The sequence below is a fragment of the Stegostoma tigrinum genome, chromosome 3 (assembly GCF_030684315.1).
Source record: "Stegostoma tigrinum isolate sSteTig4 chromosome 3, sSteTig4.hap1, whole genome shotgun sequence".
NCBI classification, from domain to species: Eukaryota; Metazoa; Chordata; class Chondrichthyes; order Orectolobiformes; family Stegostomatidae; genus Stegostoma; species Stegostoma tigrinum.
The window spans coordinates 104,865,200-105,149,340 of NC_081356.1; the positions used below are offsets into that span (position 1 = coordinate 104,865,200).

The 284,141-nt window shown below is 41.2% G+C and overlaps 2 protein-coding genes and 1 long non-coding RNA gene across 9 annotated transcripts; 2 read left to right on the forward strand and 1 right to left on the reverse strand.

The window, feature by feature from the left end:
- Positions 1-70,632: 70,632 nt before the first annotated feature.
- Positions 70,633-82,753, forward strand: LOC125451297 (uncharacterized). The gene is made up of 3 exons (XR_007247266.2): positions 70,633-70,711; positions 79,533-79,617; positions 81,609-82,753. It is a non-coding gene; the product is annotated as an uncharacterized LOC125451297 (long non-coding RNA).
- Positions 82,754-92,100: 9,347 nt separating this feature from the next.
- Positions 92,101-135,549, forward strand: hmgcra (3-hydroxy-3-methylglutaryl-CoA reductase a). Its single transcript, XM_048526937.2, has 20 exons — positions 92,101-92,255; positions 103,254-103,431; positions 107,802-107,913; positions 108,028-108,115; positions 109,008-109,092; positions 113,310-113,415; positions 113,749-113,855; positions 115,621-115,740; positions 116,023-116,183; positions 118,290-118,504; positions 118,928-119,118; positions 121,904-122,098; positions 123,134-123,292; positions 123,648-123,805; positions 125,828-125,933; positions 127,970-128,140; positions 128,298-128,438; positions 130,124-130,282; positions 132,296-132,450; positions 133,916-135,549. The coding sequence occupies exons 2-20, from the start codon at positions 103,267-103,269 to the stop codon at positions 133,968-133,970; spliced, it is 2,649 nt and encodes an 882-aa protein (XP_048382894.1). The 5' UTR covers positions 92,101-92,255; positions 103,254-103,266; the 3' UTR covers positions 133,971-135,549.
- A 6,969-nt stretch (positions 135,550-142,518) lies between these two features.
- On the reverse strand, positions 142,519-243,304 carry LOC125450798 (ceramide transfer protein). 7 transcript variants are annotated; one of them, XM_048526987.2, is made up of 19 exons: positions 243,029-243,304; positions 242,061-242,195; positions 211,200-211,316; positions 190,770-190,877; positions 188,615-188,650; positions 176,932-177,070; positions 175,970-176,050; positions 174,410-174,567; positions 171,429-171,521; positions 170,072-170,158; positions 169,826-169,918; positions 168,440-168,514; positions 157,509-157,604; positions 157,177-157,309; positions 155,929-155,999; positions 154,459-154,587; positions 152,585-152,714; positions 147,187-147,323; positions 142,519-145,994 (listed from the first exon to the last, which is right to left on the reverse strand). In XM_048526987.2, the coding sequence occupies exons 1-18, from the start codon at positions 243,119-243,121 to the stop codon at positions 147,196-147,198; spliced, it is 1,902 nt and encodes a 633-aa protein (XP_048382944.1). In that variant the 5' UTR covers positions 243,122-243,304; the 3' UTR covers positions 142,519-145,994; positions 147,187-147,195. The 7 variants fall into 7 exon arrangements, with proteins under 7 accessions (XP_048382944.1, XP_048382945.1, XP_048382943.1 ...); XM_048526988.2 differs by having other exon boundaries at positions 152,585-152,711; positions 175,970-176,053; XM_048526986.2 differs by having other exon boundaries at positions 175,970-176,053.
- Between the last annotated feature and the right edge of the window lie 40,837 nt (positions 243,305-284,141).

Genomic DNA, 284,141 nt, shown 5'->3' on the forward strand with positions numbered 1-284,141 from the left:
TGTAACATTTAAATGAGACTGCCTGCACCGATTACATGGCTGTTTTTTTTTGGGAGACTGATTTGCCTGTAAGAGAATTGAAGATGCAAGGCTAGCTGTTCAAATTTTTGACATGTACCTCCTGAAAGTGAAGTTTTATAATGACAAATTGGGTTGGGTGGGGAGATAAAGCATTAACTTTAAGTTCTCTCCATTGATGCTACCAGGCCTGCTGAGCATGATTTTCTCCTGCCAGTGAAGATGCAATGAATGGCAGATGAAAGAATTTAATCAAGTAAAAATCCAAAACTCAAACTCTCACTATCAAGACCATCTTTAGCAATTAAGTTATCCCACTTCAAAATGCAAGTCAACTTTCTCATTACTTATACAACTAGGTGGAATAATTCAGACTTCCTAATTAACTTTTGCCCAATCAAGATGTTCAACATCACACGTACATGAGGTGATTTTGTCTTCAGCCTCCAGTCTGGACAAGCTCTTCATCTTTTCTGCTTCTAACGAAACATTATAACTGTTCATTGTCTTCACTTTTGATGTAAAATCTACTATTGGGTGCATCCAAGAGGACCAAGACAGAACCCAACTGAGGATGGCAATGCAGCAAATTATGCTTTCGAGGTGGCCACTTAGCACAGATGGTAAAGCAATAGCTTGCAGCTGGGAGGGCCAACTTAACGCACAAGGTAAAGCCACAATTGTAGGATACAGATAATCCTCAACATGAAAGGGGGAATACACGTGGTTGAAGGGCAAGATGCTGCGTCAACATCAAAGAGAGTTCACATGCCTGCAGAGCATGTGGCAGACACAGTGCATGTGGATGAAGAGCATGGTGATGTGTAAAAGGGAAAGGAGAAGCACAATTACTGGGGTAATTATGGGGTCCTGCTGATCATGGAGAACTGTCAAAGTCAGCCCAGAGGCTGGGCCATTTCTAACCAAGGAGATGAGCCGCAGTCAGTGAGGTAGTCGGTCCAAATAAAGTCCAGGGATCAGCATCTTATTAGTGCAGGGGTTGAGTCAGTTCTAGAACAATCAGTTTTAGAAATCAAATGAAATTCGTCTGGTTATGGCCTGTCTGTCACAAAGCCTTGTTAATTGCATCTGGGGAGTTGGGCCATAAATAACGAAGGTTGTTGAGAAAAAGCAATCCAGGAGAATCAGTCATTTCAGTAGTCATTGATGAACAAGGGAGATTTTAGGGTCTAAGCATCGCATCATCATGGCTGCAGGCCGCTCAAGTTTGAGGATTGGCTGTACTGGCTAGCTGGAGGAATGATTACTGCGATGGGGCAACTGAATGTAGTAGAGTGGGATATAGTAGGATATGTGTCTAGAAAGAATGGAGGTGGGATAGTGGGGGCTATGGTGAAATTCAAGGTGACTAGTTTGAATGTGGGGAGGATACAGAGCCTGCATGGGTATCAGGATCTTGACTGGGAGGGGCTCTGGGAGTAAAACTGGAACTCTAAGGTTTTGGAGTAGATTTGTAGCTTGGGTTGTGGGTGTTGAGGTTGGTTGGCTTGCGGAACTGGTTTGTTGTTCTGCAGACTTTTCGTTACCATGCTGGGTAACATCATCAGTGCAGCCTCCGATGAAGCACTTGTGTGTTTTCCCGCTTGAGTTTTAAACTCTGGGGTCCGTTGAACTGGATTATCTCACTTCTGGTTTCTCTTCGTAGTGGAGTGTCTATGGGTCGAGTTTTGTGTATTTATTGATGGCTTTCTTCGGGGAGTACCAGGCTCTAAGGTATTCCCGCGCCCATCTCTGCCTAGCCTGTCCCAGGATCTTGATGTAGTCCCAGTCTAAGTGGTGGTTCTCCTTGTCCATGTGGATTGAGATGAGTGAGTATTGGTCGTGTCTTTTTGCAGCCAATTGGTGTTCGTGTGCCCTTATTGTTAGTTTCCTTCCGGTTTGTCCGACGTAGTGTTTCTCGCAGTCTCTGCAGGGAATCTTACAGATGACATTGGTCCTGTCCACAGAGGGGAGTGGGTCTTTAGTTCAGGTGAGCAGTTGTCATAGGGTTGATGTGGACTTGTGTGTCACTTTGATGCCTAGCGGTCATATGAGTCTTGTGGTTAGTTCCGATGTGTTCCTGATGTAGGGTATGTGATAAGTGTGTCCGAGCGTGTAATATCTTCCTGATGTTGTTCGTGTCGGCATCTTCTGACCCAGTTTTTTGGATATCCATTATCCTTGAAAACGTGGAAGAGGTGTTCTTCTTCCTCTTGGTGTAGTTCTGTGTTGCTGCAGTGTGTTGTTGCCCGTTTAAATAGTGTTCACACATAGCTTCATTTGTGTGTTGGGATGATTACTGTTGAAGTTCAGTGCCCAGTCTGTGTATGTGGCTTTTCTGTGTACTTTCGTTTGGAGCTCCCCATTTGTCCTGCGCTCTACCGTGACGTCTAGGAATGGGAGCTGTTTGTCCTTCTCCTCCTCTCTGGTGAATTTTATTCTGGTGAGGGTGTCATACTCTACGAAGAAAGCCATCAATAAATACATAAAACTTGACCCTATATACAATCCACTACAAAGGAAAACCGGAAGTGAGGTAATCCAGCTCAACAGACTCCAAAGTTTAAAAACCAGGTGGGAAAACACACCAACACTTCATCGGAGGCTGCACTGATGATGTTACCCAGCATGGCAGCGAAACGTCTGAGGAACAAGAAACCAGCTCGGCGAGTAAAATTGGAACATTGATAGTACAGAGGTGGAAAATAAAGGGCCATTGGGAAAACAGGGCTCCAAGACGGTGGGGGTGATTCAGACTGCGGGTATACTGTAGGTCACAGGGGAGTCTGCAACTCACCACAGTGAATGCAAATTTTGAAACTTACCACCTTCATATGAAAATCAAATGCCCACTGCACTTTCAATTTCAAGAAACCTAAACACAAAAGTAAGTAACATTTTTCTGAAAGGGTGAGTGGTTGACAGCTCGGATGTGTGGCCAACTGAAGGGCACTGCTACAATCCAGGAGTCCCATAATTGTTTCATAGAAAGATTGTTCCATAGAATTCTAGAGTGTGGAAAGAGGCCATTCAGCCTATTCGAGCCACACGAACCTTCAGAAGGCAATTCCACCCAGACCCAGCACCAACATCACCTCCACATCCAACCCCCACAATCCCGCATTTCCCATGGCTAATCCACCTAGCCTGAACATTCCTGGACACTATGGGCAGTTTAGCAAGGCTAATCCACCTGACCTGCATGCCTTTGGACAGGGGAGGAAAATGGAGCACTCTGTAGAAATCCATGCAGACAGAGGGGACATGTGCAAATTCCACACGACAGTTACCCAAGGCTGCAATCGAACCCGGGTTCCTGGCGCTGTGAGACAGCAGGGCTAACCACTGTGCCATCATGCCCATCAATCGTTGCCTTCAATTCCCACTGAAGCAGCATGTCTACATATCTCACATCATCCAACTGAACGGAAGTTCATGAAGCCTGATTGACATCTCAAAATGTCTCAGATCTACAAGAGTCAATGGAGCAGGAAACATTCAGTATATACCATATTGCCCATGTTGGCCACAGCAGACCCTCAACAAGTGATGCAAGCCATGACATTTTGACTGCTAATATCCTCACAACCATGGTGAAGAGAGGTAGGATGACATAGTGAGTGCTCCTGATAGCTGCTGCATGCCTATGCCATATTGTCATTTTCTGGGATGACATAAATTAAGCCAGGATAACTAATATGGTTAGAAAGGGTTATGGTTAGAAGGTTCTCCAGCAGTCAAATATTTGCCCAAACACTTGCGATGGGCTTGTGTCAAGAAGCTGCCATCTCAAGACAAACATCAGTGCAGATCTGCACAAAGCACATGCTGCTGGAAGACTCGGCCAGGGTGAAGACCAAACTCTGAGGGCATAACTTAGAGCTTTATTGAGAATGATGGAAAGGGTAGATGTATCATTAACAGGATTGTGTATTCCATTTACTGTTTTTACGGATCTCCTGGAAGAGGTAGAACCATGGCACAGATCAACACAGCCATTCTTCTTTGGCTCCTGCAGCTCCAAAGGAATCCAGTGCACCACTGAGGGAATGCTGTGCTACTGGAGGTGTTATTTTGTAAATGAGATGGTTAAACTGATATTTGATCTACCTGTTCTAGTGGACACAAATGATCCAATGACATGATTTTGAAGATGAGCGGGAGTCATCTTTGGTTTCATGGTCAACATTTATCCGTCAATCAATATCACAAAAACAGATGATTTGATCATTATGTATAACTGTAATTACACTTCAAGAGTACTTTTTTAGCTGTATAGGACATTGAAATGCCAGCAATCATGAATGGTGCCACGTAAATGTCTTATTCTTTATATTCTGTCTTTTTTAATCCTTTGGCCCACAGTTCAAACAGTTTACCTTCCCAATCTCTTTTGCAGTTCACAAATGCACTGCTGTCCTTTCCTCATCCACACCACATGTATCATGTTGGTACTCTTTCTTGCCTTGCATTTCAACTCAGCAAGCCAAGCTCTCCCTCTTTGAATTGGTACTCATCTCTATGTATTCAGTTCTAGCTGCAACATTTCTGCACCCTTCCGACAGTTCCAGTTGCTACAGTCTCGTTCAAGCCAGCACCACAGCACAGTGTTCCTCATATTTCAACTGTTTTTCCCTACATGTTCACTGGAAGAGTCCTGTTCTGAAAGTTGGATTCATTAACGTCCTTTGATCAAATCAAAACTATACATGGCATTGTCTGAAAATAATTTAATAACGGTTCACTGAAATTGTCAAACAAACACAGAGAATACTGGAGAAATTCAGCATCTCAGGCATCATTTGTGAACTGAAATTGGGAGTTAATGTTTCGAGTCTAGTAGGTCTCTTCAATCAAAGTTGTTGATATGTTTGCAGCATGCAAGTCTCAAAAGTGAAGAAATATTCCATACCTGCAAAATCTGACAGGTTTACATTGACGCCAGCTTGTATGAGGACTCGAAGCAGATATACGTCTCTTTGCATTGCAGCTTCATGCAAATTTGTCTCTCCATATATGTTCCTTCTATTTATATTCTTGCAACAACTTATGATGGCAGAATGGCTGGAGGCAGATCGAGTCTGCATGTGTTCGCCATCTGATGAAAACAACAAATTAAGAAAAATTGGCAAAAACAGTACTTTGTACCAGTGAAAAGCAAATATACTGATTCTGTTAAATTGAAGCCTCTTTATTTTGAATAACTATAAATATTTCATACTCTTTCTTACAGAGAGACACAAGTAACACATACCACAATTCCCGATGTTTAACACGCAGGAAATAACAATGGTGTAGTTTCTGAGTAAATCAAATATTAAATGAGTACCCTGAAATTTTTGTTGCTTTCAGTATTGACTCTCCTTTATTTTGAAAACCAGAAATATATGCCCCTTATCGATATTTCTTTGTTAACCATCACCAATTTTAATGCCGAGAATTCATAACAAGGCAGTATTAAAACATGAGATAGCAAGAATTGCAGAAGCTGGAGCCAAAAATAACAAAGTGTAGAGCTGGAGGAACAGAGCAGGCCAGGCAGCATTAGACCCTTCTGAAGAAGGGTCCTGACCTGAAATGTTGACTTTCCTGTTCCTCTGATGCTGCATGGCCTGCTGTTTTTACCAGCTCCACACTTTAGTATTAAAATGTGCTAGCTGCAGCTGGATATCTGATATCACAGAAGTGTTATGGTGCAAGGGGAAGCCATTTGGCCCATCATGACCGCACCAGCTCTTGAAATGACCAACATGACTCAAAGCCATTGTCCTGGTGGGATTGGTTTCTCCTCATTTACTCTATCCAGTCCATTGTGATTTTGAAAACTTTTAGCAGATATCCTCTTGGCTGCATTCTCTCCAAGGAGAGCAGTCCCAACCTCTTCAATCTACCCTCATAACTGAAGTTGCTCATCACTGGGGAACCAGTCTTGTAAATCTCTTCTGAACGCTTTCTAATGCTTTCACATCCTTCCTATGTCATGGAATCCAGAACTGTACACAATACTCTAACAAGTGCCTTGTACAAATACAGCATCGTATGCCGGACCCCAATTAGTAAAGCCCAGGATATGTATGCTTTATTAAGTGCTCTCTCCCTATCTTCAATGATCTGAGTACACATACATCCAGGTTCCTCTGCTCCTGCACCCTCCTGGGATTGTACCCTTTACACTATGTTGTCTGTCTATATTCTTCTCACCAAGATGCAGCTCCTGACATTGAGTCTCATCTAAAACTCATTCACCTAGAGCATTAAATTGTACCTAACAATACAGTACAGGGGCCGCAGCTTGACTACACTTAAGCAATTCTGTAACTTAGTAGCTTTTGTGGATGGTCTTAAGCATCTAATAGGGACTTTCAGGACCTGAGGACATTCCAATATGATCAACAGCCATCAAAATGGTTTTTCAACATAGTCATTGTTAGATTGTAATAAGAGTACCTGGGACAGTTTCAATGTCGGTAGCATTCAGGGATTATCCTGGGATTTGGTGTAACAGCTCAAGAGTTCTGCAATGTGGCAGCTTTTAGCGGGGTTATTGGATTATGGCTGCACAGGAAATGCTTTGACTGGGCATCACAGTGGAGGGGGAATCAGAAATTTAAAAGTAGTATGAATGGAATATGGCACAAAAATAGCAGCAAAAAATGTCAACATCTGCAGTCACTCAACCCAATGCATTACCTCTGATTTCTCTCCACAGATGCTGCCAAGCCTGCTGAACTTTTTCAGCAATTTGTATTTTTGTCTCTGATTTACAGCATCCACAGTTCTTTCGGTTTTTAAAGGAACATGGGACTTCAGCTACAAGAATCGGCCAGTGCACAGTCAGCACTGAAGGGAAGTGTACCTCAAAGTACTGTGACTATCTGTCTGTTCCCTTTGTCAACCTACAGCTCTATTAATCTCTCTCTGCTGCTATTTTTCGCAATACACAACTCTCTTTCCATAAAACTCTGTTGTCAGTTACTGGATTGTGTACATTTTCTAATGATTATCAAAAATCAACCTATCAATAGACAACATCTGGAGTTTGTTGCCTTCCTCAGAGCAAATAAAAACCTGAATTAGAATAAGGCAAGATACTGAGTCCTTCTCTTAACTGGCTCCCTGACCAACAAATGGGATAAAGCTGTGTAAAGGCAAGATGGCGGCAGAGTAAGACGCTCCAGCCGGAGCTCCTCTGCTCCGCCTGTTCTTTTTCTTTATTTTTCATTTGTTCTCTCTCTTCTTTTATCTCCCTTTCTGTGTTAGGGGAATGGAGAAGCTGGCAAGTACCAGAGGTGAATCTTGGAGCAGCAGCTGACACATGAAAGCAGTCCCAGAGCAGCGGCCAACTTGTGGGATGCAGTTCCGGAGCAGCAGTCGATGTGTGGGATGCAGTTACCAGTGGCCGACACATGGGATGCAGTTCCGGAGCAGCGGCCGACACGTGGGATGCAGTTCCGGACCAGAGGCCCACGTGTGGGAAGCAGTCCTAGACCAGCGGCCCATGTGGGGCAAACAATCCTGGACTAGCGGCCAGCTCGAGCAGTGGGTTCCAAGTGGAGACCAGCGAGTGCAAGCAGTCCTAGAACTTACCTTGAAGCAACTGAGAGCTGGAATGGAGCAGAGTTTTAGACTTGGAGCACAACAGGGACAGTTACTGCAATGGGATCTGGCACAGGCGAACAGATGTGTGGAAGTCCCTGCGCTGAGCTGCTGCAATGTAATGTTTATTTGAAACTGTCTTTATCTGACTGTAATGTCAATTTTTTGACTTTCTTATTTCTAATTTATTCTTTAAACACTGTAAAATAATGCAACTACTTTTCTTTTTTTAAAATCTGGATTTGTACCTACGTACTTGTACCTAAAATGGTGCCACAAGAGGCGACATTGTAAAACTTTTCACTGTACTCCAGTACTTCTATATTTGAGTGCACATGACAAAAAGGATATTCTATTCTATTTTGTTCTGTTCATTTCCAGGTGGGAAACAGGCATTTATAGTATAATTACCCACCTCTCAATCAACATTTACTTCCCTCTAAGGTGTACCCTGGATGCCACTTCAAATATTGAAAACTTTACAGCGTTGAAATAAGAGTTTTACACTAACTATGGGATCTTGTAAAATTGGTCTGGTCCAGTACCTGATGCATCAAATAATAACCTTGCAAATTACATCATGACATAAAAATTCATTAACACCCCTTCAGGAGTGCTAAACAAAGACCTTGAAGCTCCATACAGGTTAGTTGCTGTCCTCTCAAGATACTGATAAAATTCCGGACCTCTCTTTTTTAGCTAGTAACTCAATCTCACCATTATCTTGCTTGTTCTGTTTTGCTGGAAAGCTTGTCTACCTCGCAAATACTTTTTGTGGGTCATTGATAAGAGGAGGAGGAGAGGAGCGGCAAAATAAATTTCTTCTAACAGAAGTGGCTCATAGAAGAGGGAGAAGCATAGCAGTGTGTAAAAGCCAGACCAAACGCCAGCTTTTACCTCCCAAGAAGATGCAATCTTAAATCTTCTTAAAGTCATTTGGGAATAGAGAACCTGAACCTTGATGTAAAAAGACACATTTTGTCAAAGCTTTTCATCTTGCACTCATCAGGACAATTCACAAGAAATACTAATGTAAAGGGAAAACAATATTTACGGCTGTAGGCTAAGAGGATGCTAGTTGGTTGGCAAGTGAACTCTGATTCATTGAGGCATTGCCATGGAGATGAACTGTTAGAACTTAAGAGTTGTAGCCAAATGGCTGCATCTTATTTCCTACACTGTACCAGAATGGTTAACAGCTATGTCTCTGCAAAGATGATGGAAGAAGGTAGTCACCTTCACAGTGACAACAGCCTGCTGTGCAAGGTAGAACAAGCTGGAACGATTATTTTCACTGGTGCTGATCCAGGGCCGGCAAGTATAACACAGTTTTTTGCCTAATTTTGTTTAAATTAGTGCAGCACGGTGGCTCATTTGTTAGCATTGCTGCCTCACAGCACCAGGAACCCAGTTTTGATTCCACCCTCAAACAACTATCGGTGTGAAGCTTGCATGTTCTCCCTGTGTCTGTGTAAGTTTCCTCCGACCACTCTGGTTTTCTCCCAAATGCAAAGGTGTGCAGGCTAAGTGGATTAGCCATGGGAGATGCACGGATGGGGGAGGGGGGGGGGTGGTCTGGGTGGAATGTTCTTCTGAGGGTTAGTGAAAACTTGATAGGCTAAATGGCCTACTTCCACACTGTCGGGATTCTATGAAATTTAAATCAGGCAAGTTGACTCTGAATGGCCAATGCATTGCCCTAAGAAATGAACAAGACGACGACTGCTGCCTATTTTTCAAGTTCAAACAAGTGCAATCTCATGTTCTTTCTGTCTACACAAGAACTGGGTTCTGTGCATTAACATATGCTAGTTATATCTTAAGTCTATCTTCAAATAATTCAAATAGCATTCATTAAGATACTACTTTTCATTAGCTTGGATTAAATGGTATTGCATTGCATAATTTAGCATCAGCAGTAAATTTATAATCAATGCAATTGTAAATGAAACATGAACAGTTCAGTGGTTACTGAATCCATCTGATGGATGCAATCCAAATTTGTGAAGGTGGGCAATTTCAGATGCTATAACAACTATTTGTACCTTCAACACAATACAATGGTACAAGGTACTTCACAGATCTTTACTGGGGCCCTAGTATGGTGCTGTGGTACTGTCCCTATCCCTGAATCAGGAGGCCTGGGTTCAAGTCCCACCTCCTCCAGAGATCAATTCTGAACAGGTTGATTAGAAAAATAAGTAGAGTTTCAAAAATGTCAAATAAAATTTGACACTGAGCTACAGAAATGGATTAAAAAAAAACAGAAATCGCAAAAGAAACTAAGCAGGTCTAGCAGCATCTATGGACAGAAAGCCCAGTTACATTTCAGTCCAGCAACCTCTCTTTAGAATCGGAAAAGGTCAGTATATATTTTAAAGATGGGGTGGGATGAGGGGGAGGAGTAAACAGTGGATGGCGATACAGCCCAGAGAGAGAGAACAGCAACTGGCTAGACAAAAGGATACGTAATGGCCAGCCTGGGAGAATCAATGGTTGCTAATGAGGATCATTAGTAGCTGACAATGGATTGGCTCTGGAGCAGCCCCCGTGAATAACAAGGTTTGGATTCTGAGGGTTGGGAGAAGAGCATGAGATAAGTTGCTCAGACCCTAAAATTAGTAACTCAGTATTGAGTACTCCAATAGCAGCTTTTCATTCTCCCAGGTTGACCATTACCATTGCCCACCGACTCCCACAGCTACCTAGAATACACCTCCTCCCACCCACCCTCCTGCAAAAATTCCATCCCCTATTCCCAATCCCTTTGCCTCCACCGCATCCGCTCCCAGGATGAGGCATTCCACTCCCACACATCCCAGATGTCCGCGTTCTGCAAGGACCACAACTTGCCCTCCGCAGTGGTTGAGAACGCCCTCGACCGTGTCTCCCACATTTCCCGCAACACATCCCTCACACCCCGCCCCCGCAATAACCGCCAAAAGAGAATCCCCCTAGACCTCACATACCACCCCACCAACCTCCGGATTCGAAACATCATCCTCAGACACTTCCACCATCTACAATCCGTCCCCACCACCCAAGACATTTTTCCATCCCCACCCTTGTCTGCCTTCCGGAGAGACCACTCTCTCTGGGGCTCCCTTGTCCGCTCCACACTCCCCTCAAACCCCACCACACCCGGCACCTTCACCTACAACTGCAGAAAGTGCTACATTTGCCCCCAGACCTCCTCCCTCACTCTCATCTCAGGCCCCAAGATGACTTTACATATCAAGCGGATGTTCACCTGCACATCTGCCAATGTAGTATACTGCATCCACTGTACCCGTTGTGGCTTCCTCTACATTGGGGAAACCAAGGAGGCTTGGGGGCCGCTTGCAGAACACCTCCGCTCGGTTCGCAATAAACAACTGCACCTCCCAGTCGCAAACCATTTTAACTCCTCTTCCCATTCCTTAGACGACATGTCCATCACGGGCCTCCTGCAGTGCCATAATGATGCCACCCGCAGGTTGCAAGAACAGCAAATCATATTCCGCTTGGGAACCCTGCAGCCCAATGGTATCAATGCGGACTGCACAAGCTTCAAAATCTCCCCGTTGCCCACCACATTCCAAAACCAGCCCAGCTCGTCCCCTACCCCACTGCATCCCAAAACCAGCCCAGCTCGTCCCCGCCTCCCTCGCCTGTTATTCCTCTCACCTATCAGAGAGTAGTAAGGGAATGGAACGCTTTACCTGCAACGGCAGTAGATTCGCCAACTTTAGGTACATTTAAGTCGTCAATGGATAAGCATATGGACGTACATGGAATAGGGTAGGTTAGATGGGCTTCAGATCGGTATGACAAGTCGGCACAACATCGAGGGCCGAAGAGCATGTACTGTGCTGTAATGTTCTATCCGCTCCTCCCACCTCAAGCTGCACCTCCATTTCCTAACTACTCACCTCATCCCGCCTCCTTGACCTGTCCGTCCTCCCCGGACTGACCTATACCCTCCCTACCTCCCCACCTATCTTCTCCTCTATCCATCTTCGATCCGCCTCCCCCTCTCTCCCTATTTATTTCAGAACCCTCTTCCCATCACCCTCTCTGATGAAGGATCTAGGCCCAAAACATCAGCTTTTGTGCTCTTAAGATGCTGCTTGGCCTGCTGTGTTCATCCAGCTTCACACTCCGTTATCCCCCATTACCCATTCTTTTGTCTATCTAATTGTGCTCTTCTCTCTTTGGGCTCCATCTCCACCTGTGGTTTAATCCTCCCCCTTCCGCCACCCCATCTTTAATACATATACCAACCTATTCCTAGCTACAATCTGTTCTGAAGAACGGTCACTGAACCCGAAATGTTAACTCTGCTTTCCCTCCACAGACGCTGCCAGACCTACTGAGTTTCTCCAGTAATTTCTGTTCTTGTTTCAGACTTCAATCATCTGTCGTTATTTGCCTTTTTGGGTCTGTTTTATTTCTTTTCTACAGAAATGGATGTTAGGAAAGATCAGGTAGGTTTTAATAAACATCTTTAAGAGGAAAAAAAGATGAAAATAAAGGATTAATGAGGGAATTTCAGAGATCAGTCCCTTAGCTGTGGAAAGTAGAGTTGCCAATGGTGCAGCCATTAAAATTGGGGATGTGCAAAAGAACTGGAGAAGTGCCGGTATCTCAAAAGGTGATAAAGCTGTCGGACGTTACTGAGAAAGGGAACGCCAAGGCCATGGAGGAATTTCAAAACAAGGCCGAGAATCTGAAAATTGAAGTGTTGCTTAACAGGAAGCAAATATAAGCACAGAATTGATGAGTCACTGCTACTTGCGGCAAGTTAGAATGTTTCGGAAGTTAACAGAGGGTGTAAGATGTTGGTCAGCCAGAGGTGCTTTAGGATAGTCACGTCCAGGAGCAACAAAAGTAGAGATCCCAAGTGTTTCAGCAGCAGATGACTTTAGACAAAAGTTGGGTCAAACAATGTTATGGGGACAAAAACAAATGGTCCAAATGATAATCTATGGATTACATTCATATACAGTTATGCTCACCGGGTTCTGCTTCATTCCTGAGACTTCTATCCTTGCATTGGACATAATATTGAATTCCCTTTCCTTTTTGAGTTCTTGAACTCTGACATGCATTAATGGCAGATTTTGTCCCATGTTGCGTGGCTCTTCTTGGATTTTCATATTCTGCATTAGCTGTGTTTTCCCTTTTATTCCTAATATCTGTATTTCTCAGCAAAGCTGTTCCACTGAATTAAAAAAACAATTTATTACAATAAATACTGCAATGTTTGTACATGTAGTTTAATATTTGAAGTTAGTACCGTTCCAAATAGTCTTTTTTCTGTTAGTTGGTTGCCTTAAAAAGTATGCCTACACCCATCAATAGAGGGGATAAGGCATTTTTCTTGGCCCAAGCAGGACCTATATCATGGCTAGACATAACTCTCAAAGCAGAGCAGGAAACAAGAGTGCAGCTGCAATTATGGGAGTCTTTAACTTAATTTCTTTAATGGGCTATGGGGCATCACTGGCAAGGTTGTGCATATACATCTGTGCTCTGACCAAGATCCCAAAACCAAATAATCACCTCCAGACTTCAAATTTTGGAAAGCATGAGTACTACAGTATGCACTTTAATCATCCATATGCCCTCTGGACTACTGGTACTGGTTCTTGTACTAGGTTTCTTCAACAGTGGCCCTGCTGGGGCATCCAATGTATTCATTGGAAGAGAAAAGTGAGACAAGAGTGAGAAATGTTTCTGTTCCCAAAGCTCAGACCAGTGAAATATCTTAGAGGAACCACAAAAGATGCTGGTGCAGCGGCGAGTTATCTTCTATCTTTTCATTACAACCGGGAAATGTCAATTCCAGCCAGTGATGAAGAAAATGCAAACTCACATAATGAAAATAAAATTGGAAATTTCATTCTATTATTCCTATTGCCACTTTAAAAAAAATCAATTAGCAATTAAATAATTGTAACTTATTCTCCTGGGACAGCTAAATGTGTTTCTACATTTGTGCAATGCCCATTTTATAAGCATTAGTAGAGCACTTAATGATTTTTTATGGTGAGCAAAATTGATACACTCCATCATTCCACGATGAACGTGTTTTGCCCATCATATTGGATCTTTTCCAACGTACAACTGAGAATCATGTAAAAGACATAATATGTTTGAATAAGGCCTACATTTCAAGAGAGGAGTCTCTTGGGAAACTGACATGTACCAGTACCTGATTCTTCACATTTTCATCTCATTGAGCAAATCATGGCGCTAGCAAGGGTGCTACATTTTTTTAAAAATTCATAATTTATGGACATTATTAGCAAGGCCAGCATTTGCTGCCCATTCCTAACCGTCCAGTGGTGGTGGAGGCACATAGGCACCATAAGATTTCTTTCTCTAATGGGACACTGGTGAACTAGACTGATTTTCACAACAATCAACAGTGGTTACATGGCAATCATTGGACGAGCTTTTAACTCCAGATTTTTATTAAATTCAAATTTCAGTCCCTGTCATTCTATAGAATGTTAGACTGGGGTTCTATGTTACTAATCCAGGACGTTACCACTCGGGTACCACCACCTCTGCTTACTTAAAAATTTATTCTTCTAAATTAGTTAGTTACAGGTTTGATGAGAAGTCACAACCAGAAATCTTATCTCTATTTCCAGCATTTTCTGTTTGTATTTAGGATTTCCAGCATCTGCAGTGATTTTCTTTTGAGTTTCTGACTTGTTCTTTTTGGTTGATATTATTTTCTGTTTAATTTCTGCTTTGTGATTTCCCTTCTATGACTTAATTCTGACTTCTGTCAGGTTTGGTCTGGTATTGGACTACTTTTGAACTGACAAGATGAAGCAAGTGACCAGAGGCATCTCCTTGTTTATTGTTAATCATCCATGATCCTACTGAATGGCAGAACAAGCTTGAGGGGATGATCAGCCTACTCCTGTTCCTATTTTTCATGATCTTAGGTCTTCCTTCAGTTTAACCAAATTGATATTATTCTCAGAGATAGTAGGAACTGCAGATGCTATAGAATCTGAGATAACAAGGTTTAGACCTGGATGAACACAGCAGGCCAAGCAGCATCATAGGAGCAGGAAAGGCCTAGACCCTTCTTCAGAAATGGGGGAGGGGAAGGGTGTTCTGAAATAAATAGGGAGAGAGGGAGAGGCAGGTAGAAGATGGATAGAGGAGAAGATAGGTGCAGAGGAGACAGACAGGTCAAAGAGGCAGGGATGGAGCCAGTAAAGGTGAGTTTAGGTGGGGAGGTAGGGAGGAGATAGGTCAGTCCAGGGAGGAAGGACAGGTCAAAGGGGTGGGATGAGGTTGGTAGATAGGAGATGGGGGTGGGGCATGAGGTAGTAGGAGGGGATAGGTGGAAGGACAGGTTAGGGAGGTGGGGACAAGCTGGGCTGGTTTTGGGATGCGGTAGGGGGAAAAGGAGATTTTGAAGCTTGTGAAGTCCACATTGATGCCATTAGGCTGCAGGGTTCCCAAGTGCAATATGAGTTACTGTTCCTGCAACCTTCAGGTAGCATCGTTGTGGCACTGCAGGAGGCCCAGGATGGACGTGTCGTCTGTGGAATGGGAGGGGGAGTTGAAATGGCTCGCGACCGGGAGGTGCAGCTGTTTATTGCAAACCTATAGTTATTATGAGGATGAGGGTGTTGGTGGAGGGGGGCTGATCGGGCCTCTGGTACAGGAAGAAGCGGAGATCCTTTAGGCCCTCCGTATGGGGAGTGCAGGTGTATAGGGACTGGACATCCATGGTAAAGATGAGGTGTTGGAGACCGGGAAATTGGATGTTCTGGAGGAGGTGGAGGGCGTGGGTGGTGGTATGTAAGCATGGGCGTGGGCATGGTCGTAAGTAGGGAGTTCCTGGACTAAGGGAGAGAAAATGGAGCCAGATAGATGGAGATAAGTTCGGTAAGGCAGAAGCAGGCGGAGACAATGGGTCAACCAGGGCAGTCAGGTTTATGGATTTTGGGAAGGAGAGAGAAGCAGGGGGTGTGGGGTTGGGGAACAATGAGGTCGGAGACTGTGGATGGGAGGTCACCTGAAGTGATGAGGCTGTGGATGGTTTGGGAGATGAAGGTTTGGTGTTCGGGGGTGGGGTCATGATTAAGGGGGCGTTAGGAGGTGGTGCCGGAGAGCTGGCATCTGGCCTCAGCAATGTAGAGGTCAGTGCACCATAGCACAACTGCGCCTCCCTTGTCCGAGGATTTTATGGTGACGTTGGGAGTGGAGTGGAGGGCTCCACCGATGCCCTCATCTGCTTAGCCGAACTCGTCCTCACCCTCAACAACTTCTCTTCCAATTCCTCCCACTTACTACAGACAAAGGGAGTGGCCATGGGTACCCGCATGGGCCCAAGCTATGTCTGCCTCTTTGTAGGTTACATGGAACAATCCCTCTTCCGTACATACACTGGCCCCAAACCCCACCTCTTCCTCCGTTACATTGATGACTGTATCGGCGCTGCCTCATGCTCCCAAGAGGAGGTCGAACAGTTCATCCACTTTACCAACACTTTGAATCCCAACCTTAAGTTCTCCTGGACCATCTCTAATACTCTCTCTCCTTCCTGGGACTCTGTTTCCATCTCCGGCAACCACCCAGAAACCAATATCCATTTCAAGCTCACCGACTCCCAGAGCTGCCTGGAATACACCTCCTCCCAGCCACTTTCCTGCAAAAATGCCATCCCCTATTCCCAATTCCTTGGCCTCCGCCGCACCTGCTCCCCGGATGAGGCATTCTACTCCCAAACATCTCAGATGTCCTCGTTTTTCAAGGACCGCAACTTCCCCCCGTCAGTTGTCGAGAATGCCCTTGACCATGTCTCCCGCATTTCCCACAACTTATCCTTCACATCCCCTCCCCACAATAATGAAAGAAACCAAAACAGAATCCCCCCTCATCTTCACGAACCACCCCATCAACCTCTGGATCCAACGCATGATCCTCCGACACTTCTGCCATTTGGAATCCGACCCCATCATCAAAGACAGTTTCCCTCCCCACCCTGATCTGCTTTCCGGAGAGGCCACTCTCTCCATGACTCCCTTGTTCGATCCACACTCCCTCCAGCCCTACCACACCCGGCACTTTTCCCTGCAACCGCAGGATGTGCTACACCTGCCCGTACACCTACCCCCTCACCGCCATCCCAGGCCCCAAGAAGACTTTCCACATCAAGCAGATGTTCACTTGCACATCTGCTAATGTGATATACTGCATTCGCTGTTCCCGTTGTGGCCTCCTCTACATCGGGGAAACCAAGCGGAGGCTTGGGGGCCGCTTTGCAGAACACCTCCGCTCAGTTCGCAATAAACAACTGGACCTCCCAGTCGCGAACCATTTTAACTCCCCCCTCCCATTCTACAGACGACAGCCCCATCCTGGGCCTCCTGCAGTGCCACAACAATGCTACCCGAAGGTTGCAGGAACAGCAACTCAACTTTAAGAACTTTCACTCTGAGAGTGACTGCCTCACCCCTTCTTCTCCAATTCCAAAACTTTATCCACGTACATGGTGAGAAGAGGAGAAAAATCAAGGCTAAAAGGCTGATGCCAGTACACCACCAAATGCAAATGCAAGGTTAATTCAACCGAGCATCTTAGTTCACCCTGTTCCCCTTCCCTCATGAGCAGAACTATCAGTCTCTCTTTCTCTCTCGTTCTGCTTATTAAGCAAAAAAATACAAAAAAGGTTTATTAGATAGTTCTGCCACTTTAAACTGACATGTTTAATAGTCATTTTTATTAATTATTCATCTTTTAAAAATTATTGATATATTGCTTTGATATTTCCTTTCCATCAGCAATTATGTCTTCTTCATAACTCAATTTTTAGTTTAAAATTCATGTCAAATGCTGTGCCAAACCTTATTTTTCCCAAAATTTGCTCATTGGCTCTTTTAGCAGGAAAGCCATGAAATGTAGCCCCTGACATGAAAAGAATGGATAAACGTGACCCCGAAGAACAAGAGCAGCAGGCAGCATGGAGCATTGCTACTTGCAAGTTCTGTTCCTGACTTCACATCCTGACTTGGAAATAAGTAACTGCAGGGTCAAAATCCTGAAATTCTCTCCCCAAAAGTACCGTCCATGTATCTAGACTAGAAGAACTGCAGCAATTAGAGATGAACAAGCATTGCTGACCTTGTCAATGACACTCATATCCCATGAACAACTAAAAGAAAGTCAATTACGTATCTATTTATCTGATTATCAAATATTTGTTTCCAGCCTGACAACTTGAGGTCAAATTCTAGTATTTCCTGCTATTCCTGCAGATTTATTTTCCCCCTGCTCAGCTTAGCCATTAGAAGATGTACTTTCAATAGCACAATCTCTCATTTTAAAGAGCAGGCAGCATGTGTACAAAACTGATGGCCTCTTTTATACTAAGTACATATCATTCACGTTTAGATCCCAGCTGGTATTATTCGGAGAAGTCAGATCCTGGGCAAAATCCAGCCTGATTTAATGAGGTGGTCTTTCACTTACACACAAACCTGTGATGTTGCGGATTCAGGTTTTAACAAAACATAATTTTTTATTACATAAAAGAGATGAAAATAGAATAAACCAAGCTATTTGCATATATGACAAGTTTAAAGATTCAAAAATATCTGGTAAAATATAATCCTACAAATCTCAAAAGGACCCCATTATGGTACTCAACACAGGAGAGAATTCCCTTCCATTTCACATCTATAGGGCTTAAATAAATGTAGTTTAAATTCTTCATTTGAAAATCTGCTAGCCTTTTCCAAGAGCCTTCATATAACTGAATTTAGATATTCTCACTTCAAATAACTCCTTCAGGCTTGTAACCAAACACTTCTGGTCTATAACTTCCAAACTGCAACATTTCTGTGATAACTCTTTTATCAGTTTGTAAATAGATTATTAACAGTTTCCTTTCTTTATAGATAACTGTTTCATATATCCAGCTCCAGCTAGGACTTCTGCAAAACTGCCAAACTGAAACTCAAATAATTTCCTCAAGGTATGGGTGGGTCCTCTAATAAAAAAAATCAATCTTTGGGAAAAGGCTATCAGATTTTCAAACAAGGAGTTTAAACTACAGTTAAATTAGGCCTTATAAGTGTGAAAGAGAAGGGAATCCTCTCTGGTGTTGTAATGGAGTGCTTTTGTAAATAATGGGATTATATTTATTAGGTATTTTGAATCCTGCACACGGACAGCCTAATGCATAATTGTTTACTGCATTTGCTTGCAAACTTTCCCAATGAAAACAAAACCCCAATGCTCTAAAGAGCTCTCTTCTTAAAAGAAACACCATGATTACAGTAATACTGACAAGTTAAACATTAAACACTTTCATAACACAAACCAAATCTACATACCACTAGTTCAAAATCCAAAATCTAAAACAAAAGATTTAAAAATATAATTACACAAATCGCACACTTTACATCACACTTACCTGTTCCCGGTCTTTGAGCAATCTTGTACACAATTCAATATTTGCCTGGGTTGTCTTTGATGATTCAGAGGCTGACCAATAGAGATTGGTCCATTGTTAGAACGTGTTGCTTTACTATTTAGTGATAGTTCATTGCAAGCTGCTTTTTCGCCATTGGCTGTTAAATTATTCTTGTAAGTTGCTCCTGAACTTTGTAGCTTTGGGAGACTTTCATGTACAGGAGACATTACTTTCCTCTGTTTACCTGCTGATCCATTGTTAAAGTGAAAGTTTTGTATTCTAGAAGCAGAAAGCTCACAGCAAGAACTGGCAAAATCAATTGCAGCTCTTTTCCGAGATGATTTCCGTAGGGTAGTAGAATCAGCTACATTGTCTTGTTGGGAAGAGGTTGTCAAGTTTGTGTCTGTCCTATGGAGAATTGGCTCTTTCGCTAACTTGCCTATGGTCTCACATTTAGTAGTATCCACAGCAGTTTCACTCTTACTTGACAACTGTTGAAAAACAAAAGAACAAACTTATCCCAGAACTTACTTTCCTTTAGCAATTCAATACCAATAAAGGAAGCCAACACCTTAATACGTTCTCAATGTAAAATATCCTTCCTAGCCATCAAACTGAAGTTGCCTAAATTGCCACAGTGCATGGGGTGTAGGAGCATCCACATTGTCATTAGGGAGAGAGTTGGAGGGGAACTTGCAGACAATGGTAATTCAACACAGTTGTTATTCTTGTCCTTCTGCATAAACTAACTGCAGTCTGGAAGATGCTGTCAGAGGAGCCTTGGTGAGATATTGCAAAACATCATGTTGTACACACAGCTACCACGGTGTCTCAGCGGTAAAGAACATGAATATTAACAGTGATGGATACAGTGCCAATCAAGCAGACAGCTTTATCCTGGATGGTATACAGCATTGAGTTTTATTAGAGCTGTACCCACCCCTGACAAATGGAGAGTTTTCTATTACACTCCTGATATGTGTCTTGCAAATCGTGAACAGGCTTTTGGGAGTCCAGAAACAAGTTACTTGCTATGAATTCTTAGCCTCTGACTTGCTACAGTATTTATATGACTGGTCCAGTTCAAATTCTGGTCAACGGTAATCCCTAGGATATTGAGAATGGAAGAATTCAGTGACCGTAACATCACTGAACATTAAGGAGGCAATGGTTAGGTACCTTTTGTTCGAGATGGTCAGTGCCTGGCACATATGTGACAAAAATGTTGACTGACACCAATCAGCCCAAATCTGGATGTAGTCCAAGTTTTGCTGCATATGAACAAGATCGCATCACTATTGGAGGAAACTGATACTGAACATCATCGGGAAACATCCCCATGTCTGACATTATGATAGAGGGAAGATGAAACACTGAAAACAATTGGGCCAAGGATAATATCCTGAGGAACTAATGCAGAGATGTCCTGGTGCTGAGATAATTGATCTCCAACAAACACAACCATCTCCTTTGAACTTGGTATGACAACCAGCTGACAACTTACCCTGGATTTGCATTGTCACTGTTTTGCTAGGGTTCCATGATGCCATTCTCAGTTGAATGCTGCATTGACATTAGAGATAGTCACTCTTACCTCAGCTCTTTTGCCCATACTTGAACCAAGACTGTACTGAGGTCAGAGGCCAAATGACCCCTGGCAGAACCCAATCTGAGCATCAGTGAGCAAATCTATTGGAAACTTTTCAAAGAAGGTTTGCTAGACAATGGTGGAGGTGTGTATTCTTACCAGGAAAAGTTGGACAGGCTTGGACTGTTGTCGGCAAGAATTTAGAAGTTTAAGAGGTGGTTTGTTTGAAACACATAAGTTCCTGACAGTCTTGACAAGGTGGATATAGAAAGAATGCTTCCTCTTGTGAGACAGACTCTAGAACTAGAGTCACTGCTTAAAAACTAAGGAGTTATCCAATTAAAGAAGGAGAATGAGAATTCATGAAATGAGGAGAAATCCGTTCTCACAGTGTTGTTGATTTTTTGTATTCTCTTCATCAAAAGGCAGTGAAAGCGAAGTCTTTGAATTTTTTTAAGGCAGAGGTAGATAGATTCTTGTTAAGTAAGGGGTTTAAAGGTTATTACAGCAGGTGAGAATAAGGAGTGACTTTGATCTTACTGAATGGTACAACAGACTTATGGGGCTGACTGGCTTACTTTTGCTCCTAATTCATATGTATGCATACGTTCGTACACATCTTGAGATTAAGTGGGGTAGGAGAAGGCTCATTTGGTGTATAAATGTCAGAGACCAACTGGACCGAATGACCTGTTTCTGTGCTGTAAACTCTTCACAATTTATGTGAAAATGTTTGTCCATGATTTTGTATTTATTTTTTGTCTTTGAGAGTTTTAAGGATGAAATTACATTGATAGCATGTGTGACATTTTTAACAGTTTAAGGTAAGCGAAAATTCTAATGGTGCCACTGGCAATGTGGTAGGATTCAGCTTGATGATCTCCTCCTGCCAGGCCGCAAATTAAATTGCCTGTGAGCATCATTAACTTGTTGGCGGCAGCGCCAGAGACTTCTCAACATCCAGGATCAGAAATAGATAGAAACTTACCACTCAACATGGGAACACACTGAACATCAAGTGAAAGAGGCTCTGAGGTGACGAGAGCATAGAGCGGATTCTGAGTGGGACCTCTGATATTCATCACCAAGAATGGCTTGCTGGCACCACTTTCAACTAAGCTGGCCAAGTTCCGGAAGACATTCCGGCTAGACTACATCTGCAGTAAGTGATGATCAGTTCATCTTCACACTGATAAAGTTTCATCCTTACACTGAGGCTACTCTCCAGCACATAAGCGATGATACCACTAATCTAAATGGGATGAATTTCAAATAAATCTAGCAACTGAAGCTCAGAATCCAGGACATACTGTGGCCCATTACCAGCAACAGAAATGTATTCAATTCCAACCTATAATGTCAGGGCCTAGCAGGTTTCGTACCCAACACTGCCATCAAGTTTGGGATCAGTCCTGATCAATGAATGTTATAGGAAAACATGCCAAAAGTAGCACTGGACATACCTAAAAATGGGGTGTCAACCCAATGAAGCCAAGACACAGGACTACTTGCATGCCAACAATGGAAACTGCATGTGATTAACAAAACTAAGCAATTCCACGGCCAATGGATCAGTTTTAAGCTCTGCAGTCTTCCACATTCAGTCATAAATGATGGTGGATAATTTAAAAACTAACAAGAGGCGAAAACTCCACTTGGAGTGCAGGTTCATAGTGCCTTGAAAGTGGTTGACAGGATAGTAAAAAGGGCATTTGTTATGCTTGCCTTTATTGGTCAGTGGATTGACTATGGGAGTTGGAATGTCATGTTGTGGCTGTACAGGACATTGGTAGGCCAATTTTGGAACATTACATTCAATTCTGGTCTCCCTACTATAGGAAGGATGTTGTGAAACTTGAAAGGGTTCGGAAAAGATTAGAAGGATGTTGCCAGCATTGGAGGGTTTGAGCTTTAGGGAGAGGCTGAAAAGGCTGGGACTATTTTCCCTGGAGTGTTTGAAGCTAAGGGGTGACCTTATTGAGGTTTATAAAATCATGAGGGGCATGGGTAGGGTGAATAGCCAAAGTCTCCTCCCCAGGATGAGGGAGTACAAACTAGAGGGCATAGGTTTAAGGTGAGAGAGGAAAGATATAAAAGGGACCTAAGGGGAAACGTTAACACATAGAGGGTGGTGCGTGTAAGGAAGGAGCCGCCAGAGTAAGTGGTGGAGGCTGGTACAATTACAACAGTTAAAAGGCACTTGGGTGGGTATATGAATAGGAAGGGTTTGGAGGGATATGGGCCAAATACTGACAAATGGGACTAGATTAATTTAGGATTTCTTGTTGGCATGCACAAGTTGGACCGACTAGTCTGTTGTACAGCTATGTTGTACAGCTCTATGACTCTATGATTCTATGTGGGATCCCAGCACATCACTGCAAAAGATAAGGCTGGAGCATTTCTGACAAGCGTCAGCCAGAAGTTCCAAGTGGGCAATTTTATCTCAGCCTCCTCCTGGGGGCACCAAAATTAAAGATACTAGTCTTGGGCCAATTCAATTCACTCCATCTGACATCAAGAAGCCACTGAAGGCACTGGATATACTGCAAAGGCTATGGGCCCAACAATATTCCAGCAACAATACTGAAGCTGTCTACTCCAGAACTAATCTAACCTGACCTAGCCATTCTAGTACATACTGACATCTACATGGCAATGCAGAAAATTGCCAATATATCTTCACAAATCTAACCCAACCATTTATCACATCATCAGTCTGTTCCCAATTTTCTGCAAAGTGATGGAAAGGTTAGTGAACTTAATGTCGAACAGAACTTGCTCAGCAATTTCACACACCATGATGCTCAGTTTAGGTTCTGCAAGGCCCTGCTCCTGCATTCATTATAGTCTTGGCTCAAAAGTAGACCTAACAACCCATGAACTTTAAAAAGCTATGCCCAAAGAAAATGGTTTTCTTTGGGCACAGATTTTTAAAATTTGTTCATGGGTTATGATCTTGCTGGGTAGGTCAGCAAATGTTGGATGCTTAGAATGGATCTGGATGCACTTATTCAATTCTTACTTGATGGGTTTGAATTACAACTTCAAACAGCATTGATGTCTGTGATCTCCCCCAAGCTGACTTTTGAGCATAAGAAATGTGCATAAAGATCCACTTTCGCCCACTTTACAACTTTCTTTTGCTAAACAGAGGGCTATAATTTAAAGGATTCCTTCGACCCCAAATTCTGATGCCACCAACAAATGAACTTCAATTCTGCTTCCAGGAAAGGTATAACTTTCTAGCATCTGACATTTAAAAATGTTCAGTCGGATTAGCAAAACTGGAAAATATATCAGACTCTGTGCTTTAGCAAAATGTTGGTTTGTTGAGATGGGATTTTATAATGATTAATGTTGACAAATAGAATTCCATTATAATTATTGATTTTTCAGTTTCAATGGTATGTGGTGACATTAAAAATGTACCTCAATGCTTGGCTGTTCCAGGTAATCAGTTTTCCTTGAAGTTTGAAAGTCTAGTTCGCAATGTCTTATTTGTGTGAGGTCAGCATCATCTTGTCTATCATTATCGTGCAGTGTAATTGTTCCAGTCTTGATTCCTAGGTTGTCTTGAGTGCCTGTATCAATTGCTGATTTGCCATTTACTGATGATAATGTCTGAATGACTGGTGTAACTGATACCATTAATGGCATCTTGTTCAGTGCTGCCAACAAATCCACAGGCAATGCATCCCTTCTTTCTGACAATGGCTCGACTGTTGTTGAACCATCATTCAATGCAATCTCAGAATCCATTAAAGGTGACATATTCATCGGTGTAAATGCATTAGTCATAGATTCATTGCTCAGTGGCCTCAACAAATCTATGAGCGGTAACTCACTGCCAATTGTTTGTGACTTTGTTTCCTGATTAACAATGCCTTGTGCAACTGAGTCCTGTTCCTGGGCTGAGATAATCCTTTGTGTCAATGAGCCCTGCATTTGCTGTTCAGCTGTTCCTGTTTCAGATGGCAATATATTCGATATCAAAGTTTCCACTGTGGACAAGTCACCAGGACCCAGGGAATATGCTTGTCTTGAAAGTACTGATGGTGCATTCAGTAATGTGCAGGCTGTTTCCGACTTGTCTTTAACTAATGATGTTCCCTTCTTTTTTGTTGATATGTCTGGGGTAATAACAGCGCCTGTGAGCAGATTTATTTCTGGAGAGTCTTCTTCCTCAGAAATTATCTAAGAAAAACTAACTATCAGTTTATTTGGTCACAAAGACAAGGGAGACAATTTTAACTTAAATGCCTAATGAGAAATACATGGGATCAAGTAGACGATGATTTTACATCTTGCTCAACCAATCCGATGATCCAAACAGTCAGGAAATTGATGGAATTGATGGTAAAGTTGGTTTCCACCCCAACCTATTTTAGTCTCCCTGAAATTAAGCAGTAAGATTAGGTAAGGTGTAAAATCACAGTTGCACTTTCTCCCATAAATTTTGCAAACTGGTGGGTTACATTAAAATTTCCACAATAAAAGTATTACTACACAGAAGATAAAGCCATTTAGTGTCTGCCAGTATAAGGAAATAATTAGCCTTTATCATCAATTATGGACTCTGGCATAACTCTTAATAAGGTGGTGCAAATAAGATTGGAGGTGGTCATTGTGGTAATATCTCCCTACTGGTCACCATAGCTATCTGCTGGCACGTTTATGCGTCCAGTCTATTTCAGGAAGGCAGTTTCTGGGAGGATCAGAAGGAAGTTGTCATTTAGTCTTTGTCTTTGTGAAGAGGTCATAGGGCTCAGTTTTACAGCTACTAAATTGCCTGCACCCTTGACTACAAGGTTGGTCAGAATCCCACCCCAAAAAGCCAGCTGCTTTTCGGTCTTTTTACATGGCAGAGCATTAACTGGCTCCAAGTGAGATTTATATCTCCATCTGAAGTCCAACTTTAGAGAATTGCTGGCCAATCTGATTAGCCTACAGCGGTTTGGTCAGTCAGTGCCAGGTTTGAGTGGTGGACATTGCCAGGATGATGGGATAATCAACAAACATGAGGAGGTATGGAGACCAGACTTCAGGTCCCATGAAGGAGTGAGAGGGGTGGAAGGTTAGTATAAGAGGCCAGGGTGAGGGAGGGGGAAAATAATCATAGGGGGTACTTGCGGTAAGCATATTCCTTCTTGCCCAACATCGCTTTGCCCAGTAAAACCTGCCATTTAAGACTTCATTAGATCTTGGGGCAATTAAGACACCCAATACATATACCGCAACCCATAAAATGGGAAGCAGCTTGGCAGGAGCACAGTTGAAGGCAGCAAATTGGCCATATTATCTGTCAAGTGCTCCACATTCCCTGAAATGTGCCACTGGAAGGCAGTAAAATCCTGTCCATGGAGTTAGAAACTCAATCCACTATCAAACAGAATGCCCATGTTTATTCTGGGAATTCTTCACTGTTCAAGAATTAAGTGGAAAAATATGTTCAAGGTAAGCATTATTAGACTTGGAATGCTTTGAAAAGTGGCTGCTGAAGAAAAGAACACAAGGGAATTTCAACAGGAGGAAGCTGCTGGGAGTGTGTAAAGGGTTGAAGAGTGTTACAGCATTGTAGCTCTGGTTCCTCAAATTTAGAGAAGTTATAATATCTTAACTGAGTCAAAACTCTAAAAATGTAGGCTGATTTCTGTTGAAATTCAACATCACTTCCCGACTTTATGTGTCTTCATCATTGCTTTCATTACTGTGCTTTTAATCACGATTCTTTTATTATGAAATCATGAAACCTGTCACACAGAGTGTAAGTGCATGTCCTGCTGTGCTCTGCGCATTCCACTTGCAATTTAGGATGTTCCTGACAGCGTGAAATGAAAATTGAGATTCAGAGTCATGGCCATGTGCACTTAAACTGTGAATGTGCAACGTCATTGATTGAGATACATTACAGTCAGCATAAAACCATAAAAACATCTCATGAATTCTATTTGCTCTTCACTTCTCTAGGTTACCAACAGTAATATCATTTTGCTATAATTAAGTAACTGGAATTTAAAAAAAACTCTTGATGACAAGGGACTGGCCTTAACAAATTCATGTTTTGTTTATCATAATGAATGAAGCAGTGCCATCTTTATTTCTCTATCATGATCATGGGTGGCATGGCAGCACAGTAGTTCATGACACTGGGAACACAGATTCAATTCCAGCCTTGGGTGACTGTCTGTCGAAGATTGCACATTCTCTCCATATCTGCAGGGTAGGTGGACTGGCCACGGCAAATGCAGGGTTATGGGGGAAGTGACTGTGGCCCGGGTCTGAATGGGATCCTCTTCAGAGGGTCAATGAAGATTTGATATGTTAAAAGGCCTTTTTCCACACTGTAGGGATTTTATATGTTGCACCTCGGTCCCAATAAAGATCGGTCTTATTTTAGCTTTTTGATTCTATACTAATTACAACTAGTCTCGTGGAACTTCATCTGTTACCTAATGTCTCTAAAGAATGCCATCCTTCTGAATTCAGTGCATGTGCTTCACTTTATTTGGCTTGTCTACTATTTTTGCAGCAGGGGCTCTTGTAGCACAATAGTTGTGTCCCTATCTCTGAGCCAGGAGGCATGGGTTCAAGTCTTACTTGCTGCAGAGGTAACTGATTGATTTACTGTTGTCACATGTAGCGAGATACCTTGAAAATTGCTTTTTTTAAAAATGCTATACAGCCAGATTGTACTATACAAAGTGTATTAGGATAACAAAACAGAATATAGAATAGCATTACAGCAACAGAGAAGGTGCAAGGAGAGAGACAGGCATCAGAATTAATATTTGAGAGGTCCATTCAAAAGTCAGATTACAGCACAAGAAGCTGTTCTTGAGTCTGTTCATACAATTATTCAAACTTTTATTCCTCCTGCCTGATGGGAAAGGGTGGAAAACAGTATAAACAGGGTGGGAGTGAACTTTGATTATATTGATTGCTTTTCCAAAGCAGCAAGAACTACAGATGGAGTCAAAGAACAGAAGGCTGGTGTGCATAATGGACTGGGCTGTGTTCATGATTTTCTGTAGTTTCTTGCAGGTTTGGGAACAGCAGTTGCAAACCACACTGTGATGCATCCAGATAAGACGCTTTCTGTGGTGTATCTAGTAAAATTGGTAAGTGTCCTTGCGGACATGCCAAATTTCGTTAGCCTCCTGAGGAAGGAGACATCTCTCAACAGGTTGATTAGAAATTCCTATTTTCATAACATTGTTACATTGAAACCCTTATTTACTACACTAATATCCAAATCACTAACCATGTGAAAAAGAGTGATGGTCTCAAGATTAGCTCTTAAAATGATTTCTTATATCCAATGATATTCAACATCTCTAAAGATATAATCTTTCTGATCCATTAGAAAATTTGAAAAACATGAATTATAATTAATATGCCAAAAAACGTTTACATCAAATATTCAATGTTCTGTTTGTTGGCAAAAAATGACTTACTTGTTGAGTAGTCTCTGCTGGCACATCACTGTTAACATTAATATCCAACATTGTTTCATCTGTGTCTTGCAAACTTTCTGATCAGCAACATGAATTAGCAAACAAAACACAATTTTAATATTGCTGCAAAAGTATTATTAAAATCATTTGAGAGATAAAGATTTTAAGCCAACTGTTCTTTCAGAATAACAGTGTACCTATTTTCATAATAAAGTATTTACACTTTAGGTCAGGAGTTGATGAGCTACCTGTTCTAAAGCTCAGCTGTTAGATGGGCAGATGCTTGGCTCTTCTCAACTGCAAAGTACAGTCAACCAAGGCTAAACCATAGTTTATAGCATTTGCTCAAGAACAAAATAGGTCGGGGAAATGGAGTACCCATCCATCAAGCTGGTCAGTGAACCACTGTTGACTGTCATTTAAAAAAACCTAGTTCACTAATGCCCTTCATGGAAGGAAATCTTTAATTCTCATCAGGACTGGCCTACATGTGATTCCTGACTCACAGCAATGGAGATGAATCTTAATTGCCCTTTGAGCAATTAGTGATAAATACTGGCTTAGCCAGTGACATCCACATGCCATGCACAAATTAGTGAAAACCTGTACTTTGCCCTCACTGCCATGGGCCACCATGGAAAGGAAAATCACCAGCATCCCCTCAAAGTCAATTAGGGATAGGTAATAAATGCTCACCTGTTAGCAATACTCACATCACATGAATGAAGGTTAGTAGCTGGTGGGCAAGAAAGTCCTAACTTTTGCACAAATCTAAGTTTGTTTGTTGTTAGCATTTAACTGAGAACAAGAGTTTAAATTCTGAAGTTCCCAGCCTTACGATAGGCTTTAAAAGGTCGTCATTGAAACTACTGATGGGCTGAATTAATTCAATGAACAGTTGTAATTGGTTGCTCTGCAACTAGATCAGCTGGGCCTTTTCTGTTAAGAGCACATAAAACTAGACAAATTAATATGACTTAGCACTTGAATGTGACTTCCTATAGAGTGTAGGAGTTGGATAATAAAGAGAATGTAACTTACAATACAGTAGTAGGTAGAGTTGCATGATTAAGGGTGAGCAGCTTACAATAGAGTGTAGGAGTTAGGGAAAATGGCAACTTTATCAGTGTCCAGGAATTGATTCTTACCCTTCAAAGGAGGAGAGGAAGCTAAGTATTTGGTAATTACATCACAAGTGACTTAGTTTTATTCTATTGCTAAGATTGAAAATATACATAGTATAGAATTTACTTGCATATGTGGTGGTAAAATTTAATAAATATGTAAAAACACAAGTAAACATGTATTGAATAAAATAATTAAGTAATTAATTTGAACATATTAAGCATGGCAAGATGAATTATGTTACACTTATGTAGCTCGTGGGAGTTTCTGAATGCCAGTTTACCCCACAGAATACAAAGTTGCAGTAAGTGTTTGAAGATCAAGCAGCTTCAGTTCAAAGTCTGTAAGCCAGACACTAAGCTACAGGCCCTATGGCCCATCACAGAGGGGAAACTTTGCTAGAAGTTTTGAAACAGGAGGCAGTTGCACTTGTTAGGATGTAGTTTTCTAATTTGGTCAGTATTGAGCCACAAAAGACTTCAAGTCAGGCACTGAGGAGAAGCTCAGCAGCATCAGACTTTGCAATTATTCAACAGGTTTCAGTTTGTCTGTGTAAGAGTAGGGTCTGCAGGGTGGGTGAACTGAAGATAAAGAAGAAGGTTCTGCATAGTCGGCATGAGGAGTAGGTATCAAGTTAAAAAGCACAAGCTCAAAAATCATACTTTATGCAAAATTATTTGATTCATGCAATTTGGCAAAGGCAAATCAAATCGGACAGATGAAAGTGTGGCTCAAAGACTGATGGGGAGAAGTGAGTTCCAGTTCATAGGGGAACAGCACAAACAATGCAGCAACTGTGATCAGTATCAATAGGATGGTCTCCATCTGAACCCTGCTGTGGACTGTGTTTCGCAAACTGCCTAAAGAGAGAAATAGAGGGGTTTTAATCTAAATAATGGAGGCAAGAGAGCAACCATCCAAGACTGAGGCCCAACTATTCTGAGAGGCTTTATCTATTACCTTTCCTCCATCATAAAATCAGAAGTGGGGATGTCACTCATGATTGCACAATGTTCAGCATCATTTGCAACTCATCACTGCTGAAGTAGTCCAGGTCCAAATGCAACATGACCTGGACAACAGCCAGGTTTGGGCAGACAAGTGGTTGGTGACATTCAGGCCACACAAGGACCATATAATGATAATTTTCAACATGAGAGAATCTAACCATCATCCCTGGACATTCAATGACATTATCATCAGTGAGACCCCACTACCAACATCCTGGGGGAGGAGGGAGGAGGGTGGGGGTTGCCATTGACCAAAAACCAAACTGAAGTAGCTCTATGAATATTGTATCTACAAGAGCAAGTCAGCAGCAAGTAACTCATCTCCTGACTGAATCAAGAGTATGATAGAATACTTACCACTTGCTTAGATAAATGCAGCTCCAACAACACTCAAGAAGCTTGATACCATCCAGGACAAAGCTGGCACCACCATCCACAGTCAGTCCTTTCATCACCATTTCTCAGTAGTAGCAGTGTATATCATCTTTAAAATACACTGAATAAATTTATCAAGGCTCCTCAGACAACACTTTCCAAACCTACAACCTTTACCATCTGGAAGGACAAGGACAGCAGATATATGGGAAAACTAGCATCTGCACATTTCCCTTCAAACCAGTCAACTTCCTGACTTGGAAGTAAATCACTGTTCCAATAGTGTTGTTGCGTCAAAATCCCAGGATTCCCTTTTCAATGGCATTGTGGGTCCACCTAAATGGACTGCAGTTCATCACCACCTTCTCAAAGCAACCAGGAATAGGCTACAAATGCTGGCCCAACCAGACACCCCCAAATCCTATGAATGAATTAAAGAAAAACATTTAGGAAGATATGGCATATCAAAGAATAGAGCAAAAGAGGAGTTTACTAATACCCTCATAGGAAGGGATAGAGAGTATAAATGTTGTTTAGCCTTTACTTTGGTACTTCTGGTGTATTGTCTCAATGAGTGCAAAACAACAAGTTTTGATAAGCTGTCCTTTTCCAGAAATACTCAAGTACTGTACTATGGAATTACAATTAAAAAATTACTTCAAATTCCTTAATTAACTTGTTGACTAAAATATCAAAATTAAAAATGTAAAACGAATGGCTTGAGAGACAGTTAAATCTACCATGCTTTGTGTGTGTTAAAGCATGGCATGGCAATATATTCTAGAATTTCAGGTTTAAGATTGCTCCAAGTTTTTTCTCACTGGCATCATGGTTGCAGGGTGACTTGACCGTTCTTGTCAAATGCTTCAGCACTGGCTTTAATGTGAGTGCTTCTGTGCCCCAATCACCTTATGTTCTTGCCAATAAAATGGAGTAACTGTTCACTGTTTGGCAAGAAATTGTGCAAAGATTTGCTAAGTAGTTGATGAATCCAACAAATGGCTTCACTGCTTGGAGATTGTTGGTCACTGCATCCCTGCTATAGCTCTCACCTTTCCAGTCAGCCATGTCTTCTTGTTATCAGTACATGATTAATGCATTTAGCCTTGGACATCTTTAATTGCAATATTGTGATCAGAGATAATGGGAACTGCAGCTGCTGGAGAATCCACGATAACAAAGTGTGGGGCTGGATGAACACAGCAGGCCAAGCAGCATCTCAGGAGCACAGAAGGGTCTAGGCCCGAAAAGTCAGCTTTTGTGCTCCTAAGATGCTGCTTGGCCTGCTGTGTTCATCCAGCTCCACACTTTGTCACCTTTAATTGCAATATTCTCTCGTTCTGGTATGTTCTATCTAATAGTCGCACTAGACTGTCTCCCATAGCCTATTAGGTCTGGCATTTTAAGTACTCATCCAGATGCGTATATAATCAGAGTCATACAGCACAGAAACAGGCCGTTTGGTCCAACCAATCTATGCCGAACACAATCCCAAACCAAGCTAGTCCCACCTGCTTGCTCCTGACCCATATCCCTCCAAACCTTTATTATTCATGCACTTATCCAAATGTCTTTTAAACATTGTAATCCACCACTTCCTCAGGAAGTGCTTTCCAACAGTGAACCACCCTGTGTAAAAACTTTGCCTCTTGGGTCCTTTTTAAATCTCTCTTCTTTCACCTTAACAATGTGCCCACTAGTCATGAAGCCTCCCATTTTAAGGAAATGACAACCACAATTAACCCTATCTATACTCCTCATGATTTTATAAGCTTCAATAAGGTCACCTCTCAACCTCCTACGGTCCAGTGGAAGAAGTTCCAGCCTATCAAGCCTTTTGTTACAACTGAAACCTTCCATACCCAACAACATTCTAGTAAATTTCTTCTGAACCTTCTCCAGCTTAATAATACTCCTATAACTGGGTGACCAAGAGTGGACACAGTACTGCAGAAGAGACCTCAATGTCCTGTAAAACCTCAAGATGACTTCCCAGCTCCTATATTCAAAGGACTGAGCTAACGATGGCAAGTGTGTTGAATGCCTTTAACCACCCTGTCTATATGTGACACAAACTTCAACGAATTATGTACCTGAACCCCTAAATCCCTCTGCTCTACAACACTACCTAACACCCTACCATTAATTGTATAAGTCCTACCTATGTTTGCTGTGCCAAAATGTAATACCTTGCATTTACCCAGATTGAAATCCATCAGCCATTTTACAGCCCATTGACCCACTTGGTCAACAGCCCTTTGTAATCCTAGAAAACCTTAAGTCAATTATGTATCCAGTTGGCAGGCTCACCCCGATTTCCCTGTGAACTAACTTTACTAATTAGTCTACCACGCAAAACCTTGTCAAAGGCTTTACTGAAGTTCAAGTAAACAACGTCAACAGCTCTGCCCTCAATCTTTTTGGTAACTTCTTCAAAAAAACTTAATCCAGTTTGGGACATGATTTTCCTCGCACAAAACCATGCTGACTAATCAATTTCTGCCTCTCAATGTCCATAAATCCTATCTTTTACGATCACCAACAATTAACCCACAAGCAAAGTCAGATTCAAGTCAATGTTTCCCAGTTCCTTCTTAAATTAAATCTTGTGGAAGTACCGGCATCCACCAAGTTTTTAGGCAACACATATCTACCACCCTCCGGGTGATTGTTTTTCCTCATATCTCTACTAAACCACTTGTGCCTCACCTTAAACCTATGCCCTCTGGTCTTAAATACATCAACTATGGGGAAGCAATTCTCACAATCTGCTCAATTTATGCCTCTCATAATTTTGTATACCTCAATCAGACCACACCCCCCCCACCCCACACACACGCACACACAGACAGACACACAGACAGACAGACACACAGACAGACAGACACACAGACAGACACACAGACACAGACAGACACAGCAGCCTCCTCTGTTCCAAGAAAAACAAACACAGCCTATCTGGTCTCTCCCAGGCAATGTTCTCATTAATCCCCTCTGCAAACTGTCCAACGCAATCACACGGCAACTTAAACTGCATACAGTTTTCCAACTGTAGCCTAACAAATATTTTATGACGTTGTACCAAGATTTTCTTGCTCCTATATAGAATCACTAGTGTGGAAACAGGCCATTTGGCCCAACAGGTCCACACTGCTCCTCCGGAGAGCATCCCACCCAGAATCATGCCCAATTTCCCACAACTAACCCACCTAACCTAAACATCCCTGGGCACTACAGGCAATTTAGCATGACCAATCCACCTACCTTGCACATCTTTGGACTGTGGGAGGAAACTGGAACACCTGGAGAAATCCCAAGTAGACATGGGGAAAATGTGCAAACTCCACACAGACAGTCACCCAAGGCTGGAATCAAACCCAGGCCCCTGGCCCTGTGAGGCAGCAGTGCTAACTACTGAGCCACCGTGTCACCCTATGTATTCTACATCGCAGCTAAAGAAAGCAACTATCCCATATAACTTCTTCACCATCCTGTCCACCTGTGCTGACACTCTCAGAGATCATGTAAACAAAGGTAACGTAGCTCTTCAGTTCTCCCTAGAGATCTATTATTCAGCGTGGATATCCTTCTGTTTTCAGACCTCCCAAAATGCATCACCCAGGATTAAATTTCACCTGCCATTGCTTTGTCCAATTTATTAGCCGATCAACATCAGACTAGCCTGAGATCATCATCCTCACATCAATGTGAACATCATTTTAAAATTTACTAATTAAACCTGCTACATTTACATCCAAGTTGTTAATATACACAAGAGAAGAGAAGAGTCCCAGCATTGATCCCTGTGGTACACTGCTGGTCACAGGCTTCCAATTACAAAGCCAAACCTCCACCATCAACGATAATGAGAACTGCAGATGCTGGAGAATCTGAGATAACGAAGTGTGGAGCTGGATGAGCACAGCAGGCCAAGCAGCATCTTGGGAGCACAAAAGCTGACGTTTTGGGCCTAGACCCTTCAGTAGGGTCTAGGCCCGAAATGTCAGCTTTTGTGCTCCTATGATGATGCTTGGCCTGCCGTGTTCATTCAACTCTACACTTTTAACTCCACCATCAACCTTTGGTTCCTATCTGTAAGCCAATTTTGGATCCAAGTTGCCAAGCTGCCTTGGCTCTCAGGGGCTGTTATCTTTTGGACCAACCATCCATGTGGAACATTATCAAAGGCCTTACTGAAGTCCACGGAAACCACATCAATATATTTAGTCACCTTTTCAAAAAACTCAATTAAATTAGTCAAACAGGATCTCTCTCTTTAACAAAAGCCGACTATCCCTGATCAACATGTGGAAGTACCAGTGTTGGACTGGGGTGGATATGGTCAGAAATCACACAACACTGGGCTATAGTCCAACAGGTTTATTTGAAAACGCAAGCTTTCTGAGCCTCACTCCACCTTCAGGTGTTTGAGGGAGAGGTAGTAGCAGACACAGAATCTATAAGTAAAAGATCAAAGGGTCACATCACTGGTGAGGATGTTATAGATTAGATTAGATTCCCTACAGTATGGAAACAGGCCCTTCGGCCCAACAAGTCCACACCGCCCCTTGAAGCATTCCAACCCAGAACTATCCCCCTATATCCCACACGCACCTGAACTCTACAGGCAATTTAGCGTGGCCGATCCACCTAGCATGCACATCTTTGGACTGTGGGAGGAAACCGGAGCACCCGAAGAAAACCGACACAGACACGGGGAGAATGTGCAAACTCCACACAGACAGTCGCCCGAGGCTGGAATCGAACCTGGGTCCCTGGTGCTGTGAGGCAGCAGTGCTAACCACTGAGCCACCGTGCCGCCCTAAATGTATTAAACAAACCTAAGATGCTTTTAAATCTTTAACCAGTTAGAAGGTTTTAACTGACTAATGTGTGCATTTAAATCTCCAGATTCCATTCGTCATTGTCCTGAGAGAACTAAAGGTTTCAACAGCATTAAGAGGTGGTGATGTTTTAGGTCACACAAAGCATGTTAGTTGTGAGGCCTTGATAAGAATCTGTTGCGTTTTGGTTTGGAGTCAGTCTGGTTCTATTTCTAATGTGGGAATTTATAAAACGCCACATTAACTGACTGTATAAATTATGAGCTTTTGGAACAAAATAGAATGCACCTGCAAATACAAATGCACCTCACAGATTTACATTTCTACATAATGGCACAAAAACCTCTTCTGGGCGCTCTATAAAAATTCCACCCGTCAAATCCTTTCACACTAAAGCAATCCCAGTTAACGTTTGCAAAGTTAAAGTCCCATGCAACTATATCCTGTTTCTCTCACACTGTTCTGCGATTTGCATATAGGAAGAGCAAAGAACAAAGAAAATTACAGCACAGGAACAGGTCTTTGGGCCTTTCGAGCCTGTGTCAATATCCTGCCCATCACAACTAAAACCGCCTATCCTTCCAGGGATCATATCCCGTTATACCCATCCGATTCATGTATTTGTCAAGACACCCTTTAAAAGTCACCATATCTGCTTCCACGACTTCCTACAGCAGCGAGTTCCAGGCTCGCACCATCCTGTGTGAAAAACCTGCCTTGTAAATCAACTTTAAACCTTGCCCCTTGCACCTTAACCCTATGCCCCCTGGTAACTGACTCTTCCACAATGGAAAAAGCTTTTGACTGTCCACTCTGTCCATATCCTTCATAATCTTGTAGACCATTATCAGGTCGCCCCTCAACCTCAGTTGTTCCAGTGAGAACAACCCAAGTTGTCCAACCTCTCCTCATAGCTAAGGCTCGTCATCTGCTCTTCTATCTCTCTAGGGCTGTTGGGAAGCCTATAGTATAATCTCAGCAAGGTAACTGTCCCCTTTTTTATTTCAATACCAGATGGCCTCATTTGAAGACTCTTCTAGGATATCCTCCCTGATTACTGACTGTTCCTTGTTGGATATTTTCTTGGCCTACCTAATGATAGGAGCCCTAGATTAAGCTCGTGTGAAGATCTGTTTAGTGATTGACCTTAAACCAAAAAAAAATCGTTAGCCTTATAATTGTTCAAACCCCTAATTCGTGAGAACTGGTTGAAGCAGTTAAACACCAGCTAATGTCAGCTGCTAAAAAGAATTGTTGGTTACTGCATCTTTTGGTTAAAAGTTAGCAATGTAACAATTGTACTACATTAGGCAGAAGGATTTTCTAGACTTGAATGTAAATATACCAATTCAAATAAAATAAAGACATAATTGCAGAAATAAAATATTTAAGGGTCTTTAATTCAGCACTGTAGAAATTAGGACATACATATCCACTGAGATAGTAGGAAGTGCAGATGCTGGAGAATCTGACATAACAAGGCGTAGAGCTGGATGAACACAGCAGGTGAAGCATCATCACAGGAGCAGGAAAGCTGACATTTCGGGCCTAGACCCTACGTCAGCTTTCCTGCTCGGCCTGCTGTGTTCATCTAGCTCTACACCTTGTTATCCTACATTTCCACTGATTTTTTTTTTAAATAAACAGCTTCCATTAGTCTCTGATATCTAAACCTATTTAGTTCTTCATACCCAAACTAACTTAAAGCTGTAATAAACATAGGAGAAGGCCATTCAGCCCTTGAGCATGTTCTACCATTCAATGAGATCATGGCTGATCAGTAGCCCAACACCATACACCTGGCTTTGGTCCATATCCCTTAATACATACCTTTGCTTCACAAAATTGTATTTCTTACTGAAAATTAACAAATAGTCCAGAAACCACTGTTATTTGTGGAGGAGAGTTCCAAGCCTCTTCCATCCTTTGCGCATAGAAATGTTTCTTACCACCTCTCCTGAGTGATCTGGCCCTAATTCTCAAACTATGTCCCCAATTTTTACACATTTATTAGCTCCAATTATAAAACAGTTTCCAGCTCTGAACTTAAAAAAAACATGCAATTTTTAAAGACCAAGAAAGCATCTCTAACTTCCATGAAAAAAAGTGGCTAAGTAGCATTCTCAGTCAGCCAATTACTTTTTTCCTCAAAACTGTAAGCAAGCTTAAATATATAACTGTTGTTTATATTCTACTGTTAAGTCACAGTTCCTTCAAATCAGCAACAGATACACCAGTAAAAATTTCATTAAGACTTATTAGGCCTTTTGCCCAAATTCTAGTGTAGCCACAGCACCAGGCCAGAATTACCCAAAGTTGTACTCTGGTATAAATATGTAAATGTAGCACTGGAAGAAAAGCTTGCTCAAATATTTTATTAAGTCTCAGTGGCAAAACCCGGACTGAACTAAGCGATAGCCAAAGTGCTTTGCTCATGTGGTTGAAAGATATAGAGGAAGCATGTAAATCATATCACAATAAATAACAAAATGCAATAAAATAAGTTTAAGAAAACATTTACTATGTTTAAAATTGTATGTACATAACATTGACATTATATAATTAAAACAGCTCAGCATATCTTTTAACAATAGAAACAGACAAAGGATAATTCTACCAGTAAGATGCCACACAAAATTTGAATGAAAGCTTTAATGTGAGCCACTTAAACCTTGAGTTTTATTCCTCGTTTTAGTTTAGAAATTCCTGACATGCAGATGTTCTTTCGTTCAATTTGCTACAGGATAATGCTACTGAGTGAAGACCATAGGCATTACATGAACAAACACAGGCAGATTAGCCATGTTTTGATAAATAATAGCTTAAGAATCAAAATAATAAATCAGCTAATTTGCTTTCTAAAACAGCTAGTGGGCAGCATCCTTTTTCCTATTAATGTTTGGCAGAACCACCACAGAACAAGAATGATATATAAAAACTGTTCCGAGTCAGAGAGTCACTGGCCACTATATAAAAGTCATTGAGATGTGAGGATGAATTACCAAAAACAAAGCTAAATGTCTCCTTACATTTGGCATACATACAAGTTAAGCATATTAATGCATCAATAAACGAATCATAGAAAATTGGTATGCAGGAACAAATTGTACAAGGCATTAATGAGATCGCACCTGGACCACTGGATATAATTTTGGTTCCCTTATTTGAGAGGGATCTAATTGCATTGGAGAAAGTTCAGAGAAGGTCCACTAGATTCAGTCTAATGTCTTATGGAAAGGGCTTGAACAGTTTAGACCTATACTTCCTAGCATTTCGAAGAATGCGAGATCTAACTAAGGTATGTAAGATGCTGAAGAAAATCGACAAAGTAGATACAAAGAGGTGCAATCTGAAATGTGAGGTCATAGTTTTAGGTTAAAGGGTAGCTGATTTAAGACAGAAATGCGGAGGAGTTACTTCTCTTGAACAGTCATGCACAAATCTGTGAAATTCACTACGAGAATGCAGCAGATGCTGGGACACTGAGTAAATTTAAGAAGGAGATTAGACAGATGTTTAATTCATAATGGACTGAAGAGTTAAGGACAGCAGGCAGGAAAGTGGAGTTGAGGTAGAAATGTGATCAACTATGATTGCATCAAATAGCAAAGCAGGCTCAAAGGGCTGAATTGCCTTACTGTTGTTCCTAGTTCTTGTGTTCTAGGTTACAATATTACTCTAGGGCATTTGAATAACATAAGCTACAGGACAATTCATGCCATATCACAAGTTTCTTTATAACCTTAAAATATTCTCCTAACTATCAATCTTCAAGATGTGTAGGTGTCAGTGTTGGGCTGGGATAGACAAAGTCAGAAGTTGAATGACACCAGGTTGTAGTCCAACAGGTTTATTTGAAATCACAAGCCTCCAGAGTTCTGTTTTTTCATCCAATGAAGGCTTCACCTGATGAAGGAACAGCAGATTCAGAGAGAAGTGGTTCCAAATGTTCCCTCCCTTACTATTAAGGTGCCATTCTAATGATCTGGTAATGAGCGTTGCACCCGATGACAGCAAACTTGGCAAACGGAGCAGAGAATTATACATTTGGAAACAAGGCCAGGGAGTACTAGAGGAATTCCTCTTCAAGTGATCCAGATAGAACTACTGTTTGAGGTAAGTAGCTTGCTCAGTGTATTTCTGGTGACAGTTCCCATTGTATACATGTCGTCCACATATGCGCAGATAGTATAGTGGTGCTGTAAGCCAGGTGCACAGCTGTCAACAAGCTGGTTGACAAGTCTAACCTCTGGTTTTATCACGATGGCTCAAATAACAGTGCTACAGGATGAAACAGCCGTGGTGACAGACAAAAAAATGGACATTCATCAACATAATGATCTGTACATGGTCAAATGTCAACTGCACATTCAGGTAGTGACAGCACATATCACTATATCATTACATATACATATACATATAATAATCTTCATTAACATGTGCAGACTGCAGAACCATACACATTCAGTCAATGGTTCCCTACATAACTGAGAACTAATTAGCCTGGCAAAGCTACATCGCAGCTCCCCCTCCTTCCATTTGGTCTTATTAAGTTACCTCTTTTACAGCATGGAGTGTCTTTCATATCCTAGTGCAGCAACATACAAAGAAAATTCCAATATATCAACAAGATCATCAATGCTTGCTGGGAAGAAAATGCTGACGTAGAAACTGAAGACCACAATGATTTTCATGATTTCTGGCACTGCCATCCTTGCATTGCTATGGAGCTGAAGGTCCACTGTAAGAGTTGGCAATCAGTCACAACCTTGAGGAATCCTGAGAAATCTCTAGGTCAGGTATTCTTGCGAACCAATGCAAATTAACTTAAATATGGTGACTGGCTTATTTTTTTTCTTCATTCATTCATGAAATGTTGGTGTTGATGGCGAAGCCAATATTTAGTACCATTCATAATTACATATGAACAGGATCAAAAATAGATCAGGTCCTCAAGTTCACTCTGCCATTTAATAAGATCATAGCTGGTCAGATTGCAATTTCCATTCCACATTTTCACCCACTCCTTACGACCTCTTGCACACTTGCTTAACAATAAGCAATCTATCTTTGGTTTCAAAATAAGCAGTCTCTTCTTCCACCAACTTTTCAGGGAGACAGTTCCATAGATACTCAACCATTAGAAACAAAATCACAGGTGTCCCATAATATATTCTACCATTACAAAAATCATCCTCTCTATGCATACGCTATCGTGACACCTTAGCAAGTTAAATATTTCATTCAAGTCAGGTTTTGCTCTTGTAAACACCAGCAGATCCAGGCCTAGTTTGTTCAATCTTTCCTCATAATACGAGACTCCCATTCCTCTTCAAATTGTCTCCAATACTTATACCATTCCTTAATTAAGTTGGTTATAGTCCAACAGGCTTATTTGAAATCACAAGTTTTTGGAGTTCTGCTCCTTCAGCTGAAGTCCTCATCTGATGAAGGGCCAGTGCTCCAAAAGTTTGGAGATTTCAAATAAACCTGCTGGGTTATAACCTGGTGTTGTAACTTCTGACCTTGTCCACCCCAGTCCAACACCAAAACACATTCAAAATAAGGCTTCCTTAAATAAGATGACCAATGCTATGCAGAGTACTCCAGGTGTGGTCTCACCAGTATCCTACAATAACTGCAGCACTGCCTCCCCACTTTTGCATTCAGCTCCCCTTGCAATAAACAATAACATAATAGTATAAAATTACAAAGGGATATTGATAGACTAGCTCAAATGAGCAAAGCTTTGGCATATGGAATTCAATATAAGCAAGTGAGGGGTTATTCATTTTGGACTGATAACATAGATCAGGGCACTTTTAAGGTTGTATGAAACTAAATACAGTGGATGCACAAACAGACTCAGATTTAGGTGCACTGATCTTTAAAATGCCACACGCATGCAGAAAGTAATCAAGGCAGTTCATGGAATGCTGGCCTTTATATCTAGAGGACTGGTGAATAAGGATTCAGAAGTTATGTAACAGTTATACAGCATCCTGGTTAAACCCCACTTGGAGTACAACGAGCAGATCTGGGCAACATACCTTAGGAAAGATATACAGGCCTTGCTGGGAGCACAATGTAGGTTTAATGGAATGATACCTGGACTTCAAAGGGTGATGCTATGAGGAGAAACTATATAAATTAGGCTCATTTTCAAGAATTTAGAAGGTTAAGGCATGATCTGATCAAGGTATTAACAGCAATAGGCAGGGTGGATAAAAATAATTCACTTCCACTGGTTGGAGAACTAGAACTAGAGGGCAAAGTTTGTAAATTAGGACAAGACCATTCAGGGGAGATGTCAGGAAGCACTTCACACACAAAGGGAAGTACAGCCTTGGAATTAAGCCCACATATCAGCCATGATCTCAAAATGGCAGAAGAGGCTCGAGAGGCTGAATTGAATACTCTATGCTCCTATATTCTAATATCTTTCTTAAATATTTGCTGTACCTGCATAAGGACTCCCAATTCCTCTACATCTCGCACCATTTAGATAATATACTTTTTATTCTTCCTGACAAAATTGACAATTTCAAATATACTCCACTTGATATTTCTTTGTCCATTTACCTATCTAAATCTCTTTGTAGCCTCATTCTGTCCATTTCAAACTTACTTTCCTACCTATATTTGTCTTCAGAAAACTTTGTAACCATACTTCTATCTTTTCATCCCATTTATTTGTACAAGTTGTGAGCTGCTATGGCTCTAGCACTAATCTGTGTGGCACACCATTCGTTACATCTTGTCTACCCGAGAAAGGCCCATTTATGTCTATTCTGCTTCGTTTAGCTGGCTAATCTTCAATCCATACTCTTCCATTCAATGACTTTTATTTTCCACAATAATTTTTGATTTAACACTATCACTTGTTGATATCACATTGCAGTACATCCAACATCTTCCTTTTATCCTAACATGTTACCTTCTCAAAAGAACTCCAACAGATTAGTCAAACATGATTTCCCTCTCAAAACCTGTTGATTCTGTCTAGTTACCTTAGGCATACGCCATAATATTTTAAATAATTTTTCTAACTAATGCTTGTAATAGTTTGACTCTGACACAACTGGCTGGTAGTTTCCTGTTTACAGTCTCCATCCTCTTTTGAATAAAGGGAGTACATTCACGAGTTTCAAATGTAATGTGGCGAGCTTCCTTCTTGAATCACAATCCACGGGGTGTACAGATAATCACAATGTTGTGGTAAGTGAACATTAGGATTTTGGCCATGTCAGTAAAGGAGCAGTGATAAAATTCCAATTCGGGATGATGTCTGGCTTCGACAGTGACTTTTAGGTCGTTGTGTTCTTGCACACCTGCTGGCCTTGTCCTTCTAGGTGATGAATGGGTTTGGAAGATGCTTCTGAACGATCCTGGGACCAATTGTAGCCTAGAATGTTCCCCACTTTTGGCACCAAATTGAACTTTTCCTTCCAGTTTATGACAAATCCTAGTTAGACTTGATGACTGAACATTGATTAGCCAAACGTTTAACAAACAACAAAGGTTTTCAAAGCTTGAAAAGGGTTGATACAGCTGCTTTTTTCCCCAATTGATCAGTTCAATTCACAGCAAGATAATGATCAAGTTAAGTGGTCTCGCTAGACTTTGCTATGGAAATAGTATATAAGTGAGGGTGTTGTAAGCACTTATGATATATGGGTATTCTTCAAAGCGTGTGGGACCATTCCGCAGACAAACCCATGCCGAAAAATGAGCTGACAGAGGATCTGTATGTGACCATGTAATACTGACTGACGGTAGTTCTTGGAACATGACCATTTATAGTAATCAAATACCATTTGCTCTTCAATGCAGAGTATAATGGTCTTGAGTTTTGATACATCATCTCTTGACTTTACTACGTGTCAAACTTTGTTTATACAGTACTGACAAAATGTAACCACACAGAATCACAGAATCCCTACAGTGTGGAAGCAGGCCATTCAGTCCACTAAGTCTACATCGCCCCTCTGAACAGCATCACACCCAGACCCAATCTGCTACCTTATCCCAGTGACTCTGCATTTCCCATGGCTAATCAAGCCAGACTGCACATCCCTAGACACTATGGGCAATTTAGCACGGCAATTCCACCTAATCTGCACATCTTAAGACCACGGCAGGATACCCACTTAGGCACAGGGAGAATGTACAAACTCCACACAGACAGTTGTCCAAGGGTGAAAATGAATCCAGGTTCCTGGCTCTGTGACGCAGCAGTGCAAACCACTGGAGGTGCCCTAAAAAGGACGTGGAGCTGAAAGAACACAGCAAATCAGGCAGTATCAGAGGAGCAGGGAAGTTGATGTTTTGGGTCAGGATCCTTCTTCAGGTCCCAACCCAAAACATCAACGTTCCTGTTCTTCTGATGCTGCATAGCCTGCTATGTTCCTCCAACTCAACTCTGTACTGTCTCTGGCTCCAGCATCTGCAGTTCGTGCTATCAATAAAGACATCTTTTCATATTGTTTTGAAAATGGAAAGTAAAGGTATATACTACCCTTACCCAATGAACAACTGCTGCCTGAGATGGAGGAGAGGGGCTCCCCAAAAACTTCAGGGGGTATTAAGAACCTGTCTCCTCCCTCTCCTGACTGTCTCCCATGACTATCATGATTACTAACAGAGACTATGTGCTAACAGGCCTTCAAAATCCTCCAGGCTCTTTATCAAAGTGGACCATCAGAACTTTTATTTTTAAAAGCTTTTCAAACTTCCTGTAACAAAAATGAATACTATTCGACTCATTCTGCATCAACAAAGTCAAAAACAATTCAACTGGAAGTTCTGTGGTAATTCCCTTCAATAGCATTATTGTAGTTAAATGCATGTTCGACAGAGAGTGAGTTTACAAGAACTGCAAAATCAAAAATAGCAGATTGTGAACCATATCACTGTTGGATGCTGCTCAAGGTCATAATTCATCCGCCGTGTCTCCTGTACACACCCTACCATTCATACAATTGCAGGTCACTGCTTGCGTCACACTGGCAGTAGTTAGTCACTATTTAACAAGTGGGTTTCCAGAGTGCCAACCAGATGTAACCGAGAAGGATGGAGCTGAGAAATAGCAAGAAGCTGAAAACATTGTAGGGAACTGTCACCATAACAGTAGTTTCATTCTTATTATGAACATCAATATGCAAAATGCAATACCAAAATTCTGCAACATCCCTTTTTGCTCAAGTTAAAACATTTTAGTTGCGTCAACAGTATAAGTAAAAAAAACAGTAGTGTATATACTATGCATACTTTACACTCACATATTGCAATACACCAGCCACTTTCTAGCCTCCAGCAGACATCACAAATTAATGGCAGATCTGAAAAGGAGAACTAGAAACTGAGCTTTCCAGATAAAATATGGCTCCTCTACATTTAAACCTAGGTTTTGAAATGCTGAAAATAACATTACTGAATGTGGGATAAAACCCAATTTCAGGCCCCAACTATACTCCCTATACACCCATAGCTGTGTTGCCAAATTCTGAATGAACATTATCTACAAGTTTACTAATGGCACCGACTTGGTAGGTCACATGTCAAACAACAATGGCGCAGAACAGAGATAGGCGATATCATTGCAGCACATCACCAAGCCTGCTAACAATCTCTCTCTCAAGGTCAGCAAAACTAAAGAACTGATCACTGACTTCAGAAATAAAGGATGAGAACACGGCCTCAACAGAGCTGAGGTTGAGAAGATGGACAGCGTACAGTCCAGAGGAGTGAAGGTAACCAACTACCTAGATAATAAAATGTGAGGCTGGATGAACACAGCAGGCCAAGCAGCATCTCAGGAGCACAAAAGCTGACGTTTCGGGCCTAGACCCTTCATCAGAGAGGGGGATGGGGAGAGGGAACTGGAATAAATAGGGAGAGAGGGGGAGGCGGACCGAAGATGGAGAGAAAAGAAGACAGGTGGAGAGAGTATAGGTGGGGAGGTAGGGAGGGGATAGGTCAGTCCAGGGAAGGCGGACAGGTCAAGGAGGTATAGCATTTCCTGCCGTTGCAGGGGAAGGTGCCGGGTGTGGTGGGGTTGGAGGGCAGTGTGGAGCGAACAAGGGAGTCACGGAGAGAGTGGTCTCTCCGGAAAGCAGACAGGGGTGGGGATGGAAAAATATCTTGGGTGGTGGGGTCGGATTGTAAGTGGCGGAAGTGTCGGAGGATGATGCGTTGTATCCGGAGGTTGGTAGGGTGGTGTGTGAGAACGAGGGAGATCCTCTTTGGGCGGTTGTGGCGGGGGTGGGGTGTGAGGGATGTGTTGCGGGAAATACTGGAGACGCGGTCAAGGGCGTTCTCGATCACTGTGGGGGGAAAGTTGCGGTCCTTGAAGAACTTGGACATCTGGGATGTGCGGGAGTGGAATGTCTTATCGTGGGAGCAGATGAGGCGGAGGCAGAGGAATTGGGAATAGGGGATGGAATTTTTGCAGGAGGGTGGGTGGGAGGAGGTGTATTCTAGGTAGCTGTGGGAGTCGGTGGGCTTGAAATGGACATCAGTTACAAGTTGGTTGCCTGAGATGGAGACTGAGAGGTCCAGGAAGGTGAGGGATGTGCTGGAGATGGCCCAGGTGAACTGAAGGTTGGGGTGGAAGGTGTTGGTGAAGTGGATGAACTGTTCGAGCTCCTCTGGGGAGCAAGAGGCGGTGCCGATACAGTCATCAATGTACCGGAGGAGGAGGTCGGGTTTGGGGCCTGTGTAGGTGCGGAAGAGGGACTGTTTCACGTAACCTACAAAGAGGCAGGCATAGCTGGGGCCCATGCGGGTGCCCATGGCCACCCCCTTAGTCTGTAGGAAGTGGGAGGAGTCAAAAGAGAAGTTGTTGAGGGTGAGGACGAGTTCAGCTAGGCGGATGAGGGTGTCGGTGGAGGGGGACTGGTCGGGCCTGCAGGACAGGAAGAAGCGGAGGGCCTTGAGGCCATCTGCATGCGGAATGCAGGTGTATAGGGACTGGATGTCCATGGTGAAGAGGTGTTGGGGGCCAGGGAATTGGAAGTCCTGGAGGAGGTGGAGGGCGTGGGTGGTGTCACGGACGTAGGTGGGGAGTTCCTGGACCAAAGGGGAGAAAATGGAGGCTCGAACAGTTCATCCACTTCACCAACACCTTCCACCCCAACCTTCAGTTCACCTGGGCCATCTCCAGCACATCCCTAACCTTCCTGGACCTCTGTCTCCATCTCAGGCAACCAGCTTGTAACTGACGTCCATTTCAAGCCCACCAACTCCCACAGCTACCTAGAATACACCTCCTCCCACCCACCCTCCTGCAAAAATTCCATCACCTATTCCCAATTCCTCCGCCTCCGCCGCATCTGCTCCCACGATAAGACATTCCACTCCCGCACATCCCAGATGTCCAAGTTCTTTAAGAACCGCAACTTTCCCCCCACAGTGATCGAGAACGCCCTTGACCGCGTCTCCCGTATTTCCCGCAACACATCCCTCACACCCCGCCCCCGCCACAACCGCCCAAAGAGGATCCCCCTTGTTCTCACACACCACCCTACCAACCTCCGGATACAACGCATTATCCTCCGACACTACCGCCATTTACAATCCGACCCCACCACCCAAGATATTTTTCCATCCCCAACCCTGTCTGCTTTCCGGAGAGACCACTCTCTCCGTGACTCCCTTGTTCGCTCCACACTGCCCTCCAACCCCATCACACCCGGCACCTTCCCCTGCAACCGCAGGAAATGCTACACTTGCCCCCACACCTCCCTCACCCCAATCCCAGGCCCCAAGATGACATTCCACATTAAGCAGAGGTCCACCTGCACATCTGCCAATGTGGTATACTGCATCCACTGTACCCGGTGTGGCTTCCTCTACATTGGGGAAACCAAGCGGAGGCTTGGAGACTGCTTTGCAGAACACCTCCGCTCAGTTCGCAACAAACAACTGCACCTCCCAGTCGCAAACCATTTCTACTCCCCCTCCCATTGTTTAGATGACATGTCCATCATGGGCCTCCTGCAGTGCCACAATGATGCCACCCGAAGGTTGCAGGAACAGCAACTCATATTCCGCCTGGGAACCCTGCAGCCTAATGGTATCAATGTGGACTTCACCAGTTTCAAAATCTCCCCTTCCCCTACTGCATCCCTAAACCAGCCCAGTTCGTCCCCTCCCCCCACTGCACCACACAACCAGCCCAGCTCTTCCCCCCCCCACCCACTGCATCCCAAAACCAGTCCAACCTGTCTCTGCCTCCCTAACCGGTTCTTCCTCTCACCCATCCCTTCCTCCCACCCCAAGCCGCACCCCCATCTACCTACTAACCTCATCCCACCTCCTTGACCTGTCCGTCTTCCCTGGACTGACCTATCCCCTCCCTACCTCCCCACCTATACTCTCTCCACCTATCTTCTTTACTCTCCATCTTCGGTCCGCCTTCCCCTCTCTCCCTATTTATTCCAGTTCCCTCTCCCCATCCCCCTCTCTGAAGGGTCTAGGCCCGAAACGTCAGCTTTTGTGCTCCTGAGATGCTGCTTGGCCTGCTGTGTTCATCCAGCCTCACATTTTATTATCTTGGAATTCTCCAGCATCTGCAGTTCCCATTATCTCTGATAACCAACTACCTATCCTGAACTTCCCACACAGATGCAACGGTCAAAGACATAACGCCACTTCTTCAAAAAGCAGCTTGGAAAATCTGGCATATCCACAAGGACCTTCAACTTCTACAGATGCATCATTTAAACATGGGTGCATAATGGTCTGATATGGTCTGCACTGCCCTTGACCGTAAGAAAATACAGAAGGTTGTGTGTGCAGCCCAGGCCATCACAGAAACCAACCCCCAATCCAAGGACTCTATTTACATAGCTCTCTGCTACGGAAAGGCTGCCAAAGACCCATCCCACCCCTGTAATGCTCTCCTACGACCTCGTCCTTCAAGCAAAAGATACAGAAGTTTGAAAATCCCACCAGCAGATTCAGGAACAGCTGCTTCCCTGTCATTATTAAACTGATGAATGGACTCTAACTTCAAATAATGCTGATTTTGTTGATGTTGATCGTGCCCTATGGCCCACTGTGTACGATGTAACCCGTATGCCTCCGTCCAAGCTTATTTTTTACCCTACCATCTGAATGTTCTTGCTTACTATGATCTGCATGGACTGCTCGTAAACAAAGTTTTTCACTGTACTTAGGGGTGTGTGACAATAAATCAAGATCCCTTTGTAATCTCAGCTGACCTTCTTCTCTGTCCAATATACCACCAATTTTGGTGTCATCTGCAAACTTACTAACCATGCCTAAGTTTGCATCCAAGTAGTTTATGCAAGTGTCAAACAAAAGTAGACTACACCAATCCCGTACGAAACACCGCTGGTCACAGGCCTTCAGTCTCAAAAACAACCCTCCATCACCAGCTCTATCTCCTACCATCAAGCCAATCTTGTAAGTTCTCCTTGATTCCCATGTGATCTAACTTTATTCATTAATCTACTATACTGAACCTTGCCAAAGGCTTCATTAAAGTCCATGCAGATAATGACTACTGCTGTGCCCTTAATCTGTTTGGTTACGTCCTCAAAAAACTCAATCAAGTTTGTGAGATATGGTTAGAGATAATGAGAACCGCATATGCTGGCGAATCCAAGATAACAAAGTGTGGGACTGGATGAACACAGTGGGCCAAGCAACATCTTAGGAGCACAAAAGCCGACGTTTCACTAGAAAAGGGGGACGGGGAGACGATTCTGAAATAAATAGGGAGGGGGGAGGCAGACAGAAGATGGATAGAGGAGAAGATAGATGGAGAGGAGAGTATGGATGGGGAGTTGGGGGGGGGGGGGAACAGGTCAGTCTGGGGAGGATGGACAGGTCAAGGGGGCAGGATGAGGTTAGTAGATAGGAAATAGAGGTGCGGCTTGAGGTGGGAGGAGGGGATAGGTGAAAGGAAGAACAGGTTAGGCAGGCAGGGACAGGCTGGGCTGGTTTTGGGATGCAGTGGGGGGAGGGGAGATTTTGAAGCTGGTGAAATTCACATTGATACCATTCGGCTGCAGGGTTCCCAAGTGGAATATGAGTTGCTGTTTCTGCAACCTACGGGGGGCATCATTATGGCACTTCATGAGGCCCAGGATAGACATGTTGTCTAAGGTATGGGAGGGCGAGTTGAAATGGTTCGCGACTGAGAGGTGCAGTTGTTTATTGCGAACCGAGCGCAGGTGTTTCGCAAAGCGGTCCCCAAGACTCCGCTTGGTTTCCCTAATGTACAGGAAGCCACACCGGGTACAGCAGATGCAGTATACCATGTTGGCGACGTGCAGGTGAACATCTGCTTAATGTGGAAAGTCATCTTGGGGACTGGGATGGGGGTGAGGGAGGTGGTGTGGGGGCAGATGTAACACTTCCTGCAGTTGCAGGGGAAAATGCAGGGTGTGGTGGGGTTGGAGCGGAGTGTGGATTAGACAAAGGAGTCGCGGAGAGAGTGGTCTCAGTCCCTGCTTGCCTAACCTGTTCTTCCTATTTATTTCAGAATCATCTCCCCATTCCCCTTTTTTGATGAAGGGTCTAGGCCCGACGTCAGCTTTTGTGCTCCTAAGATGCTGCTTGACCTGCTGTGTTCATGCAGCCCCACACTTATCTTGTGAGATATGGTTTCCCACATACAAGGTCATTCTGACTATCCTTAAATCAGTCCTTGCCTCTCCAAATGCCTGTGTATCCTATAAATCAGAATCCTCTCCAACAACTTGCCCACCACTGATGTCAGACTCATAGATTTGTAGTTCCCTGGCTTCTCCTTACAGCCTTCCTTAAATAAAGGTACATTAACCACCCACCAGTCCTCTGGCACCTCATCCATGGCTGCACACCATGCAAATATCTGTGAGGGGGCTATACAATTTCTTCCCTAACTTCCCACACTGTCCTGGGATACACTTGATCAGGTCTGGGAGATTTAACTACCTTTATAAGAGTTCCAACACTTCCTCTTCTATAATGTGTGCTGCAGAATTCCCTAGCCTCAATTTTGTTATATGCAGTAAGAACTGATGTGAAATATCATCTCCTGTAGTTCCACACAGACAATCCCATTGATCTTTAAGGGGATCAATTCTGTCCTTAATTGTTCTTCTGCTCTTCATGTACTTATTGAATCTCCTTAGATTATCCTTAGCATTGGCAGATAAGGAACTTAATGTCCATTTTCTGCCCTTCTGATCTCCCTCTTGAGTTTTAACAAGTTAGACAATATCCACTGGCACATTCAGAAGAATTCTAGATAATCACATTTAAACATCAGGGAACGGAGGGACTGCTTTAAACTTGAGGGAACTGGCTAAGGTGGAGACCAGGATGATGCTGCCTCCTGAGAGGAAAGATTAAAACTTGGAAAAATGCCTAAACAGCTCTTATTTGTAAATTTCAGTTGGGAAGAAGTTTGTTTGTCTAAGTCATCAAGTGGGTGGAATGTTCTTCCCACAACGGTATTTGTTTCTGGGTCTTTAAATTTATTCAGAGTGCAGTTAGATTTTTTTTGACAGACCATGGGGCCCTCTGATGAAGGGTCTAGGCCCGAAATGTCAGATTTTGTGCTAGCAAGTTTTGAGAAGATTTGTAGTTCAGGTTGAGGTTCTGGATGTGAGTTTGCTCACTGAGCTGGAAGGTTAATTTTCAGACATTTCGTCACCATTCTAGGTAACATCATCAGTGAGCCTCCAATGAAGCACTGGTGTCATGTCCCGCTTTCTATTTATCTGGTTAGGTTTCCTTGGGTTGGTGATGTCATTTCCTGTTCTTTTTCTCAGGGGATGGTAGATTGGCTCCAAATCAATGTATTTGTTGATGGAGTTCCGGTTGGAATGCCATGCTTCTAGGAATTCTAGTGCATGTCTCTGTTTGGCTTGTCCTAGGTGGATGTGTTGTCCCAATCAAAGTGGTGTCCTTCCTTATCCGTATGTAAGGATACGAGTGATAGTGGGTCATGTCGTTTTGTGGCTAGTTGATGTTCAGCTTTTGTGCTCCTGAGATGCTGCTTGGCCTGCTGTGTTCATCCAGCTTCACACTTTGTTATCTTGGATTCTCCAGCATCTGCAGTTCCCATTATCTCAAATTCCAGCTGTAAGTTTTTTGAGCCGTCCAAATGTTTGACTCTCAAGTTACAATGGTAACACAGCATCGTTGCAGACTGAGAAAACCATATGATCAGGAATCACACAGGGAACAAGTTTACGCAACATTTGAAAGATAGTTTTCCAAATCTGTATGCCAAGAACCAACTGGGTTCGAAAAGCTCAGCAGCTCTGGCAGTATTTGTGAAGGAGCACTGGACCCAAAACATTAACTCTGATTTTTCTTCACAGATGCTGCCAGACCTGCTGAGCTTTTCCAGGAACTTCTGCCTTCGTTGCTGCAGTGAGGTTGGTTTTGATCTTCCAAACGTCACTTGAATCTGCCTCAGTTTCCATGGGTGGGAAGGTAGCAAACATAATCCCAGTTTTTAAGAAATAAGGAAGAGAAAAAATGGTAAACTATAATCTAGTTAGCCTAATATTAGATTAGGGCAAAATACTAGAAACTGTGATCAGGTATATGGTAGCATTACCATGAGGAAATCATATGACTAAGCAGAGCCTATGTGGATTTCTATCGACAAAATATTTTGACAAATCTGTGAAGAGCTCTTTCAAGTCAACCGAGCAATTTGAACATGGTATATTTGGATTTTGAAAAGATTTCACACAAGATTATTGCATGAAATTGGCAAGAAAACATGCACATCCACAGGGGCCTGGACTGCCTTCCTGGATCACAAATAGTTGCTATAAAGGAATTTAGGAAGGCATCTAGTATATTGAAGGGCTTGGAGTGGAAGACTAAAGATGTCCTACTACAATTGTAGCATTGGTGAGGCCACATCTAAGTACAAGTGAAACACTGAAGATGTTAGAAAACTGAAATAACAACAAAGTGTTCAAGAAGTTCAGCATGCCTGACAGCATCTGCAGAAAGAGAGAAAAAATGCTTTGAATTCAAAGTCCTCTACCTGAAACTCCTTTCCATGGATTGGAACTGCTACTGGAACTGAATCTACCTTCTGTCAAGGACCACCTGTCTGATGTGCGATAGTATTCCCACATTAGAAGATGTGTCACAAGTTGAGGTACTTCAATACTGATGTCATTGCCTTGCCGAAGGCTTGAGCAGCAGGTGAAGGGCAACTGAGGGAAAGATTTGGTGGTTACTCCTCCATCTCGACAGAAGGACTCAAGAATCAACCCAGGGCATATGGAATTAAGAGTCAACATCAAGAATGCATCTATTTTCATCAACAATCACTTCATGACAATGTCCGCAACTTGCCAAGAATTAGCAGGCAATGGTTGAGAGCGCATATGCTCCAACCCTTGATGCCACAGATGAGACCAAAGGCGGCCATACTCAATAACATCCTTAAAGAAGATGAAATTATCCTCCTTGGAGGCTTCAAAACAGTGTTGGAAAGGATTCCAACTGTCGAAAGGAACCATCAGAAGGGAAGGAGCTAGCATCTGCAACTCCAATAGGGTTCTCCTGCTCATCAAATGTGCAGAACACCAGCTGGTCAACACTAACACACTGTGCCACCAAAAAGACAAGTTCAACACTTTTGGAGGCATCCAAGATCACAGCACTAGCACACTGCCGTCATTCGATCCTGAGACCAAACGGATGTCCTCATTACCAAAGCAATGACCGGTGCAAACACCTGCTGGACAGACTACCAGCTCACCTGTTCCTCTATGTCCATCAAATGCCACCAGGAGCAGCTGAAGATGAAGAAATAATTCAGAAAAAAAGCTCAATGTTGAGCACTTTCAAGACCTGAGCAGGCTAGCTAACTACAAAGTCTTCAACAAAATCTCCAAAACAGTCCATTTTAATGGAGTGGAGGAAATCTGGAAAGAGTTGGAGACAGCCATTATTTTGTGTTGTGAAGAAACCATCAGCCTTAAGACCAAGAAAATATTAAGTCCGGTTCAACGAGAATGACAATATCATCCAAGACCTTACCGACAAGAAAATGACAGCTCTTCAATCCTGCAGAACACCATCAAGTCAAAATGGAGATGTCAGCAAACTGCAAAGGCAGAGTTAGAAAGAACAACTTGAGAAATCAGAACCAATGGTATACTGAGAAAGCCGAGGAACTGGAACTTCTCATTGACAAGCAATATCATCTGGGGTTTCTTCAATGCTAACAAAGTAATATCCCTGAACTCAAAAAGTTAGAGTAAGAAAGGAACTCTTTCAAGGGATACAGAAGACATACGCCTGTGATGGACAGAACGCCTCAGAAAAACTCCTAAACCATGTTGCAGCTGTCAATAAAGGCACATTTGAGGAAATCCCCCCATTCCCCTTCAAAGATGATCTTGGACTCTCACCTGGTGAGGCAGAAGTTTAAGTCAACATTAGACAAATGAAGAGTGGAAAAGTTCCTGAAGTAGACAGACGTTCAGCAGAGATTTTCAAACTTGGAAGAGCATAACTTACCTGCAATCTCCAACAGTTCCTGAAAAATCTGGGACAAATATGAAATCACTGGCAATCTCAAAATGCTGCCATTGCCACTGTCTTCATCAAAGGAGACGAAGGAAACTACCTAGAAGCCTCTATACTCTCCTTTATTGGAAGATCAATGCCTGAACTCTCTAGAAATTTAGTCCCAGTCTCTAAAGAAATCCTTTCTGAAAGCCACTGAGGCTCCTAGCCAAACCACAGAACTGCGGACAAGATTTTCACTGCTTAGGAACTCCAAGCGAAATGCCAAGAACAACACCAACCATTCTATTTAGCCTTCAGCAATCTGGTAAAGGCTCTAGATTCAGAGAATCAGGAAGTACTACAGAAGAGGTAATGGGTGCAGATGCTGGAGAATCCAAGATAACAAAGCGTGAAGCTGGATGAACACAGCAGGCCAAGCAGCATCTCAGGAGCACAAAAGCTACGTTTCGGGACCAGACCCTTCATCAGAGAGGGGGATGAGGACAGGGTTCTGAAATAAATAGGGAGAGCGGGGGGAGGCAGACCGAAGATGGAGAGAAAAGAGTTAGGTGGAGAGGACAGTATAGGTGGGGAGGTAGGGAGGGGATAGGTCAGTCCTCCCTGGACTGACCTATCCCCTCCCTACCTCCCCACCTATACACTCCTCTCCACCTATCTTCTTTTCTCTCTAGCTTCGGTCCGCCTCCCCCTATTTATTTCAGAACTTCTCCCCATCCCCTTTCTGATGAAGGGTCTAGGCCCAAAACATCAGCTTTTGTGCTCCTGAGATGCTGCTTGGCCTGCTGTGTTCATCCAACTTCACACTTTGTTATCTCAGTACTACAGAAGACCCTGTCAAAGGCAGGCTGTCCAGTGAAATTCATCAACATCTTCAGTCTCCTCCACATTAAAATGCTGGCAACTGTAAAATGTCAGAATTTTCTGAGAGCCATACAGAGGTGTGACTTCACGCCCACCCTTTTTCTCCATCATTCTTCATCTTGTTAAGAACAAACTTTCCAATGATGTGGATATTGGCTATGGGATGAACAGAAAACTTTTCAACCTCAACCTGATGAAATCCAAAAAAATGTCATGGCCTTGTTTTCAGAACTTCAGTGTGCCGATAAAGTCATCTTCACTCTCTTGCAAGAGAATCAAGCCTCACTTAACACCTTTGTGGAAGCATACTGAATATTTCTGAATCTTCAGAATTGTCTATGCCAGAATGTGTAATCCTCTAACACTGACGTTCAATGTATGTTTGATATTGTGTTCAACAGATTTTTGAGTACTAAGGTACCTAAAAGGATGGTGCAGAAAGTTGATCTTGAGGTAGAAGATGAGCCATAGTTCTGATGAGCAAAACAATTTGAAGGGTCACCAGACCTGAAATGTTAACACTTTTTTCCTTCACAGATGCTGCCAGACCTGCTGAGCTTTTCCAGCAACTTTGTTTTTATTCCTGATTTTCAGCTTCTGCAGTACTTTCAGTTTTTACATAGTTTTGATGAATGCTGGAGAAAATCCAATGGTCAAAATTGCCTACTCATTCCCTATTTCATACATTAGGTTCAAATTATTATTAGAAGTGTAGGACAAATACATTCACAATGTCACCAGAGGCCAGAGTCTACAACTACCTTGTAACAGTTAGACTTGGCAACAATGAAGTCACCAGCAGATGGAAAACCAGTCAGTTCTCTTTCATAGTGATAGATCTCAGGAATTATTGTCCCTGCTGAAATCTGCTACCAACCTAAAGTTGGGATCAAATCTGTGATCCTCTCAGTTTGTAAGGACCAGACTGGAAGATAAAAGTGGTATAGTTTACTAACAACTAGCAAACAAGATTTGTGCCATGTGTTGTGTGTTACAACGCCTATTAAAATCTCATCAGTAAATCCAGTGACCAGATGCTAGGGTGGTTTTCAGTTTGTGAAATAATTTCTATTACATACCTCGACAGTAGTTATGATCAACAGCAACTTGAGTGACTGCAGAGTTAATGTTTTCACCATCTGATATGTCAGCCAAACAGGTCACACCAGGCCTAAGGAAAAATCAAATTCCTTAGTATGCCAAATGAATCATAAGTAGTAACTAATAACTTAAAGGCCCATTTACCTTTGACACTTGTGAGCTAGTTTACTTATCCCCACATTGTCTTAGGAAATATAATATTTAAATTTACAAGCATTGAGATATTGAACTACATCCCTCAGTTATCTCATATTTCACTTTCTATAAATAAAAGGGTATGCTAGGGATCTGAATTAAAAACTGGAAGTATTGGATATACTTAGCAGATATGGCAAATGGGACCAGATTAATTTAGGATATGTGATCGGCATAGGCAAGTTCCACTGTTTGCTTCCGTGCTGTACAACTCTTTGACAGTCTGTGGGGAGGGAAGTGGAATTCACCTTTTGAGTCCAAAGCAATTCTGCTATGGAGCATCCTTTGTCTTTTGTTCCATACATTTTTGATCTCTGATCTTCTTTGCCCCTCCAACTTGCCTCCCCCGTCCCCTTTTCCCACAAGCTCAAAAGCCATCACATTCTCTCTCCATGCCGCCAACCCCACCGCCCCCCCCCCCCCCCCCACACACAACTCTGACAAGGAGTCATTTTGGACAAGAATCATTAATTCGGTTTCTCTCCCCATGGCTGTTGCCAGACCAGACCTGCTGGGTTTCTCCAGCAGCTTCATCTTCTACACAGCTTGTCTAAATTTTATTGAAAAGCTGGACATGGAACTTGACAAGGCAATTTCTCTGGGAAGTCTGTGGATTTACCATTTACATAATCCAGACATTTTAAAATTTAATTTCTAATCAACCTTTTCAGATACAACTTCAACGGGGCCTCACACCAGAGGTTGAGACACTACAAATAGACCAAAGAGCCATCCAATGCATTGCTTAACTATCCTCTCTTTCTTCACATTAATTAATTTCAATCAACCTGCTCAGAAAGAAATCTGTCAATGTTGAAAACGGTTCTATTTGGTAACTCGTTACTAGAGCAATGTGCGCTCAGGCAACTCATTTTCACAACCTTTATCAATAATTTAGATGAAGGAATTGAATAAACAGTCCAGATCTGGCAGCATTCATGGAATGAGAAACAGAAGTAAATTGAGTCTGATATGACTCTTCTTTGCTTCTGGAGAAGAGCCATATCTAATTCAAAATGTTAACTATGCTTCTATCCACACAGGTAGTGCCAGACCTTCCGAGTTTCTCCAGCATTTTGCTTTATTTCAGATCTCTAATGTATACAGTACTTGCTTTTAAGTGGCTGCACAGTCCACGTGTTTACAGAAATAAAAACAATATTTGCAGGATTTAGAATTTTGGATGAGAAAAAGATCACAGGTTGATCTGGTTAAGATATGGAAATGGAAATGGGCCAATTTTGGTAGATATGCCTTTTGTAAATGAATATGGTGACCTGTACCTGGATTCAGCTGATGACAAGCGTGTGTACACCATGCATTTGGTATGCTCAACAGTCTCAAATTGGAGAAAAATCCATAGGACATAGCATGTGCATCACTACAAATTCATACCAGCTGCCATTCCCAACTCGTGAGTAATGAAGAATGGGGGAAGATGGTGCAAAAACAATAACGAAGACTGACTAAAGATAAATTCTCCCTTTTCCCAAGGTAGTGGTGTAATCATATTGTCACTAGGATAGCAATCCAGATCTCCAAGCTATTGCTTTCAGTACAAGGGTTCAAAATTCATCACAGCAAAAGGTGAAATTTGAATTCAACACAATCCAGAATTTTAAAAAGCAAGTCCAATAGTGTCCGAGCAACAACTGTCAAATTGTCACTTTTTACAAAAAAAAGATCAGATTCACTGAATTCCATCAGCAAAGGAAATTCATATTCTTTAACTAATCTGGCCTACATCTGACTCCAGATCCATAGGAATGTGGTTGGCTCTTCAATGCCCTCTGAAACAGTCTTGAGAGCTAATCAGCTCAAAGGAAATTACGGATGGACAAATGCCAGCTTTGCCACTGACTCCCACATCCCATGTAAAAATAAAAAGTAAATCGCAATGTGATTTCAGCCTTCAATCTTTCCAGCAATAGCCAGAAAATGTAAAGTAGTTGTGCAAGGTCCTTAAATGGGATGGGTGGAAACAGGACGGAGTACCAGCTAAGTTATGTCATCAGCCCAGAAAGAAAATACAGGCAAGCCTAACCCTTGAGGCATAGGGTCCCTTGGGTATGTCTCACATGTCTAGTGTCTGTCATTTTATCTTTACAGGGATCAGGCACAATCAGCCCTAAGAATATATATTTGATGACACAGTCAGCAATTCTACAGTACAGGATATAAAATAATTCAAACTTAGTTAGTGTTTCACAAAATAATAATAATGCACAGCTAGTTACTATTTTGAAAAACAGATTTGATCTCAAGTCTTTATATAATCTTACCTCAGTAAAGACTGAGATTGCGCTGATTGTGCTTCCTCGTCATAAGCCTACAGAAACAAAAATAGCATGTTAAAAAAATAGTCACAGAGTCAAATCAGAAGATTTTTCATTTTCAGAAAGATCACTGAATTATTACAGTTCAGAAGGCCTTTCAGTCCACTGTGCCTGCACTGGTTCTGTTATCTAGCACCAATCTCCCTGCTTTTTCCTCATATCCCTGCAAAACATTACTATCCAAATAATAATTCAATGCCCATTTGAATGCCTCAATCGAACCTGCCTCCACATTTCAAGGCAATGAATTCCATATCCTAACAACTCGCTGTGTGAAAAAGTATTCTCTCTCACAACCTTTGCTTCATTTGCATATTATTTTAAATCTATGTCCTCTCTTTCTTGTTGATTTTCCAAGCAGAAATGGCTTCATCCAATGCACTGCCCAGGCCAAATATGACTTTGAAAGCCTCTATCACTTTCTGACAAAAAGGCTCATTTTTGTGATAGGTACGAATTAACAGAGTGACAGAGAGAACCTTCAACTTATTCCCCCACTTGTTGATGAGTCACAAATTTGCTACATCTCAGACAAAAAAACAAAATTGGCAATTTACCACTTGAGGAATTTGTTGCAAACTTTTCCCCAAAAGTCTTTTACTGTTATTTCAACAGCTCACAGATAGATGGCCCAGTTGAACTGGTGGTTTTCTTCCTCAAAACTTAATGATTTTTACATAATAAAAGGTTCTCACTGAGCGAAACATAAATCATCTACATAGTTTTTCATGTAAGCCTCCTGGATATTCTCCAATTGAATATTTAACTTCCAAGGTTAGGTGAATGAGCACTTTAACAATAGAGATAGCAAGAACAGCAGATGTTGGAGTCAGGTATAACAAAGCATTTCTGAAGAAAGGTCTTGACCTGAAACATCAACTTTCCCACTCCTTTCATGTTGCCTGGCCTGTTGTGTTCCTTCAGCTCCACACTTAACATCAAAAAATAATTGTGTTTTTTTTTGGTTTATTTTCATTGCTGTACAACTGCAAAACCAGAATACTCAAGGATAATTGGTCACAAAGCAGTCCTCCAAAAACAGATCCTGACATGACATGGCAGATTTCATTGACTGGATTCAATAAACACTGATTTCTCTGGTTAAAAAACAGTTTAAGAAGTAAATTCAATGGCAGGTTTCCCATGTATGGCTTACTGAATGCACTATTATTGCACCAAAGGAGCTCAAAAGTGGTTCCAAAAAGCTAAGGATAACCAAAGTGCATTATACAGGAGAAGCAGTGGCAGAGTGGTAACCTCACTAGATTAGTCATCCAGAACGCCAGGCTAATGTTCTGGTGACATGGATTTGAATCCCACCATGGCAGATGGTGAAATTTTAGCTCAATAAAGAAGTCTGCAATTAAAATGGAGTCTAATTTTCACCCGGAGTTGTGGATGCATGGAATTCACTGCCTGAAAGCATGGCAGAAACTGTAACTTTCAGAACATTTACACTGTATTTAGATCAGCTCTTGAAATACCCTAACATACAAGGCTATGAGCCGAGTACTGGAAAATGGGATTAGAATAAATGGATGTTTGATGACTGGCACAGCTTCAATGGGCTGAAGAGCTTCTTTCCATATTGAAAAAATTCTACAGCTTTAGCAGGCAATCACAATTATCAGGCGGAGAGGAGTAGCAGCAGTTTCGGTTGCCAAAGGCACCTCAGGCAGAAAATAATTTCCATGGAATGTAGAGAAATGAATGCCTCCTGGGACTCCTTTAAATGTAGTAGCCAGATCTTCAACCGCCTGAGGTCGTGAAAGGGGCAATGACTTTCTGCCAGTCTCCACCTCATGGTTTGCCATGTTCTTGTGTACATGCCTGATAGGCTTGCCATTGCACTGTTACACTGGCCAGCCAGCCTGCCTCCAAGCAGTAGTGTCGATGATCTTGCAACTAATGGAAGATTCTGTCCATGGACTTTTGCAAAGCATGTGATTCAGTGCCACATATACTCAAAGTTTACAACCCTACAGAATAAAGGGGGGAGTGGTGATATGGATGGAAAATGGCTGTGACCAGACAAAAAAAGTGTTACTGGAGGGGTGCTTATCAGACTGAGAAGAGATGGTGATGAGATGAGAATGGTGTTCTCCAAGGGTCAGCTCGGAGTCCATCACTCTCATTGTTTTTTTAAATAGTTCTGACAGATGCAGGGACTAGCATTATAAAGCATGGTAAAATAATAATGAAAGCTTCAAAATGGTAGGATGGACAGAAATGTGGCATATGGAGTTTAATGTGGATCTCTGTAAACTGCACATTAGAGGGCCAATATGACAAAAACAACATACTATACAATGGCACATTTGGCACAGATAAATACAGACACCTTGATATCCCTTTACATAAATCCTTAAAAGTGGCAGGACAAGTTAATAAAAGGTGACTGAAACAAAAAAAGATTGCTTGGTTTGTTAAATTGACCCATTGATTATAAATGTGAATGGTTTGTGTCAGAACTTTACAAATTATCAGCTCAGCTTCAGATGGAAAACCATGCACGAACAGGCAGATAAGATGTCAAGCCCCTAAGAAGAGCACAGATGACAACATCTTGACCATATTCAGCTCACCAACTTACTAACACTTTTTTTCCCCTTTACAGTAAATTGCTTTTATTGACACTCTTGCATTTACCCTGATCAATGCAAACCAAAAATATTGGGGGACAAATCTCTCATCTCAGCAACATTCAAGTTCTGTACTACCAAACAAGAATAAAATAATGCTGAAGAGACAGTATGTCTGAAATGGTATTTAGTAAGTTGAGAAACAACAGAGGTACTATTACACTACTTTGTGTGTTCTATAGAAGAGGGCTCAACTATCCTAATCAGGACGGGGATGCTAATAGTGTAAATAATAGTGTGCTCAGGTGAATGTTCTAGGATCAGTGTTTCCAGGCCAATAAGAAAGGACTCATTGCTTCATCTGGTTCTGGGAAAGAAGCTGAGACAAATGGATCAAATGCCAGTAGGAAAATGTTTAGGCAAGTGAACGTAAAAGACATGGAACAAACTGTAACCATTCTAGATGGATGAGAACCAATTTAAGTGGGATGAGAACAGATCTCTCCCCACATAATGATTCAGGATTGGTAGGCAACACTGCAATGAAACAATAGGCTCTATTTAAAGAGCAGACAGTTTGGACAGGGATGGTGTACATTCCCAACAATTGGAAAGGTAGGGCAGGCAAACTAGAGATCACATTCTCAAACAGATTGCCGCTCCACTTTTTCTATTTTATGAAAGGACAGAACTACACATTTCTGAAGAGAAATTCCAATCAGGCCTCCTTCTGAAATGCAGAGATGTACTTCCATTCTGACAGCTCTCTTAACTGTAACCCTTTTCACAGAGGTCAGCTGCATATGCTGAAATTTAAAGGCCAGAATTACAGTCACTTTGTATGAGGTTATGGTTCCAGAATGGTAGAGCACAGGCTGCACAGAATGCTAGGGTGTTAAGTATGGAGTGTGTAAGTTGGGTTGGATGCCAAGTAGGTACAATTTCAAGTGGATGGGGGCAGGGTGCCAAGTACACTGACTGCCAGGGTGGGTAGGGTGACAAGAAGTTGGATGGCAAGCGGGCAGGGTGCTAGTTGGTGTGCGCAAGATGGCAAGTGGTTCGGGTAGATAATTTAGTTTAAGGTAGGTCTAAGTGTGTGGGTGAAATTGGATGGGGTAGGGTGGGTATCATGTCCAGAGGAAACGTGTGGATCAGGTCTGCTCCTGGGAGTTAAAGGGGATGTCAAGTCTGGAGCCAGAAGACAGCCCAGTGGCAAGATTAGAGAAATGATGATGGGAAAGGGCATTTAGTCTGGTGGAAAAATAAACAAAAAAGGGAATATTAGCACCAGAGTGGAATGGAGGTCCCAAGGACAGATAGGGTCGTCAGGTCAGAGTCTGGGGTGTTGTAAATGGTCTGGGAGAGAGAACATTTGGGGATTTTTGACATAAGAATGGGGTCAGTTGAGTTAGACTACGTATTTAACGGTCAAATGTTTCCTTAAGTATTTACTTAATTTCAATCAAAACACTCCAAATTATCATATATAAATGGAGATTCTGAGGGTTTCAAGCCAAGGGTAACTGCCATGTGAATCTTCAATTTCTCAGGGCTTTCCTTCAGAGTCTGCTACAATGAGGATTCTGCATGGTCCCCATGTACAATTCCAATCTACACTGAAATAAGAATGAAAATAACTGCAGATGCTGTAAATCAGAAACAAAGACAGAAGTTTCTGCAAAAGCTCAGCAAGCCTGGTAGCATCTCTGGAGAGAAATCAAGAGTTAATTCAGGGTTCTGAGGGAGGGTGGCTCAGTCCGAAACGTTAACTCTAATTTATCTTCACAGATGCTGCTAGGCCCGTTGAGCTTTTCCAGCAATTTCTGTTTTTGTACACTGAAATAAGAACTGTCTGGCTATTGGAAATTCCAGACCTTTATTGCCATAAAAGTAGTACAAAAATAAGAGTTTAATAGACTTGCTCCTGTAATGGTGAGACTTTCCTATGAAAAAAATTGAGCAAGCTGGGTCTGTATTCTCTAGCATTTTGAAAAATGAGTGGTGATCTCATTGAAACTTACTTAAAAGATAGAAACCGTGACCACAGTTGTTTCCCCCAAAGGGGGGGTACAATTTAAAAAATAATGGGATGCCATTTAGAATGAAACAATTTCCTTAAAATCAGAAGGTAATTAATCTTTGGAATTCTATAAGGCAGAGGGCTAAAGAAGCTCAGAGTTTGATTATATTTAGAGAATACTTTAATAAATTTATGATTATCAATGGTGGAAAGCTCAGCTGTCGAGTAAAAGGCACTGATAGGGCATAGCATGAGTAAAAGGCCATAATTGTAATAAACAGCAGAGCAAGTTCAAAGGGCTGGATGACCTACTCCTATTCCCACATTCCTATGCTCCACACAAATAATACAGTAACAGATTGGGTGGAACTACAGAGACCAAGAAAGGGGATCAATGCTTGGAGCCAGATGAATGGATGAAGTTCTAAATCTATGTTTACAAGAGGTGATGCTTCCAAAGTCATTCTGAGGACAGCCAGTTGAGATATTGGATAGAATGAGCTATTGGATAAATTTGAAAATGAGGAACTTTTGCAAAGTTCAACTGTACATAAAATCAGTAAGCCATCATTACCATGCTGGATGGTCCCAAGGAAACTGAGCAAGTAAACTGACGCAAAATCACAAAGATGCTGGCCATAATCTTCTTGTTCATTTTAGATACAGGGATGGTACCAGAGAGCTAGAGATTTAATAGGCGAGAAATGTTGACTAAAAAGCAGGCAAGGGAACACAAGGAGCTACTGGTTGATAAGTTCACACTCAGTGGTGGAAAATCTTTCGATGATAATCCAGGATAAAACGAAATGATCACTAACAGACAAGTGAGGTTTAATTTGAGAAAGCTGGCAGAGATTTGTTAAAGACAAAATTGCGTATAACTACTTCTTTTTTTGGTAAGGCAACAGTAATGATTTATGAGGCTATTTCAGTTTATTCACTGAAAACGAATTTCCAAAAGTCATCTGCGAAATACCACATAACAGACACTGAAAAGTTGAAGTGCATGGAATTAAAAAAAAAGACAGTAGCAACATGGAAATGAAGTTGGCAGTATTACAGGAAACAACGAGGAAGAGGACTACAGGAAAGCACAAGTCGAGCTCCCTAGAGGTCACTACTAGTAATAAGAATTATTTTTGAAAAGTTACCCAAACTTGGGCATGTAGGGCACAACTTCAAAAGTTGCAGACACCACCAAACCTGGCAATTAGTGTACTGTAAGGAAGCGGATGATAAATTTCAAGTAGCGAGATGGGGCAAGTGTCAAGTGGTGTACTTGGTAATAAGAATGATGAGAGGATAGGAGCACCTACTCAAAGACAAAACACTTAAAATTGATTTACTTTAACGTGGTAAATGTAAAAGGGAAATATACATAATATTGAGTTTCAATTTAACGTTGTTTCCTATAGATCTCCTGTGTAACCTACCTATTCTCAAGAATATTCCCTATAATTTCACTTCCACATTCGGTTCCTGAGGCCTCCTTTCCTCAAACCATCTTCACAACCCTCTCCCCTTTAAACTTAAAGTTCTTACCTTCAAAGCCCTGATATCGGCTTTCTCTGCTGCCTGCCATTCCAAATTTAGATTTAAGTCCTGGGCTCAAACTAGCTGGGTGGCTTAGTAGTTCAGTAGTTAGTACTGAACCTCAGTGCCAGGGACCCAAGTTCAATTCCACACACAGGCAACTGCCTGTGTGGAGCGTGCATATTCTCCCCATGCGGTCTGGTTTCCTCACAGTCTAAAAATGTGCAGGTTAGTTAGAGCAGCCATGCTAAATTGCCCATTGCGTCTGGAGATATGCAGGCTAGATAGGTTAGCCATGGGGAATGCAGAGTTATAGAGACAGAGTTTAGGGAGAATGGGGGTCTGGTTGGGATGCTCTTCAGAGAGTCACTATGGATTCGATAGGCTGAATTGCCTGCTACCACATTGTAGGGGTTCTCTGATTCTAGTGCCAGAAGCTGGTCAGTGCAAGCAGAGCTACTCACATAGACCAAATCTGCCACTAGGTGACAACTGTTCAATTAAACTTTTAACATTTATACTTGCTACAAACATGTGTCATGACATTTCTGAACAGGTTCATGAGAAAATATCCAGTTACAATATATAGGTCTCTTGTAGCACGGCAGTAGTGTCCCTAAACTTGGGCCAGAACTTCCGCATCCAAACCCCACCTGCCCGAGAATTTTGAACAGGTTGATTAGAACAATCTATTAAGAGTATACAGTATTCCTTCTAAATTGTAAAATGTATTTAAGATTACTGTACATACAAATACAAGCATGTAGGAATTCACACCACAGCAACTTAATGTTTTAAAGTTGCTTTCGGCTGAGAAAGATCCTGAAGTTCCTAACTGTACTTTGTTTCTTTTGTATTTAATGATTTACTTTCCAGTTTCCCAACCACCACCACCACCACCAACCGCCCCCCCCCCAACCCCCCCCCCCCCCCCCCCCCCCCACCACCACCACCACAGGTAGGAATATATAGATCATATATACAGTATAGTATTTGAATCTGTCAATGTTTTTTGTCTGAGCAAATACTGTTTGCAGAACTAGTTCTGGTCATAACATCGTTCTCCCTAGGAATCCATGCTTCGCTTAGTGATTTCATTTTAAGTTGTGATTTTCAGGGACATAACCAGAATTCTAAGTGAGGACTTCCTGTACAACAGAAAAAGGCACAACTAATGAAAGGTTGCAAGAACATAGTAGCCATGAGCATATTGTACAAATTGTTGAAGGCCAGGCAAATTGCGAAAGTACTTTAAAGGAGAGAGTGGGTACAGGAACATAAGACAGCGGGAGATTGATTTAGATTTTATTGTCGCATGTACTCAAGTACAGGAGTACAGTGAAAAGTGTATAATGTCCACATACACTGTGCTATCTTACATACAAAAGGTGCCTAGATACTAAAGAAACTTGGGTGCAAAGTAGTAACAGAAAGTTTAAAAAGTTAAGCACTACGTTCATAGAATAAATAGATAAATGAAGAAATAACTAAGTTAATACGAAAGCCCTTAATGTAAGCTAGAAAAATAACAGAATAAAGTTAAAAGTTCAACAATCTTTGTTGAATCCGCAGCTTAGCTTGCTCTCCAGGAAACATCAGGTGCCTGTTCTTGTCACCACCACCGCAGATACCAGAAGATCTCCCTCATCGTTCACTCTTTCTGCATTGAGCTGCGATGCCATCATTGTTACTGCCACCTACCTGATCTCCTCCTGCAACACACCCAGGCAGGACAAACTCACTCACCAAGATACTGCCACACCAGGCCCAGAGACTGGGTCGAGACACCATCACACGAGGCCAAGGCCCCGCTACAGGCCACCAAGAGACTGGGCTGAGTCACTGCCATGTGTCGTCAAGAGACTGCCACAGGCCAGACTGAAAGGAGATCTCACCAGGTCCGTGCTGAGGCCAGGACTGAAGAAAAGAAACACCAAGAGAAAGGGGAAAAAAAAGGAAGAAATTAGGTAAGAAACGGATAGGCTTTGAAAGATGTGGTGGGACAGTATGAGTACGAAAGCAACAGCGAGACTACTAAAGAGCAAAAGAAAATGTATTGCTCGGTCTAAACATTTCAAGCAGAGACAATGATGAACAAATTGCCACTGCTTTTGTAAATTTCCCAATTCACTGCTGCCACATATTTCTGCTGATCCAACTTTCATACACAGTGCAGAATCCTTTATATAAACTCTGGTGGAACAGAGAGCAGTGAGGTTCTCTTTTTAAACAACACTACGATAACTTTGAAGATCCAGTCTTTAAGGAGGTGGTGATCAGCTATTTTATTGAATCCCTGCTGTCTATCTGAATTAAGGAATCTTGCAGTGTTGTTCAGGAGGGAGTTTTAGGATTTTGAGATTAGAGTCAGTGAAGAAATGACTAGCACAAGTCAGTATGCCATGTAGTCACCTTGCAGGTGACTGTGCTTCACTGTTGCTGCCACTACTGTTGTCCCTCAAGTTAGTAGAGGACATGAATTTGGAAGGCACGGTCAAAGGAGCCTCCGTGAGTGCTGCTGCGTAGCTTTTACATAGCGTACAATGCCTGCCACTGCCCATTGGTGGTGGAGAAAATTGATGTTTAAAGGTGGCAGGTAGCGTGCAATCAAGCATGCTGTTTTCTGTTGGATAGTGTCAAACTGTAGATACACACATCCAGGCAAGTGGAGAGTGTTCCAACACACACTTATGAACAGTGGACAGACTTTGGGCATCAGAAGGCAAGTTACACACCACCGAATTTCTAGCCTCCAGCTTGCTCTTGTTGCCATAGTACTTATGTAACTGGTTCAATCAGTTTCTGGTCAGTGGCATATACAAACATCTCCACACGAAGGCAATGCCACTGAACGACAATTCTCTCATTCATGATGTGTGCTGCTTGTGGTGCAAACTTTACTTGCCATTTACCTGTCACAGCCGGAGTTCTGTCTATGTATTGGTGATAATGACACAGGCCGCTTCAGTGTGTGAGGAGTCACAAATCATGCTAAACATTGTCCACTGTTTATTGTGCAGTTTTATTTCTGACCTTATGGTGGATGGAAGGTCACTAATGAGGCAACCGAAGTTGTTCAGGCTAAGATATTATCCGGAGGTAACTCCTGCAGAGCTATTTGATGATTCGACCACCAACAACTACAACTATTTCAACTTGTGCTGGTTAGGACTTCAAACAGCAGAGAGTTCTTCCCCTGATTCCAGTTTTGTTAAGTATTCTAAATGCCACATTTGATCAAGCAAGCGCTGCTTTGATGTTGAGGGCAGTCATTTTCACTTCACTTCTGGAATTCAGCTCTTTGTCCATGTCTGAGCCAAAGCTATAATGAGACCAGCAGCTGAGTGGTCATGACAGAAAATAAACCAAACGTCAGCAAGCAGGTTATTGCTAAGCAAGTGCTGCTTGACAGCACTGTCGATAACCCTTTCCAACACTTCACTGATGATGAAGATGACGCTGACGGGATACTGGTTGACTAGGTGAGATTTGCCTGTTTTGAGACCGGAAAGAACCTGGAGAATTTTTCACATTACCTAGTACATACTAGTGTTGTAGATGGACTGGAACTGCTTAGATTGGGGTGAGCAGCTAGTTATGGAGCTCATATCTTCAATATGGTAGTGGGAATATTGTCAGGACCCATACCTTACAGTATCCAGCACCTCCAATCATTTTTATTATATCATACACAATAAATCAAAGTGGCTGAAGACTTGCATTTGTGAAGCTGAGCACCTCAGCAGGGAGTTGGATCATAAATGCTTCAGCCTCATCTTTCACGCTAGTTCACAGGCCTCAAACATCACTGAAGATGGGAATATTTGTAGAATGTCCTCCCCTAGTCTGTTCAATTGTCTACCACCATTAACAACTGAATGTGGCAAGACTACATGGCTTAAATACAGCTGTGGGATTGCTTAGTACTGATTTCCTAGACTTGGCATTTTGTGGCCTAAGTGATGGATTGATTTATTACAATTCAATGCAAGTGATGAAATTTCATATGACATAATTCCTGTCTTTTGCTTCGTTCCCTCATTTCTCCAGCTGCTATGTTGGCTTCTAAAGTCCATACATGGCAGCAGTAAAAGAAATTGGAATAAATATGCTGGCATACCAATTGGTGTGCATGGCCACTAACAGCAGGTGTGCAGTTGCACAGCTTAGAGCGAACATTGGCCATCTGTGTATTTATCAGTAGCAAGCACAAGGTTAATCTATTTTGATGTGAAGAGAAAATATTGATAGGTTGTGCTCAGAATACCACAGATGATCACTACAAACAGTACCTGAATAAGTACAGGCAGTGGGAAGAATGCCAACAGTACATATATTCAATTTTTAAAAAGCAGACAAAAGAAAAGATTCATCTGGACCCTTACAGCAGTCAATAGGGAGTAGTGTAATTTCTACCTATTCATAATTAGGTTACTGATCCTGTTCCAAACCCCCGAGTCAGAATTGTTAAGCCTATGTGCATTAGATGGGCTCAGGCTAGGGAAGAAAGAGATTTTCTATGGCACATTGCTCTGACTTGGCTCCCCAAGGAAGACTACCCCAAACATAACAATATTGAGGTCAAAAAAGAGTGGGAAACTGACAATTCAGGAAAACAATGCCTTCCCACAAATCCAATTCTTAAGATCACCATAGAAGGCTCCAACTATATATGTGGATAATTGATTTCAGTTAATGACAAAAAAGTTGCAATGACTCTGAACAACTTGATTACAGCCCAAGTTCCTTCAGACTAGACCATGCTAGCCAAGCAGGCATTTCAAGGCTCAAATTCTACACTCAGCCTCCAATCCATACAAATTTCTAAATTTGATATCATAATTCATACCAGAGTTCTCACTTGCTGTTGACAATATTCCAGGTGTATTCGAAAACATTTGGTTTTAGGGATCATCTGTATCACAGGTGAAGAACTGCCTGAAAAAGAAAGAATTTTCAGTGGTCTACTTTTGTTAAATTACAATACAGTTCATATACTAACCTAATCCGGGAAAAATTAAAATGTAATACTTCAATGAACAAATTTTAGTACAAAAGAATCAGAAATAGGAACCATAATATTTGTGCAGCACGTGCAGCCAATGCCAAAAACAACTAATCAGCTTAACTAGTAATGGAGTTCCTGCTGAATTAACAGCATTCTAGGAGATTTTTATCCACTCCCCATTCAGCAGCTGGCCAAAACGACATCCCAAGGGAATGATTCCTGGCAATCAGAGAAGAAACAAAGAGAAGCCACACAGGAGACTAAAGGTTAAGCGAACTCTCCTACCTCTCCAGTTATAAGAAATGGTAGATCTGATGATATCCAAGTGCCATGACCCACTTTAAAAGTGTGCTGACTCTTGAGCATCACTACTCTTTGGGTAATCACAGAAGGTAATGCTGCTATTGTCTCACAGGGCTGTTCTCTCATTAGAAAGAGGCAACTAGTAGTACAACTGGAGGGTAACCATGCGTCAGGCTAGGTGGCGGGAGAAATCTAGGTCCATTCAATCAGCTGCCTAACCAAAGATTGAGTATATTTCTGCACATAACATAACCTTTAACATCAGAAACAAAAACAGAAGTTGCTGGAAAGGATCAGCAGGCCTGGCAGCATCAGTGAAGAGAAATCAGCGTTAATGTTTCGGGTCTGATGACCATTCCTCAGAACAATCTTTAACTTCTGTGATGCCCTAAGGAATGGTAGTGTTCAAATATAAGTACAAATTTCAGAGTGTTAAAGTCAAAAGAAGCATGGCAAAATAGCTGTCCTCCTTGTAGTGGGGATTTTTGATCTACAGATTTGTTTCTTTTCCATATTTTTCCATGTATAATACTTGGGTCAAACTGCCTGTCTTCTTTGTGACTGAACAGTTGTCACTTGGGGTTTAAATTTAGTTTAAGTCATATAGTAGAAAATTTGTAACTTTTTTTGTCAGTTGTTAAAGATTAAGTTTCTTTATAATGAATAGTTATTTTTCTGCTAATGACAAAACCTGCTATGACTTACTTATCCTTGTAGCTTGCCAGGAAAATTTGAGACAGAACAAGTGCACAACCAGTAAGCTGCGCAGTCAACAAGGAGCTATCTTATCCAGAGTGAGTATAAATTTAGGGGCAGTATGTGAATAGAATAGAATCTCTCTTCTTTCACAATTTTAGAAGTTTAAAATTCAGTAGTCCAGTGTAATGGTTAATAAGGCAAATGACTCAGCTGACTGAAGGACAGTTATCAGTCAATCACCTGAAGCCTGAATACGGCCTTAATCGGTGTTGACTACTATTGAAGCTTAACTAGTGTGAATCATCTCAGCTTTTTTAAAAGCAAGGGCTTGTTGAAAGTCTGTGACTAGTAAACTGTGCATGTTCAGAAAGGAGTGAAACACACCCTGAGTATAGAAGTTTAGAGAATTCAGTGCTATGGGAATGAGTTTTTTGGCTTATTTTTATCAACAAGATGATCTGAAACCCGGGATCAAGGGCCCAACACAAAAAACCATAAATTTATAAGTTGGCGACAGCTACTGATTTTACTGGCTGTTAAGATCCCTTTCAGATTGAAGGGAAATGGGAGATATATTTACAAGTTACAAGCATAAAGACCAGTGCGATTTTAATCAAATTAAGAACTATATAAATAGAGAGGCAGGGCAGATCATGTTGTACCTGCATGATATGGGGATTAGTGAACCGCTTAGCATTCGTAATAACTATATCTGCAGCACATGTTGCTGCTTGAGGAACTCCAGCACAACTGACTCCAGTTGAGCTGGAGTCTGACCTTTTGAATACTGATGTTGGGGGGAGGAGTTACCTGGATACTGTTGAAGGAGGCAGTCACACCCCTTCAAATAGCTACCTCTAATTTGGTCAGTGGACAGAGAAGGATGTAACTACAAGTGAGGCTGACGTTGGGATCCAGGATGTAGTGAAGGAGCTTATATAACAGATTTGATATTCTGGCTCCCTGTGTGGCTGACAGCAGGGATTAATGAGGATGAGCAAAGTTCCCAGAGCACTGGGAATTTTTTTTTTTGGGGGGGGGGTGGTGGAAGCAGTTGTAACTGGGGATAGAATAGTCGAGGAAATAGATACTGTTCTGTGGCTGGGATTGAGTGTCCAGAAAGCAGTAGTGCCTGCCTGATGCTGGAGTTCAGGATATCTCCTCTGCTTTATAATGGAATTTACATTGTGTGCGCGTGGGGGGGGCGCGATCCAGTTGTTGTAGGTACTGATTTTGACAGGAGGAGGAAAAGTCAGAGGAAATATGAGCAGTTAAGTGCCAAATTGAAAAGTATAAGCAAAAACCTAACCATCTCTAGATGACTACATATTTCATGAGCAAACTGACATGAAATCAACCAGATTAGAGATAAATATGTGGCTTAAAGCCTTTGTGTGAGGGAAACTGGTTCCAACTCATGGGATTCTACTTCCAGTAGTGGGGAAAGAGGGAGCTATTCTGATGGGATGGGCTCCACCTGAATCATGCTGGGACCAGAGTCCTGGTGAATAGCACAACTAACCCTGTGGATAGGGCTTTAAACTAAATAGTGGTGGGGTGGGTCAGTTGCATGGAAAGATTATTGGAGGGAGGGGGGCTCAGCAGAGGTTATCAAGTATTCTAGAACAAATAACAGGGCAGTAATGGAAAGAGTCAGGAATCTAACTTAAGACCCAACAGATAATGGGATAACAATGAGAAGGGGTGGGGATGGCGGCAGTCAATGTAGAACTGAGACAATATGGTGCAGAGCTGGAGAAACACAGCAGGTCAGGCAGCATCAGAGGAGCAGAGAAGCTGATGTTTTGGGTCAAGATCCTTCTTCAGAAATTTCTGAAATCTGCTGTATTCCTCCAACATCTGCAGTTCTTGCTATCTCTTTGTACAACTGAGGGTGTTGTATTTAAATGCTCATATCTTGCGTTCTAAAATTGAACACTGGCTTAATCGGGTACGTGCATATCTCACCACTGGTGAAAATTCAGTACACTTTCCCCAATTGAGTCCTTTGTTCCTTTGGAGCCAATGGTTAATCTAGCTTGTTGCAGTGTCCTTAATCCCAGAGGATTTTAAACCATGCGAGGCCTTGATGTAGGCCTTGCTAAAATCCATACTAAACAGATCAACTGCATGACCCTCATTCCTCCTTGCTACTTCCTTAAACTCAATCAAGCTAGTCAGCCATGATCTTCCCACAAAATACCACGCTGACTGACCTTGATTTAATCAGACAGTTTAACGTATCTTAATACTTATTCTAACTTGCCCACCACTGAGAGTAAGCTGACTCACTGTGCTTGTAATAATAAGGTTTATCCCTCAACTTCACTTTTTTAAAAAACAATTAGCAGTCTTCCAATCATCTGGCACTACCCTGCACCGGAATGGATTGCAAAGCAGTATCATTTTGCTATTTCCTCCCAAGACTAAAATAACAGCCTGGGGTACATTTGTTTGGCCCAGGCAATTTGTTCACATTCAAAGATGCTTAATCCATTAATACTTCATTTCCCATCCACTCCTCAACCACACATGCATCATTCACCTCTTGTTTGCCTCTTTGTGATCAAAGTTCAATTCAATTTCATTTTACTGTTTGAAAATTCACTTTGGGTACATTATTTGTTTTTGAACAACAGTCCTATCAGAAGTTATACTTTAAAACATTGTATTAAAATTACTCCAATGTAGTAAAAACATCAGTAAGTCCCACCCTAAGCATCTGCTTCCATATATTAACATCCTGTTGAATCCTATTGAAAAGGACAGGAGTTCAAGAACCAAACTGTCCTAAATCTGAGATTGTTAACATTTTTCTCATTTAGTGTTGCTTGCATTCAGATGTTACTTTTAAAAATCCTCAGTCAATTTCATCAAAAGATTTGCTCCACAAATACCATTCCTATCTGGTTAAACTATTAGTGTACACTCAAGAGTTGGACTTCCTAATCAGATGAGACCCTCTAAAGTTAGGTCGCATTCAACTACAGCTGTACAAATGAGTTGCATGATCGAAAGATCTACAGTGGATTTTAACTGAGGGCGTGTAACCTAGAGACTAACTGGTGTCTTGGTAAATACAGGACGGCCTTCGATTACTGGAGGATACAGTTGAGCTGCTCAGAATGGGCTTATCAGTGGAAAATGCAATTCAATCCAGATAAATGAGGTGACGGACTTGGGTAGGACAAAAGACAAAGGAATCCATGATGAATGGTCGAACCCTGGAAAATCAGAGGGAACTTGGTGCGCATGTACACCAGACCCTTAAGGTATCAGGACGGATACTTGATTAAGACATATGGTATACTTGCCCTTGAACTCAGAGCAGGGAGGTTACGCTGCAACTGTATAAAATGTTGCTTAGGCCACAAAGTATTCTCTATAGTTCTGGAATCACCATTCTAGGAGGGATGTGATAGCATTGGAGAGTTAGCAGACATTCATCAGAACATTCTCCTGTCTGCAGAGTTTTAGTAATGGAGAGAGATTAGACAGACTGGGAATGTTTACCTCGAAGCAGAAGAGTCTGAGGAAGGACATTATTTGAGATGTATAAAGTTGAGGGGAATTATCAGAGTAAACAGGAATTCTTTCTTCTCCTTAATGCAGAGATCAATAACTAGGGTTATATCTCCCTAAGGTAAGAGGCAGAAGGCTCAGAGAGGAGGAAAAACTTCCCACCAGACAGTGGTGGGAAGCTGGAACACTCCACTTGTAAGGGTGATAGTCATAACATCTAAATACTTAGCCTTGTATCCTTTGGCTTTGCAAGTGCACGATGGGCTAATTTCTAGAAAATAGAATAGATAGGTGGCAGTTTTTGGCTGACATGATGCAATTGGCCAAAGGCCTTTTGCTAATCTGTAGATGTCTCTATCTGCAAACTAACAAGAAATATCAAGGACCGACAAGAGTTTCTTAAATATATAATCAAGTAAAAGTGAGCGTAGGTCTTCATTTAAAAAGGTGAATTTGCAGAGATAGTTATAGAGAATAACAAACGGCAGAGAGGGTGGAAGAGGAGGAGGTGGTGGTGTGGTGGGGACGGAGGTGGGGGGAGAGGGAGGGTAAAATTCTCTTCTTGATAGTAGAAAAGAACTATTTTTAAATGGAGAAAAACTGCAGAAAGATGCAAATCAATGCAACTTTGTTCTAGAGATAATGGGAACTGCAGATGCTGGAGAATTCCAAGATAATAAAATGTGAGGCTGGATGAACACAGCAGGCCAAGCAGCATCTCAGGAGCACAAAAGCTGACGTTTCGGGCCTAGACCCTTCATCAGAGAGGGGGATGGGGAGAGGGAACTGGAATAAATAGGGAGAGAGGGGGAGGCGGACCGAAGATGGAGAGTAAAGAAGATAGGTGGAGAGAGTGTAGGTGGGGAGGTAGGGAGGGGATAGGTCAGTCCAGGGAAGACGGACAGGTCAAGGAGGTGGGATGAGGTTAGTAGGTAGCTGGGGGTGCGGCTTGGGGTGGGAGGAAGGGATGGGTGAGAGGACGAACCGGTTAGGGAGGCAGAGACAGGTTGGACTGGTTTTGGGTGCTGGGGGTGCGGCTTGGGGTGGGTTGACCGCTTTGCAGAACACCTCCGCTCAGTTCGCAACAAACAACTGCACCTCCCAGTCGCAAACCATTTCCACTCCCCCTCCCATTCTCTAGATGACATGTCCATCATGGGCCTCCTGCAGTGTCACAATGATGCCACCCAAAGGTTGCAGGAACAGCAACTCATATTCCGCCTGGGAACCCTGCAGCCTAATGGTATCAATGTGGACTTCACCAGTTTCAAAATCTCCCTTTCCCCTACTGCATCCCTAAACCAGCCCAGTTCGTCCCCTCCCCCCACTGCACCACACAACCAGCCCAGCTCTTCCCCTCCACCCACTGCATCCCAAAACCAGTCCAACCTGTCTCTGCCTCCCTAACCGGTTCTTCCTCTCACCCATCCCTTCCTCCCACCCCAAGCCGCACCCCCAGCTATCTACTAACCTCATCACACCTCCTTGACCTGTCCGTCTTCCCTGGACCGACCTATCCCCTCCCTACCTCCCCACCTACACTCTCTCCACCTATCTTCTTTCTCTCCATCTTCGGTCCGCCTCCCCCTCTCTCCCTATTTATTCCAGTTCCCTCTCCCCATCCCCCTCTCTGATGAAGGGTCTAGGCCCGAAACGTCAGCTTTTGTGCTCCTGAGATGCTGCTTGGCCTGCTGTGTTCATCCAGCCTCACATTTTATCAACTTTGTTCTACCTTTGTTTCGTACGCAATTACCCACAGATCCAGCAGTTAGCTAATATAACAGTGGTCCGTTATTTCAAGGGGATGGGGGCAGAAGTAGAAGCCTCTTACTGCAGTTGTACAGGTGACGAGATCATGTCTAGAGTACTGAGAAGTTTTAGTGCCCTTTAGATAAGGAGATAACATTTATTCTGAGGCTGCTCAATAGGTTCACTACAATGATCCACAGTACGTTGAATGGTTAAACAGGTTTGCAGACTACTTAGTGGAGTTCAGGAGAATGAGATGACCCATTGAGACAAAGGATTCTGAAAGGGGATGCACACGGTAAATGCCGATAGGATGTTTCTTTTCATGAAAGATTACCACCAAAAAACACCCTCTCAGAAAAGAGGTGCCAATTTAAGCTTGAGGAGGAATTGAGTTGAGCCTCTGGAACTCCTTGTCACAATGACTTCTGCGGCAGAGTCTGTGTGTATATTTAAGGCTGTAATAGATAAGATTCTCGATCGCAGGGTAAATAGAGGATTTTATTTTTGGGGAGGGTAAGTGGAGGCAGGAAAGTGGACGTGAGGACTGTTGGATCAGTCATGATCCTGCTGAAAGGTGGAGGAGACTCTGATCTAAACGGCCTATTGCTGCTTTTTCAACAGTCTTACGGACTGTCACATGGTATCACATCTGTTCTTTCCTGAATTCAACTTGCAATTAATGACACTTTGATACTTAGTAACTCTTTCACTATGCACATCACAAATCTTCTCAAATTATATTTTAGAATAAAGCTAGTTATTGATGTGGGCCAGTATTTATTGTCCATTTCTAGTTGCCTTTGAAGGTGATGAATTGTTTTCGTGAACGACTGCAGTCTGTTTATGCAATTAGATAACTGTATTTCGTAGGGAGTTCAACTATTAACTCAGTGCCACTGAAGAAAAGGCAATATATTTAAGCCAGGGTGATAAGTGTTGGAGGAGAATATGTAGGTGGTAGTGTTCAAATGCATCTACTGCCATTCTACTACCAGATGCTGGTGGTGGTGGTACAGAATGTGCTGTCTTGGAGCCTTGGTGAGATGTTGCAGTGTGTCTAGTAGGTGGCATACAGTTGTTATTGTACATTGGTGGAAGAGCTGAATGCTACCTCATCCACAAACAGTGTGTTGCTTTGCCTTGGATGGTATCCAGCTGCTTCAGCAAAAGTTTACTCATCCAGGCAACTAACTGTTACTCCATCACTCCTAATGCCTGCCTTGTAGATGGTGAACAGGTTTCGGGGAGTCGGGAGAGAGAATCACTACAGGATTCCCAGCCTCTCACCTGCACTTGTGGTCACAATACTTGTACAGCTAGTCCAGCTCAGTTTCTTGAAAGTAACTCCAAGAATGTTGACAGAGACTCAGTGGTGGTAATGTCATTGAATGTTAAGGGCTAATGGTTAGATTCTATTGCTGGAGATTATTGTTTGCTGGCAGTTTTGTCAGCACAAACCTGGATATTTTTCAAGACTTGTTGCATTTGTTATGAGGAGTGTGAATAGTGAATGCTGGGCAATTAAGAGCCAATATCCCGCCTCTTGCCTTATGATGGAGGGAAGGTCACTGATATAGCTGAAGATGGTTAGATCTAGGGCAATACATAAAGATGCCTGCAGTTATATCCTGGAACTAAAATGATTGGCTTCCAACTGGAAGCTGCACCATTTGTGCCAGGTATGTCTCCAACCAGAGGAGATTTTACTCCAATTTCTATTGTCTCCAGATTTCCCCCTTGTAGCCTATTGACTTGACTTTTCTGGTCCTTTAATGCCATAAGCAATCAAATGCAGCCTTTATCATGACAATCATTTTCACCTTGCCTCAAATTCAACTTCTGTCTACGTTTATACTATGGCTGCATTGAGATCAGGAGCTGAGCAGTAGAACCCAAACTGAATTTTGGGCTAATGCTTAACAGCATTGCTGATAAAGTCTTTGATCACTTTACTGAAGAAGAGTAGACCAATAGCACAGGTGGGTCCTGACCTAAAACATCAATTTTCCTGCTCCTCTGTTGCCTGAGCTGCCACGGTTCCTCCAGCTCCATGCTGTAATCTGACTCCAGCATCTTGCTATCTGAGTAATTAGCCATGGTGGATTTGTTCTGAATGGAGTCAAGGACGTACCTGGGCAATTTCGCCACATTAGATGACAGTGTTGTAACTGTGCTGTAACAGCTTTGTCTGAGATGTAACACTTAAGCAAAAGATCTTTAGAACTAACAATGGCACAAGATACAATAGTAAGCCACAGTCACCATAAAATGTTGGGTTTAATTAATGACTTACACTGAAGTCCAAGAACAGCTGGCAAAATTACAAGTGAGCTCAACCCAATCGATATGGGGAGTGGAATCAACATTTTAAAGATCAAATCGTTTTATCTCAAACAATTGTCTTCATCAGCTTTTTAGTAATTGCTTAAGTCTCCTACCTCTCCATCTATTTAAAGGTTTAACTATTCTTGACTATAAATGTGGGATCTTACAGATTTCCATCTAATTGAATGTCCTAATACTTTTCCATGCGAGTTCATCTCTCCCTTGTATTTCAGAACTGAAATGTCATCCTCCTAGTAACTGAGTTACCTGTGGAAAGATTTTTTGGTCAAAAAGACACCACTGTGAATATACTTCATATGCTTTTCGCTCCACCAGGAATACACGTGGCCAATTGCACATAAACATACAAATAAGGTCTAAGGACAAACCTCAAGTGGGGGTTGGGGTCGGGGTCGGGGTCGGGGGGGGGGGGGGGGGTGGAATATTTCTCCCACAACCATTTTCAAACACTTGTATAACATTTTTGATTTTAATGAAGGCCCCTTATTCTCTAATTGTTTTATAATTAATGGTTCTTACCCTAACTGATCTTTCCTAATTAGTAAATTTGGAGTCTTAAGGGGGTTTATCCTCAAGTAGACATTGAGAAAGGACAGGTTTTGATTCAGCTGTGACACCCTCAGCTCAACAAGACAGGGCTAAACAATCCCCTCTAGGTTCCAGACAGAAGTGTGTAAATGGAAGAACACAGCAGGCCAGGCAGCAGAAAAGTCAATGTCTTAGGGATTCCAATCAGGATTGCACTTGTGAGCAAGGTAGCAAAAAGACTCACACCTGTGAATCTCAACTTTGAGATGCAAGTACCATGTGTTCTGGAAAGGGACAGGTGGGGAAGAAGGAACAAAAAGTCACAACGAAAAGATGAAAATATGTAGTCCTCAATTAAGATTCTATGAATAAAACTAGAATATTACCTCCCAATGGTGCTTCCAAGCTTGAAGTAAAATCACTCATTGTATGATACAGCTGAAAAGCATTTCTTTGAATGAGCAGCATCCTATACGAAGTAAGCACAAACATAATTCTAACTGGAATATTTTTTAATAAAGAGGTAACCGGACCCAATACAATAGCCTTGTCTGCATAAAACCAACAAACGTCTGTTTAAACAGCTGTAGAGCTGGATGAAGAAGCAGGCCAAGCAGCTGGAGGGCTGAAGTTTCAGGCCTAGGCCCAAAACGTCAGCCTATTTGCTCCTCTGATGCTGCTTGGCCTGTGTTTATCCAGCTCCACGCCTTTTTATCTCAGACACTCCAGCATCTGCAATTCTTATTCTGAAACGACTGTTTACCTCAGGCCCATGGCTGGAGTGGCGTTCCGCAACAATCTCGACAATATACCAGGAAGTGCTGGCTATCTGTAACAACTGGGCATGATAAAGGTACAAACAGAAAATACAAGGGGCACGATTTGGTGAGGGATGGGTTCTGAGGAGCCGAAGAACTGGGAGGATAGGGGTTTTGGTGAAGGCGGTGGTATCTGGGGAAGGTGCGGTGAGGGTTGTAGAGGAGGTGGAGGGGAAGGTATGGGGTAGAGGGCAGAGAGGATGGTCAGCGAGGGCATGGCAGGGGGAAGCATGCAGACAAGAGGATTGCGCCGTGAGGTGGGGGGGCTAGTGTTGGGGAGGGTAGTGGGGGTGGCTGGGGATGGCAGGGATGAGGGGATTGCGGGGCATTGAAGGAGGGTGCAGGGCTGCAGGCGAGGAGATTGCGGGGCTGGGGGTGCAGGGCTGCAGGCGAGGGGATGGCGGGGCTGGGGGTGCAGGGCTGCAGGCGAGGGGATTGCGGGGCATTGAAGGAGGGTGCAGGGCTGCAGGCGAGGGGATTGCGGGGCATTGAAGGAGGGTGCAGGGCTGCAGGCGAGGGGATTGCGGGGCTGGGGGTGCAGGGCTGCAGGCGAGGGGATTGCGGGGCTGGGGGTGCAGGGCTGCAGGCGAGGGGATTGCGGGGCTGGGGGTGCAGGGCTGCAGGCGAGGGGATTGCGGGGCTGGGGGTGCAGGGCTGCAGGCGAGGGGATTGCGGGGCTGGGGGTGCAGGGCTGCAGGCGAGGGGATTGCGGGGCTGGGGGTGCAGGGCTGCAGGCGAGGGGATTGCGGGGCTGGGGGTGCAGGGCTGCAGGCGAGGGGATTGCGGGGCTGGGGGTGCAGGGCTGCAGGCGAGGGGATTGCGGGGCTGGGGGTGCAGGGCTGCAGGCGAGGGGATTGCGGGGCTGGGGGTGCAGGGCTGCAGGCGAGGGGATTGCGGGGCTGGGGGTGCAGGGCTGCAGGCGAGGGGATTGCGGAGCTGGGGGTGCAGGCGAGGGGATTGCGGGGCTGGGGCTGCAGGCGAGGGGATTGCGGGGCTGGGGGTGCGGGGGTGCAGGGCTGCAGGCGAGGGGATTGCGGGGCTGGGGGTGCAGGGCTGCAGGCGAGGGGATTGCGGGGCTGGGGGTGCAGGGCTGCAGGCGAGGGGATTGCGGGGCTGGGGGTGCAGGGCTGCAGGCGAGGGGATTGCGGGGCTGGGGGTGCAGGGCTGCAGGCGAGGGGATCGCGGGGCTGGGGCTGCAGGCGAGGGGATTGCGGGGCTGGGGGTGCAGGGCTGCAGGCGAGGGGATTGCGGGGCTGGGGGTGCAGGGCTGCAGGCGAGGGGATTGCGGGGCTGGGGCTGCAGGCGAGGGGATTGCGGGGCTGGGGGTGCAGGGCTGCAGGCGAGGGGATTGCGGAGCTGGGGGTGTAGGGCTGCAGTCGAGGGGATTGGGGGGGCTAGGGCTGCAGGCGAGGGGATTGCGGGGGGCGGTAGGCAGTAGGGGGGTGTAGTGGAAGATCGGTGCGGGGATTGCGGGCTTGATGGGGACGGGTGGTGTTGGGGGGTGTACAGGAAGGTCGGTGAGGGAATGGGCTGGCGTCGTCTGTCGTCGAAGCCGCCACTCCACTGCCGCCCATTCCCAACTCTGGCTCCGGTTTACATTCGGATACCTGTTCAGTCGGAGCTCTTCGTCCTCGTCACCGCTGTCCGGGAGCGACGCCTCCACAATCGTCTCATCACTGTCACAGTCCGACACCGCCTCACACTCCATCGCCAGCTCACACCTGGGCCACCGCGCATGCGCGCGCCGACAAATCCCGCGCCAAGTTCACTGCTTGTGCGCCTCTCGGCGAGGCAGTCTCTCCAGCTGTGAAGTATCTGAGATAGTAGGAACTGCTGATGCTGGAGAGTCCGAGATAAGAAGGTGTGCTGCTGAATGAACACAGCAGGCCAAGCAGCCGATCTGATGAAGGGTCTAGGCCCGAAATGTCAGCTTTTGTGCTCCTAAGATGCTGCTTGGCCTGCTGTGTTCATCTAGCTCCACACCTTGTTATCAAGTATCTAATTGTGTTCTCTGGTTTCTCGTCAGATCATAAAAGTCATTCGCCTTTTGCGAAAGATTTGCTACCGCTGTCTCAAAGCAGGGTATGCGCTGGGACTCTTGCTGTGATGAACTCAGCTGGTGACTGCCCACAGTCTGTTTATCGTCTACAACGCAAAATTCATCAGAAGACTACAGCAGAGACCCTTTGGCCCATCCTTTCTGTGCCAGTCGAAAGCAATTATCTCCCTATTCTGAATTCATTTATCAGCAGTTGGCCTATAGTCTTCTACGCCTTGGCATCACAAGTGCTATCTAAATACTTTTTTAAATGTATTGAGTTTCTGCCTCTCCCACGTTCCTGTTCCAGATTCCCGCCAAGCTACGGGTGAAAGGGGTTTTCCTCACATCTCTAAATCTTTTGCCCTTACCTTTTTAAGCTATACGTCCATCAGGCCATGAGTGTGGTGGAGTAGCCCTCACTTGACTGGAAGAATGAAACCCCAAAAACACTAAAGAGCCTGCTTGATTGGCACAATATGTAAATCAGTCCCTCCATAACTGACTCCCAGTAGTGGCTGTGTGCAGTCAACGAGTCACACTGAAATAACTCAGGCTCCTTAGATGACAACACCTAAATCTGCAACCAATATTTTCTAGTTGGAGAAGGGCAGCAATTACATTAGAATGTCACAGCCACCCTCAAACAACACACAAACTCCCACCCAGCTTATTTACCATCATCATTTGGAAATGTCGGCATTCCTTCAGTGATGCTGGGTAAAATCATTGAACTCCCTCTCTAACAGCATCATAGGCTTACTTATTCAAAATACAGCAAGTTCAAGAAGACAGCTCAGCGCCAACTTCTCGAGGACAACTAGGGATAGACAATAAATGCTCACTTAGCAGCAAAGCCCATGTCCCATTAATGAATTGACTACATTTTTAAACACCTCCATTTCTTGTCTTAGTCTTGCCACTTGCTCTAACCACACCCTCACTTCTCTGATCTGCATGTATCTTTTAGAATGTGGACTGCAGCATTTCAAGAGGGTAGCTCACCAGTGCCATTTCAAAGGCAAAGGATGATCAATAAATCATGACTGCCAGCAACACCTACATCGCAAATGTGAATAAAATAAAATCTCTGCTCGTAGTCTTCCTCGTTCTTACTATAATGACATAGTTTATCGCAGTTTCTTTTTAACTGTTAAATACTCTACTAAATCTTAAGTGGTTCACTCAACATGGGTAACAGAACTACGAACACTTTTCTCAAATTGACGGGGGGGAGCTGTCCCATAAGACTGGAAAATGGCTCATGTGACAGTGTGAAGGGAGGGAGGAAGATAGGAAACTATAGCCTGTTGGTAAGATGTTAGACCCCATTATTACGAAGAGATTGAGTACTTAACCGTGCATGGTAAAATATGGCTGAGTCAGCCTGGCTTCCTCAAGGAGAGGTCTGACAAAAGTGTTTGCAAGGTTTTTGAGGAAGTAACAAGCAAGTTCGACAAAAAGCCAGTGAATATGACCTATTTAAATTTCCAGAAGGTATTTCACAAGGCGCTGCCCAGAAGGCTGCTAAATAAATGAGAGCCCATGGTGTTAGGGGCAAGATATTGGAATAGAGGATTTGGGTTTTGGGGCTACAATTTTTTTTATATGTTAACTTAGCTGAAGGAACTGAGGATATTATTGCTGGGTGAAGGAACAGGTGATGTTGAAGTGGCGGAGAAGCTGCAGAAGGACTTGGACAGGCTAGGAGATTAGGCAAAGAGATGGCAGATAGAATATAATCTGGCAAAGTGTGAAGTTATGTACTTTGATATGAAGAATAGGGATGCAGACTTTTTATAAATAGGGAAAAGCTTCGAATCTGGAGGACAAAGGACTAGAGAGTTCTAGTTCAGGGTTCTCTTAAGGTTAACAAGCAGGTTCAGTGAGCAGTTGGAAAGGCAAATGCAATGTTAAGACAGTAAGAATATAAGAACAAGGATGTGCTGCTGAGGCTATACAAGGCTCTGGTCAGACCACATTTGGTTTGGAATATGGTGAATGGTTTTGGGCCCAATTTCTAAGGAAGGATGTGCTAACCTTGGCAATGGCCCATACGAGGTTTACAAGAATGATCTCAGGGATGAGGGGCTTATCATATGAGAAGCGGTTGAGGGCTCTGGATTAATGGAGTTTAGAAGGCTGAGGGGAAGATTTTATTGAAAGTCTCTAAATACTGAGAGGCCTGGATAGATGGATGTGGAAAAGATATTTCCACTAGTAGGAGAGACCAGGACTTGCGGACCCAGGCTCATTGAAGGGATGGCCCTTTGGACCTGAAATGAGGACTAATTTCTTCAGCGAGAGAGTGGTGAATCTGTTTGAACTCCTTGCCATAGAGTGCTGTGGAGGCCAGGTCAGACCAAGAGAGGTTCTTGATTCGTAAGAGGATTGAAGGTTATGGGGAGAAGGTAAGAAAATAGAGTTGATAAACATATCAGCTATGATCAAATGGTAGAGCAGATTCGATGGTCTAAGTCCACTCTTTGTCTCATGGTTTTATGATCTCCAGGTTTAAAAGGGATTTTTTTCAGTTGTCTTATTGTTTCTTCATTACTCAGTGGGAAACATTAAGTTTTTCTCAACTGGCTGTCTACTGTTTTCACAGTCAGTCTTAGTCATACAGCATGGAAACGGACCCCTTGGCCCAACCACTCCTTGCTGAACATATTCCCAAACTCAGTTAGTCCCACTTGCCTGCTCCTGGCCCATATTCCTCCAAACCTTTCCTATTCATGTATTTATTTAAGTGTCTTTTAAACATTGATTGTTGCAAGCACAGTTAAATTCCTTCAGGAAGTTCATTCTCCACACAAACCCTAAATCATGGAAAGGTTAAGAGAATAACTTTCTTTTCCTAATCCATGATTTTCTGTTTAATAAATTTAAGTGGTGCTCTTACTTTGTGTCCAAAGGCTAAATTAAAGATATTGAAACCAGTGAATAACTCTTTGTTTTCCTTATTCAGTAAATAGCAAACAATCACCTACACTATCCTAACAAATTACATCCATCACTGTACTGGATTCTGATGAATGCATCTGCAACTATACTGTTGCTATGTTTGCTATTCACTTAATTTACATGTAGTCTTTTAAAATTCCTTCAGACAGTTCTACAACAGCATCTTGTTCTTTAAGCTTCCAATAATGTATTGTCATGTGACCATCTCATCACAAAAGAAACATGCAGATTTCTTTATAGAGATAACAAAGTGTAGAGCTGGATGAACACAGCAGGCCAAGCAGAATCTTAGGAGCAGGAAAGCTGACGTTTTGGGCCTAGACCCGTTATCAGAAATGGGGGAGGGGAAGAGGGTTCTGAAATAAATGGGGGGGAGGCGGATTGAAGATGGATAGAGGAGAAGGTAGGTGGAGAGGAGACAAACAGGTCAAAGAGGCAGGGATGGAGCCAGTAAAGGTGAGTGTAGGTGGGGAGGAACGGAGGAGATAGGTCAGTCCAGAGAGGACAGACAGGTCAAGGGGGCAGGATGAGGTTAGTACGTAGGAAATGGAGGTGCAGCTTGAGGTGGGAGGAGGGGATAGGTGAGAGGAAGAACAAGTTAGGGAGGTGGGGACGAGTTGGGCTGGTTTTGGGATGCGGTTAGGGGAGGGGAGATTTTGAAGCTAGTGAAATCCACATTGATAGCATTGGGCTGCAGGGTTCCCAAGCGGAATATGAGGTGCTGTTCCTGCAACCTTCGGGTGGCATCATTGTGGCACTGCAGGAGCCCAGGATGGACACGTTGTCTGTGGAATGGGAGGGGGAGTTGAAACGGTTCGCGACTGGGAGCTGCAGTTGTTTAGTGCGAATCAAGTGTACGTGTTCCACAAAGCAGTCCCCAAGCCTCCGCTTGATTTCCCCGATGTAGAGGAGACCACAATGGGAACAGCAGATACAGTGTACTACATTAGCAAGTGTGCAGATGAACATCTGCTTGATGTGGATCACACCTGCACCTTGTTATTTCAGATTCTCCAGCATCTGTAGTTCCTACTATCTCCTAGGGGACATAAACAGCATGATTTAAAAAGCGGAGTGGACTTGATGAGCCAAATGGCCTTACTTCCACTTCTATGTCTTATGGTCTTATGATCTGGAAAGGTTGGGTGAGTGGGCAAATCAATGGCAAAGGCAGCATAATTTGGATAAATGTCAGGTTATTTATTTTGGAAGCAGAAACAAGAAGGCAGATTACCATCTGAATGGCTATAACTTGGGAGAGCGGGGTGTGCAGCAGGACCTTGGTGTCCTTGTGCACCAGTTGCTGAAGGTAAGTGTGCAGGTGCAGCAGGCAGTAAAGATGGCAAATGTTGTCTGGCCTTCATTGCGAGAGGTTTTGAGTACAGGAGCAGGGATGTGTTGTTTAAGTTATACAGGGCTTTCATAAAGCTACACTGAGAATATGTGGTAATAAAATGTGAGGCTGGATGAACACAGCAGGCCAAGCAGCATCTCAGGAGCACAAAAGCTGACGTTTCGGGCCTAGACCCTTCATCAGAGAGGTGTGTGCAGTTTTGGTATCCTTTTCTGAGGAAGGATGCTGTGGCACTTGGGATGACAGCGAATGTTTGTTATGCAGTTTTTGGGGATGGTGGGACTGATGAATGTGGAGTGATTGATTGGGTGAGGATTATTTTCACTGGAGTTCAGATGAAATAGGGAGGAATCTCTGAGGCTTTTAAAAGTCTAAAAGGATGAGACAGGTAGAAGCAGGGAGGATGTTCCCAATAGTAGCATGTCCAGAACCAAAGGTCACAGGCACAGGATTGGGGTAGACCATTGAGGACAGAGATGAGGAGACATTTCTTCACCCAAAGAGTGGTGAGCCCATGGAATTCATTACCACAGGAAGTAGTTTATGCAAAAACATTGAATCAAGATGTGACTAGATAAAGCACTTAGGGCAAATGGAATCAAAGGTTATAGGGAGAAAGCAGGATTAGGCTATCGTGTTGGATGATCAGCTATAATTGTGATGAATGATGGAGCAGGCTTTAAGGGCTGAATGGCTGCCTCCTGCTTTTATCTTCTATGTTTCTGTCTTCCTAGTTTGTCTCCTGTAGATGTACAACACACTTTGGGGAGCTATCAACACTTTTGATCCACTCAGGAAGCAGTCCTGGAGCAGACGCCAGAGCAGAGAAGCAGTCCCAAAGAAAACGTACCTTGGAGCAGCTGAGAGCTGGTGCAGAGTGGACTGGGGCCTTGCAGCATAGCAGGATCGGTCATTGGTCTGGGGTCTAGTGTGGGCAGTCAGACCACATGTGGAAGCCCCTGTGCTCAGCTACTGCAATGTAATGTTTGTATAATTTTTTTTGTGTGACTACTCAGAGAGTAGTAGGGAATGGAACGCTTTGCCCGCAACGGTAGTAGATTCGCCAACTTTAGGTACGTTTAAGTCGTCATTGGATAAGCATATGGACGTACTTGGAATAGTGTTGGTTAGATGGGCTTCAGATCGGTATGACAGGTCAGCACAACATCAAGGGCCGAAGGGCCTGTACTGTGCTGTAATGTTCTGTTTCTATTTCTGAAAGGGTCTTTCTCAGGATGGCAGCAGGTGATAAGTGGTGTTCCGCAAAGACAATAGGTGCTGGAGTAGGCCATTCGGCCCTTTGAGCCAGTACCACCATTCATTATGATCATGGCTGATCACCCACAATCAGTATCCTGTTCCTGCATTATCCCCATAACCCCTGATTCCACTATCTTTAAGACCTCTGTCTATCTCTTACTCAAAAGCATCCAGAGAGTTGGCCTCCACTGCCTTGTGGGCCAGAGCATTCCATATATCCACCACTCTCTGGGTGAAGACGTTTTTCCTCAACTCTGTTCTAAATGGCCTACCCCTTATTTTTAAACTGTGTCCTCTGGTCCTGGACTCACCCATCAGTGGAAACATGCTTCCTGCCTCCACAGTGTTCAATCCCTTAATAATCTTATACGTCTCAATCAGATCCCCTCTCATCCTTTTAAGCTCAAAAGTATACAAGCCCAGTCAGTCCAATCTTTCAACATATGATAATCCCACCATTCCGGGAATTGACCTTGTGAACCTACGCCGCACTCCCTCAATAGCAAGAATGTCCTTCCTCAAAGTTGGAGACCAACCAGGGCCCTGTACAGCTGCAGAAGGACCTCTTTGCTCCTATACTCAATTCCTCAGTGTTGGGACCACAACTTTTCACATAATACATTAATGATCTCGATGAAGGAACTGAGGGCATTCTAGCTAAGTTTGCAAATGATACCAAGATAGATAGAGGGACAGGTAGTATTGAGGAGGCAGGAGGTTGTAAAAGAATTTAGACAAATTAGGAGAGTGGGCAAAGAAATAGCAGATGGAGTACAACGTGGGAAAGTGTGAGGTCATGCAGATTGGCAAGGAGAATAGAAGCATGGACTTTTTTTTAATGGGGAGAAAATTCAGAAGTTTGAAGTGCAAAGAGACTTGAGAGAATCCTGAACTAGAACTCCCAAGGTAAACTTGCAAGTTGAGGCAGTTGTTAGGAAGGCAAATGCAACTTTCGCATTTATTTTGAGAGGACTTGAATATAAAAGCAGGGGTGTACTTCTGTGGCTCCATAAGGTTCTGGTCAGGCCACATTTGGAGAGGCAGTTTTGTGCCCCATGTCTCAGGAAGGATGTACTGGTCCTGGAGAGGGTTAGGAGGAGGTTCACGAGAATGGTCCCAGGAATGAAAAGCTTAACACTTGGGCACTGTGGGTCTATACTTGAGGGGGTTTAGAAGGGTGAGGGGGGGATCTAATTGAAACTTATAGAATACTGAATGGCTTGGTCAAAGTTGGAAAGATGTTTCCATTGGTAGGAGACACTACGGCCTGAGGACACAGCCTTAGAGTAAAGGAAAGACCTTTTTGATTGTAGATAAAGAGAAATGTCTTCTGCCTGAGAGTGTGAATTTATGGAATTCATTGTCACAGAAGGGTGTGGAGGCCAGATCATTGAGTGTACCTAGGACTGAGATAGATGGGTTCTTAATTGTCCAGGAGATCTCGCGCTACAGGAAGAAAGTGGGGGAATGGGGTTGAGAAACTTATCAGCCATGATTGAATGGTGGAACAGACTCAATGCGCTGAAAGGAGCACAAATTAGACTTATGTCTTGTGGACTATTCTTTTTACTATGTCTTATTTCTAACTTATTCTATGAATCACTGTGAAGTAACAGAAGTACTCCTATCTCTCAGTTTGTACCTAAGAAGGTGCCATAAGAAATAACATTATAAAACTTTTCATTGTGGTCCTGTATGTCTGTACTTGAGTGCATGTGACAGTGAAGGATGATCTAATTCTAATTTTAACCCCTTTTACCAGTACACAAAACATCAAAAGAACTCTGGTTGAAAGAAATCTTCACTGCAGCTAGTCTGTTCTCAAAGTAAATTTCTTAAACAGAACAACATCCAAGAATCTACTGCTCACCACTGTGGAATTAACCTGTTGTTGAACCTTTACTTTATTACAGTTTATCACCAAAGATAGATGGAGATAGAGCCCAGAGAGAGAGAGATGAAATGCATAGGCAGACAAGTGGATTATTGGTGTAGGTCAGGCCAGGACAAGATAAAAGCTGAATAAGTCATCCTGAAAGCCGATGGTGAGAGACAACGGGTAGGCTGGTCTTAAAAGTAACCTATGTCATGTCAGAACCAGGGTGTGTCAGTGGGTGAAAGATGGAATCTGGTTCTAAATCAACCTGATGTTGATTGCAAAGACTACAAAGTCCCCAAGGGACAAATTAGATGCTATTTTTGATCATGTACTGAGGCTTCTTGGAACTCTGCAATAGGCCCAAAAGAGAAATTTTGGCTCGGGAACACTGTATTCCTGAAGTGACTGACAAGCAGAAGCTTGGTCATTGTTACAGACAGAACAAAGGTTCTCTGAATTGTGGTCACCCAGTCTGCATTTCATTCACCACCCCCTCCACAAAAGTAGGGGAGACCACGCTTGATTGAGTGAAGTGTAGGTATATCACTGCTTCACCTGGAAGGTATGCCTGGGACCTTGGAAAGTGAGGTGAGGAGATAAATGGGGAGGATTTTACACCTTCTGTGATTGCATGGAGGTATAGATACATGTTGGGAATGAAGGAGGAGTGCGCCAAGGTGTTCTTGAGGGAATGGTCCCTGCAGAAGGCTGGCAAGGGAGGGGAGGGCAATGTGTGTCTGGTCATGACATCCTGCTGGAAATGATGGAAATTGTGGCTCATGATCTTTTTGGATGTGAAGGATTGTGGATGGAAAGTGAGGATTGGGCACCCCTATTGCTGTTGTGGGAGGGAAGGGAAAGGGTGAGGGGAAAAAGTGTGGAAGATGGGTCAGACATAGCTAAGGGCCCTGTCAATCATTGTAGCAAGGAATCCTCAGTTGAGGAGAAAGGTGGGCATTTACTGAGGTCCGTGTGGATGGTGACACCATCAGAACAGATGCAACAGAAATGAAGTATTTGGGAGAATGGCACAAAGTCCTTACAGGAAGCAGGGTGAGAGATGAAAAGCATGGGTAATTCCGTGGAAGTCGGTGGATTTGCAATTCACATAGGGGTATCCAACCCATCTCCAGAAATAGTAATGCATGTCAAGGGAGGGAGGAGTCAGAGATGGACAGGGTGAAAGTGAAAGCAGACTGGAAATTTGAAGGGAAATTGATACAATTTTTTCAATTCTTAGACAGAGAGGGAAAAAGCACCAATGATGTCATTGGCTTTCTGGAGAAAGAGAGAGTGATGGAGAGTCACTGGACCCCGATCGTTAATTCTTCTTTCTCCCCACAGAATTTCGCCAGCAATTTTTGTTCTGATTTCAAATCCACGGCATCCACATTTCTTTGTTTCACTTTACTTCGTATAGAGACGTCAGGTGGAAAGCGATGGCTTGGAGAGATACACAGAGACTAAGTACACCTCCTCCCACCCACCATCCTGCAAAAACTCCATTCCCTATTTCCAATTCATCCGCCTCCACTGCATCTGCTCCCAGGATGAGGCATTCCACTCCTGCACATCCCAGATGTCCACTTCGAGGACCGCAGCTTTCCCCCTGCAGTGGTCGAGAACGCCCTTGACCGCATCTCCCACAACACATCCCTCACACCCTGCCCCCGCCACAACCGCCCCCAGAGGATCCCCCTCGTTCTCACATACCACCCCACCAACCTCCAGATACAACGTATCATCCTCCGACACTTCCGCCATCTACAATCCAACCCCACCACCCAAGACATTTTTCCGTCCCCACCCTTGTCTGCCTTCCGGAGAGACCACTCTCTCCGCGACTCCCTTGTCCGCTCCAAACTCACCTCCAACCCCACCACACCCAGCACCTTCCCCTGCAACCGCAGGAAGTGCTACATTTGCCCCCACACCTCCTCCCTCACCCCCAGGCCCCAAGATGACCTTCCATATCAAGCAGATGTTCACCTGCACATCTGCCAATGTGGTATATTGTATCCATTGCACCCAGTGTGGCTCCCGCTACATTGGGGAAACCAAGCAGAGGCTTGGGGACCGCTTTGCAGAACACCTCCGCTCAGTTCGCAACAAACAACTACACCTCCCAGTCACGAACCATTTCAACTCCCCCTCCCATTCCTCAGACGACACATCCATCATGGGCCTCCTGCAGTGCCACAATGATGCCACCCGAATGTTGCAGGAACGGCAACTCACTCTGCTTGGGAACCCTGCACCCCAATGGTAACAATGTGGACTTCACAAGCTTCAAAATCTCCCCTCTCCCCACTGCATCCCAAAACCAGCCCAGTTCTTCCCCTCCTCCTCCCACTGCATCACAAAACCAACCCAGCTCGTCCCCTCCCCCCACTGCATCCCAAAACCAGCCCAACCTGTCCCTGCTTCCCTAACCTGTTCTTCCTCTCACCCATCCCTTCCTCCCACCTCAAGCCACACCTCCATTTCCTACCTACCACCTCATCCCTCCTCCTTGACCTGTCCATCTTCCCTGGACTGACCTATCCCCTCCCTACCTATACTCTCCTCTCTACCCATCTTGTTTTCTCTCCACCTTCGGTCCGCCTCCCCCTCTCTCCCTATTTATTCCAGTTCCCTCTCCCTATCCCCCTCTCTGATGAAGGGTCTAGGCCCGAAACGTCAGCTTTTGTGCTCCTGAGATGCTGCTTGGCCTGCTGTGTTCATCCAGCCTCACATTTTATTATCTTGGATTCTCCAGCATCTGCAGTTCCCATTATCTCTGTTATACTGAGAGACTGACGTTTTCCCCAAACCCAGCCTGTGGGACGTCACCTCATTGTGCACGCACGCCCCTGGTTATCATAATATATGCATCATGGTACAGGCTTCAGACCAATCGGATGGACGGCTGGCAGTCACCACTGGCTCTCATTGGATGAACTGTCCTCACAAGGTCCCGGAAGACAGGAGGCTACTCCAATGAAAGAGGAGCATGACGACTAGCTTCGGGCTCTCTGCCAATCAGAGTGCGGAGCTTATCGGGCGATGGGCGCTCGCCATTTTCGCGTCTGGAGGTTGACGGCGAGAGCAGCGGAGAGGTGTTGTTGTTGGTGAGGTTCTGTGCTGCTGGATCGTTTTCAAAATTAATGGTTTTTCTCGTGCTTTTTAAAAATCTCGGGTGAGTTTTGAAAAGAAATTGATCATGTTGGTTGTTGTAGTAAAGGTATATCGGTGTAGCCAGGCCCTAGGTAAGGTGTGGCTGGAAGCTGGTGGTTGCGCCGGTGACTGTGATGTAACGGCATCGGCTTCATTTTACCCGGGGTTATGGGTGGGGGTGCGGGCGTGGGCGGCTTTCGTCATCGGCTGTGCTGTGAGCTGGGGCCCGGCTGGAATTAGGGAGAGAGAGAGAGAAAGAAAGAAAGAAATTTCCACGCATATTACATCGAGAGCCCGGTTTCCCACTTTCCTGAAGGTCACCCACCGCCCATCGCAACAGACTGATTGGGTCCTTCTCCCTTCCCTCACAACATCCGCAATACCGTGAAGCGGCTTCGCAATGTTGTAGGATCACAGTTTTTGTACTGACCGCTCTCCTTAGTTGTCATCCTGCTGTTAATACGCTTTTTTTAAACTTATAGTTCTGAATTCGAATCTAAATTATTCTTCCTCCTTCCTCGCCTTTTACCCCCCGCATCATTTTGATGCATTTAAAGTCTGCTTCGAAAGCCGTAATTATCGTTAACAACTGTATCTTTTTTCGCTGCCTCTATCGTTCTCGAATGTATAGTAGTCCCTATTGCATGAAACCCGAGTCAGTGTTATTTGCAGCACCGATTGATTTAGATCATCGCTGTGTCGTCGAAAAGGTACACGTTTTATATTTTTACACCTTGTGTGAATCTGATACCGAAGGTGGATATTGTGATTGAATTTCTCGATGTTTGTTTTTGCCAAAATTTGAAAAATACTTTATAGTTTTACTATATGCTATTTACTATAGCTGAGGCAATTAATAGTCGAACGAAGCCGAATATTTTTGGGTGTTCTACGTTTCAATTGCATGGCTAGTTTTTAAAAAAGGACTCGTTTGACACTTTGTTATCTTGGATTCTCCAGCATCTGCAGTTCCCATTATCTCTCTCGTTTGAAGCCGGTTCGTGGATCAGGATCCGTTACATTTTGTCTTTTTTCTTAACATACACTCTCACCCTCTGCGCTTCAACTAAAATGTAGATTATTGAGATTCCTCAGCCCTTTTTCAAATTGTATACGTGTTTGATGGTTTTCACTTTCGATGCATCACAACAGACTACCATGCTTATGATTGGTTTGATCTATTGATCAGTGAAGATTTAATGTAATCTCTAGTGAAAATATTGCCACCCCATGAGTAATTGAATAACTTGTTATTACTTCATCCATCTCCATGCTTTATATTGCTACTGACCTGCGATTGACAAAAAATTCTGTGGAAATGAGTTGCTTTTCCCTCCAGTCTTTCCCTAATGCTGCATATTCAGTGTAAGTGTCTATATAGTTGGCACAGTTGATTGAGCTCAATGTCTAATGGAATGTCAGAAGAAAGAAAACCTGTTCTGGTTCATTTTTACTGACTGTATTTTACTCTCTGATTATTTCTTATTTGCCATGTGTGCATGAATGCTGTTCCATTATCCTAGTTCCAAATACAATCTGGGTTCTATTCCTTGCATTCATAGTTCTTTCTCCAAGTATTTGTTAGTGGTGTATCAAGGGGACCTTGAACATTCTTGAAGAGAGGGTTTATTATAAAAAATCCTTTTGCACCAGCCAGCAGGATAAAAAAGTGACTGTCTCCCTGCCAGCAAAGTCTGGCAATAGTGCCAGTTTTTTTTAAAACGTGAAAGCTGGTTTGAAAAAGAACATGCAATATACTATGTACAACTGAAATTTACAATGGGGTCATTTTAAAGCAAAGATTTGATATTTGACTTTAAATTTAGACTTCCTGTAGTCTTTCAAATTAAACCCCTCACTTCTAATGAGAGTTTGAAAACATTCACTTCATGTGAAAAGTCTGTCAATTTATTTCTGTCTCTGCTTCCATGTTACGCATCAGTTATATGATTAAAATCTTGGTGGCTTTTCAGAAGAATATATCAGGCTTCACATTACTCTGGTGGCATAATAACCTGTTGTAGCTGGCTCTGCTGTTTGAGTGATGAGCCATACTGCCGAATATGTATTTCTTTCATTGCAACAAGGTTAAATCTTGAGCTAAAACAAATTTTATAAAACTGTGCCACTGTCTACAAAATCAATATAAAATTACTGTTACAGTTGTGTGAATATACTGCTGCTTTGACAAATGTCAAATTACTTTGGGTTTTTAATCTGTAAAAAGACATTTGGCTTATGGAATGTGGTGTATTTCTGCATGGTTTTTCAGCCAGATGTCTACCTTTCATTTAAAAGAATAAATGGATTCTAGCAGTCATACTTTAGAATTTTAAAATGACTACATATTCCATTTCAAGAAAACCTAACTTTTTAATCCCTTAACAATCTGAAAGTTACACCTTTGCTGCTGTCTGAGTAATGCGATCAGCTTGTCACTTTGTCAAGTCTGAAAAACTTATATTTAATCATTGTGCATCTTTTCCTCATTTTTAACACTCTTAGGGTTAGAATGGAGGAGGTAGACTTTGAATCAGAAGTGAAGAGAGCTAGAGAGCAATGAATCAGCATCTAGGGAGTTAAAACATTTCATCCTGAGCTTTGAGGTAGGTTGGCTTGCCGAGCTAGTTTGTTGTTCCGCAGACATTTCGTTACTGTGCTTGGTAACATCCTCTGCAGCCTCTGAAGCATCGGTGTGTTTTCCTGCCTAGTTGTTAAAAATCTGAGGTCTGTTGCGTTGCGTTGGATTGCCTCACTTCCAGGTTTCCTCCGTAGTACTCATCTCAATTCACATAGACAAGGAGAACCACAACTTCGACTGGGACAACACCAAGATCCTGGGACAGGCTAGGCAGAGACAAGCACGAGAATGCCTGGAAGCATGGCACTCCACGAAGCAGGCTATTAATAAACACATTGAACTCGACCCCATATATATTCCACTACGGAAGAAACCCAGAAGTGAGGCAATCCATCGCGATGGACATCAGAGTTTAAAAACTAGGCGGGAAAACACACCGCTTCATCAGAGGCTACACTGAGGATGTTACCAAGCACGGTAACAAAATGTCTGCAGAACAACAAACCAGCTCGGAGAGCCAATGAACCTCAACACCCACAACCCGAGCTACACATCTGCTCCAAATGCTGAGCTTTGTTTATGTTGTTCAACAGTAAGATTGCTTAACAAGAAAAGAATAGCATTTTCTCTGCATGTTCAACATTGAGTTTGTGTTTGTTTAAAATCTTGACTGAACCTGCCTAAACATTTTAAGAATTTATCTTCTTATTGTACTCAGTCCTTTAAGACTATGGTTGTGATTGACATTTACCCAAGATTGTTGGTAGAAACACATACATCTGTGCCATATCATTGAGATGTTGCAGAGTGCTTGGTTGTCATATGTATTAGTATGATTTCTCACCCTGCAAATGCAGATGTACTCTTCCTCATGTTAAAGAATAGACACTATTTTGCCAAATGAAACTTGTTCAAAGCACATTGAATATAATACTGGCTTAATTTCTTAACTTGAACAGCCAACTTATACTTATCAATTTTGATATTCCATTTCTCAACATCAACACATACATGATTTGCAGAAGATAATTTGTGTGGAAATCAAAGTGAACAGGCACCAGCTAAATGCAAATTAACGCTTATGAGTATAATTTTCACATTATAGTTTATTACGCGTTTTTAGCCTCTTGAATGCCAGGACCACGGAGAATAGTCACAGCTTACTTTAGTTTGTATCCAGGTATCAAAACAATTCATTTTTAAAATAAACTTGGTATTATACAGTTGTTTAATGGTGAATAGTCAAACATAGGTGGCCAGTATTTCAGTTTTTAATATTCTTTGCAAACAATGTACATGAGCTGATTCCACTAGGGCTGATTGATCTCTTAAATTTTTATATATTGTTGTGTAAACAACTGCAAGGGATAGAGATAATGGGAACTGCAGATGCTGGAAAATCCGAGATAACAAAGTGTGGAGTTGGATGAACACAGCAGGCCAAGCAGCATCTTAGGAGCACAAAAGCTGACGTTTCGGGCCTAGACCCTTCATCAGAAAAGGGATCGACCTCTGTTTCTGGAGCAGAAATGTGCCAGGAAAACTTATACAAGGAAGAAATGTTTTTAATTTTGAGACTGTAGTGACATGACAAGTTTTCTTTGGAGGTGTCCAAACTGCATAACCAGATCACATTTGCTACCTACGTCAGCATTTGCTATTGTAAATTTAGTTTTGTACAACTTGCAAGATTTTTGAGTTGGTTTGATATTCAACCATTAATTTAGAGCATATTTCCAGGAGCTAAAGGCCAAGCCTAGTATGATGTTTTTAATAAACACTGCCTTGTATTTGAACATGAACAAAAGTCCTGAACTTTGGTTGTGCTGATGGGTCTTGGAAGTAGTTAATGCCCAAGGGTTTTATACAGTCATTACTTGGAAAAAATAACATGTGGTCTGGTGAATCTTGTGTTGTCACTATGGTCCTCTTTGCCAGGAAAGGGCTTGTTCTGAATTCATTGCTTTCAGAACATAAAAGATCTAGTTCAGAACTAAATGTTTTCCTTTTTATTTTGGCATGAGCCACAGCTTTAATACTCGCATTCCATTATTTTGTGAGCCTGTGTTTATATGAGGTTGTCTTCAACTATCTTCATCTAATTTTGTTTTAAATCCTATCTAACAGAATGGATTATTGAATATCATCTGGTTTTTGTTTGATCTCTCTATGCTCTACATGCCAAGGTTTTCATTGCACGAGTTGTTTACTGTGCCAGCTGAAAAATTGCCTGACACGTTGTTAATGAAAAGAAGTAAACTTCTAAGATTCTGTGAATACATCTGTATCCAAATTTTGCTATTCAGTAGTTGAACAAACTTCAAACTTTTGTTTGAGAGAAACAGACCATTCATCTCAATTAAACCATCCCAGTTTATGCTCCACACAGGCCTTCTCCTACGTTACTACTTCTAGTTAAATCTCTGTATTCTTTTGATTCCATTCTCCTTCAGGCGCTTATAGAAAACCTCCTGTTAACTACTAATAGAACAATTCTTCCCAGTTTTATTTGTTTACTGTGACCCAGTTGAGGACTGTAGGACCAACTGGGGCTAAGGGAGTGGGAGGCAAAGCATTTATTTTCAGAAGAGTCTCCTGCATGGGAAGTTGTTGAAAATGATGATATTAATATGCACTGGGAACAAGAAGTCACCTGCTTCATTGATGGGTGCATATGTGCTGCAGCTGACATCATTGTGCTGCAGAGTTCATTGCTATCCCATGGTGAGCTTGGTTCACCATATTGATCTGACATTTTGCTCACAAGATTGCCCTTTTTGGGTGCTTGGTTTGCTGCTCAGCTCCAATGCTTAACATATTGCTCCGCTTCACTCAACTAAAAAGTGTATAAGCATGCTGAGTAGAACACGCTTTATCATTTTGTGCAATTGTTAACAGGCTTGAATCATTGATTTGCAGATCCTGATCCTCTCAAATAGAATAATCTCTAATAGTGTTGCAAACTTTGAGACTGCCTAGTTGGTGCGGGCAGTGATGGTGGTAGCAAACTCTGTTAATCATGAAGACTCTTTTTAAGAAATTACCTCGTCCACTTCATTTTTATTTCAAAGAGTGGAGTGATTACATGTATAGCAATATAGCTGCTGCGTATGTGCAGCCAGGGACACCAGCTGACAGTGAGAGGTTATATCATAGTTGGCTATATTAGGCCGTGAGCACTTGTAATATTCATGGGTCAATAAGGTATCAGGCTGGGCCCCAACTGAAGTAGGACAAAATCTGGGCTGCTGACCCCAACCATGCATTATTTTAAAGTGGTTTAATCTTACTTTTATCAGCACCATTTCTTTCCTTTACTTCTGTGCCTGGTAGTATTCTCAATAAACATGGCCTTTCTGGAATCGGCTTTTGGTGTCTCAAATTGGCCCCCTGACCTAACAATTGGAGTGTTTTCATGTCTAATGATTTCCATTTTGAGAAGTCATGTAATAGATGGAATCTTCTGATTGAGTTAAGGGATTTCTCCTGAATTTTTTGTTTGTGGCTACCTTGCATTTAAGGCTCCTAGTTTGATCTTTTTAGCATCTGTATGTTGGGTTTGTTTCAGAACCACAAAGTACATGAGAGAAAACATGTGTTCTCAGTCTTTCCCATTAGTCATGCTTTCATTAGAGGCTTTTCCTACATGAAACAGTGAACTGTGTTTCCATCATATTGGATAATTGATTAGTTCAGGTAATCGACTGAAGTATGCATATGATTTGTATGGGTAAGTTACATTCAATTTAAAAGTGGCAGCTAGAAGGCAGACATAGGAACTGCTGAAAGACGTTTTAAGTACTTAGTTTTGAGTTTAGGATCAGTGGCTTCATCAGTGATGTCATCTGTGAACAAATTCGGTTTATCCATTGCTCAAGCAAAACCACAGCCGCCTTTTTCTTTTGAAGTCCTTTAAAGTGTCCTGAAAGAAAGATGCGTAATCTGAAAAAAAAATTGCACGCAGCTAGACAATACGGGTATGTTGATTTGTGGCTTTCAAATCTGATTTGTATAATGTCTGTGCAATTTTTTTCAGCTAAAGGGAGTGCGACAAGCTATTGTGCAGAGTCAGCATAGACATCAGGCTGAATAGTCTCCTACTGTATCGAATTTATTTGTAAAGTCTCCTTCACCAGTGGAATAACTTCAGTGACCTTTTAATATTAAACTCCTTAGGTTGTGTGCCTTTCCTTTCTTAGATGATGCAACATTCAGTAATTAAAGTACATGCTGCTAGTCAGTGCAGTGATCATTTAAAGCAAGAGTTGTTGGGGTTTTCTTTACTTAGTTTGTGGAGCTGCTTAATGTCATTTTTTTCAAACTTGCAGTTGAAGTGAGTTTAACTATTTTGGTAGGAAAAACAAATTCACCTTGCCTCATTTGTTGAGTTTGGGAAGCAGTGGACTTCAGAGGTGCCTTGTTCAGGAATCACTGAAAGTTGATGTGGATTTGAGTATGAGAGAAAAGATGTCTTGCTGCAATTATGCAGATTATTTTCAAGATCTTTTCATTTTTTTTACATTCAGTCATGGTGTGGGCTTTGCTGCTGACCTGCATTTATCGGCTGCTCTTGAGATGGTGGTAGTGAGTTACCTTCTTGAACTGCTGCGTTCCACATGGTGTCTGTAGAGAATGGAATGCTAGGATTTTGACTCAGTGACTGTGAGGGCGTGGTGATATATCTTCAAGTCAGGATCATGTGCGGTTTGGAGAGGAACGTTCAGGTGCAGGTGAACCATCTATCTGCTGCCCTCTGCCCTTCTAGGTGGAAGGGTCATTGGCTTGAAAAGTGCATCTTGTGGATAGTACACACTGTTGCTACTGAGCATTGGCAGTGGAGAGAGTGGATGCTTCTGGATGTGATGCCAATCAAGTGTGCTGCTTTATGCTGGAAGCGCCTTGAATATCATTGATGCTGCACTCATCCTGATAAGTGCCAGAAAGATTCACTTGCCATGGAGGGAATGCATTGAAGGTTCACCAAATTACTTCCTAAGAGGAAAGATTAAAAGATTTGGCCAGTATTCTCTATCTTTGAAATTAATGAGAGGTGATCTTGCTGGAACTTCAGAAAAACCTGGAATTCACTCCCTAATAGCATTATGGGTCTACCTACAGCGGTTCAAGGATCATTTCAGAGCAAGATTTGAGGCTGCAGCATGGGACGTACATAATCTTACAGCATGGAAACAGACCCTTTGGTCCAACCAAGTATCCCCAAACTAAACTTGTTCCATTTGCCTGCATTTGAAACCCTTCCTATTCATGTACCTGTCCAAATGACTTTCAAGTGTTGTAACTGTACCTGCATTAACAACTTCCTCTGGCAGTTCATTCCACATGCAGACCACATGCTGCGTAGAAAAACATTGCCGCTCAGGCCCCTTTTAAATCTTTCTCCTCTCACCCTGAAATTATGACCTCTACTTTAGAAATCTCCAACCCTAGGGAAAAGATCTTTACTATTCAGCTTTCAACGTCTATAAGGTCAGCCCTCAAAACTCCAGTGAAAAACATCCTATCTTATTCTGTCTGTCCTTGTGACTCAAACCCTCAGTCCCAGTAACATCCTTGGAAATCTTTTGTGCACCCTGTCCTATTTAATAATACACTTCCTATGGTGGGGTGACCAGAACTATACACAGTAATCCAAAAGTGGCCTCACCAACGTCCTGCACATGCATGATGTCTCCACTCCTAAGATCAGCGGTCTGACTAATGAAGGCAAGCCTGCCAAACACCACCTTAACCACTGTCTCTACCTGTGGTGCAACTTTTAATGAGCTATGTTCCTGAACTCCTAAGTCTCTCTATTCTACAGCATTCCTCAGAGCCCTATCATTAACTGTGTAAGTCCTGTCCTTGTTCATCTTAGCAAAATACAACACCTCACATTTATTTAAATTAAACTATCTCCACTCCTTTGTAATCTTAGATAACCTTCTTTACTGCTGACTATACCACCAACTTTTGTGTCATCTGCAAACTTACAAACGATGATTCCTATATTTTCATCCAAACCATATGAATGACAAACAACAGTGACCTCAACACTGATCTCTGTGTAACACTGCTTGTCACAAGCCTCCAATCCTTGATTTGATTTTAGTCGCATGTACCTAAGTACAGTGAAAAGTTTTGTTGTTTTTGCATGCAGTACAGGCAGATCATATTATGCAAGGACATACAGACCACAGGGTGAGGCATACAAAGCTATGGTTGCATAGGAGGTGTACAAAAGTGAGATAAGCATATTAGATTTGAAATTTGAGAGGTCCATTAAGCAGCCTAATAACAGTGGGGAAGAAACTGTTCTTGAACCTGTTGGTATGTGTGTTTAAGCTTTTGTATCTCCTGCCTGACAGGAGAGATTGGAAGAGATTATAACCAGGGTGGGATGGGTCTTTGGTTGCTTTTCCATGGTGACGATAAGTTAGATTTAATCAATGGATGGCGGTTGGCTTGTGCGATTGTCAGGGCTGTGATCTCAACTGTCCGTAGTTTCTTATGGTCCTGGGCAGAGCAGTTGCTGTAACAAGTTGTGATGCATGCAGATAGAATGCTTTCTATGGTGCATGTGTAAAAGTTGGTGAGAGTCCTTACGGACATGCTGAATTTCTGTCTTCGGGGGATGAAGAGGTATTGTTGTTCCTTCTTGACTGTTGCGTCTATGTGGGTAGACCAGGACTGGTTGTTGGTTATTGTCACTCCCAGGAGGTTGATTTAGTTGACCCAGTTCACCTCTGTTCTGTTGATGCATGTGACCACCTCCTCTTCTTCCTGAAGTCAAAGATCAGCACTCTTTTAGTTTTGCTGATATTGAAGGACAGATTGTTACCTTTGCACCATGACACTTGTCTGAAACACAATCCTCCACCCCACTCCCTCTCTCCTACTTTTAAGCCAATTTTGTATCCAGTTGACAAACTGTTACTGAATCTCATGTGATACAATTTTACTAACCAGTCTACCATGCAGAACCTTGTCAAAGGCCTTAAAGTCCATGCAGACAACATCTACCCCTCTGCCCTCATCTATTTTATTGGTCAGATCCTTAACTCATTCAAGTTTGATTTTCTATCCTTCATCAGTCCTTGTCTCTCCAAGTGCATGTAAATCCTGTTCCTCTGAATTCCCATGAACAATTTATGCACCAATAACGTCAGTCTTGTTGTCTAAGTTTCCCAGCACCTCTTTGCAGCCTTTAAGGGTGCAACGACCAGTCTTCTGGTACCGCACCCATGGCTATAGTTGGTACATATACCTCTGCTCGGAGTCCTGCGATTTCTTCCCACAATGTCTCAAGATACACTTGATCAGTTGGGAACTTGCGGAGAAAATAAGAATTCCATGTGTTTTCTAAATGATAGAGCACTCTTAAAAAGAACTTGCGATGGAGATGAGGGGGTATTTCTTCTTAGTGTCATGAATCTGTGGAATTCTTTATTGCAGAGGGCCATGAGGCTGGGTTGTTAAGTATATACAAGTTTTGAGAAATACAGATTTTCAATCCAACAAGGTAACCTAAAGCTATGGGGTAAAGGCAGGAAAGTGGTGTTGAAAATTACCTGATCAGCTATGATCTCGTTGAGAGGCACTCCTGTTTCTGTCTTATGAACTATGGAATATCAATTGACAGTTGAGCAAACTGGACCACATTTAGTCTATTACAAAAGATGCGATAAGAGAACACTTGAAAAGCATTAGACAAAGTGTATCCACAAGTTTATGAAAGAGAAAGCAAGCAAAAATAATCCACTGGAATTTTTTTGAGGATGTAGTTAGTAGAAAAGATGTGAACCAGGTGATGTGGTTTATGTGGATTTCAAAAAGGCTTTCAGTATGGTCCCACGTGGGAGGTTCGTAGGCAGAAGTAAAGCACATGGGCTTGGGGTTAATAAAATGGCATGCTTCTCGTATGGAGGAAAGGCAGCCTTGGTTAATGAGGCTGATACTGGGAATGGCAGAACTGTTGTAGGTGAGCGACTCATGAATACAAGCTCATTTGAAGTACTGCTCAGACTTCTTAATATTTTAAACATTTCAGACTGACTAAATGCAGGAAGGAGGTTTTACCTGATTGGGGAATCCAGACCTGGGGTCATAGCCTAAGAATAAAGGGTAGGCCGCTTGAGAATGAGATAAGGAAAGATTTCTTCACTGCCACACGGCGTGCTCAAGGAAAAAAATTGACAAATTTGTAGATATTACAGCCTCAAGGGATATGGAGGGGAAAGTGAGACTATAACATTGAGATATAATCATGGCTGATCCTATTGAGTGGAATCAGGCTGTATGGGGTGAATGGCCTGTTCCTGTTCCTAGTTTCTGTTTAGTCTTTCTTAATTCCTTTCTGGTTCCTTCCAAATATCATGGATGCCAATAAATATGACTTTTTTAAAAAAAATTGTTTTACTAATTTTCTATCTTCCCAAACAGGTAAAATTTTAAAATGCTGTCCAGGCTATTCCGCATGCATGGGCTTTTTGTTGCCTCCCACCCTTGGGAGGTGATTGTTGGAACAGTCACAATTACTATTTGCATGATGTCCATGAATATGTTTACTGGCAATAATCAGATTTGTGGATGGAATTTTGAATGTCCAAAGATTGAGGAGGTAAGAACTCTACCACAACTATTTACCTTCTTCCTGGGCTCCTTTTTTAATCTAGTTAGCATTTTAAAGCTAGACTGACTTTAGCAGTTTTTACATCCTGGTTTCACAAGGGGCATCTTCTAATATAATTTGAAACTAGTAGAGTTGTGCAAAAAGCTTAACACAATTTAAAGAAGCTTCTTTCAAGATTATGTAAAAGGAGTTATTTATGCTTTAATATTTAAACCCTGTAGTTTTAAAGCTATATATTAAATTACTGTGTAAGATACTTGGTGTTGCTACTTTCTTAACTAACCATACACTGGAAAGGTGTGAATGTAAATAATTTCAATTTTGCATAAAATTCTTTGCATTCTGTATGATCTACATTTTTTTGTATTTTTGTTAGGGAAACCTTTTAGTTATTCCTCTGTAAAATGTTTTTTGTCTATGACAGATTACAGATAACACGCTGATGAAGTATAAGTATCTTCCTTACCTAGATTTTATTTCTTCCTCACTCCTAAATTGGGTGAGACTTAATATTTGTGCATATCCATCCCTTACTTTGTGGAAGTCAAAGCATCCATCTAAATGTAGATACAAAGAAAAGCATTAAAAGCAAAAGTAGGCTATTCAGCCCTTCACATCTGCCTTGCCATTCAGTCAGCTGATGGGTGATCTATTTGTTGATAATTCCATGGTCTCATCTTTCCCTAATAATCTTAATTCCCTTGCCAAATGATCTGTCTCTGCCCTAAAAATTTTCATTGGCCCTGCCTCCACTATCTTAGAGTTCTGAAGTCACACAACCGTCAAAATAATTCCCCTCTCCTCTCTCCTAAGTAGGTGACACCTAATTACTAAAAACCGATGGTGATTTCTAGTTCTGGACTACCCCAGGCATCCTTTCTACATTCACCTTGTCACGACCATTTCAGGATTTTATAAAATTCAATCAAATCACCACTTATTCCTTTTAAATGCTAGTGAAAACAATTTCAGCTGCTTATTTGTTAAAGGCCACTTGAACATTCCAGGCATCAATCTAATAAAACTCCTTTGACCTGTGCCTCTAATATGTTTACATCTGCTCTTGGGGAAGAAGACTAAAATGGTACAAGGTGAGACTGTATCTTGAATACCAATACCCTGTACAACAAAGGCATATTTTCCTTCAGTTTTCAGTCCCCCTCAAGGGAAAGCATTCCATTCACATTCATGTTCACTACTTACTGTACGTGGGTGCCAGCCTTTTATGACTCTTGCATTGGAACACAGCTCCCATGGTACCTTTTTAGAATTGAACAGTTGTTCAACATTGTATTAATCTTCGTCTTTTTTTTAAAAGACACAAAAGACAAGGCTGTAGGATGCAGGATAGAATAACAGGTAGAGAACAAACAATACATTGTCACTTTCTGATGTTACGGAATTCAATGTTTAGATCTCGGTTGTAAAGTGGCTAATCACAAATTGCACTGGTGTTCCTTGCACTTGTGTTATGCTTGTTGGAACATTGCAACAAGGCCAGTATAAAAATATTGGCATTAGAACAAGGGTTTTATTGAATTGGCAATCAACTGAAAGCTAGAATCATTCCTGCCAACAGAGTGGAAGTGATCCATAAGGTGATCACCAAGTCAGTGTTTGCTTGCCAATGTAAAGGAGTCTGCACTGAGAGCAGCAAATGCAGTAGACTAGGTTGGGGGAAAAAGAGTAAAACGTTGCTTCACTTGGAAGGTTTTTGAAGCCTTGAGAAGTGAGGAGGTCGGTGGGCAAGTGCGACATCTGCAATTGTGTGGAAAGATATCATGGATGAGTGAGGAAGTGTTAAGAATGATAGAGGGGTGGACCAGGGTGTCAGAGGGAGTGGCTCCTGTGGAATGCTGATGGTGAAAGGGAGGAGAAGTCGTTTGTCAGCTTGTGCTGTAGGTGGTGGAATTGACAGAGAATGATTTTTTTTTGAATGTGGAGACCAGTGAGATGGAAATTTTAAGGACAAAGGGACTCCCACATTGCTCTGGAAAGACGTGAGGGCAAAAGTGAAGAGACAATCTTCAGCTGAGTCCAACCTGATGACCACAGTTGGGTGTGAAGATCCTGTGTTATGGAAAAAGATCATTTCAGAAGCATTCTGGTAGAACGTCTCATTATGAGCATAGATCAGACTGAGACTGGCATTCTTGTAGGAAGCAAGGTGTGAAGTGGTGTAATCAAAGTAACTGAGTCAGTGGTTTTGTAATGGATATTGGTAGATAGCCTGTCCTCAAATAGAAACCATGAAATCAATAAACGGATGTAAAGAATCAGATCAGTTTAATGTAAGAAGGGTTAAAATTAAATGGCAGAGCAGGATCTCTGCTTTCAATGAGATTTTGCTGAATTGATAAGCATCAACTCCACGTTCCTGCCTTCTCCCCTGCGCCCCCCCCTCCCCCAATAACTCTTAATCATTTAAAATCTGCCTATCTCAGCCTTAAATAATCTTAATGTACCAGCCTTGACAGCTCTGTGGTAAATAATTCCACAGATTCATAACCCTCGGAAGAAATTTCTCCTCTGTTAAATGTGCAACCCTTTATTCTGAGATTGTACCCTCTGGTCCTAGATCCTCTCCTACAGAGGGAAACTGTATTTCTACATCTACCCGGTCAATTCCTGTAAGAATTTTGTATGTTTCAACAAGGCTACTTCTCATTCTTCCATGTTACAATGTATACATGCCCAATCTCCCAAATATCTCTTAAGACAGTTGCTCCATACCTAACATCAGTCTAGTGAACCATCTCTGGGCCATCTGCAATGCAGCATATTTTTCCTCACAAGGGGCACAGTTTTCACTGTATTCCAGCTGTGGTCTGACTAGTGCCTTGTGTAGTTTTTAGCAAAGCCTCCTACTTTTCAACTATTCCGTTTTGAAATAAAAGCCGACATTCTATTTGCATTCCCTGTTACCTGATGAACGTTGTTAACTTTTGGTCGTTCATGAACAAATACTTTTACCAGATCCCTTTGTAGCTTCCTGCAGTCTTTCTCCATTTAAATAACATTCAGCTCCTTTATTCCTCCTGCCAAATGGACAACCCCACATTTCCCTGTATTATATTCCACCTGCCAAGTTTTTGGCCACTTGTTTAACATGACTATATCCCTCGACAGACTCTGACTCTCACTATTTGCTGCCTTACCTATTTTAATATTGACCACAAACTTGGCTATTCTTACCCTTACTATCATCACTGAAGTCATGAATATGTTGTAAATAATTCTGGATCCAGAACTGATTGCTAGGCACTCTATTGCCATCTTAAAAATGGCCCCATTATCCTAACTCTCTTTGATCAGTTAGCTAATCCTCTCTTAATGCCAGTATGACTCCAGTACACCGGGCTCTTATTTCAAACAAGCTAATGTGGTACCTCATCAAATGTCTCTTCAAAATCCAAGTATATTGCACCTGCTGCTTCCCCTTTATCTATCCTACTTAAAATATTTTTCAGGCATCTACCTTCTTGAAGCGGCTGACTCTGCTTGACGATATTATGTATTTCTAAATGCTCAGCTATTACACCAATGTTTTTGCAAAAACCGATGTTGACCTAGCTGGCTTATAGTTACCCAAATTTTTTTTGCCAACTATCCTGTTTAAATAAAAATGTAACGTGGGCAGTTTTCCGATCCTCTGGCACGTCCCCGGAATAGAAGGGTTCCTGGAGAATTGTCAGCAGCTTTCCCTCTAATTTTCTTAGCAGTTTTGTGGACCTCCAAGTCTGGTGCACAGCACCAACTTTGGGAATCAGAAATCAGTGCCATGATCATCATGCTAAATACTTGTCAATGCAATAGTGTTGAACACATGATTTTCCACCTTGAAGGACCAGGATTGCAGCTATATGGGCACACCATTTCCAATGCAGTCACCTTATTGACTTGGAAATATGCATCTGTTTCTTCAATATTTCTGGGTTGAAATCCTGGAACTCCCTCCTTAACAATGATATGGGTATACCTACACTACATACATTACTGCCACCACCTCGGGGTAATTAGGGGTGAGCATTAAATGCTCGTCCACCAGTAATGTTCCCAACACATGACTGACTTTATGTAAAAGAAAATATCCTGTTTGGCAAGTGTATCCTTCCTTGGGCATGGGAACGAGTCTGTGCACACAATTCCAGCTATTGTACAAGTGAAGAGCGATTTCTTTGCTCATGTACTCCAATCCCCTTTCAGTAACAGCTAACAGTCTGATTCTTGAAGTTCTTTGCTAAATTGTATGCTAGCTTTCAATGCCTTACGATAAAGAGCTCATAAGCATATCTTGTCCATTGACTATTAATTGTTCGTGTTGACCAAATTTCACTTGTGATTTTTTTTTTCCATAGGAGATATTAAGTAGTGATATCATAATACTGACCATCACACGCTGCTTAGCAATCTTGTACATATACTTCCAGTTCCAGAACCTCCGACAACTTGGTTCCAAGTATATGCTAGGTCAGTGACTGAGTGCATGTCCATGAATGCAGCTGACACTTGCATTTGTTTATGTATGCCTGTTTATATGGTGTATTTATGCAATCTAATGTTGGATTAAATTTGTTCTTTTAGGGATTGCTGGTCTCTTCACCATTTTCTCCAGCTTTGTTTTTAGCACTGTTGTAATTCATTTTCTGGATAAAGAACTAACTGGCCTCAAGTGAGTATGATGATCCACAGTTCAACACTTAGCATATCCAAACATATCCCATGCAAATACATTCATGTCATGATTGTGTAGCTGTATCTTTTTAGGGTTACCATTTGCACTCAAACAATAAAATTACATTTAGCAGAAGACCAGATTGTGTTCAATAGTGAATAGAATGTCCAACCTTTGACCTCTTAAGTGACCAGTAGCTACACTTGCAAGTAAGTAGACAGTGTAAAATGAATTGGCACTTAGTTACTGTCATTCACAACTTCTGTAAGTTCCAAATTGTTTCATAGCTTGTTGAGAGTTGTGTAGAAAATGTGACAGTCAACTTGTGAAAATTTAAGGTCTTCAAAGGCACTCAAGTAGTAAATAACCCATTTTATTCATTCACATGTTGATTCAGAAATTACTGCTGGCCTGCACACCAGGAGAATTGCCTGGATGTTGAAATAATGTCTTTGAAAGAAGGCAAATATGCCTTCATTTTAACACCTTGTCCAAGCAATGGCATTTCAAATGCAACATACCCTCAATGGCTGGCTGACGTACGCCGAATTCCATGAGCCAAAATAGGAGCAAGAGTCGGCCATTCAGTTCCTTGAGTCTGTTCTGCCATTTAATGAGATTTTGGCTGATCTGTGGTCTAACTCCATATAATTTGGCCTTTGGCTCTATTGCTGAATATCTTTATTTGCTATTTTGTTTTTAAAATGACATCAAACTGACATTTAGAATTAACAACTGATTATGTAGCCATTGCCATTTGTGGAATACACATTTTGCCCACTTTTGACATTCTGTCCTCTAACTAAAGGATTCAAAATAGCTAAGTTTTTTTTTAAATGAGTTTCACAGGAATATTTATACCAAGATTAACTCTAATATTTCTTCACAGTGAAGCCTTGCCTTTCTTCTTGCTGCTAATTGATCTATCCAAAGCCAGTGCCCTGGCCAAATTTGCGCTGAGCTCCAACTGCCAGGTACTGTGTTGCAATTGTCTGACTGAGAATCTTTTTAAACGATACTAAATAAAAACTGGATTCAGGCAGTGTTTTTAAATCCAGGTTGGGGTTTCGTTACAAAGAAACATAATTGAGGAAAAACTAATTTGCGCAGCGTAGCTTCTAGTGAGCACAGTGGGACTTGGACCATTTCTCTCTATGAGCAGCATTATGGGCTGCTGCGTATGTGGCAGACTCTATGTTCCTCTGGCACTTTTCATTCATTTTAATGACTAGTACACTGTATAGCATGCTACTTTTTTTCAAAATTACTTGTTCATGGGATATATGCATCACTGGCTGGGCCACTGTTTACTACCCATCCTTGACCACAGAATTGTTATAGTGCAGAAGGAGGCCTTTTAACCCATTGAGTCTGCATGGGCTCTAAATTCTTTAACCTGATGCCATCCTTGTGCCTTTTCATTGCAGCCTCATGTGCTGTTTCTGTAAATTGATTGCCATTAAAAGTGGTGTCGAAGTGTCACCTTAACTGCTGCTGTACTTGGGATGTGGGTGCACCCAATGTTAGGAGGGAGTTGCAGGTTTTGAATGGAAAGACTGAAGAAATGATCAGTCAAGTTCTAAGACATGTGGTTTGTAACTTGGAGATCCACTGCAAGTGGTTATGTTTAACTGCATCAACCCTTGTCATTCAGGTGGTGGGGGTCCCAGGTTTATGAGGGGCTTGGGGGGTTGCTGCAGTGCATCTTGTCGGTAGTCTATATTGTTACTATTTGTTGAATTTCACTTCCAGTGTCTCCCAACATGCATTTAGTATTTGATTCCAAGCCACTCGGGCAATTTGTGTAGACTTGAATTTTTTTTTCTGAAGTATAATCAAGATAGTGGATTACAGAGCAATTAATAATGATCAAAGTTAGCGTGGTTTTACAAATGGGATATCTTGTTCGATAAACTTACCAGTTTTCTGACAATGCGATAATAGACTAAATGATTCAAAGCATAGAAAATAGGACCAGAAATTTTCGAGCCTGTTCCGTCAATCACAACAAGCATCACTGATCATCCCACTCCATTGGACCAAAGAGTTTGTTACAGCCTGTTCCCACTTCCTCCCCACAAGAGCTATATCTGACCCCTTTAAAACATTTAGTGTTTTGGCCTCAACTGCTTCACTGGCAAAGCATTTCACAGGCTGACCACTGTCTGGGCAATGTTCCCTTTTTAAGCTGAGCACACAGCCCTTCTGTGATCAACATCAGCATGCCAATGTGGGTGAAGAAATTTCTGTCAGTCATAAGTGGCTTACCTTAGCCTGTAAGAAACATCCTTTTGCATTTAATCTCTCTAATCCTATTCAAATTTCTTAGATCTAAGATTCCCCTTGGCACGCTCACACCCTCCTCACCTTCTAAATTCTAGTGAATGCAGTCCTAACTGGCCTGGTTTATCTTTATACCTCAGTCCTGCTAGCTCTGGAATCAGTCTGGCAAACGTGTTGCACTTTCTCCGTAGCCAGAGCGTTCATCCTCCAATAGGGTGACCAAAATGCACAGTACTCCCATGTGTGGATAGTAAGGCCCTGTTATAATCACAACAAGGTATCCTTGCTCCTGTACTTGTGTCTTACCTGTGTGAAAGCAGATATCCCATGAAGGCTGACATTTTAGGTAGTATGATAATATTGAATGGTCTTCTCCTGTTCCCATTTTTTACATTTGTGTACCATTTGTCACCTTCACTTACTGTATTTGGATTTTCAAAAGACATTCAGTAAGCGCCACACCAAAGGCTGATGTACAAGTTGCAGGCATATGGAGTTAATTTATTATATTTGCATGGTTAAAGGATTTGTTAATGGACAAGAAGCAAAGAGTTGACGTAAATGGGTCATTTTCAAATTGACAGGCTGTGAATAATGGAGTGTCTCAATGATCAGTGGTGGAACCTCCCTTTATTTAATTGAAAAATAGATTGAGGTTTAACAGAATAAATACAATATGGATGTTTCTCTTGGTCTGGGGAATTTAAAGAATTTGGATTTTGTCAGGATAAGGGGCTAATCATTTAGGATCGAGATGAGGAGAAAACAGTACACTTAAAGAATTATAAGTCTATAGCGTAGTGTGGATGCTGCATCTTGGAATCTGTTTGAGGCTGAGATAGGATTTTGGTGCTTTGAACAGGGAATCAAGGGAAATGATAGGCAAGTGGTAAAGTCGAGTTGAGGCCAAAGGTCCTATTGAATGGTGGTGCAGATTTGACCGGCTGTGTTGGCCTACACTTCTGTTTTGTTCTCGTATTCTTAAATTCCCTTGAACTAAATTTGATTTCAAAATAAATGTTTTACATTTTTTTTGTGAAACTTAATGGTGATTGCACCAATGGGTAGGAGAACTAATTGTTGACATTTTACCTCTTTATTTCCTAAGGTTTTGGAGTAGATTTGTAGCTTGGATTGTGGGTGTTGAGGTTGGTTGGCTCGCCGAGCTGGTTTGTTGTTCCGCAGACGTTTCGTTACCATGCTGGGTGTTATATAATCGGTGCACCCTCCGAAGAAGCCTTTCCTTTTTTCCCCTTTTTGTTCTGTGTCTAGTCCTGGTCTCCCTCTTAGAAGAAGGATATTATTAAATTGAACAGGGTTCAGAAGAGATTTACCAGGATATTGCTAGGCATGGAAGGCTTGAGTTATTAAGAAAGGCTGGGACTCTCTTTCACTGGAGCGCAAGAGGTTAAGTGGTAACTTTATACAGGTTTATAAAATCATGAGGGGTATAGATGGGGTTAAAGGTAGGTGCCTTTTCCCTAGGATGGGGGATTTCAAGACTATCAAGACTAAGGGACACATTTTTTACAGTGAGAGGAGAGAGATTTACAACAGACAGAAGGGGATAATTTTGTTTAGAGAGGGTGGTTTGCATGTAGAATGAACTTCCTGAGAAAGTGGTGGATATGGGTACAATTGCAAAGCTTAAAAGACATTTGGATAAATACATGAATAGGAAAAGTTTGGAGAGATATGGGCCAGGAGAGGGTAGGTAGGATTTGTTTGGTTTGGGATTATGTTCGGCATGGACTGTTTGGATCAAAGGGTATGTTTCCGTTCTGTATGATTCTATCTCCAAGATCAGGAAGGTGCGAGACTTAATGGGGAATGTGTAACTGGTGAAAATTGTGAAAATTGGGCAGCATGGACAAGTTGGGCTGAAGATCCTGTGAACCACTATAATGCTATGGTGTTCTCATTGATTTGCTGCCCTTGTCTTTCAAGGTGATAAGACAATACAGGTTTAGAACGTAGCATTGAAGAGGCCTTGCTGAGTTGCCCCAGCGCATTGTGCAAACGGTATATTGTCACTGTCGAACAGAGATCTAGGGGTTCACTTACGTAATTTTTTGAAATTTGTATCTCACACAGACAGGGTGGTTACGAAGGCATTTATTACTCGGACCATTGAGTATAGGAGTTGGGACGTTATGCTGAGGTTGTACAGTACGTGGCTGAGGTCTCTTCTGGAGTACTGTGTCCAGTTCCGGTCTCCCTATCATAGAATTTTCTTAAGCTGGAGAGTGTTCAGAAAATATTTACCAGGATGTTCCAGGGATTGGAGTGTCTGCGTTATAAGAAGACGCTGGATAGACTGAAATTTTTCACTGGCGTGTAGGAGGTTAAGGGGTGACCTTTTATAGAGGTTTATCAGGTCATGAGGGGTATAGATAAGGTGAATGGCAGGTGACTTTTCCCTAGGTTGGGCATGTTTCAAGACTAGGAGTGTATTTTTAAGGAGAGAGGAGAAAATTTAAAGTCATGAGGGGCAATTCTTTTTACACAGTGGTTCATGTGTGGAAAGACCTTCCCGAGGAAGTGGTGGATGTGAGTACAGTTACACTGATAAAAGACATTTAAATAAGTAGATGAATAAAATGTTTGGAGGGATATGGGACTAGTTTAATTTGGGACTAATTGGACTGAAGTCTCTGTTTCTATGCCCTATGACTCTACAGGACTATAGCACCTCCTATAGAGGTTGGTTGGCTCGCCGAGCTGGTTTATCGTTCCCCTTTATTTTGTCAACTGTATTTAACACAATGTAATTCTTCATAGTTATCTTTTAAAATTGTGTGTTGAATCTATGCACTTTATTTGCCTTTGAGTTCAGAAGTGTTTGCAAACAGCTGTGCAATCGTTAAATATCCTGTGACCTGATCAGAGTACGCACTTTGTTTAACAGGATGAAGTAAGGGAAAATATTGCACGTGGAATGGCCATTCTGGGTCCCACTTTCACTCTTGATGCTCTTGTGGAATGTCTTGTGATAGGTGTTGGTACTATGTCTGGTAAGTCGCATGAAATCTACATCCTTGCACACACCACCTGTTAGTTTTACAGAAATTTGCTGGAAATTTAAAGTTTAAGAAGGGTTTTGTGGAGACGTTCACTTGTTCCATTTTTGTGGCTGAATGAGGATTAGAAAGTGCACTTCCATCAAGTGAGTAACTGCTGTCAGCATGTCTTCGTGGCGGTGCAGAAGACCTGGGTTGTTGTAGCTGAATTCACAGCTAAAGTAACAAACCCAGCCATGAAATGTACTCTTTGCTATGTGGAAGGTGAGAATATTAAATTGATCAGTAGCAGGAAAGGTCCATTAACTTCTGTTTTTAATATTTTAGGGGTGCGACAATTGGAAATCATGTGCTGCTTTGGATGCATGTCTGTTTTGGCAAACTACTTTGTCTTTATGACATTTTTCCCAGCTTGTGTCTCCCTTGTGTTGGAGGTAAGCATGAAGTTCAAAATCTTTTCAATACTGCGTTTAACAGGATGTTATTGGCTGTTAATGTGTAATTATTGAGGGCTGCAAGAGTTTGATTTTTTTTTTTCCTCTTTCAAAGAAAGTTGGAAACCCTTTTTAGCTTACAAATTAAGTACCAAGTATCATGCCATGATGAGATGTGACCTGTGCTCAAAGTTAAAGGGGTGATTGGAGTACATGAAAAAGTTGGCCAGAAATATTTTTAAAAACACCAAGTTTCAATAAATAACTGGGTAAGCATTGGCCCTCTAGAAAGTCAGACTGGAGGATTAATAATGGAAAGTAAGAGAGAGATGAATTGAACAGCTATTTTTCAGCAGCCTTTCCTAATAGGAGTACAAGTAACATCTCTGTAGCAGTGATGGATGAGGAAATGGGAGGGAGGGAAGAACTTAAGAAAATCATCTTCACGTGAGAAGTGGTACTGGGTAAATTGTTAGAGTTGTTGCGTGCATTCTGATGGATTTCAACACTAGTAGCTAGTGAGAGTTACTGCACTCCATTCAACAAGGGATGGAGACAGGAAACTGCAGGGCAGTTAACATCTGTCACAGGAAATTACTAAACTGTAATTAAGATTTATTAAAGTTAAAGCAGGGCACTTAAGTTTGAGATAATTTGGGAATGTTGGTATGGATTTGTGAAAGCAAAATCGAGCTCAACCGATCTGTTTTTTGAGGAGATAACATCCTGGAACATGTTATTTGGACTTACAGGAGGTATTTGATAGGTGCCACATCAAAAGTTATTGTAGAAACCTTCATAGTTGTGAGGTATCTTAGTTGGATGACAATCAGGCGGTATACAGTATATTTAAATGGGTCTTAGTATGGCAAGATGTAGTGAGTGCTGTATCACTAGGACTGAAGAAAGGGATAAAAAGTTTGGTTCCCAAATTTGCTGACAATCAAAAGGTAGGTAGAAAAGTAAATTGTGCAGAAGACATAACAGGATCTAAAAAGACATTGGTTAAATGCGTGGCCAAAGATGTGGCAAATGGAATATAATTTGGGAAAATATGAAGCTGCATCGTTACAGGAGGAATAAAAAAACTTGTCTTAAAGGTGGGAGATTGCAGAGAGCTATATCTAGATATCCTTGTGCATGGATTTCAAAAGGTTACAATATGGTTACAACAAATAACTGGGAAGACTCATGGAATATTATTGTTTATCCTAAGGGGAGTCGAATACGAAAGTGGGAAGGATATGCTTTAGTTATATACAGTGTTGGGGACTCCACATCTGGAGTAATGTGCACAGTATTGCTCACTTTATTTAAGGGAAGGATGTAAATGCATTGGAAGGCTGGACATACTAGTCTTGTAACTGCTAAATTTTAGAATAGCAAGAGATATCTTCATTGAAAAAATAAAATCCTTAGGGAGCTCCACAAGATGGATGTGGAGAGGTTGATTTTTTACATCTAAGAGTGTAGAGCTAGAGGTCATTGTTTAAAATTAGCAGTTGCCCATCTTAAAACAGATTAGGCATAATGTTTTTAGAGCTTGTCTTTCTGGGGGGAAAAAGAGCCTATTTTCTTAAAGGCAGTGTTAAGTTGATTCTTGTTAAACATGGCATGAAAATTTAGTGACAGTGGGCAGTAATGTGGATTTGAGGTTACCGTCGGATCAGTCATGGTCGTATGAATGTGGAGCCTCAAGTCTGCCCCACCGTCCAATATGTTCAGTTTTCTTTTCAAGATCGTTAACCATTACATTTCTTGTTAGCTTTCCCGAGAAAGTCGTGAAGGTCGTCCAATTTGGCAGCTTGGTCATTTTGCTCGTGTCTTGGAGGAAGAAGAAGATAACAAACCCAATCCTGTAACACAGAGAGTGAAAGTCATCATGGTCAGTAATGAAATGAATCTGCTTTTTAAATGTGGAATTAATAACTTTGAGCGCTGCACAATTGAATTTTTATGACTTGCAACAATTGTGTTTTTAGAAATATTGTACCATTATTTTAAAACTTTGTGGGGAAGTGACTCCATCAATCCAGTTTTCTGGATGTTTAAATATTATCCTGTCAAATTGGTCTGTTGAATTTGTGGTTTATTAATTGACAATTTATTGAACTATATAATTTGAACAACGAAAATGAAGTATGGATTTTTCTTTTTGGGATCACAGTCTCTGGGACTAGTCCTAGTTCATGCTCATAGTCGCTGGATAGCAGAACCATCTTCACAGGAAAACACCTTAGAAATGCCCAAATCTGGCACGAGCATTGATGGAAGTATGCCGAAAAGAATTGATCCCGGTGTACCACTCTGGCAATTCTATCTTTCCAGGTAGCTGAACATTTAAGCCAATAGTTGTCACTTTAAAACATTCTTTTACTGTCATTGCCTGAAGTGGCTATTTGTGCATGCAAATGTGGAAGTTACTTGCACAAAGTAATTTTAATATTGGTATTTTCAGGTAATTTAAATTTCACTCAAATACTTAAACATTTATAGTGCAGGAGGAAGCTATTCTGCCCATTATGTCCGCATGGGTCATCTAATATGTGACTACACTAATTCAGTTTTCCAGCTCTTGGCCCATAACACTGGAGGCAAGTGAATAGTTAAGTACTACTTTAACATTGTAATGAGTTTGACTCAACCACCCTTTTTCAGACAGTGAATTTCAAACACCCACTATTATTTTTGGTGAAAAATGTTTTTTCCTTAACTGTCTTGGTGTTCCTCTTGGACTGAACCAAAGCTCTGGCTATTTATATTTTTCTACCATTCACCCTATTAATGACCCTCTCAATGCAATGAACCTTCCTTTGGGACCCCGTAAACATTTACTCCAAGGTAAAGAAGACCCTTCAACTCTGGCAGCATTCTAACATGCTCTGCAGCCTCTCTCGAATGCAATCACATCCTTCTTATAATGTGACCAGAGCTGCATGCAGAGCTCCAGCTGTGGCATAACCAACATTTTATACAGTTCTAGTATAGCCTTCCTGCTTCTTTTATTCTCTACCAGGCCTAATAAATACAGGTATCCCACAAACCTCCTTAACCACCATTTTTTTTATCTACTTGTGCTGCTACCTTTGGAGATCTGTTGATATACGTGCCAAAGTCTTTATGATTTTCAGTACTTTCCAGGGTACTACCATTCATAGTGTTGTCTTATTAGCCCTCACCAAGTATATTGACTCAGTTTTTTTTTCTACGTTGAATTCCACTGCTTACTGTTCTGCCCACCTGACGGTTATCCTCCTTCCCCTTGACAACTTTGCCAATGTTTATATTATCTGTGAACTTAATCTATGTTTATACCCTATATTTAAATCCACATCATTCAAATAGACCTCCAGCAGCAAGGCTCTTGGCTCAGCCCTGTGGAATTTCCAGTAGGAACTGATTTCTAGTCACTCAAACATCCTTTTCACAAAACTCCCTGCTTCTAAACTCTCCGCCAATTTAGGATACAGGGCAGATTGCCAGGTTAGATTCAATGTGATCTTATTTGCTTGACCAGATTGACATACAACCTTTATGGAAAGCTTTGCTAAAAGTTAATGTAGACTCCATAATGTGTTAATCTATTGGCCATCCAATTTGGGAGAAACAACCAATAAATTTTGGACAGAATATTCTGGGATTCTTGTTCTTTTGATTTGTTGTGATTCAAAATTCAATTTTTTTCAGGGCTGTATGTGGATATTTGGAAGAGAGAAACTGGAAACTGGGGCAAGAAGTAATTTTAATTTTAAAAAAAGTCCTGCTATGAAGCCATAAAACCTCCAAACTTGTAGTAATCATTGTAAATTGACAGAAAAAAGGATAACTTGGTCTGTTTAAACCAGTGTGACACAATGGTGCAATGATTGCATGTCTATGTCGATAGACACTCCTCTAATCTCTTAAATAGTAACCCAAGCATATACATTAGTAATATTTCGTCAACATTTTTCAATGACTTTGTCTTCCTCAGGAACTAGTTCAACATGCTAGTTCCTGAAAGCACACAGAGAATCTACTCTCGCCACATGAATTCTCCAGGTCTTACTATCGGCAGGCAGACAAATTTGGTGTCTTGTTTTACACATTACTGATCAGATTTTCCTAACACACCTTGTTGAAATAACCTTTTGGTAAAACTCAAGGAAGCCATTTGGTGTAGTTAACTTCGCTCACATTACCTGAGTGCTGGCTGGAAGAGGGGGAAAATTTCCTAAATATTCCTTTGTGACTGTAACTAGGATTTTTTTTTTTCAAAACTAGTAATTATCCTGGTGACTTTAATTTTCCATTCAAAAGTTATTGTATGATTGGATACACTATTCTAACTGTATTGGCCAAAGCAAGCATTTGAATTTGTAGCCCAGTAAAACTCAAAAGAAACAATCCTACAGGTTAATGCACGTTTTCTGTTCCTTGTTTTACCTGTCACAGGATGGTCAGCATGGATATTGAACAAGTAATTACTCTTGGTCTAGCGCTCTTTCTTGCTATCAAATACATCTTCTTTGAGAAGGCGGAAACTCAGTCGTCTTTCTCATTGGTGGTACAGAAAAAGAATACTGATAGCTGTATGAATAATACTGGAGCTGCCAGATTCCAATCATGTTCTCTGGCAGATGAGGAACAAACTAGTAAAGAAAATACAGGTATAAATTTTGAAATATGCTTGTACAGTTGCTATGCACCAAAATGGAATTTACCATAATTAAGGGACCAGAATGTGAGCAAACTAGTCTAAGGGTGGCAGATTTCCTTTCCTACAATACGTTAATGAATTTGTTGAGTTCTTACTCAGTTTTGTTCTTACATATTTTGGACTGAATTCAAGTTCATATACTAGTAAAATTCTTTGGATTCTTAATCTAGCCATGGAAAATTGTGTGATAGTATACAGGTTATACTTTTGAGCTTGTCCTAGGCTTGTACTTTCATTTTAGGCTTATACAATTCTTCTTAATACAAATATTGGGTTCATCCATACAAGTTTATAATTTTGTTTGGAATGAGACAATTGACTTTATTACTGTTGCTCTATTTCAAACTAATCGCAGGTAATTTTTTTTCTGCAGATGAAGTCATTAAGCCTATTGCATTTACAATACCAAAATTGGTCAATGATTCATCAAAAGCAAATTTTGTGTTGGGAGACCTCACTCCTCCCAGCTCTTCATCCTCAGGAACACCCGAAGAGCTGGATATTGAGTTGCCATTAGAACCACGACCAATTGAAGAATGCTTATTCATACTCCGAAACCCAGAGGTAAAACGTCTCTAACTTAATTGGCAATGGTTTCACCTATTTAGTATTTGACTTTGGAAGGAATGTGAATGTTTTCTTAATCTGATTTGAATCATGTTCAATGACTGTTTAGTCAAATGCTGATATTATTTGTGCCTGTATTGAATAACATTTCAGCGGATTCAGTGAATTTTTATTCAGTCGTGACGTGTGATGTTTTTTCCCGTTGCTGAGTTCCTGGAAAGTGGTGTGAGCTGCCTCCTTGAACTGCTGCTGTCTGTCTCGCCACAGCACATTGCCATTAGGGAGTGAGTTCAAGTATTTTGACCCCATGCTACAGAAGGAACAGCAGTATATTTCCAAGTCAGAATCGTGAATGGCTTGGAGGGAAACTTGCAGGTGGTGGTGTTCGCATCTGCTATTTCCCTTCAATTTGTTAGTCATCATAGGTTTGGAAGGTGCCATCAAGTGAGTCTTGATGAGTTTCTGTAGTGCATGCTGCACCGGGCAGCAGTGTTTGAGGGGTAAATGTTCATGGATATGGTGCCAATCAGTTGGGTTACTTTGTCCAAATGGTACCAAGCTTTTTGATAATCATTGGAGCTACATTCAGTCAACATGGGGAGAATTCTATCACCCTCCCGGTGCCTTAGAGCATGGGCAGGCTTTAGGGAGCCAGCAAGTGAATTACTTTCTGCAAGATTTTTGCCTCTGATCTGGTCTTGTTGCCATACTATTTACATGGATAGTCCAGTTCATGTCCAGTTCAGGTTAATGGTACCTTCCAAATGTTAGATGAGGAATTCAGTGATAATGCCTTTTAAATGTCAAGGCATGATGGTTGCATTCTCTTTGTAAATGGTCATTTCCTGGCACTTACGTCACTTGTCAAACCAAACCTGGACATTGCCCAGGTCTTGGCTGCATTTGGACATGGACTGCTTCCGTACCGAGGAATAGCAAATATGCTGAATATGGTGAAATCATCAGCAAATATTCCCACTTCTGATCATATGATTGGAGAAAGATCATTGAAGTAGCTGATGATGATTGCATCTAGGATTCTGCTATGACAAACTCCTGCAGAAGTATCTTGGAGCAGAGATAACTGACCTCCAACAACCACGGCTACCTTCCTTGTATGCCATATATGGCTCCAAGCAGTGGGGAGTTTTCTGGAGATTTCCACTGACTCCACATTTCCTAATGCTCCTCTGCTATACTATCAAATACAGCTTCCATGTTAAAGAATCAAGCTAACAAAATGAAATGAGCATTAATTCTCTCTGCTCTTGTGACTTCATTGCAGTAAAGCTGAGTCACGCAGATAGAGCTGAGTTGCCCTGGCTAAACTCAAACTGAGCTTCAGTAAGCAAGTGCAGCTTGATAATACTGTTGATTACCTCTTTCCATTACTTACCAATCAAGAAAAGACTGGGGCATTAATTGGCTAAGCTGAATTTGTCCTACTTTTTGTTTACAACATGTGCAGGACATGTTAACAACTCTTATGATTATACACCAGGCTTCTGCCATCTTTTCTGCGTCAATCCTGGTGGTGTGACAGGACCTCTCTGTGGATGGTGTTATAAGGGGCATTATGTGTGACGTGATATTATGACTGTCAGGCTGCTGCTTGATCAAACGAGGTCAATTGTGTAATTTTGGTAATAGCCTTCTGCCTTAGTAAGGAGGTCTTGGTAAGGGTCGATGAGCTTGACTTGTTTGCATATGGATAAAGATGGGATAGTGTAGGAGGAGGGGCTTAGATTAGTTCACAGGTTGGCACAACATTGAGGGCCGAAGGGCCTGTTCTGCGCTGTATCGTTCTATGTTCTATGTTTCCGGCCTTTCCAGCTTTGTTTAAAAAAAGTTTGTAACTAAAGCATTAGTGTTAACCCACCATTGCTGTGGGTTTGAAGAGACATGGGCTAAACCAGGCAAGGGTGGCAGTTTTCCTTCTTGAAAGGACATCCGTGAATCAGAGGGGCTTTTTTACATCAATTATTTAATGGTCATCATTAGACTTTTCATTATAGATTTTAAATTGCATTCAAATTCATCACCTCCAGTGGTGTATTTGAGCCAGGTCCTCAATATAAAAAGCCCTTATCAACTTATTAGTCTAGTGACCACCTCAGCATTCAGCTCTCCTTTATTGTGGATAACAGATAATATATACTGAGAAATGTGCACTGATCTTCACACTATGCCTTGTTTATTGCATTTAACATAGCAACTTCTAGGGTTGCCTTTTCTTACCAATGCTGCTAAATTGCAGAGAGTTCAGTTAAATTCAGATGTTTAATTTCCCAATTTCTGATGCATGTAAACAGCTGAATAAGGAACTTTAGATTTCTAATACTAACTTAAAAAGGGTTCTAATTTGAATTAAATAATCTTTTCTTTTGTTTAAGATGCACTCTTATTTTGCCATTTTTGAGTGATGATTTCAAATGTTATTACAAACCTGGACCATAGGTTTATAGTAATCTGGTAGCTTTATGTTCATGGTTTCTATTTGCTTCAATTTTGATAGAATCTGCTAGAGAATGAATGTTAATGTAGAATTCTTGGAATTAAATTTCTGGTAAGATAGCCAGTCAGAGTTTGACTGCACTGAAAAGGGCCCTTCAGGCCATTTTGAGTCTGCACCAGACAAAAACAAGCATCTAAATTATTCTGATCCCATATACCAGCACTTGGCCTAGAGCCTTGCATCAGCATCACCAGTACACACAGAAATAGTTCTAAAATGTTTATTTAAATTAATGTCGAGCTTATGATTTTTTTTTATTATTTCCAGCGAGGAGCAAAACACCTTAGTGATGCTGAGGTAATCCGTCTGGTGAATGCCAAACACATTCCATCTTACAAACTGGAGAATCTGATGGAAACTCCAGAACGTGGTGTGTTCATTCGTAGACAGATCCTGGCTGAAAAACTGCCAAAAACTACTGCATTACAAATGCTTCCCTACAAGGATTACGATTACTCACTGGTAAGTCGAAGTTTTCAGTACTAGAGATTTGGAAGAGTGAGATTACAAACACATTGAACTATGGAGTTGTCTTTCAAGAGTGAGAGGTTAGAGACATGTGGATAACTTATTTGTTTCTTTTCCTCCAAATTAGGTAAAACTGAAAGGAAAACTCAATACAAACTTTAAACCATCTTCAATTGTATTTTTAAACTTTGACTAGTTTTAGTGATGCCATTTTTTAGTTTTGAGTGAAATAAATAATTCTCATGAAGGTTTACACTTGATTTATTTATTGATTTTTCCACTTTGTTCTCAGTCGTTATTGACTCAATCCTGTAACTGAGGGGCCTGATGAAAGATTTTCTGATTATTCACTTCAGAGATGTTGTACATCTCGTGGCTAGTGTGGACACTACCACTGTGCCACAAGAACCTGAGAGCCCTAATTGTAGGAGGAACATGATGAGCCTGCACACTTGTGCAGCTCCTTACATCTCTGTATTGACTCCCCTTTTTTCCCCCACTTCGGTGATTTTTATTTATGGATTAGGAGATCAAATTTTATATCGTGCTACCCTGGCACCTTCCAGCTGTAATTCCCTTTGTGTATATTAACTTTTTAAAGCTTGTACTGCCAATGGAGTTGACTTCCCTATTTCAGGTATCTACACTTTGACCTCATGCACATTGCATGAAAGATTGAGTGCTGGGCACTCTTCTTTTTAAGAACTGGAGTCAAGTTTCTTCATGGCCTTTACTTGACATCCAAATCGACACTGTCATCAAATATTATTGAAATGCATCCTGAAGTAGGAATCAACTGGTTAGTTAATTTTACGAAAGGCTGTGAGGCCATTTATATCACCAATTGATCTCGAGTCTACAAACTGGAATCAAATTGGGAATAGTAGATATGAATGAATTGGCTATTTAACCAGCTGAGCTTTGACAGGAGACAATTAAATCTAGGGTTTGTAGTTTTGGATTTGGAAATTGAATTCCACTTCTTCTTTCAATACGTGTGAATTTATTTTGTCTAACCTGATCTGCTAGGTCATGGGCACTTGCTGTGAGAATATCATTGGCTATATGCCCATCCCTGTGGGAGTTGTTGGACCACTTTTCCTGAATGGGAAGGAGTATCAAGTACCTATGGCGACGACTGAAGGCTGTCTTGTGGCAAGCACTAACCGTGGTTGCAGGGCAATAAGTGTAAGTAGACTTAAATATCCAATGTTATATTAAACAGATTCAAGAACAGGTTGCTCCACTCTGGTGTCTGACTCATAATGTTGATGTTGTGCATTCTGCCCTCCCCCCTCCCTCCTCACTGTTGCATGAAATGTCACAACCTGCACTCTGTGCTATACTTTTAAGCTCTCATATAGTACAATATGCCTATAAAGTGCACAAGATAATACTTTTCACTGTACTTTGCTACACATGACAGTAATACATTGAATCACACAAGTAAAATCAAATGTTTTATAGTCGAGTACTAAATATTTCATTACCTTTTTTAACTTGCTTGCTGGGGAAACTGAATATTTTGATTTTTCAATTTAAGCTGGGTGGTGGAGCACGGAGTCGCGTTTTGGCAGATGGAATGACTAGAGGTCCAGTTGTAAGGCTGCCGAGTGCATGTGAGGCAGCAGAAGTGAAAACCTGGCTAGAGAACCCCGAAGGCTTTCAAATTATGAAAGAGATGTTTGACAGCACTAGTAGGTGAGGTTTTGTGTATTCTATAATATTAGATTGAGACTCTTGAATTTCAGATTATTCTGCGCTGTATTGTTGTTAGGCTGCCATGAAGTGACAATGTGGGTCCATTTCTTTACCATTTTTTTCCTGATTTCACCTCCAGTTTGCACCAAAGGTCTTTGTTTCTCTGGAGCCTTCCAGTGGAATGTACATTTCTGTAGAGCTCCACGTATGCAGAAGTGTGAAGATAATTCTTTTTTTAAAAAAAAAAATTGCTGCATTGTACTTAGTTAGATTTTGTATTTGTACTGGACATAGTGTGAATTTAACTTAAGAACATGTCCTAATGAGCTGGAGGAAGTTATTGCAAGTGACATTGGTACAGAGTGACTTAATTTCACTGCTAGACTTTTGATTTTGGCTTAGTTCTAAATCCCAGTTTAAAGCAACTTCTGACTCCTTGGAAGGAACGAATATCAGTGAGTGTAGCTTCCCACTGTTAATTGAATTTGACACTTAATACAAATTGCTTCCACCAAGAAGCTTTGAAAAGTGTCCAGAAAACATTTTATGTTCCTGACAGGGAATGATTTTAAAAGTTTGGGAAGCATCAGTACATTTCTTTTGGTGAAGAACTCTCAGAATTATTCAATATATCTTTGGAATTTATAAAGTGCACATCAGTACTCTGTCAACAAACCACAATAGTGGTAGAAACAAAGGAACTAGAAGCAGGTGCAGGCAAATTGCTTGTCGAGCCAGCTGCACCATTTACTACCATCATTGCTGGTGTCCTCTCTGCCTCAATTCCACTTCCCTGTCTGCTCTTCCTAATCCTTTAGTCCATGAGGAATTTTTTAAAAAATCTGTAATCTCCTTAAATTTAATTCAGTGCCCCAGTGTCCACTCCACTGCATTCCGGGCTAAGTGAATTTTATAGATACGTGCTCCTTTTCAGAGAAGTGATTTCTGCTCCTCTCAATTTTAGCCTAAGGGGTGACAGATTTAAAACAATGGTCTTTCTTTCTACATATTTCCCTTCAAAGCAAAATATCTGCTGTCTACGTTGTCAATCCTATTTAACGTCTCTTGAACCTTAATTGGATCTCCCGTCATTCTTTTTAAACTCTAGCAAATATAGGCCTAAACACTCAAACCTCTCGTCCGTGAACCACCTTTGAACTGCATCCTTCCTCGAGGAGGTGAAAAACTGTATGTACTTTTATAGGTACAGCGTCACCAATGCCTTGTATAATTGCAGCAACACTTCCCTGTTTTTGCAGTTCATTCCTTCAATAAATGCCAAAATTATATCTGTCTGCCTTCTCACCTAGCATGCCTGCATACTAGCTTCCTGTGACTCTCACAGAAGGACTTTCAAATCCCACCTCACAAAGCATTTTGAACTGTCTTTATGTAAGTTGCCTTGTTCCATTCTTTAGACCAAAAATTGATTATCTTGAGCTTACCTACTTTTAAACTCCATCTGCCAAATTTTGGGCCATGCATTTAATCCAATTTCATTTTTCTTCATTGCAACTTCCCACCTATTTTATTGTCCTCTTTCTGTTTCTGAGGATGCTCACTCGAGTAGCTGGGAAGAAAATTTGTACAATGTATTCATGCTTCAAAAGTTGAAATGAGGCTCAGGAAGGATCAGAGGGATAGCATTAATCTGTTTTATTATATTGTCATTTTTGTGGTAGTCATCAGGTTTTCTTTGCCCAGTACTGTCCTTGTCTGTCTTCAAATACCACACCACAACTTCCAGCAAGCATATGTCATTTAGGTTTAATTTGCAGACTTCCCACAAACTCTCTGTAGCTCAGCTGAGACATGGAAGGTTCTGTCACCTGTCCTGTATCTACCCCAACCAGAAATGTGGCCCTAGAGTCATTTGGAATTATACAAAACAAGTTAGTACTAACATGCTAGAGATTGGCTTAACTAACTGCAGTTTCTTACCTCTACAAATCGACGGTAGTTTACACAAAATCTCCCAAGTTTATTTGTGCACAGAATCTTGCAATTTTTTAAAATCTGCAGATATGCCCGGCTTCAGAAGCTGCAGATTGGGCTTGCTGGACGTGATCTCTATATCCGTTTTCAATCAAAGACTGGAGATGCCATGGGCATGAACATGATCTCAAAGGCAAGTATAAGTTCAAGATACTGGAGATAGTCAACGGGCTTATGCAGCATTCATGTGAAGAAACTGTATTGTCTGTCAGAACAAGAAAATATTAGATGGAATAAGTATGAAATAATGACAGAGGCAGAATGAAGGACTGGGATAGCGAAAGAACAAAGGACAGGTCTGTGATATGGGAGGTAATGGTATTAGCACCAGACCTTTCTAATCTAGACACCTGGGTTTGAATCCTACCATGACATAGTGCAATTTGAATTCAATAAAAAGCTGGAATAAAGTGTCTAAAGAATCTGATCATGAAACAGTTGTCATTTGGTGAGTTAGAGGAGTTCATTGACACTGTCTTTCAGAAAGGAATTTGTCATTGTTCTTAGCTGGGCTGGCCTACATGTGACTCCAAACCCACAGCAATGTGGTTGACTCTTAACTGTCCTCTGTCCTCTGGGTAATTGGGGAAATAAATGCTGGCTGAGCCAGTGACACCATTTCTTTCTGCGGGGGTACAAAATGGAAAAGTTTAAATGCTAAATGTACCTGTTGATCTTCTGGTTGCTGTGGTTTCATTCTGTCCCGATACAGCCTGATTACCCTTGGCCTTCTATATTTCTCGCAGTGACAATTGAAGAGCAGCACCTGATTTTTCAGTTGGGCATGTTACAGCCTTCTGTACTTGTATGTCATTGCCTGGACTTGATCTCTTGGGAAATGGCCATGTTTATTCGGTCACTTTTTTGCAGCTCTTCTGGACCGCTACCACATTTCTTGTCATAGTTCCCTTTTGCTTTCAGTCTCACATCATACGCCATCTAGGAGATTTTTACCTAATCCCTCAACTTCTGTTCATCTGCAAATTCTTTGTGTCTCTTAACATGTCTATACTTTCCTATCTACCTTGGTATCATCTTCAAATTAAGCTGCTACACTTTTTTGGTCCCCTCAGCTCGATCATTGGTGTAAATCGTAAAATGTTAAGCCCCCAGCACAGTTACCTGTAGGACTCCCTATTCTTCATATTCTTGCCAACCAAACAACAATGCGAGCGTACTGGGTTTTTGCCAGGCAGCCAACCTTCTATGCATGATAATGTAAGATGGCAGTGGAGGATGCTCCAACCAGAGCTCTTGGCTCTACCTCTTTTTTTTTTCTCTTGTTTTCTCCCTCCCTCTCCTCCATGGTGTTGGCAGAGACGCCAGCAGCTGGAGTGGGGATGCTGGCAACCAGCAGCCTGGTGCAAGAGGGAAAGTAGCCCAGCAGAGAGCGTGGCAACAACCAGTGGTCAGACCATGTGGAGGCCCCCTGTGTTCAACTGGTGCAGAGAGCCTTTGGAGTCATACTGTGGCATTTGTCTTTTTAACTTTGTGTCTTGTTTTTTTCTGACCTATGGTCATACTGTGATGTAACTTTTTTTCTTCGTTTCTCTATTCTGTAACTAAGAATTATATGTAGGTACCTTTTTGTACCCAATATAGCCTTGAAAGTGGCAACTTCTAGACTTTTTGCTGTACTCATTTGAATAAGTGTGACAGTAAAGCTAATTCAGTTCAATGTGTTGCACCTTATATCGTGAACTTTTACTTGCTGCAGTAACTTCTGCGGCATTTGTAAAATGCTTTTTAAGATAATCTTACAAACTTCCCTTTATTACTCCTTTTAAGTAAGTCATTCATTTTTTTCTTGTTTCAAAACGTACCAATAAAAAGGTTGGGGGTGGGCTGTGAAAAGAAAAATAAGACCAGCTATAACTTTGAAGGTTGCCATTTTTAATTTGTAGTTTCTGAATATTACTTGATTTCAGACTAAATTCCATTACTTTTTGCTGTTTATCAAACAAACTCACTAACATTTAAAGTGTGTGTGGTGATGCAAAAGTCATGTATAGGGAAACATTATTGTGCGTGGTAGAAACAGCAAGCTGCTGTGAAAGTTGTTTGAGTACTTTTCCTATGTGGTTGCAATAGATTAAGTGACCTTTTTGTACATGTTTCATAATTTGATATCTTAAGACTGGCTTTTTTTCTCCTTGTTTTGTTTAATAGGGTACAGAGAAGGCTCTCTCCAGGTTGCAGGAAGAGTTCCCATCTTTGCGTGTACTAGCTGTTAGTGGCAACTACTGCACAGATAAGAAACCTGCTGCAATTAACTGGATTGAGGGAAGGGGAAAGTCTATAGTTTGTGAAGCAGTCATTCCAGCCAAAGTTGTGCATGAGGTATATCAGTGTGTGCAAGTGTTTGCACTTTGCATGGTTCACGCTACTTCAGTAAGAGATGTATTAATTGATATTAAAGGCTTTCACAAATCATTTGATTCTAACAGTTGTCTGTAATTAGTTTAATTCGCTTTGCATTTTCTTTTGTTTTCTTTAGGTATTAAAAACCTCTACACACTCTCTTGTAGAAGTGAATATCAGCAAAAACCTGGTTGGTTCAGCTATGGCTGGAAGTCAGGGTGGTTACAATGCACATGCTGCAAATATCGTTACAGCTATTTATATTGCCTGTGGACAGGTAGGTGCAAGAATTTTTTTCAGTGTTTATTTTGCTGCATTCTCAATTGTACATGTTTTTGCAATAACGAAAATCTGCCTACCTTCAGTGACAGCATACTGGAAATATACCAGGTAAGTAGCCAACAGAGGATTTGGAGTCAGTTCTGAGGAAGGGTCACCGGGCCTGAAATGTTAACTAATTTTTTTCTTCACAGTTGCAGCCAGACCGGCTGAGCTCTTCCAAAAACTTCTTTTTATGTTTGTGATTTACTGTATCTGTAGTTCTTTTGGGTTTTTATAGAGGATTTTGTTTGGACCCAGACCTGACAAGTTGAGAGATCCTTCTTTATTTGATGTCTCAACCCAGACATAGTATTGTTAAGACACTGGTTAAAAATTTAGGCTAGCATCAGTAAAACCACATGATTTCCAAAGCTGCCATTACTTAATTGGCCTTTGAACTGTTTAGATGTTATGGATAAGTATAGGAGTTAGAATGTCATGTGGCTGTACACGACATTGGTGAGGCCACTTTTGGAGTACTGTGTTCATTTCTGGTCATTTTTGCTACAGGAAGGATGTTATTAAACTAAAAAGTGCAGTGAAATTTATAAGGATATTGCCAGGAATGGAGGGTTTGAGTTATAAGGAGAGGCTGGATCTCTTGTCCTGGAGCTTCAAGGCTTTTAAAAATCATGAAGGGAATAGATAAGGTGAGTAGCTAAGGTATTTTTTGTGAAGGTGGTGGAGCCCAAAACTTGAGAGCATAGGTTTAAGGTGTGAGGGGAAGGGTTTTTTTAAGAGACCTAAAGGCAACTTTTTCACAGAAGGTGGTGCATGTATGGAGGAAGATACAATACAACATTTAGAAGACATTTCAACAGATGCATGGATAGGCAAGATATTAGCAGGTTATGGACCCAAGCTCAGGAAGATGGGTCTAGTTAAGTTTGGGATACTTGATTTGACGTGCATGAGTGGCCTGAATGTTCTGTTTCCAATGCTGTTTGATTCTGTAATTCGGTAATTTTCTAATGACTGTTCTACCTGGGTAGTTTTTGTGTCAGTGTAATTTTAAAACTGTCTGATCTTACTGATGAACTAGTATGTGCTGTTGGTTTCCCTTGTTTACTGTGAAACCCCACTGTCATCAACAGTAAAAATGAGTGCGGTAGCCATGGAACCTCAGGAGCTTGAGATCCACCTTTCTTGTATCTTTTTTCAAGGCCATATAATCATTCTGCTGTCAGTGCATTTGAGCACTGTCTGCCATTTGCTAATCATACTTGCCAGAGCTACTGAAGGTATACTAAACCATAGCTCTAATTTTAAAATCATCCTAAAAAATTGCACTCATTGTTTCACTTCTATGACATGTCCCACTATAAGCCATTCCTGTAGCCTATTTGTTTCAGAAGTGTTACCAATGACTGTACTCACCAGCTTGGATTTTAACAACTTAATGATTTAGCTGGCTGTACAGCCAACTAGAATATTGCCACTATCAGTTTCCCTTCAATCTATTTGAGTGTTGCCTAAAAGTGCATATTTAAGGTGATAAACACAAACTGGCATTAGTGTGTTTTTGTATCTTTACTCTTCTAACCCATAAGCATTTAATTCTTTACCCTGTTTGTTGTAATTTGCTGATTTTTTTTTTTACATGCTGTATAAACGGGTTGATGCTACATGTTTCTAATTTAGGACCCAGCCCAGAATATTGGTAGTTCAAACTGTATTACGTTAATGGAATCAACAGGCCCCAGTAATGAAGACTTGTATATTAGCTGCACCATGCCGTCCATAGAGGTTGGAACTGTTGGGGGAGGAACCAACTTGCCACCGCAGCAAACTTGCCTGCAGGTGAGAATTTGTGTAAATAATTTATACTTGATGTTGTATTTCTTGATGTGCAGATTGAAACCAGAAAAAAAACTAATGAAAAAGTAAATGGAGATGGTACTAGTTTTGGCCAAATATTTGGCTTGTTTCAGACCCTGAGAGCAGACTACGTTTATAGTGGCTGGTGCATTTATGGGAAATTTAACAGCCAGTTGTTCACACTGAGGCATGATGCAGAACATTAGTGACATAAAGTGAACAAAACAACAGGAAAAACATGGAATTTTTAATATTCAAATTGTCGGTGCAGGTGGGGGCTTTAATTTTTTTACCTTTCATAGGATGCCACTCTTAAGACAGTGGAAATTTAGGTGACTCTAATGGAGTCTTTCTATGCTAGTGAAGTGAACAATTGGCATATTCTGGACCAAAAGCAACTTCAAATAATTTGAAGTTTGGAACAGTAACAGATAACATTCAAAGATTTGTTGTTGAGTGTAGAATGCTAAGGAAGATTTACTTTAGAAGTAACTAAACATAGGAACAAGAGTGGACCATTCAGCCCATCAAATGTGCATCACTGTCGTGAAATTACGTCAGATCTGGTGCCACCTTCCCATATTCTCTCCCATATTCCTTGGTGTCTTTTAATTTGCTCAATGATTTCAGCTTCCACAGTGCTGTGGAGTAATGAATACTAAAGGTTCACCACCTGTGCTGAAAAAGTTCTGCCTTTGTCAAAGATAGTAAAAACTGCTGATGCTGGAGTCAGAGACAATAGTGTGGAGCTGGAGGAACACAGTAGGCCAGGCAGCATCAAAGGAGCAGGAAAGCTGATGTTTCAGGTCAGGACTCTTCTTCAGAAATGGGGGAGGGGGAAGGGAGCTCTGAAATAAATAGACAAAGGACGGTTGGGGCTGGGGAAGGTAGGTGAGATGCTGATAGCGAGTGAGTGCAGATAGCCGGTGGTGAGGATCGATCAGTGAGGTGGGAGAAGATGGACAGGTCAAGGAGCTGGGGATGAAAGGAGGGATTGGTCATGGAATGAGGCTGGGGTTAGGGAGATTTTGAAACAAGTAAAGTCCACATTGAGACCATCTGGGTGGCGTCGTTGTGACACCTTTCTCAATTCATTTTTAAATGGCCTACCCATCTGTGCTACAACTGAATGAATAGTTATGAGAGATTTATTTGGTCTTAAACTTTTGACAGTCGGTGCTTCCCTGCTGATAGGTTCCAAGATATTTTTAATTAAGCCCTGAGATTTTGTCCTGTGGTTTTTGATCACCAGTCAGGAGAAATATATACACCCTCCCGTAAAAAATTATCTCTCCTGCTTGGAAATGTTGAGGAAACTAGGCCTGAAAGAAAAAAAAGAGGTGGCTGCTGCTGCGAAACTGAGGTGATGATAAATGCTGGGTGGTTTGCTAATGAGAACGGTCAGTGGTTTGAAGTTGTTAGCTGTGCTGGGAGCAACCCATACAAAACAAGACCTGGGGTTGTTGGGGTGAATACTGAAGATGGAGGAGGCTATTCAAGTTCTGAAATTGTTACATTCAATGCTGAGTCCCAAGAGCTGTAAAGTACCTGAGGTTTTATTTCTCCAGCTTGCTGTGAGTCTTGCTGGAACACCCGTAGCAGGCCTGAGAAAGAAATGTTGGCACAGGAATGCTGTTGAAGTGGCAGGCAACTGAATACACTCATTTTTTACAGTCTGAGCATAGCTGTTCCATAAAGCAGGCAGCCAGGTGGTGTTTTGTCTTTCCCCCAGTATCGAGTTGTGAATGCAGTAAACTAGATAGAGTGAAGTGCAGGTATTTTGCTTCAGGAAAGTGTCTGGGCCTTGGAAAGTGAGCAGAAGAGGTAAATGGGCAGGTGTTACGCCTTCCGCGGTTTGCGTGTCCCAGAAAGAATGGTCCCTGCAAAAGAGAGATAAAAAAGTGCTCCTTTTGTTTTATCTTTTACCAAACTCCTCACTCACTAAATCTGCTTACAATCTGTTGTTTCTTTTAAAATATTTCTACGTTTTCTTAGATGCTTGGTGTTCAGGGTGCAAGTCGGGAGTGTCCTGGTGAAAATGCACGTCAGCTGGCAGAGATAGTTTGTGGTACAGTAATGGCAGGTGAACTGTCTCTCATGGCAGCACTAGCAGCTGGACATCTGGTGAAAAGCCACATGATCCACAATAGGTAAATCAGTTTTTCACAATGTTTCACTGCTTGTACTTGATTAAATTTAAAAACTATCTACACATTTCAAACACTGCCATTAATGCCTTAGCACTTTGTCATTCAACCGTTTACAGCTAGTCTGCTCTACCAAAACTTGTTGCTATACATTTCCTACCTTTTAAAACAATTTGTGTTGAATTACAGCAGTGTAGTACATTTAAGCTGCATATTAGCTACTTTTAATGTTCTCCTGTTCTGGTTTCAGCAATGTAGCCAAGAAGGCAGTTACATGTCTTTTGGATCTAGCTGTCTCAACTTGTTCAGTGTACACTTTACATTTGATTTTGGGCTGTCAGCTGATGGTGGGGTAGGGGAAGTAATCCAAGACAATCCAGCTGGAGTGACTGGATTGAAACCAGGAATGAATTCAAAAATGTCCAGTTTATTTTTTTGTTCCCCCCCCCCCCCCCACCCCGTGCCTTACTTTTATTCTCCATTGTAAATGGCCACAACATCACAATGTTGGTGAGACTGGATTGGTCAACTCAGCATATTCCTTGAATAGAGCAGTCTGTGTATTGTTGTCTCCCTGGAGCTTGCTTGCCAAGTTAGCCATTTCTGAAAGCTTGGTGCAATTTCAGAAAATCTTTTATCATACCAGCCTTAACTTCTGCTAGCTCAGTTGCTTTCATGTAGATAATGGTTGAATGAGGAAGGCCCCATTTTGATCAGTCAGCCCTGCTGCAATGAACCAAGGTGGCAAACTTAGCACAGCTAATTCACCTAACCTGCACATCTTTTGGGCAGTGGGAGGAAACAGGAGCACCCAGCAGAAACCCATGCAGACAGAGAAGGTGCAAACCCCCGCAGTCTCCTGAAGCTGGGTCCCTTGTGCTGTGAGGCAGCAATGCTAACCACAAATGTCCTTTTAAAGTGAGTGGTTTTCTAGGGCTATGTAAGTAAGCACATTGCTCTGGGCAAGAGTGGCGGATTTCTTTCTTTCCCTCTTTAAGATGCAGTTTCATGATTACTGTTACCAAGACTTCTTTTTTTGTTTTATGTTCCAGACTTTTGATTTCTTGAACCCTGAATTGCTAATTCAGTAACATTTCCACAATTCATTTCCCTAGCTAACCCTCCGGCATCAATTCTGTCAAGTTATTTCCCCCTTTTGGAAGGGACTAGAGGTTAGTTTAAAAATCACATGTCTTCGGTTAGATGAAGAGAAATTTTGAAAGCTGCTTTTCAACAAAAAGCTGGATGGTCTTTTGTATACTCACATGAAGTGCCATGACCTGGTGGGTGGTGTACTCATAGGAAGACAAATCTGATTGGTAGTAGCTTTTTGAGCAATTAGTGATGAATAGGGACTACTTAGTGGTTTAAGTAACTAGATGTAAATACAAACAGCCTCTCCTACATGTCAGTTGAACCTATTGTAAAGATCACTTGTCACTACTCAATGTTATGCTTAAATCTGCAGGTCAAAGGTTAACCTCCAGGTGCTCCCCAGCAGCAGTACAAAGAAAGCAGCTTGATTTCAATAGGATATGTGAAAGGGATTCACTGAAGACTGGCACTTGTACACTGGAAAAATGCTTTGGCTTTCTGTTTGGAATTAAAGGGACAATTTTTAGTGTTCATGACTGATTTTCAGAATTGCTGGTCTGAACTGTTGACCAGTATATCTGAAATGAAGCGAACGAGGATGACTCCCAAAGCAAAGATACCAGTATCAAATAGTGTACCCAGAAATCATACAGTGGTACGAGAGTAGCCTGCAGAACCTACTATGAGAAGAAACTGTAAAATGTAAAGGACCTTGTGAATGTTTGCTATTCCTGCTTAATCCTATTGTCTTAAATTGTCATAAGTTATTATTTGTTTTTCTTTTGGATTAGTTTCAAAGCTTGCAATAATGAGTGTCTGGACTGAAATTACTGAAAACAATTACTACACTCTTGATTAAAAACACATCCCTGGCTGTGGAAATTGTTTTGAGTAAGGTTGATATTACCATAGACACTTTTTTAAAAAAAAAATTTGTTCACTTTGCACAAATGTATAGGTGTTGCACAGTCAAGAAATTCAAGAGTAGGGAAGTTATATCAGGATGATAGTATATGTAAACTGTTGAAGAGACGTCAAAATGCTCTATACTGAGTTTTAATATTTTTTATTAATAGCAACTGAATTAGCTTTTGCCAAAAAAATTTTAAAACCTCTACTTCACTGATAGTTTAATCTCCAATTCAACTTCAAAATCTGGTACAAATTCATTATATCATCCTTTCCATGCCTTTGGGGAGAATACCTGAAGTAATCTACTTGATTTAACAGCTGAAGAGTAGCTTGCCAGTAATTGACCTGGAATTTCCTGACTGCTTGACACAAGTGGTCAAAACAAAACTAACTGCACCTAGCTTTTAACACTGGCATCTCCTTAACCATGTGCACTGTTTCTCCAGATCCTCTGATTAACTTGGCACAGAGTGAAACCTAGTTCTCTAATTATATGAATTGACCAGTTATGAACAAGCTGTATTTTTGCCAGCAGTTTAGCTGCGGCAGAACCTAGCATTGTCTTGATATCTTTACTGTACATCATTCCGATGAGTTTATATTTAAGGTTTCATGACCCTCACCTATATATTTCAGTAGAAAGAGCGTGCCCAAGGCTGGTACTTTGATTCCAGGCCAGTTGCTTAAAAAAAAATGTTCACCCAAAGTAGAATAATGTTCATTTTCACTTTTACATTATGAAAAATAAATATGGGTCACTCATAACATTTTGCACATCTCTCACCACTACACAGAGCTTTTCAGTCTTTCTTTTCAAGCAAGTGATAGTTGTAATAGGATATTTAAATTTCAATTTACCCTAGAAGTACAGCAAGATACTTCAGTTTGTGTGCTTTTGATTTGTCCCTTTATTCATTGTTTATTACAAATTCTGTCAGCAAAGTTACAGATGTTTCAAACTGCTAAGAGGTAGGTTGATGATTCTAAGCCTTCACCTGCAGTTTCGGGAATGTTATCATTTAAGAGTACTCCATTCATTACATAAAAGCAGTAGTGTCCAGGAAACTATTAGTAATAAAGATCTTACAAATCAAAGACTCAATTTAACTTGCATTACTGTCACCACCACTGCTGCTAAGCTTACTAAGTTTTCAAACAAAAAAGTGTTTGAAACAATTCATAGACACACAATTGCTTGATGCCCTATTTACCAAAAAAAGTTATTAAGAACACTTTTAAAGATAGTTCTTGTTTCATTTGAATGACAGATTGAACAGGCAATGTTATGTGCAAAATGTGTATCAGCGTCTGAACAGGTTTAATCAAATCTAACTGGCTGGTTAGAGGCCCAAGACTATTTAGACTTGACTATATCACAACAGTGACTGTACTGTGATTGTATTGTACTTCGAGGCAAAGTTCACAGTTCTTGTTCATGAAAAGCAGAGTAGAAACAACTAGTCTACCACAATTCTAGCACATGCTTTTACAAGGGGTGAAATTCATCATTAAATACATTTTTAATATGAAACTGTATAATAGTACTGATCTCTACCATTAAATCAATCTACATGGTTTTCAAAGTATCATTGAAGAGAGACATCTTGCTTAGTATAGGATAATGCAAGAATGCCAAATTCCAGATGACCACAAATAAGGAGGAAGGAAAGCAAACTATAACAATTCTAAGAGGAGTTTTACTGTAATGGATGCATTTAAGCCTGTTTCTCTTTCTACATATATCTCAGAACCTACTGAGTTTCCTCAGTGCTTTGTATTTATTTTACTACATCACCAAGGAAGTGATGGTCCAGTGGTGATATTACTGGACTGTTAATCCAGAGATCTAGATCATGTTCTGGGGACACAGATTCATATCCCACCATGACAGATGGTGGAATTTGAATTCAGTAAATGTCTATAATTAAGGGATGGGCAATAAGTGCTGCCTAGCCCATGAACCCTCATCCTGTGAATGAATAACAAAATAAGGAACATTCGATCAGTCATGAGGTCTGAAAGCCATAAGGTGTAAAATACATTGTTAGTGTGTAACAGAGGAGGGCTGTTTACCTGCACAATTGACAGGCACTAGTTGTTTTTGTTTTATTTTCTCCTTCATGCATCGGAATACAAATCTAGCCCCTCACACGTGAAGGTTTGGTAGAAGATTCCATTTGAAAATACTTTGGACATATTTCATTATGTCTGATTCTGTAAGAGTGGAAAGTGATTTCCTCACAGCCTTTTGCTAATCTACAATGGGTTAAGGTCAATAGAAAACATTTTACAGAGACCAAAAACAGACATTTGTTCTACAACCTTATAGTGGAGCTACAAAAGTGGAGTCCTTTGCATATGTTGTTTTACTTTATCTACTTAAGGGTTAGTATCAAAAATTACATTGTTTCTCTGTTGATTTGTAAAAAGTTGAAATACTAACATAACTAGAAGATAAAAGGAAAACAGTGAATAGTTTTATACCCATAGAGGATACTTGAGGTTGGTTGGCTCGCCAAGCTGGTTTGTTCTGCAGACCTTTTGTTGTTGTGCTCAGTAACATCCTCCGTACAGGCTCCGAAGAAGCATTGGTGTGTTTTCCTGCCTGGTTTTTAAACTCTGGGGTCTGTTGATATGGATTGCCTCACTTCTGGTTTTCCTTCCTAGTGGAAAGTATATGGGGTAGAGTTCAATATGTTTATTAATAGCATGCTTTAGGGAGTGCCAGGCTTCTAGGAATTCTCATGCGTATCTCTGCCTAGCTTGTCCGAGGATTTTGTCCTCTGGGATGTTGTCCCAGTGGAAATGGTGTTCTCCCACTGGACAAAATCAGGAAGGAATCTAACAACATCGGACAAACGGGAAGGAAACAAAGGCACACGAACACCAACTGGCCACGAGAAAGGACAACACTCACTGGTCTCAATCCACATGGACAAGGAGAACCAAAATCGACTGGGACATCAAAATCCTGGGACAAGCTAAGCAGGGGCAGGCATGAGAATTCCTCGAAGCCTAGCACTCCAAAAAACATGCTATTAACAAACATTGAACTCGACCCCATATACATTCCACTAGAGAGGAAATCCAGAAGTGAGGCAATCCATCTGAAAGAACCAGAGTTTAAAAACCAGGCAGGAAAACACACACGCTTCATTTGGAGGCTGTTCTGAGGATGTGACCCAGCATTGCAATGAAACATCTGCGAAACAAGGAAACCAGCTCAGCGAGCCAACCAACATCAACACCCACAACCTGAGCTACCAATCTACTCCAAAACCTTAGAGGACACTGGATTAAAAATTGGTCTTATTGAGAATGAAAGTATGTCAAATACAACTAAGTACTTTGCTTCAGCATTTACTGTAAAGATGTGTAATTAGCAAAGGGAAAAAAAAACTCAAATGTTTTACCTAGCCACTGTTAGTCTGTTTGTTCAAGATCTAATCATATTTCAGCTGCAATTCAAGAGATGAAACAATGTTAAGCCAATATAACATTACCCAGTGCTAACCTTTCAGAGTGGATTGATTTTGTCACGTATCAAAATAGAGAAAAGCATTGTTTACAAGCATATAGGCAGATCACAGCAAGCAAAAGATGTACAGATCAAAACGATGGAAACATACAGGTTACATTATTTGAGGCTACAGTCTGTTCGATAGTCTGAACACCCAGAAAGCAGCTGTTCCTGAACCTGCTGGTGAGTGTGTTCAGCTTCTGTATCTTCTGCCTGATGGAGGTCATTACCAGAATGCAATCGGTCTTTGATGAGGCTGGTCACTTTCTACAGCAGGGAGCCATGTAAATTTAGTCCATGGATGGCAGGTTGGCTTCTGTGATGGTCTGGGCTATGCATACCACCTGTAGTTTATGGTCCTGGCCAGAGCATTTGCCATACCAGGCTGTTATGCAACTGGGCAGTACGCTTTCAATGGTGCATCTGTAGAAGTTGGTGAGCGACCTTATGGACAGGCCAAATTTCCTAAGCTGCCTGAGGAAGACAAACCATTGTTCTGCCTTCATGGCTGTCACATTTACGTCAGAAGTCCAGGACAAGTCATTGGTTATCGTAACTCTGAGGAACTTGATGCCGTCCACCGCTCTGGGTCAGGAAGCTAAGGATCCAATTGCAGAGGGTGGAGCTGAGACCCATGTCACTTAGTTTTGAGATCAGTTTGGAGGGGATAGTGGTGTTGAAGGTGCAACTGTAGTCAACTAGCAGGAGTCTGCAGGTGTCCTTACCATATGGCAAATAAGGGACACAAATCAAATAAGCAATGTTTGCCAGAGTGGAAGCAAGTCATCCTTGAAAATAAGGAACTGCCAAAAAAAGTTTGCTAAAAGCAGTTAAAAGGATATTAAACCATTTTGCACTTAAATATCTGTGCCATACCAAGTAACAAATTTGGTGAAAAGTTTTTTGCTCTATACAAAAATTATTTGCTACCAAGTTACTTAACATTTTGTATTAATAAAACTGCAGATACTGGTGTCAAAAACAGAAATTGCTGGAGAAACAGCAGGTTTGTAAGCATTTGTGGACAAAAAGCAGAATTAATGTTTGGGTCCAATTCTGAAGGGTCACTGTATCAGAAACACTAACTCTGCTAGCAGACCTGCAGAGTTTCTCCAATTGTTTTGTTTTAAAAATACATCTTTACACCTCAGTTTCTGGTCTTCCCTTTTCTCTTTGTAACAACTGCATTCCCTACTAAAGGTGGCGGTAAAATTCAGTCAATTTCTCGTGGAAGCTGGGGACAGGAAACAAATACTGGCTTTACCAGAGATGCCCACATACCATGAAAGTAAAAAAAAAATCACTTTTGCGAGTGTCCACCACTTGCAACTTGAAGGCATAGAGAAAGTTCTATTAAAACAGTATCCATAAAATTCAGCTGATAGTTTTAACAGAATTGACATGTTAAAAGCTTTCTTTAATTTTTAAAGAACTGTCCCTGCCCTTCAACCCAACTAGCTAATTGTTTAAAAACAATGAATGACAAAATAATCAAAAGGATATTTTTAGAAATATTTTCAAAAATGTTCCATAACATGTTGCTGGATTATGGCAAATTTTATATCCAATATTATGCAAATTTAGGTGCAAATTTGAAGGGGAGAAAAGTACTTTCTAAATGGGTTCCATAAGCCAATTGTACTTAAAAGAAGAAGCTTAAACCTAGCCACAAAATACCTGGTTTGCAGTTCAAAGCTGAACAATAAAAAGTTTTTTTTATGGTGTATGCACAGACAGAGGTACCTAACTCATATTTAAACGACCCTAATAATGTAAACTTGACCATGAAAAAGAGACTGAAGAAACTCCAGGGGCAATGGATTCAAAACATTTAACTGCTTTTTCTCCTCAGATGCTGCCAGACCAAAGTTTCTCCAGCAGTGTGTTTGTGTTTCAGATCTTGAGTATCTGCAGTTTAAACTGGAGTTCTCTTCAATAATTCCAAATGAGTTCTGAGAGAAGTAAATAAAGCATCCATTAAACTTCCAGCTTTCTCAAATTAAAGATCTGGGGCGCAGTCCAAATTTATTCTTCACTAGGTGCAAGGTCATTAATGGAAAAAGTTGGACATAAAAGAGTATTCTTCAAAATTAAATCTATAGCACTGACTGAGCTGGTTCGCACAGCTGATTTTCTACTCGTACAACGTTCAACTGTTTCATCTATAAGTGAAAGATCATTGACTTTCCAGTCTTAGCAAGACACCAATGAAAGAGAGGGAGTAACTCATGATTCTGAGCTTGGATTTGTGTCTCAAGTTTCAAGCAATGACCATCGCCAAGAAAAAAAAGTGTATCACCATATCATTGGTCAACGGCATTAGCATTACTAAATCTCCACTATTAATATCTGTGATCAGAAACCGAAGGGGACCAGCCGTTCCACGTGGCTACGAGAATAGGTCCAAGGCTATGAATCCTCCAGTGAGTAATTCGACACCAACTTTCTAAGGCCTGCCCACCACCTGCAAGCACAAATCTGCAGTGGTGCCCATCTACTTCCCATTGATGCTCAGAAGCAGCAGAGTGAGATACTCTAAGATGGTAACTCACCAATGCTCCTTCCACAGCATCTTCCAAACCCACAACCTTGACCACTTAGAAGGACAAGTGCAGATTTGTGGAAACATCACCACCTGGTCCCTCCAAGCTACACCACAATGTTCTTCATTCCTTCACTGTTAGATGATCAAAATTGTGAAAATCTCTCCATTAACAGCACCGTGGAAGTCTGTACATTGAAATGGTTTAAGGCAGCAGCTCAACATCTTCTTCAACAAGGCAATTCAGGATAGCCATTAAATTCTGGCCAAACTAACGATGCCCACACCCCACACTAAGGGCAAGTGTCAAAATTTTCCCTTAAGAATCCACATCTATCACTGCAAGGATAGAAAACATGGTTAGAGTTAAGGATTAATGTGGCAGAAATTATTTAGACTAATGTAAAAACAAAAGTTGCTGAAATACACAGGAAATAAGGTACTTTCGAGGAGAGAAGACAAAGTTAATGTGGCAGGTTGCTGATTTTACATCAGAAATTATTGCAGCCAAAGTCACTAAATCCCAAGGCACTGGCCTAATTACAAGTTCATTCAAAATTGTACGCACATAAACTAAAAGATGTTTGGTTTATTAAACATCTCTATACAACATTTTAAGGTTTGATACAATAAAACATTAAAACATTCACCTTCGTTAGACTTGCTGAGTACTTTCCACCTCTATGTTCTTGATCAACTTCAACAGAACTATTGTGCTGGCACCAGCACACAGTATAAATGGTCTCTATCGGTGCTGTGTAATTCTAAAATTATGTCAGAGATGCAAAACTAGTTTGTATCCATTACTGCTAGTTTGTATCCATTACTGCTGATGCAGGAAGCCCTTGCCTTGGCAGGTGAAAGATGGACCAGGGCTCCGAGTTCCTTGGCAAGAGTTCAGATTTTCCAAAAAAAAAGAAATTCCATAATAAACACTGAGCACAAGTAGCAAAGGCTCTAATTAGATGAGAGAGAGTTCACAGATAAAATACCCAAGAAACTACCAATTCCGAAATCTGAATCCTATTATCCTAAATTTAACATACTGTGGTATCACAAAGTGTCTATCCATTCATTTACTAAAAGTAGAGTTTATTTGTAAAAAGTAACAATCAATGGAAAAGTTAAAAAGTGCATATTTCAGGGTGGCAAAATGTCACCTATGATGGGCTCATTTAGTGAAGTAAATCAGCAGAGATATTTCAGCCTATCAGCTTAGGTTTCATCACATCTCACCATCTTTTCAGTTACATAGAGTTTAACTCTCTGAAGCCACAGCAAAAATGACTGCAATGCCTATGTTACTGAACGCAAACTAAAAATACTTCTAACTCATGGCAAACAAACAATCTCAACTGAAGATAATGACACCCCAAACAGATGATGATTTTAAAAACCAACAAGTGAATGAAATTTATACATTTCAGTAAAGAAAGTTCAAGTCGAAGACACAAATTGTACTATATACCTGTGACATACAAAGTATTTCTTGCAGTTAAAACATATTTAACCATTTATTTTGAGAGCATTTTACACATTTTCTTCCAGCTTCCACCCAACCTGAAGGTTCAGTTTTCAGCTCACTGTCATGAACTAAACAATCTGCTTAGTACAAACACCCCGATAAGAGCTACTCACTCCTCACACAGCATTTCCTACAGAATTATCTGATAGAATGCAAATCAGAGTGGGAGCAATAAATCAAATGCAGCTCTCATCAGCAACATGACTACTACTACTAGTAGTATGGACCATGCCTCCTCACTGTAGTGTTTCCATTTACTGAGATTTTAAGATCAATGGTAGAGCAACGGTGTCTACTGCTAATCCTAGAGGATCCCCACTCACAGTTAGTGAGGCATGGACCTCACCAGTTCGAATCATTTCATCTTCATGAAGGAATACTGAGGTGGAAACTGAGTGCACTTAAGGTGTATTGAAGTTGCAAATATTTTACCATTTACACATGATTAACATTTCAAAAAAAGACAGAATGCCCAAGATCTTCTATAATGTTTTAATACTTTTCACTTTTTAAATACTGGATTTTAATTTGTGTAACATGGAGGAATTAAACTTTATAAACTTAATCTTTTACACATTGCTGATTGGAAAAACTGTTTTACAGTCCAACATCACAGACACATAAACCAGTGTTTTGCTGTACACAAAGCTAAATCAGGATGTAAAGCTTTCATAAAACAAATCTCTTACCACATTCTACACATTCAACATATTTTGAAATAAAAGTTCATATTTTAACCTGTAAATGATGTGTTTATACATTCCAGAAAAGTTTCAATACTTTACAATCCCCTTTTAGTGTAATCACTTTATCCCAGAATAATTTCAAAATTACATCACATTTAGTGCAATTGTGACTAGCAATATCAAGTTCTATACACGTAAACTTCCCAATTTATTAAAAGTTAGCTGAATTTAGCTTATCAGGTTTTTAACCTGGATCATTGCTAAAGTTCCCATTGATGAGTTAGTCAGGTATATAACGGCTTTTCATTGGAATATTCAATCAAATTTTATAGTATGCCACCCCCAAGTTCCCGATAAAATGTATGCACACACTTGGTTGGTTACTCAGTGATGAATGCAAGGGTTTTTAAGCAACCTGAAATTAACAGTTGCTGGAAGTAAGCAGCATAATAAACCACCGGAATCTGTAAGCTACTGAACCTCATGTTCAGAATCAGGTGCATTACTCATTTATGCAATCATGACATCAATCTGTACATTTCTATTGCCAGTTGTAACTTCTTCTTGCACAGTTGAAAGGCATTACTGCACAGGGCAGATGAAAATAATTTTCCACCACAAAAAGCATCATGTTAAATTAACCCAAGGATTAAACAAAAACCGGTTAGATGAAAACTTCAGCTTCTCCCATTAGCATGGACATGAATTTACCTAACTCATCTTACTCATGATTTTAGTAAGGTGCTGTTACGTGTGGTATTCTTCAAAGCAGAAACTTGCCCCTTTTCATTGGAACAATGACTTCTAGACATTATCAAGAGATGGTGAAGAACCTAGATTTGCCATTATTACTGTGCTTCAGACTTGAACTCCCAAAATATATCACTACAATGTTAGGTCTTACTTGCTGCAATCCACAGCCAACACTATTCCTTTACAATAAGGATCATTGTTACCACCATTTCTTAATGCTAGCTGTATCCAAGTTGATACAAAGAGGCCACACAACATCCAAGAATTTTTAATTCTGATTTTCATGTTTATCTTAATATTTGCAACTGAAATATTAATTTTATATAAAATTGATCAAGGGAATAGGGAAACTTGCAAGAAATAATCTTTTGAAAAATAACTTGGAAGACAATTTTAAAACAGGAGGGAATAGCGTCAAAAAAACTGATCCAGTTAGTCACTTGGGTGTGTTTTTGAGGTTAGGGGCTAGTGGAGCATCTCTATTTAAAAATAAATCTGCCCATAGCAGGAATTGTAACTACTATTTTAGGGATTGCACTTAATTTCATTATATCTTCATCAAGAACCAGCTAGGATTGACTACTCCCACAATTCCTCAATGACAAAGCAAACAAAATATCCAATTTTCTGCATTTCAGTGGTACAGTAGGTCCTCATAACCAGTTACTCTATTTGAATACAGCAAAACCATTGCATTTGATTTAGAAAAATCTTACTTCCTGTTGATTTATTACTTACCACAAATTAAATTTTAAATACAGATATGAACAGTGTGTGGTGAAGAATGGAGATGATCAGAAAGATTTTCCTGAACGTTTGGATTTATCACCTAGCCTAAAAGTTCAAGGATAATCTAAGCATGAAGTTATCCTCAATTAAACTTCACCAGTTATTCATACATACCAGCTTTCTTAAGAGTCAACTTATTGAGTGCATAACAATCCTCAAATTTAGGCACTTACACATTTGAATCTGTTGCTATGCATACACAACAGTGATGATGTTGTGCTGAAAAAATAAAGTCTGCTGGTCACATTGATATGTATTTGCCTATATCATTTTAGTTGTAACACCAATTATTAAAATATTAAATGTTCTATGGCGGCTCTAAATGCTAGATGCATTAAAATAAAAATCAAGTCTTAGCTGCAATATGAGTGGAGAACATTGTGCACAAATGTACAATGAAAGATTTCTAGAATCCAGCAGTCTTAAAAAAAGATGTTTAATTATAGCTGCATCCAGTAAGAGACACAGCATGAAGTATTCCATGGAAATCAACAGGAAGAAAGAAAAGGTCTGACTGCATGGAATTTCATGGGAATTGAGGTTGTCTAGATGCATCCATTCCACAAAGTATCAAGAGCATATAAATGTATTCCTGAAATACAACTGGCTAGTTCTGATTAAACATTAGGAACCACGCTTATTTCAATTCAGAACAGATTTTACACAATTGCATTAATGAATAGAACTTGTGCACCTTTTGAACATTGTGCACAAACGATTTATGCAATGGGCTTCACCTAAGCCTAGCTGGTGTACCTTATTCACAATAATGCACACTTCTATCGATATTGCTTAAAACACAGTCATTCATCTTTCAACAATGTCTACACTGGTCATAACTAAAACTCCAATCTATTACAACATGAAAAATCCTTATTTGACATGTTTCAAGTAATCCTCCTTTCAGCCCATACCAACATCTTAAAAGATTTCAGAACTTTCAATTACAACAGAAAATACATATGTAACAAATATACAAACTAAAAATGCAGTAGAAATATAGTTTGTAAACAAAACAGAAATAAAGCTTTTCAAAATCTCCATCAGAACTAGATGTTCTTCATGGGAGATCGTAAGAAAGAGAAAGGGCAAATGCCAGAGGTCAAAGGGCTTAGACATCCCTGAATTAGTTTTAAGAAATCAGTTTCAATGTTAGAAGCAAGGACTGGTTTTAGAACAGTAGAAGAATGTGACGAGTTCAGTGATTATAGAATGCTAACTAGCAAAACTTGAGTAAGACTTAAAGAAATTACACCTTACTGTAGACCCCAAAGATGGCTAACATTTGAGCAACTTAACATCACAAATTCAGTTTTGTTTGTTGCAAAAATGTTGAAATTTTGGCCATGATTATGCAGGCCTACAACAAACATGCTTTTTTTAAAAACAATTAACGCCTTCAACCTATTGTTTTTGATCCAAAATGTGATTTTTTTTTGTAAAAAAGGCTTGGTTAAATTGTAAACAGCTGATGAGCTTCACATACAGATGAATAACACAGACACACAAAAATGGAACAGATCAGCCACAGACGTGAAATGACAGCCTACATCAATTAGGCGCAGGCTGAGGACCACGACTGGCTTACAAGGGGAAAGAATGCTGGAAATTCATCGGACCAGCATGAAGTCACTGTGATCCTCAAGCGTAGGAGGGCACCTTCTTGTCGGCATGTTGATTGCTGAGGAAAGCATGGTCAAAACAGCAGCAAATCCATGCTGAAAACTAAATGCACAAGATGAATTACTCCAATATTGATAAGACAACTGTTTGAACTTGCTAATTTGTACACTACCTTAAACATATGAACAATTTCATAACAAAATGGAACACTAATATAGGATATTTCTAACACATTCTCCTACAATCCAATAAAAAATATTTTGTGATAGAATCTTCCTCAGATTACTTAGCTGTAAACACTATAGACCATTTCAGACAGTGGAGTAGTGGGGTGATACTACTAGATCAGTAAGCCAGAGAAAAGACTAACGATGGATTTTCAATTCACATTTTAAAAAAAAAACACACAAAAACAAGTCTCAGTAACAGTTAATACAAAACCATTGTTATAAAAAAACCCATCTGGTTCACTCATGTCTGAGACAACAAAAATGTTTGGAATTATGAATCTGACGATGACCATGAAACCAGGGGAAAAACCCATCTGGTTCCCTGGAGCGAAGAAAACTGCCGATCGTACCTGTTCTGGCCTACATGTCACAGCAGACACATAGCAATGTGGCTGACTCTTAACTGCTTTCTGGGCAATTATGTATGGGATATAATGCTGCCCTAGCCACTAACAACCACATCTCGAAGATTTTTTTTAAACTGCCATATTTACCTAGTCTGCTTCCAGATTAACAGCAAAACATTTGCCTTCTAATTGCCCTCTGAAACACCTGAACAAGCTACTTAGTTCAACAATGATTAGGAATGGGAACAAATACTGATTTTGTCAGCCACACATCCCACTAAAAACAAGTTCATGGAATGGTTTGGAGAGTCTAGGCACGAAATGTCAGCTTTTGTGCTCCTGAGATGCTGCTTGGCCTGCTGTGTTCATCCAGCTTCACACTTTGTTATCATGGAATGGTTCATTTATATCAGCGATCTAGTAGTAAAATTGTGCTCTTCTTACTGGAAATATCTACCCCCCCATGTAGAGTACTGTTATAATTCAGCAAGGAACATGCTTTTAAAGTTGGATTAATTCTAATCAGGCAGTTTATGTAATCATGGAGAATCTTCAGAGTCAAATAATCTAAACAACCCAACATCTACAGAACTACAATCTTCAAATTTAATTAAGTATCAGCAGTTATAAAAACATTGAAGTCATTTGTTCTCATTTTCCTATTGGCATTCCTATTTTAATGGCACTTCAACAAAAATAACTGACGTTACATCATACCTCTAGATACTAGAAGAGAATATCTTTGCCTGCAGTTTTCTCCTGTACATAGGACGTGAAACGTTTGAGGAATTTGGGATATTCACGTTTTGCAACTGCTCGAAGTACTGATGCTGGTGCCCATCCTCCAGGATTTACTAAGAACAAAAAAAACAAATTAATCACCACTTATTGGACAAATTGAACAGTTTAAAAAGACAAAACAAAATGATTCACTCCACTATTTTAAACAATGGCAGGTATTTATTTGACAAAGTCAAGATGTTGCTGGATGAAACCACTTGCAGAATTACATATAGATAACCTTCTGCTATGTCAAAACAGTAATTCAAGCCAAATCTTACATTTCAAAATATGCTATTGTAAAGATCACATCTCAAATTATTCTTGCGCTAGGGACTGAAAAAAAAAGACACTTCTTTAAACTAAGGAAACTCGGCAAAGCAATGACTGCCATTTTAAAAAAAAATCACACTTACTGGAGCACATTGAGAGAGTTATAAACAATGCTGCACTTCCCCTGAAACAGGGACACCAAAAGCAGATGCCAGCAGAGCTGACTGATTCTGAACTAAGGGACGCTTGCTTGACAATGAGAGATAATGGGAACTGCAGATGCTGGAGATTCCAAGATAATAAAATGTGAGGCTGGATGAACACAGCAGGCCAAGCAGCATCTCAGGAGCACAAAAGCTGACGTTTCGGGCCTAGACCCTTCATCAGAGAGGGGGATGGGGGGAGGGAACTGGAATAAATAGGGAGAGAGGGGGAGACGGACCGAAGATGGAGAGTAAAGAAGATAGGTGGAGAGAGTGTAGGTGGGGAGGTAGGGAGGGGATAGGTCAGTCCAGGGAAGACGGACAGGTCAAGGAGGTGGGATGAGGTTAGTAGGTAGCTGGGGGTGCGGCTTGGGGTGGGAGGAAGGGATGGGTGAGAGGAAGAACCGGTTAGGGAGGCAGAGACAGGTTGGACTGGTTTTGGGATGCAGTGGGTGGGGGGGGGGGGGGGGGCGAGAGCTGGGCTGGTTGTGTGGTGCAGTGGGGGGAGGGGATGAACTGGGCTGGTTTAGGGATGCAGTAGGGGAAGGGGAGATTTTGAAACTAGTGAAGTCCACATTGATACCATATGGCTGCAGGGTTCCCAGGCGGAATATGAGTTGCTGTTCCTGCAACCTTCGGGTGGCATCATTGTGGCAGTGCAGGAGGCCCATGATGGACATGTCATCAAGAGAATGGGAGGGGGAGTGGAAATGGTTTGCGACTGGGAGGTGCAGTTGTTTGTTGCGAACTGAGCGGAGGTGTTCTGCAAAGCGGTCCCCAAGCCTCCGCTTGGTTTCCCCAATGTAGAGGAAGCCGCACCGGGTACAGTGGATGCAGTATACCACATTGGCAGATGTGCGGGTGAACCTCTGCTTGATGTGGAATGTCATCTTGGGGCCTGGGATGGGGGTGAGGGAGGAGGTGTGGGGACAAGTGTAGCATTTCCTGCGGTTGCAGGGGAAGGTGCCGGGTGTGGTGGGGTTGGAGGGCAGTGTGGAGCGAACAAGGGAGTCACGGAGAGAGTGGTCTCTCCGGAAAGCAGACAGGGGAGGGGATGGAAAAATGTCTTGGGTGGTGGGGTCGGATTGTAAATGGCAGAAGTGTCGGAGGATAATGCGTTGTATCCGGAGGTTGGTAGGGTGGTGTGTGAGAACGAGGGGGATCCTCTTGGGGCGGTTGTTCCTGCAACCTTCGGGTGGCATCATTGTGGCAGTGCAGGAGGCCCATGATGGACATGTCATCTAAAGAATTTCCACCATTTCCACTCCCCCTCCCATTCTTTAGATGACATGTCCATCATGGGCCTCCTGCACTGCCACAATGATGCCACCCGAAGGTTGCAGGAACAGCAGCTCATATTCCGCCTGGGAACCCTGCAGCCTAATGGTATCGATGTTGACTTCACCAGTTTCAAAATCTCCCCTTCCCCCACCGCATCCCTAAACCAGCCCAGTTCGTCCCCTCCCCCCACTGCACCACACAACCAGCCCAACTCTTCCCCTCCACCCACTGCATCCCAAAACCAGTCCAACCTGTCTCTGCCTCCCTAACCTGTTCTTCCTCTCACCCATCCCTTCCTCCCACCCCAAGCCGCACCTCCATCTACCTACTAACCTCATCCCACCTCCTTGACCTGTCCGTCTTCCCTGGACTGACCTATCCCCTCCCCACCTATACTCTCTCCACCTATCTTCTTTACTCTCCATCTTCAGTCCGCCTCCCCCTCTCTCCCTATTTATTCCAGAACCCTCAGCCCATCCCCCTCTCTGATGAAGGGTCTAGGCCCGAAACGTCAGCTTTTGTGCTCCTGAGATGCTGCTTGGCCTGCTGTGTTCATCTAGCCTCACATTTTATTATCTTGGATTCTCCAGCATCTGCAGTTCCCATTATCTCTTTAACATGGATAAATGTGAGGTTATCTATTCTGCTCAGAGAAATTATCTAAATGGAGAGAAACATCAGAGCGCTTCAGTGTAGAGATGAATTACAGAAAAGTAGTTTGTAGGTACAGATAATCAGACTAATAAAGGATGCCGAAAATCCATTTGCTTAGCAGATAGAGTATAAAAGTAGGGAAGTTCTACAAGGTTTTAAGTGAGACCACATTTTGAGCAACGTGAGATTTTGGTCCCCTTACTTTAGCAGATGTACTGCATTGAAGGCAGCTCAAAGGTGATACACTAGATTGATTTCAAGTGAGAGTGGTTTGTCTTATGAAGACAGTTCAGGCCTACATTTGTGAGTTTAGAAGAATGCGGAGAGATCTAAATGACGTGCAAAGATGACAAAAAGGATTTAGAAAAGAGAGATGATGTTTTCTCATGTGGGTCAATCTGGAACAACAGGCCAAAGTTTTAGGATAAGGGGTAGCAGATTTAAATCAGTTGAGAAGAAATCATTTCTCTCAAAGGGTCATGAATCTGCAGATTCCCAGAGCATGGGGGATTCTGGAACATTCAGTAAATTTAAGGAGATAGACACATTTTTAATTAGTAACAAGTCACAGGGAGAGCAGAAAAGTAGAGTTGAGGCCAAAATTAGGTCAACCATGATTGCATTAAATGGCAGAGCTGGCTTGAGGGGATGAATTGTTTATTCCTGGTTCTTATGTTTTGTTATCGAAGGACAAATGATCATCAGCGAATGAGATCATCAGCGTGCAAACAACTTTGTGTTTCAAAAAAGGCTCAAAGGAATTGAAGAAAACCAAAAAGGGAAAAAAAAACTTAATGAAATACTGTGGTCCAGACTGATGCTATCGAACTGTTTCCCATATTATTTTCTTTTTCCACTCTTAATAGCCATTTCTTGTCTATTTTTCTGAGTCTGCATGTGAGGGGGTTAATTTAAGGACAGTTTAAGAATTGAGTTGTTAGTAATTCATATTTCCTTTCTGCAAATAAAAGCAATCTGTTCATAACAAAGTTATTTTCTTGTTAAGTAAAGAGATCTGGTGAATGGGTTCTTCTAACCAGGGTTAGTCAAATGGAGCAGGTCTGGAGCCAGTGGATTGGAGCACTGCTAACACTAACTTTGTTTAAAAATGGATCAAAAGGTAGACTGAATAAGTATAGGCCAGTTAGTCTGGCCTCAGTACTGGGCAAATTATAATATGCAATTCTGGACTCAAGATAAACTCTCTCTTAGGCACACAATAATCAAGGACAGTCAGTATGGATTTTTTTGGGAAACATCTAGTCTAACATGACTACATTAAGAGATGGTGACAAGTAGGATTGGTGAGGGTATTACAGTTGATATGGTCTACATGGATTTTACCAAGGTTTTAACATGGAAGAATAATTTTTAAAAGAGCTAATAGGATCCACTGGAATGTAGCAAACTGGGTAAAATGTTAGCTCAGTGACATGAAATAAATAGCAACGAGTGCTTTTGAGAGTGGAAAGCTATTTCCGGTAGGGTTCTATAAGGCAAAGTACAAAGTTCCTTGCATTTTATTCATTCATGGAGTTTGGGCATCATTGGATAGACTAGCATTCATTACCCATACTCAGTTGGCCTCGAGAACTTAATAAAAATCTGTTTTCTTGGACCACTGCAGTTGGGAAAGCCACAGTGCTGTGGCATAGAGGAGCGGTTTTCTTTGGTAGAAATCCAGACCAAGGGGAAATAAATAGAGAGATAGCTATTTAGGAGTTAAATCAGCAAACATTTACTTGATACACAGGAAATAAGTGAGGTGATGCATTTTTGAAGGATCAAATTTAGGTGTGAGTTATACGGTTAATGGATCCTTGGGAACATCAACATTCAGATGGATCTGGGCGTGCAGGTCCATAGTTCCCTAAAAGTGGCAACACAGGTGACCAAGGTGATTAAGGCAGCATTTGGCACGCTCGCCTTCCTTGGCCAGGGCATGGTGTACAAGAGCTGGCAAACCAGGCTGCAGCTAGAAAACCCTTGTTTTGCTGCATTTGAGAGTACTGCGTGCAGTTTTGATCACCACACTATCAGAAGGATGTGGAAACTTTGGAGAGAGTGCAGAGAAGTTTCACCAGGATGTTGCCCAGTCTCGAGGGCATTAACTATGAGGAAACATTAAAAAGACTAGGATTATTTTCATTGTAAAGACAGCAGCTAAGAGGAAATCTGATAGAGGTCTACAAAATTATGAGAGGCATAAATAGGGTGAATAGTCAGAGGCTTTTTCCCAGGATTGAAGTTTCAATTGCAAGAAGGCACAAGTTCAAGGTAAGAGGGCAAAAGTTTAAGGGAGATGTGAAAGGAAAGGCTTTCATGCAGAGCGTGGGCAGAGCCTGGAATGCACTGCCAGAGGGTGTGGTGGAAGCAGGCACATTGGTAACATTTAAGAGGCATCTGAATGGTTACATGAATAGGGGGGGGAAATAGAGGGATATGGACTAAACAAGGTTTGTTTTTTAGTTTACTCAGAACATGATGATCGACACAGGCTTGGAGGGGTGAGGATTCTGCTCCTGTGCCATACTTCTCTTTTGTTCTTACAATAGAAATCTGGTACTCTTCAAATGTTTGCAAAATTTGCAGGACTTTGGCTAGGACATGGGTATTAAGTGACATGGAGTCGAGGCAGGTAAATGAAGCTCAGGTACAGAATAACCATGACTTAACAGATTGGCAGAATAGGCTCATGAGTTAAATTACCAACCACACTATATGCCACTTCAATACTGTCACACCTTCTGGATTTAAGGGCATAATCACAGGCTTGAAGGTGTTATCAGCCACCTGCTAGTGACATTCAAGTCCTTTTAGAAATTCCCATCCAAAGTCCTTCTTCACAAACTGGAAGGAGGAGGAGCATTTCCTTGCAGCTGTACACTTGATTGGAACTCAGCAACATAAGGTCTGAAACTCACCATTAGCTACATACGTGATCTTGCATAGGATGTTATCTCTGCTGATTGCCTGGTTTCCTTCTGGTGGGCTTACTAGTGTCTGGCAGATCATGGCAATATTTATTTTGGCCCGCACGCATCTGTTATTCTGCTGTGAAATAGGTGGAGTAACATATCATAATCTTGACTTTGCACAGCATACAGGATTGAATTCTCTGCAATTACTTAAGAAACTTTACATGTTAGCATGAATGAATTGCAATATTTTCCATTTTAACACCAAAACAAAATAGTTTAATTTAAGGTCTTTAAGGTGCTTAGTCACCCTTTAACCTGCAGCTAATTCAACATAGAAGGAAGAAGCTGATGAGGAAAGGAAGAACAGAATATGAATCCGAGTAGAAGTATGGATGTCGATAATCAGGGAACACAGCTTGAAGGCAAGGAGCAGGAGATTTAGAGGGGATATGGGGAAAATGTTTTCCCTGAGAAGATGGTGAGTACCTGGAGTTCACCATCTGAAACAAATATGTCTTAAGGCCTGCTGCCTTTACTGTTAAGAGCTGTTCAGATAGACAACTGACATGCCATAGCACAGAAGGCTACAGAGCAAATGCTGAAAAATGGGAACAGATCATTTTTGATGATTGCAATGGACATGGGCCAAAGGGCCTCTTTTCATTCTGTAAAAACCCTGACTTATGAGACAGGAGGTACTGTAACGGCATAAATTAAAAGATTAGCTAACAGGAAGAAAACATATTTGGGAAAAAACTGATTGTTTCAATTATTTCGTTTTATAATTTCTGTAATTAAAATGGCACCAAATTGTGGTAACTTATAGACAACTCACTGTATTTTGGTAAATACGGGGTGACAATAAATTGCAAATCTATTCTATTCTAGTAGGATATGGCAAGGATACTTGGGCCCAGCAGTTCACTAAGAATTGAATATGGGGACCAAATGTAATATTATTTGCAGATAATTCAAAGCCAAGAGGGATGTGTATTGCAAGGAAGATATAAAATGGCTTCAGGAGGATTTGGACAGGCTTAGTGAATAGGCAAGAAAACAGAAGATGGAATATAACATGAAAAAAGGTCAGGTCATCCACTTTGGTTGGAGCAACATTTATGTAGTTTTTCTTTTAAATGATACATGTTGGAAAGTGTAGACATTCAAAGGAACCTAGATGCCCTTGTCGATAAGTCACTGAAGGCTAACATGCAGATGCTGCAAGTTAATAAGAAGATTGATGGAATGTTACTCTTTGTTGCAAGAGGATTTGCCTACAGGGGTAGTGAAGTCTTGCTTTGATTGCATAGAAACCTGGTTAGAGCTCTGCTGGAGTATTGTTTTTAAGCTTCTGTCTTCTCCTCATCTCAGGAAGGCTACTACTGCCACAGTGGGAGTGTAACAAAGATTCACCTGACTTGTTTCTGGGATGACAGCAATGTTCTACGGAGAGAATTTGGGCAAGTTGGCCTGAATTCTCTTGGGTATCAAAGAATAACAGGTGATCTCTTGAAAATCTGCAAAATGCTTAAAAGGGATGACTAGTAATGTGCTCCCCCTGGTTGGAGAGTCGAGATCCAGGAGATATAACTTAAAAATAAGGGGGATGCATTTAGAACTTCTTTTATTCTGAAGGCTGTAAATCTTTGGAATTCTCTATCAAGTGGATTTGAATATATTTAAAGTTGACATTGATAGATTTCTGATTACCCATGATGTAAACATTCTGGGAATAATGTGGGTCAAAGGCTTCGAAGTATTTGATCAGTTTGTTAACTTAAATGCCAGAGCTGGCTCAAATAACAGATTGGCCTCTTCCTGCTCCTTATGTTCTTAAAAAGAACTCTATGAAAATCTTTGTGAAAATACACACTTACAGGTGCACTATCATGGTCCACAGAAAAATTGCAGACAAGCCACGTATCCGGATCATTTTCATTTGTAGCTGGAACTTTTCGAATTGCAGATAGGTAAAGAACATCTCTTTGTGAAGCTGGCCAAACTCTCTAGAAAAAGAGAGATAAAATAGCTTAGCAGCAGCAAACAAAGTCAAAAAACACTTTCCATTACAACAAGTCTTCAACACAACGCAACAGTCATATACTGTGAAATAATCACACATTTGCAAATCATTTGAATGAAAATGAATTTAATTGTCAACTTGGTCATTTTCTCACAGACAACTTCAGAATTATTAATGCATCTAACTCGTGGAGATTGCTACTTTTGCCAATGCACTACGTTGCACTCTAATTCCATCATCTCAGCGTTTGAGTAAAAGCCAAATATTGCAGATGCTAGCAATCTGAAATTTAAAAGAAGTGCTGCAGAAACTCTCACTCCACTTTTAACACCAAAAGTATTGGCTGCCAATCTCTGCTTAAATAATTCTATGATTTGCTTGCAGAGAAATGACTGCGTTGTGTGTGAACTCCATACAAAACAATCAATTCTTAAAATGGTTAGCTCCACAAGCATAGAAGAAATACAGACCCATCAATACCTCTCCCAGTCTCCCTTTTGGACAATTCTGACTAATCTGTTCTTCAAAAGATGAAATTAGAAGACAGCAGTAACAGGAGGTAGTTAGATCCCCAAAATGTTACTCACAGATAGCAAGAACTGCAGATGCTGGAGTCAGAGTCAACACAGTGTGGAGCTGGAGGAGCACAGCAAGTCAGGCAGCATTAGAAGAGCAGGAAAGTCGACGTTTCAGGTGAGGACATATCAGCCTGAAACGTAGACTTTTCTGTTTCTCTGATGCTGCCTGACCTGCTGTGTTCCTCCAGCTCACCCTGCGTTGATTCCCAAAATGTTAAGCTCATCTTTTCTTATCAAAATGTGGGCAGAATAAGAGGAGGGGTCAAGTTGAGCAGTTTTTCAAAGGTGCTCACCTTCTTAGATGTACAACTTTTTCCATTATTAAATTAAAATACCTGTGCAGTGGAGGTCACAAATACTATTAAGAAACTAATTCAAGTAGGAAACAAATCATTTCTGTTGATTCACAGATAAATGTGCACATTACTATAAATGTTGTTCAGCTCTGTGTAATAGCATTATTTCCAGAGGTTAATTGCCTGATGTTGTGAAGGTTAGATTTGAGATTGGTGGCATTATGGTTCATTGGAGTAGAATAAGATTTACTTTGTATTTGATCATGACTGATGTCAACATAAGGTGGAGTAGAAAGGGAAAAAATCTTAACTCCTGGTACTGACCATCACTGGTAAGGACAGTTAAGAAATCCATTGAAAATAGAAAACAGATTACTTAGCAGCTCCCCCAGTAAAAGAACTACACCAAGTCACTACCTATAATATTTTAATATCAAAAAAAGAACATACCTTGTGTGTCTGGTAGATGATGATTGCATTATCCGATAGAATTTCTAGCACGTGGAAATTTTCAATGGTTGCTGTGGAGTATAATTGGATGCATTCCTTGTCAGATCACTACATACAAATGATTGACCACTTAGAATATGAACTAAGTCACTGACTATTTTGACTTGGAAGGAAGAATTCTGATCAAAGAAATCTTTAAAAGCATGTTTGCTGTCCTTTAAAGGAAAAAATGGGACCTTAACACTCAGCTGAATTACTTAAAAGCACAGCCTGTGCCATTTTACCATCTCATCCAAAATCAGCATCTCAGTCAGTGAGCACTCCCTCAATATTGTTTGCAGATGTTATTTGTAAGAACAGAAGTTCAAACTTAAGTAAAAGTAGCCTACTTCTGAAATTTGAAAACAGCACAGGATTGGGGATCACTTACACATAGGGAAAAGCGAGACAGAGACCAATGAGCACCATCGGTATTAGTATTATTTTGAGCATTTATTGCCATCTACAGCATTAGAAGAAAGGACTAGATTGCAGTTTACCTTCGTCAACTGTGTTGTATGGCTAAGAATCATCACTTAATTAAGATCACCTCTAGTCAAAATTTCTTTCATTCGTTAGATATGGGCACACTAACTAAGCCAACATTCAACATTTGTTATTAGCCTATCCTAACTGCCATTTTGGTCTATTTTAGACAGCAGTCCAGAGTCAACTACGATGCTGCTGTCTGGAATCACATGAAAGCCAGGCATTAGTGAACCAGATGGGTTTGCACAATAATCAACAATTGTTACACGTGCGCCATTAGGCTAGCTTTTTACTGCAGATATTTATTGAATTCAAATTTCACCATCTGCTGTGTTTCCAAAATATTAGCCTGGGAATTCTGGCTTGAGTCCAGTGACATAATCACAATGCCACTGCCTCCTTAGGAGGCTACCAAATAGCGTAAAAGCATGCCTGGACCTTGAACACTATTGTCAGTATCTAAACAGGAAGTGTTTGCATAGCTAGGCAAAAGTCATTTTCTTGGAGCATTTTACAATAAATTGCAAGTATTTACCGGAATTAAAAGAAAGAGGCCAGATTTAGCTTATGGGCCACATACCATGTTATGCTGTTGTATTCATAAGGTTTGCTTTTACTATCAGAGACCACAAACTGCTATATATCTATCAATAAATGCTAAAATTATTTAAGATAACTTCAATAAACTATTAATTTGAAATAAATCTAAAATATTCATACTTTCCCAGTCATTGCGAACATCGACATTCCAGAAGTAATGGCATACTTCATGACCTGTAACTCCTTTGACAGAATGTGTTGCTTTGAGAGGATCTAAGACAATCCCGTTTTCTTCTACTTCTCTCCTGTAGACCTGTAAAAAAACGGAGGACTAAGGGTGATTGGGTGACTCTAGACTTTAAAACATTAACAAACTGATATTACTCTCAACCTTATGCCTCCTGAGATCAATCTTGTCTTGAAAAAAACAGTAAAATGAAAAGACCTACTCTTTTCAAAGAAAACTGGATTGACCATTTAAATTACTTCCAAAAAGTGCAAATATTCCTCACCTTCATTTCTCCCTCTTCCACCACCAACTGCCAATTCGCATCACCACCTACATCTTGTAGAGAATACTGCATGTGATTTTGCACCATTTCTTCAACCTGTAAAGAAAAAGAGCACCTGTTTTTACAACCTGCACTGTAGCTGACTATGCACATAGGTTGTAATCATGTTTGTGGCCTAACCAACAAGAAATCAGCTACTGCTAGCAAGTCAGACCACCACCAGAATTTCTCAAAAGTATCTACTCCCCACAGACAATTTCAGAGAAAGGAACAAGTGATTTGACTCAAATGGCTGGCTCTTTTTACGGTATCACTTCCAACTTCCTCACCTCTCTCAATATTACTGAGCTGCAGAATATCAAATTGCTTCAGCTGAATTTTCCTGCTAATATATTCACATGAACTGGTCATTAGGTGAAAAAAATAAATGAGCCTGAATTCCGTATTTACTTCTTTCTTTGTCCATCCTAGTTTTTGAATGCTTTGAAAAAAAAACTTGGATCAACAATTTCTTCCTTAAGGTTACCAGCAGATTACCTTCACATCTGCTTCTCTGCAACAAAAAAAATCCTTTGTTCGACGAAATAACTTTGGCCTTAGTCCCATTACTTTCACTGCACGGTATTCTTGGAGTCACAGCAGCCACCAAGACAAAATGTTGCTTTAGACATGGTTTGCATCTCAGGTAAAGAAACTCAGCATCTGTTTGTTATCAAAGTGGGCTGATTGACACGATGGGAATTTACCTAGCAATAAACTATCAATAATCTATAATTTGTTACAGCTATATAAGAAATTGGTAGGACCTCATTTGGAGGAGTACTGCATACAATTCTGTAGCAAGGCAACCAGGATGAATGTTATTAAACTGGAAAGGGGGCAAAAAAGATTAACAAGGATGATATTGAGACAGAAAGGTTTAAGTTCCAAGGAGAAGCAAATAGGTTGGGACTTTATTCCTCTGGAGATTAGGAGCCGGAGGATGATCTTATAGAAGTTTATAAAATCACAAGGAGTATAGATAAGGTGAATAGTCAAGGTCTTTTCCCCAGCGTAAGGGAATTCAATACTAGAAAGCACAGGTTTAAGTTGAGAGGGGAAAGAGTTAAACATTTAAAAGACATTTGGACAAGTAAATGGATAGGGAAGGTTTAGAAGGATCTGAGCCAAAAGCGACAAATGGAAGTAGTTCAGTTTAGGAAACCTGGTAGCATGGACAAGTTGGGCTGAGGGGCCTGTTTCTGTGCAGAATGATTTTACGAGTCTGTGACTTTAAACCAAATTTGCTTAGTACGACATTTAAAGCATTACTCTTGCTCTATTTGTATACCTTTTTACATCTGAGGTTTTATTTTTCCCTGACATAAAAAGTGCTTACCCCCTGCCACCAGATACCAGCTCACCTTCAAAATTCTTATTGAAGCTCCAGAATAAACACGCTTCTTGTTTTTAAACCAATAATCTAGGTCCTGCCCTTTTCAGACCGCTGGTCAAACAATTCCTACTGGACTCTTGTTGTTCCTGCTCAACCTCCAAGTCTATGGTGACAGCAGCACCATCAGTCCTGCCAAACTCAAGGGTCTCTACAGTACACTGTTCTAATACATCTCAAAGTTCCTCCTCCTCGAGCTCATCTCATTAATTAAGCCAAGTAAAACTGCCCCCACTGCCCAGACACTACTGATAGTACAGATTTTAAAATGGCTCCCCTTCTACAAGTATTGTCCTTTTCACATTTATATTACAGCAAACAACTCAAAAATTTACAAGTGATATCCACTCCAGCATGGACACATTTCTCCCCATCGCAGAATGGTTACAGCACAGAAGAAACCATTTGGTAGACGGTGTTTGTGCTGACCTCTCTGAAGGAGTAATTCACCAAGTGCCACTCTAGCAACTTCCACCTCCACCACCTTACAGGTCAGTATTATCTTCTGTTTCTGAAAACAATCCAATTCCTCTTACATGTGATTGAATCCACTCGGGCAGTGCATTTCAAATCCTAACCTCTTACTGCACGTAAAATTTTGTTTCATGTTGCCATTGCATCTTTTGTCGATTCTATTAAATCTTAAACACTGCTAAAAAGAGACAAAGTCAAAACATTTTAGCTTTCAAGTTTACATAAATATAACAAACTTTCTGGTCTTAAAGTCTCTGCCCCTGTTAACTAGGCCTGAGATAACTGCTGTAGTTGCCCACAGCTGAATATGACAAGATGGCTACTGAGGATTCTCTTTTTAAATGACACAGACAATCCAAGAAAATTTTAGCTGATGTAGCATTTCATATAGCTTAAATCATGGCCTTCACAGCCAGACAACAAAATGCCTCTAAGTCTTAGTAACATGAGACAAGAATACAAACAGTAAGACTCTGATGAGGTAGCTCAGATGAAAGCCAGATTTCAGATTTCCAATTTCTGAATATAGAAAGGGAAAGGTTAAATTTACCTAGGATGAGGCTTTTTAAATAACTATAATTATGTATTATTGTAGGCACATATTTCCTGCAAGGATAGGAGTTTGAATTAGATATTCGGAAATTTAATTTTTGAAGGCAGTTAGCCTTGGATGCAGAGAACAGTTTTGGTAAACACACTTAAAGAAACTTTATCTCCATCAGCAAGATTAGGACAACAAAAAAAGGTATCTTTGTAAGAGTACCAAGAGACAAATAATGTAGCAGTGTGGGGGTGGGGGTGGTGTGCGCACGCAGAAACGATTTTGAAACACAACAGACAGAACGCACAGCTGCTGCTTTGCAAGGTGATGAGGGGCAAACTGTTTCCAAAACTGTTACTTTGGCACAGAATCATAGTATTATGTTTAACTACAAACAACTTAATAAGTAACTTGATATTACACAGCTGATATTACAAATATTATAGCAACTGGTGGAAATTAACATCCTTTTTAAATTTTCTGTACTAAGATAAGCAAGAGGCAGGAGTTGCATGACTGAAGATAGACCAGGAAGTTGTCCATCATTGATCATGCATTCACAGGGAATGTGGCAAGCACTAACGTCAATGTCGCAAGTAACCACTAATGCGGTATGTATAAACATCCTGTACTTTATCGGAAAAGGTAGAATGTCAATGTCCTCTGATCTCAGGGGCAACTGGGTGCCATGTGAAAGCCAGCTTTGGAGCAGAGTCTGGTCTCTCCCACCAGTGTGGTAAGGGAGCTTTAACTTAGATTGATTTGTACGACTGAACCTGGGACCTAGGTTCCTCTGTAAAATCTCTGTCTCTAACAATGCCAATATGCTTTATTGAATGCTCTCCCAAACTGTCCTGTCACGATCACTGATTTGTGTATACATACTCTGGTCCCCCTGCTCCTGAACTGATTTCATAATTGTATTTTTTTTAAATCTTGTCTCTGCTTTTTCACTACCAAGAGTAAGCACTTCATTCTTCTGTATTAAATTTCAACTGCTACTTTCCATCTATTACACCAACCTATGTCCTTCTGACATTCTCCACTCAGTTAACTTTGAGGAAAGCTATCTTTTCAACTTTTGTATCAATTGTAAATTCTGAAATGGCATTCTGCGCTCAAGGCTGTAGGTCATTAATCATATTTTACATTCTAAGTCCAAGTCCTGGGGCCTGCTGTATTTCTGATTCAATAAGCTGACGTTTCCCAGAAATCTATTGCAATCATATCATGTCAACTCTGGAAGTATTCAAATTCATAATGCAAAACTCATGAGTACCACCCTTCCAGGAATTGGCAACTGAAGGAACAAACAGGAGATGCATTTACTGAAGGAATGCAAAGACTGAAAGAAAAGACCCTGATGTCCATGGTTGGTTTTGCTATCCAGATAAGCATTTTACGTGCAGTCCCCAATTGTATAAATCGGAGGCTGGGGAGTCAATTAGCTGGACATTTGGTTTGTGATGTGGGTGATGCCAATAGTACGGGTTCAATTCCCATACTATTCCCACACTGGCTGAGGTTACCTTGAAGACTGAGTGACCCTCAGGTTAAATCACCACCAAATAAAAACCAAGAGAACTGCTGATGCTGTAAATCAAGAATAAAAACAGCAGTTGCTGGCAAAGCTCAGTAGGTCTGGCAGCATCTCTGAGAATAAAAACTCAAAACTGAGTTCTGAGGAAGGGTCACCAGACCCTAAAATGTTAACTCCAATTTTTGTTTTCACAGATGCTGCCATACCTGCTGAGCCTCTCCATCAATTGCTGTTTCTGTTAAATCACCACCAGTTCTTTCTTTCTAATGGGTCAGTAACCCTACGGTCTGTTAAGACTTAAACTAAAATTTAACTCATGACACTTCACATGTAGCTCAGCTGAAATCATTACACCACTAGCACCAGTGCTTACAGTACAACACTTCATGCAAACGAAGATGGTAAAATTCTACTTTGGCCTTGAAGACGACCACGCTAACATTTCAAAAGTAAAGGATCTTCATCCTGGATTAATTAAATAAATAGCGTGGTCGGTGACTCTGACACCTTCAATTACTGATGAACAATCACCAATGCTATCCCCCAGTACACTCTTGTAGAATCTATGAGTGAACCAGTACTGGTGGAATAACTGCAGCAACCAAATGGATGAAAAGCAAAGTTTGCATTCCTAATGGTATTCCAACCAAGGTCTTCAAAGCTAGAGGGCTTTTGCTTGCATCAAGGCCCCATGACTCTTCCTAGGGATTTGCAAACCTTTCTCAGTCTCTTCAGCTCTGCATAAGAGGCTCACTATAACAAAACACCATCAATTCAAAACTTTTAAGTCAACTATTCCACCTCCAATATGTAGTGAAGGATAGATTCTGGATAATGTCGAACACTTCCTTTTTCCTCGGCAACCTCTCTCCAAAAGGACAGTGTTGACAAGGAGCTCCAACATCAGATCAGTCATGCAAGCTTAGCCTTCCATGAATTATAGCAGTAAGCATTTGATAACAATGTTCTCCACAAGTCAACAAAAGTCCTGGTACACAACAGTTGCCATCACCACAGTACTGTCCTGCAGTGAGACCTGGACTGAGCAGAGACAGAGAGCAAGCAAAATTCCAGCAACATTTGAGGCAAATCCTCAGGACTCAAACGGGAGACTGCTGAACAATATTAGCGTGTTCCTGGCTCCACAAACATTCATGCAAAACTCCTGCATAATAATTACTTTAGACAGGACAGTGTCTGGTTGGCCCAAAAAAAAAGAAGCACATTTCATGCCAGGTCCCGTTTCCTCAACTCTAAAAGAGCCAATATTCCAGGGGAGGACAATGAAAACCACTACAGAAACATTCCAAAGCTCTAATGTCAACGCTGCCACAGTTCACATAATGACTGGAGAAGCTTGCCTAAATACTGCCAACTTGTCCATAAAGCTGCATCATACTTTTGAGACCGAAAGTTTGGAGGATGAGGAAGACAGGCAGTGAAGGAAAGGAAGTAAATCCCGCACTTTAGGTCCAACTACCTCGTGGGGACATTCTCCTCATTTCTAAAGAACTGGTCCATTCAGTCACAAAAAACCACCTTATGGCAGAATCTCCTGGCCCTGAACAGACATCATCCTAGAATCGAGGGGCAGCTGAAGTCAACAAAATGGAAGGTAACTGAATGCCTTACAATTTCATTTAGAATTGCCAATTTCAAGGTTTTGGAATCAAATACCAACTGTTAGAAAAAGGGGAACATGGCATCAATGCTCATAAGCCAAATCAACTCCTTCAAAACCTGCCCCCTCCAGGTCAAGGCTAAGGAGAAATGTATTAGCAAAGCCTACCTTAACTCTCCATAGCCTTTCAAACAAAAAAAAACAAAAATTCTCAATGTTTTCATATGATTTCTGCCTCTTGCTGACCTCAAATTTTACCGAGTTAATCAGTGTGACAAAAACTTGATGAATGGCTTCCCACCACTACTTTATAACTCAGGACTGGCCCTTGGATCTGCCCCTTACTTAACTTTATGCTGTCACTTAGCAATATTCTGTGACCAAAAGAATATTGAAACATGGGACACTGGAGGAGGAATATGCCATTTGGCCCTATGAATTTTCTCTGCCATTCATTATGATCACGTCTGATTATCCGTCATAGTACCCTCCTCCTGCTTTCTCCTCAAACCTTTGGATCCCTTTAGCCCCAAAAACTATATCTTACCCCTCCCTGAAAACACTCAATGGTCTGGTTTCAACAGTTTTCTGTGGCAGAGATTTCCACAGGCTGATCTTTTCTGGGTGAAATTTCTTTGCATCTTAGTCTTAACAGGCCTATCTTGTATCCTTAGATTGTGACGCCTGGTTCTGGGCACCCCAATCAATCGAGAACATGATTCTTGCGTTTGCCCCGTCCAGTCCTGTTAGAATTTTATAAGTTTGAGAGATTCCCCATCATTCTTCTAAACCCCAGTGAATATTGTCCTAAACGTACCAAGTCTGTCGAAATAGTTCAGTCCTGCTTTCCCAGGAAAAAAAATCTGGTAAAACTTGGTTGCATTCCTTCCATAGACAGAATGTCAGCCCACAGATTAAGAGCGCACAAAAAACTGTGCACGATACTTTTGTGTGTGGTCTCACCAAGATCTTTCACAATTGCAGCAAGACATCTCTGCTCCTAAATTCAAATTCCTTTGAAATTGGAACACAGAACAGTACAGCACAGGCCCTTTGGCCCACGATGTTGTGCTGAACTTTGTTGCTCAACACACCAACATTAAGCTAACTGATTGCTTCCATTGACTGGATGGTTGGTTTGTGATATAGAATGACACCAGTACCATAGGTTCAATTCCTGGACCGGCTGAAGTTTCCACGAAGGATCTGCTTTCTCTACCTTAAAACCTTGCCCCAAGTGTGCTGACAGTCAGTTTAAACTCACCACCAGGTGTCGCTGTCTAATGAGCAGCCTTCATGGTCTGCAGGGACTGTGGAGACATACATTATTTGGTTCTGTCTTCACAAAAATAAAAGTATTTAATTGGTCTGCCATCTATTTGTTCCTCCATTATTACTCTCCCTATTTGGGGGCAGGTTGTCACTGAGGAAGAGAGATTTCATCATCTTTTGCCAAAAAATCCCATATACTCTAAGGCAGCATTTTTGGAAGATTAAGAATGTTAGGAGTGTTTAGAAGATTATCTATACACCACCTAAGAATAATTTTGATATCACAGCAAGAATATGCCATTTGCTTTTATTTGTGATGAATTACCACTCACGGCCTACCAATTCAATAACTCTCTGCTGGCAATCAAGTCGTGTTTAGGCTTACATAAAGCTAAGCAGTAGTGCATGCAATAAAATCAACATGTATCCAATTGCAACAAGTGTTTGGAAGTCTAAATATCATGTTCAAGATTTAAACAATCAGCACAGAATCACTGTATAAGATAACAGATGCTGCAATCTATTCCCCATCATGATAGCCTGCTTATCACAGCATCTTTTCTACCATTGAAGGTAGCCCAATTAATTCATTTACCACTCCAAAGCCTATTCCAGCACTAGTTCTAAAATTTCCCTTTTACAAATTGGAACTCTGATCTTTTGCCTATTTAATTTGACGTAGTAACTTGAGCAAATTGAGTTGTTAAATGGGTTCATTAAACATAATAGGAAAAAATCTGCTTACTGTGGGTGTATAGTACACCAGAAAATTTTCAACAAAACATCCCAAATGCTGTAACAAACTAAGAAAGTGTGTGCTTACACAAGTAGCAGAATTCACTCAGGTGTTTCAACTTAAGTCTATTTGTAAGAACATGAAATCCGGAGGTAGTGAAATGGTGAATAAATCAAGCTAGACACCGCATGTGATTCGATCCTTATATTACTGCAATACAAATTCAAAACTTTTCTCCATTCAAAAGAAAGCCTGTTTTGTGAAAGAGGATCGTCACCTATTACATTTGGAGTTGGCAATCTCCTACTTCCTACATGTCATTTTATATTTTGATGTGAAAAACATTGCATTTCCGTGACTGGTTTATAAAAGGAGCTGCTTTGCTTGCAAATACTAAACAGCTGTATAAAGATGCTGAAGATGGTCAGTGGTGCCAAATGCAACTCTTCCATAAAAACTCATTAGTAATACAATGCCATTAAAAAGTATTTTACTATTTGCAAAATAACCACCACCAGTGGAAACATAGCTAACAACAACTGCCAAGTATCCAATAAAGCACCTGGTGCTTGGGACTAGAAAAGCAAAATTATCTTCTATGACAGATGCATTAGGTTTTGAGAACCGATTAGTCACAGAAGAGTGTAGCATTTTCTGAGAATGGAGTGCATTACATAATTCTTAGTGCAAAAGGGGACCATTCAGTCTGCATCAGGATTGAATGACTTACTCAACTAGTGCTAGTCCCCAAATTTTGCCTGTAAGCTTGCACATTCATCCTTTTCAGACAATGCAAGTTAAACTAATAACTTGCTCGGCCAGCTCAGAGGCCAAATACATGTCAAGATTATGGGTCTGCTGTTACCTGCAGGCCAGGCTAAAGACAACTGATTTCTTTTTCTAAAGGCCATCATAAACAACAATCCAATACGTTTATCATGACCATTATTCAGAATGTATGCACACTCATGCATCCAGGGTGCGTGAATGTGCGCGTCCATGTTTTCTAGAACCTGGGGACAAACCAAAGTTGTATACGTCAAATACAAAAGGACACAAAATATTTTTAAAATGCTGAATACTCCAAGGTCATCCAACACCACATACAAAAGCTCTCAGCAACAAAACAGCACATCATGTCACTGTCCTAAAGGTAAAAATGAAGAGGAAATTTGCAAAGTTTAACAATGGTTTGAAAGATATTAAATCAGGAAAATATCAAGTAACTTGTCCATCAACTTTAATGTTAAGTGGACATCCTATAAAAGTTTGACATTAGTACACACCAAGTACTGTAGCAGGGAAAAATGTAGATACAAACTAGCTTATTATTGGCATTAAATGTTAATGTTTTTCAGACAGGAGTGTATTATAATATTGTTTTAACACTATTGTAGCTATTTGATAGTGGTTTAAAATTCAAGAGCATGTTGATGCATTGAAGGTACAACGAAGGTAGTAAATGGGCACAATTACTTAACAACTCTAATTTTACAGGTAATAATTACTCATTGGATTGTGCTCTGTTCAGTTTTAGAATAGCTAACAACAGTACGAGGGTAGGAGAAAATACCTGTCTGCAGAATTTTATCTCTGGTACAAACAAGGGCCGATTTTGAAACAGACTAGGATTTTTGCAGTAGGCATCAAATGTCTTTCAAATATAACCTAAAAACAGTTTACAAAAGGGAACTCAGATACCACTGACACTAATATGTACATTTCCCACCTTGCTTCACCAATGCATCTGTTGGTTTGGAAGGTTGCAAGTACTTTTGGGAAACAGAAAACTAACTTTTAATTTAAGATTAAACATACAAAATATTATTTTTTAGAAAAAAACCTATACCTTAATTTCCTAAATGGCCAGTGGCTCTGAAAATGTGTTGTTTATATTATAGCACAGTTGCTTCACCCACTTTTCTCAATATACTTAATGATGGGCTTTTTTTTAAAGCTTTTCCCAGGAGAATTCAGAGGACTGGGGCAATAAAGGCTCCAGAATCTGAAGGACAATGTTCAGAGTACACTAAAGCTTACTGCTGTTGGGGTTTACCTTAAGTTCACATGGAAGACGGCCACAGACATTGACAAGATTGCAAGTTCCTTCATTTACCATGGTACCTATGCTATCTACCCAAGAATGTAACAATCACAGAAACTGCTGGTTAAACTCAGCAGGACTGGTAGCATCTGTGGGGAGAAAGCAGAGTTGACATTTCAAGTCAGGTAAGTTTCACAAGCAATTTCAGTTTTCATTTCAGATCTCTTGCATCTGCAGTTGTTTTATTTTACGTAATAATCATTGTTGTATTTGTCAATAACACATCACTACTGTGCCTTGGACCTTATAAAGATGCTTCTGGGAAGGTAAGTCACTTATCACCAATTTCTTCAAAACAATACAAGTTCAATGCTACTGTGTTCTAGGGCACTACCCTTATGGGGTACTTAGTGCTTCATCTCTCTCCCTAATAAGAGACACTGGGGTGATTGAGGATAAGTGATGGCTAACTTCCACAATCAAAAAAATTGATGTACGAGATAGGGAGAGGAAAGACCACAGAATTTAAAAAAAAAGTACAAACGATTGTGAACATAAAAATGTTCTTCACTATAAAAGGGCATATTTCCTCAAACAGGACAAACAAAAACTGTAGGTGGGCCTGCTTCAAAGATGGTGATGATTCTAAACAGCAAATAACTGAGACACAATTTTCTTAGAAAGGGCAACGCGCTAGGTGAATTTCTTCGAGTGGAAATGAAGCAAATTTCCAACAGTACAAAAGACGTTAACCTGCTTAAAAATGATTGAAATCTAGTTGCAATGGATAAATTTCTAAAACTGAAAGCTTTCAGCAAGTTACATGTATAAATGAGTTTAAAGGCTTTCAGATCATTGCATTAGTAATGGTAGGCTTAAGGTATGGCATGCTATTATGAAATGTGTTGCTATACCAGTGATGCTTGGATTAACGTATTCCATAGAAATGTTAACACACAATTTCATTTCATAGCTGAGCTGTAATTTGGCTCCTTTCTTCCTTGTTTTCAATGTTGCTTTGATATTGAAGGAATAAGATTTGACTTGTAGAAATTTTATACAATTCTTTGCTTTTAATAAACTGATGGTCATTACAACAGCAATTTTTAAATATTACAGCAATAATCTGTCGTACAGCTGGTATGCTGACAAAGCTCAGGGAATAAGTTACAGTCAGCAAACATCACCAACTCTATGATGTAGATGCAAACCCAGGTGAAGTAGTCAAGTGAAGTGAGCTGCAAAGAAGGACCACTGAGTCTGTACAGTACCTGGGTGCTGAATCTGTGATCATCTGAGGCACTGACTAGATCAATGGAAGACATGGAGGAAGAGCGACTAAAGGGCTACCACAGAGACAGACAAAGAAAAACCCAGTTCAGAACAACAGCACAACAAGGCATTCAAACATTAACCTTCACCACAAAAAAAAGTGTTAAACAGCCAATAAGCTTTAAAGAAACGAGAACAGCCGCAATGATGTCATGCAACCATGTACCATACTCTACCGCATGGAACCCTGAAGAAAAGACAATTCTACGGTAATAGCCACAATCAAGTGCAAATTTATGATGCATTATCTTTTACATACATATCACAACTGGTGCATAGTTTTAAGAATGATTTGATGTATATTAAAATGTAGTTAACAAGTCATCAAGCACGAATTATAGAACTTCTATTAAATATTTTTGCCTCAAATACTTCTGATATTGGAATAAAAGCTTTAGTAAAATCTGGTGAAATCCATGAAATCCTTATGCAAAACTTTCTCTTACACAATTTTTTTCAAAAACTGGTAACACTTAGATATATTAGTATTAGTCCTCCACACAGCAAAAAATGGCAAAATATTAAGGAACAATCATTTTCATTCAAGTCTGCAAAACTAAATTTCATTTTGAAATGTTGCAATGGCCTTAAACTTGTTCTATATGTTGCAAAGCTTAAAAATGTACACCAATTCTTTACCAGCTTGCAAATGCAAATTTAAATGGATTTCACTGGTTCATTGAAACAGATTATCAAAAAGAAACTGAGGAAAAAAACAGGGAGATTGCACTACCACAACAAAAGCAACCACAGTAACTTCCTGATGGCACTTTGAATGAGGCAGTTGAGAAGAAAAAAATTTCCAATAATTTTTGAAGTCCCTCATTTTTATGTATTGAGCAAACAGAAACAAATATTGGAATGAAAGACCAAACTTACACATGATGTGCCACGACTGTGAAATTTCAGAGCACATCATCACCCAAGGGATGACAATTTCGGGCTTTTTAGCACATTGTTTTTCCACAGACAAATTCAAAATTTCTTCCTTTCCCCCTCCCTTGTTGATACTTTGCACCAGGCTGGGAGTCCAGTTACATGTATGAAAGTATCAACTAACCAATACTACCACAAGCAGAGCTTCAGTGACATCACAAGGAGTCAGCAACCAATTGGAGTGCAGATCTTCACAATGCATTCTCCATAGGAACTGCTGATTTGAGACTTCTACAATAAAAAGTTCAGAACAATAAACTACATTTCTTCAAAACTGATATTTCGAGTAGAATCAAAGGCATTTGGGGATTTTGCCAGCAAAATACACTCAGTAATGCCGGTACTGAAGCAATTTCCGACCTACCAGTAAAATAATTAGGTCACCATACCTGTTTGGCAAATCTGTGTGTACCAACTGCTGAGAAGGAATCACCAAACGGCAGAGCAGCTGACCAATTAATTCTTGACTTCTCTGTGTGAGACTAAAAATTGAAATTATTACAGCACTCAGTTACAAACCAAAAGCACAACTGATAAAAGAGCATGCTTTAAAGCCTTTAGTGATTGCAGAAAGTTGATTGGAATATGTAAAACATTTATTAAATGGCTTTGTTTAAAAATAAAGGGAAAAGTACCTGTTCTTCAATTTTATCTTGTCTGTCAAGAGCAGCTTCAACGGCATCAAAGAATTCTTCCTCATTTATCAAACTGTTCGGACCTTCCTAATAAAACAAAGCATTCCAATAGAAGAAAAAGAGCTGAAGAGGCCTGCAATCATATACTCTCTCATCACAGCTAGGAAATCTCTCATAACATTGGATATACAGGGAATTGCTTTGAAATACAGAATGCAATATAGACCAATCCCAATGCTAATATAGAAAAAAGGCAGCTACAAAGACTCTACAAACAGCAAAGGATTAACAGTTAAATAAAACCGAGAATGGTAGATGTTTAAGATCTAAAACAAAAGCTGAAAGTGGAGAAACTCAGCAGGTCTGCCAGCATTTGTAAACAGAAAGCAGTTAATGCTTCAAGTCTAATGACTCTTCAGAAGGTCATCGGTCTGAAGAAAGGTCACTGGATACAAAAAACTAACACTGCATGGTCTCCAGATGCTGCCAGATCCACTGAGTTCCTCCAGCAATTTCTGCTTTTGTTTACTAATCTGCGTTTATGCTTCTGGTTGAGTGTGAGCAGAACACTCCTTTGAAGTTCCCCATGGGATCCTAAATGGCCATTAAAACAGACCAAAAAAATTTGATAATTAAAAGAACTTTTTTTTTAAAAAAAACTGGAAAAATGCATCAAGAAATACAGTGTTGTGCCAGCTTTGGATTATCAGTCAAGATTTATAGATTTTAACATGCTAGCTCACATGTCAAAAGGCTCAGAGAAGTAGAAATTAGTTGAGCAGGGCCTATAGATGCTCTGTTCAAGAAATTCTAGATCATTAAATCCAATTACCTGTTTTTAAAATTAAAAAAATTAAATGAGATTTAGGAATGATATATCTTCAGAACTTCACGTTTCCTGCTCCAAGTGATGGAATTGTTTACCAAGGAGTTAATTACTATCCACCAAATTCCTTACTCCCAATTTCTGTTTGGCTATCCCTAAAGGGAAATCTGCTACATGAAAGCTGGATGGCAATAGGATCACGTCCCAGTTACATGATACTCACCACTTGTTCCGTTGTGAAGTAAGGAGAGATATTGGAATTTTGAAAGTTTAATGTTCATGATATCAAAAATGTTCAGAACAATGAAGGCATTGACTCAATACAGCCCAACATTCTCAGTGTTCAAGACAATTAATAATGTACTGATGACATGCACGTGGAAGTTTGATAAGCCACAAGATTTCCAATCACTATTTTCTGCTTGGATTCCCGTTCTATTCAATTCAAACAACCAGAATTTGACAGCAAGGCCTCAAGAAACAAGCAAACTATTTAATGCAGTGAAACTAATTGACAATTTGACTTCTTACCTCATAATCAGGTCCACCAAAGTGACACTTTTTCTTAAGCTCTGACAATGCATTCTTGTAAGCATCTTCCAATCTTCGCCTCTTTTCAATCTCCTGGAAGTTCAAGGATTGAAAGTACACACATTTTTCAGTTGATTCTGTATATCACAGATCATATAAGATTTAAAAAAAGAACAAATTTGCAGCTCAGTGGCCATTAATATACAACAGCAAGTTCACACATAAAATACAATAAGTCAAAACTTGTCTCTCTGACAGCCAGCTGTGTCTCTTAGTCCTCAAATCTCATTTCAAAGTACAGGTTTCTACTTTTTACCAAGTCAGAGGTATACACCACAAACAGACCCTTCAGTCCAACTTGTCCATGCCCGGTAGATATACTAAATAAATCTAGACCCATATACCAGCATTTGGCCCATACCTGTCTAAACCTCTATTCAAACCCTCCATTCAAATATCCATCCAGACACCCTTTTAAATATTGTAATTGTACCAGATTCTAACACTTCCTTTGGCAGCTCCTTCCATACACACACCACTCTCTACACGAAGAAGTTGCTCCTAAGGTCCCTTTTAAAATTTTTGCTTTCACACACTTTAAACCTACGTCCTCTAGTTTTGGGCTCCCCCACCCCAGGGGGAAGACCTTGTCTATTCACCCTATCCATGGCCCTCATGATTTTATTAATTTCTATAAAGGTCACCCCGTCAGCCTCCGATGCTCTAGGGAAAATACCCTGGACTATTCAGCCTCTCCCTATAGCTCAAACCCCCGGCAACATCCCTGAAAATCTTTTCTGAACCCTTTCAGGTTTCACAACATCCTTCCTATTATACAGTATTGTGTGTAAGTCTGGAATCAACATTTAGGAGAAACGTGATAGCATTAGAGAGGGCACAGAGGAGATTTACCAGGATGATGCCTGGGCTGCAGACTTTCAGTAACATCAAGAGATTGGACTGATTGGGGTTGTTTTCCTTCAAGCAGAGGACATTGAGATGTGATATGACAGATGTACCGAAGAGGGGCATAGGTAGGGTAAATCAGAAGGAACTTTTCCCTTCAAATTTGGGGGGGTGGGGAGGGAGGAGGAGGAGGGAAAGGAAGGAGTGGAGGGATTAATGACCGGGGGCAAGGATTTAAGTTAAGGGGCAGAAGGAGTAGATGAGTGAGGAAACACTTATTCATCAAGGATGGAGACAATCTGGGATTCAAATGCCAGTAAGGGTGGTACAGGCAGAAACACAACATTTCAAGAACCTCTTCCTAATCAGTTTGGTGACAATCGAGCTGAGTCTACACTGAGGTGAAATGCTGATGAAGAAAACCCTGGGAGTTCTGAGTCAGGGTCACCGGAACTGAAACTTTAACGCTGAAGAAGCTCAGTAGTAGCGAAAGGAAAAGGTATCAAGTATCCAATCCCGCTATTTCATGAAATATTCGGTCCTATGTTCCCAAAGATCAGACATTCAAACATCTGACCTCTTCAATCATAAGACCACCCAAGGAAGGAATTCACAAACCTGAAGAGGCATACAATTGGCCCAAAAGCAGCAAACATGAGGATTAGGAGAAATTTAAATAATAGCAGATGAGAACAAATGCAGAAAGGGGAAAATAGAATACGCGAGTAAGCTTGCAGAAAACAAAAATCAACTGCAAAAGCTTCTATAGATATGTGAAGAGAAAAAGACCAGTGAAAACAAATGTAGGTTTCGTACAGTTAGAGTCAGGTGAATTCATAACGGACAATGAGTTGGCAGACCAGTTGAACAAATGCTTTAGATCTGTCTTCAATCAGGAGGACACAATAACCTTCTTGAAATGCTACAGGACAGAGGGTCAACCAAGAACTGAAGGAAATTCTTATCAGCAAATGGTATTTGGAAAATTGACAGGATTAAAACCTGATAAAGTCCCCAGGGCCCTATGTTCTGCATTCCAGAGTACTTAAGGAATTAGCCCAAGAAATAGCATAAGCGTTGGTGATCATTTTTCAGCATTCTGTAGGGTCTGGAAGAGTTCCACAGAACGGGAGGGTCGTGGGAACATAGAACATAAAAGAGTACAGCACAGTACAGGCCGTTTGGCCCATGATGTTGTGTTGACCCATTACCCTACCCTAAGATCAAAAAATGGTGGGGTTACATTAGTTCAAGAAAAAAATAATGGAGAGAAAACAGTGAATTACAGGCTGGTTAGCCTGACTTTGGTGATGGGGAAAATGCTGGAGTCAATTATTAAGGAAGTAATAACTGAGCATTTGGAAAGCAGTCATCATGGATTCATTGAAAGGAAAATTATGCTTAACAAAGCTTCTGAAATTCTTTGAAGAGACCAGTAGAGTGGATAAGGGTGAATCAGTAGATATTGCATATTTGGACTTATAAAGGGCTTTTGACAAGGTCCCAACCAGGAGATTAGTAGGCAATATTAAAGCTCATGGTATTGGAGGTAATGAATTGATGTAGATAGGGAAGCTTGTATGAAAGGTAGATTAAGGAAAATATTGAAGACTTGGACATGCTTGTTCAAGAGGGACTCTATAATAGCAATATGACCATACCACTGTTTGGGACAATATTCCAGGTCATAGGTTACCTTGTTGTCATTGAGAGGGAAAATGTAACTTTTTCTGTGAAAGACAATACATGAGAAGCCTAAAGTTCTCCTTTCTACATCATATAATCATTCATTGACATTTTTCTGCCCCAACTTAATTCACGCACAGACATAATCTTGAGATCACTACATACTTCTCTACCCTAACCTAGAAACTAGCTCAAAAAATCCTCACTTCTTTGCAAACCTACAACCTACTCTACTGTCAAACAGTTTCTCTCCCTTTTCATACATTTACCACTTGTTTCTCATGCTCTGATCTCTCTAAAAACGAAGGATATGTGTAGCAATGTTAAGTATTTGTATAAATTCAGAATTTTAGAACCAAAATATGGTCAACCGATTCTTTCAATGTTACCTTATCAATTCTCTTCTGCCAGCTGTCTTCTCGCTTCACCATCAGTTCAATACAGTGAGAAAGTGTAGCCAGAATTCCTGCTGTAGTAGCTTTGAAGGTGATAGCCTCACCTTTAAAATCTATTCCATTAATCCCTTTGGGTGTCACACATGGAAATACTGTACAGTGGATATCAAAAACACACAAGATTCTAAGAACATGTGAAACTCAATTGGCTGTAAAGAAAACCATGACAATAACAAATCATGCAATAATTTTTGTTAATAAAAATCTATGTTTCTCTCCTCGACATTGCAATATGCAAAACAAATACAGCACCAAAATAATAGATGCAAAAGTTCAAGTATTTTGTAACATAGAATCTACTTTCAAATGTTTGGTTCAACTCAGATTTCTAAAACAGTGGAAGGGCCACAGAAGCTATTCATTCAAGGTCACAAGGTTTCAAGAAGCTCATTATGGAAGACATCGTTTTGCTTGCTAAGCTTGTGCTTCAATTGAAGAATGTTCAATTACTCTGACATTCATCTTCATAACAATTTAACTTGAGGCAAAATTGTTAAGACATGACCAAAGGACCACTTGACCCGATAATCTTCCATGTATAGCAACATTTTAGTTTCATCAGAATGACAGGAACACTGAGGGGACAAATAAATACGGAAAAAAAAAACTGATTGGAAGTATTCTTGTTACCCATATTTGCAAACTGCACCTTTTTTTCTGAAAAAAAAAGAGCATTGGAGGGGTATATCTCCGTGTGTATCTGAAAAGGGTCAATATTCACAACCAAACATTCTGGGGATGAAAAACTTGGGCTTTGTAACTTCAAATTTGAATGAGCACCAGAAGGTATTCTGTTTACGTACTTAAAGAATGCCTTCAACGAATGAACCATATGAAGACACATTATATAGGTGAGCAAAAGAAACAATGGCAATTCACCAGTGCGAATAATGTGAAGTAATTGAAAGTTTAGTCAGAGATGAGTTTCATAAAATTTTGGCAAAGTACAAAGAGAATATTTATAGGCAAAGTTTACTTTCAATGAGTCTTCCCCAAAACATAATTAGTGGGAGATTTCACAATGTAATCTCAGGTGATAAGAGGGGCAAGTACAATCAATACAAAATTCAGTATGCAGCAAACACTTCATTCTATTCTATAAATTGAGTGCTATATTTTGCAACATATTGTAATTAGGTGAATGTGGAATCAAGCATAATTGACCAATGTTTTTAATATCAGACATAAATACTTCATTTTTAGTTATATGATTGATTGTAGCTATGTCATTAATTATAATTACTTTTCTAAATCACAATTTGGCACCTTTTGAATTATCTACTAAAAACAATTAAATCTACTCATAAGATTGAAAGGATCTGGCTTACACATCCAATAGCAGAGTCAATGATATAGCATGGAAATAAAAACTGATTTTTTTTTAAATTGTTAATTTAAAAGCAGAAGAAACCTCTCATTCACAAATAAATTCATGACTTTAAAAAGGTTACAGCAGTAAAGCATTCAAGCTACAAATTTCAAAAAAGTACTTGCATTTCTCTTTGCTGCCATTATTGTTATGTATAAAGTCTCCATCCGAGCGTGTAGTTGGAAAAGCATCTTCATCATCTTCAACTACTAAAATAGCAAAATTGAACTTTTAATACATTATTCTAGGCTTTCATTGAATGGACCAATTCTTACTGTTTTTCTATCAGTTTTAGCCACATCATCCTACCAGTCCAAGTACATATACTGTATTCACACATTCCAATAATGGCTGTCTTTAAGTGTTGAGAGTTTTATGAATGATGCTAAGCTGAGTAAAAGCTACAACTGTTACACTTGAATTTTTCTGGATACATGATTGGCACAAATGCTGTTACAGTTACAGAGCAGCACTACCAGGAACATTGATAAAACAGATCGCCAATGCTCCAAAGATCTTATCAAAGTAGAACTTCAGATATTAACTCTTATCTCCAAAATTAGAGAACACACCCAAAAAGGTTTGAACTTCGCCGCAAATAAGCAAATCCTTATGAATCTGTAGTCTTTACTTGCTATGCTTCAGAAGCTTCAAGATAAATACTGCAGATTAATATCCTAAAGACCTGACATACCCATTGAAGTACTGTTTTCTCTGAAAGACAGTAAACACTCGTCTCAACAAGTTATATTAAGGTTAAAATCAAGATTTTTAAGAAATCTTGCTGAAAAGATATGTAACTCCAAACTTTCAGTAAACAAAACATTTGCAGTGTTCAATTCTCAAAACATTAGAACACCCAAATTACTCTAATTTCCAGAATTTCATGAAAAACTCAAAAATATCCAAGGGTTGAGTGAAAGGAAGAAGAAATATAATCAACATGCTCTTCTGGTCATTTTACATTTCTTTCTTGAACTCAGTAAGAAAAATTAAATTGCTTTCTTTCAAAAGGTATTGTGAAGTCACATTGTTTCATTGCATCAGCTGTTCAAAATATCCCATGTTCAAGAAAATATGAATGCACCTTTATCTCTTTGGAGTTCATCTTTAGAGACAGCATCAGCACATGCATCAAAGTACTTCTGTAGTGTATCAACTTGTCTGCATAGGATATCACGAAAGGTTTCCATTTCAGCAAGTTTTTCACGCAAGCTATGGCCTTTCTGAAATCAGAATGCAAGTTATTTAGGATTCCTGCAGAAATGCAAAGTTTATTAAACTTCCTAAGCTTCTACAAATAAATGGTAAGAAAACCTACAAAAGAACAGATATTTACTGAAGTCAATTTGGGATCCTGACAGACATGGAAATTAGTTTTTGCAACACCAGTAATGAGTAACTGATACATTTCTTGTGTTTAGCAGGCATTTTGGCTCTGAAGAGATGCAGAGACAGGTTTGACAGCTCCACCTCTGATTTTTGTTTGTATATCAATAGGAATACGTAGGCTTTTGGGAACTGTAGCACAGTGATGATCTCAGAACCAGAGGCCTGGACTAATAAACTGCACATGAATTCAAATCCCAAAACAACAGATGGAATACTTAATTTAAAGGAATCTGGGCATAGGTTCAGAAGGAAAGTAAAGCAGGGGAGGAAATGAAAGGCAGAAAATTAGCAGAAGACACTGGAAGACAGAACAAAGCTTGGGCAATAGACAAAAAGAGTTTAGTTTTATAGTGTATACCTAAAGGCAAAAGAAAAGTAGATGAGACAGATGAAATTTCAGTCGAGATTGGCACATGGAACTTTAAATTTTGTTTTCAAAACGACTCCTAAAACTTGACTTCACGAGCAGGAACAACGCCTTAGTTTTCCTGCTTATAATGTCTTCAGATGGGATAGACAGGGAATAAAAAAGGTGGGGTGCTATAATTGATTTTTTAAAAAAAAATCCACAGTGTGCAAAGCGATGTCAGGAGGATCATCAGATTAGGTGATACAGGTCGACGTGAGAAACAAAAAGTGCCAACAATACTGGTGGGTGCATGCTGATAAACCTCTAGTTTGAGGGAGGTGGAGAGCAAATTTGCCGCAAATAGCTGACAAACCATAATACTGGGGAATTCCAAATGTTCTGATTGGAACTGGTTATAATCCATGTAAAAAAGTAAGAGGGCGCACAGTTCCTAAAGTGCATTCAGGAAAACTGGTGGAGAACTTCTGCAGTCATCTCAATCACTAGATTTACCATAGCTAGGGTAATGGAGAAAGGCAATAAGAGGAGAGAGATCAAGGTGAGCGAAAGCAATTTAGGTATTTGAAGCTAAATTCACAGAGCACTAGGAGGCATTTAAGCTTACAGAAACTTCTTCCCACAGGAAAAAGTACAGAACACCTAAATCTAGAGATCCCTGGAAGACAAGCCAGAGTCCAAAACAAGGCAAAAAGGGAAGCTTATGTCAGACACGAAGAACTTGATACTGAAAACTTGGAATACAGAAAATGATGGCAAAATTAAAAAGGGAAACTAGAAAAACAAAGACAGGACTCAAAAAACCCAAAAATCAAGGAAAATTCAAACATATTTTATAAGTACAGAGACAGCAAGAAACCATGACACATAGTAGTAGTAGGCTGTTCGGCCCACTGAGTCTGCTTCACCATTCGGTGAGATCATGGCTGATCTTATAATCCTCAATTCCATTTTCCAGCCTTTTCCCATGACCCTTGATTCCCTTACCGATTAGAAGTTTAACGTGAAATCTGTACACCTCAACCATAAATACACACTCGGTTCCGCCTTGACAGCCTTCTTCAGGAAGGAATTCTACATATTCACAACCCTCCAAATTCCTCCTCTCCTTTCTTTTTCAGTTGGCAACCCACAGGAGCACAAGAGATAAGAGGAGGCAGGCCACTTAGCCCATCTGATTATGCTCACTTGATTTGATAACCTCTACTTCACTTTCTTGCCTTATCCCGAAAACCCTTGGGTCCCTTACTGATTGTGCCCTCTGATCCAGGACTCTTCCATAGGAGCACAACTCCGAGAATCTGGTGTTTCAATAAGGTCACTTTTCATTCTAACTTAAACAAGTACAGGCCCAACATGCATAAGCTCATACAGAAATCCCTCCACACCCAAAAATCAACCTAGCAAACCTTCTCTGGATTGCCTCCAATGCCAGTGTATCTTTCCTGGGTGACAAGAACTGTTCAGTTTTCTAGCTGTGGTCTAATTAGTGCCCTATATAGTTTTAGCAAGACTGTCATATTTTCATACTGCAATCCCTTGTAAATAACTGCCAACATTCCATTTGCCTTCACTCGTACCTGCTGAACTTGTACGATTTATGCACAAGGGCTCCCAAGTCTCTGTGCTGCAGCTTTCTGCAGTCTTCCTCCATTTAAAAAAAATTCAGCTCCTCAATTATTCACTGTGACAGAGAGAATGAAGTATCACTTGCAAAGTTTTTAACCCACCCTCGTCAACCTTACCACTTGCCTTCCCATTTTTTGTTGTGGCATCTGCAAACTTGACAACAGTACATTCACTTTCCACAATCAAGTCATCACTATATTTTGTAAATAATTGTGGTCCCAGCACTGTTCCTTCAGTACACCACAATGACAATCATCCTGAAAATGACCTGTTAGCCCAACTGTCTATTTGTTAGTTCACTCTCAATTCATACTACAAATCCATGGGTTCTTAATAAGTAGCCATTTGTGCAGTACCTTATGAAGCACCCCTTGAAAATCCATACTGCTCCCCTTTTAATTAATTCTTGATTGTTACAAGCTTGTGATATCCTCAAAGAAATCTAATAATTTTGTCAGGCATGATTTTGCCTTCATGAGTACTTGAATCAGATTGATTAGATTATTCTTTCTAGATGCTCTATTATTAGTCCCTTTATGATAGATTGTAACATTTTTCCAATTGACAGGTGTTAAATGGTCTATGCATTATTTTATTTCCCTCTCTTTTTGTGATTGGGTGCTCACTCGCAGTTTTCTAGTCGGCTGTGACTTTTCCTACAATCTACAAGTTATACAGCCATTGAGTTATACAGCATGGAACAGGGAAACAGACCACTTGGTCCTACTAGTCCATGTCGACCATGTTCCCAAACCAAACTAGTCCCACTTGCCTGCATTTGGCTCATACCTCCAAATCTAACCTATTCATACACTAATCCAAATGTCTTTGAAATGTTGTGACTGTACCTGCGTCAAGCACTTCCTCTGGCAGTTCATTCCACATAAGAACCACTGTGTAAAAAAAGTTGCCCTTCATGTCTTTTTCAAAGCTTTCTCCTCATCTTAAAAATATGCCGCCTAGTTTTAAACTCATCTACCCTAGGGGGAAAATCCCTTGCGATTCATCTTATCTATGTCCCTCATGATTTTATAAACTTGTCAACCTCCAGCACAGAAGACCTAGGAGCAGGAATAGGCCGTTTGGCCCTTCAAGCCTGCTCCGCCATTCAATAAGGCCATGGCTGATCTTCTCGTAGACTCAGATCCACTTCCCCGCATTCTCACCATATCCCTTAATTCCTTTATTGTTCAAAAAAAAAATCTACCTTAGCGTTAAAAATGTTTACTGAAGTAGCGTCAACTACTTCACTGGGCAAGGAATTCCACAGATTAACAACCCTCTGGGTGAAGAAGTTCCTTCTCAATTTAGTCCTAAATCTGCTCCCTCTAATCTTGAGGCTATGCCCTCCTGTCCTAGCTTCACCTGCCAGTGGGAACATCCTCTCTACTTCTATTCTATCTATTCCCTTCATAATTTTATATGTTTCTATAAAGATCCCCACTCAATCTTCTGAATTTCAATGAATATAATCCCATTCTACTCAGTCTCTCATAATCCACTCCCCTCAACTCCGGTATCAACATAGTGAAACTCCTCTGCACCTCCTCCAGTGCCAGTACATCCTGCCTGAAGTAAGGAGACCAAAACTGCACACAGTACCCCAGATGTGGCCTCACCAGCACCTTGTACAGCTGCAACACAACCTCTCTGCTTTTAAACTCAATCCCTTTAGCAATGAAGGACAAAATTCCATTTGCCTTCCTAATTACTTGTAGTATCCATAAACCAACCTTGGTGATTCATGGACAAGGACACCCAGGTCCCTCTGCATAGCAGCATGCTGCAACTTTTTAACCATGCAAGTAATAATCCCTTTTACTATTACTCCTACCAAAAATGTATGACATCATATTTATTTACATTGTATTCTATCTGCCAGACCTTTGCCCACTCACACAATGTATCTATGGGCCTCTGCAAAGTTTTACAGTCCTCTGCACACTTTGCTCTGCCACTCAGTATCATCTGCAAACTTTGACACCCTGCACATGGTCCCAACTCCAAATCATCGATGTAAATTGTAAATAATTACGGTTCCAACACCAATCCCTGAGGCACACCACTAGTCACTGACTGCCAGCCAAAATAGCACTCATTTACCCCCACTCTTTGCTTCCTGTTAGTCAACCAATCCTCTATCCATGCTAATACTTGACTCCTAATGCCATGTATCTTTATCTAATGCAGCAGTCTCGTGAGGCAGCTTGTCGAAGGCCTTCTGGAAATCTAGGTACACCACATCCACTAGGTCCCCATTGTCCATCTTGCTCGTAATGTCTTCACAGAATTCCAAAAGATTTGTCAAGCATGGCCTGCCCTTCATGAACCCATGCTGCTTCTGCCCAATGGGACAATTTCAGCACTCCAATGAAAAAAGTCCCAGCCTTTCCAGATTATTTTTCATAACTCAAACCTTCCATTCCTGTTAACAGCCTAGTAAGACTTTTCCGATCTCTCTCCAATTTAATATCTTTCCTATAAAAGGGCAACTAGAACTGTACATGGTACTCCTTCTGAAGGGTCTAGGCCCGAAGCGTCAGCCTTTCTGCTCGGCCTGTATTCATCAGCTCTACACCTTGTTATCCAAGTTCTGTCCTTGTTTGTTTTACTAAAACACAATTCCTCACATTTATTCAAATCAAAATCCACCTGCCACTCCTCAGCCCACTGACCCAAATGATCAAGACCACAGAACAACGACAACAAAATGTGAGGCTGGATGAACACAGCAGGCCAAGCAGCATCTCACGAGCACAAAAGCTGACGTTTCAGGCCTAGACCCTTCAGAGGGGGGGATGGGGAGAGGGTTCTGGAATAAATAGGGAGAGAAGGGGAGGCAGACCGAAAATGGAGAGAAAAGAAGATAGGTGGAGAGAGTATAAGTGGGGAGGTAGGGAGGGGATAGGTCAGTCCAGGGAAGACGGACAGGTCAAGGAGGTGGGATGAGGTTAGTAGGTAGCTGGGGGTGCGGCTTGGGGTGGGAGGAAGGGATGGGTGAGAGGAAGAACAGGTTAGGAGGCGGAGACAGGTTGGACTGGTTTTGGGATGCAGTGGGTGGAGGGGAAGAGCTGGGCTGGTTGTGTGGTGCAGTGGGGGGAGGGGACAAACTGGGCTGGTTTAGGGATGCGGTGGGGGAAGGGGAGATTTTGAAGCTGGTGAAGTCCACATTGATACCATTAGGCTGCAGGGTTCCCAAGCGGAATATGAGTTGCTGTTCCTGCAACCTTCGGGTGGCATCATTGTGGCAGTGCAGGAGGCCCATGATGGACATGTCATCTAAACAATCGGAGGGGGAGTGGAAATGGTTTGCGACTGGGAGGTACAGTTGTTTGTTGCAAACCGAGCGGAGGTGTTCTGCAAAGCGGTCCCCAAGCCTCCGCTTGGTTTCCCCAAGGTACAGGAAGCCACACCGGGTACAGTGGATGCAGTATACCACATTAAGCAGAGGTTCTCCTGCACATCTGCCAATGTGGAATGTCATCTTGGGGCCTGGGATAGGGGTGAGGGATGTGGTGTGGGGGCAAGTGTAGCATATAAACTCACTTGTTTCCTTCCAACCTTCCGTACTTTCATATCTTTAAAACTGATTACATTTCTTACTTTCCTCTGATCCATTGATCAGTCTCAAACATTTTGGAAAACTGATTTTGAGGTCATGTCTCTCTCAAGACAACCCACCCACGGCTTAAATCACCATTTTATCCACATGTGCGTTTGTATTCATTGGTTCACTTTTAAACTCCAGGCACAGCAGACCTAGTGGGCACCATGATGACAGCACGTATTGCTTGTGTATGCAGTTTTCTTAGAAGATTACTAGTAGTTCATGCACTACCTCTGCAGCTACCTCCTTTAAACTTCGGGTACAACCCATCAGGTCCAGTGAATTTGTCATCCTTTATGAGGCCAATTAAGGATCCAAAAATTAACATTTGCAGAGACAGCGCATTTACAAATACTTCATCGCTGCCTTCACCAAACAGGTGTGTGAAACAATGGATGGGATAAACATTACAAGAGAGTTTGTTATCTTAGAAAGATAAATTTCCCAAGTCCAGATGAAACATATCCAGATTGTTAAAAGCAATTAGGAAAAAAACAGTGGTAACTTTGACTTTCACATTTCCCTGGCTACATGAATGATACCACAGGACAGAGAACAACTTACTGTGTAAACGCAGAATAAATGGGATGAAACTAAATTGTGAAAAAGAACACAAATTTTATGATCACAGATTCTTAAAAGATAGCAGGACTGGTACATTAGAGATTGTTAGAGCAGCAAATAGCATATTTATTTTTATTACACAAAGAGGAGAGAGGGTGGCATAGTGCTAATGCAACTAGATTAGCAGTCAGGAGCACAGCTAATGATCTGAATGCGTGGTTTTAGACCCCACCATGGCATTTGGTGGAATGTGAATTCAGCTAAATCTGGAATTGAGAACTAGTATTGGTCAGGGCAACGTGATGCCAGGGACACGTGATTGACTCTTAACAGTCTCAGAAGTGACTGAGCTAGCCACTTAATTCAATGCTAATTAGGGATGAGCAAGAGAGGCAGGACCTGCCAGTAATGCCTGCATCCCATGAGAATAAATAATAAAAGATGGTTAGTTTGCTGGAAATGCATACAACACTTGTTAACCATAGCTTGAGAACTGTGCGCGGTCCTGGTTGCCATGGTTGTAAAATCCAGACAGATGAGAAGGAAACTTTTTGACAAGTAATGATTCTTTAGAATGATTTTATGCAGAGGGCTAGCAAGGCTGAGCCATTAAGTACATTCACAGCTATGAGACAGATTTTACATCAGTAAGGGAATCAATCATTACAGGGATAAGGCAGAAAAGCAGGGTTGAGGATTATCAGATCAAATGGTGGAGCAGAATCATGGGCTGAATAGTCTACTTCTATTCCCATGTTTTATGGTCATAAGAGAACCCTTTTTGTATAACAAGAAAAACCACGAGGGATATATTATACACTATCCATTAAGTAGATTTTCAATTTTCCTGTAATGAATCTGAAGTGATTCTTTACTCCTCAGGGTTCACACTTCTGACAAAAAAAATCAGTAATGCGCCCAAGACAACTTGCAAGAAGGAACAATGACAGCACTTGGTACTTTGCAGACAAACAGCCTCCTTTTAAATTGTCATTATTTGATTAACTAACTGTACACACAACAATTTAAGGAATATACAGAGGCAGAATTGAAAATATCTGGATAGAGAAATATTGTTCCCAGTGGCAGAAGGATAGAGAACCAGACATATCCATTTAAGGTGATTGGCAGAGCAAGTAATTATGGTGGGAGAATGATTTTTTTAAAATTTAAAACGCAGGTGAGGGATTAGGATTTGCAGTTCACTACCTGGAAGGGTAGTGGTTATCAAAAGCCAACTAGAGTTATCGAAAAGGAAAAGTTTGTACAGCTACAGGAACTGCAGGCAAGTGGCATGAAGTGAAGTGCTTTTGTAGAGAAGTCAATTAAAAAGCATTCACACTGCTCATACGCCAAAATCACACAAAGATCCACAGGCAGGTTTAGGCTGGGCAGCTCTTCAATGACATTGACATAATGGGTCAAATTGTTTGATACCATATCTATGGTTTCTGTGATTTGAACCATCGAGTCAGAATTAAAAGTTAGCCTGGGGTGGAAGTTTTGTCTGGGGATAGTGAACTTCAAATCAAAAATATTGAATGTTACTTCTAATCATGTTTAAAAAGCAACTCACTTTGCCCAAGACCAAATAAGCCCACCTATGTTCATGACAGGACATACAAGCTGCCCCATGCAGCTGTTACTGTCTAACAACCCTTTGTTGGCCCTACAGACTGCTGCACCATAAGGGAGCAGTCTTAAATGAGTTCAGAAATTGCAATGGGTATTTCTTGTACACTTTTGTTCACATTAGTAAACTTCCCTTTAAATGTAAGGACCACATATTTATCTTTGGATGGAGGATACATGCTTTTTGTTGATGAAATTAGGAAAATCATGTTAAAAGGAAAGGGATGCAGATTTAGAAATGTATTCTATGTTTCTATGATTATGAAAAACTTGAGCTATAATTGTTTGGAATGATCTGTCAAGCAGAAATTTCAAAATGCTATAATAGAGTGTTGAGGTACTCAAGATTCACAAGACCAGATGGTCCTTCCCCATATCTGTAGCACTAGTTTTTTTGGGTAACAACTCTAATCATTGAACTGTGGTAAGTCGAATTCTGGTTCTTCCTGTTTTAGGCAGGGAAAAATTAGGATCGCAAGGCAAAGCCAAAAGCACATGTGGAGAGAAAACTTGTCAACTCATTAAATAAGATTTTCTTTAGTAGTCAAAGTAAGTAATTTATGTAATTTCTGAGAGAGATGCTCCAAGGTTGGCCTTCACAGATCAGCCAACTCACCTCATCTTCCTCAACAAGAGCAATAGTTTTCGAAAATTCAATTTTGTAATCAGAAGTGTTAACCAGGTAAGCCTACTAGTAGCACACACCTAGAGTTTGTTTTTTCAGAAAAGTGACTTACCAATCGTAGACACCAGCAAGTCACATTTTATTGTTTGTCACTGGGTTGCCTGAAAAGGTTGTGATGTGGACAACACTGCTTCGACTGCCTCTACTGGCATCAGACATTTATTCTAAAGCAACAGGTGCACACTATCACTTGATACTGGTTGATCAGTTTAATCTTTCCCTTAGATTTGATGCCAATGATCAGAGAAATACCATTAATACCCCCAGGACAAAGGTTATACACTGGAATTTCATTGGATACTTGGGTCAACTGCTTATAGAGGGTCATAAGAAACCACTTTACGTTTACATCCTAGTCACAGCTTAGTTATACTAGATTCTACAGTGATACTTGTGAACAGACATACCCCAAACAGCTGTGTGCTGGTGACATTTTCCTTCCAATAGACATACAATCCCTCTTTATTAAGCTTCAACAAATTTTTTATACCAGTGACGCTGCCTGATCTAAGTCTTAAATCTGGTGGCTTCTACTAAGCTTGTTCTTCCAATTTTCTCCCAGTATTTAGAGCTTCTCCACTAGTCCAACTCAAAATGATCTCGACTGAACAAGTGATCCTGGAGAGAAGAGCACTTGAAGTAACTAAAACCAGGAACATATTAGGCAGTAGTTAAGTGGGGTGAATTTGGACAGGAACATTTGGTGTGCAGATATACTGGCACTATATCTGATATGTCAGCAAAGTCACAGAATGAGTGGCTCTGATTCAGTTAGGTATAAATGAGAAGGAAGCAGCACAGAAAGTGATCTGGCAAATCTCATCCAAATTAGATGGAGTTCTGATAAGCTCCACAGCATCATTTGAATTTTCTTCAAAATTTTCTCCATGCCATATTTAATGAAGGGTTTTTTTCCTGTAGGGGATGCTGATTGCAGTGTTCATTCTGTAGAGGATGCTTATTTGCATTATCCACTTATTTGTCCAGGTTTTCTGTCTAGATATACACTGGTACAAGATCGTGACTTTAAACAGACATACTCAAGCCAAGCAGATTTTGTGGAATGAGAAACTAAATTAACGTTTCAAATCTCTGAGAGAGTCATACAGCCATAGAAACAGGCACTTGGGTCCAACCAGCCCATGCTGAACATAATTTCAAGAAACGAGTCACACATGCCTGCTCCTGGCACATATCCCTCCAAACCTTTCTTATTCACGTACCTATCCAAATTTCAAAACCATTGTAATTGTACCCACATCTACCACTTTGTCACCAAGTTCATTCCACGTGAACCACCCTCTGTAAAACATCTGCCTTTCATGTCTTTAAAATGTCTCTCCTCTCACCTTAAAAAGTGTGCCCCCTAGTCTTGAAATCTCCCATCCTACTTTCATTAACCATGCCCCTCATGATTTTAAGCTTCTATAAGGTCACCCCTCAACTTCCTACACTCCATTGAACAAAGTCCCATCCTATCCAGCCTAATCTTTATAACTCAAACCTTTCCATACCCAGACAGATCCTATTAAATTTCTTCTGAACCCTTTCCAGCTTGATAACATCTTTCTTATAACTGGGTGACCAGAACTGAACACAGTATTCCAGAACAGGTCTCACCAATGTCCTGTACAACCTCAAGCATGAGGAAATAAATCACGATCTAAAACTTAAACAGTTTCTCACTCCACAGATATTGCCTCAGCCTGTTGAGTATTTCCAGTGATTTGTTTTTATTTCAAATTCCATGATCTAGAGCATTGTGACTTCATAGAATCTTGACCAGTGGCATAGGTAAGCATCCCCAAATGAAAAGTTACCATTCTTTCTTTTCACCTTAATGTTTGAAGAAACCACCCAATTTTCTCCTTTGCATTAATTCGTTCCAATAAAATTCTTCTGTTACTAGTAAAGACATACATCAACTCGTTCAGGCAGCATGTCCACAAAATAAATGACAATTGATGGTTCTGGTCAGGGTAACGCTGAAGACCAGGCCAGACATGATTACCAAGGCCGATGGTGGACATATGCCATTGAGTTAACAGCAGACTTTAGGTACATTTAAGTCGTCATTGGATAAGCATATGGACGTACATGGAATAGTGTAGGTTAGATGGGCTTCAAATCGCTATGACAGGTCGGCACAACAAGGAGGGCCGAAGGGCCTGTACTGTGCTGTAATGTTCTATGTTCTATGTAAAGTCCCTACTCCGAATACAGCATTCATTTCAGAGTTGTCAATTTGTCTCAATTGTGCTACTTGCCAGAATCTACTATCCCTCACTAAACTGCAGATTCTAAACATCCTGCATCATTGAAGACTTTTTTCTACTTTGTTGCTTCATGCCATGCAGTCTGGTTAAAATAAAAAGTAGTCACTTTCTATACATGGCAGTACAGTTCTCAAGAGCTGGGTGTGCTCCAAATCAAAACTGCCAGCACTGCTTGGCAAAAAGCTAGGTTTCATTCAGATCAATTACATCCATGCTACAGTTGCTCCAACAGCCTCAAAAAGGTATATTTGGTAACAATCATGTACAACAGATGGGATGATATCCTTCCAATACAAGTTTTTTAGCTATGCACCCAAAATAATGTAACTGCATTATCTCCTATCTTTACCTTTACAACTTGCAGAAGGTACTTTTTAAAACTGATTTTGTTAACGGTCTTTGAACTTCAAAAATTAAACATTGTTACTTAATTGACACAGTAAGTAGCCCCAAATCATAAATGATTAAATTCCTTTATATTTCTGCAATTAATCATACAAATATTACTTTGCATAAAGTTCAGGTTAGTTCAAACTTCCTTTTGCTGTCAGCATCAGGTATCGACTATAGTCACTCAATGGTGCATTTTGCTTATGTGCAAAATTTAAGCTTTCCTACCTGTTGGTTGAGATCTTGAACTGGCCCAACGGAAGTCTGTGGTAACAAATGAAGTTCTGTATAGTTTTTCATCTATAGCCAGCAGTTTACAAGTTTCTAGTTTCTACTACCTCTGGGAACTTTCAACAGAATATGATGCATTTTCATGCCAATAGCGGCTATGCAAAAGCACACAAAAAAAAGTGAATGGGCTCACATTGAATCCTAAGAGTATCTGAAAAATAGTTTAATTTCAAGAAGCCAAGTTAGACCATGCTTTGATAAAACTTAAGGCCTCGGCCCAAAGCAAGTCTCACTGAAAGCTGTTTAATCTGTAGAAAGAATTTTCCATGGCAAGAGTGAGGGCCTTTGAGGATAAAATTACTAACTGAAACTTGTACCCATATTTAAAATGGCTCATCTACTTCAGATATTTGTAAGTAGATTTGAATTACAGTATTTGACTTTTGTTTCAATCTGAAGCCTTTAAAATGTATAAGCCCTCCCCCAGCCCTGCTTGGATATAATATTCAGTAACTGAAGTTAGGGCAGTTCCATAAAACAGAAGATAAGCAGGCTACTGAGGCACTTAAACAATTTTCTCTCTCTGTATTATAAATGGACAGTGTATGTGAAGTTTGCAATGTCACACATACCACAGATTATACCAGGGTCATCAAAACTAGATACCACTGTGATGAATGTGTACGATCTGGAACATTAATTGAGAATATCATTAACTGGATGTATATATACAGCTTGGCCTTTTTGGAAAGGCTTTGCAAAGTGAAAAAAAACAGTAGCTGAAGAAAAGACGTGTTCTTTGCAGGTGCAACAAACTGCTCACCTGGAATCACAGTTTATGGTTACACACAACGGTCACATAACCAAGTTTGGGCAACAAATAAAGCTTTTGGATTTGAACACAGTAACAGAGTTAACTTGTCCAGAGCAATAACCTTTTCCTCACTTTTATCTCAGAAATCTAAGTGCGAGGGATGAAAACCTACTGGAAGGCTTTGTCAACCCAGATGGAGAGAACTTAAAGGGGAAGTCAAAATCCTATACTGCTATGTCTAGGAAAATAAAGTCAGCCAGCAACAACTAATCCAAGAGACACTCCAATGCCAACAGCTCCTATGAAAAGCAATTTTTGCTACAGATTAAACATTTGGATAGTTTGTGAATAATTATTTTCCTGAATTTAACTATTATTTGGTCAATGTAGTCTTAAAATAATAAACTTTGTGCAGAGCTGCATGTGCACATGTGAGCATTTACATGTGCCTGGGGGTGTGTGCGCAGTTTCTCAAGGGTAGTTGTACCGAAGTTTTGTTTACAGCAAACTTGTTTTTATTTGTTAGAACATGAACCTGACTGACTTGTTTCTGATCAGATTTTATACATACAGTCTGATATACAAAATTGCAAATATTTTTTTAAATTCAAACCTATTCCTGAGCAATGAGGAGTCAGAGGAGTTATGTTCACCATCCCGAACACAGTTGATACGATAAATGAAGGCATTGGGTGCTAAATTGCACTCCTGAGCAGCACCAGTGTGTCACATATGGTACTCATGGATTATTATTATCAGTGTCAAATAGCGATAAGGATCATTAAAAAGCCTGAGGAGAAGTAATTTTGGTAGCAGTGCTGCCCATGTAGAGATTGATTTATTTCAGGTTATAGTCACAATGACTGAAGTACAATTTATTGCATCATAACTGGACTCTCAACCCAGCCTCACCACAGAAATTGGTATAATACCAACAAAGCTACCATATTTTGCTAAACAGCAGATCGGAGATTCGAATATACTATCCAAGTCTGACAGTACACTGAAAATACAAATTATTCACTATCTTACATCCCTTCCAAACAAAAAGTACATTTCATGGTCAGGCAACCCCACCACAGCCCAATGAAAACCTTTGAATTTTAGGTTACCTGGAGTTTCCCTTCAAGGAGTAACAACTTCATTCTGTTTTTAGCCAAGAACTGAATGCTTTAGTATTGTTAACAAATGCTATATTTGAATGTAACTTCTCAAATTCAGAATACCTAGTATGTATTTTTCTTTCACACAGCAATAGATTACAAACCAAAAAGAAACATATCAATATTAGGTGGGGTAGGGAAATAATTAATGAATAATGATGGTAATGTTCTTTACCTTGAATGAGGAGGTGGATGTGGCAGAATAACCACTTGCTGCAGATGTGAGAGAAAGCATGGAGCCATGACGCCGTAGACTTGATTCTGACCCGTAGCCAGATTCTGCCTGTTAAAAAAAAATTTTAAAAACAAACAATTAGTCAAGGATGCACGAACGATTCAGTACATACTTCACATTTCTAGTCAAATACATGCATTACCTGGTCAATATTTTGATGAAGATATACATGGTTTGATTAACATGTTTCAAGTCTTCACACATCATATTATGGTTCACCTCTTTTCTAAATCTCCTGTTTTAGTTTCCATTCTACTCTAAACTCAACTTGAACATTGAGGGTGATATATGCAGACAGTGAGGGTGGGGGTGGGGATGGGGTTGGGGAATGTTCTCACTCAAAGGCACACATCTCCACACTAAAGAATGGAAATCATAGCCAAACTTTCCAGAAGTGATTCGGACGAGGAACCAAGTGATTTTCTCTCTGCCAGTCACAGTCGGGAGGAAGCCAAAGATTACCTAAATCAGGTCAGCTGGCTCAGCATAGACCTATCAGTAATATGATACAATACCATGCAAGGTAACAATATATCAATAATTGCTCAGGGAAGTTTTAAGTTTCAGGGTTGTTTTGACCTGGTTCCAAGAACAAGCAATCCCCTGAAAAAGATAGTTCCAGCTTTCCATCTAATCATAACACGTACAACTGTTACTCCTATTTTTCAAACCACTGAGAAAGACAAGGTATGACTGTTATACATTGTCACTTATCATACCAATACCCACAACAGCTCAGGAGTTAATTCTTCATGCAGTTAGAGATCAAGCCAATACATTTACTAAAGCAAACACTGTCTACAATTCACACATAGAGCCCACTAAAAGGGCAAATGAATATATGATTGATTTCAAACACAACTTACATTCTTAAAAAAATAAAGTGAGAGGCTGGATGAACACAGCAGGCCCAGCAGCACAAAAGCTGACGTTTCGGGCCTAGACCCTTCAGAGAGGGGGATGGGGTGAGGGTACTGGAATAAATAGGGAGAGAGGGGGAGGCGGACCGAAGATGGAGAGAAAAGAAGATAGGTGGAGAGGAGAGTATAGGTGGGGAGGTAGGGAGGGGACAGGTCAGTCCAGGGAAGACGGACAGGTCAAGGAGGTGGGATGAGGTTAGTAGGTAGGAGATGGAGGTGCGGCTTGGGGTGGGAGGAAGGGATGGGTGAGAGGAAGAACAGGTTAGGGAGGCAGAGACAGGTTGGACTGGTTTTGGGATGCAGTTGGGGGAAGGGGAGATTTTGAAGCTAGTGAAGTCCACATTGATACCATTGGGCTGCAAGGTTCCCAAGCGGAATATGAGTTGCTGTTCCTGCAACCTTCGGGTGGCATCATTGTGGCACTGCAGGAGGCCCATGATGGACATGTCATCTAAACAATCGGAGGGGGAGTAGAAATGGTTTGCGACTGGGAGGTGCAGTTGTTTATTGCGAACTGAGCGGAGGTGTTCTGCAAAGCGGTCTCCAAGCCTCCGCTTGGTTTCCCCAATGTAGTGGATGCCACACTGGGTACAGTGGATGTAGTATACCACATTGGCAGATGAGCAGGTGAACCTCTGCTTAATGTGGAAAGTCATCTTGGGGCCTGGGATAGGGGTGAGGGAGGAGGTGTGGGGGCAAGTGTAGCATTTCCTGCGGTTGCAGGGGAAGGTGCCGGGTGTGATGGGGTTGGAGGGCAGCGTGGAGCGAACAAGGGAGTCACGGAGAGAGTGGTCTCTCCGGAAAGCAGACAGGGGTGGGGATGGAAAAATGTCTTGGGTGGTGGGGTCGGATTGTAGATGGCGGAAGTGTCAGAGGATGATGCGTTGTATCCGGAGGTTGGTGGGGTGATTCTTTAAAAAAAGTGTCTTTAATGTATTAAGATATCCCAAGCTGGTTCTGACCACTGTGCCAAGCCATGCAGAGTTACGGTAAACAAACTATTTTTCCTTTTTTTCTGGTATAATGTACCAATCTACAGTTAAATAGTACACATTTTCTTTTGAAAAGTTGCAAATCCAGAAAGCGCCATATTTCCAGGAAGAAAAAGTGAAGATCACGTTTAGGAAAAATAAGGCAGTAACAGCAAAGTTCTGTTTCAAAATGCCTGTGTTTTAGAACACAACAAATATAACAGAAATAAATACATATACGTTGAAAACTGTACAAAAATATCCAAGTTAATAACGGCAGTTAATCATGGAAATGAAAAGCATTTTCATAGGGTTACCAGCTTAAAAACCCAAGACTGCTGCAACTTCAATTGCTGCATTGTTTGGAAAACAGCCATAATTATGATCATACTCAAGCTGAGCAGTAGTACAGCTACGTTCAGCAAGCTGTACAAGATACTGGTTATTCCATGTATTTAGAAATGCATTTCTAAAATGGAGATCACAAATCACTGAATTTCTTTACTTGTGCTTTACAACCTGCTTTTGAGCAAAAATAGCACATTATACACCATCCACAAAAAGAGTGATTGAATTCACAAGAAAAAAAGTTTTATTTCTCATGTATTACAGCTTGTAGAAATCAGAGTTAGGCAACAAATATATTGGCATACTCAAATAACTCCGCAGAAAAGACTTAAAAGAGACCTGATCAATACAAACTATAATCAGAAAAATGCACAGGGAAAAAACGCAACATGCAAAGCCCACCCTTTTACCGCAAGATATGCAACTAAAGCAGAGCTGGTCCATGCCACAGTCACGATAGGTCATTAGCCGTTCATTGCACAGCAAGCACAAATGTTAGTAACAATGGATAGAAGGCTCCTTTCCTCAGTCACACAAGTAATTCCAGTGCTTCAGAATATATATTGTGAAATATCAAGGGTGGGAAGTGGTTAACAGCAGATCTTTGGCCTTATCAGGAGTAAAGCAGATATTAGATACAATGCTGACATTGCTATAAAAATAGCAACTTAATGATTCTGATTACCATGCCAAGAGTCTGGATGTATTTCCAAGAGCTGGAGATGCATGCAGAAACTATACAAGATGATTCGCACAGGCTACCATTGACAGTGCATTACAAGGATGGCTGCTGTTGCCTTCTGCATTCTACCACACGCTCCATCACAGCTTCCTCAGTTTCAAAGTAAAACACTGCAACATGCAAGATATCAATTAAACAATGCAGCTTTCAATAGTTTTGATCCCCTTAAAGGAAAGGTATATTATCATTGGAGGTAGTCCAGCAAAAGGCTGACTAGGTTGATTGTGGAAATGGAAGGATTTTCTTAGAAGAAGAGGAGTAGACCATGCCTATACTTACTGCAGTTTAGAAGAATGAAACACCCATTGAAACTAGAATCTTAATGGGTGTAGGTGCAGAGAAGTTGCTTTTCCTTGCGGGAGAATTTAGGATCAGAGGGTATAATCTTGGAGATAATGGCAACTGCAGATGCTGGAGAATCCGAGATAAAGTGTGGAGCTGGATGATCACAGCAGGCCAAGCATCTTAGGGGCACAAAAGCTGATGTTTCGGGCCTAAGGGTCTAGGCCCGAAACGTCAGCTTTTGTGCTCCTAAAATGCTGCCTGGCCTGCTGTGTTCATCCAGCTCCACACTTTGTTATCTCGGTATAATCCTGAGGTATGGTTTCATCCAGTTAAGACAGAGGAGGAGAATTTCCTCAGAGAGTAGTGAATTCATGGAATGCTTTACTATAGAAGGTTGTTGAGACTTGATCATCAAGTACATTCAAGGCAGACAGATTTTTAAAATCAGCCAGGGAATCAAGGATTATAGGTTATGGCAGTAAATTGGAGTTGAGGATTGTCAGATCGGTCATAGTCAGATTCGAGTGGCCAAGTGGACACGATCGGCCAAAAGGTCTGCTTTTGCTCCTTGGTCTTATGGTCCAATAATCTGCTCATGATACTTTAGCCCTGGTGGAACTCAAACATTCAGCTCCTGACCTCATTCAAGCTTTATTTCGAAAAGAGTTGAACTCCAGAGATGAAGCAAGAATGAAGGCCCAGGACATCACAGCTAAATCCAGGTTTGGGATGACAAGGGACCCACAACATTCATACCACACATAGCAATCAATGCCAACAAAAGAAACTAATCAATACCCCTTGATACTCCATGGCATTACCAGCACTGAATCCTCCACACTCAGTATCTTGGGGTTAGCACCGAACAGAACCTGAACTGGACTTATGATAACTCACCACTTCAACTCTTGGATCGCAAAAGCCTGCTGACCAGTTGGGAATTTGATGGAATACTCCACACTTGCCTGGATGAGTGCTGCTCCAACAATACTCAAGATGACTTACACCATCCAAGACAATATCATCTTGTTTGATTGTTTGTGAATGTGGTGCCATTCATTCATTCCTTCTACCACCAGCACTCCAAAGCAGCAGGGATGTGTGCTATGCACAAGATGTTACGCAGAAATTTTTGAAGACTCCTTACACAGCACCTTTTGAACCAACAACTACTGCCATCTCAAAGAGCAAGTGCAATTGGTATGTGAGAATAACACCATTTGCAAGTCCACCTCCACGCCACTCACCATTCTCACTTGAAAATGCACTGCCATTCCTGCAACGTCGCTGGGTCAAAATCTTGGAACTCCAAATCTTACAGTAACATGGGTGTTCCTACACCAAATGGACTGCAGCAGTTCATCATTACCTTTCACCGGTGACCGTCCCACAAATGATAGAGTCGAAGGTAACATCAGGCCTGGGAGCAAAGCAGGTTTGGATGTTCACAGGGTATGAGATAGACCATGTTGGCCGAGTTACACAAGTATCTACCATGCATGTAGTGGGGTAGTCTTTCCACATGTGATGGTAGTGTCCAAGTCAAAGATCTGTCTTCCAGAAGTTACCCTGACAGGGCTGTGTAGTGTTGGGATTGATGTTGTCCCAAAGGCTGGGTAGTTTGCTGAAAACATTAGTCTGTTTAAGGTTTGGCAGTTGTTTGAAAGCAAGAAGTGGAGGCATGGGCAAGATCCTCATCGTCATTTTTAATGTGTTGAAAGCTGCGCAGAACATGGCTCCCGGGAAGTAATGGACAACGAAGGGTGCTCCAATGGTTGTATCCCGTGTCTGTCTTCTGAGGAGATCATTCCGGTTTTTTGTTGTGGCACATCGGAACTCGCAATCGTTGAGTTGAGCATCACATCCTGTTCTTATGAGGGGATTTTTCAACACTTTCAGGTGTCAGCTGCGTTCCTCCTCAACCGAACAGATCCTGTGTATGCACAGGGCTTGTCTGTAGGGGATGGCTGATTTAATTTCAAAGAAATTCTGAGATTTACATATACATATTGATCAATTAAAACCTTCTAACTGGTTAAAGATTTAATAGCATCTTAGGTTTGTTTAACATATCCTCATCAGTTGTGACCTTTTGATCTTTTACTTATAAATTCTGTGTTCTGCGTGCTTTTTTCCTCACAACCTGACCAAGGGGCTATGCTGAAAGTTTGTGCTTTCAAATAAACCTACTGGACTATAACCTGGTGTCATGTACTTTAATGAACAATTAAAAGCAAAAGGTGTTGAACACACTGCTATCAAATTTATATTGTTTTATTTTCCTCTTGTATTCAGGTGTTGCTACATAGGGGAATATTTCTTTGCATTTGAGCACAAATTTGTACTAATCAAAAACTTCACGTCCCAAAGTACTTCAAACCAATTAAATACTTTTCAAGTCTAACCACTGTTGCCGAAGAGAAACGTAATAACCAATGCATAGTAAAGGTTCACAATTAGCACAGAGATAATATTCAGATATAGCAAAGTGGGTTAAGGGATAAAAATTCACCAGGAATGAAAATTCCCTGCTCTATTTCCTTCAACCTGAAGGATCCTTTATCATTCACAAGATGACAACTCCCTTTGCAGTACTTTGAAGGATGTGCTTGGTTTGTGCTCTTCTGGAGTAGCATTCAGTTGACGGAGCTGCAACTGAGCTATAACTGATTTCTAAAGGCACAGACAAGTGCAAATGCAGCAATGAGAAAAACATATGACTTTTATTTATATCACCTCTAACAAAGCAAAACAGCTCAAGCACTTCACAGGAGTACTTCCAAACAAAATCTAACACTGAAAGACCTCCTCCTGTTCCTGTTCATGTTCCAAAACCAGTACTTTGAACAGAAGGAGTGGATTAGAAATTGGTCCTTCAATCATAGGCTCAATCTCTCCTGTGCTTGCTGCTACTAGGCTCATTAAATCTGGAGAGGGAAGAAAACTGGAATCGAAGGTGCTCCAAGAACTGAGGTGGTAAATGCCAGTGAGTGAGTGATTCAGTCAGGTGTGGAGGTGGAGGAGTTGAGGTGCAGGGCTGAGATCTAGGGAGACCTAGTTCTGCGATTAGGAGGCTGCGGTCCAACATTAGCTGTCATTTTACAAGTTTGAATGGGGGAGCCATGCTGAGAGCAACCATTATGCGCTGGGAAATTGGGAATGATCTTTTTGCCTTCAACTACTGAATTCAAAAAGAAATGGGACACTGCAAGGAGAATTGGATAATTGCAGAGACTGAGAACACCACAAGGTGGAATGACTGTGATTATGGTTTTCTTGACCAATATGTGAAAGAACCAGCTAGAGAGCAGGCCATCTTAGGCCAGGGATGAGTGACCATAACATGATAGAATTTTTTTAAGTTGAGATGGACAGTGAAGTTGATGATTCAGAGGCTAGGGTGTTGCATCTTAATAAAGGAAACTATGAAGACATGGAGGCCTGAGTTGGCCTTGAGAGATTGGGGAAAGTTACTTAAAGCGATAACAGTGGATAGGCAATGGCAAGCATTCAAGGAATACATGGGGGAATAACAACAACTGTTTATTCCTGACAGTAAAGAAAAATGGATGAGGGCCAATCCATGGCTTACAAAAGGAAATTAGAGATCATAGCCAATCCAAGAAGCATACAGACTGACCAAGAAAAGTAATATATCTGAGGACTGGGAGCAGTTTAGAATTTAAAGAAGGACAAAACAAATGATTAAGAAGGGGAAAATAAAGTATGAAAGAAAGCTTACAGGGAACATAAAGACTGACACTAGAAGTTTCTGTAGATATGTTAAGAGAAAGAAACTGGTATAGACAAATTCTGGTCCCCTACAGACAGAAATGGGGGAAGGTATTATAGAGGACAAAGAAATGGCTGAGCAACTGAAGTCGTGCTTTTGTTCTGTCTTCACAAAAAGAGGACAAATCAGATACCAGAAATGGAGAATGCAAGATTTGGTGACAGGGAAGAATTGAGGGAGATCAACATTAGTAGAGAAATGGTGCCGGAAAAATTGATGGGATTGAAGGCGGATTAATCTCCAGGCCTAATAATCTACATCCCAGAGCATTTAAGGAATTGGGTGGTCACCTTCCAAGATCCAACAGACTCTGGAACAGTCCCTCTAGATTGGACGGTATCTAGTGTCACTCCAGATTCCAAAAAGGGAGGCAGAGAGGGAAAAAAGGGAATTATAGACCAATAGGCCTAACATCGGTGGTGGGGAAAATTCTCAAATCCATTATCAAAGATTTTATAGCAGACCATTTAGAAAGCAGTGGCAGGATCAGAGAGAGTCAGCACGGATTTATGAAGGGGAATCATGCTTGACAAATTTGTTGGAATTCTACGACAATGTAGTATACTTGGGCTTTCAGAAAGCATCTGTAAGTTCCACACCAGAGATTACTGTGCAAAATTAAAGCACATGGGATTGGAGGGAGTATTGAGATAGATAGAAAACTGGCACGCAGAAAGAAAACAGTAAGAATTAATGGTTCCTTTTCAAATTGAAAGATATTAACTAGTGGGACCCAGCTATTCATAATATGTATTAATGATTTGAATGAGGGAACAAAATGTAACTTCTCAAAGATTGCACATGATACTAAGTTGGGTGGGAGGTGAACTGTGATGAAGATGCACTGATCTTTCAGTATGATCTGGACAGGTTGGGCCAGTGGGCAAATCAATAGCAGATGTGGTATAATTTGGATAAATTCACTTTCGAAGCAAAAATGAGGCACCAGATAAATTAGGAGAGGAGAGCGTGCAGTGGGACTTAGGTATCCTTATCTGCCAGTTGCTGAAGGTAAGCATGCAGGTGCAGCAAGCGGTAAAGGCGGCAAAATGGTACATAGGCCTTCTTTGCAACAGGTTTTGAGTACAGGAACAGGGATGTGTTGCTGCAGTTATACAGGGCTTTGGTGAAGCCACATCTAGAACATGGTGTGCAGTTTTAGTCTCATTTTCTAAGGAAGGATGCTCTTGCTCATGTGAATGCAGCAAAAAGTTTACCAGGCTGATTCCAGGAGTTACAGGGCTGATGTATCAGGAGAGATTGGCCAGGTTAGGATTGCTTTCGCTCAAGTTCAAATGAATTTGGGAGGGGTGAGAATCTCAGAAACTTGAAAATTCCATCAAGACGAGACAAATTAGATGTAGGGAGGATGTTCCTGATAGTGGGTATGTCCAGAGCCAGGGCTCACTGTCTGAGGATTTGGGGTAGATCATTTAGGATGGAGCTGAGGAGACATATCTTCACCTAAAGAGTGGTGACTCTGTGGAATTCATTACCACAAGTAGTTGTTGATGCCAAAACACTGAATACATTCAAGAAGCAACTAGGTATAGCACTTGGGAACAAATAGAATCAAAAGGTTATGAGGAGAAAGCAGGGTAAGGCTATTGAGCTGGACGATCAGCCAAGCTCGTGATGAATACTGGAGCAGGTTCAAAGGCCCAAAAGGCCTCATCCTGCTCCTATCTTCTATGTTTCTGTTTATGCTTCTATGATATAGGGACACAGGGACCGAGAGCAGACACAGAGGCCACAGTGGTCTGACAGAAGACAGGCAAGGACAGATGGATAACAAGGCTGAAAGGGAAGCGAGGATCAGTGTTTGTTCAGCTGAGATGACTCCCTGAAATAAAAAGCCAGCTCACTGCAGTGACAATCTTAATGAGGTTAATAATCACTGCACATAGAATCAGTTCAGCATAATTCACTGCCTTCAGAGAAGGTACAAGAGGAAACACGATTTATTCCAAAAGATTAGTGTAGAATAGTATACATTAACAGATAGGCAACTGTATTCTACAGACTGCTTGACACTTCCATTTTGCCTAAACCATAGGCTATCTGTTTCTGGACAAACGAAAGATATATATGGCTCATCCATATGTTGTGAACATGTGCCAAATTTTAATGTTTTTGCCTTCATTCATTTTTTCCTGCCTGGCAGTGAATCAAGTTTCTCACAATTCTACTAATGCTGCTTTTCAGTTTGAGGGGTATATAGGAGTAACTACTTTGTTCTCCTTCTCTGCATTTAGGTCCCCCACTTCTTAGTTTCCATTTAATTTGGTTTGAGTTGAGAAACTCCATGAGGTAAATTAGCAGATGCAAGTTCAACGAATAGTTTTAAATTTGAGATCAGGAGGATTTTGCTAGCCTTGGAAATGGTTGCAGTTGTGATACTAATCAGCCCAGATCTCCAGGAATGATAGAACAAGCTTACAGGACTGAACAGCCTATCCCTCCTACAAACAGCAAAACAAAATTATTCAGTTGTTTTGCTTATTATTTTTTAAAGCCGTTCATGTCATCAACAGACATTTTCTTTACACATACAGATTGCTAGGCCTTAAACAGACGGTGTACCAATGGAAAGCAATATTATCTTCAGACTGCTGTCAACACAATCAAAAACATATGTTAAAACTAAAGAATCAAATCTCTTGTGGGGCTGAAATCCAGAAGTTACATATCAAATTCTAGGCATTTTTGTTTCTATGTTACCGCTGTACATTTATGCCTCGGGATGTAATAGGAGCACAGAAGTAAAAATCAGTTTATACTTAGGCCTCAAGTTGTTTAAACTATTTCATACAATAATATTCACATTTAGAAGAAAAACAGAAATGTAAATTCAGCCATATGAATTCAAAAATATGCATTCAAAAGAAATGGACAACAGAGTACAGGTAATAATTTTTCTACCCCTGAAATCCAAAACATAGTTTTAGATTATTTTTTTAACCGGTCTGATTGAAGAGGAATCCATGTCTTTAGCATCACCAGAAGTTGGAGAGTCAAACACTGGGATTGACTGATAGGCCTAAAAAGATGGAGCAACACAAGGTCCAGGTTCAGGGCACATCTCAGAATATAATGGCCACATTATGCAGAAACCGAATAAAAGTATTTCGGAACGTTTTTTTAAAAAACTGAATATTTTCTGTATATCCCAACTTTTCGTATCTGAATGAAAATCCACTGAAAAATCCATAAATGTTATATTCAGCTAAGTGTATAATTGATTTGTATAACTAATATTTTTCACAATAATTTAAATAGATATTTTGTACTCAAGTATGAATCACTCAGTCTAAACTGAATGATAACACAGCAAAGTAGTGATTTAGTGAATTAAGCAACTTTGAATTCAGCAAATAGTTGTTACAATAAGCAGTCTGTACCACACCATTCTATTTAAACAATAATTTTTAAAACAAATTGTCATTTCTTGCAAAGATTACAGTCCATGTTGCATTACTAGCATACAACATAGTTTCTCTACCTCAAGCAGCACATGCCACAGGCTGTTATGCGATGATGATGTTTAGGATAATAGACAGACATTCATCTTCGATGAGACAGCTCTAAAGCCAAACATTAGTTTTAATACCTTTGGGTTAAAAAACAGAATGCGCAGCATCGCAGCTACCAAACAAGATCTATGTTACTGTGGTAATAAAATGTGAGGCTGGATGAACACAGCAGGCCAAGTAGCATCTCAGGAGCACAAAAGCTGACGTTTTGGGCTTAGACCCTTCATCAGAGAGGGGGATGGGGAGAGGGAACTGGAATAAATAGGGAGAGAGGGGGAGGCGGACCGAAGATGGAGAGTAAAGAAGATAGGTGGAGAGAGTATAGGTGGGGAGATAGGGAGGGGATAGGTCAGTCCAGGGAAGACGGACAGGTCAAGGAGGTGGGATGAGGTTAGTAGGTAGATGGGGGTGCGGCTTGGGGTGGGAGGAAGGGATGGGTGAGAGGAAGAACCGGTTAGGGAGGCAGAGACAGGTTGGACTGGTTTTGGGATGCAGTGGGGGGGGGGGGGGGGAAGAGGAGGAAGAGCTGGGCTGGTTGTGTGGTGCAGTGGGGGGAGGGAATGAACTGGGCTGGTTTAGGGATGCAGTTGGGGAAGGGGAGATTTTGAAACTGGTGAAGTCCACATTGATACCATTAGGCTGCAGGGTTCCCAGGCGGAATGAGTTGCTGTTCCTGCAACCTTCGGGTGGCATCATTGTGGCACTGCAGGAGGCCCATGATGGACATGTCATCTAAAGAATGGGAGGGGGAGTGGAAATGGTTTGCGACTGGGAGGTGCAGTTGTTTGTTGCGAACTGAGCGGAGGTGTTCTGCCTGGGAACCCTGCAGCCTAATGGTATCAATGTGGACTTCACCAGTTTCAAAATCTCCCCTTCCCCAACTGCATCCCTAAACCAGCCCAGTTCATCCCCTCCCCCCACTGCACCACACAACCAGCCCAGCTCTTTCCCCCCCCCCCCCCCCCCCCCACCCACTGCATCCCAAAACCAGTCCAACCTGTCTCTGCCTCCCTAACCGGTTCTTCCTCTCACCCATCCCTTCCTCGCACCCCCATCTACCTACTAACCTCATCCCACCTCCTTGACCTGTCCGTCTTCCCTGGACTGACCTATCCCCTCCCTACCTCCCCACCTATCTTCTTTACTCTCCATCTTCGGTCCGCCTCCCCCTCTCTCCCTATTTATTCCAGTTCCCTCTCCCCATCCCCCTCTCTGATGAAGGGTCTAAGCCCAAAACGTCAGCTTTTGTGCTCCTGAGATGCTGCTTGGCCTGCTGTGTTCATCCAGCCTCACATTTTATTATCTTGGAATTCTCCATCATCTGCAGTTCCCATTATCTCTGATACTATGTTACTGTGGTCTGTGTTTAGGTACTCTTCATTTACAACTGAAAGTAAATTGGAATACATTAAATGATTCTGTAATTCACTAGCATATAATGCCCCGTACTCCAAGACTCAACTCAGGGTGTCTCTGTCTTCTAGCAAAACAAATCCAAAAGGATTTATCTTCTACCACATAACCAACAGAGGGCACTGTGTCAATCTTGCATACAAATACAAGCCAACACACTGAAGGTTACTTGTGGTCACTGACTGGAAGTAAACCCTGGCTGTTCTATTAAAATCAGTTCACAAATTACTATCAGTTTTGGTGAATCTAACACAATGATGACAGTTTTGTGTGAAAAGAACCAGGAAAATAAAATCCAAAAGTATGGTGAATTTAGTATGCAATGATCTTCAGATGCTAAATAACGGCACAAGAGAAGTAATACTACTATCTTAATGGAAGCTTTTCTGCTAGTTTTGGCATTGCTATTTCAGCCATTTTGAATACAACTGATATTCTCAAACAATGCTATTCTTCTGCTCAATAGCCAATACGTAAGCCACCTTCACATTTTTTCACGATCTCATGTTCATTGACAAGCATCTTGTCGAGGAAGGTGATAAAACATTAAATAATGTTTTGTTCCTGAAAGTGTGTTTTTGGCACTAAGTTTAACAAAGTTTAGCTTAAATAAATTTATGCTCAGAAATTACAAGCCTGTTAATATGAACTCAATTCAAGCAGCTTCACTTCTTTTTCCCCATTTTTCCTCCTGAATAATATTTAATTAAGACAAAGCCAAACTCCTGAGCACAAGGGAAACATCTGCCCCACTCCCTTTCACAAAAAAATTCCACAATCATTCAAACAAGACAAAAACATCTACGAAAAAAGCAACATGACTTTGGAGTAAAGAAAACTAAAGAGCTGTATTCACAACAGGCGTCGATTCTGAATTACTTCCACAATAAAATTGTGGAGTAAAATATAAGGATATTGATCCAAATTGCTAATAATTTATGTTTCTATTAAATTTGACCGACACGAATAAAGGGAGAATATATCATTTCAGTAATAAATGGTGACTCAGAATAAAAGTTCCAACTCTGGAACACAACGTAACTAATGCTTTTTGTAGTCAAAACCAATAATAATGCTGCAACTCAAGTTATGTCACATCATTACAGCATTCCGTATAAGCTGATATTAATAACATTAAACACAAATAATCAACTAGATGGGCTAACTGAACTCTTACATTATATTAAGGAATTCAACATAATCTGCATTCTACATTTTTATGAACTTACAACTAGAATTTTATGCATTTTTTCTATCATCCATACCCCAAGCCTAAGTAGCAATACACAGTGATTTTGAGATTAAAAGGTGCAAAACAGGACTAACTATTTACTTGTTACATGGAGTAGACATCAACAAACAAGCCATTTGGCCCAATCAGTTCAAATTTGACTTTGTACTGGACTTGACCCTCCGCCCATCATTTTTTCATGAAACTGCCATCGTAACCAAGTATTCATTTCACATTCCTATACATTTTATTTTCCCCAAGTGTATTATTCTATTCACAACAACTGCTCCCTTTAGAAGTCGGTTCCACTTTCTTTTGTGAAGATTATTTTAAATTACCCATTTGATTTCTCGGTTACTATCTTGCACAAATAGTCTCAAGCAAGTTATTCTTTTCTCCACTTAAGGAAACGTTTGCTTCATCTCTACTGTGACAAAACCTTTCATAATTTTGAAGGCCTGTAATATGTCAGCACTTGCCTTTATTCAAGAAAATCTCAGGTCTGTTTTTCCTTTCTTGACACCAACCTTGCAAGTCATCTCTACACCCTAGTGAATGCCTTTATTTACCTTTTACAAAATGGCAACCAGAGACAAGAGGAGTGTGGTTAGCCAAGAATCAATATTGGTTTAACATTACATTCTTTCAACTCGATCCCTCTAGACAATAAATCTCACGCTTAATTTGTTCATTTTTCAACGGCCTTGCTAAATCTGATTCTTGTAGCAGGGCAGGCCAATTGTATAATAGCAAGGCCTAAGGAGTTACCAGCACTGAATGAGAACGGCAAATGAGTAAAAACACCGGGAGCTGAGTTAATTGTAGGAATTTAGGTAAGTGGGGGGAGAGAGGCATTGCTGCGCCTTGTGCCGGCTATTTGCAAGGGACTGCTTTGAGGTCAAGGTGCTGCTGGATAGAACAACAAACAGGCTTTGTTGAGGGCAAGCAGCAACAAGGGCAGGGTAGGGCGCTTTTTTGTACTCCCTAAGTCTGATAGTTGTTAATGTGGCAGAGATGGCGGTCATTGGAGTGCTATGCTTCTCGTCACGGAGAAGGAGGAACATTTGGGTGTCTAGGCGACGATGTTTACAGGAATTATGCGTGGCTGCAGCTCCTCTCAGACCACATGGATCAGTTGGAGTGGTAGGCAGTTGGCACCGAGGACCATACAGGAGGCACAGAATGTGATAGCTAGTAGCTTCAGGGAGGTGGTCACACCACAGGTTCAGTCAGGTAGACAGGTAGACAGGTGACTGCCAGGAGAGGTAGGTAAGTAGTGCATCAGTTTTCCTGTGGCTATCCTCTCTCAAACAAGTACACTGCTTCGGATACTGTCGGGGGATAGCTTCAATGGGGAGTGTAGCAGCTAGAAGTTGTATGCATTGGTGCCAACAACATGGGTAGAAAAAGGGATGAGGTCTTGCAGACTGAATGTAGGGTATTAGGCTGGAGATTAAAATGCAGGAACTCATGGGTAGTAATCTCTGGATTACGCCCAGTGCCATATGCTAGTCAAAATAGGAACAGGAGCCCTGGGAGATGAATGCATGGCTGTGGAGCTGGTGCAACATGAAGGGATTCAGATTTTTGCTAAAACAAATCAGGGTAGCACTTACAGTTAATGACAGGACCCTGTGGAGTGTTGTTGAACAGAGACATTTGAATCTGTAGGTACATAGCTCTTTGAAAGTGGTGTCACAGATAGAAAGTGTGGTGAAGGCGGCATTTGACCTTTGCCTTCATTGGTCAGAGCATTAAGTACAGGAGTTTGCTCTATACGTCAGGTCACACAACAGGATGGATGTGTTGTATCTTGTGCAATCACAGGATATTCAACAGAACACTGCCTGGGTTGGCATGTCTCAGCTAAGAAAAGAAGACTAGACAACCTGGATTAAAAAGCGAAAGAACTGCAGATGCCCTATATCAGGAAATTTGCCAGAAAAGCTCAGCAGCTCTGGCAGCATCTGTGAAAAGAAATCAGGAAGGGTCACTGGACCCAAAATGTTAACTCTTGAATTTTCTCCACAGGTGCTGCCAGAGATGAACTATTCTAGATAACTTGGAGTTGCTTTCCTTAGAGCAGAAAAAGTCATGGGGATACCTGATTTAAGGTATAAAAAATCATGAGGGGCTTAGGTGGAAAGAAACATCTCCCTTTAGTAGAGGAGTCAATAAAAAGGATAGGAATTTAAAATCAAGGGGCAGGAGGTTCAGAGGAGACTCAAGGAATAATGCTTTTACCCAGAGGGTGAAGGCTATCTGGAACTCATTGCCTGAAAGAGTAATAGAGGTGGGAGCCATCAGAGCATTTTAGTAGTAATTAGGTGAACATTTGGAATGCCATATCATAAACGGCTACTGAACAAGTGTACAAGTCTACTGGTCAACTTAAGGCAATAGGATTAAAATAGATGGGAGTTCAATGATCAGTGTGGACGCAGTAGGCCAAGTCGTCTCTTTCATGCTATAACACTCCTGACTCTGAGAATAGGTGTTGCTGTCGTGTTTTTTTGTTAAGGCAAGGTAGTATTAATTTTGCTTACATTTTGGTGGACCCCTCAAATCTTCAATGAATCCCTCCGAGAACTCCTGGGATATTGTGGGGTATAAATTGTAAACCTCAAAGATCAGTCCCAAAACTGGAGAAAAGCCAACGCTTCTTCACAGCATTTGATAACTAACAATTATGATGAGATTGCATCTCAGAAACTGGTTACATTTTGACGAAGCAAAATCATTTAACATTATTATATGATAATGCTTGGTTACTCATTACCCACGAGGACTGCTCGAGACTTCAGTTCCCAATAACCACCCCACCTCAAATATCAGGACTTGTCAAAGTGCTGCAGTTTCCAACTCTCAAAAGGTGCCAGGTGCTAATTTTAAGAAATTCAAATCTGAAAACCAAAAGAAAATTTTTTAAAAGCACTGTTGGTTAACATAATAGAATTACTTTCTTAACTGAGTATAATTCCAACACGGACTTTTTCATACTAATGTGGGTCAAAGTACACTGAATATTTGAAAAGCATCCCGAGAAAAGAATTCTGCTCGACAGCTTCAGCATTCCTACAGGCTTCAGAACCTGAATGAGGGCAATGAGATTTAGAAGTTGAATGAGATTTTGCTAAAAGGCAATTTATCGTTAATTTTCAACTTAGAATCCTAGAACCTTAGCGGACAAAAAAAGGGCCATTTTTATGTCACGTTAGGTTTACTCTTTGTAAGGGCTTTCCAATTTAATTCTCCACCAACATCAATTTTAAGAATTTAAAAAGAGAAACATAAAATGCAGGAAGTATGACCAAAGACCTTGAGATACTGGTTTGTATGTTCCTTTAAAGTGGAGTCACAAGTAGACTGGGCAGTGAAGGCGGCATTTGGTAAGCTTGCCTTTTTTGGTCAGCAGACTGAATACAGGATTTGGAAGGTCATGTTGTGGCTGTACAAGACATTGGTTAGGTCACTTCTGGAATACTGCATTCAATGCTGTTCTGTATGCTATCTGAAAGTTGTGAAATTTAAAAGGGTTCACAAAAGATTTACAAGGATGTTACTGGGGTTGAAGGATTTGAGCTACAGGGAGAGGCTGAATTGGCTGGGCTGTTTTTCCTGGAGCATAGATGCTTATAGAGGTTAAGGAAATCATGAGAGATGTAAACAAGGTGAACTATTCTCAAGGGTGGGGTGATTTCAAGAATAGGGGCACATTTTTAGGGTGAGAGGAGAAAGATTAAAAAAAAGACAAAGACATCAGGGAAGCTTTAGTAGAAACAAAAACAGAGGGAAGTGCATAAACGCTTTGAGGGATATCGGCCAAATGCAGGCAAGTGGGGTTAGTTTGGTTCGGGATTATGGCTGGCATCACTGGTTAGACCAATGGGTCTGGTTCTGTGCTGTATGATTCTATGATGGGTGAACTGCCATGGTGTTTTCCCCAGAATAGGGCAGTCCAAAACTAGGCAGCATAGCTTTAAAGTGAGAGGGGAAGGGACCTAAGGGGCAACTTTTTCACACAGAGGGTAGTGTGTTCATGGAACGAGCTGCCGGAGGAAGTGGTGGAGATGGTTACAATTTCAAAATTTAAAAGGCATCTGAATCAGAACATGAATAGGAAGGGTTTAAGAGGGATATGAGCCAAATGCTGGTAAACAGGATTACATTAATTTAGGATCTCTGGTTGGCATGGACAAGTTGTTTTTGTGCTGTACAACTATGACTCTATGACATTGTTCCCACAAGCTCCTCTGTTAATCCCACTGCAAAGCAAAAACAATTTGCAAGGTGAGCCCAATTTAAGCTAAGGGTGTCAAATCCACATAACATTTATGGAAGATCTGCCTGTCTTATGAGCTAAAATAACTCATACTTGATTAAGACAGATCTTTAATTTGTTATGGGTTAAATAAAGATCTATGGGGAGCAGGCAGAAAAGAGAAGTTGAGGCTGAGGGAAAATCAGCCATAATCATTTTAAATGATGAGTAGTCTCGCGGGGCTGCATTTCTCACTCCTGATTCTACTTCTTACCTTCTTATCCAAGTGTATTTTGGCACAGTTTGTTTTGTGCATGCTTTTCCACAGGTTATTGTCACAAATTTAAGCACGCAGAGATCCACTCCTGAAAACAAGGCTAGGCTACACATATAGCCAAGTACTGGATTCTTACACTTTCCGTCCTTACGGGCCCAACAGAAATAGATGATATTAACTAAAGCGATGAGTACTTAGCTAACAGTACAGGTTTAAAATCAAACAGAGCTAAGCCAAGACAACAGTTTAAAGATCTCTCTTTTGGAAACAATCACTGAACGGGACAAGGCACTGCTGCACAGATGGAAAAGTTCTTTTACAAGTTCACCGTTAATATCTTGTTTGTGTAATATATAACACTACAAAACCAAAAAATTCATGCATACCCTTTACCATAATTACCATGTTGTATTTTGTGCTCCTTTCTACCTACTAATAGTATTACAATAAATTGTTTACACCTGAGTTGTACCTACCACCAATAAGCCTCCCTGAATTGCATCACAATCCTCATCCCAGTTTCCCTTATGTCTCAAATTTGCTATCATTAGCCATCGTTAATGTCTTCTGAATGCCAATTCCAAAGGGTGAATGAGAGTATAACATTGCAGACCTCTTCTATACAAAAGCCGGTGTGGAACAGACAGGCAGCAAGGGCAACCGAAAGTTAATGCTTTTGAAAAGAAAAGCCAATTAGGTAAGTTCTCATCACGAAACTGATGGCAGAAACAAGAGATTCCTTTTGGTCATCAGAGTTTTTCCAATTCTGTCCTGTCTTAACTTGTCTTCCAATCTTCTTCCTTAAATCCTTCTGACCAAATGACAAAAGTTATGTTTCACTTAGAATCACAGATTGTTTGCATTTTGAACACTTTTAGATAGATAACCAGAACACCCTCACCGTTTCGGGGTCCTTCAAAGCTGCCATCAGACAACTAAAATTTCAACTTATGGAGTCATGCAGCTTGGAAACAGACTTTTTGGTTCAACCAGACCTTACCAATCATTATCCCAAAATTAAACTAGTCACACATCCTTATTATTCATCTAAGTCTTTTAAGCATTCCAACTGCATCCACCACTTTCTCCAAAAGTTCACTCCACACATGAGCCACTGTGTTAAAAAACTGCCCCTCGCATCTTTTTTAAAAACTTTCTCCTCTCATCTGAAAAGTATGTCCAAACATTTTTATAACTCAAACCCACCATTTCCAGTAAATCTTTCCAAACCCCCTTCAGCTTTGTAATATCCTTCTTGTATCAGGGCGATCAGAACTGGACACAGTACTCCAGCAAAGGCTTCACCATATAACCTCAACGTGCCATCCCGACTCCTATACTCAAATGGTCTGAGCGATGAAGACAAGTATGATAAATGCTTTCTTAACTACCCTATCTATTTGTGACACAAACTTCAAAGAATTATGCAAATGAACTCCTAGGTCTGTTCTACAACACTAACCAAGGCCCTACTTCTAATTGTATAAATCCTGCCCTTGTTTGTTTCACCAAAATACGTACTCTCACATTTATACTAAATTAAAATTCGTCTGCTACTCTTCAGCCCACAAACCCAATCGATCAAAACCTCTTTAAAATCTTAGATAATCTTCTTCACTGTCCAATGTGCCACCAATGTTGATGTCATCTGCAAACCTACCAGTCATGTCTACATTTCTCATCTAAATCATTTCCCTAAGTGACAAATAAAAGTGGACCCAGCACCAACCTTTGTGGAACTCCACTGGTCACAGGTCTCTAGACCGAAAAACAACCCTACAATGAGGCAACAGGCTATTTAGCCCAACACATCCAAAGACTCTCCAAAGTGCATCCCAACCAGACTCACCCCTACACTATCCGTGAAACCCCACATTTCCCCTGGCCAATCCATCTAACCTACACAGCCACGGATGCTATGAGCAATTCAGCATGTCCAATCCGCCTAACCTGCACATCTTCAGACTGTGGGAGAAAACCCATTAGACATAGAGAAAATGTCTGTGTGGAGTTTGCACAGTCATCCTCAGCTGGAAAGGAACCCAGGTCCCTGGCACTGCAAGGCAGCAGTGCTAACCACTAAGCCACCAAGCTGACCTGAATTTTGTATCCAAGTGGCAAACTCACGCTGATTCCTTTGTGATCTAATGACTAATTAGACTATCATGCAGAACCTTATCAAAGGCTTTACTAAAGTCCAAGTTTTAAAATGTCTATTGTTTTGACATCAATCATCCTGGTTACTTACTCAAAAATCTCAAATCCAAGTTTGAGAGGCACAATTTCCATCGCACAAAACCAAAACTGGTCACATATGTTCCATTAAGTTCTCAGTTTTTGCATTTTTTAAATGCATTCAAAGTTGGCACCACAACCACCACCCCAACATGGAGGAGGAGTAAGGAACAAAAATACTCCAGCTGAATCATACTTTAGCTGGACAAAATAACATTTGTATCTTAAAATGTTTCATGAATTTTGTTCACTATTCAACCATTTTTTAAAAAAAATTAATTTACATGATGCTTGCCTTACTGGCTCAGCCAACAGTTATTGCTCATTCCAAATTGTCTTCAATTCTCAAATCTCCTTTTACCTTGTGTTGTTCAATGGCCTCTATCCATTGTTGTCTATGGTCTGGATCTTGGGCACGGAGATACCACACACTGTCGTTCACACTGATATCAAAGCGACATTCATCAAACTCATGGGGCTATGGAGAAGACAAGACAAGACAAGTCATCAGAATGGACTTGGATTAATAGAAAAACATGCAGCTTTCAGATAATGTGACCAACATTCATGAATCATAAATATTATATCAATTTCCCCTTAATTATCACCTCATGCACCCAGGCCCCCCTTCAACTTATGAATCAGTAGCACTCCATGTTGAACACCACTTGGAGCAAGGATTGAGGGTGACAGAAACCTATGCTGGGTATGTTGCGTCCAAGTGGCCCAAGTAACACTTGTCAAAGATGGATCGATCCATAGCAATATTGGTATGAATGACCACTGCACAATGCAGACCAGGTCATGCCTTCACATTGAAAACAACCTCCACCGTATTTTACAGCACTACAGCTGTCCTGAATGGGATAAATTTCAAACAAATCTAACATTCAAAATTGGCTATCTTTGAAGTGATATCAGCCATTACCAGGAGAAGAATTGTATTGGACCATAATCTAAAATATCTTTGCACAGTATAAAACCTAGGCCTCCCATCATCAAGACACAAGATCAACACTGGATCAATGGAACAGTGCAGCAGTGTCAAGGAGCAGCACCAGCACCATACCTAAAAACCTGTCAAGGTAGTAAAGCTAAAACACAGGACTTCTTGCCTGTCAAACAGTGAAAATAATGTAGAGTTAAGTGATCCCTCAACCAACCAGTCAGATTCTGCAGTCCTTGTAAATCTGCAATCCAACTTGAATAATGGTGGAAAATTAAACAACTAACAGGAGGCAGCTCCAAAAATATTCTCATTCTCAATGATCCAACCCATCAGTGCAAAGGCAGGGCCAAGCATTTGCAACAGTCTTCAAAGGGCATCTACTGGATGATGCATCTCAGCCTCCTTCTGAGATTCTCATATTGCACATGCCAGTTTTCAGTCAATTCAATTCACACCATTTGAAATCCAAGAAATGTTTGAAGGGACTATATACTGCAAAGACTATGAGCTCTGAAAACACTCCAAAAAGAGTACTGAAGAATAGTGTCCTGAAGTAGCCAAGCTGTTCTTGCATAGCTACAACATTGGCATTTACCTGACAATATTGAAAATTCTACAAAAAGGAGCACAAATTCAACACAGCCAATTACCACCTTACTTGTAGACTCTAGACCATTAACAAGTTACTGGAAGGCCTTATTGATAGTGCTATCAGGTTGCAGTAAGCAATAATCTGTTCACTGATACTTGATTTGGCTTCCACTAGGATAACTCAGTTCCTGGCAAGTCTTGGTCCAACAATCATAGAATCAGAATTACTATGGTGCAGAAGGCAGCCATTTGGCTATCATATCCGCACTGGCTCTCAGTTTGTCTGGCTTGATTATCCAATACTAATGTCCTTTAGAGAACGAAGCTGCCATCCTTACCTAGTCTGGCCTACATATGACTCCAGACCCAAAGCAATGTGGTTGACTCCTAACTGCCCTCTGGGCAATTAGGGATGGGCAATAAATGCCACCTAGCTAGAAACACCCTCATCCCATGAATCAATGAAGAAAAAACCTTCTTCAATCTATCCCTAAAGCTGAAGTTTCCCTACTTCAAACTGTTCTTAGAAATCACTTCTGTGCTCTCTCCAACACACTCACGTCTTTCTTATGTGACACCCACAACTATATCCAATATTCCAGTTGAGGTCTAAGTGGCTAGTACAAGTTCATCACCTCCTTCCTTGTATTCCATGCCCCTATTAATAAAGCCAAGAACACGAAGTTTATTTACTGCTCTCTCCAACCTGTTCTGCCACCTTCAATGATTTGTGCACAATACACACAGGTTTCCTTACTTCTGCATTCCTCATGGAATTGTACTCCCTATTTTATACAGTCTTTCAGTGTTCTTCCAATCAAAGTTCATCACCTGTCATTTCTTTGCACTGAACCTCATCTGCCACCTAACTTGTCAATGTCTTTTCCGAGTTCCACATATCCTGCTCACAGTTCACAATTTTTTCAAGTTCTGTGTCATCTGCAAACTGTGGAATTGTCCGCTATGCACCAAGATCCAGATCTGTATCAGGAAAAGCAAGAGTTCCAAAATCATCCTCAAGGAACTCCACTACAAACTGTCCTTGAACCCAAAAATATCTATTGACTATTATACTCTGATTCTATCACTCAGCCAGTGTTGTATCCATGTTGCTGCTCTCTCTTTTACACAATGACCTATAACTGGCCTCTCAAGTCTGCTGAATGGTGTTGCATCAAAAGCCTTTCATTTTCACCAATCACAAACATTTTGGCAGCTGAATTCAGCATTTGAAAACTGATTTATGAAGCAAGGACATGGGTCAGGAAAGTCAGGCTACAAGACTAAAGTTCATTTGACAAGAATAATTTAAAAAACCTTCCTCTGCTCATAGAATGCAAAAAAGAAAATCCTATTCACAAAAACACCTAAACTATATAGTATTATGACGCCTATAAAGATTGACCATTAAACAAAGTGAATTTCAAGAAGATAAATTACAGATTTAAAAGTGTTGAAAATGTTAAATTTGTTAAGTAACCAGAGCATCCATGTCAAAAGATACATAAAAGTTGCCAAAAAGCAGTCTTCTGTGTGTCAATAATTGACAATTGAAGATGAAATTAGAAACAGTGGACATTTGGGAATCATACACTAGGTTGGGGTCCCAATAGCAGCCTAAAATGTTCAACACCTTACATTCAATGACAACCTGCAACAGCATGGCATGGCAAATCTTTCACTCAGTGATCAGGATTTGGAAGGCACTTCCTAGAAGAGTGGTAGAGGAGGATTCCTTTGGACGTTTCAAAATAGAGCAGGATATATATTTGAAAGGTATGAATTTACAGGGCCACAGATATAGAGCTGAAGAACGTGAACAGCTGGGTAGCTCTTTCAGGAGTGGTACAGAATGGCTAGAATAACCACCTTCTGTACTGTAAAATTTTACAATTGTATACAAATCCGGGGATCTCCAAGAGGGGGTGAAGAAATCAATGCACAAGATGAATGTGAACCTTTTACAACAATCTTCAGCCACAAGTACTGAGTGAATAATCCATCTCAGCCTCCTCCGAAGGCCCCAAATAGCACAGGTACCTGTCTTTGATCAATTCAATTTAATGCACTCCATGTGATATCAAGGAATCACTGAAGACAATGGATACTGTAAAATATTGGGCCCTGACAACAGTACTTAAGATTTCAGCACAAATACAAGCTCTGCTCCTGGCAAGCTGCTCCAGTACACGTATAACATTGACATCGGTTCCTTAATATGGAAAATTTCACAGCGAGATCCACAAAAATGCAGTACATTATAGCTTAGCCAATGACTACCCCGACATTCTACTGTTGATCAAAGTGAATTAAACGCATCAACAGTGCTATCAATTTGCCCTTACTCAGCAAAACCAACTCACTGACATTCAATTGGATTTTGCAAGTAAAACCTGGCTCCAGATCTCATTCCAGCCTTTGATTTGAGAGCGTCCAATTGGAAATATAGAAATGGGATTAATGTGCAAAGACCATCGGAGGTGGTAGATGGATTTGCCCAAGATAGATGAAGACAGAGTGGTAGATGTTAGCTACATGGAGTTCAGCAAGGCCTTTTACAAGGTTCCACATGGTACACAGGTTTGCAAGGTTATATCACATGGATCCTGGGAGAGCTAGCCAACTGAATATAAAATCTGCTTGATGGTACGAGATAAAGGGTGGTGGTTGAGAGTTGATCTTATTAGAGGCCTGTGATCAGCGATGTGCCACAAGGATAGGTGCTGAGTCCACTGTTTTTTGACATTTAGATGAGCGACTTGAATGAGAACATCGAGGGTTTGGTTAATTAGTTTGCGACGACATCAAAATTTGTGGTATAGTGGTCAGAGGAAAAGGTCATTTAAGATTACAAAGGGATCTTGATAAATTGAGTCAATGAGCTGAGCATTGGCAGAGTCAGAGTCCTAAATTTGAATAAATGCAAAATGTCTCATTTTCTAAGTCAAACCATGGCAGGACTAACACAGGTAATGGTAGGGCCCTGCAGACTGCAGGTACATAGTTCATTGACAGTTTAATCACTGGCAGAAAAGGTGATAAAGGTGGTGCGTGGCACGCCTACCTTCAGTCAGAGCACTGAGCACAGGAGATGGGATGTCATGTTACAAGCATCTACAAACTGTGTCACATTAGCAGAAAATCTTCTCTCATGGTCTGTTTGGACTATAACTTAAAGCCTAATCAGCTTAGTTCCAATTTTTGTTTTCTCTTTTGAAAAAACTTGCTTTGCTTTCTGATCATTTTAAATCTGCACACAGTCAAGTCTTAACATTAAAATGATTGTCAAATACAAAAGAAAGCTGATGTTTTGACATTACTTAATATTCTGTGCTGGGCCAGTAAATTGGGTGTTTTGGGACAGAAATTGCTGAAAGCAAGAACGGATCCCTCAGCTACTGAGGCGGTGAGGGAAGAGGGTCGGGGAGTCTCCTCCCACCTCCTTGACCTGTCCATCCTCCCCACCTACACTCTCCTCTCCACTTATCTTCTCCTCCATCCATTTCTCGGTCCCACTCTCTCCCTATTTATTTCAGAACCCTCTCCCCATCCCCCTCTCTGATGAAGAGTCTAGGCCTGAAACATCAGTTTTTTTGCTCTTAAGATGCTGCTTGGTCTGCTGTGTTCATCCAGCCTCACACTTTGTCATGTTTGTACATCTGGTGACTTTAACATTGTTTTACAGTAGATTAAATTAGTTAATTTAAATTTTATGAGAGACTCAGTTAAAAGATTGAATACATGCATACAATACCATTGGTGACAACGCTCAGTACCATTGGGATTCCTCAGATACAGATGCAGTCCATGTTTAAATGCAACGAGTTATGAACAGTATCCTGACTTGGGTGACAAGTGGCAAGTAACATTTATGCTACACAAATGCCAGGCAATGACCAACTCTAACAGGAGACAATCTAACCACAGCCTATTGACATTCAATGGTGTTACCATCACTGAATCCCTCACTGTCAACATCCCATTCGGGTGGGGCAGAGGGTATAATTAAGCAAAAAAAAAACACTTCTGGACTTGCCATATAGTTTCAGTGGCTACAACAGCAGATCTGAGGCTAGGAATACCATTGTGAACAACTCACCTCCCAACTATTCAAAGCCAGTCTGCACGTCAGAAGTGTGATGGAATACTCCATTGGCCTGGATTGGTGCAGCTCCAATAATCCTGAAGCAGCTTGACACCATCCAAGTCAAAATAGACCATCTGACTGGCACCACTTCCACAAGCATCATTGCTTCCACCATAAACACTCGATAGCAGCAGCGTATACCATCTATGAGATAAACAGCAAAAACTCACCAAAGATCCTCAGACAGCACCTTCCAAAGCCACATCTACTTCCATCTAGAAGAAGAACAATGGCAGAAACATGGGAACACCACCACATGCAAGTTCCCCTCCAAGATATTCACCATCCTGACTAGAAAATATATTGCCATTACTTCACTGCTGCTTGGTCAAAATCATGAAATTTCCTCCTTAAGGGCATTGTGGGTCTGTACTAGTTCAAAAAGACAGTTCACAACCACTATCTCAGCAGCAACCAGGGCAGCAGTAAATTCTGGCCAACCAGCGACGCCCACATCCCACCAGTGAATAAAAATATAACTTGTCAAATGCAGTTCCTACAGCTGCAGTGGTTATCTTTATAAAAGAATTTGCTAGTTATAGAACAGGTAATGATCTAACGTGATGAACTTGAAACCGGCCAAAATAGAGAGCGAGTAAAAAGTATATCTCCTTAAAGAAGGTAGCTCATGCAAACTATCTACAGTGAGGGCAGTGAACTCAAGTTGGCATTACATTGCAGGTCTATGTGCTATATCTTGTACAAATTAATCACTTATTCAGATTTAGATATGAACTGAAAACTACTTTTGATGAATGATTTGCAGTTTGTTTTTTCCACTAAAGTTTCAACACGTTTTTCAGAACTTAGTTTATCGCCATGGCAGCATTTGGGAATAACAGGCCAAATTTTCTAAGGAGTGACAATCTCACAATTACCATCTGCTTATATTTTATGTTTTGAAAGAGGTCCACATTTCTGACAGGAGATTCCAATCAGAGGTCCATCAAAAATACAGAACTGTACTTCCACTCTGATGTACTGTACTTCCACTTCCTTCTCACAGCAGTCAACTGCCATATTCTTAAATTTCAAGGTCCAGGCCCTCAATTACTTTTGAAGGTTGCTAACTGAGAGCAGGTAAGTGAGGCAAAAGGTGAGGGAAGTGTGCCAGCTGGAAGTAGGTGCAAGCATGCCAGGTGGATAAGGTGCTATGTTCCATCTAAGTGCTGCCAGGGGGTCTGCACATGCCAACTGGCATGTAGATAAGGTGGGCTTCTCGTTGAGTAAGTCAGGAGGAGAAAAATTTAGTAGTAACACAGGTGCCAGACGGGCAGGATGACATTTCCCTTTAACCTCTGCTTGGAAAGTTCACTCATGCCAATTGGCATTCTGATGTTTTGACTTATGGTTCCGAAGTGAAATAAAAAAGTGTCTGATCCTAGTCGGAGGGATTAGAGTGGGGAATGGGGTGTGGGGAGGCATGCTATCATGGCCTTACTAATGTGTGTGTGGGGGGGGGGGGTCATAACTTTTCTTTGAGGGCTGTTTGTGACATTTTTGATGTCAGTTTACAGATTTTTCATTCTCTCAGTACATTTCCCAAGTGATGCAATTCTGTTAAATGCTTATACCGAACATTTTTCAGTTTTCTTTCTTTATACAAACATAGGCTGTAGCAGTTCAAGGTGGCAGATCACCACTGTCTCTAATTGGAAATTAGGATGGGCAACAAATGCCAGCAAAGCCCACATTCCTTGAAAATATAACAGTCCTGTGCTTGCTTTCAATTCAAAGTTGCTTGATTTTACGGTTTTAAAATGGAGCGCCACATTTCAATTTACTTCACTGAAAAATATTTAAACAGTAGGTAATAAAATATTAAAAATAATTCCTATAAACAAGCTGTGGTGACTTTGGTTACATGCATTCAAAATGAAATACTTATAATCTGTTAGTTTACCAGAAATGCCAATGTTATTTTCCAGCCTAGTTAAAGCACTCACTCCTGTTCATCATGTTTTTGGGAACCTGCCAGGTTGGTAGTACCACTTAAACATGTCGAGGTTCTCTGTACAGACAGTTCTCCTCAATTCCAGGATGCGAACTGTTTTTTTGTTTTACTAGTTCTTTCTATCCTACACCTAACACATTAGATTATTTTAACAGTAGATTGAAATTGACTTGTTAGATTGCATCTAATAATTTTATTGACTGAGTCATTACTTTAAACTAGTGTCATTTGGCCATATTCTTAGCTTCCTCATTTTTCCACGTGAAGTCCCACATATTAGCAATTAACAGATTCCACTACTGTGACAGACGCAAGGGAGATAATTCCTTAGCAGAGACTACAGTGTGTGGAACTGGAGCAACGCGGATCAGCAACAGAGGAGTAAGAAAGTTGACGTTTCAGATCGGGGCCCCTCTTCAGAACTGAGGAGGGGGAAGGGAGCCTGGGGAAAGGAGGTGGAATAGCAATAGGTGGGTGCAGGGAGGGAGTAGTAAGGATTGGCCAGTGGGGCAGATAGGTAGGGAAGATGATGGAACAGTTAGTGTCAAGTCAAGAAGTCAAGGGGGTGGGAACATGAGGGGGGAGGTTGGATGTGGGAGAAGGCAAGGGGTAGGGAGATATTAAAAATTGGTGAATTCTATATTCAGGCCATTGGGCTTAAGGCCCCCAGGGCAGAATAGGTGGTGTTCCTCCTCCAGTTTGCATGTGGCATCATTGTAGCACTGGAGGCTTCCCAAGATGGGCATGTCATCAAGGTAGCCGGGGGGGGGGGTGTTAAAACGGTTAGTCGCCCCTAAGTGTTGTCAATTATCGCCTGCGGAGTGCAGAACTTCCACGAAACAATCCAGGCCTGCACTTGGTCTCACCAATATAGAGGCCACCATATTGGAAGTAATGGATACAGTAGACCAGTAGTACAGGTGACAAATGGAAAGTTTGCTTTGGAACTTGGATGGAAATGGTGAGTGTACACTTTCTTGCACACACTAACAGCATCACCGCCCAAGAAAAGTGTACATGGGTATAACAATTCTTTTAAAAACCTTCAAAAGTGGACGATAATGGAAAACAAATAGCCAAAGGATAAATCAGAATCTTTTGGACACAACATGCAACTGGATTCTTCTGGACACATGTTGGAAGACAGTAACCCTGGCTTGATTGGAAAATTAGAAGAACTGACTTAAGCTTCTTCAATACGCAAGGGGAAGTCAAGGTCCTGTAACTAAACTGAAATATAAGCCCTGATCTATCATGATGGAACTAGACGTTCCCTCCTAATAATTATCCCTGAAACGCCCAAAGCAGCTCACCTTTCCCCTTGCAATCTGTTAAAAGAGTGATTAAAAGAAAGAAAATGCCTGACCCACTATAAATAACAAGTAAAAATTTATTTACCTTGACTGTGAACAAATGAACAGAATTACTAACAAACTGCAAAATCCACACCCCACCTCCAGCCCAGAATACTAATTATTCCCTAACTGAATGAAATTCTGCTGGAATATTGTTTAAATAAACACAAGTCCCACTTATATAAACCCAATTAATAAGACAACAATAAATTAAAGCTTAATCTCTCCAAGTTCACGCAGAATGCAACTTCTGGAAAGATAATCAACAGTGACGACAACTGTCAGAAACATCTCCTTCTGCTGTTCTCTCTCATGTCTTCCAAGGATTTTGAATTAAAAATGCTGTGGTATCTTTGGGGTTTTTTTTGAGAGCTCAATGATTTTAGTGTGAAAGACAGGTTTATGTTTCAGATGGCAGTAGCCTCTGCCAATTTTCCAAATGCCCCTTTTTTTTAAACACCCTTGATGACCTGTCCGTTTCTTACACGAGGATTGGTCACAGGCTGTCAGCACCATCCGATTTAAATTCGATTGGCTTTCAGAATCTAGGGCCAGATTTAAATTAATTGTCTAAATTCAAAAACCTGTTGTCTTGGTAAAAATGCTGCTTTGCCTACTAACTGTATAACCCATCGATACACATTTCAATTCTTGAACGGCGTACAGCTGCTTGCAGACATTTTCTGTTTAAATCTCCGAGCTTAGAAAAGCACTCTCTCGAAAGGGACCATGCATTTTTCTCAGAGATAATGGAAACTGCAGATGCTAGAGAATCCGAGATAACAAAGTGTGGAGCTAGATGAACACAGCAGGCCAAGCAGCATCTCAGGAGCACAAAAGCTGAGGTTTTGGGCCTAGACACTTCTTCATTTATCTCCCTCATTTTTACAAACATATTCTAGCTTCCTGTCTTCCAATTCATCAACACTCTCCACAACTTCGTAATACTCAAGTCTCAAACCAAATGCAACTGAGAAGAACTGCAGATGCTGTTAAGCAGAAAAGAGATTGCTGGAAAAGCTTGGCAGGTCTGGCAGCATGTGTGAAAAGAAATCAGAGTTAATGTTAACTCTGATTTCACTTCAGAGATGCTGCCAGACCTGCCAAGCTTTTCCAGCAATCTCTCTTTGTTTGTTTCTCAAACAAATTTGACTGCTCAGTTCTGGAAGATTAACACACAAATATATAAATCAAACAACCTCAAATTAAATGATGAGGAAAACAAATAAACTTGAATTCATGTAGCACATTTCACATCTTCACAGTTGATGAATCAAACATGGTCACAGACAGGTAATGTGTGTTATGGCTGTGCTATTGCAGTAGGATATGCAGGCAAATATACCAGGAGAAACTCCTGTTTTTCAAATTACACCATGGAATCTTTTATGAACCCATTAACTGCCATTCATACCTAAATTTCATGTCTCAAAGACAGCACCTCATGCAGCCTGCCCTCAGTCTTGCGCTAAAAATGTAGATCAAACAAAGTCAGTCAAACACTTGACACATCTGCTTCAGAGTCAAGGCTGCTGGTTCAAGTCTCATTCTAGGATCTGAGTTTATAATCCAGTACACATCTTTCCAATGAAAGAGGAGACCAGGCTCCCATTTGACACCTCAGGTGGAAATAAAAAAGACACTGACAATAACAAAAGTAGTAGAACAGCATTTTGTTTTCCCCAGACAGCCAGCATGGACATGACCAATCAAACAGCTTGCTTCGGTGCTGTAATTATTGTCTGATATCCCTGGTATCCTGGCAAAGATTTATCCCTCAAATGTCACATAGCTTAAGACAGATCTTACTGCTGTTTGTAAGATTTTGTTCCGCAAAATTGCCTGCCATATATTTCTGCATTACAACAGTGAATGCACTTCAAAAAATAATCAACTGACTGTGAAGTAATTTGAAATCCTATATAAAACTTAGAAATATTTGTTAAAAAATAACAACACACCAAATGCAAAAGTGAGCTTAAAAAAAAACTTAGCTTTCAAGAGTAAACGAAGACTTGAAAGTCAGCACATTGGGCATAATGTTGTAAGAATGAACAGAATATTATTCTGTTCATTCTTAAAATGAATCATGCTCTTCCATTGTTTTTATATTCACGCCCTTTTCACTTCTGACACTTGATTAACTATCGTAACAACAGTACAATTGTTAACGAGTTTTGAGAAGTAGAATCGTTGCCATGAAAGCATGTCAGTTGGATTGCTTGCATAATATCCAGACATTAATGAACTGCAATTTCCAAGCAAAACCCTTGAAACACCAAATCCACTGCTTTCAACTCTCTCAAGAGACTCCAAACACTTGCCAAATCCAGTTCTACCTGGTCTTCTGCTCAGCCCAAGATTAACAGTTCTCAACATTAGCATTCCATTCAACCCCAAGCTAAAGCTTCCAGTGACATACCCACTCAGTCCTAATGACAGTCTACTTCCAACTTACATCACTCGCTTGTTATTGCCAAAATGTTCAATCACACCTCTTGACTCAATTGTCCTTGGCCAGGCTTCCAACTTTAAACCTGCATTTCCATTAGCTCCAAATTCTTTTGGTTCTATTCTACCCCACACCAATTCTGCTCACATATCACCCTGTCCACAATAGCCTACATTAACTCTAAGATTTCAAATGTTAAAACAACTTATTACAATTTCAGCAAAGCTTTCTTTTCTGCAGTTCATCCTTTTACAGGTCTTTGTTTACAAACTGCTACAATATATAAACAAAAACTCAATTACGTTCACAGAGAAGTGGATTTTGCAAATATGCAAGTGGATCTTGCACATTTACAGCTCAAATGTAAATTATGTTTAATACAGAAAAGACTTCAATAAAATATCCTTAGAAGTATAATTAGTTGTCAAAACGAAATATAGCCAAATTAAACTAAGTAAATTACAACATGAATAATTCAGATTATGTTATGAAAGGAATAACCTACTGAATAGTGAGTTGCATAATACAATGTTTTAATGATTAGTGCATTAATCAGAATGTTATACAAATATCTGAAAATATCAAGTGACTATTTAGTTACCTGCAGTTTCAAGTTGAGATTGATCATTTTTAATATGATGCATTGATGTAATATTACAGGTTCAATTCCCTAAAAGGAATATTTTTGATTCATTTGGCCTCAAACCTCAGGCCAAAATTCAATGTCAAGGTTAGCAGTATGTCTCTTCTGTATACACAATGCAGAGTTTTCACGAAAAGAAATTCATGATGTGTTGTTTCGGGGATTTAGTTACAACTGAGCATGTGAAACGTTGTCAGGGCAGGGAAAAAAAAAAGGAGAGTTTGGATTGAAAATGAAAGAAAGGACTAGAAAGCATAATCATTTAAGTATCTTAAGTATTTCTGAGAAAATAACATTTATATCCATTTCAAAAATGACTTAAGGTGAGTGAATTGTAATGTTATTGACACATTGCAAATTCTGTATTAACTGTAACTAGAAGAGTGGTGTTATTAAGCAAGTTGGCACAAGTAAAATAGATTTTGTTTTGAATTGAAAATCTGTAGTTGTCATGCTCTTAAGACTTCATTGCAAAAAGAAACATAACTCTAGAAAACTGGAGTTTAGCTTGGATAAATGAGAGATATTGCATTTTGGTCAAATAAACAAAGACACAATTCTTTAAAGTTTGCAATCACATATACAGAAGTTAAGAAAGTGCTTAGCATGCTCGTTTTCATTGTTCAGATCTTTTAGTATTGGAGTTTTAGTTTAGTTCAGCATTTGGCAGGAGTAAATTTGTAAATTTTTAAATTTAGATTTTTACTAATAGGAGCTTACACTATATAGGTGTGGTCCTGAGATTATCTTACATTGCAAGTCAGTAAGATCTGTTTTCAAAAAAACAGAATCCAAATATGCGAGAAAACTTTTGATAGTAAGAAAGTAAGCTACTACAGATATTGAAAAATCAAAAAAAATGCTGCAAAGACTAAGTAGATCAGTTTACAGTGGATGGGGAAACAAAGTTAACATTTCATACCAAAGGGTATTGACCTGAAACATTAACTTTGGTTCTCTTCCGACACAAAACTTCTGATGTTTTGGCAGTTTAAATAGTATCAAAATAGGAAGAATTGAAATAATTCTAAGGAGCAATTAAACCCACAAAGACAGAGTTCTACACCGAGTGAAACAGATTCAGTGAACCAAAAGCTGATTTTCCAAAGCACTCAAAATTCTTTTCAGTGAAATTCACTGAACAGTAGTAATTGTTCAAACGCCTCGAAGGCTCCTTTGCAGTCTATCATATTTATTTTTCCAAAAATTAAAAACCTTGGCGGAATTTTTCCAACAGCATAAACAGTTTTAAAAAGGCTACTGATTCACTTTGAGCCCATTTCATATTCTCAACAACTAACCCCCCTTAATGCATTAAAATACAAGAAAGGGGGCAAAGAAATAAAGGTGGAGTACAAACATCTTACAGTTAAAAAGTGTAAATTTCATTACAGAAAGATGATTAAAAATCCATCCATATTATTAATGTATTTAATTTAGGCATGAGCTTGAAATCAATGTGATATCAAACCTCTCTTTAAACTAAGACAGAAACACACCCAATCACCTTCATCTCCTCAGTTTAAGATTCTTCCAATCTTGCATCCACCAGTCAAAGAATCCTTGGCAAGCCTCTGCCCGGATTGCAGCCCCTTTATATAGGCTACAATCTGCATACTTTTATTCTGGTATTCTTTATCAAATTGCTCAATAGGTAGACACTAATCAGTGCTTTTTTTTGACCATCAGAGACTTTTCTCAGATGGTTGCACCTTAGATAAATCAAAACCAGCTCAAAATTGGAAAGAAGCGAGTTAGTGTCTTTGGACACCACCACAATATGTTCTAATAGATTACATTTACTAGTCCAGCCAGTGAACCAGAATGAATCAAGTGAATTCATAACCTATAGCACCATGTTTCACTGAGCTGAACTTTACATCCCACATCCTATCCGTAATGAATATCAACTATCTCAATTTTTACAAGAACACATGCATTTACAAAATCTTCCTTTACATGACTCCTGCCCTCAAATAGGCATGGATTGTCAGAGCTGTTACCATTCAGATGAGACAATAAATCGAGGTCCAATTCGTCTGCTTGAGTGAACATAAGAGATTCCACAGCAGTGTTTTGTAAAATTCTCAAAAGTGTTGTCCCTGGGGTCGTGGCAAATATTTAACCCTCAATCTACATTACAAAAATAGATTCTCTCATCCTTACTAACGCTACACTTCAAACATATTCTAAGATTAAAAAGTTCTTAGAGAAGCCCAGTGATTGAGAAAGTGGTATATAAATGTAAACTCTTACAATTTTCATCTTCTCTCAGCAGCAACATTTCAGTAGTGAATGACAATTTATCGTTTCAGCCCAAATTAGGCAGAGACCACCAAATTAACAGTTTACCTTCAGGATCATTTAATTACAATAAGTCTAGCGTGTTCAATCCTGATCCTCAAAGGGCTTTTTTTGTTATCTGATTAAAACGGTGATTGGATCCTTTGCATAAGCATCTCCAAATTAAACAACTGAGGAACATGTATGTATAGAGTTTCGATTTGCTTGATATGGCGTAGAAGCCAGACTTCCCCAAGGGCAAAAATCTCAAGAGATTTGCGGTAGCCAAGATTCAAAACAATCAACTGCATACAGGGCTACTGTAGTTTAACCAGCAGAAAACAAACATTTACCAAGGTGAGGTATAAGTGGGTAGCCTAATGCTTTGCCAGGCACTACACTGCAGTGCTGTGGAAACGATAACAGCATCTTATCATCAACCTACCCTTTTTCTGTTTCATTCACAATGAATTGCTATCAACAGTATCCAGGAGCATTGTGAACCTGTCTGGTGAAGTACTAATTCAAAAAAATCCACAAAAATTTGACTTAGTTTGTAACTTACAACATCTGGCACATCTGAAACGACCTTAAAGAATGGATGAAATCTTTCAAAAATTAACACTGAAAAGGCAACAGGAAGTAAAACAGTTCCTAAACTTCAACTCTGGGGAAGGGTCACTGGCCCTGAAACATTAAATCTGCTTTCTTTCTACAAATGCTGCTAGACCAGTGAAGTTTTCTCTGCGATTTCTGTTTTTGTTTCTTATTTCCATCAGCCTTTATTAGGCAGTGCATTGTACACAGGATTAAATAAAAGCCAAAAGAACTACGAATGCTGTAAATCAGGAACAAAAACAGAAGCTGCTGGAAAAGCTTAGTAGGTCTGGTAGCATCTATGAAGAAAAATCAGAGTTAACATTTTAGGTCTGGTGACCCTTCCTCAGACCTGCTGAGCTTTTCAGCAGCTTCTATTTTGGCTTCTAGAGTAGGAGTTGGGAGGTCATGTTGCAACTGAACATAACATTGGTTATGCCACTATTGGAATACTTTGTTCAATTCTGGTCACTCTGCTATAGGATGGAATGCAGTGAAACTTGAAAGGGTTCAGAAAAGATTTACAAGGATGTTGCCAGATTTGGAGGGTTTGATCTGTAGGGAGAGGCTGAGTAGGCTGGAATTATTTTCACTGGAGCATCAGAGGCTAAGGGGTGACCTTATAGAGATTTATAAAATAATGGACGGGTGTGTACGTAGGAAGGGTTTAGAGGGACATGGGCCAAATTCTGGCAAATAGGACAATATTAATTCAGGACATCTGCTTGGCATGGACGTGTTGGACTGAAGGATTGTTTTCACACCGTACAACTCCATGACCACCTGCAGTTCTTTCGGATTTTCCTTTTTTATTTAGTTCCTAAACTTAAGTTAGTAAAGACCTAGTAATCAACACAATACTCCATCAAAAGAATGTGTACATCTTTCAGCTTCTGTCACTGCTTTTAGATTCATTTGAGAAAAAGAGTTATTTGGTCAGACCTCTGACGTCTGGCAGACACAATGAAAACTTATAAAATCTGTTTCTAAATTAATACATTGCTGCATTTAGATAGAATGTAGTACAGCAAAAATATTTCAAAATAAAATCCTATTAGGCAACATCAGATTTCAAGAGATAACAGGTGTAGAGCTGGATGAACATGGCAGGCCAAGCAGCATCATAGATTTCAAGCACTTAATTTGGTCCTTCCCAATCTCAAAATACACGAAGCCCCACGTGCTTCCTCTGCCAAATTACCCCGAAGAAAGCTTTTCTACAGGCTACAGCCAGCTTCACAATATAAGCAAACGTATTTATCAAAGCCTCTTTCATTACTGGCAAAAACAAATCCACCCTGTTTTACAGAATTCAGCTCACACATTAAGATATGAAACAATAGTTAATTCAAAAAAACTTCAAAGTTAGCATTTGAATGGGAGTGCCTTCTCCAAAAAGCATTTGAAATATAGTAACTTTCAAATTAAAAATACAGCAATGAGTGGTAAATGAATATTGAAAACAGCAAAAATTACTGTTTAGAATGGCTTTCCTGGATGGCCAGCTGCAGGAACAACCTACAAAATGTAGTTAATGGAACAATGCCATTTGAATGCAAGAGTTTTATTCATTTTGATTTGAAATTCAAAAACATTGCCCTAAATTCAACAGCACCCTTGAATTCAACATCATCTTTCTCAAAAAGTAATCAGGCAGAATGGGATTGTTTATCCTCAAATGTTACAAAATTTATGTTTTCAAGAAAGCTAAAGCCATAGACATCAAGTTAGAGGTGGTTATACACCTGAACTTACATAGCAAATAGTGTTCATCTAGAATGAAGCCTAACAAATGGGTGGGATATTCCTTAATAAGTCTAAGTTAATCAAGAAAATAAAACACCCAAAACCTGCCAACATTCGCAGGATATCAAGAACAGTTGGTAAGAGCTACTAAGTTTCAAGCCTTGACTGCCAAACCACCGTGTTTTGATCCAACATGTTTTGAGAATAAAAACAAAAAGTGCTAGAACAACTCAGCAAATCTGGCAACATTTCACTATCACTGGACTCAAAATTGCATCTACATTTCTCTCAAAGCTGCCAAATTTGCTGATTTTTCTAGCACTTGCTGTCTTAATTCAGATTCCCAGCATCCAGTATTTTGCTCTTATTTACTTCTTTTAGGACAGTTGACATCAAGGGACGTCCAAAAATAAGAGATGTAGAAAGTATTAAATCTGTGTCAGAATGATATTTATCCAAATTAAATTTCCCTTTCATTTATACACTTGCCAATCTGTTTCACCCTTTTGAGTGACAGTTAAAGCAGTTTCTAATTTCTATAGATAACAAGATGTGGAGCTGGATGAACACAGCAGGCCAGGCAGCATCAGAGGAGCAGGAAAGCTGACATTTCGGTTTGGATCCTCCTTCAGAAACGTGAGAGAGGAAGGGGGCTCTGAAATAAATAGAGCAGGGGTGGCAGTGATAGAAGGGGAATAATGGAGCAGATAGGTGGAGAGAAGACAGACAGGTCAAGGAAGCAGGGATCAAGCTAGTAACGGTGAGTGTAAGTGGGAAGTGCTGGTGGGGCTTAATCAGTGAGGTGGGAAGTGCAGACAGGTGGGAGAGAAGACGGACAGACAGGTCAAGGGGTGGGGACGAGCGGTGGTCTTGGGATGAGGCTGGGGTGGGGAGATTTTGGAGCTAAAGTCCCCATTGGGGTGGAGGGTTCCAAGGCAGAAGATGAGGTACTGTTACCAGTTTTTGGATGACATCGTTGTGACAGTGGGGGCGGCCCAGAATGGACATGTCGTCTAGGGAGTGGGAGAGGGAGAGGGAGAGGGAGTTGAAGAGGTTCACCACTGGGAGGTGTTGCCGTTTGTCACATATCGAGCATAGGTACTCCACAAAGCAGTCCCCGAACCTCTGCTTGGTTTCACTGATGTACAGGAGGCCACTTCAGGAACAGCGCACACAAACCACTTTAGTCAATATGCAGGTGAACATCTGTTTAAGGCGGAAGGTTTTTTGGGGCCTGGGATGGAGGTAAGGGGGGAGGTGTAGGGGCAGGTGTAGCACTTCCTGCGGTTGTAGAGAAAGGTGCCGGGGGCATTGGGGCTAGTGGGGAGCGTGGAGCGGACGAGGGAGTTGCAGAGAGCACGGTCCCTCTGGAAAGCGGAGAAGGATGGGGAGGGAAATATATCCTTTGTCCTGGGGTCAGATTGCAGGTGGTGGAAGTGATGGAGAATGATGCATTGAATCTGGAGGTTAAATGGGGTGATACACGAGGACAAGGGGAATTCTGTCTTTGTTTTTATTGCAGGGAGGGGGTGTGAGGGCTGAGGTGCGGGATAAAGAGATGCGGTCGAGGGCATTTTCAACCACTGTAGGGGGGAAATTGTGGTTCTTGAAAAACAAGGACATCCGGGATGCCCAGGTGTGAAACGCCGCATCTTGGGAGCGGATGTGGCAGAGGCAGAGGAATTGCGAGTAGGGGATTGTATTCTTGCAGGAAAGTGGGTGAGAGGTGGTGTATTCTAGGTAGCTGTGGGAGTCGGTGGGCTTGAAATAGATATCAGTTTCGAGGTGGTTACCAGAGATGAAGACAGAGGTCCAGGAGGGAGAGAGGTATCAGAGATGGCCCAGGTGAACTTAAGGTCTGGGTGAAAGGTGTTGGTGAAGTGGATGAACTGTTTGAGCTCCTTGTGGGAGCACGAGGCAGCACTGATACAATCATTGATGTAACGGAGGAAGAAGTGGGGGATAGGGCCAGTGCAGCTTTGGAAGAGGGATTGTTCCACGTACCCAACAAAGAGGCTAGCATAGCCTGGGCCCATGTGGATACCCATGGCCACTCCCTTTGTCTGTAGAAAGTGGGAGGAATTGAAGGAGAAGTTGTTAAGGGGAAGGATGAAATCAGGTAGGCGGATAAAAGGTGTTGGTCGAGGAGGACTGGTCAGGCCTGCGGGAGAGGAAGAAGCGGAGGGCTTTTTACGCCATCTGCATGGGGAACCCAAGCATATAGGGACTAGATGTCTGTGGCGAAGATAAAGTGTTGACGGCCAGGGAATTGGAAGTTTTGGAGGTGGAGGTGGTGCCCCGAACATGTGTGGGGAGTTCTTGGAAGCTGGGGAGAAAATGGAGTTCTGATAAGTGGAGATAAGTTCGGTTGGACAGGAGCAGGCAGAGACTATGGGTCAACTAGGGCTGTTGGGTTTATGGATTTTGGGAAGGAGATAAGAAACGGGTGGTGTGGGGTTATGGAACGATGAGGTTGGACGCTGTGAGTGGAAGGTCACCTGAGATGATGAGGTTATGGATGGTCTGGGAGATGGTGTTTTGGTGGTCAGGGACGGGATCATGATCAAGGGGGTGGTAGAAGGTGTCAAAGAGTTGGCACCTAGCCTCGGCAACGTAAAGGTCAGTGTGCCATATAACCACTGCACCTCCCTTGCCCGTGGGTTTTTGTGAGGTTAGTGTTGGAGCGGATGGCTGCATGTTTCGTGTGGGAACAGGTTGGAGTGAGAGAGAGGGGTGGTGAGGTTGAAGCGAGTGATGTCATGATGGCAGTTAGAGATGAAGAGGTTGAGGGAAGTAGGAGGCCTTGTGGTGGTGTTGAGGAGAATGGGATGTGTTGCAGGCGGGAGAAGGGGTCAGTAGAAAGAGGGTTAGACTCACGATTAAAGAAATGTGCTGAGGCGGAGGCAATGGAAAAACTGTTCCATGTCCAGGCGTGAACAATATTCATTGATGTTCAGGTGGAAGGGGATAAAGGTGAGTCTTTTGCGGAGTGACAGGGTTTGGGGCTGGTGATGACTGTATAGCTGCTAGCAGTCAAGGTGATGGGCAGAGCAATAGTGTTTCGGTAATTTTACTTTCTACGTTTTTCTACTTTACCTCTTTCTCATCTCAGTGCTCCAACCTATTCATTCCTATCAACATTAAAGAAACAAAGAACCAAGTACAATACAGGGCCTTTGGTCCAAGCTGTGAAGCCTTTCGCCTCTATGCTGTCCATAGGCCTGTAGTCACTGCCCATTAATGTGACAATATGCCTCTTAAATGCTGCTATCATATCCACCTCCACCATCTCCACCAGCAGTGCATCCCAAGCTCTTACCATCCTCTGTGGGGGGAAAAACTCACCTCTCATCTCCTTCAAAAAAAAAATGACTTACCCTCTTTTACACTAAACCTACATCCTCAAGACAATCCATGCCTCAATTTTGAAAGCTTTCATTCGTTGACAAACTAAGTTTGTCTAATCTTTCCTCGCAGGCAATATCTTCCACAATAAACAGCATCCTGGTCAACCCTCTCCAAAGCATCCACATCCTTCCATTAACAGTGGCCACGATCTTACAAACACGGCCTAAGTACAGTTCTGCACAGCTGCAAAATGACTCAATTTTTATTTTCTATGCCCTGTCTAATGAAGACAAGCATGCCATATGCCTTAATGACCACTTTATCCACTTGCATTGCCACTTTCAGGGAACTGTGGACCTGGATGCCCCGATCCTTCGATATGGTGAGGCCGTCGAGGGTTGTGCCATTTACTGCATTATTCTCTCCTGCATTACATTTCCCAAAATGCATCACCTCACATTGGTCCAGATTAGAGTCCATCTATCATTTCTGCACCTAAGTCTCCAGCATATATCCTGCTGTAACCTCTACCATTCCTCCTTACGATCAGCATTCGATCCCCCAATCATCATCCACAAACTTACTAATTGGGTCATCTACATTTCTCCTCCACAATATTTACACACATTAGAAACAACAGGAGTCTCAGCACCGACGCCTACAGAAAACCACTAGTCACAGATCTCTAACCTGAAAAAAAATACCCTTCCACAGCTACTCTCTGCCTTCTATAACTAAGACAGTTCTGTACACATCTTACCAGCTCACCGTGGATCCCAAAAACTCATCTTTATCAATCTGCCATGAGGGACCTTGTCAAAGGCCTTGCTTAAGTCCATAAAGACAACAACTACCACCCTGTGCTCAATCATCTATGAATTTTTGAGGAAGTGACAATGAAGTTTTAAGACAAGACCTTTCTCACACAAAGCCATAAGTCCACAATTTTTCCAAATGTGAGTAAATGCTTTCCCTAAGATTCTTAGATAATTAAGTTAGGTCATTGTTTTCCCTCCTCTAATCCTGTATTTCCATGCTTATTTTTACCATTATTTTTGTTTTCATTTCCTTTATGATGCCTCGGTTGCTTCTTCAGAAGTAATAACAAAAGGAAGAAGTGTTCAAAAATCACAATGAATACTAAACACTAAAACAGAAGACCAGCTAGTCAACATGGAAATATAAAGAAAAGCCGATTAAACATTGTTTTTCTTCCATGTTTTATCTTTAAAACACTTTTGCAGCATACAACATGCAATGAGGAAAACAATCAGCTTGTCAGCAGTATAACAATATTGGCAATAATCAGATCTGACAACATTTGTGCAGAGAGAAAGACAGTTAACCTTTGTCAGAACATAGGAGTTCTGATGGTCCCATTTACATCAATGGAACTATGGTTGAGAGGGTGAAGAGCATCAAGTTTCTTGGAGCAATAGTAACTGCCAACCTGTTCTGAACTTCTCATGTAGATGCAATTGTCAAGAAGGCACAATGCCTCTTGTTCCTCAGGCAGCTTGGCATGTCCATAAGGCCCTTCAACTTCTACAGATGCACCACTGAAAGCATATTGTCCAGGTATATCATGGCCTGGTATGGCAACTACTCTGTCCAGAAGGTGGTGTGCACAGGCTAGACCATTACAGAAGCCAACCTTCCGTCCACACTGCTCACTGCCACAGAAAGACTGCCAATATCAAAGACCCATTGCACGCCGGTAATGTTTTCCATAACCTCTTCGATCCGGCAGAAAATACAGAAGCCTGAACACACACACGTGCAAGTAGGATCAGGAACAGCTTCTTTCCAAAGTTATCAGACTGATGAATGGACTCTTGATCCTCAATTAATGCTAATCTTGCTAACGCTGATCTCCCCTAGTGCATACCCTGTGCAACGCAACCTCTATGCCTCCAAGTCTTTTCGGTCTGTATATCCTTTGGTTACTATGATCTGTCTGTACCACTCAAAATAAGCTTTTTACTCTGCTTTATTTATTGTCATGTGTACCAAAATAGAATATTAACCATACAGTATCATAACTAAGTCAAGTACATGAACTTTAAGTGTACAAAACTTGAGTTGTGTATGTCATCCACATCGCAGAACACATGCTACCTTTTTTTAAATAAGATTTTAAAAGGATTAATCTTGCAAACGGGGTAAAAATTAGAGCCTGACTACAAGGAGCACTTAAACCAGATTTAGCTATAAAGTATTGGCTGGTAGAAGTTGTGCACCGTGGTGAGAATCACATACTGCAAATATGTCAGTAGAAATAAAAGCCACAAGTGTTTTCCACTGAAATGTTGCCAATTGGTCAGCATTGAGCTGTTAGTCATGACACCTTGTGATGCAGTAAGTGTATCAGTGAATCATTATAGTGGTCAAAAACTTTTGTTCTAACCAATTAAATTATGTAAAGCGGTACAGTTATATTTTGTCCTTCCTAACTCAATAAAACAAATCTGCATTGCTATTCAGAAGTGCAATTTGAGCTACTGTGAAATAAAGAACCAACTTGAATTTGTACAGCATTTTAAAGACTAGCATAATTGTGTTAAAACTGTACTTTAGTGTACAAAAATTCATATTACATTCAAAGTATAAAACAGAAATGATTTTAGTAATTCTAACTTTGGTAACTGAATCTAACAAATCAGCTTATAAATAACATCCCTGTTCTACTCTACAAAAGTGAGTCAAAAATAAAATTAAGAGATGAAAAGATTAAGCATCTGAAAAGATCTGCAGCATTGGGTGAAAATTCTGAAAACGCAGACACTTTGACCTCCTTATACGGTGATTCCTTGCTTATGTAGAATTACTGTAGAGTCATCTTCCATAGTTTACCCAAGTGACCACTACGTATGTGGAGCAATGAAAATGAATACAATTAAGAGTAAAGTAGCATATGAGATACCACAGCAAATCTTAATCCTCTCACTCAATGCCCAAAACAGGCCTACAACAAGTATTAAAATAGGTTGGGAAAACAGAAATATTTTCTTTTGAGCTCCTGCTCCACCTGAAATCTGATAACTCATGCTCAAATTGTGAATTTATTCTCTGAATTAGGTTTATAACACAGCTATTCTCAACATTTTTCAACCTTAGATCTCGTTTTCTGAGGAAGGGTCACTGGGCCCGAAATGTAACTCTGTTTTCTCCTTCCCAGATGCTGCCAGACCTGCTGAGCTTTTCTAGCAACTTTGGTTTTGTTCCTGATTTGCAACAGCCGCACTTCTTTTGGTTTCAGATTTGAAAGAAACCTTAGCAGTGCACTATAATCATTGCTTAGAAGATGGTCTTTTCAGCTTTAGGGCCTTGGTTCAAAAATCAGGCTGCAGTTTATAAACCTCACCTTGGTTAATTTTCTTGCGGACACAATGCCTGAGGACAACACTCTACAAGTCTACCATAAGGTATGTACTTCCATATTGGTAGGTTCATTCAGGACGACTTTGGTACAGGAAATGAAAACCTCTACAATCAATAATGTGGAATGCTTGAAAGACTCAAATCAAGTTGGTCAGTGGGTTTACACTTCATTTAACAATGATTTCCACATGGAGTACTAAGCAGACACCTGGTACCTAAAACACAAGTTATCAGCACGAACTTAATTCACCCTGTGAAAACAAAACCTATCAAAACATTTGAAACAAATAGGAAATGCTGGAGAAACTAGGAGTCTAGGTGTGTATGGCGAGGAGCAAAACTGAGCTAGCTTTTCAAGTTCAGTATGACTTCTTCAGAAGTGCTGTTTCTTTCTCCGCTGCCAGACCTACTGAGTTTCTCCAGTATTTTCTGTGTTTGTTTCATATTTCTAGCATCCTTAGTATTTTGCTTTTATTCTACTAAAACATTTAAAGTACATTAATGTATGAAACATAAGCTGAGTTAGTTGAATTTGCTCCACAAAAGGAGGTAGCATCAATTAAATTATCGAACAGAGACTGTACATACATCTAGCAACACCGTGGTACATTTTCTGGGCTTTGGCTTTACACCGGACAAAAAGTATGAAGCTGCACAAGATCCCTTTTCTGTTTTCGCCACCTTTTCTCTAATGGCATTCTGAGCTAATATTTTTCTGCTGTAATGCTTTCCTAATTTCTATTGTACTAAAGAATAGTTTATATCTGTACAGGGCCTTGGTTAGACCACACCTCAAATATTGTATGCTCTTCTGAGGAAGGATGCTCTTGAGGGAGTGTAACCAAGTTTTACCAGGCTGATTCCAGGGATGGCGGGTCTGGCATATGGAGGAGAGATTGACTAGGTTGGGATTGTTTTTGCAAGAGTTCAGATGAATGAGGTGGGATCTCAGACTTAAAATTTGAACACAACTGGACAGGGTAGATACAGGGAAGATATTCCCAACGGTTGGTGCGCCCAGAACCAGGGGTCACAGTATGACGATGCGGAGATGATTTAGGACGGAGTAGAGGAGACATTTCTTCACCCAAAGAGTGGTGAGCCCGTGGAATTCATTACCGTAGGAAGTAGTTGATACCAAAACAAATGAATGTATTCAAGAGGTGATTAGATATAGCACTTGGGGTGATTGGGATCAAAAGTTATGGGGAGAAAGCAGGATTAGGCGCTTGAGTTGGACGAACAGCCATGACCGTGATGAATGATGGAGCAGGCTTGAAGGGCCAAATGGCCTCCTCCTGCTCCTATCTTCTATGTCTCTATTCAGCAAAATGAAGAAGTGGTTTCTCCTGACACGTATCAAAAAAATTATCATTTTGAGCACCTCAATAAAACATCTCGATTTTTCAATCAATTTCTTGGATTTTTAATTAAAACCTCTCAAAAACTTGATCTCAACCCCAACAAATGACTTTGCAAACACAATCCTAATTGGGAAGGCCACAATTTATCAAATACCATTGCTGCTTTCCCACAGCTGTCAAAATGAAAATGCCACATATCCCATTCTGCAATATTGGAAACTAAAGGATTTAGAAAGGATTCTGAGGGATAAGATTTATGACCATCTGGAAGAGCATGGCTTGATCAAATACAGTCAACACGGCTTTGTGAGGGGTAGGTCATGCCTTACAAACCTTATCGAGTTTTTTGAGGATGTGACTAGTAAGGTTGATGAGGGTCAAGCTGTGGATGTGGTGTATATGGACTTCAGTAAGGCATTTGATAAGGTTCCCCATGGAAGGCTCATTCAGAAGGTCAGGAGGAATGGGATACAGGGGAACTTAGCTGCTTGGATACAGAATTGGCTGGCCAACAGAAGACAGCGAGTGGTAGTAGAAGGAAAATATTCTGCCTGGAAGTCAGTGGTGAGTGGGGTTCCACAGGGCTCTGTCCTTGGGCCTCTACTGTTTGTAATTTTTATTAATGACTTGGACGAGGGAATTGAAGGATGGGTCAGCAAGTTTGCAGACGACACAAAGGTCGGAGGTGTCGTTGACAGTGTAGAGGGCTGTTGTAGGCTGCAGCGGGACATTGACAGGATGCAGAGATGGGCTGAGAGGTGGCAGATGGAGTTCAACCTGGATAAATGCGAGGTGATGCATTTTGGAAGGTCGAATTTGAAAGCTGAGTACAGGATTAAGGATAGGATTCTTGGCAGCGTGGAGGAACAGAGGGATCTTGGTGTGCAGATACATAGATCCCTTAAAATGGCCACCCAAGTGGACAGGGTTGTTAAGAAAGCATATGGTGTTTTGGCTTTCATTAACAGGGGGATTGAGTTTAAGAGTCGTGAGATCTTGTTGCAGCTCTATAAAACTTTGGTTAGACCGCACTTGGAATACTGCGTCCAGTTCTGGGCGCCCTATTATAGGAAAGATGTGGATGCTTTGGAGAGGGTTCAGAGGAGGTTTACCAGGATGCTGCCTGGACTGGAGGGCTTATCTTATGAAGAGAGGTTGACTGAGCTCGGTCTCTTTTCATTGGAGAAAAGGAGGAGGAGAGGGGACCTAATTGAGGTATACAAGATAATGAGAGGCATAGATAGAGTCGATAGCCAGAGACTATTTCCCAGGGCAGAAATGGCTAGCACGAGGGGTCATAGTTTTAAGCTGGTTGGTGGAAAGTATAGAGGGGATGTCAGAGGCAGGTTCTTTACGCAGAGAGTTGTGAGAGCATGGAATGCGTTGCCAGCAGCAGTTGTGGAAGCAAGGTCATTGGGGTCATTTAAGAGACTGCTGGACATGCATATGGTCACAGAAATTTGAGGGTGCATCCATGAGGATCAATGGTCGGCACAACATTGTGGGCTGAAGGGCCTGTTCTGTGCTGTACTGTTCTATGTTCTATGTTCTATGTTCTAAAGTTAACACGCTACACAATATCCATTGCACGATAAAAGTCAAAATACAGCATGACGAATGCAACTGCTGGCAAAACTAGCTCCAATGATACTACTGTTCATTTTCCTGGATCAATTAAACTCACTTAAGCTGCTCACTACTTTCTCAAAAGTAGAAACTTATCCTGGCAACAGGTTTGAAAGATATCCACAGTCCCCAGAAAAGTCCCCTCTTTTCTTGACAATAATTAGTCACCGTTATTTACTCGGTTGCTGCTATTTTGTATGAGAAAATATTGAAGGTTTATCCATCTTTTTATATAATTCATACTTGAACATGTCCACCCTTCTAAAACAAATAATGCATTGAGTCAAGATCTGGTCACAATGGAGAATGAATACGGTAGTCTCTATGGCATTATATCACCATTTATACACAACAGCATAGGAACAGGATCATAGATCCACCAAACTTGTGCCAATTCCTAATCCTTACTTAGACCCATTACTAACTATCCATGCACAGTATCTATCCTGCTGTTTGCCTCTCACTCATGTGTCTGTCAAGATAAGCCAGAAGCATTGCTAGTGGGCCTGCTTCCACCACTGCCAGAGGTAGTGCATTCCAGGCATCCTAAAATGAAAACTTTTCTTGATAAACAACCCACCCTTCTCACTGTGAACCTCTGCCCTCTTGTAGTTGAACTTTCCACCCTGGGGAAAATACCTCCGGCAATCCACCTTATCTACGTCTAGAGAATTGAGAGGCATTGATCAGGTCACCCCCTCATCTCCCATCTTTTCAGTAAAACAATTTTGAGTTTATCCAACTTTTCCTCAATTGCAAACCTCCAGACCAGGCAGCATCATTTCCAAAGCATTCATATACTTCTGCAAGTGTGGCGATCAGAACTGCACGCAACATTCCAAATATGACCTCAAGTTTTGTACAGTTTTAACATAACCTGCCTATCTTCATGTTCGATGCCCCCAGTCATTGAAAGCAAGCATCCTGTATGCCATCTTGACCATCTTATACACCAGGATTGCCACTTTCAGGGATCGGTGGACCAGTATGCCCAGATCCCTTTGTACGTTAAACGTTCCTGAGGGTTCACACCAAATATAGTTTGCACCTAAATTTTATCTTCCAAAATGCATCACCTCTCATTTGTCCAGATTTTCCATCTGCCATTCCTCTGCCCAAAAACCAAATCTGCAACTTATATCCCACAGTATCCTCCTCACTACCTGAAATTGCGTCAAACTTGGCATCATCCGAAAACTTACTGATCAGATAACCTATAATTTCTTCCAGATCATTTAATTATATTACAAAGGTGCCAGCACTGATCCCTGCACAACACCACTAGTCACTGATCTCCGTTCTGAAAAGTACCCTTCCACTGCTACTGTGTATAACCAAGCCACTTTTGTATCAATCCAGCCAGTTCACCCCTGATCCCAGGAGACTATGTTTTGTACCAGCCTGCCATGAGGACCAGATCATATGCCTTACTAAAGTCCATGCAGACAACATCCACTGAGCTTCCCTCAAATCATTCTTTGATTTACATATTAAACTCTTAAAACAGTGAGAGAGCCAGAATCACCAAATCCAAGGTCCACTATTTAATTAAGCACTCATCCTGAAGTCACTAGCCTGAACTATATAGATTTTAGAAATCTTACATGCTGTCAGGTTAGGGTGGACAGAAAGCGGCAGGACTGAATCTATCCAAATCATTGACCAGTTTCCTATTCAGGCAAGCACAACTGCACTTGACTGAATTGCCACTCCTTGACTCAAAAAGCACATCAGGCTTCACAATTCAATAGCCATTTCTTGTGAGAACTGGAGTGCTAACATATACCTATACAAATCACTAATTTTGCATGGGGAAAAAAAAGTTTTAACACTTGAACCCACTTGAAAAGTTGCACACTTCTAATTTGAAATTCTGATTGCAGTGCTGCCTTGGTAAAGACTTAAGTGTTAAGTACACAATTACTGCTTCAGTTAAGCATGTTAAGGGCATTAAAATTAGCATGTATTTATTGAAAATAAACTACTGTAACCATAGATACATATTAAATGTCTCATATTTGAAAGGGAAAGAAGAGAAGAGTGTGGAACTTAACTCAGGAAACCCTGAAGGACCAACTCTTGACTCCCTTCAGTGCTGTTATGCAAAAAAAAAATCAAAATTTACATCAAAGCCGGCCACACACTATTCTACCTCACAACCACCTCTTGAAGTTCTCTACTTTCTTTGATTTGTCACACTGCTTGTTTGACATTGAATTTTGGATGAGCAAACATTTCCTTCAATTAAATGTTACACAACTGAAGTCACTATCTTTGGTTCCCACAAACACCTTTTTTTGACAGCCAGTTTAACCCTTCCAACTGCCTGCAGAAGACGGCCATTCACAACCTTAGCTGTACTTGATCCTGGAGATGAATTTCCGATTACATAGGTTTACTATCACAAAAATTTCAACCTCTGTTAAATCACTCAATTTCAATCCTGCCTCAGTTCACCTGCTGCTGAAAAGTCAATTTTAGCCTTTAGCTTTTCTAGATTTACCTACTTTAACCCTTGAATGACTAGCCTCCAAACTTACAATCCTACAAACACATCTGTTGCTTGTATGCTGACCATGCAAATCTCTCCTTCATCCCTGTGCTAGCTGACTTTCATTGCCTTTCAATGAAACACCTCAGTTTGAACACTCATTTTTCAAACCTCTATGAGATCTGGAACATTGTTATTAATCATTCACAAGATTTAGGATTGGTGGCTAGGCCAGCAGTTATTACCCATAAGTATCACCCTGAGGAAGATGGAGTTGCTTTCTTGAACTGCCTCAGTCCATGTGTTGTAGGTACATCCACGATGCTGTTAGGGAGGGATTCCAGGATGTTTACATAGTGACAGCAAAGGAACAACTGCACACACCCAGCCAAGCACAAACTGTTGCATCACACTTCAGACATGTGAATAGGCAGTGGAAGGCAATGGATGACTTACATGCTACAGAATTCCCAATCTCTGACCTGTTCTTGTAGCTATGTTATTTATATGGCTGCTTCAATTCAGTTTCTGGTCAATGGTAAATTCCAGGATGTTTATCTTCCAAAATGCATCACCTCTCATTTGTCCAGATTATTAGTATTATCACCACAGAATTCTGGCACTAATGAGCCAATCAATGTGGCATCCAGCATTACAAGGCCAAAGGTATGAATGCTCTTCTAATTCTGGCCTCTTGAACAACGCTAATTTTACATGTTCCAAGATTAGCAGACATGCTGCACCTCTGTTCCACTCCTGCTTATGTTTGTCCTGAAAAACCCCCCTCTTTGGTTAAGCATTTGGTCATCTGCTCTGATACCTCCTTCAGTAGCTTGGTGTTGTTATTGCTCCAGATCTTGTACAGCAATTAATGCAGCATGTAAATGCTGGTGGCTGTTGCTGCTAACTTCTGGCAGTTACTCTACCTCCACCCCAAATGTGTTCAAAGAGCAGGCAATATTTTACCTCAACATTTCAAACATAAGTTTGAAGACCAGAACAAACATCATTCCCTTAGCCAAAGGAATCTAACTTCCATCAGGTGAGTAGAAAGAAAGCAGCAAGATAACACATAACTACAATATCAGCGATAACACAACATGCAGCTGGAGCAGCACAGCAGGCCAGACAGCAAAGGTGCAGGAAAGTTGACTTTTCAGGTCAGGACCCTGATGAATCAGGATAACAAAGTGTGAAGCTGGATGAACACAGCAGGCCAAGCAGCATCTCACGAGTCTAGGCCCGAAACATCAGCTTTTGTGCTCCTGAGATGCTGCTTGGCCTGCTGTGTTCATCCAGCTTCACACTTTGTTATCTTGGATTCTCCAGCATCTGCAGTTCGCATTATCCCTTATGAATCAGCTTTGTTTTTGTCTCCTCCTACAATACCTCATCAACTAAGAACTTTTTAGCCTTCAGGTACAACTTGAATCTTAGGTAAGTCGCAGGGTGCTTTAGTGATCAAGGCAACTTCAGATTCTTGAAATACCTGCAGTGCAAAAACTTTGGGTTTACGTGCCCATTTTCAGGACAGACTTCCAAGTTCAACAAAATTGCCATTCCCCGATCAGTCTACCAGAAGCACACTTTGTGCCAAGGAAGGATCCTTCGCCAGCGTCCCTTCTCACTTGCAGCTCCCACACAAGAAAAGTGTTCTACTCCCCAAAGCTTCAGGGGTAAGTGTGAGCCAAGTAAAAGCTGGTTATGATCTCAAATCAAATCAGACCCACAGCACAATACCACGGGATTATTCCTGAACAAGTTGTATACACAACACCAATACCCAGTTTCCAATTAAGTTACTAATTTACAAGTGTGACTACACTGCAAAAGCAATTAATTGGCTATAGTACTTTGGGACATCCTGATGTTGTGGAAGGCATCAAAATGACCTTTCATAGCCAGACCCATTTAACAAAAGACTCTGAACAAGACTAAGGTTAATACATTATTACTGGTGAGATGCTCATTTCCTATCACGCAAGAATCAATTTAAAACTTAGACTGCTTAACTAACTAAATTTCGGAATGGTAGATCAATTGTCACCTGCCATTGTCCACATAGCTACCACCAAGATCATAAGGTTAAAAGCATATCAACCTGAACAAATCAATCCACAATAATTTGCTTGTCCAATCTTCTCTCTACATAGAGAGAATTACAAAAAGGCACAAAGATTTAGAGGACATATTGCAGGATTCAAATTAGTGAAACTAAACTATTGCATATTATACTATGGAAACAGGATGGCACAAACCATGAGCAGCAATACAACGAACATTTAGCAAACTTACGGTAATGACAGCTTTGCTTAGACAGATTGATCCCCTACAACCGTATTCGGTTTCATCCTCCGATTTGTAGTAACTCAAAGTGTTGGTTTTTAAAACCACCCATCGGTCCTGCCACCCATGGATATAGTTGGTCCACTGAAAAGACGTTAAAACAAATTAGTAATACGATACTAAGATATACGTTAGATTGGATTCTACTACGCAGAACGTTCAAAATGTTTCATTTCGTATAAAACTGATTTATAATCCCTTGGAAAAGCGCCCCTCCACTCAGCCAGCCAGCCACTCGATTCAAGTGTAAACGGCAGAGGGCTGAATGTATTCCTCACTCTAGCGTCGGTGTTGCAACAAAACGAACACGCCCGCGTTCACAGTAAAGTTTTGATGCAAAAGCAAAAGCTCTGGCATATCGGCCAGCACCGGGTCCACGAACACTTTGGACTCGGGGTTAAAGAGAGCACATACACCAGAAAACAACTTTAACTCCAGCACACAAACACTACGCACGGAGCTGTCAAAAAAACACTGCTTTCGTTATTTTAAAGATACCAAGCTGTACACAACAAGCAAGAGTGAAGTTCTGCGTTTGTGACGGCTCCCATTTTTCATAACTTTCCCTCTAATATTACACCATCTGTAATTAATCAGCTAGTGAGTAGCTGGGACTGAGCGACAGGCCGCGGAGATCCGGCCGTTGCCTCTCCGTTACCGGGGGACAGGGAGAAGCTTGCCAAGAAGTTTAACGGAATATCAACGGGGTCCCGGGGGAGCAGGTCTCACAGCGGGATGAAGACTCTGATTGACTAGGCAAAGCACTTCTCCTCGGGGGGTTTGGGGAGAGGGAAAGCGTGGGTTGCACAATCCCGACGGAAGGGAGTTGAGGGTGGAGGAGGAGGACTTAAGGACAAGTTCTGTTAAACGAGGGAGTCCGGGGTGGTGGAAGCCGCGGGCCCCAGCCCCGAGCTCACCTTGCTCAGTATCCCGCACAGCTCAACAGGCGGCCCGGACTCGGTGTCCAGATCCTCTTCGGAGGAAGAATTCCAGCTCTGGTTATCCGACATTGAGAGAGACAGGAACGAAGTGACGGTCCGATTGGGGGAGGGAAAAGGGGAGGCAGGGGCGGGAAGGGAAAGGAAAGGGAAGGCACTAACAGCTCCGGCTCCGGTTGTTGCTTTTCCACTCCTCACTGGCACTTGAAGCTCAGAGCACCACCATTTTGGTGACGTCAGCCTCCGAGTGCTCGGACGAGCGGGCACGCGCAGAAAGGGGGCGGCGCCGGGAGCGCGCCGAATTGTGAGGGGGCGGGGAACGCGAGGCGGTGCTGAGAGAGCGGTTGCTCACGCTGGACGGGGGCGGCGAGGCACTGGGCATTTATTATTACAACGCTAAGTGAAAGTGCCGGCCACTTTTCCCTCGGTGAGGGAACAAGGAAAAGATACGTGTCATTCCCCCAACCCCTTGTCACTTTTATCAACCTACAAGGAGCTCACAAAAAGCCGAGCGCAAAATGCCGTTGTTGTGTTGAGGTGAGGTGAGGAGGGGGGATTGTTTCTGTTGGTGGGAGCATCAAAAACCAAGATGACCACCCGGTTGTTGGCAAAAGAAGTGGTATGAGGAGAAAAAAAGCTTTTGGACATTTTTGGTGCTGTGACAATGTAATGCCTTTGGATCAGTTGGCCCACGTTCACGCCTTATCAGCACCAGAGTTATGTAATAACATCTCTGAACAAGTTGATTAGAAGAATAGGTTTAAAAGCGCCAAGGAGTATAAGGAGACAACACAGAGCGGAACTGGAGGAACACAGCAGGTCAGGCAGCATTAGAGGAGCAGGAAAGTCGACGTTTTGGGCGGGGACCCTTCTTTAGAACTGAGTTTGGATGCTGCCCGACCTACGGTTTCCTCCAGCTCTACACTGTTGTCTCTGACTCCAACATCTGCAGTTATTGCTATCTACGAGACATATCAAGATATGGGCAGAGGTAGTTGGAACTGCCGATGCTGGAGAATCTGAGGTAACACGGTGTGAGGCTGGATGAACACAGCAGTCCAAGCAGCATCAGAGATGCAGGAAAGCTTGATGTTTCCGGTCTGCACCCTTCTTCAGAAAAATATTTAAAGATATGGGCAGATGGGATTAGAATAGCCAAGCGGTTATTTTTCAACTGATGTGGACTGGATTCGCTAAAGGGCCTTTTCCTATGTTGAAGACCTCTGTGTCAACAACACAGCCAGGAGATAGGATATGGAATTTGCTTAGTGAAAATGGTAGTTTTCAAAAGAGAACTGGAGAACTATCAGAAGATGAACGATTTACAGAGCTATGGCGGGAAATGGTGCTAAGTCAACTGCACTTACAGGAAGCCAGCACAGAGACAATGGGCCAAATGCCTTCTTTCTATGCTGTCCTTTCTGTGATTTGCTGTCAATTAGTTTTTCGGTCTCTACTTTGGGTTGTGGAAGGCTGTGTTTACTCCATAAATGCTCACCTTTGTTTTGACCGATAAAATTCAAAGTATTGCAAACAATAGGCAATAGGCAGGGAACAAATACAACACTGCAAACAAATTCTGTGTAGCAGTGTTTCTATGAAAAGTGTCAATCAAATAAATGGACAATTTATAAAACTAAAATATTACAGATGCTGGAAATTGGAACTAAAAGAGAAGATGTGGGAAAGTTTCACCAGGTTTGTCAACATCCTTGCGGAGAGAAACAATGAAGGTTTCAATTCGATGATCTTTCATCACACCTGTGAAAAGTTGAAGAACCTCAGGGGTGTTACAGTGCAGAAGAAGGCCATTCAGCCCATCACATCTGCACCAGCTCTCCAAATGAGTACCTCATCTACTACCGTTCTCCTGCCTTCTCCCTGTAACCATGTATGTTCTTCCTTTGAAAAGAAACTATCTAATTCCTCTATCAATTGAATCTGCATTCACTGAGTTTTCAGGCAATGTGATCCAGATCCTAATCACTTGCTACATGGAAAAGCTTTTCCTCTTTTTTTTTATTTCTTTTACTCGTTACTTTTAATCTGTGCTGTTTCATTTTTGATCATTTCTTGAATGGCAACATTTTCTCCCTAGTCACTCTCTAGATCTCTCATGACTTTGAATACTTCAATGAAGTTTTCTCAAGGAGACAAGTCCCAGATTCTCTTATTTACATGGCTGAAGTTCTCCTCATCCCTGGAATCATTCTTGTAAACCTCCCTCTCTCCAATATACTGTCTCTCATGTAGTCACATCCTTTATAAAGAGTAGCACTGAGACCTGGATTCAATACTCCACCTGAGGCTAAATTAGTGACTGATATAAGTTGAATGTAACCTTCTTGCTGTTGTACTCTATGCACCTATTAGTAAAGCCCAGCATATTGAATGCTTTATTAACTGCTTTTTCAATCTGTTCTACAACACTTAATGACTTATGCACCCCACTACTTTTGTTCTGCGCACCTTAATTTTATGTCATCTGCATGTTCTTCGACAAAAATGTATCATCTCACTCTCCTCTGATTTGAATCTCAATTGCCACTTACCTGTCCACACCACCGACTTGCCTTTGTTGATTTAAAGATCTGCACTATCCACAAAGTTTAGATTCTTCCAGATTTTGTCTCATCTACAACTTTTAAAATTTTGCCCTATAAACCAAAATTTGAATTATTAGTAAATATCAGAAAGGGTAATGTTCAAAACGTTGACCTACAACAAATGTTCCCCAAAAGAATCATCATTAACCAGTGATAGTTGGAACTGCAGATGCTGGAGAATCTGAGATAACAAGGTGTAGAGCTGGATGAACATGCAGGCCACACAGCATCAGAGGAGCAGGAAACTGGAGCACCTGGAGGAAACCCACACAGACACAGGGAGAATCGGTCTAGGCCCGAAGCGTCAGCTTTCCTGCTCCTCCGATGCTGCTTGGCTGCTGTGTTCATCCAGCTCTGCACCATGTTATTCTTAACAGTAACCAGTGTTCTTTTTCCTATCATTCAGCCAATGTTAGTTCCATGTTACAATTTATTCCATGAGCTCTAACTTTGTTTAAAAGTATGTTGTGCTGCACTGCATCAAATATTTTCTGAAAGTCCATGTACACCACAGCACAACATCAGCTTAACCAATTGTTTCATTTTTATACAAACAGAGAAAATAGGAACAGGAATAGGTAATTTCACCCTTCAAATCTGCTGCATTGTTTGTGATCATCATGGCTGATCACCCAACTCAATAGCCTGTGACTGCTTTTCCGACATATCATTTGATCTCTTTGTCCCTAAGTACTACATGCGTCTCCTTCTTGCAATCATACAATATCTTGGACTCGACTGCTTTCTGTGGTCGTGAATTCCACAGGCTCACCATTATCTGAGTGAAGAAATTTCTCCTCATTGCAGTGCTGTGTTTAACCTATAATCTTAGACTAGTTCTGGACTCCTGTATCTACCCTATCTAGTCCTGTTAGAATTTTACAGGTTTCTGTGAGATTCTCCCTCATTCTTCAGAACTCCACTGAAGGTAATCCTAAATGATTCAACCTCTCCTCAAATGTCAGGCCTGTCGTACCCAGATAAATCTTCACTGCCCTCCATCTATAGAAAGATCATCCTTTCTCATATACAGAGTCCAAAACCACACATATATTTCAGATGTTGTCTCATAAAGGCCCTGTACAATTGCAGCAAGACATTATTGCTCCTGTACGAAATCCTCTCACCATTGAGGTCAATGCACTATTTACTTTCTTTAGCTTACTGGACCTGAAAGCTTACTTTCAGCAACTGGTGTATGAAGGCAGTTTATATCCATACAGATCATCGTCTGCTTTCCTGTTTTTGGTACCAAAATGGACAACCTCACATTTATCAATGTCGTACTGCATCTGTCATGCATTTGCTCACTCGCTTCACTTGTCCAAATTGCACCGAAGGATATCTGTGGTGCGGCACGGTGGCTCAGTGGTTAGGACTGCTGCCTAACAGTGCCGGCCCGGGTTTGATTCCACCCTCGGGTGACTGTCTGCATGGAATTTGCACATTCTCCCCGTGTCTGTGTGGGTTTCCTCCAGGTGCTCCACTCCCACAGACCAAAGATGTACACGCTAGGTAGATTGGCCATGCTAAATTACCCTGTAGTGTTCAGAGAAGTGTAGATTTGGTGGGTTTTTGGGGTCCGGGTCTGAGTGAGATGCTCTGAGGGTCAGTGTGGACTTGTTGGGCCGAAGGGCCTGTTTCCACACTGTAGTGATTCAATGATTCTCAGCATCCACGTTACTGATGTCTCTCCTATCCTGCTTTGCATCACCTGCAAATTTGGAGATATTACATTTAGCTCGCTCATCCAAATCATTAATATATATTGAAAATAGGGGTCCTAGCAGTGATCACTGCGGTATCCCACTAGTTGCAGAACAAAACCCGTTTATTCCTATTCTTTATTTCCTGCCTGCCTTCCAGTTTTCTATCCATCTCAATATACTGCCCATTATCCCATATACTTTAATTTTACACACTAATCTCATATGTGGGACTTTATTGAAAGCCTCTGAAGGTTCAAGTAAACCACTGGATTCCCCATTAATTCTCGAAAAATTTAATAGAATTGTCAAGCATGACTTTCCTTTCATGAATCTATGCTGAGTCTGTCCAATCCAGCCACTGTCTTCCAAATACCTAGCTGTGAATCCATTTATAATGGATCTTAGTATTTTCCCACTACTGACATCATGCTGAATGGTTTATAATTCCTGGTATTCCTGCTGCCTCCCTTTTCGAAATTTCTCAAAACTAGCAAAGACAAAGGAAACTGAATTAACTCCATAGAGGTTGGTATCCCATCACTAAATCACCCTTTATTTACACGTGGAGAACCCTTGACACTGGTTCAACTCCCTCAGCCCCAGCTCTGAGAGTAAACAGAACCTCTGACACTCCTGTTTATTTCTTTCAGCCAGCACTCCCCGATTGGACCAGATTAACAGCCCCAGTCAGGGAACTCATACTTAATATAGTCCACCTCGCCGACCTTCTTATAATCACAACAGAAACAAAGTTGCTCCAGGAGTCATGATCTAATATAGTTGAACTGAAATTCGAGTCCAGAGTCTGGAAAGTACCCATGCAAAAGATTAGGTACCATCCCTCAAGATTGGTTTGAATTTGCAAACCATATAAAACTCACATAATTAATATTATTGTTACCAAACATTCTGTTTCCCTCCTATGAGGAAAAATCAATGTAGTTCCTGTTCTGCTACTTCTGGTTCAAAGGTTTGAATATGATCACTGTGCCACAAAAGCCCTAACTGGTAGAGTTTTTACGCTTGATTGTGTTATTATCATCTTTTCTACCTCCTAGTGGTCTCTTTGTTGACTTACTGTACATTTCAAGCTTTCAGCATCAGTTTTCTTAAAAGCATTGAATGTAATATGTGTCTATATATGCTGGAATCAGCCAGGGATAACCTGTAGGTAATCTATTCTAAAAAAAAAGTCAACCCAGAATTTTCTACAGTGGAGCATATAAAGGTTAATGCTACAAGTTGAATCTTTTTCCTCATCCTTTCCTCAGTTAGTTTTGTGCTCCACATGAGTGTAAGTGTAGGCTGATCCTGTGAGGACAATGGGGGATCTGGGGCCTTGGTGAACCATTGGACAAATAAATTTATTCCTTATCCAGTGAAACTTAAGAACGGAGAAATGACAGTGAATAATGGAGAAGCAGATGGGGTAAATTAGAACCAAACTAGATGCAGATAAGTGGAAAGAGAAAAAAAATTAAAATTGAAAAAAAGAGACATTTAACCACAATTTACTACCTGCTGGAAGGAGAGTCCACAGTTTAAATTATCACTTTTCAGGGCCAGCCAGATGATAAGGCAAAACATGAACTTAAATATTGTCATAAAAGGGACTTTGAAATTGCAGCCCCTAATCTTTTAGGATGAGCATAGTTCATTTTTACAAATCAAATGCCAGCAATTTCTTGACAATAGTAAGGTGGTGAACTGTGAACTCTGCCAATGACCACAGTCATTGTGGTGTTAATTCATTTAATCTAGTGCAGCAGAGATAATCTAAGTGAGTTCTCTTCCTTCAGAGAGGAAAACTGAATTTGGGTTTCTGCTCCTGACATATCCATTTATTTATTTGATGAAATATGCTAATATAGACGTTGGGTGATATTACATTGACGCACAATATATAGTTCACCTTTAACAGCCATGTCCACATTTATACTTCATGTTAGCCTCCTTCTATGTTTCCTAGTTGTATTAGGTTAATGCTGTTTATTATCACCATGAAACTGCACACTAAATTTAGACCATTTTGCTTTAACCACTTCCTGTGGCAGCGATTCCACATCCTTGCTATTCATTTGCATGGGAAGTGTTGTTAGAAGAGCATGGGCAAGTTAGTTAAGTGTTACTTATTGAATGTAAATATTGCTGCAGTTTTGAATTTGTGGAATGATTGAATGTTTGTGCTGGATGTGGTGCTAATGAAGCAGCTTTGTCCTGAATCAAGATGAGCTTTTTGAATAAGATAACAAAGTGTGAAGCTGGATGAACTCAGCAGGCCGAGCAGCATCTCAGGAGCACAAAAGCTGACGTTTCAGGCCTAGACCCTTAAGAACGGAGAAATGACAGTGAATAATGGAGAAGCAGATGGGCTAAATTAGAACCAAACTAGATGCAGATAAATGGAAGAAAAATCAATGGTGGAAAGAGAAAAAAATTAAAAGTGAAAAAAAGAGACATTTAACCACATGCTAGTGGGAACTGCAGATGCTGGAGAATCCAAGATAACAACCCTCTCTGATGAAGGGTCTAGGCCCGAAACGTCAGCTTTTGTGCACCTGAGATGCTGCTTGGCCTGCTGTGTTCATCCAGCTTCACACTTTGTTATCTCAGACATTTAACCACAATTTACTACCTGCTGGAAGGAGAGCCCACAGTTTAAATTAAATTATCACTTCTCCAGCATCTGCAGTTCCCATTATCTCTGAGCTTTTTGAATGTTAGTTGGAGCTTCACTTGGCCACACAATGCAGGGTATTCCATGACACAGCGACACTTATGCCTTGTCAATGTGTCAGTCTTCAGAGAATTAGGGGCAATGTATTTGCTGTAGAAATCCTAACCTCTGACTTGTTTAGCTCTGATGAAGTGTTATGTAGACTTGAAATGCTAGCTCACTGTCTTTTCATGGATGCTGCCTGACCCGGTGTGATCTCCAGCATTTGTTGTTTTCCTTACTTTTCCTTTTCTTGTGATTCCTATGTAGTGTAATTCCTGTAGTTTTGGTAGAAGTGGAAGCAAGTCACTGCTATTCAATAGGAGGTGGTAGTGTAGTTGTAGTGTTTCTGGAATAGTAATCTAGAACCTCAGGCCAATGTTCTGGGAACAATGACGAATGAAGAAATTTGAATTTAGTTGAAAATCTGGGAATTAAAAAATGCTAGCCTTATGATGACTATGTAACCACTATCAATAGGTTAAAAAATCCACCTGGTTCACTAATATGCTTAGGGAAGGAAAGCCATTATCCTTAGCCATTATCCTTGACACCAGACCACAGCAATGTGGTTGACTCTCAAGTGTCCTCCAAGCAATAATCAATATATTGCATGAAGGCAGCTATGAGGGACAGATGTACATTGCATAAGCACAAGAGTGAGTAAAGTGGTAAATGGACCTATAGAGATATGAGTAAACGCATGAACAGAGAAGGATGGGAGCACCTGTAATTAAGTGAATGTGAAAAGTGATGTTATGGGTTAGGCTTGAGAAGGCAGAAGGAGGGTGTCAGTGATGTGCACCTCAGGATGTAAATAAATGCATTTCTATCTATTATCACTAGAGTGTATTACGTTCCCCCACTATTTAGGTAATTGCATTTCCTACACGGAATCCAGGAATGTGGTATTATGTTGTTGATGCTGATAAATCTGAAGTAGAGTCTGAGGCTCTGAATTAAAACTCCAATGTTTGCCTGTAGGCACAAAACTTAATACCGATACCAAATATAAATTATGTCGTAAAGCCCTCTAATATATGTACAGGGACGTATGTTTAAATCTTATTTTGGAATCTTAGAAACCTCAGCCTGTAAAACATTTTTAGAAAGATTTATTATTTATAAATGGTACATTGCAAAGATGCTGTTTGGTTACTTACCAAAAAGCTTGCATTTCTAACATTTTTCTCTCTTTGTTCTTTTGGTGGTAACTTATGCAGAAAATATGCCAATGGGAACCCTACCGATTGGCTATGTTTCATAAGTCGTCATGGACACTGAACAACGAAAGACGTTCTGATCTTGGAACAGTCACAAAACAGCAATACCCAAGCAAAGGTTTGCTCTCCATGGCAGTATTTTGAAAATAAACCAACTGATTTTGTTTTAGTCTAGCATTTAGAAAATGTTGAACATAATTGTACTCAACCACTATCACCAGAATTAAGATAAGTTAATGGAATCGCATATCATGGACTGTTTTTTAACTTGCCCCAGAAGGAAAGTCAGCTTGTACCCGATTTGCTGTGGGCAGGTAAAATTGGCTAACGTGGGACTTCTGCTCCTCAGTTGGAAGAAACCAGATGTTCCATCTTTCCCAGCAGCACCAGTAGATGTTGATGGGATTGCGGGAAGAAGTGTGAAGTGGATCATATCTGTACCAAGAAGGTGGTTCCTGGGCTTTAGGGCCAGAAGAGACTCAATAGCCCAGGGAGAGAGAAGCTGGGTTTTGTTGGGCAGACTGCATGGATAGGGAAATGACAAAGAGGGAGAGGAATGGAGCTCTGGTTCTCGCATCCCTAAATAATATCACCTTACATCCCAACAACTTCTCACAGAGTTCATAAAATGGCCTGCCTGACTGCCCAACCATATCTTGTTTTCTTGGCAGCATTTTATTCATGTCAATGGCTAAAAAGCAGGATCACATAAAATCAAGTCCCATAGGAGAAGTTTCAGCCCAGTTCCATGTCAGAGCAGAATTTAAGGAATCACTTTCCAAAATTTTGTGAACAAAATATTTTAAATTTTGAACTATTGGCTAAAAGATTATCTTCCTTAATCTTACGTCTTTTTTGTATTACATTCAATAATGCCCTAGGCCTGCTAACTCCTGCTACCAGGGCACTATAAAAGCAGCATAAGAGACATTTGATTGATCAGGTAGGCCTTAGCAAAGGCAATTTAGTTAAAGCAGCATTACTCACCTTCATCAGTACAGTAAATAAAAATCAAATTAAATTCACACAGCACGTGGAAACACGATGTAACAACACACTTAACAGAGAACAAAAGTGTTTCACATAGCCAAGACAAGGAAGCAAAGCTTAACAAAAATTTAGTATTGTTATCGTAAATTAAAGATAACCTGCTGTATCATGTGTTGCATTTCACTGTAGCACTACAGCTGACTATTTTCACATGCTCAGATCAAGTGGTTCATTTTCAGTTATTAACATGGGACTATAGAAAATACAGAGCTGCATAATTGGCCCAGTGTGCCTGTCCCGGAACATAGAAAGTATTATTGAATTTTATTCTACTCCTGTAGCCTTTGGCCAGTAGCCATATATTTTCCCCCTTGAGTGTTTCTTCAATTCCTTTCTTAAAATTATTTTTATGTTTCTTTCTACCACCCTTTGAAACAGTGCATTCCAGATCATGATTATTTACTGCTTTTAAAAAAAACTTATCTCATCTCTGATATAACACAGTGTGGAGTTGGAGGAACACAGCAGGCCAGGCAGCATCGGAGGGGAAGGAAAGTTGACGTTTCATCGATCATAGAACAGTACAGCACAGTACAGGCCCTTTGGCCCATGGTGTTGTGCCGACCTATTATCCTACTCTAAGATCAAACTACCCTGCATACCCTACAATTTATTATCGTCCATGTGCCTATCCAAGAGTCACTTAAATGTTCCTAATATATCTGACTCCACCACTACTGCTGGCAGCACATTCCACGCACCCACCACTCTCTGTAAAGAACCTACCTCTGACGTCTCTGACCTTCCTCCAGTCACCTTAAAATTAAGGCCCCTCATAATCGTCATTTCCGCCCTGGGAAAATGTCTCCTATGCCTGTCTTCATCTTGTACACCACTCATCCTTCTTTGATCCAATGAGAAAAGCCCAATCTCCCTCAACCTTTCTTCATAAGACCTGCCCTCCAATCCAGGCAGCATCCTGGCAAATCTCCTCTGCATCCTCTCTAAAGCTTCCACATCCTTCCTATAATAAGGCGACCAAAACTGAACACTGTATTCCAAGTGTGGTTTAAACAGGGTTTTATAGAGCTGCAGCATAACTTCACGGCTCTTGGGTAACCTCAACTTGGGGAGCAACTTTGAGGGTTCTATGGATGTGGATCCCAAACTCCCTCTGTTTCTCCACACTGCCAAGAATCCTGCCATTAACCCAGTATTCTGCATTCATATTTGACCTTCCAAAATGAATCACTTTACACTTTTACGGGTTGAATACTACCTGCCACTTATTTGCCCAGCTCTGCATCCTGTAAATGCCCCATTGCAGATTACAACAGCCCTCCACACTATCCACAACTCCACCAACCTTCGTGTCATCGGCAAACTTACTAACCCACCCTTCCAATTCCTTATCCAAGTCAATTATAAAGATCACAGAGAGCAGAGGTCCTAGAACAGATCTCTGCGGAACACCACAGGTCACCGAGCTCCAAGCTGAATACTTTCCATCTACTACCACCCTCTGTATTCTATTGGACAACGAATTCTGTATCCAGACAGACAAATTTCCCTGAATCACATGTCTGCTAACCTTTAGAATGAGCCTACCATGGGGAATCTTATCAAATGCCTTGCTAAAATCCATATTCACCACATCCACTGCTCAACCTCCGTCAGGGTGTTTTGTCACATCCTCAAAGATTTCAGTAAGGCTTGTGAGGCATGACCTGCCCCTCACAAAGCCATACTGACTATTTCCGATCAAAATGTCCTTTTGCAAATAATCATAAATTCTATCTCTCAGAATCCTCCCCAATAATTTTCCCACCACAGAAATAAGACTGGCTGGTTTGTAAGATTAGATTAGATTTCCTACAGTGTGGAAACAGGCCCTTTGGCCCAACAAGTCCACACCGCCCCTTGAAGCATCCCACCCAGACCCATCCCCCTATAACCCACACCCCCTGAACACCACGGGCAATTTAGCATGGCCGATCCACCTAGCCTGCACATCTTTGGACTGTGGGAGGAAACCGGAGCACACGGAGGAAACCCACGCAGACACGGGGAGAATGTGCAAACTCCACACAGACAGTCACCCGAGGTTGGAATTGAACCCGGGTCCCTGGTACTGTGAGGCTGCAGTGCTAACCACTGTGCTGCCCCAGGATTATCCCAATTCCCTTTCTTGAACAAGAGAAAAACATTTGCCACCAAACAATCATCTGGCACTACTTCAGTGGACAGTGAGGATGCAAAGATCATTGCCAAAGGCACAGCAACCTCTTCCCTTGCTTCCCATAGAAACCTTGGGTATATCCTGTCTGGCCCAGGGGACTTATCTATCATCATGATTTTCAAAATTTTTAGCACATGCTCCTTCCTAACATCAACCTATTCAAGCCTATCTCATAGATAACAAAATGTGAAGCTGGATGAACACAGCAGGCCTAGCAGCATCTGAGGAGCACAAAGCTGATGTTTCGGGCCTAGACCCTTCATCAGAGAGGGGGATGGGGAGAGGGTTCTGAAATAAATAGGGAGAGAGGGGGAGGCAGACCGAAGATGGATAGAGGAGAAGATAGGTAGAGAGGAGAGTATAGGTGGGGAGGTAGGGAGGCGATAGGTCAGTCCGGGGAGGACGGACAGGTCAAGGAGGCAGGATGAGGTGGTAGGTAGGAAATGGAGGTGCGGCTTGAGGTGGGAGGAGGGGATAGGTGAGAGGAAGAACAGGTTAGGGAAGTGGGGACGAGCTGGGCTGGTTTTGGGATGCAGTGGGGGAGGGGATGAGCTGGGCTGGTTTTGGGATGCATTGGGGGAAGGGGAGATTTTGAAGCTTGTGAAGTCCACATTGATACTGTTGGGGTGCAGGGTTCCCAAGCAGAATATGAGTTGCTGTTCCTGCAACCTTCGGGTGGCATCATTATGGCACTGCAGGAGGCCCGTGATGGACATGTCGTCAAAAGAATGGGACGGGGAGTTAAAATGGTTTGCGACTGGGAGGTGCAGTTGTTTGTTGCGAACCAAGCAGAGGTGTTCTGCAAAGCGGTCCCCAAGCCTCCGCTTGGTCTCCCCAATGTAGAAGAGGCCACAACGGGTACAGTGGACAAGCCTGTCTCATGCTATCCTCACAAATGTCAAGGTCCCTCTCACTGGTGAATACTGAAGCAAAGTATTCATTGAGGACCTCCCCTACATCCTCCAACTCCACGCACAAGTTCCCTTCACTATCCCTGATTGGCCCAACCCTCACTCCAGCCATCCTCTTGTTCCTCACATAATTATAGAATGCCTTGGGGTTTTCCTTAATCCTACCCACCAAGGCTTTTTCATACCCCCTTCTAGCTCTCCAAAGTCCATTCTTCAGTAACTTCCTGGCTACCTTGTAGCCCTCTAGAGCTCTGTCCAATCCTTGCTTCCGCAACCTTAAGTAAGCTTCCTTCTTGCTCTTGACTAGATGTTCCATATGACTTGTCATTCAAGGTTCCTTCACCTTACCATCTCTTCCATGCCTCAGTGTGACAAACCTATCCAGTACTCATAACAAGTTCTCCCTAAATAACCTCCACATTTGTGTCATTTTGGGTCGGCACCTTCTTCAAAAGGGTCTCCTCTGATGCTGCCTGGCCTGCTGTGTTCCTTCAGCTCCACAGTGTGTTATCTCTGACTCCAGCATCGGCAGTTTTTACTATCACTGAGTGAGTTATCTCATTGCTGGTTCTTTTGCCAGTCACCTTTAATCTGTGTCCTTTGGATGCTGATGCTTCGGCCATTGCAAATAGTTTCTCCATAATTACTGTATAAAGCCATTCATGATTTTGAACTTTTATAAATCTCTGCATATCACCCTCTGTTTTAAAATGATGAACACCAGTTTCATTATAAAACTGAAGTTCTGTGTTCATGGTATCATGTTAGTAATCTCCTTTGAACACTCTTTAAGATTTTGATATCCTTTCCAAATTGTGGTGCTCTAATCTGGATAAAACCTTCCTACTGGGTCCTAATCAAGACTTCTAAATGTTTAGCACACTTCTTTACATTTATACTTTATGCCTCTGTTAAGTCAAGGATTCTGAATGTCTCTTTCTCAACTTGTCCTGTCACTTTCTATGTGTATATCCTCAGGTCTGTCTGTTTCTGGCTTCCCTTTAAAAGCTCATTTTAAATTGCCTTGTTCTGCATTTCTTGCCAGTTCCCTATGTTAAATTTCCCCTGCCACATGTCTAACTTTTTCACATACTGTCTTTCAGAAGTCAGTTACTATCCTCCTCATTATTTTCTACATTTCTGAATGTTATTTCATCCACAAACTTTGAAATGATGCCTTGTATATTCAAATATAAATCATTAATATAAAGCAAAGAGATATCAAGAGGAGTAAACATGCCTATAACAAAGTGTGAAGCTGGATGAACACAGCAGGAATTCTGGTGTGAAGAAGGATTCCTTTACTTCAGACATTGTAGCACTGGACCATTCGGGCAGGCTCGACCTGAATCAGAATGGTACAAGTATCTTGGTAGAACGGTTAAACAGGCAATAGGACTAAGACTTTAAACTAGTAAGATTGGGAGGGTTGGAGGGAAGGGGTAAGGAGAGAGCTCTCTCCAAGAAATGAAACAATAATAAATGAAACAGAACACAACATACAGTTGACTAAAGTGAAGAAGTACATAAATGGCTTGGGAATAAATAGAACATAAAAAGATGCTTAAAAATTATTTGAGTGGATTTGCCAGACAAAAAAGTTAAATTGCTTGTGAGGGATCAGAGTCTGGAATGAAAGAGAACTGATGGCCATCATACATGTCAAAAAAATTGGACAATTAACACTGTCTGTAATACAAGTAACGAAAAATCAAAGCTGGCAATTGAGCATTGACACATTTTGAAAAGAAAGAAAGGGTTTAAAATACTGGTGGATTAGCTTTACTGATTAGAGATAGCATGATGGCAGTGATCTAAAGTGAAGCAGCCATAATTAAAGATTGACATAGACCTAGACTTTTGTTATGATGGGGACCCTGTCCACCTTTGAAATTCATCCAAAGACCCAGACCCAAGTGTAGCATTTTCGAATTTGCCTCAGGAATGAATTGTGGTTCACACACGCAGACTTTATGGAGGCAGCCGGTCAGATAAGCAGATGCTTCCACTCAAATTGGATTTTGGAGGGCCTGGTATCTTAAACCTTGAGGGTAGTAAGTAGACCAGGTAAGAACAGATGTGTTTTCAATTCATTTCTTTTGGATACTGTGTACACACCTTTGGAGAGCTGAGTAACCCTGCAGAAAAGCTCCTAGGAAGCCTCAGGAGACTGGAGGCATGGGGGGTGTGATGGTGGAATGCAGGGTCACTTGTCCTTTGGGATTGTTATCCTTGGAGAAGATAGCATGTAAAACATGCATAAATCCCTTGGAACTCTCCAACTTATTAATATATATCCACCTGCCAAGACATGTTGATACAAAGAAGAAAGGTCAACAAATATCAACACTGTCAAATATATTTTTATGAATGGTTGAATTAATTATTAATTAATCTACAACACAAAACTTTAAATAATGGAGCTTCATTTGTTTTCCCGTTTGCGTGGATCTTTGTGGATACGAGGTGAGTTGTCATGTTCGATAAGGAGGGAAGCATAAATATGAAGTAGGCACTAAAGGGAATATGAGGTGCCACGGGGAATGAGTATAGATTGTTCTGCTATTACAAGGGTTCCATCGATGCAATTTGGCTGCTACATGATAAATGAACAGGGGAATGCTATTCTAAAACATAAACTTGTGTTGGCGGTAACGCGATTCCATCAGTGTGCAGAAGAGTACGCATCAACATCAAACGATTGTTTCACAGGCTTTGTTGTGAATACGTACAATGTTAGCACCAAAAGAGTCTCTGTGCCGACATCACATGATCATTTTGCAGTAAGAGATACAGTACAGCCTTCTCCCGCATCAAGGTAAAGTGTTAAATTTACTTTTATTTCCTTTTTAGATATGAATTGAACATTTATTCAAATTGTGCTATCCATTGTATTAGGCGCGTGAGTGATTTTTGAGTGGTAGTTTTTGGTGGTCAGCCCCAACACCACTTTTCCCATAGGCCCCACTATTTCAATCATGCAACGTTTTAGAACGCAATGTTGTACCAGAGCACCATCATCGCATTATAGCAGAACCAACTGTACAGGTCTTTAGGTGGTATGAGTTGGCCCTCCTTAACTAATTCTGCCATCCTCCTCCTTTCGTAACTTTTCTGAATTCCTTGTACCCAGGGATATTTAACACTCAGTCTTTACCTTCCCGGAGCTAGATCGCTGTTATTGCCACAACATTTCTGCGTGTCAATCTGTGCCTGTAACTCTCCATTGTTATTAACTATATCATTCACGTAAGAGTTTAGTGTGGAAAGTTAAAGCACATTGGTTTGTGAGTAGTGCATTGAGATGGGTGGAAAACTGGTTGGCAGACAAAGAAACAAAGAGTATGAATAAACACATCTTTTCCCAAATGGCAGGCACCAGCTAGTGGGATACTGCAGGGATCAATGCTAGAACCGCAGCAATTCACAAAGTGTGTTAACAGTTTGGATGAGGGAACTAAATGTAATATCTCCAAATATGCAGATGAAACAAAACTGGACAGAAAGGTGAGCTGTGAGGAGGTTGCAGAGATGCTTCAGTGTGATTTGTACAAGCTGAACAAGTGGATATGTGCATGGAAGATTTAGTACCATGTGGTAAATGTGAGGTTATCCACTTTGGTAGCAAAAACAGGAAGTCATATTATTTGGAACAAAAACAAACTTGTTGGAAAAGCTCAGCAGGTCTGGCAGCATCTGCGAAGGAAAAAACAGAGTTAATGTTTCGGTTCTGGTGACCTTTCCTCCAAACTTTTATCAGATATTATGTGAATGACTATTATCAGAGAGGAGAATATGCAATGAAACCTGGGTGTCCATGTGTGCCAATTGCTGAAGATCAGCATTCAGGTATGGCAGGCAGTGAGGAAAAATAATAATATGTTGGTTTTTATAGCAAGGTAACAGGAGCAAGGATGTCTTGCTACAATTATACCGAGTCTTGGTGAGACCACACACTAAGTATTGTGGGCAATTTTGGTCTCCTTATCTGAGAAAGGATGTTTTTGCTGTAGAGGGAGTGCAGCAAAGATTTAGCAGACTAAATCCTAGGATGGCAGGACTGACATTTGAGGAGATATTTGGTTAGATTGTATTTGCTATATTCAAAAGAATGAGGGGAGATCTCATAGAAATGATAAAATTCTAACAGGACTAAATGGGATAGTTGCAGGATGGATGTTACTGATATCAGGGGAGTTCAGTACCATGGGTCACAGTCTAAGGTATCTAGCAAACCATTTAGGACTGAGATCAGGAGAAATTTCTTCACCCAGCAAGTCATGAGCCTGTGGCATTCGCTACCATAGAAAGGACCAAAACATTGCATGATTTCAAGAAGGCATTAGATAAATCACTTGCAGCTAAAGTGATCAAAAGATATGGGAGAAAAGCAGGAATAGGCTAGGGAGTTGGATGACCAGCCATGATCATAATGACAAGTGGAGCATTACTCCTGATTCTATATTTCTACAGCCCAAGTTTCAATTAACTTTTTTTGCTATCCCTTTTTTGTAGATTAATTTAAATTTATCTTCCTTTTAAAATATCATTGCGTTTTCTTTTAGTGAGCAAATGTGGCTGCCTCAATTAGACAGGCTAGTAGGCCTGATAAGCTTTCACTGCTTACATTGTTATAATCCTATTGCAGAAAGTCTGGTGGTCTATGATGAAGGGTCTAGGCCCGAAACGTCAGATTTAGTACCGCTAAGATGCTGCTTGGCCTGCTGTGTTCATCCAGTCCCACACTTTGTTATCTTGGATTCTCCAGTAACTGCAGTTCCCATTATCTCTGGTGGTCTATGAATATGTTTTTTCTCATGAGCTGCTGAATATGGAGAGTCTTCAGCCCGAGCATCATAAAGATTTGTCCAATGAAATGCCTTGTTTCTAAAGAAGCCAAATTACAAATTAAGATAATAAAGTGTGAAGCTGGATGAACACAACAAGCCAAGCAGCATCTCAGGAGCACAAGAGCTGACGTTCCGGGCCTAGACCCTTCATCAGATGAAGGGTCTAGGCCGGAAATGTCAGCTCTTGTGCTCCTGAGATGCTGCTTGGCCTGCTGTGTTCATCCAGCTTCGCACTTTATTATCTTGGATTCTCCAGCATCTGCAGTTTCCATTATCTCTGATACAAATTACAAATTAGTTGTTGAGTGATTAGATCTGGCAGGAAGCAGTCTATTCTGCCAGGTACTCGTCTTATATATTTGGTTGGGTGTGTGAACATGCGTTTTCCATTTTTTGTGAACATGGTTCCAGTGTGCTTGGGGTGTCCATGAATATTCATGACATTGTAATGGATGGAAAACAGGTTCTTGACCATCATAGAACATAGAACAGTACTGCACAGTATAGGCCCTTCGGCCCACGATGTTGTGCCGAACCTTTACCCTAAACCTAAGGTCTTTCAACCTCCACCGCTACCTAATATTATCATCCATATGCCTATCTAATAGCCACTTAAATGCCCCTCATGAGGCCCAGTCCACTACCCCCTCTGGCAATGCATTCCACACCCCTACCACTCTCTGCGTAAAGAACTTACCTCTGATGTCTCCCGGATATCCACCTTCTTTCACTTTAAAACTATGTCCCCTCATAAAAGCTACCTCCACCCTAGGAAAAAGTCTCTGGCTGTCTACTCTATCTATACCTCTGACCATTTTGTACACCTCTATCAAGTCACTTCTCATCCTTCGTCGTTCGAGAGAGAAAACCGCTAGATCTCTTAACCTTTCCTCATAAGACCTTCACTCCATTCCAGGCCACATCCTGGTAAATTTCCTCTGCATCTTTTCTGATGCTTCCACACCTTTCCTGTAATGAGGTGACCAGAACAGGACACAATACTCCAGATGTGGCTGAACCAGGCTTTTGTGTAGCTGGAGCATAACTTCATGGCTCTTGGACTCAATCCCTCTATTAATGAAAGCTAACACACCATACGCCTTCTTAACAACTCTATCCACCTGGGTGGCAGCTTTCAGGGAACTGTGAACATGAACCCCAAGATCCCTCTGCTCCTCCACACTGCCAAGAATCTTTCCATTAACCCTGTATTCTGCTTTCAAGTTTGTCCTTCCAAAATGAATCACCTCATCCTGACCATCTAAAAGATTCTAAGAAATTAATACCAAAAGTTTAACACCACTCCTTGCCCAATCAGGAAACAAAAATTTTGCTTCTTATCCAAGTCCGTTTTGCCACCTATTGTACTTTCAGACCAATGTTTGATGCTGAAATAACTCCACTAGGCCGGTATCCTGTTACCACGTCACTCCTTATTTATATGTAGAGAGTCCTTGACATTGACCAGCTCTCAGAGTGAACAGAGCCTCTGACACCCCTGTTTTTATCTGTCAGCCAGGGCTCCCTGATTAGACCAGATTAACAGCACCAATCAGGGAAGTCATATTCCGCCTGGCTGACCCTGTTACAGGCACTGCAGGGACCTTTAGTTCTAATTAGTCGTTGACCACTCCAGATATGAGACATTTGGTATAAACAGTCATAGCATTTAATTAAGCAGAAAGACAAGCTGTATAACAAAATGGTAGAAAGCAGGGCAGTAGTCACAATCTGTTATTAAGTGTGCGAGCTCCAGGCCCTTCAATTGATTGGGTGTGGTCTCCTTTCCTGTTATTGATTTGCTGCTGCTGCTGCATTCCTGTTATGCATTATCTATTTTCTCTTCTCTTGGTTACGTGAGGGTCGCAAGACTGTCCGGAGTATGGTGAATTCTCATCTTAGCCGACCTGATTGGTTTACTGTTATTATTATTGATCTGATTCACTTACCATTAATATACAATTGTTTATTACTGGTTTGTAAACTTACGTGTCCCTCATGCATGGTATTCTTGTTTATTAGGCAGAAGTCCCTTTAGCTAAATAATTAACATTACATAGTTCTTTACCTTTGCTATTAACTTGAGTTCAGCAAACAAAAATGCTTATCCAACCTTCCAGTCAGCCAAAGGTCAGAATACTTTCTGATCAAAGTTTATATAACAGCTTGACATTGTTTTCCATAGTCCTCCATGTATCAGAATCTTAAAATGACTAAATTATTTTAAAATTATGCCTTTCTTCTTGCTCTTTTCTGAGTTTATGCTTACATACTAATTGCTTATTTCAGAAAGGACCACAACAACTGGATTTTCCCTCTTCCTTTCCAAATTCCTATCTAGCCACTTTGAGATATTTCCTTACCCTGCACCAAGTCGACACCAACTCCTCAAGACTGTCACTCATAGATATACAGGATTCCTCTTATCGAGAGTGTTTTATCATTAGAGATAACAAGGTGTAGAACTGGATGAACACAGCAGGCCAAGCATCATCAGAGGAGCAGGAAGGCTGACGTTTCGGGCCTAGAACATCAGCCTTCCTGCTCCTCTGATGCTGCTTGGCCTACAGTGTTCATCCAACTCTACACCTTCTTGTCTCAGATTCTCCAGCATCTGCAGTTCCTACTATTTTTTATCACTGCCTGGTTTTTATTCTGCTTTTCTTCTTCTTTGACAGCAATGAGCTTGTTACAACAGTTTTCTTTTTTCCTTGTCTTCATCAGTAGCAAGAGATTGTACTCATTGAATGAGATCAATGTCTATGGGGCCTCCTTCCCAATTTCTCCAGACAGCCACACCCTTATCTTTCTGAGCCAGTGCTTTCCTCTGGGGTGCATTCTTGTGTTTAAAACTGTCCAGGTACTCCTCCCTCTCTCTTACATTTTGGAATGTCTCTAACTGATATTCCAGCTCAATGACTTGTGTGCCTGAGGCAGAGGCATTTTCTGCAGATGTTGGAAACTGCTCATTCTCACTGACATACCTCAGTAGTGACTCACAACATGCCCTACCAAGCCCTTTTTTAAAAACATTCATTTGTTTATGAATAGGCTGAATTAAAATTAAATGACCAGACCTTGCAAAACCAAATACAAATTTATTTACTTGTAAATATCCATTTATTCACCCTCAGATGGGTGAGGATCCTCTGTGCTCTTGCTTGGCTTGTAAAAATTCCTTATTCTGCCAATTCCTGTCAATTTATTCAGTGTTTATTTTTCCCTCTGCAGCTGCTTCTTGGACGATTTTAAACCCACTTCTCTTCATTGCACACTTCCTTTCGGAGTCACTGGACAGTGTGATAAGACATTTGAAAATATGCAGCAGCATTATACACCCTCATTTCTATAAACTAGAATTATTGAATTTGGGAAGGCACAAATTAAAACAGAGGAAACTGGTTTCATGCATCAGTTTTATGAATAAGTACAATCTATTTACGAATAAACAAGGCATAAAATAGACTTATTTGTATGTACACCAGCTGGAAATCATGTAAGACTACATCTTAATTCTAATTTTAACCATAGAAACGTAAATTACTGTAATACAATTCTGTATAAATTAAAACTATGAATTATCTAAAACTTCATGTTTCATAATCTTTACATATTGAATGTACGCAAAGTTAATGCTGGCCTACTTTGTCAGTTCTTTGCCAAATGTAAGGAAGTTGTGTATTGTAATTTGGAGTTATTGACATCTGAATTGATTTCCACTATTCAAACTCTACCCTGATCGCTGCCAATTTGTTTAAAACTGAAACAGTTTGACTTTGTGATAATGGGAACGGCAGATGCTGGAGAATCCAAGATAATAAAATGTGAGGCTGGATGAACACAGCAGGTCCAGCAGCATCTCAGGAGCACGTTTCGGGCCTAGACCCTTCATCAGAGAGGGGGATGGGGTGACGGTTCTGGTTTGACTTTTCCTGATTTGATATTTTTAAACCCAGTTTTCAAATCACAAATTATGCTACAGCAAGTATAAATATTACTGTAATATGTCAGGAATAATTTCTCGTGGTTGAAATATTTTAATTAAAGCAAGCAAGTTTAAGGTATTATAAATGAATTAGAGATAAAATAATAACTGCAGATGCTCGATTCCAAGATAAATAAATAGGAGGCTGGAAGATGACAGCAAGCCAGGCAGCATCTGGAAGAAAGGAGCAGTCAACATTTTGGGTATTACCCTTCTTCAGGACTGGATATGGGTTTAGGGGGAGCTACACATAAATAGAGGAGGGGCAGCAGAATGGTGGTGATGGGTGGGCACCGGTAGTAGGGACGACCTGGCTGGGTGATGGGAGAGATGAATTTGGTTGGTGGCTGGAAGGGAGGGTCAGTAGGTGGAATGGAAGGGAGGTAGTGGGGGTGGAAAGGAAGACAGGGGATGGGTGGTGAGGTTATTTGAAATTAGAGAACTCGTTGCTGAATTCTCCGGGCTGTATGGTGCCCTGATGGAAGATAAGGTGTTGTTTCTCAAATTTGTGTTCTGAATCGCTGTGACACTGGAGGAGGACAAGGAAAGATGTGTCGGAGGGGGAGTGGGCTGAAATGGGCAATAACTGGGAGGTTGAGTTGGACGTTACAGACCAGGTAAAGATACTCGGCAAAATGATCACCTAGTCTGTGTTTGGTCTCGCTGACATAGACGTGATGCAGGTGAAGCGCTGTCTCATCTGGAATGTCTGTTTTGGGCCCTGGGTGGAGTTGAGGGAGGTGGTTTGTGGGCAGGTGTTGTAGCTTTTGCGGTTATGGGGACGGTACTTGTGGGTTTAGAGTCATTGGTGGGGAGTATGGTGCGAACTAAGGAGTGGCAAAGGGATTGATCCTTGCAGAAGGCAGTGAGGAGTGGAGAGTGGGAGATCTTCTGTGTGGTGGGGTCTAATTGGAGTTGGTGAAAGTGTTTGAGGATAATACATTGTACACAGAGGCTGGTGAGGTGGAAAATGAGGACAAGGAGGACCCTACCTCTATTATTTTTTGTGGGGGGGATGATTTAGAGTTGTGTAGCAGGGAATGGAGGAGGCATGTTGGAGGGCTGTCTGGATGACTGATGGGGAGATAAACGTTTGAAAAAGGAGGACATCCGGGATATTTGTAAGTGTCTTATTATAAATGAATTCATGGTTAGACAGCTTTAACAATGTAGTTAGGTACAATGTGTCAGAAGGGTTTTCATCAGGGGAAACACAAAATGCAGATTAACAGGAGCATCAGGAAATGGGAGATGGGAAAAGTGTATAAACAGTGGAGAGTGTTTGAGCTAACAAGGTGTAGAGCTGGATAAACACAGCAGACCAAGCAGCGTCAAAGGAGCAGGAAAGCAGATGTTTCAGGTCTTTCTGAAGAAGGGTCTAGGCCTGAAACGCCAAACTTTCCTGCTCCCCTGATGCTGCTTGGCCTACTGTGTTCATCCAGTTCGACACCTTGTTATCTCAGATTCTCCAACATTGGCAGTTCCTACTGTCTCTGGAGAGTGTTTTGAGTGTCAGTATGTACTGAGGTTTTACTTGTTGTAGTTGGACTGTTCAGTATGACTTATCCATTGTGGAGAAATTTGGAAAGAAAACCATCTTTGACCACAGGTCCATCAGGAAGTGGTCAGCACATAGCATCCTCAAGTATCTGAGGGAAAAGATTCCAGGCAACGTCCTGGTAAATCTCCTCTGCATCTTTTCTAAAACTTGCACATCTTTTCTGTAATGAGGCGACCAGAACTGGACTCAGTACTCCAGATGTGGCCGAACCAGGCTTTTGTATAGCTGGAGCATAAGTTCACAGCTCTTGAACTCAGTCCATCTATTAGTGAAAGCTAACACACCATACGCCTTCTTAACAACTCTATCCACCTGGGTGGCAGTTCTCAGGGAACTGTGAACATGAACTCCAAGATCCCTCTGCTCCTCCACACTGCCAAGAACCATTCCGTTAACCCTGCTTCTGCTTTCAAGTTTGTCCTTCCAAAATGAACCATCTCACACTTTCCAGGGTTAAACTCCATCTGCCACTTCTCAGCCCAGCTCTGCATCCTATTAATGTCCCTTTGTAACCTTGAACAGCCCTCTGCACTGTCCACAATGTGACCCACCTTTGTATTGCCTGCAAACTTGCAAATCCACCCTTCGACTCCTTCATCCAAATCATTTACAAAAATCACAAATACTTCTACTTCTTTGGAAACAACTTGCATGTACCTGGTACTTTCAATGTAAAAATATTTCCACAGTGCTTTTGTATAGGAATAAGGTAAAAAAAAACTGAATGCCGAACCAAAACAAGGACATATGAGGATTGGCCAAAATCTTAGTGGAATAAATGTTTTAAGGAAGCTCTTACATTATGAGTGGGAGGGAACTGCAGATGCTGGAGAATCCAAGATAACAAAGTGTGTAACCACTTGAAGTGATATAACCACTCCTGTTCTCCCTCATTCTGGACCTCTCTTGCATAAAATGTTTCTTTGACCAAATTTGTTGGCATTTCTTTGACTCATAGTCATTTTTTGTTTTATTACAATTTGATGAGACAGCTTGAGACATTTTCCTTTTTTCAATGGATCTATAAGAATCAAATTAAGTTTCTCAGGTCCGTGTCCTCAGCCCAGCAACTTTCAATAACTTCATCAGTGCAACAGGAGCCAAGCTTGGGCTGGTAAGTGACAAGTGGCAAGTAACAGTTTTCCCACACCAATGTCAAGTAATGACCGTCCCCATCAAAAGAGAGAGTCCAAACACTTCCCCTTCATACTCAATGGCATGATCATTTCTGAATCTTCCACTGTCAACATCTTGGCAGACATCAAACAGGAACTTCACTGAACTAGCCACGTAAATACTGTAGATTCAAGAGCAGATCACTTTCAAGCTCCCCAAAGCCTTTTTTTTACCCATCTACAAGGCATAAATCAGGAGTAATTGTTGGCCTGCTGTGTTCATCCAGCTACACACTTTGTTATCTTGGATTCTCCAGCATCTGCAGTTCCCGTTATCTATGGTGTAATACTGTCTGCTTGCAAGGATGAGTGCAGTTCCAACAACACTCAAGAAGCTCAACTCCATCTAGGATTACACAATCTGCTATCACCTTAAACATTCTTGCCTCTCCACTGGTGCATGAGTGGTTGTAATGAGTATCATCAATAAACTGTATGGCAGTATCTCCTTAAGGCTTTTTTGATATCATCCTTCAAAGTCACTACTTCGACTGCTAAGGACAAAAATAGTAGGCACTTGGGAACACCGTCATTCACAAATTCTTCTCCAAGTCTAAAACAGCTCTAACTTGGAAATGTATCACCATTCCTTCGCTCGTGACCCTGTAAATCCCTCTCTCGCTGCACTACATGTCAATTCAGGAAGGCAGTTCACCATCACCTTCTCAATAGCAATTGGGATTAGAAATATTTCAGACATGCAAATGAGTGATCTCTATGAAGGACATCATGCTGGGCTCAGAAATTTACCTTGGGATCAAAAAGCATTCTGAGAATAAAGCCCGATTGAACCTGAAACAGGGGTGGACACGGAGATGTAATCAGTGACAATGATATGGGGTTTATGGTGGAGATGAAGCCAAAGTTTATTTGGAGAAACTGAGGATTATGTAAAACTGAATGTGAGAGAAGGAATCTGACCACACGAAGATAGTGAAGGGAAGAGTTAGGTGGTGAAGAGGTGGAGCTTGATCATTATGTATGTGGATCATTATTATGTCCTTGTTTTGGTTCGGCATTCAGTTTTGTTACCTTATTCCTATACGAAAGCACTGTGGAAATATTTTTACATTGAAAGTACCAGGTACATGCAAGTTGTTTCCAAAGAAGTAGAAGTATTTGTGATTTTTGTGAATGATTTGGATGAAGGAGTCGAAGGGTGGATCTGCAAGTTTGCAGGCAATACAAAGGTGGGTCACATTGTCGCTTTCCTAGTTAATGATGCCAAGGGAGAACATTTGGATGGAGAAAAGGAGGAAACCAATGGTAGATACTGATGAGGCTCCAGAAGTATCAGCAACAGTATGGTAGTGCTAGAACAAGCCGTATCTCATGTGAATTTTCAGTTCCTTTGTTTTACTTGCTTAGACATCTAATTAATTGCTCGAGACACTCTAACTACACTTGGATAATTAAGAATGAAGTAAACTGTGACTCATCCAAACCAGCCAGACCATGGAAAAGAGGTGTGGTATTTTCTGGCCCACTCAGAACCTTTAGAAAGTGTAGGCTATCCCTTTCTCTGGGTCTGTAACTTAACCCTCATGGTTTGGAGGTCTGCTCTGGGTGTGAATGACTTGATGTATATTTAATTGTGTTCCAAGCGACACTACAATTAACTTAGAACCTGTAACATATAAATTGTTGAAGAAAATATCTGCTAATGGACACATAATCTGGTTGCTTGGTTTCTTGAGAGACAGACAAGATAGGGTGGTCAAATTGTTCTGTCTGAAACTGCTGTTGACAGCTGACTAGGCTGCAGAGCATCTGGTTCTTTTGTGTTTGTGTTTGTGTGTGTAGGTGCAGTTAGACTTGCTTCTGTCAACATGTTTGGGCAAGATTTCTCTTTTCTGGTCAATATCTGATGGTAAGCAGGCCCATTTCCTGTCAGCTAGGGTCCACCAAACAAGCATTTTGTGTTATTACTAAAAATACATTGTTTAATCTCAAGTACTACTTGTAGTGTGACTCCTACAATGAAAAGCACTCCATAAATTGCTTCAAAGTTTTGAATCAAAGAAAACAGGTGCAAAAATATCAATGTAAAAATGTCAACATCGATAAAAACAAATTATTACAAGTTCTTTTATGATAATTTCATTGCAATCTTGTGCAACTCTGTTGCAAAAGAAAGTGGTAGAAAAGCTAAATAAAAACCAAATAAACTGTGTATGCTATAAATCACACAGTACCTATTGTTAGCCACTAACAGTCCCTATTAACAACTATTCACCTTCCTGGCCAAATCATTATCACCTCCTTTGTCGATCGAACTGCTCTTCTCAGTCCTTGGGCTCTATCCTATCGTTTACTCCCTACACCACTCCCCACTATTTTCTGCAAATAAACCAATGTTTTCCCAGCTACCATCAGTTCTGAGGAGGGGTCGCTGGACCTGAAATATTAACTTTGATTCTTTCTTCACAGATGATGACCTTTTTCAGCAACTTCCGTTTTTGTTCAGTGGTTAAAATATTGTTCTCTGTATTTATCAATAGGCTGGTCAAAACAAAATTGGCCACTCTGATGAAGAATCACTGGACTCGAAACGTTACCTCTTTTTCCCCCTACAGATGCTGTCAGATTTTTGCCAGTAATTTAACAACAATGTACAAGTTGCTGTTGCTAGCTTTATTCATACTTCTATGCCCACAAAAGGTGAAAGGGAAATTTAAGGAACTTAACAGGAGGCAAAATTTCTGTTAACTGGTAATAGATTAAACATTTGTCATTAAACTGTCAGAACTTTTAAGGCAGATTGGGTTTCCTGACCAGATTGGCAGGATCCTCTTTTGCATGCATTACCATTTCATAGTTTTCATCAACACCTAGCCAAGTTGATTTACATTCATGGGCACAATTATGTTAGGCAAAAATGGGAAAGATATTGTACTTGAAACTGATATGAAACCTTGTGGTCCAGAAGGAAAGCCAGTAATATTTGCAATTGACATATCCATCTTGTGCACTTCAAAATTGAACTTTTGTATGACCAGTATGTTCACTTCAAGGTATTACTTTTCTTTTTAACTCTTCTTTTTCCCTTTGTGGGAAGGAAGTGGGTTGTAGGAGAGAGACTTCTTTCCCCAAGCTCAGGTGAATATAAGTGGTTTCACTAACTTGGTTTCTGAAAGAGAAAACCATCTTCCTGCATAAACATTGACAGTGTTCAAGTTGAAAACTCGATATTGATGGGTTTGTGAAAAGTTCGTCACATGGAGTCTGGTTTATTGTAACATACTTACAAGGTTAAGTGAAAGAGCCTGACTAGGCCAACAAGCTTTCCCAAGCAAGGCAGCTGCGTTGCTTGACATCAGCAAACCTGACCAGGCCAGGTTAGTGGAGCTCAGTACAAAAGAGACTCAACTTAAAAGGCCATCTTTTGTAGTTCTGCCTGTGTTCCTTTGATGAAAAGCTATCAGATGTGTAGCTTCTCTTAGTTGTGATGAAAGGGCAGTGAGTGGATACTGCTGAATGTTGCATCTCATTTTATGCTTCATGTGTGAACCCTGGCAGATGAGTAGGAGGCAGTACCAGAGTGGTTCCAGTAGTGCTACATTGGTGGTTGCGATAAAGTGACAGACAGTGATTGCACACGAAGCTACTGGAGAGCTTGACCAATCTTGTCTTTAAGCATCCTCCATGGTGGTGACTTTACAGTGCCATCTCATATACGTAGGACAATGTACAAGTTGCTGTTGCTAGCCTTATTCATACATTGGATAGTGGCACATACCTCGATAGAACACAGCAGTTCTATCAGGACAGCCATTTGTCACCATTCATAAAGGGAAAAAGACTTCCCTTCTCTCCTGTACAACTTTCAGGAGAACCTCTAGTGAGGCATTGCTAAAGCATGTTGCCACTTTTGCCTCCTATCGGATATCTCCAGGCATATGTGGGTTTGGTGAGTAGAGATTGAGTGATGATCCTGGGCTGCAGAAAGTGAAGTGCTTTCCAGGTTTTGGGTTTGGGTGTCTCTGGCAAGACCAGGGTTTATTTCACATGCTATCTTTCCTTGAGAACATGGTGGTAAAAAGATTTCTTTTACTGCTGCAGTTTCTGTGGAGTAGGCTCACCCACAGTGCTGTTGGAGTAACTTAAAAGTGTCCTAACTGGGCAACTGCACAGCAGGGTCAACAACAACTGCCTTATGTTTACATAGTACCTTCAATGTAATGAATTATCCCAAGGTGCTTTGCGGAAGCATCATAAAAGAAACATGACAATGAGCCAGATTTGGAGATATTAGTTTCGATGACCAAACTGGACAGGGGAGAAAGTTCCCATTTAGGTGGGGAGAAAACAAAAGATTGAAAAAAATGTACTGAGTACTGGACAATAATCAAAATAAATCTATGAATGGATACAGAGGGATTTCATATTACAGGAAATGGTAGAGATGAGAAAACTTGCCCTGTCATACACAATGGATCTTGAGTCAAGATCCATAGTGTGGAGCTGGAGGAAAGTTGACATTTCGGGTCGGGACCTTCTTATTTCATGTACCAAGTATTGAATGGACTATAAATGGTTACACTCAGCACACTCAGTACTTCAATGTTACAAAGAAATGTTACTAAATCTCATTAACAAACTGTCACACTGCAGGTGCAAAACATCACAGGATCAAAAACTTCTGCAAAGTCCTCTGAAACAAGGTTCACAAATTCAACGGAAATTTTCTCTAGCTTGAGATTTTCCATGACATTCAACATGTTGAGGCACACATGTATAGATAAAGGATTATATTTTTCTTAATTCCTAATCTAAATTGTACAACTGAAACATGCTTAACATCAGGCTGAAGACAAACATAGAAAGAGAAGTGGACCATGTACTGTTGACTTTGCTTAGAATATCTTGAATGTTCCGATCCTTTTTAATTCACTCATGGGATGTGGTTATTGCTAGCTGGCCAGCAGTTATTGCCTGTCCCTTGTTGCCCTTGAGAAGGTGATGATGGTAATCCAAGATAACACAGTGTGGAGCTGGGGGAACACTGCAGGCCAGGCAGCATCAGAGGAGCAGGAAAGCTGACGTTTCACATCAGGACCCTTCTTCAGAAGAAGGGTTCTGAAGAAGGGTCCCAACCTGAAACGTCAGCTTTCCTGGTCCTCTGATGCTGCCTGACCTGCTGTGTTCCTCCAACTCCATGCTGTGTTATCTCTGACTCCAGCACTGGCAGTTCTTACAATCTCCTCGTGATGCTAATCTGTCTTCTTTGAACTGCTGTAGTCCGTGGTAGATTGACCCAAAATGCCCTTATGGAGGGAATTCTAGGATTTTGACCCTGTGACAGTGAAGGGATGGTATATATTTCTAAATCAGGATGGTGAGTGGTTTGGAGCTGAATTTGCAGGTGGGAGTAATCCCATAGAACATAGAACAATACAGCGCAGAACAGGGCCTTCGGCCCTTGATGTTGCGCCGACCTGTGAACTAATCTAAGCCCCTCCCCCTACACTATCCCATCCCATGTATCTGCTTCACGTGTTCTTCTAGCTGGAAGTGGTCGTGGGTTTGGAAGGTGCCATCCGAGGATCATTGGCAAATTTCTGCCGTGCATCTTATAGATAGTACACACTGCTGCTACTGAGTGTCGGTCGTGGGGGGAGTGGATGTTTGTGGATGTGTTGCCAATCAAGCAGATAAATAGTGTCAAACTTCTTCAGTGTTGTTCGGTCTGCACACATCCAGGAAAGAGGGGAGTATTCCATCCCATTGGTGGACAGGCTAGGGGGAATCAGGAGGGAAGTTACTTGCCACAGTATTCCTAGCCTCTGACCTGCTCTTGTAGCCACTGTATTTATGTGAGAGTCTGGTTCAGTTTCTGGTCAGTGGTAATCTTAGGATGCTAATAGTGGAGACTCAGTGATGATAATATCATGGAATGTCAAGGGCAGTGGTAAGATTGTCTCTAATTGGAGATGGTGTTTGCCTGGTAATTGTGTGGTGCGAATGTTAGTTACTACACATCAAATCCAGGCTAGATATTGTGCAGTTCTGAGGAGGGGTCACCGGACCTGAAATGTTAACTTTGATTTTTTTTCCTTCACAGATGCTGTCAGACCTGCTGAGCTTTTCAAGCAACTTTGCGTTCATGAAGATATTGTGCAGATCTTGTTGCATTTGAACATGGACTGCTTCTGTGTCTGAGGAGTCACCAGTTGTGCTGAACATTGTGCAATCATCGGTGAACATTCCCACTTCAAACCTTATGATGGGAGAAGGTCATTGATGAAGCAACTGAAATTGAATGTGCCTTAGGCACTACCCTGGGAGACTCCTGCAGAGATGTCCTGGAGCTGAAACAACTGACCTCCAAGAACAACTATCTTACTATTTGCAAAGCATGAAACCACCCAGAGGAGAGTTTGCCCCAGATACCCATTGATTCCAGTTTTGTTAGGGCTCCTTGATGCCACACTTGATCGAATGCAGCCTTAATGTCAATGGCTGTTAGTATCACATCACCTCACCTCACAGTGAGGAAAATCTGAACATAATTCTCCTTCTGCAGCAAAATTGCTCCAGTTTTTATTCGGTGCCTTCTTCATCCTACTTTTCAAATGTGATGATCTAGCTGATAGTGCTACTGGTCAGATCAGATCCCAGAATGGAATCCTGAGATAAAATTGTATTTTTAAAATTTGAGTGAACGTTATGGTATTTGCTGAAGCACAGTAACACGAGGCTGCAGAGTTTCTTGAACAGAACAGAAGTTTATTACATAGCAGTCAAAATCAAAACAAAACACAAACCAAGTTCCTTAACATTGAACATGGTTGGAAATAATCTTAAAACACCGAGCAAAACAAAGTATCATTCTGTTTCCCAATACTGCCATCTTATCGTGATTCAAATCCAGCCAAATGACCCCTCTATTAAATCTTCATATTTTATGAAGTTTCCACTTACTTCCTATTAGCTGTGTTTTTTTTTGTATATGAATATTTGCAGCTCTGTGACCTTAGGAGTTCTCAGCTTTTCAATAACCTGTAGATTTCTAATCATGCACTCATGGTCTGGAAGTTACACAAGCTAAGCTTTTCTGCTGAGGTAACTGCACTGTACCTCAATTGTTCAATACTCATTTATTAGGAAAGAAACTATATGTTCTTCTGACCCGTGTCCAGTCTTCTCCAAAACTGCCTAAAATTCTCCACCCGTGGGTTTTCTGAGCTACCATCAATCCTTGATTAGTTTGAACCAAAAACAAGCCAAAATGCCCTAAAAGTCCCAAATGGCCCTGCTGTCTAACACAGAGATAATAAGGTGTAAGTCTGGGTGAACATAGCAGGCCAAGCAGCATCTCAGGAGCAGGAAAGCTGACATTTTGTTTTTTTCTGATGAAGGGGCTAGGCCCAAAACATCAGCTTTCCTGCCCCTAGGATGCTGCTTGGCCTGCTGTGTTCATCCAGCTCTACACCTTGTTATCTCGGATTCTCCAGCGTCTGCAGTTCCTATTATCTCTGCTCTCTAACATAGTCTGGATTAGGCCACTGTTCTGGAAAGGCTATTATTATTTCTTTTTCGAAACCCTTCATAAAAGTAACCAACCCCGTCTGCCTCTATTCTGAAATTTAAATGTTTAAAAATGTTACTGTTTACACAAACCAGACACCTTTCAATGTCATAGTTTAGATTTGAAACCAAGTGAACACCTCTGAATTCAATTGATGGATGACAGCTGATTTCCCATGAACTTCTGTACACTGAGGCCATTGGGTCAAGATATGCTCATCACAGATGTTTGTGCTACAATGACACTTGCACTTGAGATATGAAGCTGATGGACACTGACATGACATGATCTTTGGAGGCTGACTGTTTACAGAATACTGTACAAGTCGAGATGAAAAGGAAAGCTCAGCTCTTTGAGATAAGGGGCCACAAAGAATACAGAGGCCAGTGAATCCTTCTCAGTTTACTGAAACAATGAACAGAACAACACAGGAATAGGCCCTTTGGCCCACCAAAACTGCACCGACACATGATGCCTGTCCAAACTAAAAGCCTTGTGCTTTTACAGAATCTGTATTCCTCCCCCTGCATATTTGTATATCTGTCAAGATACCACTTAGGTATTGCTATTGTATTTGCTTCTACCACTTCCTCTGACAGCGCATTCCAGGCACTTACCACCTTTTTGTAAAAACTTGCTTCTCAGATCTCCTTAAACATGTCCCCTTTTACTGTAAACTTCTGTTCCCTAGTAATTGACATTTCTATCCTGGGATAACAACTCCGACTATCCATTCTATCCATACCTCTCATAATTTTGTAAGCTTCTATCAGGTCATCACTCATCCTTTGATATTCAGTTGAAAACAAAGCAAGTTTGTCCAATCTTTCCTCATAGTTAATAACCTACAAACCAGGCAATATGCTGGTAAACCTTCTCCAAAGCCTCCACATTCTTCAGATTGTATAGCAATCAGAACTGTACACAATATCCCAAAAGTGGCCCAACTGAAGTTCAGTACAGCTGCAATATGACATGCCAATTTTTTATACTCTATGTCCAACCAATGAAGATAAGCATGCTGTGTGCGTTTTTGACCACTTTATCGACTTGTGTTGCCACTTTCAGGGAACTGTGGACCTGTATGCCTTGATCCCTCTGTATGTTGATGCCACCAAGGGTTCTACCATTTACTGTATGCTTCCCTCCTGCATTAGATCTCCCAAAATGCATCACCTCACATTTGTCTGAATTAGACTCCATCTGCCATTTCTCCACCCAAATCTCCTTCCTATATCCTGTTGTATCCTTTGGCAATCCTCCTCACTACCAAAGCTCCTTCAATGTTGGAAATAGAATCAGTTTTTATTACGTGTAGTAAGTACAGGGTTACAGTGAAAAGGTGTACAAAGTCACCATTGTCCAGCGTTGACTTAAGAACAAAAAAAAACAGAATTAATAGAAACAACCATTGTACATACAAAACCAAAACAACCATTTTAGATCTTAAAACAAAATTAAATTAAAAACAAAAGCAGAAATACAAGAAACAAAGCCAAGAAGAAACAGAAGGGTCTAAACCCGAAACATCAGCTTTTGTGCTCCTAAGATGCTGCTTGGCCTGCTGTGTTCATCCAGCTCCACACTTTGTTATCTCAATGTCTATATCTTGAAGTGTTATCTCCATAAGGTGAGTGGGCCTCCGTCCCTGAAGCTGCAAGTAGCAGCGCAACTCTGATCTGCTGAGCCAAGTGCTCATCTACTTTCGTCTGCTTTTCTTTCCCTTTACCTTTGCTTGTCTTCTTTTTCTGTTCTCTTCTTTGAAGCATTTTGCAAGTTTGGAGAGGCTTAGGCAACATCAGAATGGCAGCAATGAGGTGGGGATGAAAGAACAAGTTCAAGAGGCCAGCAGCAGCAACAGCAGCATTGGACATGGATTGAGTTCCGGGGCTGGCCACAGCAGGAGGAAATTCCAGGGTCTGTGACATCCACAAAGTAGGCCGACATTTCTTCTCCACATTGTATATATTGTATGTGTAATATATTTATACACATACATATAGTATATATATATACACATAAAACAAGCAAGAGGTCCCAACACTGATCCCTCCAAAACACCACTGGTCCAGTTTTAAAAACCAAAACATGATCTTCAAAAAGTACCAAGTGCACCCAGGAAATCGTATGGCTTATCCACATGCAACTGTATAATATTCAGGTCATCAATGGTATTTTTAAACTTTCCAAACAAGAAAACTTGCAAGTTAAAGTAAATGTATTCTCTTGAAACACAGTTAAACAAATGCTTTTATGTGAAAAAGACTATCCACAGAATCCTGTTTTTGGTCTGTTCATGTAATGACATTGGCACAAAGGAGAATAAACACTGAGACTCTGACTTATATGCTTTTCTTGAATTTTACACAGTCTGGAACAAAAGAAGACACCAAATGTAAATCATAATTAAGCAATGCTAACTTCCACTTAAAAACTGAAAACCCACTGATCCGCTTTTGCAGGAACAGACTCAGGTTTTTGAAATACATTGTCCTGAACAGGAAGGACAGGAAAGTCTGATCGTTAGCCTTTCATCTCTTATCTGATCTGATCACATCAAACAGCCTGCTCTCCTTGCTACAGACTGCCTGCCTCTGACATCAATGTGTAAACATTGTGAAAAAAAGCACGCTCAGTTCAGATCTCTTCCGCAGACTTGCATATTTTTTCAAGTGTAATCAGACACATGGTGGTGGATTGGGGTAGAGTTTATGGGAAGGTAATTTTCGAGTCATTATGATTCAAGAAACCAAGACAAAGGCTTCCTCCCACACAGCAAAATGCAGTTTGTTCTCCCAGGAAGTTGCTTTTAAACTTTTTACAATGAAGTATCGAGTAGCATATCTTTCCAGAAATTGGCTAATTGTTATTTTTGTTGAGTTTCATGGAGGGTTTCTCTCTTCGAGGCCTTGTGAATTTTCTTGTGTAATTGTCCCAAACCTGTTTCATACACTGTGTTTCACATCTCTATGATATCCTGTTCATCCAATGTTAGCCGAATTCTCCCACTCATCGTAGGAAGGGTTTGGAGGGATATGGGGCAAACACAAACAAGTGGGACTAGTTTAGTTTGGGAACATAGTTAGTATGGGCTAGTTGGACCGAAAGGCCTGTTTCTATGCTGTATGACTCTAACTGTGTGTTACAACATTGGAGGTGCTATGTTTTAAACAATACTTTAAATCATTATCTGTTTTGCTAGACTCAGAAGAAACTTCTGAAACTACTAAAAACGGGTCTTGGTTGTGGCTGACTTTTATCTCTCAACTGGCACCACTGAAAATGATAAATTCATTTCATTAACATTGATGTGTTTGGAGAACTCAAAACATAAATAGGGAAAACAACTTTGGCCAAATCATTAAATGTGCACAGAATAAATCAAGCTGACTCTTTGGAGGAAGATTAAAGTTGCAACAGTGATTAAATCTGTTCTTGGAGATATCATCCCATGACTTCATCCATGCTGTATCAACACGTAGGCCAGCAGATCCATCTTAGTGACGTATCGCCTTCCTACATCAATTGAAAAGCAAAATGACTGATTACCCTATTCTATCAGAGATAGCAAGAACTGCAGATGTTGGAGTCAGAGACAACACAGCATGGAGCTGACGGAACACAGCGGGCCAGGCAGCATCAGAAGAGCAGGAAAGTTGACGTTTTGGGTCTGGAGCCTTCTTCAGAAATAGCATATATACCAACACAAACCATTAATTTATTCAACCACCTTCAGTTCTGAACAACAGTGAAATTGGACTTAAAGCATTAACTCTGTTTATCTCTCCACAGATGCTGCCAAATCTACTGAGTTTCTCCAGCAAATTCTGTATTTATTTTGATTTGATTTGGTGCATGCACATCATCTGGAGCAGATGAGAGGATGTGACAATGGCAGTAATATGTTGCCTGCAACAATGACTGAAAATCAAAATAAAAAAGCTGTGAAACATTCATGCGAAGAATGGGGCCATTTAAATGAAAGTTCCTCCCTGAAGAAGGGTTCTGCAAACTTTCCTTGCCAAAGACAAACAGTGTAAATTTCTAGAATATGTAAACCCACTCCTTCATCATTATGCCCACTTCTTCATGAGAAGAGATGAGGGAGAATACATAATCCTCTAAACAACCCATCTATCAATCCTTGAATCGCCACCTGCCCTATAAAGTGTAGATTGTGCAATGGGATTATTAGCCAACTCACAACATGCTAGAGTGGAAGAAAAAAATTGAAAGATCTGCAGATGCTGTAAATCAGGAACAAAAACAGAAGTTGCTGCAAAAGCTCAACAGTTTTGGCAGCATCTGTGAAGAAAAATCAGAGTTAACGTTTCCTCAGAACAGGAAGGGTCACTGGACCCAAAATGCTAACTCTGATCTTTCTTCCCGGATGATGCCAGACCTGCTGAGCTTTTCCTGCAACTTCTGTTTTTGTTCTCGAGTGTAAGTAAGTTGTCCTTGATCCTGAGAAACTACAAAAGAAGTGATAGACATTTTATTCCCCCTCTTATAAAACTTTTGTTTTGTACCACATCCCTATTTATAAATTATAATCATGATCGGTATTAGAAACAAATAAGCTAGTTGGCAATAAATCAAACTATATATTATGTGTAGGCATAATATTCACATGTGTCTGATTTACTTGTGTGCTTTTTGGGACATGTTTTACACTAATAACGAGATGTGTTTACCATGAAACATGATTTATTAGCATTGAAACACATGATGTATGCATACAATTCAATGAAACATGTCTTTCCCTCTAACTTGTATCAGAAATAATGGGAACTGCAGATGCTGGAGAATCCAAGATAATAAAGTGTGAAGCTGGATGAACACAGCAGGCCAAACAGCATCTCAGGAGCACAAAAGCTGATGTTTCAGGCTTAGATCCTTCATCCGCCACAAAAGCTGACGTTTTGGGCCTAGACCCTTCATCCGCCACAAAAGCTGACGTTTTGGGCCTAGACCCTTCATCAGCCATTTGCTGATGAAGGGTCGAGGCCCGAAACATCAGCTTTTGTGCTCCTGAGATGCTGCTTGGCCTGCTGTGTTCATCCAGCTTCACACTTTATTGTCTTTCCCTCTAACTTCCCCAGTAAATTTACAGTGCTTAAATTATTTTTTTCTTATCCAGGTTTAAAATCTGTTTTGGAAGTGCAAGATTGTAAAGAGCTTTATACTGTCCCGGTTATTGCTGGCTGAGCTAAGGTTGAGGCTGTTCTTTTTGCTCCCAAGCTTCTTGATTCTTATGCATATTGTCTCTGGAGTATTTGATTTGAGAGGCCGCTTTAAATACATTTCTCCATGTCATCCCTGAGTACTGTGGCTCACTATTGTTTACTGTGTCAACATGGTAACTGGCATGCAGATTCCTGTTTGATACAGCAATGTAATTAACATAATTCAGTGACTCCGCATGAATAATTTTCCATCCCAGGAAAACGCATTACAAAAGGCAGTACTGGATATTGTAAATTCCACATTGATTGAATAGCCCCTATGAGCAGGGCTGTGTCAAAAATAGTTCTACCAAAACTTTTTGCCATTGTCCCATCCACACCTATTCAATATAGTCATTCATGAGATAGTGATAATGGGAACTGCAGATGCTGGAGAATCCAAGATAATAAAATGTGAGGCTGGATGAACACAGCAGGCCCAGCAGCATCTCAGGAGCACAAAAGCTTTTTGCACAAAAGCTCCTGAGATGCTGCTGGGCCTGCTGTGTTCATCCAGCCTCACATTTTATTATCTCACATTTTATTATCCTAGTCATTCATGAGAAATGGCTTTTGTGTTTGTCTGGCCTGATATAATTTTGCAAGCTTCCAGGGTTACCATCTTGGTTCCCTTCCTAGCATGCCATTCAGTTGGCCAATTTTCCTAGCATTCTGTTCAGTTCACCAATGTTGCTTTTATTGTCACAAAAGAGCTGTTATTTTATTTAGAAGAGACATTCCACCTCCTACATATCAAATTGGAGAGTTATTTGTTCAAAACACACTTTAGAAGGACACAGAGATGTGTCAGACAGGCTTTTAGCACAACAGTGGGGTCTGCAGACAGTGTGAGAAATGAATGCCAATTTCAAATAATTGTGTATACACTACAGTAAATTCTTTTTGCAATAAATACTGGAAGTAATAAGAACATTTGGAACAAACCATACAAGAAGTTGAAGTTCTGAAAACAAAACATGCTGTAAATCTCTGATAAGTGATAATGGGAACTGCAGAGGCTGGAGAATCCAAGATAACAAAGTGTGGAGCTGGATGAACACAGCAGGCCAAACAGCATCTCAGGAGCACGAAAGCTGAACTTTCGGGCCTAGACCTTTCATCAGAGAGGGGGATGGGGAGAGGGAACTGGAATAAATAGGGAGAGAGGGGGAGGCGGACCGAAGATGGAGAGAAAACAAGATAGGTAGAGAGGAGAGTATAGGTGAGGAGGTAGGGAGGGGATAGGTCAGTCCAGGGAAGATGGACAGGTCAAGGAGGCGGGGTGAGGTGGTAGGTAGGAAATGGAGGTGCGGCTTGAGGTAGGAGGAAGGGATGGGTGAGAGGAAGAACAGGTTAGGGAAGCAGAGACAGGCTGGGCTGGTTTTGGGATGCAGTGGGGGAAGGGGAGATTTTGAAGCTTGTGAAGTCGACATTGATACCATTGGGCTGCAGGGTTCCCAAGCGGAATATGAGTTGCTGTTCCTGCAACCTTCGGGTGGCATCATTGTGGTACTGCAGGAGAGCTTGTGAAGTCCACATTGAAGTCCACGTGCTGTAAATCTCAGTGGGTCCCGCAGCATTTGTGAAAAGACAGCAAGCTAACAACTCAAGTCTAGATGACTCATCATTAAGAGTTCAAGAAAATGGTAGTCTTTACTTTGTTAAATGCTGGGAGATATGTAATACAAAATAGTTAACAATGATCTGAAAGGATGACACCATAAGACAATAGGTAAAGATAAGACAGTGTATTCATTAATCTGTTTTGATGATTTAAGAATCATAAGGTGCTCAATTAAGCTAAACTCAATGACCTTAATGCAAAAACATGGTGAGTTCAGTAAATTGTTAAAGTCGCTAATATGACCATATATTGGTAGTGAACAAGATGAGTTAATGAAAGTGACAAAACATGGAACTGGAGGCAATTAACATTCATTGAAATTTGCTTGGAAACAGGAGACACAGATTAGATAAATAATTTCAAACCCCAATTGCTAGAATGTGACTGGTTAACTCTTGTTAACTATCAATTATAGGGGTATTGTTAATTAACCTGTTCAGGGATGTTTTGGTATACCTCTGGAGCAGCTTAGACTTGAAACCAGGTCTCTGGCAGTAGTAAGACCAGAGGACATAGGAGTGGAAGTAAGGCCATTTGGCCCGTCAAGTCCACTCCGCCATGTAAATCATGGCTGATGGGCATTTCAACTCCACTTCCCTGCACTCTCCCCGTAGCCCTTGATTCCTTGTGAGATCAATAATTTATCGATCTCTGCCTTGAAGGCAGTTAACGTCTTGACCTCCACTGCGCTCCGTGGCAATGAATTCCACAGGCCCACCACTCTCTGGCTGAAGAAATGTCGTCTCATTTCAGTTTTAAATTTACCCCCTCTAATTTTAAGGCTGCACCCACGGGTCCTAGTCTCCCTGCCTAACGGAAACAACTTCCTAGCGTCCACCCTTTCTAAGCCATACATTATCTTGTAAGTTTCTATTAGTTCACCCCTCAGCCTTCTAAACTCTAATGAGTACAATCCCAGGATCCTTAGCCGTTCATCGTATGTTAAACCTACCATTCCAGGGATCATCCGTGTGAATCTCTGCTGGACACGCTCCAGCGCCAGTATGTCCTTCCTGAGGTGTGGGGCTCAAAATTGGACACTGTATTCTAAATGGGGCCTAACTAGAGCTTTATAAAGTCTCAGAAGCACATCGCTGCTTTTATATTCCAACCCTCTTGAGATAATTGACAACATTACATTCGCTTTCTTAATCACGGACTCTACCTGCAAGTTAACTTTTAGAGAATTCTGGACCAACATTCCCAGATCCCTTTGTACTTCTGCTTTACGAATTTTCACACCATTTAGAAAATAGTCCATGCCTGTATTCTTTTTGCCAAAGTGCAAAACCTCGCATTTGCTCACGTTGAATTTCATCAGCCATATCCTGGACCACTCTCCTAAACTGTCTAAATCTTTCTGCAGCCTCCCCAACTCCTCAGTACTACCTGCCTGTCCACCTATCTTTGTATCATTGGCAATCTTTGCCAGAATTCCCTCAGTCCCTTCATCCAGATCATTAATATATAAAGTGAACAGCTGCGGCTCCAACACTGAACCCTGCGGGACACCACTTGCCATTCTGAAAAAGAGCCTTTTATCCCAACTCTCTGCTTTCTGTCAGATAGCCAATCCTCAATCCAAGCCAGTATCTCACCTCAAACACCATGGGCCCTAACCTTACTCAGCAGCCTCCTGTGAGGCACCTTATCAAAGGCCTTTTGGAAGTCCAGATAGATAACATCCACTGGGTTTCCCTCGTCTAACCTACTTGTTACCTCTTCAAAGAAGAAGGTAAGGATACTATTGCTCTGTCACAAGAGCCCTCTGTCTCTTATGCTGTATCTGATACCTACTGGATTGATGATGCATTACTTAACACACTCCCTATAATTCATTGTTTATTTCACAATAAGTTGTGTCTCACTAACTTAATTGAATTTTTTTTGAAGTGTCGTGGAAAATTAATGAATGCAGAGAGGTGAATGTTGTCTGTGGACTTCAACAAGGTATTTGACAAGATTTCACATGCTATTCTGGTTAGCAAGGTTAGATTAAATGGAATCCAGGGAGAGCTAGCCATTTGGATACAAAATTGGCTAGAAGATAGGAGACACAGGATAATGGTAGAAGATTGTTTTTTCAGACTGGAGGTTGATAGTGGCAGTTGAACTTTAATTTGGATAAATGTGAGGTGTTGCATTTTGGTAAGGCATATCAGGGCAGAACTTATGCACTTAATGGTAAGATCCTGGGGGGATTTGCTGAACAAAGAGACCTTGGGGAGCAGGTTCATCGTTCCTTGAAGGTAGAGTCACTGGCAGACAAGGTAGTAAAGAAGGCATTTGGTACACTTGCCTTTATTGAGTATAGGAGCTTGGTACATCATGTTGCAGCTGTTCAGGACATTGGTTCGGCCACTTTTAGAATACTGCATTCAATTCTGGTTTTGCTGCTGTAGGAAAGATGTTAACCTTGAATGGGTTCACAAAAGATTGACAAAGATGTTGCCAGGGTTGGAGGGTTTGATCTACACGGAGAGGCTGAATAGACTAGCGCTATTTTCTCTGGAACTTTGAAGGTTGAGGGGTGATCTTTTGGAGGTTTACAAAATCATGAGGGGCATGATAAGGTGAATAGCCAAGGCCTTTTCCCCAAGGAAGAGAGTCCAAGACTAGGTTTCAGGTGTGAGGGGAAAGATATAAGAGGGATCTAAGGGTAAGTTTCTCACAGAGGGTATGAGCTGCCAGAGGAAGTAGTAGCAGCTGGTACAATTACAACATTTAAAAGGCATCTGGATGGGTGC

Bases quoted from the DNA above. Each gene is read 5' to 3' on its own strand.
- hmgcra (XM_048526937.2), top strand. From the start codon at position 103,267: ATGCTGTCCAGGCTATTCCGCATGCATGGGCTTTTTGTTGCCTCCCAC. The intron at 115,741-116,022 runs GTCAGTAATGAA...TTGGGATCACAG, and splicing joins AGAGAGTGAAAGTCATCATG to TCTCTGGGACTAGTCCTAGT. The intron at 119,119-121,903 runs GTAAAACGTCTC...TATTATTTCCAG, and splicing joins TCATACTCCGAAACCCAGAG to CGAGGAGCAAAACACCTTAG.
- LOC125450798 (XM_048526986.2), bottom strand. From the start codon at position 243,121: ATGTCGGATAACCAGAGCTGGAATTCTTCCTCCGAAGAGGATCTGGAC. The intron at 170,159-171,428 runs GTAAGAAGTCAA...TTGTTTTATTAG, and splicing joins TTGGTGGACCTGATTATGAG to GAAGGTCCGAACAGTTTGAT. The intron at 157,605-168,439 runs GTACTGTACAGA...TTTTCTTTACAG, and splicing joins ATCACAGATTCAGCACCCAG to GTTGAAGAAATGGTGCAAAA.